This window comes from Desmodus rotundus, chromosome 10 (genome assembly GCF_022682495.2).
Source record: "Desmodus rotundus isolate HL8 chromosome 10, HLdesRot8A.1, whole genome shotgun sequence".
NCBI classification, from domain to species: Eukaryota; Metazoa; Chordata; class Mammalia; order Chiroptera; family Phyllostomidae; genus Desmodus; species Desmodus rotundus.
In genome coordinates, this window is record NC_071396.1 from 55,872,828 (window position 1) to 56,093,933 (window position 221,106).

Below are 221,106 nucleotides of genomic sequence, written 5' to 3' on the forward strand. Positions count from 1 at the left end.
AGGCATGTTTCCTTTTTCAGAGCTGATGCAGAAGAACTTTGAAACATGTAAACCACCACAAACTTTTCTCAGGCCTCTTGTTCCCCTCTGAAGACTTGCCCAAGCAGGTGTATCTGAGTGCTTTCCGTGTAATAAAGATACGCCACCCATATGTTGAGAGGAAAAATACAGTTTAAAACAAACAACACCCAGTTTCTAGTCCCAGTTCTGCCCTTAACTCACTGGGCAACTAGAAGGAATCTCTTGATCTCTCTGGGCACAAGTGCCTCCTCTATAAAAGTTGATTGGTCAATTTGGGTCATATCTTTTGACTTCCTGCCATATCAGAGGAGGTTTAGCTCCCTTCAAATAGCTCCCCTCCCCTTAAAGCAATATCACCACATGACATGGCAGTTAAGAGCACGGACCACCTGCCTCCCACTTGCTGTGACTCCTGGGATGAGTTATGTAATCTCTGTGTGTCTCTGTTTCCTCCTTTGTAAAATGAGGGTAAAGAAGAGAGTAGTTTATCATCAGGTTGTTAAAAGGATGAAATGAGTTAATAGAGGTGAAGTAGTTAGAACAGTGCTTGGCACAGATAAGGGCCAGTAATAAATATTGTTATTATTTACTTTATTAAATAATCTTTGTGACTTTCCATAAAATAATTATGGACAAATCAAGAAATAGAAGTATAAGCATTATATGGGGCTATGAAAAGTCTCCAGACAGGACGTAAGAGGCAGGGGAAGAACTGCGACATTGCTTTTTCTTTTATTTTTAAAGCCCTTTTGTGATTTTTCAAGGATGTGCATGTATTACCATGACACTTATTTTTTAGCTTAAAAAGATTGAACAAAAAGGTCACTAAAGTCCCTCTCAAATCTCTAAATTCAAGGACTGACTATGATTTTTAAGGAGCAGTACTTCATAGGTGGCCAGCTTGTCTTTGGTATCACAGCTACATGAATACGGTTGACCTTTTCAAGAAATTCGTATAAAGGTTTAAAATAAACAGTCACCTTCACATGTTTATAGCTGAATGTGTTTCAACCTGTTGGATAGGAGAGAAATTGAGAAAGGTGAAAATATAAATTGTAAATACTGGCCTGCTGGGCTGACTTATATTTTGCCCTTTATAATCTTTTCCGAGAAATCAACTCAGTTACATAAAGGAAACATGAGTCGTGGAGGCTGAACCCAAAGAAAACCTCCTTCAAAATGCTGCTGGCCTCCCAGCGGTGAAAGGGTTAACAGGGCTGGGTAAGACGATCCCTTGAAATGAGTAAGACTCACTTGGAGTTGTTAAAGTTTTCAAAGCAGCCCCGCAGCGGCAGCGACAGTGAGGCTCTTCGAAGGAAGGAAGCAAGCTCGTGGGAGCCTGGCCGAGCAGAGCAGAGGGTTGTGCTGAGCCAGGATTACAAGCTCAAGGTTAGTGGCTCACCCCATGCCTCCCCACACCTCCCCAGTGCTGACACCTTGGCAGAGTTGTGTCAGAAAAGCGAGGTGACATCTCTCATCCTGGTGTGCCAGGAGTGTTTTGCTTCCTAGTGGGGCCACCCACCCTCCTGCTGAACCTCCCCAGCTGCTGCTTTCACCCAAGCCTGGGCACTTGTAGGGGACAGTTGACCTATTCTCAGGAGACTTTTCTAAACTGGAGATTTCTTGTCAGATATCCAAAAGAAAACTTTCTGGAACAGGACCCCCCTGCCCTCCCCCCCACATCTGTCTACTGCCTTCATCTTGGTATTTGCACAATCTAGAATTCCTATCTGCTTCAGCTGAAACTGAAAACAATTGTCAAAGTAACTAAACAGGCTGCTTGACTTTGTCTTGTGGGAGGAAGATTGTCTCTAAGGCTATTGTCTCTGTCTTTGCAAACGGGTTTCTACTGGAAGCTTTTCTTGTACCTTGCTAGAACAAAATGAAGGGCGGAGGTGCATGGTGAAGGAAATATTTCCACACCTGCAGGAGATTCAGACAAACTTATCCAGGTAAACGTATGCTGCTGTGCTGCAGATGATAAACCTGAGGAGGGAGGGATAGAGATCAGCATTCTGAGGGCAATTTGATTTAAGAATTGAGACTGGCCATCTGGAGGGGTAAAGGACCCCCTTGGTGCCCTGGCTGGGAGGTGGAGGGGATATGCCACTTCAACAGGTTCGTTTGGCCTCCCTGCTCTTGCCTTGCTCAGAGAGAGGCAATGAATAATAAGTCGTCGCTGTGCTGACTGCTCCGTCGGATCCTCCCGCAGGCAGGAGTCAGGACTTCTACCTGCTAGCACTGAATCAGAATGAGTCATCTGAAACTCGGGTGCTGGCACAAAGTCCTTGTGAACTGCTTTATGAGACACTGCCTCCCCGTAGGTGGATATCGCTCAGAGCAGTCACATTTTGTCCCCCTCTCTTCCTTTCTCCTTCAAACAGGCAGGACTTTTGACACTCTCAAGAGAACGGCTCTGCCCCCGCGGCTCAGCCGACCCTACTATGCAGACTCTGACCCTCTGGGTCAGGACTGGGGTTTTAAAATAAGATGGATGACCTGACGTTACTTGATCTTCTGGAGTGCCCTGTGTGCTTTGAAAAGCTCGACGTCACAGCCAAGGTCCTCCCTTGCCAGCACACCTTCTGCAAACCATGTCTCCAGAGGATTTTCAAGGCCCGCAAGGAGCTGAGGTGCCCCGAGTGCAGGACCCCGGTGTTTTGCAGCATTGAGGCGCTGCCGGCCAACCTGCTGCTCCTGCGCCTCCTGGATGGCGCTCGCTCAGGGCAGAGCTCCGGGAGAGGGGGCTCCTTCCGCAGGCCCGGCCTGCTGACCTTGCAGGACGGCAGGAAAAGCAGGACTAACCCCAGAGCTCTGCGGTCCAGCCCTTTCCGTCTTGTGCCTAATATCAGAATCCACATGGATGGGGTAAGAAAGATCTCATTTGTTCATCTCATGTCCACTTGGCGGTGGGATTTGTGTATGCCAGCAGTTCGGGTTTATCTCTTTCAGTTACAGTTGCAAAGAGGTGCTGCCAGGGTTCCCTGGAGACAGATTTCTGTGATGGAATCCTGAGCCTATCTAATCCTTCCTGGGATTATTAGAATTGTTAAAGCATCCCTGTTTCTTGTGCAAAAGGTAGTCGAATAAGGAAGCCTGGTTGGTTATATTTTTGGTCTTTCACTTCTGTTGTTCTGAGGCCATCCCAGTACATAGAAAATGCGTGAAGGAAGGGAACAAGAGAGAAAACAAATTCAACTGCTTGTTGCTTTGAGGGTCTCTGAGAAATTCCAAACGTCCAGTTTTGTTTGAATTTTACCCGAATCCATCTTCCCACCCCCTCCTCTACCCTGTTCATAAAGGGCTATTATGACAATGTTCATTCACAATCCATTCTGTGCTATCAAGATACTTGACCCCCAGAGGTCAAGCAGGAGGGTAGCGTATATGTGGGTGGACTGATAGGAAAGGCTGGGCTGCAAAGTACAGCACATGTGTCTTACATTGCAAAGTGAATAAAACACCCAAAATGCACCTCAGCGGCTATAATAACAAAATGAACGGACCCGGTAGAGCCATAGAGGACACTACCCAGCAGTGCTTTCAGTGTTCGGACTGTGCGGACTGCTCTGCCCAGATGTGCAAGCGCACCCTGAGGATTGTCTGACCTGGCCATGAGCCTTGTTGGAAGAAACTGTGTAAGGCCACATCTCTCAATAAGGTTGTGGTCCTTGCAAGTCCAGCGGGATTATTTGCACTGTCACCCCAGGAGTCAGTGTGCCAAAGTGGACATGGCAAGCTGTGGCCTGAGCCATTGGCATACTTAGAAAGTCAAACTTCATTCTGTGAAGTCTCACCTAACATGGGCTCTAATACTGGCAGCAGCGTCCTGGGACTCCCTGCCAGGAAGAGTAATAGTGGGTGGGAGGGTCTATCGGATTCCTTCCGAACGGAGGAGAATAGGCTTGTGATAGGTGTTCATTCAGAACAATTTTCTAAAATATTTCTTGCAACAGCTCACCCCTCCTTTGGTTCTCTGCACCTTCAAGCTGCCCATGCAGTAGGAGAGCGTGGAAACATTAAAAAACGAGGGCAGGAAGAAGTGGGCATTGGTGTGATTTCTTCACTGCAGACTTTACTGCCATTGTGCTGGTGTGTGTGAAACACATTCCAGGAAAGTGCTTGGAGCCCTTCTTTAAGTCTTCCTGTTAGGTCTAGCCAACAGTCAGAATCCACAGGCTTGGAAAAGGCAGGTGGGGGTAGAGAAACAAACTCCTCTCAGACGCGCCCTGTTTATAAAGAATCTTATAGAGAATGGGCTCTATGTCCCGCCAGAAAATCTCCCTTTGAATTCCTAAGACCCAGCAACCTCTCCCCACCCCCACTCTGCAGAGTCTGACTTGCCTCTTGGTAGAGTATCATTCCTCACTGAGTAAGGGTTGCCAGACTGGGAGGAGGCAAGTCCCTTACCACTTTTGAATGTTTTTGTTCACATTTTCATCTTTTTCTATATGGCTAAGAGAAGGTAGCTACAATGGATCCATAGCAACCAAGTCTTTGAACCCTGGAGGATTCCAGGCCCCTCTTGGCAGAGGAAGGTACAGGGATGTGTGAGCGACTGCTGTTAAGATACTGCATGTCCCTGGCACTCTTTCACAGGGACTTGTAACATCAGACCAAGGTGCCAGGGGTGGCCCATCCCCCGAGTCTCACTGGACCGTGTCCTGCCCATGAGGCTGGAACACCGAACCAAGCCCCTGAGGGCTCCTGCTTTTGTAAAGATGTAAGAAAGCAGAGCTGGTGGCCACTCCTGTCCATCCCCATTTCCTTCATTTGCTGAGCCTCCCTTTCTTGAAGTGCCTCATCTCATCCTTTAGCCTCTCTCAACAGGAACAAGAACGGACTCATTCCTGGATGTATGTAAACATGACTGACATTCTGCAACCTGTTCTACTCCCAAAATATAGCTATCTTTACTGTAAGTGCAAAAGCATTTGTACACCCTTTAGCACAGAAATTGAGGGTTATCCCAGTTGCCACACTCTGTTCTGAGAGTCAGCAGAGAGGACTTGCATCCTGAGTCAAATCCTCACCCAGGAAACCTGCCCTCTTGGCCTCAGTTTACCCAATCTAGTCAACAGTGAATAATAGTCACTACCCACCTGCCTGGAGACTGTGAAAAATATCTCTGCAATGGGCTTGTATCATCTTAGAAAACATTTGCCATGTAATGCATATGCATTACATGAAATGCAAAGCATCATCATTATCATTAATTTAAACTTGCTGTATGACTTTGGGCAAACTACTTAAGTTTGCTGGGTCTCAATTTAAATTTCTGTAAAATGGGAAAATGGAAAAACAGAGAGCCCCCACGAGGCTTAACTAATTAGTGTTTGCAAGGCACTCTGCCCAATCCTTAGATGAAAAGCATTTGGAAGATCTTTATCATTGTAAACATTATTACTGACTGTTTATTGTGCCCTGCTGTGCATGAGGCATTCTACAAAATGCAGAAGGAGTGATAGCCCTTGCTGGAGAATATAATATGTATTGTCATTGAACTTGAGTCTATGATGAGCCCAGGCAAGGATAATACTAAGTACAAAGTCCTCCTCTAAGGGGACATTAAATAACCTGTTGTCGCAGGGTACCATTTTGTAAAACACCTCCCTTAGAGGACTTGATGTGAACCTAGCAGCCTGAAAGAGTTCATTTAACTTCCTGTCCATGAGCTGTTTAAGTCAAAAGTCTGTCTTGCTCTCAGAGGCTCCTCTAATGAACAAGCTTATCGAGATCTTTTTTTGGCTCAAAGAGGCCTGGTGTTCCTTGTGCCAACCAGCATGCTAGGGTGGAACCAGTAGTCACACTTCACAATGCCAGCCCAACACAGAAAAAATAGCCCATTGTGCCTACCCGCCTAAAACTCTCCCAAGCCTATTGTGTAAAAAGAAAACTTGAGAAATGGCTGTAGGTTTCTACAGCATGCAATTATTTCAAACCAGCAACAAGATCAACAAACTCCTGGGGGACCCCTGACTGTAAATCCCACCAGTTCTTACTCCCTCCCAGACTGCCAGCAAGCCAAAGGACCTTTGCAAGCTTTTGAGAAAATAATGGTCTCCTGAGTAGCTGGGTCTCTTTCCTCCTCACTGTTACCCTTTAATAGTATTTCTGAATTAAGATGGGTGGCAAAGCAACACAGTTAAGTATTTGAGAACCTTGGTTCAAAAAACATCAGTATTCAAATGTTGCTGCTGCTCCTCAGTGGTTGTATAATTTGAGTGAGTTGCTTAAACCTTGGGGCCTCCAATTCTCCATCTGTAAATTGGAGGTCATAGTAATACCTGCTTCAGAAGGTTGTTGTGAGAAATAAGTGAGATGATTCACATCAATTAGCTCTTAGCATAATGACTGGCTCAGATTAAGTACTCAATAAATGTTACCTGTTATTGTTACTGAAGTGACTCAACACTTTCCACTCTGAATTACATGCCCTCTTTCGCCCCCTTAATTGTTAATTAGGTGTCTTCCAAAGATGGTCCTTGGTACCCTAATTTCTGGCTTATTTTGTCCCCAAATGATCCATGGCCATGATTCAGATGCATGATTCTTCCTGGCAGTTGATTCTGGGGGGAAACTTGCTAGCCAACTTCACTTCCCCAAATAGCAAGCTCAAAGGAACAGCATACGTAGGGCAAGAACCTGGTCCCCTTCCTAGCATCCCCCACTCTTCATTAACTTCTATCATTCCTTCCCTTTGTTTCACTCTGTCCCCAACACAATCGTTGCCACCCTGGGTCTTGCAGGGCTGGACTTTCTCCCTTCTTTGCCAACCACACACATTCCTGTCTCACTTGCCCTATCTCAGCAAGAACACACCTGCCACCTCCAGCACACAGACCAGGTGGCTGTGTCCCAGAAACTTTTTCAGCTGGTGTTGCAAGCAACCAAGTGGGGAAAATGAGGTCAGAGAGCACTTGGGGGAATTGAGGCTGGGCAGAAACCAGAAGGCATCCATCCCCACTTCTGAGTCTCAGCTGTTGCATCCTGTGACAGAGCTGTGACACCAGTGGTGGTTTTTGCTAAATTTGCAAGGGGACTGAAACCATCCAAAGCACCTGAAACAGCAGGCACGTACCACCTGGGTCAAGCGAGGACCACATGAGGCAGGTGGAGGAAAACCTAAAGGCAGGCACTGGGGTGGAGAAACCAGGAGGTACAGATGGTTCTCCAGCTTCACACACATTTGCAAATCTTTTTAAAAACCACATGGCCCCAAATTGGCCCTACCCAATGTCTCGTGACATACCTCCTTCCAAGTTACAATTGCCTCCCTTGTATTCCCTACTATGGTGTTTAAGGATTGTGGGCAAACAGAGCTGGGTTTGTGCTGGGATTCAATTATTTGTTAGCTGTGAAGCCATAGGCAAGTCACTTAAGCTCCCTGACCTTCAGTTTCCATGTTTGTATAATGGAGATAACAATGGCATACATATATTATAAGGCTATAATAAGGTTAAATGAGACAATGTCTGTAAAAAGCTTAGTACAAGTGCCTGCTACATAATGGATGCTAATAAGTGTCAGCAACAGCAAATAACAAAGCAATAACAATAGAGGAGAAAATCTGCTGGCACTGGGTCTGGAGTTCATTGCACCCACGTATAAACATGCAGAGACTTCCATTACAAAATTAGGGAAAGGGAATAGCAAAAGTAAAGGCAATTCTCAAAAAGACCAAAGTACAGTGATGGAAAATAGTGGTTTTCTGTGGTTGCCAGGAGTTATGGGTTGGGAAAGGATGTAATATAAAGGGATAGCATAAGGGAAATTTATAGGGTGATGGAACTATTCTGTACCTTAATTGTGGTGGCAGTTAAGCGAATCTATATATGTGTTAAAATTCATAGAAATATATACCAGAGGGGAAAAGTCAATTTTGATGTATGATAGATAATGACTAAACTATTTTGTAAAAGGAAGCTCTTGTACATTTTGCATCGTCTCTGCCCGAGTTTCACCTAGCCAACTGATGTCCTTTTGTCTCTGTGGGTGTTGGGTCAATGAACTTTCTGGAAGGACTTGGCCATCATTGAAATGATTGGGGTAATTCCTGCACATGGGCTCCTCTCTGTTTTAGCAAGCCATTCTGTTACCTGCTTCAGCATTCTCATCAGTCACAGGTGTCTGGCCAAAGAGTGGACAAACACAAAAGGTTATACCTTGTGGGATGGCCCAATCATATGGGTAGGGCAGGCGGTTCTCCTTACTCAGCCTCAATTATCCACCACGTGCACTGGGGGCATGTCACCTAAGGAATTAGGCAATGCATATTTTTGTGTTGTTTTCATTTCCTCTTATAAAAGGTTGCCTGCCGCATGTCCCTTCATACTCTAAAGAGATTATAGAATAAGAGAAAGTGCTTGTTTAGTTAGCCCTTGACTGGAGAAAAGCATTCTCATCTTCCCTTTCCAGATGCCATTACCTAGCTTTGGGCTCAGCTGGGATCAGCTCAAATACAGCTCTCTTCAATGTCTGTATCTTCTCCCTTTCTCACTTTTAACTCATGCTTATATATTAGACCAGTCTTTCACAAAGTGTACACGGTAGGCAATTAATGAATATCTCATAGCGCTTCAGGGTCGAGCAAACCTGAGATTAAAACAGAGCTAAACTTTTTTTTTTTTTCCTGCAGGACTTTTCAGAACTTTTAGCACAAATTGTGAATGTCTGGGTGACATAGTATAATAAGGGAAGTTTCCCAAATTTCCATGACAGTGATGCCCCATACCCCCTTTTATTAGCATGTTTAGTGATATTAATTTTCCATGGAACAAATTTTGAGAAATGCTGTCTCGTACTAATGCAGAGATCGCTGAGTCCCCAAAGAGAACCCCTGTCGTAGTTATAAACTATTGACTCATTCCAAGAAGAGTTTTAGGTGAGTTCTTGCCATTAGAAGATATTTTTGGAAAACTATTTGAAACTCCTATCACCACCTTCTGCAATATTTATTTAGCTCCTATCAGTAGTGTCCAGCTATGGCCCTGTGGGAATCTACACAGCAAGGTCAAGATTCTCACCTTGCCAGTGCTACTGTCTAGTGGTGAAAACAGTCAGTCCATGTACATCTTTGTATGTATACATACATGTATGTACACACACATGCACAAAATATATATGTCCCTGAGTTAAAAATATAATCCATTGTAAGATGTATTATTTAGTTATAGCTCTTAAGGGGAAAAAAACACTGCCATGTTAGAATTCACTGTAAGATATATCCAAGTTTAGAAGCATTGACATGAAAAAAGGAGTGTCTTACTAAGGAGTACATATTGTCTGATTCCATTTATATAAAATTCCAGAAATGACAAAACTCTATAGTTTTGGAGGGGATAATGCAAATGTTTTATGTGATGGTACATAGGTTTGTTTAAATTCATCAAACTATACTTAAAAAGAGTGCATTTTTGGATGTAAATTACAACTAAATAAAGTTCATTAATACGAAGAAGTCTTAGACTAAAGAAATGATGGTTTATAAACATGTCAGGCAGTAAGGTAGTTCAGTTTGAGGGAATGAAGCTTAGCCAATAAAAAGAAGCTTCCTAAAGAAATAGATGTTTTAATGGCCAGGAAGGACATGGCCAAAGGGTGAGAAAGCAGGGTCTATTCTGGATACACAGGTACTCGGAAAGGCAAGATAGGATACCTCTAATAGAATGAAAGGTGGAAGAAAGGGAGAAGAACAGATGGAGAAGAGACTGGGTGACTGGATACTTGCTTCAAAACCACCCACAGGAAGGCCCATTTCAGTTACTCTCCAGTAAAGTCTCTCCACATGTAAGCCAACATGTAAGTTGACATGTAAGCCAACCTGGTTACATGTCATCACATGACTGGTGAACTGTATCTCCCTGATGGATTCAATGCAGCCAAACAAGGTATCTCTGCTCCAAGCAGATGGCTGAGCTCACTGGGTAATTGAGGAGCGGTCTCTGCTTCACTGGCAGGCAGTCATTGTTTTCTGTTGAAATGGTCAGTTTCCTGATAACCCTAGCACACAGGAACACCAGCCAGCCATTCCAAAGTAAGTGGTAAAACACAGGCAAGGAAAGACAAGTCCATTCTGCATGAGCAGCTTCGTGCCACCAGGGTCTGGGTCAGCCCCCAAGGTCACACCACTCCAGATCCCCAGCCCAGAAGTCAGGGCACTCAGTGGGCTGCTCCTAAGTAGTTACTCTGTGCTAGGTTCTGTCTTGAAAGCTCACACCATTGAAAGCTTATACCAGGGATGCTTTCAGGCTCAGAGTCCAAGACTCAAATAGTAGCTGAGTTCATTCACCTCAGCGCTCTCTCATTCCTCCAATCTTTTTCTCAAGCACATGGGGAGCAAGACAACTTGTGTTATCTCTTAATACTAAGCTCAGAGCACCCAGCCTACATCTTGGCTCATATTTGGAACCTCAAATATGTTTGGAATGGGTCAATACATAAATGGTGCACTTCATGGAACCACAGAGTGACTCTGTGTGATATAGAAATGATTTCTTCCTGGGTCAGGCCATTACAGAGCTAGGGGAGGAAAGAGCTGCACATTATACAAGGCATAAAGTCATTTGGTGACTGAAATGTTCTAGATGTGGATTACTCTATTAAATACATTTTACTTTTGTGACAAATAGTACTCTCCTGGAGACACAGGGGGCTAGGTGCAAGACCACTTAAATCATGAGTTGCTAACCCTCTGAAGGTAAGAAATGCCACTCTGTATGTGGCTAAACTCCTTCATCACACACCACAGACTTCACATGCTCCTTTCATCTTGAGGAAATACTTTATACTGAGTTACCTGACATTTAATCACAGGGATACCAGTGACAAAAAGGGAGAGTCTCTAGAAGATTTTGCTGCTGAATTAGGAGGTAAATTGACCTGGCCTCCTATGTGAAGGGAAGATAGGAGCATTTCAGATAGGAGTGTGGTCCTGGACCTCTCATGCTGGCAAACCTACATCACATATATACAAAATATCCATAACAGTTGCCACTTTAGTCATTTCTATGTGTACAGTTCAGTGGCATTAAGTATATTTACACTGTTGTGCAATCATCACCACTATCCATCTCCAGAACTTTTTCATCATCCCTTACTGGCTCTCTGCACCCATTAAATAATAGCCCCCCCCCCATTGACCCCTGGTACAAAACTTCTTTCTGAATAACAAGAAGAGTGTGCTGGCATCACATTTAAAATATGTATTCCAATTTTCTGCTGCTTCTGACCTTAGACTTCCAATGACATAAGTAAACAAGGCAATGCTGTGATTCAGAATAAAAGCTGCCCATTCATGTGTCCTGGCTGTGTGCTTTTGGAAGTTATGTCAAAACTGTGGACATCATTGCTATAAAATGGAAATAGTAATGTCACCTGATAGGGCACTGGGAGGATTTAATGAGGTGATGCCTGCAAAGTGCTTAACACAGGGCCCAGACAAAGCAAGCTCCTTGTAAAGGTTCACTGGCTACTTGCACTCACCCAGGTGGGTTCACCTTTTATAGTCATCACACGCTGACTGCCGCTGGGTGGCTGTTTCACTGTGCTGTGAACACAGGGCCAACAGTGATCACGGCATCGCGGGGGGAAAAACCAAGGTAACTCTTGTGAAGTTCCCAGCACAGGGCATGACATTATAAACTCACTAACAATAAATGTGGGGCATTGCTATTTTAAATTTGGCATCTCATTCATTCATCAGACATGTGCCAGATACATTTTATGGGTAAGGCCCTTTGCTGGGTTCCAATGAAGAACAGAAGCAAGTAATATATGGTCCTTGCCCTCAAAACACTCATGGTCTTTGGGGAGACAGCCATGGAAACTAGCAATTATGATGCACTTAATAAATCTTCAACAAAGGACTTACTATGTGTCGAGCACTGGGTGAAGTACTTTTAGCTGCAGAATCTCACTTAACTCCTTCCATAGCCCACTGAGATGGATGCTACTTTCTCTACTTTACACAGAAGAGGTTTGTGCTCAATAATGTGCATATAAGAAAAGAAAATGGTTACAGATCAAAATTTAACATTCCTGTATTCATGTTTGGGGGAGTTATTGAGGTTATACTTATTTAAAATGCAGATAATCTGAGTCCTCATCACCTGGGCATTCACAGAAACCCACAACTCTGGAGGACTGCAGACTCAGAGTGCACTGAGAGGCACTTACACTGGGTGGTGGGTGTGTCCTGGCATGCTGGTCCCAAGGCTGCTAGTTTTGGAAAATGTGCCTGTCAGCTGCCATTCCCACGCACAACACAGAAAGCTGAGAGAAGAGGCAAGAGAACTTGGATCATTTACCATTACCCTTCCTTGAAAGGCTAGCAGGAAAACTTGAGCCTAGAGACAGGAGAAATAAGGCAAACACCCCCAGGGGTGCCCACAGCAAACAGCCCCAGCAGAGGGTGTCAGCCAAATTGCCTGTGTTAGAGAAGGCATGGAATGAAACCATCCACCTAATTGGGAAACCAGCCCACGTGACGGACATCAGCCCATCCTCAGGTCTCAATGTAGCCTTCAATCCTCTGGGAAGTCAACCCTCTGTCCCAAATCCCACGCTGGGGCCCATAGTTCCTTTTCTGGGTCCCAGAGTCACCATCCTACTAGGTGACCTCCACAGCACACGTAAGCTCCATGAGGTGAAGGAGGTGTCTTTTCCCCTCTGTACCTGTCACAGTACCTGAAATGCAACCAGCAGTCAATAAATATTTAATTACTGAATGCATAATGTTCACTCTATTGTAAGAAACTGTGGTTAGATTCAGCAGCGTCATGGCTGAGGACCTCCTGGTGTCTTTCCTGAGGCTAAAGGAAAGGAGACATACCAGCCATTTTGTCCCCAGGATCCCTTCCAGTCTCTGTCCTGTTGACAAAGGTGTTTCTTGACTTAATGCCAGGTGTGTCAGGAATGGCATGTAGGTGCTCGCAGGGGATTCAGAGGTAATTGGGAGGTGAGAAAAAGAAGCCAAACCAGAATGCAGAACACCAACTGACTGGCACACCGCAGCCCTCCGAGCAGGTTGCTCTGGTTTTGCAGAATTAAGGATGATTTCGCCACACACATAGAAGTATTTTATTTGGTTGCCAAGGCAATGCAGCAGAGTCAGTGGGCACGGAGCAGGAGTAGAACCCTGCAGAGCTGTCTTCAGGAAGGGTGTACAGCTATGATATTAACAGGCTGCCTGGATATAAGGAAGACGAGGCTGCAATAAATCTTGCTTGGGACTTCTGCTTAACGAGCAGGATTGGTGGAGCGATGGAGGGGCAGAAGAGAACACTTGCCTTCCTAGCTCTCTGGAGAAGCAGGAGAGATGATCTTCTGGATCTCAAATTTCTCCTTGGAGTGGTGAATTCCCATGGATGAGGGAAGTCTAAGTAGATCAGCTCCATGCTTAAAGGAAAGAGGAATAGGATGACTGAAAAATAGAAGGAGAAGGCAGCACTCTCTTCCTCTTGGGAAATTATAAAAAGGATCCAGAATGCAGGAGCCTGCATTTTAAGAAAAAGAACATTTCCCATCTCCTTCTTTTACTTCCCTTTGTATTGGAAAAGAATTTGCAATTAAACTTTTTTATTGTTTTTTGTTTCCTGAAGTTTTGAAACACTAGGATTTTCCCCCCATAATCCTTTGTGGTTAAGACGTGACCTGAATTTCCTAACTTCACTATTCTACTTGCTATCCCAAGAATCGCACAAACTTCATCATATGGTGTGCTTGTCCTGATTGCTTGGGCAAGGAGGGAGGGACCAGGAAAGAGAGGAGTCAGAGAGGAGGTGGACACAGTGATTAATCAACACCTTAATAACTACTAGTGTCACATAACACACACCAAGTGCCAGACACTGAATGAAATAAGCCAGGTCTCCTTGAATCCTCCCAACAAACCTTGGAGGTTTTATTTCACTTTGCAGATGAAGAAACTGCTAGGAAGTAGCAGAGCTAGGATTTGAGCCCGGTCTGCCTTCATCCAAAGTCTGGGCTCTTAACCAGATCGGTCAGGGTTAAGACAAACACATTATTTCCTTGGAGCCTCATGGAGCTCTGCACTATCTGCCACTACTGGTCAGTTCCTGTTGGCAGCAACACCACTATTCTAATGCTGTTGATAAACTTCCAGAGTATGATGTCATCTGTAGCCAGTCCAATTCTGTGTAATGATAATGCTGTCTTAGCTGGGTGCCATTTGGTCAGATAAGGGTTTAAGTAGTACAAGTGAGTCTAGGTGACTAGAGAGGGAAACGAGACAGGGGGGAATGGAGTCAGAGTAAAAAGGAGGGTAGGGCAGGAGAAAGGCAGAAAAGACCCATGTAAGATCTAGACAGGGCAACCAAAACCAAGAAGAAAGGAGGAGGGAAGGAAGGTAAGCTGATGGAGGAAGCAAACGTGCCAGAGAGGAATACTTGGGGAGACATGACCAGCTCTGAACCAGAACTTGTCTGCTTTTCCTGAAATGTAAACAGAGTCAGAATGAAATATCAATGCCCCATTTCTTTCAGAAACCTGTCATCTGGATAGGCAAAATGGCCCATTAAAGGTGAGGGAAAATAGAGCCTGAAATTCAGGAAAGTCAGCTTCCAATCCTGTCTTAGCTGACAAGCAACTGTGTGACATGAAAGACACCTGAGTGGTTAACAAATGTTAGCAGTGACTGTGGTTATAGAAAAAGTCACAGAGTTGGGCGAAAACCAAGATGGCAGCGTAGGTAGACACACTGCGCCTCCTCGCACAGCCAGAACTGACAGAAAATCAAACGGCAAGGAAGTCCGACACCAAGTAGATAAAAAAGAAATATACATCCAGACCGGTAGGAGGGGCGGAGACAGGCACCAGGGTGGAGAGGACTCGCATGGCGGTGGCGGGGCTGAGACTGGCGGAGTGTGGGACAAACGGGGCATGCAGTCTGACCACTAGCAGACCCTGCGGCCCCACATTCGCGCACAGATAAACCAAGAGGGCCGGACTCAGAGTGGCAGAGAACGGGGCAGGCAGAGCGGCGGGTAGCACCCCGGAGCCCCACACTCGCGCACAGAAAAACCGGGACGAACAGCGGGGAGTGAAGTGGGCCGTGTAACCCGGCGCTCCAGCGCGGGGAAATAAAGCCTCAAACCTCTGATTGAAAACACCCGTGGGGGTTGGGGCAGCAGCAGGAGAGACTCCCAGCCTCACAGGAGAGGTTGTTGGAGAGGCCCACAGGGGCCTAGAGCATGCAAAAGCCCACCCACTCAGGAACCAGCACCAGAGGGGCCCAATTTGATTGTGGGTAGCAGAGGCAGTGCCTGAGATCCGGTGGAGAGTGGAGCGGGCGCCATTGCTCCCTCTTGGCCCCTCCCCCATGTACAGCATCACAGCGCAGCATCCCAGCACATCGACCAGCGTTACCCTGCCCCAGTGAACACCTAAGGCTCCGCCACTTTAAGTAACAGATGCGCCAAGACAAAAAAAAAAAAAAAAGGCCCAAATGACAGAACACTTCAAAGCTCCAGAAAAAATACAACTAAGTGAGGAAGAGATAGCCAACCTATCGGATGCTCAGTTCAAAACACTGGTTATTAAGACGCTCACAGAATTGGTTGAATTTGTTCAAAAACTAGATGAAAAAATGAAGCCTATGCCAAGAGAAACAAAGGAAAATGTACAGGGAACCAATAGTGATGCGAAGGAAACTGGGACTCAAATCAATGCTGTGGACCAGAAGGAAGAAAGAAATATCCAACCAGAAAAGAATGAAGAAACAAGAATTCAGAAAAATGAGGAGAGGCTTAGGAATCTCCAGGACATCTTGAAACGTTCCAACATCCGAATTATAGGAGTGCCAGAGGAGGAGAGGAAGAGCAACAGATTGAAAACTTATTTGAACAAATAATGAGGGAGAACTTCCCCAGTCTGGCAAAGGAAATAGACTTCCAGGAAGTCCAGGAAGTCCAGGAAGCTCAGAGAGTCCCAAAGAAGCTGGACCCAAGGAGGAACACACCAAGGCATATCATCATTACATTAGCCAAGATTAAAGAGAAGGAGAGAATCTTAGAAGCAGCAAGAGAAAAGGACACAGTTACCTACAAAGGGGTTCCCATAAGAATGTCAGCTGATTTCCCAAAAGAGACCTTACAGACAAGAAGGGACTGGCAAGAAGTATTCCAAGTCATGAAAGGCAAGGTCCTACATCCAAGATTACTGTATCCAGCAAAGCTATCATTTAGAATGAAAGGGCAGATAAAGTGCTTCTCAGATAAGGTCAAGTTAAAGGAGTTCATCATCATCAAGCCATTATTATATGAAATGTTAAAGGAACTTATCTAAGAAAAAGAAGATAAAAAATATGAACAGTAAAAATGACAGCAAACTCACAGTTATTAACAACCACACCTAAAACAAAAACAAAAGCAAACTAAGCAAACAACTAGAACAGGAACAGAACCACAGAAATGGAGATCACATGGATGGTTATCAATAGGGGATTGGGAAGGGGAGAGAGGGGGGAAAGGTACAGAGAATAAATAGCATAAATGATAGGTGGAAAATAGACAGGGGGAGGGTAAGAATAGTGTAGGAAATGTAGAAGCCAAAGAACTTATAAGTATGACCCATGGACATGAACTATAGGGGGGGAATGTGGGAGGGAGGGGGTGGGCAGGATGGAGTGGAATGAGGGGGGCGGGAAATGGGACAACTGTAATAGCATAATCAATAAATATATCAAAAAAATAGAAAAAGTCACAGAGTCTCTGAGTCTCAGGATCCCATCATTTCAACTATGACATTTGTCCTTTTCCCATTTTACAGAAATGCAAATGATACAGAAGTGCTTGCATATGTTTTTTAAGAAAAATATATGTAAATTTAAAGGTTTTCTGAAAAATAGCTACCATAGTTATAGTCTTTGAGGGGCTATGCTAAATATTTTCCCTGCAAAGCTTATTTAATCCACAGAGCAGTTCAGACTCATCTTTTATCTTTTACAGATGAGGAAACTGAGGCTCAGGGGAACTGAGCAGCTTGCCCAAAGTCTCCTGTGCAGACTAACTCTAAGCCCATGTTCTTGACCATCATGCGGTACTAGTTCATCTTGAAGCACAGTGACTCTGCCTCCCTTATACAAAGAGGATAGAGAGCACATACCTTTTTTAATCTATTAACATGGCATTATTAAAATAAACTCTCCAGTCATATTACCCATGTAAATCTTGTCACTCCAGAATTACATAGTACCCACTACACATGTAGGACTGAGTAGACTCTTCCAATTCCTTTGCATTCTAGAACCTCACCCCTCAAAAAGCAGTTTCCAAAGACTCAGGGGAAAGGACAAGGGACAAGCTACACAGAGAGACATAGAAAAAAACTAAGGGGACGATGAAAGAAAAATCAAGTGTAAAGCAAAATGTATGAAAAATTTGAGCATGGAATTGGAAGAAGGTTACTCCAATTTCATGACTATTATTTTCTAGAAGTACTTTCTTATCCAATCCTTTGCTCAATCCCAACCACCGTTTTAATTTAGTTTTTTAACATTTTAAATTACTTCCAAAGAATAGAAAAGCAGTTACTAAATCAAGGGGATGAATCTTTTTGAGATTCCTGATATATAATAATAATTTGCTTTCACTGTGTTTGCCAGATGCTTAGTCACAAGTGACAGAACCCCACCTCGGACTAGCTCAGACCAAAGGGGAAATGTGTTGGTTCATAGAATGGGAAGTTCAGAGTTCAAGCTGTATTTGGGGCCTCTGAGAACTCAGACTGTCCTGTCAGATTGCTCTCCTCTGCCCTAATTCCACCCTTTCTATATATTGGTGTTGTATGCTCCAATTGCAAATGACATTCTCCGTGAATCTGATTGAAGAAGGTGCATCCCCCACATTTCTTAGTCACACACAATAGAATCTACTGCATAAAAAGATTTAAGAAGAAGCAGGATTAATGAAAAAGGATATTAGGTAGTTCACAGAATTTCTGGGAGGAATACAAAGCTAGACTTGAGACCACCTGGTCAGGAACAATGCCCCAAATGACCAAGTGCTGGCCTCTGGGGCTGACCCTGTCGGCCCGGCCCACTGAGGCCTCCCTAGGTAGGCCCCACTCCTGTGGTTGCAGTGGGAGATGACCCTTGGTGTCAGCCCCCACCGCCTTCCCACAGAGGTTGAAACAGTCTTTCCTGCCCCCTCTTTGTGTCACTACTGCCACTATGAAGTTCAAGTCGGGTCCCTATAATTGACAATGCCTCGATCCCTGGCTGAAAGCAATATTGATAAAGCTGGCATTTGCAACTTCTTGAGGCAGTTTCTGCCACCTACCAAAATTCATAAGGTATGTGAATTCCAAAACACAGAAAGGGGATTCAGATGCAGGGCATCCACATCACAAATGTGTACTACAAGAAGCAGCACAACAAACAGCTAGCTCAAATTCACATCCTTGCAGCTCTATCACCCCAGAAAATAAAAGGAAATTCTCTTTCAACACGACCTAGTTCAGTGCCTCGCCCTTGGGAAACCCCCGTTGGGCTGAATCCAGAAGCTTTAACAAGTAAGGCCTGATTTCATATCCTGACTTCTGTGCAGTACTGACAGAATATTTACAGTGTTTTTAATTTTCAATAAACACTTGAGCTTTGTTATGAAAAAAAGGTGACATTAAAGTGCTACGTCCCCCTAGTTTCCTTGTGTTTAAAATATTTGTTCCCCGAACTCATTTAAAGATAGTCAGGCTGGCTCATCTCACTTGTGTTTAACTTTTGTTTCTACCTAATTTCTTTTTGTGTGTGTGGGAGGGACATAATATTTCTGATAAATGGAAAGCTGGCATTTTTACCAATGGAAGTCTACTGAAATATGAAATGAGATTCTTATGTAGGAAGAATAGTAACAGGATATAAAATTGCTGTTGGCATTTAAAGATCCACATTAGCAGGGTCAAAAGTGGGATCGAGAAGAACCCAACAGACAAGGCAGGTGGCAAATACAATCCTTAGTTTCATCAAAAGACAGGGCAGGGAGTTAAAATGCAATCTGTCAAAGAGCATTCACAGGTAGTGCAATATCTGATAGCAGCAGGCAATGGATGGGAGTTTTTATACAGATGCTGAAATTTGCTCTGCTAACACATGCTCCTACAGTGAGCACCACCCAGCTTGACTCTCGCAAAGTTGCCCATAGAGATAAAATGAAGAGAGCAAACTGATTCATTTTTGAAGACAGTAGGATTCTTCAGGAGCCACTGCATTGCTGCACCATTGTTTTTGCCTCATGTTGGTTCAAAGGGGTTTGTAGTAGGGAAAAATCCTGAGGGATGTGTCATCTTTTGTTGTCACTTGTGATAGTCTCCCGAATTTGGTGGTAGGAATACAGACATGTTGACTCATTAGAAGTTTCTTATTTCTCAGGAGATCACATTTTTTTACTCCTCTAGACTACCACTGCCTCTTTCTGGCCTGGGGAGAGGGGGCTGCGGAGGGAGAAAGCCAAGGAAAGAGAACATTTCAGATGTTCATGAAGTAACACTCACAGAATTCTAGGTGCAGATAAGAAACTACTTCAGGATTCCAAAGAATGAAAGGACTCAAATTCCTAAAATATAAGAAAAAATCATGGTGAATAGTAGTTAAAGGAATTTGGGAGCTTTGCTCTAAAAATATAGGAGTCTGGACATGCACTCGGCCACGTATGATATCCACAGTGGTTTTATCATTTTAACTGAAGTCGCTGATTGAGGCCATCAGTTCAGCGAGAAAGAGAAGTTGGTTAAGCCAGATGTTACCCTGAAGCATCAATCTGTATTAATACTTAATTCCAACTGATCCAAGAAAATTCCCCTTATGTTAACACAGTTTATCAACTCCATATGTGAGGACTTTTTTAGTGGTACTTTGTAAAATTCCTCATCAAACTGACTTAAGCCCCCCAAAAAAGTGAGCAGGGAAGAGAAGGTGACTAGAGAATTGGTAATTTCATGGGGATTTGAAGAGTAGATCTCAGGTATGGCAAAATCTATGGGCTCACAGCCACCTGGATTCTGTATCTCTGTCTCTTAGCTCAGCCTACTATTGTGGGCTTTGTTCTCAGGAAGGTTCTTTCTTGGAGAAAGATACTGGCAGCGAAGCCTACATCATTCTTAAAGCTCTTGATCTTAGAGAAACTGAGGGTGTCCTCCAAGGACTACTCTGATTGGTCGGGACTGGGTCACATGACCACCTCTAAAAGCAGAGGGCAGAGCAGGGCAGAAGTAAAGGCAAAGTCCATCTGCGTCACCAACACTGAGCAGAATTAGTAGGGACTAAAGGACAGGTGGTTCACAAAAGAAGAGATTCTATGTAGACAAATGTCTTATTAAGAATGCATTTAAATCATGGGTTCATTTGTGGGATTTTTAAATTTTTTATAAGCAAATAGGAACCAAAATTCAAAGAACTTTCCAATACCTTATTATTTCTCTGAATCCTCTAACTTTCCATCCAACCTCTTTACCACCCCACAACATTTTCTATCAAAAATTTATCCACAATTTTTAAGGCCCTGTTCAAATGCTGCCTGTTTAAAAAATCTGTTAGTCTCCCTCAGAGATTCTGTCTCGCTCTTCAGCTCCTGCAGCAAAACTCACCTGGCCCTTACCTTGTTCTGCCTTCCTATGTCTTAGTCTTACACATGCATGGTTTTGCCTTATTCCCCCTACCACCACCACCACCAGATTAAAATTCAGAAAATACCGTAAAAGAAAAACAATGAGAAGTCAAGAAAAGAAGGAAAAGAGGCTGGCTAAGTCAGGAAGCCCCTTGGCCCATACTTCCCCATCATAACCCTTATCTCCCTCTATTGGCATGTTTGTCTTATGTGTTTCCACTTTAGGACTCAGTTCTATGAGAACTATGAGTTCTATGAGAACTATGGCTCTGTGTTGTTCAACCATTCCTTTTTTTATATCTTGCACAAAATAAATACTGGATGCATTGATGGATGGATAAATGAAGGACTTTATAGAGCTGGTTGTATGTGACATAGACCTTCCCCCTAATCCCAGTACAAAAGTGTGCCAAAGAATGAAGGGACAGAGACCAGCTAAGTGAGCAATCAAAAACTTTGTACTGGGAGGTATTATAACCTCACTGAAAACAAGTGGAACATAATACATTTAAATAGTGGCACAAGAGAATTTGTTTTAATATAATGAAAAACTACTCCATGACAGGCCATTGAAACACCAAACCCCCTCCTACCATCGCTTGTCCCCTGAAGACAAGGGGCTGGATGAAATGAATTCCAGTGACTTCCTGCAACCCAATTCCCTCACCCCCAGATCCAATTCCTTGGAGTTCCCCTTAAATGTTTTGGGTTTTTTAGTGTTGCATCTCCCTATCACCAGGAAATCCATAAACTACAGTTCCAGTTAAGTTCTATTTATAGCCAAAACGAGAGGTGAGCATGTTGTAGAGGCTTGCCCTGGTCAGTTTTGACTGTGGATCCTTCTTAGCCATCCCCCTCAGGGCTGCAGTTGATTCTCACAAAAAAATGCTCCAAGAGAAAGACATTTTCGTATATGTTCTGTGAATAATTAAATGAAGTGGCAAACTCATTTTTGAGGCTTTTGTTATTTCTGACAAGGCTGTTCAAAATGCAAAAACTAGAAAAACCCTATTTTATTCCATCTCAACTTTTCTGTTTTCCTCCCAGAAACGGCACTTCCCCATTTTGTCAGTGGTGCTTACCCTCAGGTTGTATCTGATTCTGAAAGTAACCATCAAGGAAAGAGTGGTGTGAGTTCACATGTTTATCTGGGGCTACATCAGCCCCAGAGTCAATTGACACATTGGGCTATAAATTACCCTAAAACTACTCTCAGTAATCATTATTTTGCTAACTAGAACTATCATCGTATTGGACTAGGGCTATGGCAGTCTTTGTTAAACTAAGAGAAGGAAAAAGAAAGTGGAAGTTCCATTGTATTCATTTCAGCAAACAATGCCTTTTGCACAGAGAGCATTGACTGGGTATTATGGGGTTTTCAAAGTTGAAAAGAACTAAGATCATCAGTGTTTACATGAACCACTCTAAGCATCATTCACCTGTTCAACAGAGAAATGTTAAGTAGTAAAACACACAAAGCAATATATTATCTTAAAGAATGACTGGAAATTAGAAGGAAAAATGCCTTAAAGCTCTAGCCTATTCTTGAGGAGGGAGACATAATTAAAATAAGAGATCAAAAAATGTACTTCCTGAGGAGAGGAAGTATGAGTTAGAATGAGCCAACTAAAGAGTCAGGCAAGAGTATTTGAGGCAAAGGGAGTAGCTTGTGCAAAAGTCCTGAGGTGAAGAGAAGGAACTATTAGAGGATGGGACCTCAGGCCTTGTAAAGAATGGGAGAGGAGTCACAGTGAGAAGTAAGGGAAGCAGGGACTAATCAGCTTTTAAGGACAATGGGAAGCCACCAAAACATTTTAAATGGGAATGGTATGATCCAGTTTACATTTTCTAAAGATCATTCTGGCTGCCTTGGTGAGAAGGGTTGGGTGGGGTGAAGTGGACTTAGGTAGACCTAATAGGAGAAGATGGCAGACAGAGATGATGGTGGCAGTGGCCATATTTGAAATCTGTTTTGGAGACTCAGTTTCCTCAACAGTACAGTGGAATCAGTAACACTTATATCATGTGGTTGTGAACATAAAGGAAGACAATGTGTGTAATGAGTTTATAACAGTGCTTGACACACTGCAAATGTCCAATACATGTTAGCTATTGTTTTCATTATTTTTGGACCAGTGGGAATGACTTAAATAAAAACTCTTCTCTATTGGGAACCCTCTAGACAGAGGTTCTAGTTCATGAGAATTAAAATATAGGTTCTATGTTCACACTGTGCCAAATGCTGGGGCTGGAGGGACCCAAAAGAAAGATGAGATATAGTTAAGGCACTCAGAACAATCCAAGTTTATGGGTGGAAGTGAAGAGATGACAAGTGGATGCTCATGAAACAAATAGAAATAATGACTATAAATAGGGACCCAAAGACCCTTCAAAGGAATAAGGATGCTTCACCTTCTATACTTTAGGTGAAAATCTGCCATTTGGGACAATGATATTGGAACAGAAGTCTTAGTTTATGCTGAACACTGTTTAAGATTCCTGTGCAGGCAACTGGCTCAAAACGAAATGAAAAAGTTGCAGAGCATATCTGCATGTACTATATATATATTTCTTTTGTTAAAAATTGTTTATAAATGTGTTTGTATGTATGTTGGTTTTCTTTATGCATAGAAAAAAGCAGGATATTTTTCAAGTAGAAGTAGAGTATGGGCCACATATCTAACTTAAAATTTTAGTAACCACATTAGATAAAGAGAACGCTGAAATTAATTTTTAAAATATTGATATTTAATCCAATATAGCAAAGTATTATTTCAACATGTAACCCATACAAAAATATTAATGATATATTTTACATTCTTTTTTCATACTAAGTCTTTGAAATCCAGTGTGTGTTTTTTATTTAAAGCACATTATAATTTGACTTGCCACACTTTAAATGCTCAATAGCCATGTGTAGCTAGTGGCTATACTATGGGATAGTACAAATCCAGAAGCACAGACATCAAACTGCAGACAGAGATTATCTTGACCAGGAAGTGGGATAGAAGAGAGAGCAAATAAGGGGGTTATTTTTCTTTTTATATTCTATAATGTCTAGATTTTTTAATAGAGAAGATATATTTCTCTCTCACTTTTGAATTACAAACATTTTTAAAAACTGTTATGGGCAACATACAGGTACCTGAATTTGCTTCTCAGGTCTAGCCAGATAACCCATCCAGGCTAGAACACCCTTTATATCAAGGGTTCATGACCAAAGGTATGTAAATATATAACATGTATGCTGGTGCCAAGCAGATAAATCAAGCTATCAAGTGTTTATTAAAAATTTACAGTGTAAAAATAGTCACAGTGAGAACAAGACCCCATGGAAGTTGTGAAGAAGCAGGAGGCACAATTCCTGCCCTTGGATTTAGAATTTTACTGGAAGAAAAGACTTACTTATGGGAAAAAATGGAGAAAAAAACTCAAGGTTTTAATGCCCAGTATCACAGGCAGCATAGGGCTGACAGTGCAATGGGAATTCAAGGAAAGGTGAGTTGGTGGGAAGTGGGGGGCAAGGAACAAAAGGAGAAAGGGGAGAAACAAAAGATGCCCACTGTGGGCATATTAGAGCAGGTGGACTCCAGGTCTCCCTTTGTCACTGACTGGTAATGGGATGGAGTTAGAGGATAGAGGCCAGCACCTCCTGGTTCTCTACCTGGTTTATGTAGCTACAGAAGTGAGAGGGCAAAGTAGGTTAGAGTAAAAGGGGATCCAAGTCATGAGTTGGCAAAAAATACCAGGTAAATTGGGATGGAGTGGTCACTCTACCTTGGACGTGTGTCCCCAGGATTCTGGATGACCAGGGTCATACAGGAGGACTGCAGATTGTGAGCACATTCTTCCACAATTCCCCATTATTCCCTCCCCATTTCCTTAATCTGAAAATTCTCTACTTGATCAAGGAAGAAGAAATTCAGGTGCAAAAGAAATGTACTCACATTGCCTAATAATAATAATGGCTAATCATGACCAAGCCCTTGCTCACATTGGCTTTATATGCACCAATTTACTTAATCCGCACAAAAACCTTCTGCAGATTTACCATCATCATCCCATTTTAAACACTGGAACACTTGGTTCCAGTGGACTCAAGTGGACTCAGGAACTCAAGTGGCTTGCTTGCCCAGATTTCCATGCCAGAAAGGTCTGTAGCTAGAATTTGATATAATCTGAATGCAAGCCAGAACTCTTGACCATTATGCTATATCTGATTTCCTTCCTATTGGGTTTTGACTGGGCCCCATATTATCCTAGTATACTGAAAAGACAGTCAATATAAGAAAAATATTCTTTCAGTTTTCCCCTAGAAATTACATGAGTTCAGAGCTTGGAGAATTCTTTTAAAGAGGGAAGTGAACTATAAAGACTTGGTGTATATCAGGGGACATTCTGATAATTAATGAACATGTGATTTGACCTCCCTATTATTCTCAGTTTGATCTCCACATAATTCTCAGAGCATTTGGAAAGAAGGGAGAGGGGAAAAAAAGCAATCTCTTTATAAAGTTCTTTGAGTCATTTTTGAGCCATAAGGAATATTAGTGGGAACTTTTGGCTCTAAGGATTTCCAAACTTATTCTCTAGCCTCGAAGTTTCCTTTGCATTGGGCTGGTTCTCCTTGATCAGGGCTCCACTTTCTTGTAAGAACTTGGAAGTCCAGCACAAAATAACCTATAAATATTACCGGCCCTTGGACTTGGAAATTTTCCTACTCATTTAAAGCTGATAAGCAGGCTTTATTGGTTTGTAAATAAGTGAAACAACAAGCCAGTAAATAGCCTGCCTCTCTCCTTTTCTCTAAGTCCAGGCATCGGAAAGTGACTGTTTTAGTTATAGGAGCTAATTGAGGAAAGAAAAGAAGGGACCACCATGTACAGAGCTCCTCACATGTGCTATTTCACCTTCACAATGATGGTACAAGAGCTTAGAACAGGTAGGCTATTTTTCCAAAGTCTCCTAGCTGGCAAATGTCTCTGAAGCATGTGTTTACTCCTCAGTACTATACTGTTTTCTGGTATTGGAGTGGCCAAGCAGAAATATAAAGCATCTAGGCCAAGGTAAGAATGAATGAAGCTAAATCATTCTGACACTCTACAGGGATTGACTCAGATGCCTGCCATGACCAGCCATGTGCTTGGTGTTAGGGTGAAGAAGAAAATTGTGTAGTCCTAGCTGACTCCTGCAGAGTGTTGATAAACAAGGCTATCATTTCTGGGATGGCCAGTCTTAGATCAATCCTCAAGGTTAAGACATAAGACAAAGCATGAAGTTTGGAATAAGCAAGAAGTGATAATAATGATAATGATAATGGCTCACAATTTTGAGCATTTACCAAGTTCTGAACATTGTATATGAGCTCTCATTGAGTCCCATAACAACTGTGTGAGGTTGGTGTTATTATTACCCCCACTTTAAAGAGGAGATGGAGCCAAGTTGACCCAGCTAGAAGTGGAAAAGCTGGCGTGTGAAAAGCTTTCTTTCTTCAACGAATATACTTCTTGGGATTTAGAACCGAATAGATTTAGAGTCCTTACTATATAACTCATTGTCTGAGGACCTTGAGCATGTTATTTAACTCATCTTATGTCAGTTCATCTGGAAAATAAACAAATAAACCTAGTAATACCAACAGAGAAAGAGAGGGGAAGAGTGGGAGAGGGAAGGAAAGAGAGAGAGAGAGAGAGAGAGAGAGAGAGAGAAAGGGACGGGAAAAGAAAAAGGGATGTCATGCTTTTAATTATAGTGGGTGGAGAGGACAGAGAATATTTCAGCATCCCATCAGAATGGTAAAGGTTCCATTTCTCCTCTTCAGGACAAATTGCTTTGCTGTCTCCTAGGAAGTGAATGCAGAAGCAAAGGCATTAGAAGGGTGTGGCTCATACCACCACTACCACCACTACTCAACTACAATATTGACCTGCTCCCTGTAGATCAGGCTCCAAGGTGCCATTCACATGGCAATCAGTGGTGATTGGCTGGGGCCATAGGAGGGGCAATGGATGGGATATGAAGTCCTTCCCCAACCTGAGCACTGCCACAAGGACTGAATGTCACAGGAAGCCAAGTATTTTCTGGGCCTCATCACCTCAGAGGCAGGCCTCTGCTCTGCAATTGCTCCTACATCCTTTGCACCGTTGTAGGAGATACAGAGGCTACATGGCATCTTGGCAAGTCACTTGGCCTAGTTGGCAGAGGGATTTTAAGGGTAACTGGGGCCAAAGTGGAGCTGGGACTGTCAATGTACATATTACCCTAACCTTAGTTTGAGCTCCATGGGGGTGAGACTTTGCCCTTAAGGAACCCTGACCTTAAGGAACTTATGGTCTGGTGGAGTGAGACAGGTAATTAAAATGCATTGTAATCAGGGCTATTATCTGAGATGTAAAGGGTCCCCTGGAGAGACAATACCTGACATGTTTAGGAGCTAAGAATGGCTTTCTGGAGTGAATGCCATTTCAACTGAGACTTGAGAGATGGGTTAGTTCACCAGTTAAAGAATATGACAGAGAAAGTTCAGAGCAGAGGGACAGCATGTGCAAAGGTTCTGAAACAAGAGAGAACTTGGAACATCAGAGGAAGAAAGAGGAACAATGAAGCTGAAGAAGTTGACAGTGGCCTTTAAGCCATGTTAGGAGTCAGGACTTTCTCTGTGGGCAATGGGGACACTGCTGAAGAGTTCCAAGCATAAAAGTGATATGATCATTTAAGAACCAGGCATTTTCAACAGTATGTTCCACACCATCCAAGAAAGACAATGGATCTGAGAACAATTGAGCTTCTCCTCAGAATAAGTCTTTTGAGTCTCTTTCACTCTTCCAAACTATTTGTTATATTCGTAGTAGTTTTTGAGATGTCCAAAAATAGACTCATCTCTTTAAGAATGATGAGAAGTTGCTGAAATCTCTATAGACCCCTGTAGGAGGAAAGGCATGCTACTTTTATTCTGCCATAAAAATAACTGCAATCTCCTAGGTCTTTGTGTAAAGTACTTGAGCCCAGTCAATTTTTCTGAGCCCAACTCATTTTGTTTTTTGTCTTTTTGTTGGTTTGTTTTAAGATTTTATGTATTTATTTTTAGAGAGGAGAAGGGAAGGAGAAAGAGAGGGAGAGAAACATTGATTGATTGCCTCTCACATACCCCCATCTGAGGATCTGGCCTGCAACCCAGGCACATGCCCTGACCAGGAACTGAACCAGCGACTTTTTGGTTTGTGGGATGATGCCCAACCCATTGAGCCACACCAGTCAGGGCTTGTTTGTTTTAAAACTTAACACAAAATTGTCTTTTTCTAAATATTTCAGCAAGGGAAATAGGGATGGGTTCTACCACATTTTTTACTTGAGACATATACAAAGCAGTTACGAAAATCATGAACAGTGAAAAGTGGAAACCATTGGAAAAGAAGGTGTATTCATCTTCTACACTGTGAAACAAATTCCCACAAATTTAGAATCATAAAGCAACACAGACTTATCCCACCATTTCAGGGAGCCAGCAGTCCATGCACAGACATGCACAACCAGCTGGATGCCCTGCACTCAAGGGCTGAGCCAGGGCTGGGTTCTCATCTGGAGGTTCAGCTGAGGAAGGGTCCACTTCCAGGTTCCCTGAGGTTGTTGTCAGAATTCATTTCCTTGTAGCTATAAGACTGAGGGCTCAGGTTTCTTGCTGGCTGTTAGCTAAAGTCACCTTCAGCTCCTAGAGATGGCCCTTGGCTCCTTGTCACATGGGCCTCCTCACATAGTCACTTACTACTACAAAGCCAGCAAGGGAGAGGATATCTAGCAAGACAAAGTCTCACATAACGAAAAGTAGTCACCATAATGACATCTCATCCCCTTTGCCATGTTCTGTTGGTCAGAAACAAGTCAAGGTCCTGCCTACACTTGATGGGAGGGGATTACACAAAGGTGTGAATACCCTTGTTTCAGTGGGGATTCATTGGACTCACCTTAGAGAGAGTCTCATCTCCTGAACCCTTTTCTGGCCCACCTGAGTTTTTCAGAACCTAGAGCTAAACACTGCAGCCAAGCTGCACCCAGGACCTTGGAGTGCCCAGCTCAGCCAGGCAGTGTCCTACACCCATGTTCTGCCAAATGTCTGCAGGGGTGCATCTGGGCCCAGGCAGCTGGGCCAGGGCCTGGGCTTTTTTGTCATGGCTCATTTGCAATGTCTTGTTCTATTCCTGGACACTCATTCCTTCCCAACTGATACTGAGGCTCAGTTTCCCAATAGCCACTTTCACAAGATGGGACCAAAAGTGCTGCTCGGCACCAGTCCTCAGAAATTAGCACTTTCCAACACTGGTTCTAAGAGGGATGGCTGAACATGGCACATCACTGACTCCCCTCCTACTGTCTTAAAAGGGCAGCTGCAGGCACTGTGGGAAGCCTCCTCATGCAGACACGAGATGACTCACAGCAGTGTGGAGGAAAGGAAGGGTTTAGAAATTGGTCCCTTTTGCACTATTCAGGACAGGCAGGTTGGCTAGTCCCAGGGCCCACCCCAGCTGCCCACACTGTTTGACTTGACGATGCCCCCAGCTGGTTCTTACCTGCCCAGAGGGAGAAATGAGTAAAACCATTGATCCTACAGTTCAGAGTCAGCCCTGCAGGAGGAGTCCAACCAAGCAATAAACTTGTAATGAGTTGAGACTTTACACAGAGGAATGGACCCTCAGTGGAGAGTCAAAGAAAACAGAAGGCATTGTGTTCTCACACCTGGCCGTGCCATTGGCAAGGAGTGGGGCTATAGCAAAATCTCTGCTCTGTACCTCACATTCCTATCTGAAGACCTACTTCCTGGGCTGTTGTGAGTCTTAGATGAGATAATGCATGAGGACATAATGTAACTGGCCCGTAAGTGTAACTTATAGTAGGCACTCAATAAAGAATGAGTGGTGTTGACTTCCTAAAAGTTCAAAGTCTGCAGGGAAGAGTATATGCAGATACATAACTGTGCAGCTCAAGATAATGACAGTTCACACACAATCAATAAAGAATCTTCCTTTGCACGTGGTAGGTTTTTAGCAAATATTTGTAAAATGGTAATTGACCTGGAATGTTAAGCAACTACAACAGAGAAGCTAATCACATAATGTATCATAGAGAGGCATCGCTAATAAATGCAGGGTGCTGCAGAGAAAAGAGCCAGAACTTATCCTCAGACTCTACCACTTATCTGCTGTGTGCTCTTAGGCAGGTTACTTCTCTTCTCTGCACTTCAAATTTCTTTGCCTATAAAATAACAGTAATCCCTGCTTCCTGGGCTGGTCATAAGGATTGAATGAGATATTGCATCTACATGTACTTTTAGTCCAGTCCCTAAACCATTGCACACCCTCAAAAGGTGGTGACTTGTGTTATTTTATGAACTAATGGACTTAAGAAGGGAAAACCAAAACAGATTTTCTGAAACGCACTTTCCTACAGGCTAAAATCACCAACTGCATAGAAACCATCTTGCAATAGTCTCACTCCCCAAACAGAGAGAAAGAATGCCTCAGTCATGGGCCTGATTGGGAATTTGAATAGTCCTGTTCTAACTGGAAAAGTCAATGAGAAATGGAAGATATTAGTCACTGACTGACAGAATATCTGAGCTGAATAGAAGCTTAGACCAAATTAACCAGAAGTAATTGAGCCTCTGTCACCCAGTCAGTCCATGCAAGCTTGAAACATGAAACAGACTCTCACATGCCTAAGCCATCTAGCTGACAGCTAGGCTCTCTAGGCAGTTTTCCCCATGGTACTCTAAGTTCAAGATCATTTGAAACCCTCTAGAGTGACCTACTCACCGTGTGAAGTTGGGGAAGTCCTGTCATCTCTAGCAATGCTTTATAATCAAGTGTGTTGGAACAGATAGTCTCCCTAAGACTCCTTCACCCACTCACCACTTTCCTGAGGTAGTCTAGTACCTGTATGTGTCTGCAGACACACTAGGCAAAGGAAGAACTTGCTACAGTGAAATACATTTATGTCATAATACCAGCACATGACCTGGGCCAACCCACACTCTCATGTCATCAACAGATGAGAAAACTGAGGCTTGGTGAAGGTCTCCTTGGCAATTAGAGGCAAGCAATGGGTGACCCAAATATTCTGACTGTTAGCCCAGGGCTCTTTTTCTTAGGCCGAACTATCTCCTGAATATTCTATAGCAAAAGAAAAGGCAATAGAGCTAATAGTTGCTCATCGCCTATACTTTATTGTGACATGTACGTTTACTATTTTTTCACATACTAACAGAATGGACACTAACACTTATTGAATATCAGCTGTATACCATTGGTGCCTTACTTGTGTTAAATTCTTCTCACACACCTCAAATAATAAAAGCAAGCACTTATTGAGTACTTACTATATGCCAAGTACTGCAGTAGGAGTTTTACATGTGTTTCCACAAGGTATCCAGCCAAGGAGGTATACTGGAGGCAGAATCCAACCTCTGCTTACCAAGCCCTGGAATGGGACCACATCAGCTCCACTGTAGGAGCGTCTCTGTGTGTAAGTCATCTTCCCCAAGAAATACCTATTCAATGTATACACAAAGGCAAGTATAGATGTGTGGTGGAGTCTTGACAGCATTTTGACATGGTTGGTCCTACCACCATTCACATGCTGAGATGTCACAGCCAGATAGTGTTAGAAGTGGGATAGATTAGGTACTCTGACCCTTGTCCTCTGTATGGCCTTCCTGAGGAGCAGCTTGAGATAGGCTGTAATGTGACATACACCTTGAGGACAGAAATTCTGACTGCCCTGTTTACTGGCCTATCCCCAGTGTCTGGAACAGTGTCAGCACAAACAGTCATTCAGACAATTTCATTGAGGGATTGACCCCCATTTTACAGATCACAGTGTCAAAGAAGGAGATACAGTTGGAATCTGAAAGCAGATTGTTCTGACTCTAAAGCCCTTGTTCTTTCCATAATAACATTCTATCATTCTCGAGCATTTGTTAAGTTTATTGAACTCTAATTATGTGCTCAGGAATGTGGGGCTACAAAGATTAATAAGATTTACTTCCTGCTCTCAAGAAACTAGGATTCCCATTGTCTGCAAGAATTCATATGCCTGGAATTATATTTCCTGATTTCCTCAATCAAAGCAAGTCCAAATGGTATAAACCCATGGCATCTTTGAAGCCAAGAATGCCTGTCTTGTCTACCAAACCCAGGGTTACAAAAGTGGGCCACCAAGATCCACTAGCCTGGTCTGTTTTCTTCTACGCACCTTTGGCTAGGTGTATTCATAGAACATTGTTGGAGAGAGAATAAACTAAATCAGAGCAAAAGTTATGTCCACAGGTGAGATTTTATATTTCCCTCCATGCACTCTTGCTTTCTCCCCTAAGAGTTCACAAAAAATGAGAAGTTGGAAAACTGGGCCAGGAAAGCTGTGCATCTAAAGTAGCAATCATATTCAGATCAGGAACATTAATTCAAGGTTTACCTCATTTTCCTCCGTGGTTTTGTTATCTACAATATTGAGGAGGCCAGAGGTGGTTAGAAGAGAGAGGTGCTTTAAAAAAGAAATCTCTATCTCCATTAATGAATTCCACAGAACTGTGTGAGCAATCTCTCAATAATCCTACATCAATACAAGAGAAGTTGTAACTAGTTCACTTAGTATAATTATAGGGTAGCTTCCTGCCAGGTTTTATAGATAGACTGAAATGTTTTGGTTTGTTGTTCATTTGCCTCCTGCTGTGTGTGAGGAGTGGCTCAGGCTCCTAGGATACTGGCTAGAGCTAGATGAGGGCCGACTGGAGAGAGGCACTAAGATTTGGTTCTTGCTTTCCTGTGCTCGAACTGCCGGAAGCACAAATGTCTTACCCAAAATGGCCTCCTGTAGAAAGGGCAGGGCCTAGAATCACTATCCGAATAAGCCATGGCCCTAGTAAGACTTCCAAGATATACAGCACAAAACTTCAGCTTTTGCCCTAAAAATAGTTCCCAAAGTACGGTCCCCAAACCAGCAGTACCAGCGTCACTGTGAACTGGTTAGAACTGCAAATTATTGAACCCTTCCCAAAAACTGAATAATAAATTCTGGAAGTCAAAAATCTGTGTTTCAACACCCCCCAAGTCTTATGCACCCTAAAATTTGAGAATCACTTCTCTGGTGACGATGTTGAAAAGCATTACCCTACTAGCTTTGTCCAGGAGGTGAGAGTTCTAACTTCTAAAGAAAGATTCATATATTTATATGTCCACAGTTCACACAGCAACTCAGACGCATTTTAGTGGAGGTGTAAGCTCCTCCCTTTCCCAGATCAATTTGATATATGTTTTTTCCCAGCTTTATCTGTATTTGTACACCAAGTTGTGTATGTATACATATATGTAGCTTTTAGTGGGTCATACAACACATACTTTTTGAAATTTACTTTTTTTTAAACCCAAGAATACATCATGGACATCTTTCTGATGGCAGTCCACATTGATCTATCTTGTTCTCTTTATGCCTGCTTATCATTCCACAGTAGTTGCATCCTACCATTTACCCAACCAATCCATGACTGAAGGACCTGTAGGCTATTTCCAGTTCTTCACTATTAGAAACAACCCTGCACTTCAGAACCTTTTACATAGATTCTTGCATATGTCTGAAGGATAAATTCCTAAAACCAGGTTTCCTGGATCAAAAGGAAAATAGTTCAAATCCTGATCAATGTACCCAAATTGCCTTCCCACTATGAAATCTTAAGATCCTAACATTTAAGAAGAAAAGTGCCTGTTTGCTCATCTCTCACCAACATTGGCATCTCTCTGGTGATTTTTAAAACTTTTTATTGTCTAAATCTCTAAATGTAAAAATAGATAATATACTGATAATGAGCTGCTATGTACTTACCACTGGGATTCCACAGTTATCCACACAAGGCCAACCTTCTTTCACCTACAGCCCACTCACTTTCTTCCCCTACTAGGATAGATTGAGAAAAGGCCCATATCAGCCTCTTTCTTCTGTAAACAACCCAACAGTTATCTTTAAAAGATAAGGACTACATATTTATTAACATAGCCTCAATACCATTATCACATCTAAAAACTCCTTGATATCATCAAATATCCAGTGTTCAAATTTCCCCAATTGTTTCATCATATTTTTAATAATTATTATTTTTTTGAATCAAGCTCCACCAAGTTCCACACATTGCATTTGGTTGATATGTCTCTTAATTCTCTTTTAATCTCTAGGCTTCAAACACATACACACACACACACACTTCCTTCTCTTTTCTTCCTTGCTATTGTACTTGTTTTATAGTTTCCCATTCTCTGAATATTTTTATTATATCCCTGTGGTGTCATTTATTGTATTCTTCAGTCCTTTGGTTTTTATTTATTTTTGGACAGAGGGGAAAGGAGGGAGAAAGAGAGGGAGAGAAGAATCAATGTGTGGTTGCCTCTCCACACGCCTTACTGGGGACCTGGCCCGCAACCCAGGAATGTGCCCTGACTGGGAATCGAACTGGTGACCTTTGGTTCGCAGGCCAGCGTTCAATCCACTGAGCCATGCCAGCCAGGGCAAGTCCTTTGTAATTCCTGTGCCTGATAATTAGATCTAGAGCTCTGCTCTCCAATATAGTAGCTACAAGCCACATGTGGCTATTTAACTTCAAATTTAAATGAATTAAAAGTAAATGAAAGTTAAAATCTTGTTCCTCAGTTGCCTTAGTCACATGGCAAGGGCTCAGTAACCACATGGCTAGTGGCCACTGTATTAGATAACACAAAATAGCACATTTCATCATCACACAAAGTTCTATTGAACCAAGTGTTTCTGGAGGCAAAGCCAGATCCTCTGATGATTGGTAGGTTAAATTTTTCTCGTATACACTCCAGAGCAAAGATGAACACCCTGAGCTTTGTATTACTAGGCAGGCTCAAGCAAAATAAAGGAAGTAACTAGCATGTGCCAGACTCTACTCCTGTCTGCTTTCAGTGGCAGTCAGGCGCCTGTGCTTACAGAAGATGATTAGATGTTTGTAATAAATGCCGCAGGTATATATGAGAGTCTGCGGTGCCAAAAGGTTAGCAGATCCCTGGCACATAAGCAGCCCTGATCCTTTTCTGCCTCCTCAGAGCGAAATTGAGGGAATCAAGGCTAATCCATAAGGCTTAGTTTTGCAATTATTATAGGACATGCTAGTTCCAGAATATTCTTAAACATTCTCCTTTCCCAAAGATTTAGGTGCTTCTGGATGGAGCCCTTTTCCCATGTCTTTGTCTTGGCATGTGTATAATGATCACATTTCATAGCACACCAAACAGGTTCCTCAGCTTGCTTCTGACACTGCAAAGCCCAGAGGGGCCATGGTAAGAGTGGAAGTGAGCAGCTGCGGCTGACCAGGGAGCAGTCTGCCTGGCTGAGACTTGTAGCAGGAGCCTCCCCAGGTTCCTGAGAGAACCTCAACCAGTTTATGAGGAAATAGACTCTTTTGGATCCTCATAAGAGATAGTATTTTTTAAAAAGCATTCAGTGAATGTGAAGTTAGAGGCCATCCATCAGGAATTCATTCATTCTAAAAATACTTAGACACTGTGTCTGGCACTAGGCTCCATGGTGAGTTGGATACAAGTTTCTGCCCTCGCCAAGTTTACAGTCTGGTAGAGAAGGCAGGTCAATGAACAAGCCACTTCAACACCACTTGACAAATAACCATGATGGGGCTGTTAGAGAGCATCCGAAGAGTGCTTGGGAGGGATCCCTGACCTTGGCGTGGACACTCAGGGACATAACATTAAGCCGAGACCTAAAAGACTCATAGCAGTTGGGTAGGAGATGGGGAGGGTGGGATTCAGAAAGAGGATCCTGGGAAAAACTTAAGGAGTGAATGTGCTTGAGGCTTTGGTAATACTGAATGATGTTCAGTTTGGCTGCAGTGGGCAGTGTGTGAGGAGAATGGCCAGAGTCAGGAGTGGAGAGGTAAGAACCCAGTAAACCCCAGTCACATGAGCTGAGGCAAGTTGTAGCTTCCTGTGCCTTAGTTTCTTCCCCTACCAAGTAGGCATCATAATTCTTACTATGCAGTGTTGCGGGCAGAGCCCAATGACATAACAGATACAAAAGGATTTTTCTGACCCTATGCTAAAATCCCAATTGTAGAGACAAAAGTGCTAGTGTAGAGCAGTCTTTCACCTCTGGAGCCAGTGTGAGTTAGACAGTAAGCTATCCAGTGGTGTTGGATCAGACTCCTGCTGGCTCATGAAAGGCAGTATCACACGTGTCTTATGCCTTCCCAACTCCATATTCAGTCAAAGTAGGAGTATTTATAACCATGAAAACTGGCACAAATCAGAGCGCCCACCCCCAGTGGGTTTACCAGCACACCCCTGAGTGATTGGAGGAGGAGCAGCCCCAGGGCAGCAGCTGCCAAGGACTGTCCATCCACAACAAAAAAAAGATTTTTTGAAAGAGTGGCTCTATCACTTTTTCTGGCCATCTGAAATGGGCTGCCCAAGGTCAGCCCTGAGGGAGGAGAACAGGAGGGCCATTCCTTCAGGCAGACATTCCCAGACGTGCGTGAGGAGTGTGACACCGAGGTCATGGACCTAAGACTGGAGCCTCTCTGATCAACAGCTGCTGAGGGCTGCTGCTTTGGCTTGTGTGGCCAGCGATAAATTGGATTTCAATGTTCTGAATAGGTGAAAAAAAAATATCTCCTTGCTCCCTTCTGCTCCCTTTCCTGGAGCTACCAGCTGGCATTTTCTGTCACTCAGCATGGCTGCCTGCAGTAGGGATTATACACTTGATAAAGAAGACATGTGGAAAAGAAAAAGTCTATAACAGTAGGAGTCTCCCTAGCAGGTACCTTTGGAAACACTGGGATATGGACCTAGCTCAAAGCACATTTTAAATATTGGGGTCTGTTTTTTTAAAGGATGGTCTAGAAAAATACTATTGGTACCTGTGGCTAGCATCCCTGCATACTCCCCAATTCTGAAAAAAAAATAACTAGTTGGGCATGTTGGAATCTTATGTCAGGAGCAGAGATGGCAAAATATCAAAGGTGAAACTGGGTTTAAGTGGCATGGCGAGGTTGAATATTTATTCATTTATTCATTCATTCAACAAATTCTTTTTGAGTGCTCACTAGGTGCAGCTATATTATAAGTCCCATAAAGGCAGACATTGTGTCTGTCTTACTGTAGGCATTTGGTACATTTTTGTTGACTGAATGCGTGGATGGCATCACTTTGCTAGGTGCTAGGAGTATAAAGATGAACAATCATATAGACCATGCAGGGTTCAGATCTGATGGGCAGGCAGACAACTAAACCAGCAATTACAATACAAGGAGATGAGTCCTGTGATAGAGGAAGTATGGTGTCCAATGGCTCATAAAGAGGAGATTCAACTCAGCCTTGGGGGATAGTAAAGGCTTTCTGAAGAAAAAGATGAAGACATAAAGGCAATGCCAAGGATATTGGCTTTTATTTGGATGTGACCTTATGGAGAAAAAGAACTGTCCACATATTCTGTGATATCTCATATTCCTAGGAGGACTGTTAGCTCTATCTCAGAGTGAAAAAAGATTGCAGATAACTGCTGCAACCCTTCTATAGCTTAATCATAGGAGACGTTTTCCATTTCTCAGGGACTTCCAGGGGTTTCCCTAGATTCAGGCTTTCTACTTGAAAGAAATGACCCTATGACTAGTGGAACAAATGACATGTGGGTCTTTAGCTCTCTTCTTCTAATTCATTTTCCCCAAGGTCCTCAGAGCATTCACAGTCACTTTCATTCCTCCCCTCTGCAGGCTGGCCTGCTGGTGGCCCCTGCACCTCACCAGCAATTCTGAGGACGACCACCACATGCACAAAAGTAGACAGAACTGCCCAATTAATTGCCTTCTACCCATGACTCAAATCTCCATAGTTATCTACATTTTGCCACTTTGGTCCCATTTCAAATTTATCACCTTTGTTTCTGTAGTATTGTGAAGATACTCCTGGAGCATTGATCATTCATTTGCCTTAATGTCCTATTATCTTTAGAGTTGGAAGGAATGCTAAAAAAAAAAAAAAATCACCTCTTCTCTTTGCAGTTGAGTAAACTGAGGCCCAGAGAGGTTCAGTGCCTCACCCAGAGACATAAGATTCTAGCTGAGTATACCATCTGGGGGCCAACTCCAGCCCCCAGACCAGATTGACCCATTACCAGAAACATTTTGCTGCTTGCCTGGGTCATGTTGTCACTAGTCATTCCTCCTCTAGCTCCAGAAATCATCACGTGGAGGTGAAAGAGAGAAACAACTGGGGGGAGAAAGCCAGTGACCATGGAACCAAAGCTTTATTTGCCTAAGCCATGGGGGGGGGGTCATGTGACTCATCTTTCCTCCCTCTGCACGGTGGATTTTGCTCAGTTTCCCAGACCATATGGAAGAGACTCGGTCACCAGAAGCTGCACCTTTAGGAAAGCTCCCTGTGGAAATGCTGATAATGGAAGGGAGCAAAATCACCTCCCAGGATGAGTGAGACAGCTCCCCGCCTTGTCCTTCAGGCCTCCACGCACCTCTAGCCCTTCCCCACCCGTGCTTTGTGCCCTCCTGGAATGAGATGGCAACAGAAATGCTTTGGTTTCCTGGATAAGTCAGTGCTTACCCCACTGAATGTATCTTGGGCCTGGCACCTGGCACATTTCAAAAGCAATCTCAAGCTATTTATGAAGAGCCATCTTAAGTTAGGAGCCAGGGATATGGCAACAAACATGTTTGGGATTACCTGCTATGATGGGGGAATAGGTCACCCCAAAGCAATCTTAGAGAAAGGTTTGGAGGGAAAAATGAAAGCATGCTAAAGGGGCTGACAATTGTGAGTTGTTTTTTCTCTGCCCACTGGTGTAAACTCCTGCTTCCTTCACCTTTTTCCTACTATAAGATCCTAAATGGGAGACAGGAAGAACCAAGGGAAAGAAGTCTGGCATATCCTGGGACTAAGGGAAAGAAGTGCTTAATTGGTATTTTATTAAGAGAGGAGGGAAAGAATGTCATGGCTACTGACTCAACGTGGCAGGAGAGAAGTAAAGAAGGAAAGTGGAGAGCCGTGAGCCCCCCCGCTCCCTACCTGGGACTGGAAGGAGGGAGGTGTGAGGCAATAAAGACAGAAATACGTGACAAAAATCACAGGTTAGAGTTTTAGACACAGATGTAGGGTTAATAATAAGAATCTTCCTTATATCTGTTCCTTTCCCATCTCTCAGTATCTCTTACCTCCCTATTCTTTTCCTCCATAAAACTCACTCCAACTGGTAATTATGTATTTATCTCTTGATTTATAAGTTTGAGCTTTCTTTCTCCAACTACACAATGGTTGGCATAGTTGGCACTCAAAAAATTATTGAAGAATGAGGAACAAGTAGGGTTGTAAAAGTCAGGCCAGAAGGTGTAACAGCAAGCTCATTCCTCTCCTGTCCTCCCTTGGGCAAAATCTCTAAGAATCCTTGTTTATTGAATATTCATTATTTGCTGAGCAGTCTACTAAGCACTTCATGTAATTCATCTCATTACCCATGAGGTAATCTCAACAAACTCCTGAGGAAGTGTGTCCAGAGGTCCCCCAGACCCCCCTGGGATTCAACGATACACTAGAAGGGCTCACAGAACCCAGTAAAGCTGTTGTACTCACGGTTACAATGTATTACAGTGAGTGGACACAGATTAAATTTAGAAATGGGGAACACTGCACAGGGCAGAGTCCAGGAGAGACCAGGCACAAGCTTGCAGTTGTCCTCTCCAGAGGAGTTGTACAAAGAGCACTTATTTCTCCCAGCAGGAGTGCATGACAATGCACACAAATATTGCCAGCCAAGGAAGCTCACTAGAGACTGGACATCCCAGGACTTTTATTGGGTTTTGGTCAGGTAGGCATGACTGACTGCCTTCCCATGTGGTGGACCTTAGCTTCCAGTGCCCACACCTCCTGCCCCGAGATGTCAAGTTTCTGCTGCATGACCCAAGTCCATGCCCATAAATCACATTATTAGTGTAGACTCTGTGGTGTGTTCCAAGGCCCCAGGTCATCAAAGTCTCACCGATCAGGTAAGATATTTTAAAAGCTTAGAGGTTATCTCCCAGGTCAAGGGCCAAAACTTTCACTGAACCATGCACAGTTTGTATAACTCAGACTTGCTGAGCTTACTGCACAAAGAAGTATTAGAATTAGCCCCCATTTGTGGGTAATCCAAACTAAGAATCAGGAAGTGATTTGGCCAAAGTTGCAAAAGGCAGAATGAAAACCCACCTCCTCTTTGACTCTAATATCTGTATTCTGTTGAGCCCTAGTACCCATCCTGAACAAGTATGAAAATTCTCTATGAAAAAAGAGAAACTCACAAAACTCACATAGAGTATCTCATAAGCCTGGCCTCAAATTTGAATGCTCACGTTCAGGGATTTACACTTAGGAAGACCACAGTCACATGTGCCTTCTGGTGATCTCAAGCCCCCAAGGAGCAGAAGGTCTGGGCTCTGCCAAGGGCAGCCAGATCTGGCCCCATTGAGGGACTGCTGGGAGTTCTTCCTCAGCAGAGAAGGGGGAATGTGCACAAGGGCCAGCCAGCACTTTCTAATACACACTCCACTGCCCCCAAGACGCCTCGGAAAGGACTGTCAGGGAGGGAGGGAAGCAGGGTTGCTCAGCTGGCTAGGCAGAGATTAGGAAGTTAGGATCCAGGACAGTTAATTGCCCCTTTGTCTCAAGGGCACAGTGAAATTCTGGGGAAGTCACATTTACCTTAGCCAGCATTCCCAAAGCCATTTCTGCTAATCCTGCAAAGTAGTCCAGATGCAAATACAAAATCCATCAGCAGAGCAAACCTTCTGAGAAGCCAGTCAGCAAAGAAACCTGCCTGACTTTAACTCAGTGTTTCCTCAGCTTATTTCAGTATTGAACACTTTAGAGTGTGGGTAGCACCAAATGATTAAAACGCAGGGCAATTTGGAAAATATGACAAACTCTCCTTTATTTTCCAGCTTATGCCAAAAGATCCGATTTCAAATAATTATTATCAGTCCATATATATTAACCTTGCATGCATTCCTGGATGTGTCTTGATTAATTCATAAACTCTTTCATCCATCAGGCATTTATTAAACACTTGTTTATGTTCAGGGTTCAGAAGTAGAGATGCAGTGGTGCTTCAGACACAAGTCCTGAATTCTCCAGCAGAAAATTTGTAGCCTGGTGAATGATAACTTGAACCAAAGGCCAAGACACTTTCTTCTTGGCTCCATTCTGCAGCGATGAGTGATCTCATGACCAGCTCAGAGAAGTAAGCAGGTAGCTCAGCATGTTGATTTTGGCCCCAGATGATGCCAGGAGTAGAGAGAACCAGGCCAACTCCTTTCTAAATGAGTGGGAAGTGTCACTGGTGCATGGTGAAGAACCAGTCATGTAGTCGCAGGTGGAGTTCTTACCTCCAGCTCACCTTTCCCCTTGTGCGCATCACTGTGGTGTTTCTGCTCCACTTGGTCTCCTTTTCTGTTACCCTGATATCACACCACATGCCTTCTTTATGATTTTCAAATACAAAATAAACTCAGGACTCATTGGCAGCTAGGCTGCCTGCTATTTCTGAAGTCTGCTATTTGAACATTCCATTGTTATACATTTTTGTCATTTCTGGATTTTTAATATGTATTAGTCAGGACTTGTTCAGTTTTAAGTGTCAAAAATACCTTCAAGTAGTTTAGTATAAATACTACCTTGAGGATATGACTTCATTTAACTGAGTATCCTTCTGGCACAGCTGGATCTAGGTGTCCAAATTGTATTGTCAGGGCTCCATTTATCCAGTTATCTATCTTTTTCACTATATCTCTGGTTCTGCTGCCTTCTACGGCTTTATTCAGGACAGTGTGTCTATCATTTGGGAAATACCACCGCTGATGGTCCACAGCTTACCACTCAAGGCTCATGATCCAAAAGTAAGACTCTGTTCTTGGCCTCTATATATCAAACTTCAAAGAAGATTCAAATCAGCCCTGTGTGGGCACATGCCTGACCTGTACCAAGCACTGTGCCAGGGGCATCTGGGCACTCTACCTGGCCAGCCTGGACCACATAACCCTGTGTGTGTGGTGTGACCAGAGTGAATGACGTGCCTGTCAGGAGAGTAGACAGGTTTCTCAGAGAACACATGCTTGCCATAATTTTACTACCTACATTCTTACTGACTCCGATGTATTTTTACTGCTAGTATCCTGCTCCCTTGCTTCTGGGTTCTATGCATGATCCCTCCATTAGAAGCACGGCCCTTCAGCGTGGTTTTTAGACCCTACTGAAAATTACAGGAGCATAGAAATCTTGAGCCTTTTGAATCTCAGAAAAGGAAAGTTTTTCAGGTACATACCAGCTTCCACTGGATTATCTAACTCTTTGGGAAACACCAGGGAAGAGAGTGTAGTAATGACCTGGCTGTGAGACCTCCACATCTACTTTTCCCCCTGCCCCTTCCTGCCTGCACCTGGGAAAACAATTATGGGTGATGAACGCTGTTCCCACCAAGACAACGGTGATTGCTGATATGGCACTTGGTGTCATTTTCCCTTGAGAGAACAGTCGAAGACCAGATAGAATCAACCAGCTGAGCCTCTTCAGGTGCTTAACTTTTATGTGAGGGCTTTGGAGTTCAATAATTCATGCTAATGCAGCCAGCGGGGAGCGCATTATATTCATACTCTATTCTGCCTTGATTACAAAACAGGGCCCGAGTGAGTTTTACTCAGGAGAAACGTGCATAGGTGACTTCAGCTGGATGAAAGGATGAGGCTGCTTTGAAGTCAAATGAGCCTAAGTCAGTCTCCGGGTGGCCATACACTAGCTGTGTGACTTTGTGTGGTAACATCAACATCTCAGAACTTCTGTTTCTTAATGGATAAAATGGGGGGATACCACTTCCTTCTCTGGGTTTTGAGATCATATGAATGAGAGGATACATGGACAGTGCAGTTGTGCAAAAATGTATGAAAATTTTCTATAGCTTCCGGAACCACAATAAATGTGAATTCTCTTCCCCTGACTTTCTCTCTCTCCCCCTTCCCTTCCTCCCTCTTGACTGTGTGGAAGCCAGTGTTTCCTGTAGGTATCAGTGTAGGACTGAGAACACCAGGGGAGGGATCACCCAGAATGAAAAGAAAGAAGGTGAAAAGAGTCTTTATGGTAAAAATAGAATTTACAATGAACTTTCACAGTACTTACCTCTACTGAGGGGAGAGAGAGAAAACAGGGTGACTCTGGGGGGCAGAGTAAATACACTTAATGGTACCCATTTTTTATAGTTCAGTGAAATCATCTATCAATATAAAAGCTTTTTTCTATTGTATGTCACTGTGGTCAATATAAATCTCCAGCAGTCAGAATCATCTGCAGGAAGTACCGCAAGTCACACTGTGAGCGGTACAGGCCTGAGTACACGTATTTCATTAAACGGCGGCTCTGACACACTCAAGTGGTCCAGTCACTTTGGAATATACGACTATCACTGGGCACATGAAGTAAAAATAATGCATAAGTTTAAATCCGTAGAGAAGGTATCAACCATCAACAAAAGGAAACTGTTCTGAATTAACATCCTAGGTGAAGAAAGTACCACAGTTGATACTTGGTGCCAGAATACTGGAGACGAAGTAGATTTAACTACACGTTGTGATGTTCTGTGTTCTCTCCAACTCCCACTGGGCAGTCCACCAGTGCCCTAGGGTCATTTATGGTCAACAAAACCATTAGTCCTATCTCAGGGTTTCAAAGTTAATGCATCTTCAAAGACATGTAAGCATTTACTTCAATTTTAGTTTTATATACATGCTCAGTAGTCATTAAAATACATAAGCCACTTGCACTGGCTCTCTTCCAGAAAAGAAGGAAAAAACCAGCATAGCCATTTATAAAACCACATCAAAACTTCATTGCTCCCATTTTAGCTAGAATAAGATATAACTCAGACGCAGATGCTGGGGGAGCTTGATAAAAATGCAGATACTTGAATTGTACTTGAAGAGGTTCCGGTCAGGCAGGTCAAGGATGGGACCCAGAAATCTGCACTTTTAACACCTGTCAGGATTCTCATACAGGTGAACCACAGGCATCATTTTGAAAAACACTGGCTGACTGGTTAAGAATTTGACTTGAGGATTGACAGGCCTGAGCTCAACTCTAGAACCTACCACTTTCTAGCTTCAGGAACTTGGGCAGCTTCTTAAGCTCTCTGATACCCAGTTTTCTAATCACAGTTTGTTATGAAAATGAAATAACTATATTGTGGAGTGCTTAGCATGGTGCCTGGCACATAGGAAGAAACAATAAATATTAGCTATTGATATTATTATTATGCAAAGCCAAAGGGCTTTCATTTTTTCCCTTAATTTAAAAATTCTTCCTTTCTTTCCTTTTCTTTTTATAAATCCAAAATAATGATGTATTAAACAAGATGGAAGTTTATTTAGCTTTCAGACAAAAGTCTGGAAGTAAAGTAGTTCAGGACTTCACTAGCAACTCGGCAACCCAGACAACTTCCTTTACTATTTATGTGTGCCCTTTAACCTCATTGTACAGGATGGCAGCTAGTGCTCCAGCAATTGTGTCTGTATTCCACATAGCTGAATGGAGGAAAGGAAAAAGAAAATTGGTCTCTCTCAGTAGGAACACTCCCTAAAAGTTACATAGACCCCACTGGCCAGAACTTAGTTGCCAAGGAAGGTGGAAAATGTGACTACTGTTCTAGGTGGTCATATAACTAGAAGAAAAAAATGTGATTTATTTCAATGGAAAACTGGGGAGAAGGAATATGGAGGGACAACCATTATTCCCTGATAGAGCCAACCCTAGGAGTTCGGCAGATTCAGATCATTCACCACAAATCTTCACTCTCATCCCATATCTATCTACCTGCTTATTTTTCAGGTAAGGACCATTGGTTGTGTGGTTTTCTGACCCTACTTAGCTTGGCTTATTTTCTTCCTAATTCCTCCCATGCCTTCTCCTTCTCATCCCTGAGTTTTATTTATTTATTTATTTATTTATATCCAATTTTAATAGGCAATACAATCATTTCATTGTAGAAAAGTTAGAAAACACAGCTAAACACTTAGGGAAACAATTTTTTTAACATTAAAAATCTTGCCACTTAAAAAGAACCACCCTTAAAATGCTGGTGAATAGCTATCTAGCATTTTCCCCAAGTAAAAAAAATATATATGTATGTATTTATAATGGAAGCCTAGTCTACACAACTGTCTTAACCTGTTCTGTACTACTTACCAGTATATTATGAGTAACTCAATGTTATTAATTATAGATCAACATCATCAATTTTAATAACCACAGGGTATGCCATTGTATGGGTACATCATAATTTATTTAGCCAATTCCATTTACCCACAACACTGTACCAAATAAACCTCCTAGCATGCTATCTTTGTTCGTGGTTTCCTGAAAATGAGCTGTGTTCCTGTGGTTTTCTGCCCCCTTGGGCTCTCTGTACGGTACCCAGAGACTCACAGAAAAGTACTGCTCTGCCATCCATCAGCAATATGGTGCTGTTCAGGTCTTGTCTCTACCCTTAAGCTGCTTGAAATTCCTTTTCAAATAAACATTGCAAACTCAAGAAGTTTCTTGAAGAACTGAATTAATGCCTTCTTACACCCCCTTATAAATAGCAAGGCTTCTCCCAGGAGAAGGGACTGTTTCACCCCAGTGCTGAGAAAAGCACAAAATCAAACACAATCTCAGATGACACTGATGGGCTTTCTATTAAACCTAAGTTATTAGAACTTTCAGTTTGCCCTGCTGACTTCAAGAAGACCAGAGTAAGGCCATTTCTGTGTGGAGACACCCATTTCAGTTAGAAAAAAAACTTTCATTTGACTGAAGTAATTATTTAGACATACAACAGATTTGACAAATTATGCTTTTTTAGCTATTTTTAAAAATTAACACGTGGTTTCTGGTTGATAATTTCTTTGTGTCAGTTGTGCTCCTAATGATGCAAACATTTGTGAGGTTTACAGTTTCTAAAGAAGGCTGAAGACAAATTACGTTGCATCACTCTTATACAACACTTTCTATTTGCATGGATTTTTCAGCTCAGTTTCTTCCAATTGATACTGAGGAATATGTAGAATTGTCATCATTAGCCCACCATTACAGGTGATGATGATAAGAGATGCCATTTATTAAGCACATCCTAGGTACCAAGCAATATGCTAAAAGCATTATGAATATTAGTTATTCCTCACAACTACCCTAATGAAGTGGGTATTCTATTACGACCCTATTTTATAAGTGAATATGGTTTAAGAAAGATTAGATAACTTGACCATGGTCACACAGGGGGAAAGAGGAGGAGCCAGGATTCAAAACCAGTGTTCAGGCCCCAGAGAGAGAGTCGTTGACTCACTTAAGTTCACACAGTGGTGGAGTTAAATCCAAAATCCTGTTCCCTGCGTAGTGGCCTGAGTTCAGATCCCATACCTACCATTTCCTAACTGTGTTACCTTGGGCAAGTTATTAAGCCACTCCATGCCTCAGTCACCCCACTTAGAAGTGGGGATAATTAGAGTGTCCATCTCAAAGATATGAGCCACAGACCATATAACTCTACTATATAATTCTACGTATAACTCATCACCTAATTCTACTCATTCATAACAATCTTATTCTGTTGTAAACATTGCATTCAATGTTTACAGATCCACAAGATGACCCACATCTAGCACTTAGCACACTGGAAGTGCTCAGCAGCTCGTTATTAATGTGATTCATTCTGTTGCCCCAGACTCTAAGCTAAGCACACATTTCATTGATCTGTGCCACTGCAGGTGCCTCGAGCAAAAGCCTTGTGCAACTACCGAGGGCAGAATCCCGGCGACCTGAGGTTTAATAAAGGAGATGTCATCCTCCTCCGGAGACAGCTGGATGAGAACTGGTACCAGGGGGAGATCAATGGAGTCCATGGGTTCTTCCCAGCCAGCTCTGTGGAGGTCATCAAGCAGCTGCCCCAGCCACCTCCACTTTGCCGGGCCCTCTACAATTTTGACCTACGAAATAAGGACAAGAATGACAACCAGGACTGCCTGACCTTCCTTAAGGTAAGATTCTGGGCTGCCACCAATGCCACTAGTGAACACATAGAGACTGTGGCAGAACCTGGAGCTGTTTGCTTATTTTTCTAAAATTATATATATTTTATAAGTGTCTATATATGTGTGTATAATTCTAACTACATAGGCATGAAATCACTAGAGAAATCTGCTAAGAACAGTTTGATAGAAATCCATAAACCGTTTCTATTGCCATTACAGAAATAAGTATTTACACATTTATTCATTTACTCTACAATCACTTGGAACACCTATTCCTTGCAGGCACTGGGGATACAGCACAAACAAGTCACAGTCCTAGTCCTCAGACAGAGTAAGGGGAAAAACAGACATGTGGACAGAAAATTGCAAACACAATTTGATAGCGTGCTTGCAAAACTCCTAAAGAGTTCTTACCTCTTTATCATGTATCTGTAAGGGTATTCTTGTTGACCAAGTTTTCATCACCTAATTCTTCTCACAACAGTCTGTTTTGTTGTAAACATTGCATTCAAAACACACACCATAACATAATTATGCTTCTATACATAAATAACCTCTTATAAGATAAATTTTCCAAGGACATTAATTACCTGAAAATTTTTTGCTTTCATCCTTCTACTAAAGTCTAGACTACTTTAATTCTCTGTGCTTCATATTTATTATTCCTTAACCATTCACACTTTCTCATAGAAACCATAGTTGGGGTGATTTTTATTCTCCGCTGCTTATGATAAATCAAATACAAAAAGTGGCCCTGTTACAATGGCTCAGGAAAAGTCTTCTGTTTTGTAAAATGTTCTTATTCCACCACTACCAGAAATGAGACTTACTTAGGATTCCCCCATTCTAGACAATCTCACTGTCCTTCATATTTTGAAATACTGACCATTATTGTCTTGTCCCCTAGGGAAGGTCATTATATGTCCCAAACTGTAAAATCTGTGCTTCAACAACAGTTAGAGGAAGGACAGTTTAATTCCACAAGCATTTACTCAGTATTTACTTTGTGTCAGGCATTAGACACTGGGCTCTAGAGACATAGCTGGAGGGAGACATAGGCAGGAAGCATCATCTGTTTGGGGGGTGTTTCTTTTGCCCCTTTCTGGGAATTTGTGAACCAGGACACTAACTCTACCAGCTCATTCATTCAGGAAGCCCATCCATGTGCCAAGCTGTCCAATGGGGATAAAGTGAGGAGTCACTCTTCCTACCTCCTCAGAGCCAGCAGCCCAGGGGAAGGAACAGACACACAAATGGGAAATTATGACAAGGAACCAGAAGAGGAACTTGATCCATTCTGGAGGGACATGGGAGGCTGAGACTGCACTAGGAAATCTCCTGGTCTTTCTGAACTCAGCATATCCAAATTAAACACATGACCTTTCCCTGGTGTTTTCTAGCTCATTAGGTTTTGCGATTTATCCACACATTCACTTACTCATGTATGTGTGCATTCAAAAGTATTGATGACTCCTAAAGGGGAGCCACCGTATTAGGTGCTGGAGACATGGACATGAACAAAACAGATGCAGGCCCTGCACACGTGGAGTTTACGTTTGGATGGGTAGATAGGCATTAGAGAAATAATAGCCTCTAAATGGGTAATTGCAAAGTGTCATAAGGACAGAAAAGTTCAGAAAAGACACAATGCAGTGAATGAGTTTAGACTGGGATTCATTTAAATTACTCAGGGGCATGAATCAGAAGGTCAAAAAGATCAGTGGGTGACTGTTCAGGTTTAGACTGACCAGCAGGGATCGATGCAGAAAGGTGTCCCTCATGGGGTACTCAGTGAGAAAGCCAATGCATCCTACATTTGTGTGAAGTACAAGAACAAGCAAAATGAACATCCATGCTAGGAGTCAGGAGAGTGGTTACCTCTCACTAGGTGATAGAAAAGGGTACAAAGGAGCCTTCTGGATGCTGGCAGTGTTCTGTACTCTTCATGGGGATGGGGGTTCCGTGGGTTCAGTCAATGCAAAAATTCACCAAGCTTTACATCTAAAATTTATGTACTTTATCATATTCATGTGTGTAAATTTTAGAATAGATTTTTAAAAGTAGTGTGGTTATATGTACATGTACATATGTTTTATCTTCATAGAAAAGATATGAAGGGGGCAAAAAGTGTTAACCATGGTGTTAACCGTGGTTGTACCTATATTGTGGTAGAATTTTTTCTTTGTTTTGCTCATCCTTATTTTTGAGTGTTTCTACAAATCTACATATGACTTTTGTAATGAGAAAAATTTAAATTAAAAGTCACTTTACATTTGATCCATTAAACATTGATAGGTTATGAAAAGTCCCCAAAATGAGAATGAAATGCATTCTTCCTTTTGCTAAGACATAAGTCTGTCTCCCTATGACTTCCACCTTGATTTCCACATCAGATTAATTTAAATGAAAAGCCCAGATTCTGCTGGTGACTGAAAATTAGAAACACTTCTAAGTTTTCCTGTTGGAGTCCATTGATGCTCCAAATTGTTTCTATTTCTCTCATGTCTTGGTGATCCTAATCCTGAACTTTATGGAGAAAGATCATTTACCAGGAAAACTTTGTAAATAAATCATGAAACAGCTACCTCTGGAACTCCACGCTGATGTCCACTGAGAGCTTTCAGTGGGCATCACCTGCCAACTAAGGATAAACACTGACCATGAGACTTTTTTTCTTTCAGGATGACATCATCACTGTCATCAGCCGAGTGGATGAAAACTGGGCAGAAGGAAAGTTAGGAGATAAAATAGGCATCTTCCCAATCTTGTTTGTTGAGGTACGTATCAAGTCTGCATCTGGTGCAAATTACTCAGAAAGGCACATGTACTATTGTGATTCCTGAGAGCAGTTTCTGTTTGACCTGGGGCTTATTAAGAACTAACTAGAGACTCTAAAGAAAAGATACCAGATGATAATATCCAGGTCTGGCAAGAGTGTGGGGCAATGGGCCTTTTCATTTTTCTGATAGGAATATAAAGTGGTGCCATCTGTCATATCCAAACTCAAATTCATATCAAGAATGTTATAAATGTGCATCTCCTTTGAATCAGCAATTCCACATCTGAAAGTGTATAGCAAGGTAATACTAAAACAAATACACAGAGATATATGCAAAATGTGCAAAAATGTTTTCCATAGCATTGTGTATAATGGTAAAAAAAAGAGAAATAATCTAAAACATAATAATCTAAAAAAAACATTTAGGATTTAGTTTTTAAAAATAATGGTGATAGCCCTGGCCAGAATAATTCAGTTGGTTGGAGCATCATTCCATACACCAAAAGGGTGGGGGTTTGATTCCTGGTCAGGACACATAACTAGGTTGTGGGTTCAATCTCCAGTCGGGGTGCATATGGGAGGCAAACAATCGATGCCTCTCTCTCTTTCTCCCCCTCTCCCTCTCCCCATTCCTCTTTCTCTAAAATCAATAAACATATTTTTTAAAAATTTTTAAATATAATGTTGATGGAAAAATATACACATACTAAAAATAATGATAGAAAATAATGGTCAGTATCATGGAGTGTTTGGTATTATGGAAAAATGTTTATCATTAAGTAAAATAAAGTTTAATGGATATAGAGTTTCAGATTTGGGAGAATGAAAAAGTTCTGGAGAGCTGTCTCACAACAATGTGAATACACTTAACACTGCTGAACTGTATACTTAAAAATGGTTCATACAGTAAATTTTGTTATATGTTTCTTACCATAATAAAAAGAAACAAATTAAACTATATAAAACTAGCTTTATAAATGTATATGTGTATATATTCATGAGTCAAGGACTAATGGGAAATGTACCAAAAACATTAACAATGGTGATCACCAGATGGTGAGAGTCTAGATGATTTTCATTGTTTCTGCTGGCTCGTATTTTGCAAATCTTCTGATAGGAGCACACACCACATGTAGGCTATTTACCTGGAGTCCCTGACCTCTGTAGCCTTCAGCCTCATCCACACTTTTTTTGTAATTTTTTTTTAATTTTTATTGTTATTCACTTACAGTTGTGTGCCTTTTCTCCCCATCCCTCCACCCAACCCCAGCTGAACCCACCTCCCTCCCCCACCTCCACCCTCCCCCTTGATTTGGTCCAAGTGTCCTTTATAGTAGTTCCTGTAATCCCCTCTTCCCACTGTCTCCACCCCACCCCCCCCTGGCCATTGTTAGATTGTTCATAATTTCAATGTCTCTGGTTATATTTTGTTTGCTTTTTTCTTCTATTGGTTATGTTCCAGTTCAAGGTGAGGTTATATGGTATTTCTCCCTAACCACCTGGCTTATTTCACTTAGCACAATGCTCTCCAGTTCCATCCATGCTGTTGCAAAGGGTATAAGCTCCTTCTTTCTCTCTGCTGTGTAGAATTCCATTGTGTAAATATACCATAGTTTTTGGATCCACTCGTTTGCTGATGGGCACTTAGGTTGCTTCCAGTACTTGGCTATTGTAAATTGTGCTGCTATGAACATTGGGGTGCACAGGTTCTATCGAGTTTCATTTTTTTGCAAATAGCTGTCCAGATCTCCCAACACCATCTGTTGAAGAGGCTGTTTTTGCTCCATTTTACGCTCCTGCCTCCTTTGTCAAACATTAATTGACCCTAGAGACTTGAGTGTATTTCTGGGCTCTCTTCTGTTCCATTGGTCTATGTGCCTGTTTTTATGCCAGTACCAGGCTGTTTTGATTACAGTGGCCTTGTAATACAGTTTGATATCAGGTATTGTGATCCCTCCTGCTTTGTTCTTCTTTCTCAAAATTGTTGCAGCTATTCGGGGTCGTTTATGGTTCCATGTAAATTTCTGAAATGTTTGTTCTATATCTGTGAAATATGTCATGGGTACTCTAATGGGGATTGCATTGAATCTATAAATTGCTTTGGGTAGTATGGCCATTTTGATGATGTTAATTGTTCCAATCCATGAGCATGGTACATGCTTCCATTTGTTTGTGTCTTCCTTAATTTCTTTCTTCAGTGTTGTGTAGTTTTCTGAGTACAGGTCTTTTACCTCCTTGGTTAGGTTTATTCCTAGGTACTTGATTTTTCTTGTTTCTCTATCAAATGGGATTTTTTTCCTGATTTCTGTTTCTGCAGTTTCGTTGTTGGTGTACAGGAATGCCTTTGATTTCTGAGTATTGACTTTGTATCCAGCTGTTTTGCCAAATTCATTTATTAGGTCGAGTAGTTTTTTTGTGGAGTCTATTGGATATTCCATGTACACTATCATGTCATCTGCAAACAGTGACAGTTTCATTTCCTCCTTTCCAATTTGGATGCCTTTTATTGCTTTTTCTTGTCTGACTGCTGTGGCTAGGACTTCCAATACTATGTTGAATAGGAGTGGTGAGAGAGGGCATCCTTGTCTTGTTCCTGACCTTAGTGGGAAAGGTTTAAGGTTCTGTCCATTGAGTATGATGTTGGCTGTAGGTCTCTCATATATGGCCTTTATTATGTTGAGGAATGCTCCCTCTATTCCCACTTTGCTGAGTTTTTTTTTTATCAGAAATGGGTGCTGTATCTTATCAAATGCTTTTTCTGCATCTATTGATATGATCATGTGATTTTTGTCTTTGCTGTTGTTGATGTGATGTATTATGGTTATTGATTTGCGAATATTGTACCATCCTTGCATCCCTGGGATGAATTCCACTTGGTCATGGTATATGATCTTTTTAATGTATTGCTGGATGCGGTTTGCCAATATTTTGTTGAGAATTTTAGCGTCTATGTTCATCAGCGATATTGGCCTGAAGTTTTCTTTCTTCGTTGTGTCTTTATCTCGTTTGGGGATTAGGATGATGCTGGCTTCATGAAAAGAATTTGGGAGTCTTCCATCAGTTTGGATTTTTTCGAATAGTCTGTGAAGGATAGGGGTTAGCTCTTCCTTAAATGCTTTGTAGAATTCTCCTGTGAAACCATCTGGTCCAGGGCTTTTGTGTGCTCGGAGTTTTTTGATGAGTGCTTCAATTTCGTCTGCTGTTATTGGTCTGTTCAGGTTTTCTGCTTCTTCTTCATTCAGTTTTGGAAGATTATATTTTTCTAGAAATGTGTCCATTTCACCTAGGTTTTCAAATTTCTTGGCATACAATTCTTCGTAGTAATTTCTTACACTCCTTTGTATTTCTGTGGTATCAGTTGTAATCTCTCCTCTTTCATTTCTAATTGTGTTTATTGGGATCCTCTCTCTTTTTTTCTTGATGAGCCTACTTAAAGGCTTGTCGATTTTGTTTATCTTTTCAAAGAACCAGCTCCTGGATTCGTTGATCCTTAGAATTGTGCTTTTAGTCTCTATGTCATTTAACTCTGCTCTGATCTTGGTTATTTCCTTCCTTCTGCTTGCTCTGGGCTGTCTTTGTTGTTGTTCCTCGAGTTCTTGTAGGCGTAGGGTTAGGTTGTTTGTTTGAAATGTTTCTATCTTTTTAAGGTAGGCCTGTATTGCCATCAATTTCCCTCTCAGGACTGCCTTTGCTGTGTCTCATAGGTTGTGGGTTGTTGTGAGTTCATTTTCATTTGCTTCCAGAAAGTTTTTGATTTTTTCCCTAATCTTGTTCTTGACCCACTCATTGTTTAATAGCATGCTATTCAGTCTCCATGATTTTGAGTGTTTTGGGTTTTTTTCCTTTGGGGTTGATTTGTAGTTTCAGTCCCTTGTGGTCAGACAAAATGCTTGATATGATTTCAATTTTCTGCAATTTGTTGAGGCTTGCTTTGTGTCCTATCATGTGGTCTATCTTTGAAAAAGTTCCATGGACACTTGAAAAGAATGTGTATTTTGCTTCTTTGGGATGAAAAGCTCTATATATATCAGTTAAGTCCATTTCATCTAGGGTATTGTTGAGTGACACAATATCCTTGTTGATATTTTGTTTGGAAGACCTGTCCATTTTTGATAGTGGGGTGTTAAATTTCCCTACTATAATTGTGTTGCTGTCAATATCTTTCTTGAAGTCCTCCAAGATTTTCTTTATGTATTTGGGTGCTCCTATGTTGGGTGCATATATATTTACAATGTTTATGTCTTCTTGGTGGATTCTTCCTTTGAGTATTATGAAGTGACCTTCTGGGTCTCTCGTTATGGCCCTTCTTTGGAAGTCTATTTTGTCTGATATGAGTATTGCTACCCCTGCTTTTCTTTCCTGTCCGTTTGCTTGGAAAATTTGTTTCCAGCCCTTCACTTTCAGTCTGTGTAAGTCTTTTTTCCTGAGATGGGTCTCTTGTAGGCAGCATATGTGTGGGTCATGTTTTCTTATCCATTCAGCTATTCTATGTCTTTTGATTGGAGCATTTAATCCATTTATGTTTAAGGTTATTATTGATAGGTAGTTATTCATTGCCATTTTTTCTTACCTGTGTTCCTCCCTCTTTCTCTTTTCCTTCCTTTCCTTAAAGCAGTCCTTTTAGCATCTCTTGCAGAGCTGGTTTGGTGGAAGTGTATTCTTTTAGATTTGTTTTGTCTGGGAAAGTCTTTCTTTGGCCTTCTATCTTGATTAAGAGCCTTGCTGGGTAAAGTAGTCTTGGTTGCAGGCCTCTGGTTCTCATGACTTGGAATATTTTTTGCCATTCTCTTCTGGCTTAGAGCGTTTCCATTGAGAAGTCAGTTGCTAACCTTATTGGGGCTCCCTTGTATGTTACTTCCTGTTTCTCCCTTGCTGCCTTTAAGATCCTCTCTTTGTCTTGGAATTTTGCCATTTTAATTATGATGTTTCTTGCCATGGGCCTCTTTGGGTTCCTCTTGCTTGGGACTCTCTGTGTTTCCTGGATTTGGGTGACTTTTTCTCTCCTCAGATTAGGGAAATTTCCCATCATTACTTTTTCAAACAGGTTTTCTATCCCTTGCTCTTCTTCTCCTTCTGCTATTCCTATTATACGGATATTGTTACGTTTCATGTTGTCCTGCATTTCCCTTATTACCTCTTCATTCTTTCTGAGCCTCTTTTCCTTTTCTTGCTCTTTCTGGGTGTTTTTTTTCTACTTTGTCCTCCAGCTCGCTGATCCGATCCTCTGCTTCATCAAGTCTGCTTTTCATTCCTTCTACTGTGTTCTTCAATTCAGAAATTGTATTCTTCCTTTCCTCTTGGCCCTTGTTGATAGTTTCTATGTCCTTTTTCATGTTGATATAGTTTGTAGTGAGTTCATTGTAGTTTCCCTGTAGTTTTTGGTAGTTCTCTTTGAGCTCAGAACGCTCAGTGAACTTCCTGATAACCATTGCTTTGAACTCAGTATCTGATAGTTGAGTTGCCTCTTTTTCAGTTAGCATTGTTTCTGAGGCTTCCTCCTTTCCTTTCATTTGGGGATTGTTTCTTTGTCTTCCCATTGTTTGTGAGACTCTTCTTGTTAGCCTCTGCTTCTTAAATTGATCTGTTCTGACTCCCTGGCTTTATGGTATGAACTTCTATGGTAGAATGCCAATCGCCTCACCCACACTTGAAGCAGGTCCTTACACATTTATAAGAGAGGGTTCATTTGGCTCAATGCATGTAGTGGGTGCTTATGAGACATAACGCATGAAAGGTAAGCAGTGGGAAGCTATGAAAGAAGTAAAAGGACTGCTCCCTGCCCTCCAGGAGCGCAGGATAGAACAAAGGCGTTACTGGAGAGAAGGAGCCAGTTCTTTCATTCATAAGAGCTGAAGTAGGCTCTGAAGTGAATGGTGTGTCCAGCTTCCACAGCTCTCTGTACCCCCTCTACTCTATCAGTGCTGAAGAGGTGAGAAGCAGAAGGGAGGGATGGAGAAAGGGTCCAGACAGCCAGGTCTTCTGTGGCTAATAAATTCTCCTTCTCAGTGCTTTTTCTCCTACTGAGGACTCTGCTGAGCCACCCAATCCCCTCTACCTGTTCAAATTTCACTATTTCACAAGGCTCAGCTAGAAACCCACTTTCTCCATATAATTTCAGCAACTAGTTGAACACTCATTTATCTCTTCTCTGAACACCTGGTGGGTATATTACTTGGACTTCATGGGCTAGCCTAGCACAGAACAAGTACTCCATAAAAAATCAAATTGCTGAACAAGTGAATGAATGGAAAAATATTTTGGAGGTTGTCAGAATAACCAGGAAAAGAACTTAGAGAAAAGACCATTGTGTGACTCCATCCTAAACATATATTTAATTATTCAATTAATTTTTCATCAAGTGCCTGCTATGTCAGGTCCTGTGCCAAGTTCTAAAGATATAAGACCGATGTGGATCCCTACTTTTAGATTGTGAAGTCAGACATTAATCAAGCGGTTATAAGTGTGATGAATGACACAAAGGATAAAGTAGAGGAAAATTTGCAAGGAGGGAGGGTATGATGTACAACTTTTCAGGACTGGGGGTCAGCAAATGCCTCATAAGCCAAGATCTGACAGATGATTTGGAGCCGTGTAGGTAAGGATGGAGGGAAGAGTGTTCTAGGGAATGCAGTAACATGTGCAAAAGTCCTGCAGGATGAGGAAGTATGATATATGCAAGGGACCAAAAGAATACTAGAGCTGAAACTTAGAGAGTAAGAGAGTGATGAAAAAAGGAAAGCAGGGAAATAAATGGGAGGCAGATTCAAGAGCTTTGTAAACCATCCTGTCTTAATGAGGATGAGCTAGGTTATGCTATGGTAATCAACAGCCCCCAAAATCTCAGGGGCTTAACAAAGAAAAAGTTATTTCTCACCCACATTATGTGCTCAATACAGAATAATGGTAGGCTCTGATAACACAAGTCATGCAAGAACCCAGAATGATGAGGCTGGGCCCTCCTGTGGTCATACCACCTGGAGCACATTCACCCCCTAGTGTGTGTGGCAGCAGAAGAGTGGGGAAGAGTGACTTGTGTATCAGCAAATGCCTCAGCTCAGAAGTGACACTTGTCATTCCCACTCATAGCCCAAGGGCCTGAACCAGTCACATAGCCCTACCTGTCTTTAAGTCTCCTGAGAAGTACAGGGGAGTACATAGAATACTTGGTGAGTATGGTTGTCTTTGACATAAGGTCAAAGTTCAGGCTTAAGCCAGAAGTCAATAGAAGCTATTGAAAGATTTTAAGAGAGGCAATGATTCCATGAGATTTGGGTTTCTTAAAGACTGTTCTGGCTACAGTGGGAAGAATGATTTGAAGAGAGGAAAGGGGGGAAAAAGAAAGAGCAGTTCAGAGCTACTTCATGGCTGAGTTAGAAGGTGACTGTGGCTTGGACCAATAGATTGGAAACAAGTAGACAGATTCAAGGACCTTTTGGAGGTGGATCCACCGGACTTGGAGGTGACAGAGTAGGGGAGAGGAAGTGGTCAAGGGTCAGGTGGCCTTTCTGATTTGTGTGCCTCAGTTAGTGGTGGAGCCATTTGCTGGGCTAGGCAACCTTGGCTGAAGAAGAACCATTACATTGACTGGGAGACAGTAGTTAAGATTTTTTTCATGATAACATTTATTAATAATTTGAAAAAATACTTTTTTTGAAATGCTGTGTATTTGAATCAGCTGCTATCTCATTATAGGAAGTAAAAATGGAAAGGCATCCAAAATTATAATCTCCAATAAATATACTCATCTCCATGTTGAAATATTTAATTTTAAAAAATTTTATACATAGAGCATAATTACCGTATTTTTTGGACTGTAAGATGCACTTCCCCACCCCCCAAATTTGGGAGGAAAATAGGGGTGCATTTTATAGTCCGAATGTTGCTTACCTGGCTCACTGGAGGGTGGGGGGAGATGGAACGGGTTTTTTTTTTCCTATTTTCCTCCTCTAAAACCTAGGTACATCTTATGGTCTAGTGCGTCTCATAGTCTGAAAAATATGGTAGCAGCCCAAGCCGTGTGTTACTTAATAGTTTTTCCAACAAAAACATTTGAACCTTCAAAGAGAAAACCATTTTTCCATTAATACATGTTCTCCAACACCCATGAGTGTTTCAAAGATCATATGGGCATTTTCAGCAAAGGTGCTCAGAGACTTTTAGTTCACCTTTATAATTAATAAGAGAGGGGGACAAGTTATTGGTAAGTAAGTTAGCGTTCAAATGGTTAAGATTCTAAAGACAGAGATCAGCTACAACTAATCTCTATTTGGACACATGGGTAGTGCTGAAATTTTTGCACATGAGAGCTCACATGGTCCTTCAAGGAGCTTCTTCATAGCTGGGGGGAGGGGTAATTGTGGGTAATAACATATTTCAGGTTTCTGAAAGAAATGAACACACAGGGGGCCTTGATAGGCAGGGTATCCAAAATATAATGCAGTCACTGGTTGTGCTAGAACTGCTTGGTGCTAGATTGCAAGACAAGGTTGTTATATTTTCAGGAATTTTGCCAGTCAGTTATTAAACCATTGGTAGATATTTACACCACAGAAATTGATAGACTCTACAAGTCAGGGTATTGTTTGTTTGGTTGGTTGTTTTTCTGGTTTATCAGCACACCACTAAGAGGCATAGAGCAACAGAGAATGGTGATAAGATGGGAGTATTTAAAGGAACTAGAAAAAGATAGTCTGAGCGTAAATACTCAAGATCCTGTAAATCCATTCATTTACATTCTGGCTCAAACATTTATCAAATGTATGAACTTGAGCAACTGTATCCACGCATTATTCTACAAACACTCATAAGCATCCACTCTGGGGTACAGCAAAGGAGATAACAGTCCAGTGACGGGGAGGAAAGTCAGTGATTACAGGATGGGATGCTGCCATGATGGGAAAGTACAGGGCTACAGGGACACCAAGAAGCACAAGTTACCAATGCAGGGCTGATTGACAGGTGGCTGAAGGGGGAGGGGAGGAGTCCACTAGGTGGAAAGGGTTGGGATGTGAGAGGGAGCAATTAGTAAAGGAGGACTTGCTCCCCAACAGGGAAGAGTATCATGGCTTGTTTTTTAACACTTTGGACCTCAGGAAAAGAGGAAAAGAGTAGACCCACTTTGCAAGGGAGTGGTGGGAATTTATTGATGTAGCAAAGAAACTGGAACTTATTGGTCAAAGCTAGAAGCTGACCAAGGAATGGTGAGTGAGGTGGTGGCATCTGAACCAGCTTCAGACTAGCCCAGGTAAGACTTCGCTGCTTATGTTAGATCAGGAAGACTAACTTCTCATCCAACCTTTTGTCTTTTCAGCCAAACCTCACAGCGAGATACCTGCTAGAGAAGAACAAAGGCCATCAGCCATCCCGCACAAAGAGCCTGTCTCTGATGTCATCCTCCAGAGGCAAAGCCAACAACGCACCTACTCTCCGAAGGGGCCCTGGGTCTAGGAGGAAGGGGCCTGGGCAGTTCTCCATCACAACAGCCTTGAACACCCTCAACAGGATGGTCCATTCCCCCTTGGGGCACCACATGGTGGAGATAAGCACCCCAGTCCTAATCAGCTCCAGCAACCCCTCTGTGACCATGCCACACATGGAGAAAGCAGATGTTCTCCCCAGCTCTGCAGGACAGGTAGGCAACAAACCTCTGGCGTCCAAGTGATCCACACCATGTTACAAGCACAACTGGATGTTTAGTACCTGCTAAGCACCCACGATGCATAATAGTAATTAATGCCATGTGTATTATGTATATTCACAGCCTGTGAATTAGGTATTATTGTTGTTATCCCCACTTTACAGATGAGGCTTAGAGGAGTTTAAGCCATTTTCTAGAGGGGGTTCTGGCATCAAAATTTGAAAATTTACTGTTCCATTCTCTGGCAAGGTACTAGGCATCATGTGGAAAAGAAGAAAAAGAAATGATAGGTTATTGGGTGTTTTTAGAACCAGCTATATCACTTGCAGGACTGAGTGAAAATCAAAATGCAGCTCCCTTGCTCAGAAATGATTAAGAATTTCAAGAAGGCAACAGGAGAGCATTAAACCAAGTGGAGGGCACTGCTAAGCATGGACCCTGTGTGACCACACATGTCTCACACCCATGCAGCCAGGCCTGCGTGTTTTCATACGGAGCATCTAATGAGAGACTGTCTGTGAAGTGCTCAGCACAATGCCAGGCACATACCAAGCACCCAAGAAGCATTAGCTCTTAATACTATTATTACCAAGCCTGGTCACTGAGTTGCAAACTGAAGGGAGATAAAGCAGGGGTGATTGTGGCACTCCAGAAGGAGAAGTGCTTCTGACAGCATGTGGCTATTTAGGGTGAAGGGCCCTTGAGAAGATGAAGGACTGGAGGTGTGAGGCAAAGTAATTAAGAACTGCGTGTTGGGTATTCTGCTGAAAACACGCTCTGGAACCATGCAGGTGGCAACTCAAGAGGGCAAACCTCAACTTGCACTGATGTATTTTTCTTTTAAAGCTATAAATCTTGTTTTTAAACATGAATCTCTACCTTGGGATTAAATGGCTTAATTGGATTCTAATCCCTTTTTAACAGGAAGGGAGGAGGAAAAAGTCAAGGGCTCCTGAAAGACCTGTGTGCTGGTCTAAAAGGAAAACAATCACCTTTTTAACCCTTCCTATCTTACACCACTGTCTGGGTCAATGAGAGTCTGGCTGTTCACATAACCCTGCCCACTGCCTGCACTATGCACACGTGCAAATACACTTTCCCCTCCATATACACTCTTCTCACGTTAATAATAATAATAATAATAATAATAAACATAAATCTCACATTCTACACACATTCAAAACACATTTTTACTAGTACATACACACTTTGCACCCAGTTCTCCCTCCACCACACAAAAACACACACACCAGGCCTATTGACTCACAATTAAGCCAAAGAGTGACAGAATTTTTCTGAAACTGTTCTTTATATAGAGACAGAGGTATATAAAGTATAGCCCACACTCAGTAGATATAAGCTGGCTCATCCAGGTGTAAGTCAGCTTCTCAAAAGATTTAGCCACGTCACTTTCTACATGTCTTTGTCATTCTTCTTCCTACTCATTTACCTCATCTACAGAGAGGTTGTCCAGGAAGGAAGAATCCCAGTAGGATTCAAAACCAGTAGTACTGTATTTCTCCCTGGTTTTCACAACCAGTGAGAATTCCAAAATGTGTTCTGTGCACATCCTACTCCCAGGGAAATACTGCATGGTGTTGGTAACCTTTTCTCCATCAAATGGCTGTGGATTTGGTGTTATCAAAAATTCTTAAAATGTTCCACTTGTGAGCTACATCTAATGACGAAAGCAAAGCTGAACAAATGATAAGTTCTCCTGCTTCCTTTTTCTCTAACATCCTAGAGAGCTGTGCTTGGGTCTAACTTAGCAAGCTCCCCCCTACCTACCTCATCCCAGTACCTGCACAGTGCCTAGTCCCTAACAAGTGCTCAGTAAACCAAGGAATCAAGACTTTTGACTTAAACATCTGGGCAGATGGTGGTAGCATATACTTAGGGAATATTGAGGAGGAATATTTTCCTATGGAAAGATTACAGGTTGGTATAACTTTTTCAACCAATAAGCATCTGTTGAGTGTTGCAATGTACTAGTAGCCATGGTAAGCACTGGGGATTCTACTACCAAAACAACAAGAACAGCAATAATAATCTCAAACATTTATTGAAACTAATAGGATGGATGGATGGATAGGTAGATGATAGATAGAGATAGATGATAGATAGATAGATAGATAGATAGATAGATAGATAGATAGATAGATAATAGAAAGAATAATACCCTCTAATAACAAAGTCATTTTTGACTGAGTCCTGACCTCCACTCCAATCTATGGTAAGATTCTCCTTTGTAGAAGTATTATCATTACTTTATAGCAAAGTGATTAAGTCCCCAAAGCAAAAATTATTTGGCCCAAGTTCATGTAGTTAGTAACAGTGAGAGTCTGGAATGACCCTCGCACTGTCTGATTTTGGAGCACAGGCTCTGTCACAACACTGTGCCCTCAACAGAGACCTCATCCAGCAACATCATTGTGTCAATGCTGTTTACCTTGGATCTCTGTAGCTTCCCTTTTCTTGGAATCTTCTCTTGACTCCAAGACCTTCCAACATTCCCTTTCCTGCCCACCTCTCAATAAAGGCTTGGCCCTAAGTCATTTGCACCTGGAGAAGGTTTTCATTTGCTATCACTTTGTTCCTTTGTAAACTTCCCAGCTGTGTCTAAGCATTGTGTATGGTACTGAAGGCACCAGGAGTAAACTGTTGCCCTTAAGGAATTCATCACCCAGCAGGGATACAGAAAATAAATGACTGTAGTGCAGTTAAGCTTCCGAAAGGGAGATGAAGACCCTGACAGCACCCATGCTGACTTAGGTGGTGAAGAGACTTGGAAGTTAACAACATAGAACTGTAGACTGGGAAAGTCAATCCCTTTTCAGCTTCCCTTGAGCCCCTTGACACATTCAGAAGGTCTCAGCTTGATGCTAGCTAGTCTGGCTTTAACACCTCTCCACTGTTTGCTAATCTCCTCTAGCAGGATGAGAGAGCAAAGCCTCAGGCTTGGAGCTCCGGGCAAGCTATTGCCCATCTCTGAATTGAATCACACTGTGTTTTTTATTATTTATTTGCATATTAGGAATGTTTTTCCTCCAGAGTCACCCTTCTGTGACTGTGGAGGAAAAAGTCCAGGAAAATTTTTTAAGGAAGAGAGTCTCTTGAAAACATGCCCAGGCCCCACCAACTAGGTAGGGGTGGGGAGGGAAGCTTGAAGGAGTAAGGGATCAGTTTTCTGAAAACATCTCTGAAATAATCCCAGTCTAATAGCCCCGTTCCCCTCCAGGGTAAAGACAAGCCTTGGATTGTCCTTGAAGTCTTAAACACCAAAGGGTAGTGATTGCTACCTTCTCATAAAGAGAAGCCTGAGCAAGGAACTTTGTTCTCCTGTTGTCATTGTGTCTTCTCACCTGTGGGAAACCACTGGACATACCTGGGTAGAATGTCAGGCAATAATCTCAAAAATGAACTTTGAACTAAAGACAACTGTACCTTTTCTCCACAATGACTGAATTTCAACCCAAACTTCACTGTTGCTAGGTATTTCTCCTCCCCTTCTTCTGTCCCACCATTATTGGGAAGGGGAAGGAACAGTGTCCTGTTCCTTCAAAACACAAAAATAAAAATAAGTTAAAAAAAAAAAACCCACAACTGTACTTGAAAACAATTCAGAATTAGACTTGAACATGCTGAGCAGATTCCATAAGAAACTGTGGTGGAAGAGGTAAAATAGGAGAATCAGAACAAGGAAGTTGGCTTTGGGGAAGTCCTGGAGATTATCTGCAGGTCTGCCTTAGGAGGAATGAGAAAGAATGCCTTAGAAGGAGGAAGAGTGCCTGTCACAAGGGACACAAGTTAGGCAGGAGTCCTCCATCAATGCCTTTTCAGGGGACGTCCTAATATCCAGGCCCACTCTGGCAATTCCAAAGTTGACTTGTTCAGGATGTGGAGCCTGCTTACCCCCTGTGCCTGACACTCACAGGACAATGAGAATTCATGTTTTCTCTAACACCGGCCTTCAGAGGAGGTTCTGCTCCTTCAGTGTACACCCCTCACCCAACCTAGGGGCTCAGCCTCTTTCTCCCCTCCTCATCCCACTGTCAATCCTTCCATCCCCCCTTCTTCAGGCTGCCCCTCCCCTTGTATCCCAGATCCAGGTTAGTGGAACTGCTGTCCAACTAAAAGGCCTGTCATCATTCCAAAGTGCTCTCTTTTCCTCACCTCCTACGTCCAGTTAGTCAGCAAGCTCATTTTGACACCTAAATAGTTATTACTTCTGTCTATTCCATCCCACTGTCTCTTGACTAGACTATTTCTTCAGCCTCCTCCCTGATCCCCCAGAACCTTGCTCAATCACCACACCTCACCCACCCACCCCCTCACCCCCATTCATTCTTCCAATCCTGGCCTCCATAAGGATCTCTTGAAAACCCAAATCCATTCAGCTGCTTCCCTTCCCCAAACCTTCAATGGTTCCATATAGCCCTCAAAATCTAGAAACTAGAATAGATGACTTACAAGCATTACAACTAGTATACACATTGGTTTGCCCATTTTACCAAAGAGGAAACCTTTGGAACAAAAAGATTAGGTAACTTGCCTGTCTCAAAGCCAGAAACATACCCAGAATTTGAGAACAGACCTTCGCTTCCCCTCTAAATAAATTAAGGCATTCCAGACCCTCCATGATCTGTCTACAGTCCCCCTTCCAGCACCCTCAGCCCCCCATACACACCACACACACACACCATGTGAATATGCATATACACACACACACCAAAGTGCACTCACACAAAAGTTTCAGTGAGCTACTCAACATTCCTAAGCACAGAATATAGGAGGCCACATCTTTGCTTTTGGTCCTTGTACGCAGCATGGTGCCTGCATTGTTCTGGGCAAGGAACAAATATTTGTGAAATAAATAAATGCCTTTCCTCCAGAAATTTATTTTTGATGCATTTGCCGATCCTGTGTGTACCCCAAAGCCCTGAACGCACACCATTCGTTCAAGGAAGCTCTTGTCTCCCCTCCTCTGCAGAATTAATATCTCTCCCCTGTGTTCACAGAGCATGGGTTACACTCTTGTTCCTTGTACTATAAATATTGTGTAGAATCTTACTACCTTGCTCGCTAGATTAAAAAGTTAAGGGCAGGGATGGTGTTTTATTCATTTACATTGCTGTTGCCTTTCCAAAACTCCAATAAAGGTTTTTAATAACATATTTTGCCTCAAGAATCAAATAATGAAACAACAGCTTCTGACTTATTAAATAATTACCAACCCTCTCCCCTCTTCTGATTATCCAGAAAACAAGAGATATCACAGAGAGGAAAAGGCAGGTCACAGAAGTCAGCGTAAGGATTGCAATTCCCTGCCCCTCCCTGCCACCCACCCCTCCTCCATCCCATCGCAGGATGATGATGACAAGTCCCAGCATCTTTCCTGGGCTCCTGGGAAGAGGACCTGTCACGCACCTTGGGGATTTCTGAGGTCTATAAAGCTGACTCTCCTTTTGAACCTATATTTGAAATATTCTGAATAAAGGGATTTCTTTATGCACTTTATTCAAGTTCAAGGAACTTGAACTCTAAGTCCAGACCCTCTCCCAGGGTTTCCATTTGTCTTCATCTTTCTTAGGAATTTCCCAACCCACCTTTATAGTACTCAGGAGTGTGACAGGAGATGGTTCTTATTTAGTATTAAGTTTTTTGTTTGAACACACTCTCGTTCTAATTTATGGTTTTTAGCTAGTCCTCCTTCTAAGGTAATTTACAGAAATAAATTTGTGTGTAGAAGTGGAATTTGTAGATCATTGGTAACTCTACGGCGAACTGTTTGAGGAACTACCAATTACTTCCAAGTGATTGTATCATCCTACATTCCCATCAACAGTGAATGGATGGTTCCTGTTTCTCCAAGTCTTCACCAACGCTTGATTAACTGTCTGTCTTTTTTACTGTGGGCACCCTGGTGGGTATGGAGCGGTATCCATTGTTGTTTTGATTTTCATGTCCTTGATGGCTAATGACATGAAGGATCTATCCCTGTGTTTATTGGACATGTGTTCTTTGGAGAACTGTCTATTTCTATCCTTTATCCGTTTCTTAATTAGGTTATTTGCTACCTTCTTATTGAGTTGTGTTTTTTTACATATTCTAGATGCAAGTCTCTTATCAGATATGAGACGTGAAAACTTTCTCAGTCTGTGGATTGCATTTTCACATTCTTGGTGGTATCCTTTGAAGTATAAAACTTTTTCATTATGATAGGGTCCAATTTATCCAGTCTTCCCTTTGTTGCTTGTGCTTTGGGTGTCATATCTAAGAAAATGCTGCCTAATCCAAGTTCACAATGATTTACCCCTGTTTTCTTCTAAGTGTCTTATACTTCTAACACTTATATTGAGTTGGATGTATGTCATGAGGTAGTGGTCCAAATGCCTTTTTTACATGTAAAAGAATGTCTTTCCTTTGTGTTACACTTGTTTTGGATTCAGGTGTTGTTCGCCTTCTCTGTCCATTATAAAGTTCCCCATTAGCATTCCACCTAATGATTTAAGGTATTATCCATGAACATATTTCATCTGGGATTGAAAATGATAGCATTCCAAATCTATCATTCCTCCTTAATTCTTCTGTAAGATTGACTACTACTTTCTGAGAGGTGATTATGTGTAAGATGCTATACTGTGAGTTTTACCTAAATTATCTTATAATGATCTTGAAACCTGCACATCATGGGCCCTCAGCATATACCTGGGAAACCAAAGTTCATGCCTCAACCCGTATCCTTTCTTTCTCTCTCCCCACTCCCTCTTGTTTGCTTCTGGGTGTTCCCCAAGTTCAAAGACAGGGCTCATTTCCCACCACCTTCTCGCCTGTCATGTTCACCATCACTAACTGCCACCCCTTTTTCCACTGGCTAATGCCAGCTGGGCTAATCTTACCCTGCCTGCCTGTGCCAGTCTCCTTGTTTACATCCTTATCACTGCCCTCAGGCTGGCCCTTGGGTCCTGACCTCTTCGTCCATGTCTTCACTCTCCCGCCCCTCCTGAGATCTGATTCCCACAGCTCGGCCAAGACCAGGGGGAAGAGGTCTAGGTTTGTTCAGCCTGGAGAAGGGCTTCATCATTGATGTAAGAATGGCCAATGACATTACTTTTCCAAACTTGGGTTTATATCCTGGTTTTGTGTTCCTGTGTCTAAGAAAAAAGGGGCATAAATCATAACATGGAGGATGTCAGGAGGTACAAGGAGAAATCTCTCCTATCACAAAGAAATCTCTCCATTCACAAAGTACTGAAAATGCTAAAGGAGCTTGTGGGAACTTTTCTTGTTGGGCTTTGGTTTGCTTCTTACTTTTGCCTGTAGAGAAAGGCAGCTTAATATTAATAAAAAGACTTTGAGTCAGGCAATGCTTCTTGCCATGGTTTTACCACCTAATAACTTACATTGAACTAAGTACCTTACCCCACTGAGCCTCAGTGTCCTCATCTGCACAATGGGTGGGTCCTTCCAGGCAGGGTTTTACCAGGATTAGCCATGACTCAGTAGGATATAGCCACGGCTATTACCTCCTTCCCTCCAAGCAGAGCCTTTGGAGCATATCATCAGTGATGTGAGTGAAGAGAATCCTGACTTAAGGCAGGGGATGAGCCAAGCATCTTCCAAAATCTAGATGACCCTTCCTATCTGAATCCCCTAAAGTATATTTTTCACAACTACTAGCAGATATGGAGGTGATCTTGAATCATTTCATAGGTAAGAAAACCAGCAAGAAAAGGTATAACAGATTCAAGGTCTTCCTCCCAAAAATAAATAAATAAGCTAATTGCAATTTAAGATAGAACTAAGAGTCCCTATGTCACTTAATGCCTCATCCTCAAGCCACACAGTCCCAGTTGCGGTAGCCATTATTACAAGACAGGAGTTTCCATCAAGTCCCCAAGTTAGACCTAAGAGAATCTGATCCGCCTCCCACCCATTACCTGCGTGGCCCTGGGCAAGGTACTTTACCTCTCCAGTTCCCAGCTTTCTTGTTTTCCAGGTGGAATGATAAAATTGACCTGGAAGTGTATCCTGTTGCTTAATCAGTTAGCAGCGTACTCTGAAGGTAGACAACACCAGGAAGAGCTGTTCCTGTTATTTAGTTAATGCTGCCCATTGGTGCGATGCCTCCTCTGCTCAAGCATACGCTCACAGAGAGGCCTGTTCTTTGCTGTCCACTGCAGAGCTTTCTCAGCCCCAGCAGGTGTCAGGTCAAGTTCCCTGAGGTAAAGGGCTTTTTAGCAAAGAGTTTCTCCTCACAGGCAATATAGTGAGAAAATAAGAGCTTTGAGGGCCACCAACTCCGGGCTGAAGCGCTCTCTCTGCCTCTTACTGAGCAGTCAACGTCGGGCAAGTTGCATAACCTGTCTGGGCCTCAGTTTTTCCACCCATAAAATGGAACTGATGATAATAATCTTTTTAATTTCACAAGATTGCTGTGAAGATAAAACAAGGTGATGCATGTACATGGGATAATGGCCAGGGTTTGGCAGTGGTAAATAGCTCAATAACTGTTCACACTGTTATTAATGTTGGGTCAAGTCAGGAAGCTATAACTATTCCCTCACCCCACCACCCCAGGGCTGGCATGTTCAAACAGTCCTTTCTGAGAATGATATTTAGCAGCCACACACTTCATAAGGGTGATCTGTCGGAGCCTGCCGTAGAGTGCAAAAGCTTCCAAAAGTCCCTGTGCTTCCTTCATAAGCAGTGACAATCCTGGAAGAAGGGAAGGAGTGTGACTTTTGGCTTATATCTAGGGGGCCCCAGGGACAATGGCTCTTGCTCAGCTCAGATCCTTAGCTGTAATCCCCAAGGAAACCCATAGGAGGCAAGCCAAGAATGACTGCAGGGAAAAGGACATTGAACAAAGGAGGAAACAAGGATGGAGACTGAGGCAGGGCCATCTGTCCCCTGTTGTCTGTAGGCACCTTTCAGCTTCTTCTGTGAGCCCATCCACACCTGGGATAGTGGGTTCCAGCTGCCCTGGCCCCTCACAGCCCATCAGTGAAGCAGTCAACAAAGAATTGCAGGCTGTCCCACATGCACCAGGTACTAGTAAGACAGTGGACAAGACAGACGTGGTCACTATGCTCATGGACCCTCCAGGCTAGCAGGGATGATAAATACTAAACAAAGTACTGTAAATACGTGATGATGAGATCATGAGTGTGCAAAGAGCTGTGAGGTTTAAGGATGGGGAATGGAGCCTGGGAGGGAGGGCCCACCTCATCTGGGAGGTCAGGGGAGCCCACCTGGAGGAAGTGATCTTCAGATAGAGGCCTGAAGGATAACAGAAATCAGCCAGGTGAAAAAAGGAGGTGAGTGGAGGCCCTGTGTGCACCTCTATTCAGCCCTAGCAGGCCAGTTCCCTTCATTGCAAAGTCACACCAGAAAGCACCAGCTCTGCTGGTGCACTGGGATGCCTGCTGTACCTGGATCCCCAGCCCCACCCAAGCTCCCTGCAGTTTTCTGGGCAAAAGACTTTCTGGTTTCTGGTGACCAAAGCAGATTCTGTAATTAATCCTGCTGTTCTGCATGCTTCCTTGATTCAGCATTTCTCCAATGAGAGGTTAAGCTTTACATCATCGTTTTGCCCAATTAATCCTGGCAGGTTAGCTGTTCTGGAGACCCAGCCCTGCCCAGGTGAAGAGGGAGCAGCCCAGCCTGAACCTCAGACATTTCAGTACAGGCTCTATAGCTCTGGGTGCAAGAAGCAGGGATAATTGGTATCCAAGGCCATTGGAGCCTGATACACACACACACACACTCTCTCTCTCTCTCTCTCTCTCTCTCTCTCTCTCTCTCTCTCTCTCTCAGAATTCAGCAAGAAGGAAACACAAGAGAAGCAAAATAAAATAAAAGGACAAGAAAAAGGGAAAAGAGATATATACAAGGCAGCAGATGGGGACAAGGAGGGTGGTGAAACATGGGGGAAACATGGGGGGCTCAGGGAACATGGCTGTGTGGCTCAACCTTGCAAGGCCTCAGTTTCCTTGTCTTAAAATGGGAAAACGAGCACCTTGCACAGAGACCCAGTAGGAAACTGAATAAGATATTCATATACAGAAGGATTTCTCAACCTCAGCACTATTGACATTTTGGGCCAGATAAATGTCACAGGAGGCTGCCCTGTGCGCTGTAAGGTATTTGACAGCAGCCCTGGCCTCTGCCCACTAGATGCCAGTAGCACCCACCGCTGAGTTGTGGTAACAAAAAAATGTCTCCAGACATTGTCAAATGTCCCCCTAGGGTCATAATTGGCCCCAGTTGGGAACCACTAATGTGTAGGACATAGCTCAGGGCCTGACACACAGTAAGTTGCAGAGTTAATGGCAGCTAACATAAGGCCTGTGTCAGACAAGTGCCCCTTCTGAATCTCCATGGCAGACCCCTTCTTTCCAAATACATGCTAAGAATATAAGGGCTTTGGAGAAACCTGGAACTTTTCAAAGGTGGAAATATTTAAACAGAGACGCATGTGCTCCTGGCTGGAGAAGTTGAAGGTGTCTGTATATTGAGTAGATTTTTGGAACAGGTCTACTTTCCACTATGCTCAACTTGAAGCAAAAGGAGCTAATTTCATGGCGTGGGTATCTGGTGCCAGACCCAGTGCCAGGGTCTTACCTATACCTGGCAGCTGTGAGTATGTGAATAGATGTTATCCCCATTTTAAATGGAAAACTTGAGACTTACAGAGGCTGGCTAACTGGCTCAAAGTTACTCAGTAAGTACATTTCAGGGTTTGGGTCAAAATCTGGGTCTGACTGTCTTGCAAACCCATGTTCTTTCCTGACCCAAGTGGCAGGAATGGGGCTTTTCACATGCTGACTTCATTGTTCACAGCCAGAATTTAGTAGTGATTCTGGGGTGGCAACCAGGCTCAGTGGAAAGAACAATGGGATTAATGAGCAACGTCTGTCCTGGACTCAGCAGTAGGAAATGGAGGCACTTTAGCCATGTACAGGTTCATAATCCAAGATGCAGTGATTCTCTGTCATCCTAGCTGGGACAATACTGAGCTACAGATATACCTGGGTTTATTCAGCAAATAAGCTACAGTGCTGTATGCTTTCTCGGGACATGAGCTGAAAGCCAGGTCTTCTCCATAGGGCTTCTACAGAGGGCACAAAAGGGGCATGTTCTTAACAGATTGCTCCCATGGAAAAGCACAATGTGGGCCCCTACCACAACCCTTTGCTAATGCTTCAGGAATTTTATTTTGGTTGAGTAACGGTGTTCTCCAAAAGGAAAGGGCAAGAGAAATTTTTAAGGAAATGGACCATTTTTTTTTCCATAGGAAAAGAATGTTTATTTTATATCAAAGCACAGACTTTGAGAGATACAATATTCATCCTTCTTCTCTTCCCACTGCAAAACAATCAAGCTCTGGTGGAAAATTGCACAATGAGATACATAATAAAACCTGCTTACATATGCAAAGAACACTGCAGACACCAGTATGTCTTTTTCCAGACACTTCAGCTAGGGAAGGCATGCTTTCTCACAGCTGAAACTGGGGCAACTCTGAGGACACAGAGGGCAGAGTCAGAAATGCAAACAAATCATTCCCACTCATCAGGCTCAGCTCAAGCTTCCCAACTGAGCTCCTGCACCTTTCCCTGCCACCTCACCATTGACCTGAGCCAACAGTGATTAGAGAAGCCTCTCTGCCTTTCTGGGGTTGTTCACAAACATTGTATGCCTTCCATGTGCCCATCATCCACTCATTCAGTAAAGATTTACTGAGTCCTGAGAGATCCAAGATGGTGGAGGAGTGGGTTGAAGCTACACTAGCTTCTCCCCAGGACCAATCTAGAATTATAACTAAATGGTGGAGAAATCATCCAGTACAAACAACTGAACAATAGTGGGAGAGAAGCCTTATAACCATGGACAGACAGAAGAAACAGCTTCATCACAATGTGACTGGTAGGGAATGTAGAGGAAATGCCAGAGGGCTGGCTGGACTCCCACGGATGGCAGCTGAAGTGACAGAGAAATATTTCAGTGGCCAGGGGGATCCCCCTAAGAAGTGTGGGGTCTAAACCCCAAGCTGGGCTCCCTAGCCTACAACACCAGAGCCTGAAAAGTACCCAGATAACATCCAGCTGCAAAAAGTGACAGGGGTTCTCTGCCACGGACAGGTAGCTGGAGATGCAGAGAGCCATTTAAAGGGCCAATGCATAAATTCTCATTTGCAGCCACTTACCTGGGGCTCCAACAAAGGAAGGGCAGAGAGGACTAGAGATGCTTGAGGAGAGACTGGGACCGGTGGCTTTAGGGAGAGAACTGAGAGAGCAGCTGCCAGGATCCTGGTGCTGAGTCATCCCCCATACTGCAGGAGCCATCTCTCTCAGGCAGACCATTCCCCTCCGAGTGGCATCAGCCTGAGGGGAAGTAATAGCCCCACCCCCAGGAGTTACTCTGACCCACCCTGTGGTACTCAAACCTGACTGCTGAGTGCAGAGTGACTAGATTAACAACAGAAGGAGTCAACCCCAGACAATGGATCCCTGGTAGTCTTGAACAGGTTGCATCAGGCCAGCCTGGGACACCACCTGACATCACCAGAGGCAAATCCACAAAGAAAAAAATTGGTAAATACTAGATGCTACCTAGATGAAATTCACCTCAGTCTTCTTCATAATTTGTGAGTTTCTCTCCTTCATAGTTTTTTAACATTCACTTTTTGTCCTTCAAGTTTGTACGCATTAAGTCACTAGATTTTATAGTTTATTTCAAACCTCATATTTTGCTCCTGCCTTCTTTTACCCCATTTCATCTTCTTCTTTCCTCTTATTTTCATTTTAAATTTTGTTTTCTCTCTTTCTACAACTTGTTTCCATTCCACACTCTTACTATTTTTCCCCTCTTCAGCCTATCAAAACCATTTTTCTGGTCACTGGTTATCTCACATTCTTTTTCCCACTCTTAAAATGCCTGTGTTCTCTCTCCACCTTTAACAATCTTTGTTTATTGGATAAGGTGGTTGTTGTTGCACTTCTTCAGCTTTATCTCTAGATCTTCACTACTTTAATATTTCAAATCTCAAATTTTACAGTTTCCCTCTCCTACTCCATTCTGCCTTCCTCATTCCCTTTCTTTTTTTCATCTCAAATTTAAATTTTCCCTGTCTTAGCCTAGTTTTCAGTCCTCATTCTTAGCATTCCTTCTCGCTTTATCATCTCAAAATCACTTCCTTTTCCTCTAAACATCTCTTAAGCTTTTCCTTTTTTCTTTTTCCCCTCTTATTGCCATCACTCCTATATTAATCATAGCTCATTTGTTGCTGATAGTGCTGTAGTGAATCTTTTTCTCCAATTTGGTTCCTATCTTTTTATTTACTTACCACTTCTTTTTTTCCTTTTTCTTTCTTGCTCTCACTTTATTTTTTTTTTCATTTCTGCTTAAGCCTAATTCGATACACTTCCCTTCTCTTGCTCCATTCTACCTTCTTTATTCCCTTTCTTATTTACTATGTAAATTTTACTTTGTTCTCTCTTTGTCTTGCTCAAATTCACTACTTTTATTATTGCTCCTCCCTCTACCCTCTCAAAATCATTTTTCTTTCAGTTAGTCCTCTCATATTCATTTCTACTTTCTAATAGTCTTAATCTATTTACACCCTTACTAATACTGGCTCATTTGCTGTTGATAGTGTGATTGTGGGAGGAGGTTACTTTTGCAGATGTGGGTTTGTTTCCTGGGCTGTGTGGTTTTGTTCTGGAAGCACCTGCACAACAGCATACAAGACATGGTAGGCATAGTGACTCTCAGTCAACCAGCCAGAGGGAAGAACCCACCAAAGAATGACACAACGACAATGGGGAAGGTGGTATAAGGGGACTAAAATGTTAATGGAAAAAATATATAATAAAGATTATATATATTTTAAAAACCAATTACAATCAAAGAGCCACCATAAATGGCATAAAGGGAATCCCAAGAGCATCAGGTTCAGGAGATCGAGGAGACTGCACCACTAGATCCCACAGGTCTCCTACCATAGAAGTTCATGCCACAAAGACGGGGAGTCAAAGCAGATCTTTCTAAGAAGGAAAAATAAACAAGGAGAGTCTCCCCTAAAATAGGGAGACAAAGAAATAACCCCCAATCAAAAGGAAAGGAGGGATCCCCAGAAAGGGTGCTAAATGAAATAGAGGCATGTAAACTATCGGACACTGAGTTCAAAATAATGGTTATAAGGAAGCTCAATGAGCTCAGTGAGAAGTACAAAGAACTACGGGGAAGCTACACGGAACTTCCTGTGAAATACATAAGCATGAAAAAGGACACAGAAACTATCAACAAGAGCCACGAAAAAATGAAAAATACAATTTCTGAATTAAAGAACACAGTAGAAGGAATCAAAAGCAGTCTAGATGAAGCAGAGGATCAAATCAGCCAGCTGGAGGACAAGGTAGAGAAAAATTCCCAGACAGACAGCAAAGTGAAAAAAACACTCAAAAAGAATAAAGAGCATGCAGGACAACATGAAACATAATCATGTCCATATCATAGGAATACCAGAAGGAGAAGAAGAGGAGCAAGGCATAGAAAACCTGTTTGAGGAACTACTATAAAGAACACATGGACACAATCAAAGGGGAGGGTGGAGGCGGGGGAGGGAGGTGGTTTCAGTTGGGGTGGGGTGGAGGGATGGGGAGAAAATACAGACAACTGTAATTGAATAACAATAAAATTTTTTTAAAAAAAGAAAAAGAAAACCTGTTTGAAAAAGTAATGACAGAAAAGTTCCCTAACATGATGAGAGAAAAAAACATACAAGTCCAGGAAGCACAGAGGGTCCCAATCAAGATGAGTCCAAAGAGGGCCACTCCAAGATACATCATAATAAAAATGGTAAAATTTAAAGACAAATAGAAAATATTAAAGGCAGCAAGGGAGAAACAGCTAGTAACATACTGGGGTGCCCCGATAGAAACCAACCTCAAGAAAAAAAACTCAAAAACATTCAACTTCATGGAAATTGAATAACATGCTATTAAACAATGAATGGGTTAACAATGAGATCTAGGAAGAAATCAAAAAGTTTCTGGAAACAAATGAAAATGAACACAAAACATCCCAAAACCTATGGAACACAGCAAAGGCAGTCCTGAGAGGGAAGTTCATAGTAATACAGGCCTACCTAAAAAAGACAGAAATTTTTCAAATAAACAACCTAACCCTACATCCACAAGAACTAGAAGAACAACAACAAACAAAGCCCAGAGCAAGTAAAAGGAGGAAATAATCAAGGTCAGAACCGGATTAAAATGACACAGAGACTAAGAGAACAATTCAAAGGATCAATAAATCCAGGTGCTGGTTCTTTGAAAAGATAAAATTGACAAGCCTTTAGCCACACCAATCAAGAAAAAAAGAGAGAGGTCCCAAATAAATAAAATCAGAAACAAAAGAGGAGAGATTACAACTGATACTACAGAAATACAAAGGATCATAAGAAATTACTATGAACAACTATATGCCAAGAAATTTGACAACCTGGGTGAAATGAACAAATTTCTAGAAACATATAAGAAGAAGCAGAAAGCCTGAATAGACCAATAATAATTAATGAAATTGAAGCAGTACTCAAAAAATGTCCAGAACACAAAGCCCTGAACTGGATGGCTTCACAGGTGAATTTTACCAAACCTTTAGGGAGGAACTAACTCTTATCCTTCTCAAACTATTCCAAAAAGTTCAAGAAGAGGTAAGACTCCCAAACTCTTTTTATGAGGCCAGTATTATCCAAATCCCAAGACCAGGCAAAGACACAACAAAGAGAGAAAACTACAGGCCAATATCACAGAAGAACATAGATGCTAAAATCCTCAACAAAATATTTGCTAACTGTATCCAGCAAAATACTAAAAAGATCATATACCACAATCAAGTTGGATTCATCCCAGGAATGCAAAGATGGTATAATATTCGCAAATCAATAAATGTAATATACCACATAAACAAAAGGAAAGACAAAAATCACATGATCATATCAACAGATGCAGAAAAAGCATTTGATAAAGTACAGCACCCATTTATGATAAAAACGCTCAGCAAAGTGGGAATAGAGGGAACATACCTCAACATAATAAAGGCCATATATGAGAGACCTATAGCCAACATCGTACTCAATGGACAAAAACTAAAAGCTTTCCCCCTAAGATCAGGAACAAGACAAGGATGTCTGCTTTCACCACTTTTATTCAACATAGTATTGGAAGTCCTAGCCACAGCAATCAGACAAGAAAAATACATAAAAGCCATCCAAATTGGAAAGGAGGGAGTAAAACTGTCTTTATTTGAAGACTACATGATAGTGTACGTAGAAAACCCTGTAGCTCCACCAAAAAACTATTTGACCTAATAAGTGAATTTGGCAAAACAGTGGGAAACAAAGTCAATATTCAGAAATCAAAGGCATTTTTGTACACCAGCAATGAAATATCAGAAATAGAAACTAGGAAAAAATCCCATTTACTATACCAACAAGGAAAATAAGGCACCTAGGAATAAACTTAACCCAGGAGGCAAAAGACCCATATGCAGAAAACTACGCAACATTGAAGAAAGAAATTAAGGAAGAGACAAACAAATGGAAGCATATACCGTGTTCATGGATTGGAAGAATCAACATCATCAAAATGTCCATACTACCCAAAGCAATCTATAATTCAATGTAATCCTTATTAAAATACAAACGACATATTTCACAGACTTAGAACAAACACTTCGAAAATTTATATGGAACCAAAATGACCCTGAGTAGCCACAGCAATCTTGAGAAAGAAGAACAAAGTAGGAGGGATCACAATACCTGATATCAAACTGTATTACAAGGCCACTGTAACCAAAACAGTCTGGTAATGGCATAAGAACAGACACATACAAATGGAACAGAACGGAGAGCCCAGAAATAAACCCATGTCTCTGTGGTCAATTAATATTCAACAAAGGGTGAAAAAGCATAAAATGGAGTAAAAATAGCCTCTTCAACAAATGGTGTTGGGAGATCTGGAGTAGTACATGCAAAAAAATGAAACTAGACCACCAATTTACACCATACACCAGAATAAACTCAAAATGGATGAAAGACTTAAACATAAGCCACAACACCATAAAAGTCCTAGAGGAAAACATAGGCAGTAAAATCTCAGATATCCCATGCAGCAATATTTTTTTGCCAATACATCCTTTAGGGCAAGGGAAATAAAGGAAAGAATAAACAAATGGGACCTCATCAAAATAAAAAGCTTCTGCATGGCTAAAGAAAATATCATCAAAATGAAAAGGGAACCAACCATATGGAAAAAAGTTATTTGCTAACAATACCTCAGACAAGGGTTTGGTCCCCAAAATATATAAAGAACTCATACAACTCAATGCCAGGAAGGCAAACAATCCAGTTAAAAAATGGGCAAAGGACCTGAACAGACACTTCTCCAAGGTGGACATACAAAGGGCCCAGAGACATATGAAAGGACACTCAGCATCACTAGACAAATTTAAACCACAATGAGATACCACTTCACACCAGTCAGAATGACCATCATTAACAAATCAACAAACAAGTGTTGGAGAGGATGAGGAGAAAAGGGAACCCTAGTGCACTGTTAGTGGGAATGCAGACTGGTGCAGCCACTGTGCAAAACAGTATGGAATTTCCTCAGAAAAATGAAAATGGAACTGCCTTTTGATCCAGCGATTCCACTGCTGGGATTTTGTACCCTATGAATCCTGAAACACCAATTCAAAGGAACCTATGCACCCCAATGTTCATAGCAGCACTATTTACAATAGTCAGGTGCTGGATGCAGTCTAGGTGCCCATCAATAAATGAGTGGATCAAAAAACTGTGGTACATTTACACAATGGAATAGTCCACAGCAGAAAGAAGGAACTCCTACCCTCCGAGACAGCATGAATGGAACTGGAGAGTATTGTGCTAAGTGAAATAAGCCAGGTGGTGAAAGACAAATACATATGATCTCATCTATAAGTGGGACCTAATATACAAAACAAACAAATGAGCAAAATAGAAGCAGAGGCATGGAAACAAGAAACAGACTGACAGGGACCAGAAAGGAAGGGGAGGAGTATAAGGGAGGGAAGAAGAGGAAGGGCCTAGTTAAAGAACAAGTATAAATGACCCATGGACATGGACAACAGGGCGGGAACTGACTGTGGTAGCAGGGGCCGGGGAGGTGGGGCAGGGGAGAGCAACAGGGGAAAATTGGGACAACTGTAATAGAACAACAATTTTTAAAAAGATTTAAAAACAACAACAACAAAAAAGATTTACTGAGTCCCTACAAATATTTACTATCTGGCCCTTTAAGGATAGAGTAACTGGTGCCCCCAGGCCCCTGCAGGGTTAATCCCAGTTGAGCCTGACAGGAGATGGTTAATAAACAATAGTTGAATGTGTGGGTAAAGAAGAGAGTCAACCTAGTAAATGTATATGTACAAATATATATGCATTGATAAACATAAACAAGAGACTGAATAATGTATGAAGTGATTGAAAGATTTGATGAAAGAAGATATGAGTATGAATGAGGGAATTCTTATCAGAGTGAGAAATAAAGAATTAAGTATGTATGTGATTGATAGGCAGGGTGAGTAAGCAAGGAAATGCAAGCTATGGGCTCTCTACAAATGTCACATAACAGGGATAAAGGGTGTCACTGCCACACTCAGCTAATCTCATCATTTTGCCTTGCTTGCTCCTGCCCTGCAGCCATGGTGATTTTGAGCTTAATCAATGCCTGCCTTTGCTGAGGGTGCACCCATGCTTCAGTGCTTTAGTGTCTGAGGCTTCTGTCAGAAGGACAAAAACACCTGCACCCCTGGGCTTGAAGCCAGGCAGCCAGCCTCCGAGACTGTGGCCTCCCTTATGTGGAAAAAACATGCCTCCATCTCATGTGTCCTCAGCCCCATACCTTCCATGCTCTACAGGTGAATAGGTCCCATTTTCTAAAGCCAAGAGCCCCACAAAGGCATACTTTCCAGGTGTAAGCAATGGGTCACGTGTCAGTTTGGGCTGAAGTTCATGTTCAAGTTCATCCTAGCCAGACTCCAAAAGACCTGATCTATTCTAGTTATTGTTTCCTTTGTAGCACATATCTGATTAGTCTGTTTCTTTGCTTTTTGTTTTGTGTGATTGTTGTTTTGCTTGCTCCCTCATTAGAATAAAAGCCCCATGAGGACAGAGCCAGGCACATGGAAATCTCAATAAATATTTGTTGAAAATGAGTTAAATATAGTCTGGAAAACAAGTCAGTAAACCAACCATTTGAACTAGCTGCCAAGATGTGATTTCCGCTCCCAATAGTGGACCTGACCTGACTCAGGCACCAGGTCCCACGTGTGACATTCAGCATGCCATTTCCCCTTCTTGAAGCACAGAGGATTAAATAAGACTTTCTCCAAGGGCCCTGCAGGTCTTTCAAGATTCATATAGTGAACACAAACCTGAGTCCCCTGGCTGTTACATAAGAGACAGCCTTTTTATCTGGCCTGTGATGGGGTAAAGTAACACTGGTGCAGTGACATTTCTGTTTTGACTAATGACCATTGAGCATCATGTGTGACTATCCAAATGCCCTCAGACCTCGCCCTTGGGCTTTGCCAAACCTCTGTGCCGAGCCAACACCCACCCTGCTCCCTGTGCCTTATGACAGCTATCAAAGTGTGTCATAAAACCCCATGATGGAAATGACCAGAAAACAAATCTCTCCTCGGGCATTTTTACAGGGTTCCCAGAAACTGCAAACTCCTCCTGATTCAGCTCAGCTCAAGAGGTACAGTGAGGGTTCCAGCCCTTGCTGACTCCTGTGTTTTGAGGATTCTGCAGCCCTTAGACCCAGCACCACTTGATCCTGCCTCCAAAATGCACCTGGGCCCTGCACCCTGTAGGGGGTGGGACTCTAAGAGGCCTGGCTCTGAAGTCAGGAGGTATAGGTTTGTTTCCCGTTTTCTGCTTACTTGCTGGTTCTATGACCTTGGGCAAATCACTATGATTTTGCCTTGACTTTCTGGTCTGTAAAATGGGAATGGGAATGATAACAGCAGCATTTAGCCCCTTGGTTTGTTGTGAAGGTAAAAAAAAAGGAATGGATGGCTCCTAGTAAGTGTTCTCTAAATACTAGCTCTTGTGGTTGTTGTGATTTCCAGAATCTATTGCTTTTCCCCATGTTATCTCGGTGAGTTATATGCTCCTCAAGGGCAGGGACTGTGCATTCTTGTCCATCCCATAATCACATTGCCTAACCTAGGGCTTGGAACACTCAGAACATCCCCAAGCCATCACTCTCCAAATGTTATAGGTCTGCTCACCAAAATGCATGGGCACGGGCCCATAGCCTTCTTTTGAGAAAAATGCTACCCACATTTTGTGGGATACCATTTGTTCAGAGAAAGGGCTGAGTTAGGGAACATCAAGGAAAGGTAAAGAACAAAAAGTAAAACTTCTACCCAAAATATACCTTGATTGTTTGGTATTAAAATCTTCACACCATCAGGAGAAAGAAGTAAAAGGACAGTTTATTTGTATCTGTCACAGGTGGTTTAGACAATGACCTCCTGGAAGCCAACTCAACAAACATTTATTGAGTGCTTAAGAATTGTTCTAAAGGCTAGGGATACCAATAATAAATTCATGGTTGTCCTCAAAAGGGACCAACATTAGGGACCCCCCTCCTTCTTAAAGCAAGTCCAAGATTTCATTCCTTTTTAGCACAATGAGACAAGACTATCCTGATACCTGGGAACAGACTGTCTAAAGATTTTACTCTCCCGTTATTTCCTACCAAATGCAGCACCCTGAAATGTAAGACATGAACAGCCCAGGGTGCCAAGTTTGTATGTTTCTCTCCATGAAGGGAGAAGGGAGAAGGCAGAAGAGGGCTTGTTCCCAAGGGGGTCAGACCTCTTCGGCCAGCACAGGCTGGGCCTTTGGGACAGGGATGGTGGCCAATCAAAACTATTTAAATTTAATTTGACATAGTAAGGGATAAGATTCTCCTGATTTCTGCAGTATCTTTTAAATCCAGCAAGCCTGCTATCCAGAAAGGGGCTTTAAGTATTGGCTTTGGAAATGTCACATGTTCTTTTCATTCATTCATTCATTCATTCATTCATTTGTAGGTCCCTGAGCCTGTCTCTAGAAAGGACACCTGGATCTTGGTGGACTTTGCAGCCATGTGCTATCAATCCATTAGAAGGAAAATTTGTTACATGACCAACCCCATTAGAGGTCTTAGCCTCTGTATGGGGTGTTTTCCCTGGTTGACCTTGCTGGCAACTCTGCCCAGAAGAGTAAGGCAGAGGCACCAACAGAAAGGGTACCAGGCAGTGTCCCAAGGCAGGTGCACTGAGGGCTCCAGATCCTTCGGTTTCTGAGATTTTAAGTCCTCCATTTATTGAGGGGGCTAAATGGCTCAAAGGGAACAAAGGCAACGACTTTGACAATGTGTTGGGATGGTGAGCACTGATCTTTTTTCTCTTTCTAAAAATGTCAGTTGTGGTTGCTGTGATATCCTTTGAGACAATTCAAAAATAATAAGAGGCAACAAACATATGTCAAGGTTAACTGTGCAAAGATGCCAAGTGAACTTGACATTGTCAAATAATTTCTGGGTTCACTAAAATCTTCAGGAGGGGTTTTTTAAGTTTACTTCCCTTGTAATCCTACTTCAGTTTGCTTTTCCAACTATCTCCCCCTAAGTGAGACCTGTAGACGTATAAAAATGGACAAGTCCTTAGAGAAAAACCTACTAAGTCTCACTCAAACCAGAGGAAGGAAGTTAGGACCAGGAAGGTTAAATAATTTGCCTGGGGTTACATGGCAGAAGAGCAGCAGAGCAGAGAGCCATGCCCAGGAAGGTCTGAATTCAGAGCCCAGGTTCCTAATGATTATGTGATATTGTCTCTTGACTGGTTTTGGTACTACTTTCCCCATCCTTGTGCTTCCACTTTCCTTAGTTCAGAAAATAACAGTCAACCCCATTCTCTGCACCATAAGAAGCTACTTTCTAAGTACATAAGGTCATGTAGTCTGTACCAAAGATGGGTAGCACATGGAAATTTCTAGATATTCAGAGACTGCTCATCTTTGGGAAGCTCCTGTCTGGAAAATGGGAGGGAAGGACCCCAGTGTAGCATGGATGGAAGGTTTCTTACACATCTGAACTGTCCTAGTGAGCAGTGGCCTTTGTCTCTGATCCCTAGGACCCAGCAAGGTGTCTAACAGAGGTGCCTTATGCCTAACAGATGAATAAATGCATCTTCTATGAATAAATATCATGAAGGGACCAACAGCAGACTTAATAGAAACTTTGTTTAAATTTTGTGGTTTTTAATGAGGCCTAGTGAGAGGATTTAATTATAATTACGGTCAAGAAATCACTTCTTCAAGTGGACTGGTATGATTAGGAGGACATGGCTTATAATTAAGGTTTTGATATGTCAGAAACCACTAATAACCCTCATCCAATCAGACTCTGCTTTGGTGCTAAAATGCTCATTTGGGCTCAGGAAAGCATGAGGCAGAAGACAGAATGGGGAGCGACAGGGCTGAGGACACTCTGTGCCCAACCAACTGAAGGACCCTGCTCAGGGAACAGCATTTGGTCATTGTGGTTTGAGGTGAGGGTTACATTTTCTGCCTTTTTCCCAAGAAGCCAGTGCGGAGCACAACTATACAGCGTGCCAGGCCTTGCCCTTCACTGGAAGCTTCATGAGAATATCCCAATCCAGTGTCAGGAAATTGAGTCCTGAAGATGTGTCCCCCACACATGGTCAATCTCCCATCACTGGGTCTTACCCAAAGGAAATCTTGACTGGTGTAGCTGGCCCTTGTGTCCCCGAGGATGAATCTTTCCCTCTTAGATCCAGTCCCCCAAGAAAGTTCTATCACCTTCCTCTTCTCACAGATCTGCCTCACATGCCTCCCACCTCATGGTACTAACAGTGGTAACTGTTTATTGGATACTTCATAGGAGCCAGACAGTGTGCAAAGTACTTTGCATGCATGTTCTGATTGTATTCTCACAAGAATCCTATGAGGTAGCTACTATTATTGCTCCCTCTTATAGGTGAGGAGACTAAGGCTCAGAGGAAATATGTCTGAGTCTCACACAGCCAGTAGATTAGTGTCAAAACTCAAATCCAGTTCAGATGGCCCTAAATCCATTCTCTTAGCAATGGCTGCATAGTGTCTCAAGGAGTTACAGAAATCCACCTAGTCAGTGAGTGTCCCCATGAGGTTCTCAAAGGACATGAACTGACAGTATTGGGGTGCACACCGGCTGGAGTTTTCCAAGCCTCTGTGCAAATAATCCATGCACCACCTTTTCTCCCCAGCAGAGGCCATCAGGCAAATAAATAAATCATGAATTTATCTTCAGAAAACAGGATTCATGAAAAAAACATTTTATATCTGGTAAATAGCTCTTGGCAACCCTTCAGAACAGTATTATACCATTAAAGAAATTGAATCAATAATTTAAGATCTTCCCATAAAGAAAACCCCAAACCCAGAGAGTTATACCAGTCAGTTTTTTCACACTTTCAAGGAGTGGGTACTTTGACTTTTTACAAACTCTTCCAAAGAATGGAAGAAAAGAAAACATTCCCCTATTTATTCATGAGGCTAAGATATTATTAATGTCAAAACCAGAAAAACAACAACATAAGAAAGGGACATTTGAGTTCTACCTCACTCATAAACATAGATGCAAAAGCATTCAAGTGGCTATTAGCAAACCAAACTCAGGAATATATAAAAATAAAATACATCATGATTAAGTCAGGTTTTTCCCATGATTGAAAGATTGGTTTAATACTACAAAATTAATTGGTGTAATTTATTATATTAACAGATAAAAGGAGAAAAACCAAATGATCCTTTCAATAGATATAGAAAAATGATTAAATTCTATAGACATTCATAATATTCTTAAAATCTTAGCAAACTAGGTATTAAAGGGAACTTCCTCAACATGATAAATGAAATCTGTATAAAATCGACAGCAAACATCATCCTTAATGATGAAGTGTTGAAAGCCTTCCCTTTAAGAAAAAGAATACAATGCCTGTTGTATTCTGCTCAACACTGTCCCTCCCAGGGTGTACAATAAGTTAGCATTAGAACCGTAGCATGTGAGAGTGAAATACCTCTTGAAAATCAAGGCAAGCCTCTCCTGGCACAAGGGCGCCCAGAGCACCTTGAACTTCCCCCACCCCAACATGTACCGTGCTTATATAATTATGGGTTTAATTGCCTGTCTGGTGTACATGGTGAGTTCCACATGGAGAAGGAGTCCTGTGTGTTTTATTCACTGCATTAACCCCAGGGCTTAGAATCAAATAAAGTTCACACACTGTAATCCCTGAGTGTGACTCTTAAGTTGCTTGATCTAGAGAGAGGAAGTTTTTACAGATGATCAACCCCAGATTATCCATAGTGGTGGGTACAGAAACTACCAAATGATACCTCATTTTCTGTCTCTAAAATGCAACTCCTCTCCTGACCCTGAAGGAACACTATGTAGGTCGCAGGCCCTTGTTAGCTCCTGGGAATACTGAGATGCAGGACCACAACGACTCCTCTGGAGTAGATCACTCTACTGAGGAAGACAGTCACCCCCATGCCCACCAAGGCATGAGCCCTGAAAGAAATAGCTGTGTGCCACATCAGGGGCGAGGAGGGGGATGGCAAACTCACATTTTGAAAAGCTGGGGACCTTTTCCTCCAGAATAAGGATGTAGGGTTGCTTATTCCCACCCCCAACCACACTCTTGGGCCCTGCTCTCAGTCCAAGACCTTGCAGGATGGTCACATAAAAGGAGGTGCTCCATCCACCCCATTCCCACCCCATGCAGCAGCTAATCGCTTTGCAAATCTGAATGGATAATATTTATTGAGCACTTACAATGTGCTGGACAATTGATATGGGTTGTGCTACTTCATCCTGATAACAACTCTATGAGAGAGACACCCTTCTTGTCCCATTGTGCAGGTGAGGAAATGGAAGATCCCAGAATCCCATCACTTGCCCAAGATCACACATCCTGGTACACTCTAGGGCCACATGCCTGAGCACCAAACTAGACGTCCTCTCCAGATCATGAGAGGGAGCGGGGATCTCCGTGCCTGCCCGTGAGGCTGCTGGGGAAGGCTCAGGGGCCCGAGGAATGTGCTAATAACTCCACGCCAGGCTCCAGGCCACCTTCCCCCTTCCTGTAACACCTAGAGACCTGAAAACACCCAGAGGCCACACAGCTGTGGATTCTTCTGTTTCTGATAAAGACTTCTTTGAAATGAGTCATTTCCTCCAAAAGGAAGAAAAATGTTTTTAGATTGTAGCAGATTGTACCCACCCTCAAATACACACCCACTCTCTAATGCTGCTCAAGTTGACAAACCCTGTGCCAAGAAGTACCAGTGGCTAAAGGACCTCATATCCCACCTCCAAGTGAGGACCTGAGGTCACAGTTGACCCCAGGGAACCACTCACTAGGCTCTTTCACTCCAGGGGGGCTGGGCCTCTGGCTGCCATCCCCATGACAAGAAAAGACTTGCCTCCTTAGAAGCTGGAGTTGCCTCTGTGGTTCTGTCTTGCTCTGTCTTCCTCCTTCCCTACCGGTTTCTTTTTTGTCTGCCTTTGTCTATCTCCCTCTCTTTTCCTGTCCCTCCAATCATGCATTCATCCATTCATTCATTCATTCAGTTTTGGTTTTGCCTTGTTGAGCCTTTCTCTGATCCATAGGTTTCCTCCTATTCAGGTGGCACCCTGACATGAGGGTCACTTGCCAGCTGCCCATTCTTAAACTGAGCCTTCCCTATACTCTTTCCTGACCATTCCAGAGCTTGGGCTGTGCCAAGTTAAGGCCGCTTGGACGCTTCCTACCAACTAGGTAATTTATTCACATTTGAATAACTTTATTGAGCTATAGTTACAGTAAAGTTCAACCATTTTAAGTACACAGTTCAGTGACTTTTGGCAAATGTATCAAGGTGTGTAATGACTACCAAAATCAAGATATAGAACATTAAAAAAAAAGATATAGAACATTTTCATCAGCCAAAGAGTTTTCTTGTACCCCTTTGCAATCCTTTCTTCCCCACCCTGGCAGGAGCCACCCTTCATCTGTTTTCTGTCACTTCAGTTTGGGATTTTTTAGGCATGTCATATAAATGGCATCATTGAACATATAGTCTTGTGTGTCCTGCTTATTTTACTTAGGATGATGTTAAGAGGCATATATGTCATTGCATGTATTGCTGAGGCATATGCCACTGTCTTATACTTTAATTGGTTCATTCATTCCCCAGTTTTGGCTGAAATGAATAGAGTTGTTATGAGCATTCATGTACAAGTCCTTGTATAGACACATGTTTTCATTTCATTTCTCTTGGATAAATACTGTAAGTAGAATTGCTGAGTAGCATGGGAAATGCATATTTAACTTTATTTTTTTTAATGGCCAACTTGTTTTCCAATGTGGTAGCACCAATTTACATTCCCACCAGCAGTCAGTTCTAGTTGCTCCACATTCTCACCAGCGCTTGGTACAGTCCGTCTTTATAACTTTAGCTATTCTTTTAGGTTTATAGTGGTATCTCATGTAGTTTTAATTTGCATATTTTATAATTGTTGATGTTGAAAATCTTTTTCTGTGCTGGCCACTCAATATATCTTGTTTTTGCCCATTTCTTATTAGGTTGTTTGTCTACTTCTGAATGGGTTGTAAGAATTTTTCCAATCTTTAATCTCCCTCTTCTTCCTTCCTCCCTTGATCCCTCTGAATCTGTCTCTTCCTCTCACAGTGCCTCTGTCTCATTTGCTGACTCTCCCCAACCCTCAGTGTCAGCCACAACTTCCCCCTCTCCAGCCCTCTCCCAGACACCTCAAAACCTGAGAACCTGACCTTCCTTCCCATCCCATATTAGAAAGAATTCCATCACAAGCTCACCAATTTCAGTACTGGTTCCACGTACCAAATACGGGGAAATACGCACTCCCCAGAGAAGGCCTAGAGAAAGAAAAGGAGAGAGCCTTGTGTCACAGAGAGATGGTTTTGCATTCTAGCATCTTCCTCCTCCCTAGAGATTAATAGTGTTTATGGATAGAAGGGTTTTTCACTCAAACATAATGTTGGAAAGTCATGGGTGTTAAGTGAAGTTCACGCTGTTTAATCAGTGGTTCGCAAGTCTGTATAAATGTAAGATTAGTTGTTCTAGTAACAAGGCTCTCCCTTGGCACAGCTTCTAAACCTGGCAGAGATTTACCTTGCCCAGTCACAGAAAAGGAGCTGCCTAGCCTAGAGCCAGATCCTTTTCTTCTCTGTCTGAGGGAACCGGTGTGACAATATTTCACTGCAAAGCTCAGAACTCTTTATGCAGTGTTAAGAGAGCCTCAGATGTGTGACTGTGGAATACTTTTTTCAAAGAGCTTTACTGATATATATTCACATGCCATACAATTCACCCACTCAAGGTATACAATTCAACGGTTTTTGATACATCCACAGATATGCACAACCATTACGACCACAATTTTACATTTCATCACTGCAAAGAGAAACCCTGTGTCCTATAACTATCCTACCCTTTAACTATCACCCCCATGTCTATGTCCCCAGTCCCTGGAAACCTTTAATCTACTTTCTAGTTCTTTCTAGACTTGCCTACTGTTGGCATTTCATATAAATGGAATCATGTAATGTCATCTTTTTGCACCTGGCTTCTTTTAGCATAATGTTTTCAAGGTTTATCCATGTCCTAGCTGTGTCAATACTTCGTTTTTAGGGCTGAATAATATTCCATTGTATGGATATACCATATTTGTGTATCCATTCATCAGTCAATGAACATTTGGGTTATTGACACCTTTTGGCTATTATGAATAATGCTGCTGTAACATTTGTGCACAAATTTTTATGTGGGCCTATGTTTTCATTTTTGGGGGGCATGAACTAGGAGTAGACTTACTGGGTAATATGGTAATTCTAAATTTAACTATTTGAGGAACAGGGTTTTCAAAAGGGGCTACACCATTTTATACTTCACCAGCACTGTATAAGGATTTTAATTTCTCTACATTCTTGTCAACCCTTGTTATTATCTAACTGGAATAGCTTTTGATCCTATAACTGGATTCTCATAATGTCACTCATACATTTACACAACCATCAACCCAGATACACAAAACTATAGTCATACATACCTGCACACATCTCTAGAGTTCACATACATACACACAGAGTCCCAGACAGACATTTACAACCACATATACAGCCATACATACATACATACATACATACATATAATTACACATAGCATGTGTGCATATCAATTCACAGGCCCACATGCATGAACATAATCAGATATCCAATAGACCAATGACAGCACACATCTACATATAGTTGTCATGGATTCCAAACAAACATACGTCCTTGCACAGACAGCCAGAGACACATGCACTCAGTAAGGCTCTCACGCTCGCCCAACCACTCATACACAACAGTTGTAGCCACAGAAACAGAGTCCTGAAGAGGCATACATATATAGTTGCTATTTCGTATGGATGGGTAACTGAAGGCAGATGGAATGTATTTACTCTGGATGGCATGGAAATTAGTTGAGGTTTCATCAGTCCTGGTATACTGGAGTACTGGGTAGGACAACTTTTCATTCATTTGTTCTTTAAGCTACAACAGTATATTGAGCACATAATACAGTGATGGACAAGACATAGTCCCTGCCCTCATGGAACTTAGAGTCTAGTGGGGAATGGTTAGTCAATAAGGAAACAATCGTAGTCTGTGATACCTGCCAAGAAGGAAATGAGCAAGGGAGTAGATTAGATAACAAGCAAGGTCCACGGGTACCCCAGTTTAGGAGCTTACAGCATTGTTGCTCCCTCTTCCGTCCTGGAACAGTGAAGAAGATTCAGATTAATCTTCCATAAGTCACTGGATAAGCCAGTGAGGGGGGAGGGTAAAGGGAAGGGGGGACTGTTGAAACCTTGACTACCTGATTTTAATTTTTTGTTTCATACTAGTTGAGTGACCTTTCTCTCAGTTTCACACCCCAAAATGAGGATAACAGTACATTTAATAAAGATTAAATTTGCTTATAAAATGCTTCAAACTGCCTTGCAAGTGTTAAGTCTTCAATCAATATTAGCCAATGTAGCACATTCCTGAGAGTAGGTTTTCATGTACTGGGATATGGGTGGGGAGGGCTGGGGGAATGGATCCAGGATTCTGTCAGTACACTGGTGACTATAAATCCCACTGGTCTTCATCCTCTGCCTTATCTGAGCAGTCTTTTGGAATGCAGCCTTGGCATGCCACCCCCAAACCCCCAGGACACAAACCAATCTATCCCCGCCCTGCGCTTTCCATAGCCACAAACCACAGCGACAACACAGAATGGGTGGCGCTGGGCACGGTTCTTGGTTTCCAGATGCATCAGGCCTTTCTGCAGCAGCTCTGCCAAGGGCCTGCCTAGTGATGCTCACTGGTTCAGCTCAGTTGTCTTTTCTGTCTGTGTAGGTCTGCACATATCACCCCACGCCCACCTCCCCAGGACATTCCACAGCCATCGTCAGTCTGCCTGGCTCCCAGCAGCACCTCTCAGCTAACATGTGAGTAGAAAACTCAGCCTCCACCCCTGGTCCTGGTGCAGATGGGTTGCCATTGCCATCCATCTGCCATCCGTCTGCCATTGAGCATCACCACTGCTGAACCATCCCACCCAGAGAGACAACATCTCCCCTCCCTTCACAACCACCAATGGAAATAATGGTGAAAAGTACAAATTAGCAAAACACATCAGCCTAGCTCATTATTTTACAAAAGTAGAAAGAGACTGGAAGGTTATATACCAAGACATTGCTGGGAGATTGTGCATGGAGCAATTCTATTGTCTTCCTTTAGATTCAAAATGTTGGGTTATAAATAGATGTTGCTTTAGTGATCAGTGAAAAATAAATGTAGCATTTTATAGAAGGGAAAAAAAAAACCTTGCAGATGAGAATACTCCACCCCCCAGCCCATTTGATAGAACCTTTCACAGTCCTTAGAATCTAGAAGGGCTTCCTAAGGTCTGGCCTGAGGGCCATGTACTGGTAACCCCTAAATCTGGTACGCCAAGTGGGTTATTTTTTAAAAGATTTTATTTATTTATTTTTAGAGAGGGGAAGGGAAGGAGAAAGAGAGAAACATCAATGTGTGGTTGTCTCTCATGCATCCCCTACTGGGGACCTGGCCCACAACCCGGGCACGTTCCCTGACCAGGAATCGAACTCGCAACCCTTTGATTTGCAGGCCTGCACTTGATTCACTGAGCCACACCAGCCAGGATGAAGTGGATTATTTTTTAATGCCTTTAGTCAGCCAAGTATTCTCATTTTCACACCCTCACTATTCCCTAGTGTCTTCTTCACCCCTGACTCATACCTGGAAGAAACCTGCCTGACTCCTGCATGGACAGCACAGTGGAAAGTCGCTGCTCTAAGCCAGGACATTTTCTCCATATTAAGCCCATTCCCCTCCATCCCACCATGCAGCCAGCATTCCACCATGTGCCAAAGAACTTAAGTTAACCCGCCCCCCTTCCCAGTGCCCACTGCCCTGACTACATGAAGCCACCTCCTCAGGCCATCGTGAGGGTGAGGCGGGGAGGAAACAGGTCTCCACTCTCCAGAGAGGGAGTGGATCTGAGAAGCTTCCAGCTGGCCTCTCATTTCCCAGAAACTTGCTGGCTGAAACTGTTTCCTAAGCAGTGTAAGAAAGCATTCCCTGTAGAGCTAGCATGTCTGGTGTTGAGACCCAGTTCTACCACTAATTCCTGGTCACCAATTCCTTTCTCTATGGTAGGCCAGTTTCCCCATTGTCAAAATGCTGATGTGGCCTAACTTAGTGACTTGCAGCTGTGTGACACTCCACAGAGGTGAGAGATGGAGAGGGCAGGGACCGGGCCCTTCCCTGGGTGTATTGACCAGGCTCTGCCACTTTCCTCTGCCTTACACATTGAGGTTTGCATTTTAAAGGGTTGTTATTGCTAACCCCTGGGCTGTAGGCGCCCTCTTTGTTCACCCTGCTTTGCTTCCCTGCCCTCCCCTAGGTGTGTACACGTCCATCCCTCACCAGTCCCATGTCTCCCCAGGTTTGTAGCCCTGCATTCCTACTCAGCCCATGGGCCCGATGAGCTGGATCTGCAGAAAGGAGAGGGCGTCAGGGTCCTGGGGAAGTGCCAGGATGGCTGGCTCAGGGGCATCTCCTTGGTCACCGGGCGAGTCGGCATCTTCCCCAACAACTCTGTCAGCCCCATTTTCAGGTGCGTCCCCTCCAATCTTAGGCATCAGGGTGTCGGGTCGTCCAGGCCGGGGCCATCTGTGGGTTGAATTGTTGAAGGACTCAGTGCTCTTTCAGAGTGTGGGCCCAGAAATAGCTTTTGCTCTAGTAGCTGCCTAACACTTTAATTTTTTTTTAATAGTCAAAATACTTATATTTTTTATAGCTCTTCACAGTTTATAAGCCCTTTCAAGTGTTTTTTAACTCTTTGGCTATGCCTTGAAGGGTTAAAGTATCCTGTAAGGTAGATATTATCTTACAGATGAGAAAATTGATGGAGAGTTAAGCAACCTGCCCAAGAACTAGATTTCTGGTTTTCTGTACAACACCCCAAAATCCCACTTCACATCCTCCACCTAGGCACTCCATCTAGTGGCAGAATGGAGAACTGTGAAGGTCAGATGACCACCCAGAGTACCTCAGACAACTTCCCAGAATGCTGGGTGGGAGCACAGTGTCCATGAACTCAGACCACTACCTGTCTATCCGCACCCCAGGTCAAACATTAGTTACCCTGCAGGTCTTCTTCCCAAACAGTTCCTTCCCAACCTTCTTCATTCTCTGGCATACCTGTTGGCTTCACTGACCCACAGTTTGTCCAGTCACCTCATACTGCAACCACAATGCACACACACCCCCAAACTATCCCCAACTCCTCCTACCCTCACCCTCAGCAGCCCAGGCAAAGCCAATCACAGGCAGTGAGGCCATCAGCATGCATCAAATGCTGTCTCTGTGACATACCAGAGAGTCATAATTGCAAGGAAAGTGCTACTCTTGCTGTCCTCCCCGGGCTCACTTCTGCAGCCATACCTTCTGTTTGGGGGACCTTAGTGGAGGTGAGGCGCTGAGTCCAGAGGAGGACAGCAGGGATGGTGAGGAGACCGAAACCCACGTCACAGAAGAAACTGATAAGCTGGGGTTATTTTTTTAAGCTGTAGAAAGAAGGGTCAGAAGGACCATCATTGCCTGGATAGACCAGGAAATAGATTCATTCCATGAAGGGGAAGTGAGCCAATGGCTACAACTTAGAAGTTTTTGGTTCCATAAAAGGCTGCATTTTCTAACTCATAGATTTTTCCATCAGGCTAGCTGGTGAGGCAGGGGACCCCCTTTCTAGGAAAAGGACAGGCAAAGTCTGGGCTCCCATAGGTCCAGGTTTGTATGAAAAAGATGGGCAGAAAGTTGGAGCAGAAGATCATAGGTGTTCCCTTCCTGGGAGGTTCTCGGATTTGTTAAAGTTGTGAAATCTCCAAAAGCAAACTAAGGTGCCTGTGACTAATGTTTTAATTCATTTATTCAACAAATATTTACTGAGCACTAACATGTGTCAGTCACCTGTCTAGACCCTGGAGAAACACCAGGGAACAAAATATACAAAACCTCTGCCCCCCAGGAGATGACATTCTAGTGGGACAGACAGACAAACAAGATATATAAGTAATGTAGATGGTGTTAGATAAGAGCTAAGAAAAGTCAAGAAAGGAGGATAGAACTCGTGTGGGGGTGATTAAAGTCCTAACAGGTTGGTCAGGGAGGTGAACCATGTGGATCTCCAAAGGGCATGTATGCCAGGCCAAAGGAACAGCAAGTTGCTGAGCAAAGGCCCTGGGGTAGGAGTGTACCTGACATGAAGGCCAGTAGGGCTGGACTAAGGCCAGTGAGTGGTAGCTTAGTAGGAGATGAGGTCAGAATGGTAACAGGGGTCAGATCATAGAGAATTTCTTAGATCATAATGAGGAATTTGACTTTAACCCTGTTGCAGGGTGTGAGTGGAGGCATGACATGATCTAACTTCAGTCTGAACCAGAATCCCTCTAGTTGCTAGGCTGAGAATAAACTGTTGGGAGGAAAAGCTAGAGGCAGAGAGATGAGCTAAGGGAACACTGTCATCATCCAGGAGAGAGGTGATGGTGAATTGAGCCAGGGTGTGAGCCATGGAGGGAGGGAGACGTGATTAGATCCTGCTTATACTTCAAAGGTAGAGACAACAGGGTTTTCTGACAGATCCAATATTGGGCGTGAAAGAATAGAGGATTCAAGGGGAGTCCAAGTTCTTTGCCCTGAGTCCCTGGAAGATGCAGTTGCCTTCTACCGAGATGGAAGTGAAAACCAAAACAGGAACACGTTTTGGGGGACAGTGAGGAAAGCAAAACTTTGTTGGCAGCAGATTTAAGTCTCAGATGCCTGTTAGTAATCCCAGTGAAGGTGCTGGTTAAGTCCAGCATTTAAGAAAGAGGGCCAGGTTCAAGGCAGCATTTAAAGCCCTAATGCTAGATGAAATCACTGTGGTAGGGTCAGGTGTAGTGAAGAGAAGGGCAGTGAGCCGGGAGCTAAAATCCTCCAGGAACGAGGGGAGAGACCTAGGGAGAAATGATGCTAGAGTCTGATGATAGGAGTCAAAGCTGGCAGGTATGGAGGAGGTGGGACAATGGTCTAAAAGTGACAATGAGAAACTAGGAGGACACCCACTATAACTCATGAACAGTTTCTTTCTTGGGATCCAACATGAGTTCCTAGGGCCATTCCTACTACTAGGGCATTTGCTTATGCACCACGCCTTAGCCCAAAGTCCTGGTTAGCCCAAAGAACCATTAGAATAAAAGTGGCCATATAATTTATTTTCCAAACTGTCACGCTAGACAAGTGTCCCTAGATAAGAGAGAGATGCTCAGTACAGCAGGTGTAAACAGACTCTCCTGGGGGCATCAGGACATGTGGTCCCCATGACTAGAATGCACGTGGGGTTCCCTTCCAGCATACTCCACCTTCAGCTTCCCTTTCTCTCCCCCTGTTGTGGTCTCCAGCAAGGCAAGTGTGTAGACTTGCGCCCTCCCATATGGCTGCATGTCCTACAGTGAATTGAGTTTCAGCCCCATAAACCACCACTGAGTTCATCTCTCCCACCCCCAACTCATATCAGTCTGAACACATGCATATAGTGAGGTGCTGCTTATGCTGCTGGGTGTTTTTGCTTCTGGAGAACCAGCATTTCCAAGAACAAGTCCCTCTCACAGTATATTCTCCTGAGGGCTCTTAGGTGACAGAGGATCAATGCTTTCTGTGTGTGGATGTTTTCCCTGATGGCCTCCCTGATTCAGAGAAAGTTCCTGTCCCCACTAATCTTGGGTGTGGATGACATATGTCCAATCTGTCTGTGGGGCAGCATCTCACCCTTGTTCTTAACCAGCCTTTCCACTGTGGGAGAGTTAGCTCCTCCCCCTTCTTAGGGCTGCATGATTCTGTCTTTTGTCAGCAAGGTTGTGTTAGAACTCAGTGGACTGGACACATGTTTCTGCTTATTAATTATGTGTGTTAAGTCCCCTCCGTGCCCCAAAGTTTCCTGTTTGTAGCTCTGCACTGGCACCAGCCCCCTTGCTGTACAGCACAGCCTTTTATAAACAGCCAGGGCTCAAAGGGGTGAGGTGACCCTGGACATTTGTACCACACTCTCCTTAGCATCGTCTCCTAATGAACTGAGCCAGCCAGAATTTCGGGACTAGCTGTCGGTATCTAGAGTTGATCAAAATGCCAGGGTTTGGGGTTAAGATTCAGCAAGCGAGCCTTTTAATTACCAAGAGAGGACAAAGCCGCAGTGCTGTCCAGAGCTCCAGCCCTCTGTGCTAGATGGTGCTGCCACCTGTGCACCTGTGGTGACACAACTGAATCTCTGCCACCAAGACGAGTTTCCCCAGTCTCTGGAGGCAGCCATGGGCTCAGGCTGGGCAGAGCGCTTGTCACATTTTCACACAAACCCCTTCATAACAGCCCCAACATCCCTTTGGGTGTCCTCCTTCTGCACAGTCTTGGTGGGAGGCAGAGGATTCCTCCCTTTTCAGAGATTGAAGAAACCAACTCCTCTTCCTCCTCTGCCTTCTCAACCCATCACCACAACTAAGGGATAGGCTCCCCCAAGCTAACACTCCCTCTTTGGACTTGGAAACCTGAACAAGAAGGAAAGAAAGTGGACCAAATTGAAGACCACTCCTGGCGAGAACACAAACAGTAGCATTTGATGAGACCCTTCCTGCCTCAGAGTCCTCAGCAGCCTCCTTTGGACCTGTTTCCAAGCCTTTCCCACCCCTCCAGACCTCCCCATAATCCCCCTTCCACCCAGTTAGCCAGGATATTTCTCTCTCTTGCAACCTTCACCTGACTCATGTGTCCTTCTGGTGACTATAGGCCACCATTCATTTTTCTTGAACTTTCTACATAGAATGACATAAAAATTGTCAAGGGCCAAGCTCCTGCCTTACTGGGTAGCTGCTGCCACCTGAGCAAGTTCTTAAGGACTCATGGCACAGATAGAAAAGGGGACACAGGGGCCTGCACACCTAAAGCAATAAAGCAAATCGTAGTCAACACATGCTCTCCTTCCACTCAAGCCCAAATGTCTTTCAGTCTCTACATCTAGAAAACAGGCATCATGATGTCTGCGGGTCTGGGGTGTTAATTACTAAATGTGAGCAAAGTGCTTTGATGTTAGAAGAAAGTGCTAGAGAGGTGCCGAGCTTCTTGCCAGAAGACATAGAGGGACTCTGTGTTAGATGGAAGACTGGGGATTCTGGAGTTTCTGGAATCCAGCCAAGTACTGGGCTAGAAACATGAGGTCACATCTCAGCTGTTCAAAGACAGGACTGGTGGAATAAAGCTGGCTTGGGCCTGATTAACTGTACTTTTGTCCTTGCTGCTGCTGGAAACAGTTCTAGAACCCTTCTTTCCTTTTTACAACCTATTTTGCCATATCCAGCACCTTAAGGCCTCAATTCAAAAGACAAGCAGGTGCAGACTCTCTTGTGGAAGCCAGTGCTAGGGTCTCTCTCCACCTTCCAGCCCTCCCCTCCATTGTAGTCAGTACTCTTCCTGGTGGGCAGCCTGCTCCCCTTCACTGACCATGTTACCAGGGACCAGAGGCAGGTTGGTGGCTGCAGGCAAGGTCCCCTTGCTGCCAAGTCCCCTGAGCTCCTAGGACACCAGGCTGCACACCTATCTTGGGCAGGGTTGGCCACATTAAATGATGCCTTATTCATCTTTGTACAACACTGGCTGACTGATTATCAAACTGAAGGTCAGTCTTTTAAGCAAAAGGAGAGAAAAGGAGAAAAATAAGGGGAAATTACCTAAAGAGAAACCTGGAGGCACTGACTGGCAGGAAACCAGGAAGGAGGGCATCTCTGTGCCAGGGGCCAAGGGCAAGTTGGTTATTCCCAGGTAATTAACTGAGGTTAGTTAATCAACGGAGTGACAAGGTGATTGATGGACTGCTTCATAGGGGCTATGATGTTGGGGTAGGATTGCTACAGGGCAAGAAAGGCATGCAGAATGACAGCCATTCCCCATAAGGTTTAGAGACTCACAGGCTGGGAACAATAAACAAGGGACTGCTTGCTGTTTTGTCAAACTTCAATACTAGTCTTCAAAATCAGATCCTAAGACAGAAGAATGAGTGTCTTATGGAGGCATGTGTAAGGCTTACCCACTACATTAGTTTCTTTCAAGCAGGGTGCAGGATTTTCCTTGCCACCAAATGATGAATGTTCTAACTAGCCAGAAGGTAGTGGATCTCAGTGGTAAGGGCGTAGATGATATAGTTCAGTGGTAGAGCAGAGAGCCAGCCTGGACCTTGGTTCAAAAGTCTAGGTATTGCCTGGGCAAGTAACTGTAAATCTCCATTTTTTACATCTATAAAACGGTGTCATCTATAATCATAACCTACCTCACAAGGCTGCTGTAAAGAACCCGTGGGATAATGTGGGCAAAGCACTTGCCTTTGCCTGGTGTGCAGTAAGTGCTCGTATGTGTTAGCCAGAATGATTCACATCAGTGCCGAAAGCATCATGGCAGCCACTTGGGAAACATTTATTAATAATTAGACATGCAGAACACCTAAGATAAGTTATATAAAATCTATCCCTTCACAGAGTTTGGAATCTAGTGGAAAAGTCACTGAATGAACAAGGACTCACCCCTGCAAAGCGTGGTGAATACGCAGAAAACTTTGTGCTCTAAACTCAAGGGCTGAAGGGACATGGGGTGAGGAGAGATTGAGCTGGAGTGAAAGATGAAAATTCATGTCTTCCAGTTGGTCCAGGGCCTCAGGATGCAAGCCCCTACCTTCCCTTCAGCATGTGCACAGGTGCCAAGGTGTGGGAATGAGGCCTGCTAGGCAAAAGCGTATTTATGGGGAGGAAGAGGGTCAGGAACAGCCACAGCTGCTATATGGTTGGGAGCTGATAGCTTTTTAAAAAATAGGGCCCTTCACTGACCACTTGCATTCTCCATTTCTATTTGAAAACACATGTCTACAACCAGAAGGCCATCTAGTTTCCCCGATTCCCGGAGCCCTGGTCTCTACACCACATGGATGGTATCGACCTCCTCTGTGTCCTCCCAAGGCAGCTTTGCAGAAGGTGATCCCCGACAGAGCCGTCCCTTCAAGTCCGTCTTTGTACCCACCGCCATCGTCAACCCTGTGAGGAGCACAGCCAGCCTGGGGACAGCAGGACAGGGCTCTCTTAGGAAAGGGCGGAACAGCATGAGAAAGAGTAAGTGGTGGCAGAGAGGTATGTGCCTAGAGCTAAGTGATGGGGGACCAGACCCTGGGTTGAAGGGTATGATTCCCAAGTACTGAGTTGTTTTATTGGATGACACCTGACCCACTCAAGGTCACTGCCCTCCGGTCACTTCCTACATGCATGTTGATTGACTGGGATGATGGCAGCCCTGGGTGCCAACATGTAATTAGCACATAGCCAAGGGTAGATGCTGCCTCTTATTAAGATGGAACAACCAAAGCACTTGCTGGATCAGTGCTTCTCAAACTATGTTCCAGGGAACCCCTCAGGGGGTATGAAAAGGGTAGTAAGGGGGGAAAGAAGGAAAGGAAAGTTAAAAAGTCAATGTTAAGAGCCCCTGAATCCTACTTTGCTATTCAACTAATACACATACAAGGGTTAATAAAAAAGGAATTATATTGTACAAAAGTAAGTTTTATCATATCCCTAACTTCCAGTCTCAAGTTCTCTTCCATGTACATATATACCTGCTAATGATACTCACTTCACTGTTCTGCACCTTGCTTTTATTTTTACCTATATAGCAGCCATCTGCATACATGGCAGTAATACAAATCTTTCCTCTTAAAAGCTATGTTCTTATTTACATAAGACTTCATTTTCAGGGATTTTTTAAGTGCTTGAAACCCACTGTTCCACAAACAGCAAGGTTTTGTATTGATTTATTTATCCCTCTAGAAGACAATGAGCCAAGCAAAGTAAACTTGGTTCATTCTGCATCCTCTGATTTCAACTGGGCTCTGCTATATTTTAAAAAAAGAAATGATTCAATGTGAAAATGCACTGTCTAGTCAGAGCAAAAGACTACCATGTGGGACAAGATGCCACAGAGGAGGATGTCCCTAGGAAATTCAGTATCTTAGGCCCACCCTCTGAGCCCAGTGCTGTCATCTGATCACTGGCTGGACATCAGGGCTACTACTCTTGCCTCTCAATTCTACCCAGCAGTCCTCCCTCCTTCTCCTTCCAGTAACTGTCTCCACCTTATCCTCACCACCACCAACCGCACCCCCCCACCACCACCACACACACGCAGAATAACTGATCCCAACATAACAGCCTTGGGCAAGTTACTGATCTCTAGTCTTCAGTTTTCTCATTTGTGAAATGGAAATAAACAGTATACCAACCTCATCAGGGTCATTGTATGGATTTCATAAAATAAGACTGATGGCACAGTGCCTGGCCTGTTAATAAGCTCTTGAGAAATATTAGCTATTTTTATAGTATTATTATCTTATCAGTATTATCACTGCTACTGCCACTAAGCAGATCATCTTTTTTTTTTTATCTTCACCCGAGGGCATGCTTACTGATTTTAGAGAGAGGGGAAGGGGGAAAGAGAGAAAGGGTTGGAGAGAAACATCAATTGGTTGCCTCCTGTATGCTCCCTGACCACAAAACAAACCTGCAACCTTGGCATATGCCTTGCCTGGGTATCGAACCTGTGACCTTTCGGTTTATTAAATGACGTTCCAACCAACTGAGCCACATCAGCCAAGGCTAAGCAGATCCTCTTTGCTCCATGCAGGGCATGAGCTCACTTAAGAGGCAGCCTAGACCACTTGTGAATGCAAGCACTGCACCCCATTGACAAGGGCTCACATTTCCTTTCATAGGCTCTCTCCCCACCTTTGCCTACATCTTGATTAGCTTGGAGCTTTGACTGTTTGCATTGAATGCACATGTAATAAGAAAATATTGGCTCTCTTGGAAATTAGGAACTAGCACAATAAATAGATAAGGCATAAAACCAATTTTTCACATGTTTCTGGGTGCCTGAGGCCATGTCTGCCTGCTGCTGCTCTGACTCTCCCAGATCTCAGAGGGGCTTTCGCTCTCTCCCTTTCCCCAAGGTGAGGCTGGTCAAGCTATCAATCTCCCCAAAGCAACAAGAAATGACAGCTGAATTGACTAGTTGCCCCTCACAGGGCTGACAGTGGAAAAATAAATGTCTATATGGAAAGGTCAGGGTTGTAAATGGCAGCTGGCTGGCTTGCAGCAGCTGAGACAGCCGGCCATCTGCAGTGAGCACCTGCTTTTCATGCTCACATCCAGCTGGACAAAGAGTCACAACGCAGAACACAGCCTTGGCACGGGCCTTCTATGCTGGACACAAGTGACTGACTCACACACGTGTCCAGAGAGTGTCACAAAGAACTAACCTCTCTGACTGGATGCCCCCTGTGGCTCTCTAATGCTGGGGACCCTTTGGGAACAGTGGCCACAGGCTTCTCAGGGATGCCTCTCCTACCTCCCCCAGAGTGCAGTGAACTCCTGATTCCTCCCCAGATACCCACAGGACATATTCCCAAAGGATGGGGGTCTCCTGTGTCCGGAGGGTCTGAGGGGAAGGAATGGCTTCCTTTTACTGAGGGGGGACTGTCTCAGTTAACAAAACAAAACAAAACAGAAATAAAGCTTAGGGAAGGAGCAAAACCAAACTCCTGGACCTTGCATTTTTAGAGTGTGCTATTCTTTACCCACAAATAATGATAGTTAACAAACATGGGCCATTTATTAGGTACCAGGCACTGTCCTAATGCTTTGCATACATGATAATATGTAATAAAATATAATCCTCACACCAGCCCTAGGAGGTGCTATTATTAGCTCCTGTTTATGAATGAAGGGATTGAGGTACAGGGAGGTGAGGTGACTGACTTGTCCCAGGCTCCCTTGGAGAAGATCTGATCCCAGAGCCTGTGTCATGGGACTTTGCTAGGCTCATCCACACACAGCCCCAACTCCAGAGTAACCTTTCCAACTTGGCTTCCACCTGGTGTCACTTCTGCCTAAACACAAAATCTCTCTCTCTCTCTTTTTTTAAATCTCCACTCAAGGATATGTTTCTTATTGATTTTAGAGAGAAAGATGGTGGGGGAAAGGGGGAGATGGGGAGAGAGAGAAAGAGAGAGTGAGAGAGAAACATCAATGTGAGAGAAACATCTATTGACTGCCTCCCACATGCACCCTGACATAGCACTGAATGCACAACCTAGGTATGTGCCCTGACCGGGAATCAAACCTGCAACCTTTTGGTTAATTGGATGACACTCCAACCAACTGAGCAACCTGGCCAGGACACACACACACATACACATACATACACACACACTCTCTCTTAATACCTCTTTCCCCCTTCCTCCCTGAAGCCCCCAACTAACCCACCACCATATATCTAAAGCTGTTGTTGGAATTTTCTACAAGTAGCTGGTCAGAGTCCTCTCCCCTCCTCCCTCTCTCCCTCCCTCTCATCCCTCTGTTAATTCTCTCTTGTGCTTCTCAGTTTCTCTTCTGTTTCTTTCATTCTCTGGCTTTTGTGTCCTCTTTGGTCTGCATGTCTATGTTTGCTGCTCACTATAAAGCTGTCTCTAGGTCTGTCTTCTTCACTTTCCTTCTTAAAGGTCTGGAGGGAAGAGAGTAGGAGTATGTGTGTGAGAGAGATAGACAGACAGAGAGAGAGAGAGAGCAAGTGGAAGTGACATACCTTCCGGCACCTGCCCCCCAACATTAGTCTAGCCAGTTACTTGCTGCCAGCATCAGCAAACAGCACTAAAAAAAGAATAAGGTCATGTTTGAAAGACCCTGAGAGAATGTGCATGCAGTCGGACTGAGAAAGCACTTACCAGTGACTATTCTGGGATATCAGGACACACTGCTCACCCAGCTGCACCACAGCCTGTGGCTGGCCCCCAACCTGGTGCTGATAGCTCTGTCATGTGATTCCCAGATGGCTCCCTGCAGAGACCTGTCCAGTCAGGGATCCCCACCCTTGTGGTGGGCTCCCTCAGACGCAGCCCCACCATGGTTGTACGGCCTCAGCAGTTCCAGTTCCACCAGCCACAGATGGTCACCTCTGCAGCTTTGGCGGAGATAGGACCCAAGCCGGCTCCCACGGGGGAGCCCGCCCTCACATGCGTCAGCAGGGGCAGCGACACCAGGATCCACTCAGCAGCCAGCTCCATCATCATGGAAGGCAAGGAAATCCCCATCAAGAGTGAGCCTCCACCCAAACCGCCTGCATCTGCCCCACCATCGATCCTGGTGAAACCAGAGAACTCCAGAAATGGCAGCGAAAAGGTAGGAGGGAGGTAACCTTCGGTGGGGCATGACTCTTCAGACCTCTGCCACCACGGCCCAATGTCCCAGCTCCTGACATTTTCATTTTAGTGGGTGAGGAATCAAAATAACAGCCTCACAAGACCCTCACACACAACCCCCTCAACATCCTCACATCCTCGCTAGATGCATTGCCCAGTCTCCTCTTACACTTCCCAAATAACTTCATACATACTTCTTTCAAGGCCCAGGGTGGCTTGGAAGAAAGATGGCTTTGCCATCAGACAAATCTGGATTTGAATTCCACCTCTGCTGCTTGCTAGCTGGTGACTTCGGCCAAAACACTTCACCTTTCTGAGACTTTTTTTTTTTCTAATCTGTAAAATGATGGTAAGAATACTAACAGTCTCAGATGGTTGCATTGGAGTTTAATTGAGAAAAGATGTGTACAGTGCTTCCAGAGGGCTTGGTACATAATTATTCATGGTGTAGAAAAGGTAACTGAGACAGAGAGAATTTACGTGACATGAAGGTAACACTGAATTATGACAATTCCAACAACTGTCATTGTGACCTCTGTGCAGAGGTCAGGTCTGTTAACTTCTACTCCAGGCCTTTTCCTGTGAATAGACATAAGAGATTTTGTAAAATGCTTACGTTCTCAGTAATATTCTTGAGGTGGGAAGGATGGTGGATGGAGGAGGTGACATTAAGAAATTAGGCAATGCTTATCTTCTAGGTTAGTGAACACCACACCACCACCACCACCACCCACTCTGCCTGAAATGGAAAGGTGATGTGGTTTCCTGCTCTCTTGCACAGTTACTGAGTGCTAATGACCAGGCAGGCACTGTGCTGAGTATTTCCCATGTTCTGTCTCATTTAAGCCTCAAAACAACCCTCTGAAGTAGGTGTTATTATTGTCATCCTCTTTTTAATGAAGAAGCAGAGGCTTAAGGAGTTAAAGTGCATTACCCAAGGCACACAGCTGACACCCAGAGCGTCTAGAGTCGAGTACAAATCTAATTCAAAACTGATGCTCTTGAGGCTCAGCTGTAAGCTTGTAGGGAAAGACATTTGGGAAAAGTTAGCATTGACTGATAGAAACATCAGGATTTTTCTTTTCCTGAATTATAGTTTTCAAATAATTCGAAACTTTTTAGGCCCCAGTTGCTCATTCTCGCAGGCTATTAGAGACAGCCTCCAAGCTGTACACATTCAGTAAAATGCGCAGACCTCTGCTACACATGGTGAAGGTCAAAAGTATGAAGAAACTTGGATTCTCCGTGGGGGACACCAGGATCAAATTTCAGGGGAAAGAATCATTCCTAAGCAGTACCACTACACACCTTCTGACACCTTAAGATAGAGACTGATGAAAGCCAGTAGCCATGGGCAACAGGCTAGGAAAGGTGGAAGGAAGGATCGGAGAGGCTTGTGCAAACAAACCCGTATCTCCCATGCAGAGAGAGAGAACGGGCTAATCACCTCCAGCCAGTTGTTGCCAAAATAGGGAGCAGACCCAGTGTGCCAGATCTGATTTTTTTTTAATCTTCACCTGAAGATATGTTTTTTGTTGATTTTTTTAAAGAGAGAGAGGAATGGAGAGAGAAACATTGATGTGAGAGAAAAACATCAATCAGTTGCCTATCATACACACCACGACTGGGATTGAACCTACAACCTAGGCATGTGTGCTGACCGGGAATTGAACCTGTGACCTTTCAGTTTACAGGACGATGCTCCAACCAAATGAGCCACCTAACCAGGACCAGATCTCTGATTTTTTAAGAGACATATGAAAGACTGATTTTAATATGCAACCTCCAGATTTTTATGTGTTGGCAACTAAAACTCTCCAACATTCCACAGACTAAACTCAGCCAGCAGGTGTCGGTTTGCAAACTCTGCTCTGAGGACTTGCCAGGCAGGTCTGCAGGCTCTCTGCATGGACTCCACAGGGGAGGCCTCAGGGAGCCGAAGCCTTGAGACAGGTCTTCGTGGTAGATGGAGAAGAGAGAGGAAAGGTGAACTTATATTTTCTAGACTAGATCCTACCCTCTTGCCTCAGGCCCTTTCTCAGGTAGGCCTACCAGATTTCTTCTAGATAATCAATCTTCATTTCTCAATTTAAGTAGCTCTGCCTCTAGGAAGCCTTTCTTGACTGCCCCCCCCTTCAGCTTTAGCTCCATACTGTTCTGCATTTGACATCTATGCTTCCCTCTTCATGGCACTTGTTATTCTAATTGTCTTTTTGTCAAGGACAGTTTTATTCACTCTTGGACTCACAACTCCCTACAGAGTGTGTGATGCATCATGACACACATACTTCCTGAATGAACATGTGCATGAGGCTTTAAAGTAGAGACCAGTGTGGATAAACAGCCTGAACCAAGTCACAGGGGACAGTAGCACATCTGCCACCTCACCTGTGACATTTTGCTCTTCTTTCTCTTGCAGCAAGTCAAAACTGTGAGATTTCAGAATTACAGCCCTCCTCCCAGCAAACACAGCACCTCTGGGAAGCCTGACCAGCCAGCCACCCCCAAGGGATCCCTGCCAGAAGCCACCCCCTTGGGCCCAGACATGACCATCCTATTCGCCCACCGAAGCGGCTGCCATTCGGGACAACAGACGGACTCCCGGCGTAAGTCAGCCTTCAGCAAGACCATGGCCCCAGCATCCACTGCCACAGCCACACAGACCGTGTTTCCCAGCAAATGAGTCTACAGGTGACTCTTCCTAGACCCCACAGAGGTGAATTGCATTTAAATACAGTCTGCCTCCACTGAGGGTGTGCTGCCATTCTTTGGGTACTGGAGCCTGGGTCCTTGTTCTGCCGACTTTACCTCCCAGAAAGGAAAGGTGGGAGCAGGGGTTCCTTCCCTGGGTGGGAGGAGAGATGGGGTGGCCTTCCAAAATAATGACCTGATGAGACAAGGCCCACCGCTTGGAACAAGGAGTGGGAGACCATCCTGCCCACCCTGCTCCCAGCCTGGAGTGTGTGACCTCTTGTCCTGTGCTCTGCATACAATTTATATGGTTTCCTGAACAGGGGCTTCATCCAGGGGTGCCCCCAGGGTGGAAATGTTGGCATTGCTCCTTTGACCTCATCACCATGTTCTCAACAAGCGTTCAGATGGCTCTGCCCCCTTCTGGGACCTGTACAGTGTCCACCAGTAGCCACCATAGCTGGTCCCTCCAAAGAGTCCCAATCCTGATGGCAGAGGGAGACTTTCAGGGAATGGTGTGAGATGGATGCTTTGAACACTCTGAAACCAAAGGCCTTGCTCCAAACAAGAAGGTCAGAGAGGAAGCTAACTACTGAGTATCCAGAGATGATCACACTTTAAGATTTTCAGCCCGTTCTCCCACATTTAATCTTACATGTGAGGGAAGCAGGAGCCACGCAGCTATGGTGCGGCCCTGTGTGGGGACTTGTAAGGGGGTTGGGTTCAGATAGATGCCCTGTTTGCATTGCAATGTTCTTTACTTCCTCTGTTTCCTCTCACTTGGGGCAGACTAGCTGTTTCACCAATTGAAGGACAAGGCAGCAGTGTCAACGAGAAGATGCCAGCCCACGGCTGGGGTGGGGCACTTCCTAGAGGAAAGCTGCCCTCACAGGGACTGGACAGAGGAGGCTGGAGAGGAAGAGGAGGACAAGGTCGGGGGGGGCAGGAATACTGGAGAGACAGACAGCAGGGATGTGATTGGGAAAAAAGCATCAGGAAAGAAGATCAAAGAGGAGAGATTGGCCTTGATATTTCTAATGGATTGGGGAGAGGGTGACAAAGAAAAAGGACAGAGTCTGCAAGACTAGGTGACCCCACCAAGAAAGGGCTGCAGTAAGCAGGACCACCCGGACAGAGCTTTGTAAACAGGGGTGAGAGGGTGCCCCAGCGACCCCCCACGGCAGCGCTGCAAGACAACCCATCTGTTCTCACTAAACTTAATTGCTGTGATCTCACGTTTACTGCATGCCCATCAATGTGGACAATTCAATGCATAAATGCCATTTTCTGCTAAGACTGGATGTCATTTGAAAAAGGCAGGTCTGATTAGAACTTCCCCCTTCTTGAAGAATTTCTAGTTCTTCAAGACCCCAGGATAAAGACCTATATATTTTACATACCCACCCACACACTTGACAAAGTGAATCATCTACAGACTTTTCCAGGCCTTAATAAGACAGAAACAAAACCACAAGGCCGCCAAAGAACAGTGCACATATGTCAGACCTTTGTCTGACCCATGTCTGCCCCACAAAATCTGCATGGCTGACTCCAGGCCTCATTGAGCTGAATAATCCACATGGCGAAATGGTGAAAAGTCACAAGGACATGGAAACATGGTATGATTTGTCAAAATATGAGTTCCTGTGCCTCATCTTTACCCAGAAAAAGCACCCTTGATAAGTTTAGCAACCTATTCTACACCCGGAGTGATAGGACAGTAGCAATGGATACAGTTAATTTTTAACCATTGGGGCTGATGAGCAGGTTGTTTGGGTGTGATGAGATGCAGCCCATGCCTTCCAGATGAAATAGAATATTCTTCCTGTTGTCCACTATCTCTATAGAGTTACCTCTTTGAGAGCTGTGAACAACCCCAAAGGCTGGCCACCCCCACCCATCCGACCTCTTCACCCACATCCAGCATCAGACCAAATCCCATCTCTGTGGAGTCTTATTTATGAGAATTTGAAAGGGGCAGGAAGGTGTTATTTCCAAAAAGAAATTGAACTCACTGGTGCCTCCAATCATGTATCCTACCAACATGTTTCAGACATTGCCTACACGCCAGGCACCACAATGATTTCCACCATAACCTTGTAAAGCAAGAATAACTGTCCCCATTACAGAGCCAAGTATGTTGAGGCCTGAAGAGTAACCACAGATAGTGTCAGAGCAAGTTCAATCGCTGTCCACACCCGTGAGTTCAAGCTACCTTACATCAAAGCCCACCTCGGGGACTATGCTATAGGAACCAGGATGCTGACATCCCAGTGCACGGAGGGAGCCTAGTGCTGGAGTTACAAATGGAAACTCTGCTGCTGCGCTGCACACAGGCTGGGTGCAAGTCCTCATTTACCCCCTCGTAGCCATGTGACGTTGGGCAACTTGCTTAACCTCTCTGAACCTTCCTTTCTTAAATAGAAAAGGTAATAGTGCCAACCTCACTGGGCTATTGTGAGGATTACCTAAGATGATATTATAAGGTGACTTAAACCATCCTGGCACAGAGCGAACGCCTAACAAAGGTTAAACTTGAATGTTTTAAGGAAGCAAGCTATTGAAATTCCAAGTGAGAAAGTCTAAAATAAGGGCACACTCAGGGCCATGGGTGTTAAAAGGAGACCAGTGTAGCCTAGTTGTGGAGGTCATAGCACAATCTAAGCCACAGGTGGCAATCAGAAGGCCCATGGGCCGAATCTGATCCTCCACCCCATTTTATCTGGCGTGGCACCTTGTTTCTACCCAGCGGCAGTGCCGAGCTCCTTGCCCCTAGTTAAGAAGTAGTTACATTTATACAGTCCTAAAATCACATTCAGCCCTTTGAAGGCAACTGCGAGGCTGATGTGGCCCCTGATGAAAATGAGTTTGACACCCCTGATTCTAAGCTGAATCCTGGAGGACAATTAAGAGTCAAATAGAGAAAAGGGTAGGAGAAAGGGTGTCCCAAGCAGGGGAGGAACCATTGAGTGGTTGGGTTTAAATGGAGAGATCCAGACAAGCTCTCTTAGGAATGTTCCACTACTTTGTTCCACAGAGTAGAACAAAGTAGTGGAACATTCCAGGGATGCCAGGAAAAACCCTAGCACCTCACATCTGAAGCCAAATATTCCATTCCATACTGTAAAGCCCTATCCCCCCAGCTGAGACTCAGAGTCCCAGGAAGGGTGCCCCTTTGCCCTGTGATCAGACCTGGCACTTAGTGCTCAGAAAGCTGCTGAGGGTGAGGCTCTGATGGGGGCAGACAGGGGGACATCAGCAACGTGAAGGAGGGCACAACCAGCTGAGGGCAGACTCTGAGGTCCACACTGGAGGAAAAGCATCATGACCCTCACTTAAGGGTTTGTCTCCTTCCCTCCTTGTGTGACAAGCTACACCCCCTCTACCCTTCACCATCCCATAGACAGGGCTTTTGGAACCAGAAAAGTTTCAAGCAATGCCCTACCTGTGACTCAGTGAGGTGCAGGACACAATACGTGGCTCACTGACTACCAACTTCTGTTGAAAATTCAGAAGGTCTGTGCACACTAGGCCTGAGTGACATTGCTCAGCAATCCAGGGGAGGCTAGGTCAGGGTCAAGGCTGCTTCAGTTAAATAGATGTGCCCGGGCTTCACTCAGTCACATGGCCTGCACCTGAATTGGGCACATTCCCCTAGAGACTTGTGTGCCTGACTTCATCTCTCAGAGTCATCCTAAACGCCTTGAAAGGTAGAGCTGGATCCACAGAGATCAGCTGATCCAAGTCTCAGACGTGTAGTGGGCCTCACCTGGGCCCTAGAGCGTGTGGTTTGTAGTTTCAGTGTGGGAACCTGGCATCTGTGTTTTCAACAAGTTCTCCAGTAATTCTCATATTTCATAGCAGAGCTAACATTCAGCAGGAGTATGGCCACACTGGCTGTTAATATATTAAAACAGGCCCGAACTGATAGGTAAATCATGGTTGCTCTGAGCTCCCCAAGGCCTCTCCCCATTCCTACACCCTGGCCCCTCCTCCAGGCCCTCCCCATCACTCTGCCATCCTAGAGCTAAGGGGCTAAGGCCAGGTGCAGCTGAGACCTCTGGCAATAAAGCCCTTCTTCATTCTGATTGGCTAGTGCCTATGCCATACAGGTTAAATATCTTGACTGTTACCCTATTGTAAAGAATAAGGCCCAGAGAGTCCCTCAGAGGCTGAGAACACTACTGTCAACGCCAGTACTCTTTCCAACCCCCACCCTGCCACTGTCCAGCCCTTGACAATCACCCTTCATCAGGCCCTTGGCATCCTCTCACCCATCTCCATCCACACCAGCGAGCCCCATGGACTCCAGCCTCTGGCCCAGGAAGAAAGCAGCTGTGGGCAGGCAGCACAGCTGAGGCCTACCAAGTGTCTCCAGGTGGGAGCTAGTGCTTAGCAAGCAGGGCTCTCCGGAGGCCAGCAGCTGCTGCCACTGATAATTCTCCTGTTTACATATGCGAATAGAGACCCCCATTCTTCCTTTGGCTGAGAGAAGGGAGTGTTTGTGCTTCCAGCAGCCCCTCAGGTGACCATGAAAGACAGTCACTTAGGGAATATGTTTGGCAGGCAGAACCAAACCAGAGGAGTTAATTCCAAAGATCCTTGCAGCATGTTGGAGTCATTGAGAATCAATCTTGCCTGGATGTTTGCTTGAAATAGAGCAATGGTAAATGCTCAAGTCATCTGTTTGCCAGGTCACAGTGTTGTGACCTAGACCAGATCAGAACAAAGTGTTCCCAGGAAACCCTTCTGCCCACTGGCCTACACTTTAACAAATGGAATGCAGCAGAGATGTGATCAAAGATGACAGGGATGAGGGGCATGAAGGAACGTTACAGATCCACCCATCATCCACCCACCCACCCATCCATCCATCCCACAACAGTTATCCATCACCGATGCTGAACCAGGCTCTGTGAGAAGCAATGGGAGACAGTGGCTAACAGGATAGGTGAAATATGTATGGACCTCAACAAGTGTGGTTTCTCATTAATTTTTCTGCATTTGAGGATCCCTTCCTGCTTTTCACCCTTTTTAAATTAAACATCATATATATTTATATAATTATATAGGATAATAAAACAAACAATACACACCTGACACCTCAGCTTTTTAAAAAATAATAATCATCAATACCATTGAAGCCTGCTGTGTGCTTCTCGCCCTTTCTACCTGTCCTCCCCACTTGCCTCCCAACCGCTGTCCTAAACTCCATGCTTACTACTCTCTTATATGTTTCGCTCATGGATACCGTACGGGATCTTCAGTGCGGTCCTGGTACTAGGCCCACACTAGTCAAGCAAGTATTACCACCTGAGGCCTTAGATACCCCTCCTAAATACCTGAATTCCCATCTGGCTTCCATCACTGATTTCTGAGCCTTTGATTCATTGCTGGGACTTGAGATTTTGCTGCACCAGCATGTCTGGTTTTGAGAAGTTCTAGTTTAGAGGGATTTTTACAAGAATTCTTCCAAGTACAGCTGTTTGGGGAGATCTTGTTGCTCCTGAATAGAGAAAATGTGGGTTGGGGCTGTGCCCAGATAGTTTGAGTACAGGGTGTTCCTGGCAGCTCTCCTCTGAGCCTTGCCTGGCACCTTTGGGTAGCTGATTGCAGAAACAAGAAGCAACTCCTCAGAATCTGCAACTCAAACAGATCTTGCTATTGCTGCTTCTGCTGCTGCTTCAGCTGCTGCTACTGACAAATTCTCATAAGAACGCTGTGAACTATGCAGGGAAAATCTTTTTTGTCTCCAGACCACAGATCAAAAAACAGACTGAGAAGGTATCAATGCCTTGCTTAGGGTCACACGAGTAGTATGAGATGAAAGGGAGACTTAAAAAAAAAAAAAGTACCTCTAACTCTTCATTCAGCAGTAATTGCCACCATTAACTGAGCACCTACTATGTGCCAAGCACTTTACACACATTACTCCATCACATCCTACGAACCCACTGAGGAGAGGTACTGCTGTTATCCCATTGTAGAATGAGAATTAAGGCTCAGAGGTCAAGTGACCAGTCCAAGGCAACAAGGACTAGAACCCAGGACTCTAAACCCAAACTTTAATCTTATTTCAGCATGTCCATCTTCTTCAATGGCAACTATAAACACATAACATGGTTGAGTTTGGAGAGGATGGACAAGGGGGCATGTAATGCTGAGATCACAGGCATGAAGATGGAGACGGGGTTGGGAGAATGGTTTAACTCAGAGAGTCAAGCCCTCCAGGAAAACTACAAGGGTCTTGAAGCAGGGATGGGAAGGCAGGTAACAGAGTGTTCTATACAGAGTAATCCAAAAAGCAAATCTACCCCTTCTGCAAGGGCAGCCAGACACAGTGAAGCAAATTGAAAAAAGAACCAAAGCTTACAGTGTGGTTCTGGATCATTGATGTCAAAACAATGAACATTGTGCATATTTTGCATTCCCTAGATCTCTTCCTCTTCATGAGTTCATTTCTGGTTTTGCCTGTCCTCACTCTACATGATACAGAGCAGAAGGGGATACAATTTCCAAAATGACCCTGACTTTCATCCTCTCTGTGGAAAAAAAAGGCTCAAGAGCTGACATTTCCCAGTGTTCCATGCTGGTATTTATCCAAAGTTCAAAGGCAATTGCTTGGGTGGGGGGGGGGGCAGTAAATAAAAACCCACAAATGCAAGCTAATTATGCAAATAGGGTCACTGCTGGATGGGCAAGAGCTGCAGCCTGATAAAGACTAAAGGGATGCCAGCCAAGACCCAGAGAAAATGGCAAAAGGCATCTGCAAAGGCCATTTTGTGTGTCCTTAGCTAACGGCGTCAGAATCAGTGCTAGCGTGACCGACTGGCTTGATGAAGGCCATTTGCAGTGTCAGAGTTTGACTGCTGTAGAGTTTGTGTCCCGGAGGCTAGAGCATCCTAATGTCCTTCCCAGGGGAACAACAACCCCCCAGACCATCCAAGAAGATGGTGAGAGCTATTTTCATTCTGGAGACCCTCACAAATAAGCAAAAGCAAGCTGGAATCAAAATACAAGGAGGCAGTGAAAATGCCTGGAGGACCAAAGAGGAATCAAAAAGATCACCTTCAGAGCACTACACTCAGATGCCTTCCCACACCCCCAGTTCCTTGGGGAGCGATGTTTCACCTCTCTGTCAAGGAGAGCTAGAGAAGCACATTGCATGAACAGGACATGGCAGTCACAGCTTCACAGATAGCGCCAGCTTTCATGACAAGGAATAGAGCAGTCAGCCGAGGGGAGATACTGTTTGGAAGGGAAGGCTAATTTTAGATATCAGAACCACATTTCTGAAAACTCCATTTGCACATTCTATTTAGGAGCTGAATTCTTTTTTGAGCTTAAGTTGTTTTTAGAGGTTGGCAAGTTTGAGAGCTTAGTCCTTCATCATGGAGACCTCCAACCAAGGACTAGATTTGAAAGCATCAGTCAACAAGGATTCAGGTGGTAGCTAAGTTCCCAACCCACCAGAGCTTTACAAGATGAGGAGGAGCAATGTAATAGCTAGGATAATGGGGTTTGGGACCCAGTCATTTGGGGTTTTGTCCCAGCTTTGTCCCTAGCTCTATTTTCTTTGGCAAATGACTAAAGAAACTTGGAAAAGTCACAACACCTCCCTAAACCTGTTTTCTGTAAAATGAGGATCAGAATCTCCACTGCATAGAGTTCTTAGCAGGATTAAATAGGATCATGCATGTACAGCTCTGAATGTGGTACTGGGTGCATTGCATGTTCAATGAGTGGTAGCTATTACCAATAAATAGATGGGGAGGCACAATTCAAAAACAGAGAGTGCAATAAAGAGCTCTGTTGTGCAGCAGAAGTGAGAGAGCGGAGCCATGAGGTGGTTTTGGTTGTCAGGAGAGCTTCACTGAGGAGAAAAAGGTTCTGAAAGATGATAGGTAGCATGGAGAAATGTTATGTGGAGAGAAAAGCACCTGGGTTCTGGAACTCCATGTCCCTGAATTCAAATCCTGGCCCCAACACTTCTTGGCTATGTGACCTTCGACCAAATTAACTAACCTCTCCGAGACTTTCTGTCCTCATCTGAAGAATGAAAACAACAGTAGGCACTTCACAGGGGTGTTGGGAAGATCAAGGGAGTTAGGTAGACCGGATGCCTGTGAACAGAAGAGACCCTAGCATTTGCTGGTGTTGGAAGAGTCTGAAGGTATGACAAAGACTTGAATGCAGGTAAGCAAGAGAAATGCTAACTACAAGAACAGAATCTTAGTAGCTGCCATTCATTAGATGTATACTAAGTGCAAAGTACTGAGGTAATCCATAGAGGGACAGTTACAGGGTGGTCAAGCGCCCAGTGAGTCAAGTGACCAAATTCTTCACCATATCACCATAGGCAAGTCATTTAACCTCCCCAACCTTTAGTTCCCTTGCTTGTAAAATGCAGGTGCTAATTATGTTTTCCTTGAGTGCTTTGGTGGGGACCAAATGAGATCACGTTCATAGAGTCACTAGCACAGTCCTCAGCATATAGAAAATGCTCTGTGCCCTGGCTGGTGTGCCTCAGTGAGCACTGAGCACTGGTGCTCAGGTCAGTGGTGAGCACTGGCCTGCGAACCAAAGGGTCACCAGTTTGACTCCCAGTCAGGGCACATGCCTGGGCTGTGGGCCGGGTCCCCCGTTGGGGGTGTGCGAAAGGCAACCACACATTGAGGTTACTTTCCCTCTCCTTCTACCTTCCTTCCTCTCTCTCTAAAAATAAATAAAATATTTTTTTAAAAAGAAAATGCTCTGTAAGGTTAGTTATCCTTATTATTTTCATGCATTTTCTCCTTTGATCCTCACAACAACCCCATGAGTTAAGTGTTATTGTCCCCGATATAAACAGACCAAGCAGCTGCAGCTCAGAGAACTGATTGCTTGTCTAAGGTCACCGTGAGGAAGCAGTGGGGCCTGCTCTGGAATCACAGCTTCTTTGTGCTCCTCACCTTTCAGATAAGCTGGTGAACAGCACCAGGGTCGAAGCAATGTGACAATTATTGTTAAATGCATCTTATGCCATAACCCTCATCTGTCTTTCCTCTCTGGTTGTCCCTGCCGTGGCCTCACCTCCTGGCCTGTTGAAGGTTTCCAGTTTAGGGCTCTCTGTGACCCTGGATGTAGCCCGTGAGCACATTGGTGCTGCCCCTCTTGGGGACTTGCAGCTTCGCAAGGTTGGCAACAGGTTTATGGAATGCCCGTTCTGATTTGCAAATAGGTCTGACACAGACAGGCTTCCAGCTGGCTGGTGATTTCAGAAACAACTCCTCCTCCTTGGTGCCAGTTAACAGAAATTAAATTTCCCTGGCACTGTTTGTAATTCAGAAAATGCATGTGCTGATTAGTCAAACCACTGCTGGACATGTCATTATGACCAAGGGCCTCCTGGCCAACGTCCTACCTCTCACTCCATCTCCATTTAAAGTAGCAGAATGTTTTCTTCCTGGGTAGAAATCAATGTCACCTCATTCGTTTTAATTTCACAAATATTGATTGAGCATATACTGTGTGCCAGGTTTTGTTCCATGTGGTTGGAGTACCTCAGTGAACAATGCAAGGAAGGTCCCTGCCTTTGTGAAGGAGGGTAAACAGTAGACAATTAAACACACAGAATTATCTCTATATGACAGATGTTACCAAGAAAACAAGGTGATGGGACCCAGAATGGCTGAGAGGTATGAGCTACATTATGTAGGGTCACCGGAAAACGTTTCTCCAAGGAGGTGACATTTGAACCAAGATTTGAAAACTAAGAAGGAACCAGATAGTGTGGCAAGGCGAACAAGAAAAAGCTCAACATGTCAAGGAAATCCATTTATTAATCAAACATTTTTCAATCATCCAATAAATACATGTTGAATGAATAAGGGGCCGATGGATGAATCCTCTTTTTGCTGCCAGGAAGAGCCTTCTTAAGATGGATGAACATGTGGGTGATGTCACAAGCATTTTGCTCTAGTCCCATTCCCATCTCTAAAACAAGGGGCCTGGCTTGGGCACTAGCTTTCTAAGGCTGCAGGATCTTAAGAACTCACCTTCTTTCAAAGGAATTGGCCGTACCTCTTTAAAGCAACACCCTCACAGCCAGTGAAAAGCAATCTGTCATTTTTTCAGCAGTCAAACTGGTTGTTTGGAATTGCATAGACATGAAATGTCACCTCATTTGTTATTATCAGGATATATTTATTCAATTTGCACGCCACTTATTCATTCGAAAATATTTATTATTAGTTGCTAGTTATGAGTCTCTCTCCCCTTCCTCCTCCACCTCTACCCCCTCCTCCTCTTTCTTTCTACCTTATTCCTCTCCCTCTCTTCCCCTCACCTTTCTCTGGCACAGAAGATCCCAGGCTATAGAATTGGAACACCTCAGTTGTATTTCAAGTGTGAATCACTGTGTGACTTTGGGCAAGTCACTTCACCTCTCTTAGTCTCAATTTTCTCATCTATAAAATGGGATTTAAAAATAAAGGCCATCCCACAACAACCATATAAAGTAAGTATTGAGCCAGCATTATCCTCATTTTGTAGGTTAGGATGTAAAATTTTAAGAACTCAATTCAGGAAACTGAAACTTAGATTTTTAAGACAAAAGAAACTCTAGTAATGGGCATGACAGTGAGCCACTTGAATAATCCATATCCACCTAGAGGGTTTTCCATTAAGATAATTAAGAAGCAGGAGCAAAATAATTAGACTTAAAGATGTCTCTTAATTCATAATAATACTTGTGAGGCAACAATTATAGACCCTTGCTGTGCCACACACTGTTCTATGCTTTTAACTTACATTGACTGATTTAAAAATCTCACCACGACCATACAAAGTCAATATTGTTACTATCCCCATATAACAGATAGGGAAACTAAGACCTAAAGCAATTAAGTAATTTCCTTAGGGTCACACAGTTAAGAATTAGAGTTTGGGGATAAAATCAGGCAATCTGACTTAAGTCTGCACTGCTAACTGCTTGCCACCTCATTTAAGACGGGATGCAGAGCTTTCCTGCAGACATCCAAGTTTTCTATTTCACATAGACTTGTCTTCTGAGTGCTCAGTAAACAAGGAATTATTACCTGCCTAATCTGAAAGCCCCTGGCCAATAGACCCAGCACTAACAAGGGCTGCTACTCAGCACTGCACAATACCAGCCATAAGTAAATTCACACACTGATAGGATTTTCAGGGGCCCATTAAAATGTCAGTCGATCTTAGAGTTGAAGTTCTTTCTACATCATTTAGCACAACCCACAAGGTCAGATTCATGTGTGGCCAGCCTTCCCATGGCAGTTACTTCCTTATTACTTCCCTGTCTCTGCACTCGCTCCGAAATGCTATGTCACAATAAATGTAGTTAAAAGAGCAAACAAACCACATGGTACTCCCTTGGGATCCAGATGCAGTAATCTCAAATAATCTTGCCTTCCACCTCTGAGGGACATTATCCCAGCTGCTAAAGCCAGGCCTGATCCACAGTTCAAAGCTGCCACTTCTGGACCCATTGTGATATTAATGGGCTGACCCATCTCCAAAGGCATGTACCCAGCATCAGCATCAGCACCAGCACCAGCTTAGGCACCGGGAAGAGAAGCAGGCTACGTCTAACACAGGTGCCTTCCCTTTTAAGAACTCAATGTCGTGAATAACAGGATGAAACTCCTGCCCGCGTTTGGTGGTATTCAGTGAAGACGGCATAGCTCCAAATCCTGCATCACTTCTTGACGTGGGGGGACACAGAAGGCAGCCAAGTAATCACAGACTTTGTGTTCATGCCTGCTTCTCCAGCTGAATGTAAAGCAGCCACCTGGCACCTCTGCCAGCTCTCACTGTCGTGCTGAGTGGGACACGGCAGCCAATGAGTCAGTGCTGAGTGCATTTGCAGGCTCTGAGAGCATTTTGATTCCAAATGTGGCTGCCTGCTTGAAGGCTTGGGGCTCCTCCAGTACCCCCTGTTTCTGGAGCCATGGATCACAACGTTGCCTTTGGAGGCTAGGGATTCAGGTAAGACTCCCCAAATTGATGTCTCCTGTAAATATGGCTGGCAAGATCTGACTGTCCCATGGCACTCGGCCAAGAATGAAGCTGTGATCTTCATTCAAATTTCCCCAAAGAGAAAACTGGCCTGTTAAATCAGCAAGAGCCCTTGGTGAGGAAAGAAATCAGGCTTCACGTGAAAGAAGTTGGGCAGAAGATGGAAAACTCCCTCTCCTACTCATTTCCTGTTTTACTGGGTTTTCATGGGAATTCACTTGTGGACAAACTCTAAGCCTGGGTCTTTTAGACGGCAAGTCTTTCTAAATGTTATTGGACCAATATTCCACCATTTTAGGTTTCTCCTGTCCCCCTTCAGCATGGTCAGGCGGGGCTTTATTTACACTCAAAAGGTCCAAGAGCCAAGCACTGGCAGCAAAGTCATAGGGAGCAGCCAACTCCTGTGATGCCCACTCAAACCATCTGCCCTCACCTGGACATGTGCACCCGAGGTGTTGGCTACACCTGCCGTGACCAGGCTCAGCCTCTGGAAGAGGGGTCAGGGGCTGGACAGGAAGGGGAGGACATCAATGTGGGGGGTGATAGAGATGCAAGTTGAGTTTGGTAATCAAAATAGAATATTTGAGGCTTCAGAGCAATCCTGGGGGCTTGTGGATTTTAACTTTTTATTTTTGAAATAATTTCAGACTTATGAAAATGTTGCTAAAAATAATACAAAGAAGTCCTATATGCCCTTCAGCTAGGTTCCCTAGATATGAACATTTTACTGTTTTGATTCTCCCTTTCTTATATAGGTATATAAGAATTTTAAAGAAGTATAGACTTCCCCGGATGCATTCACACACAAGAGATTCTGAAATTTTTTTTTTACCCCTTCACAGACCCTGCCTTGGTAATCTTTCCAGGAGGAGCTAGCAACAACTGGGATATTGATGAGAACAAGTGATCTGATTGGATGGAAGTTGCTCAATGGAGAGTTTGTGGACCCTGTGACATTGCTTGGACATCAGTGTTGGTAGAGGAATACCAATAGACTGGCCTCCTAGACAGAAGGGTAATAGGAGAAAGAACAAACATGTCTGCACCCACAGTATCAATGGGTGGTGGGCCAGGATAGAGAAACACAAGTATGTCATGTGCTGTTTCAGGTTACTTCGTTCTGTTGTCAAAGCCAAACTTGATCTTGCCAATTTCTCACACCTTGGCACCTAACTGACACATGAATGACTGGACATCAAATGCCTTTCAGCTCTGTGCCTGGCCTATTTCTCCAGCTCAGAGTAGTGCAGGGGAGAGCAGAATGTTCTCTGGGGTGTTCAAGCCAGGCAGGACAATGAGTCTTCAGTGGTTCCCTATCCTTCACCCCCTCCCCTGCCCAACTCCCAATCGAGCATTTTATTCCCTCTGCCACATCCTCATCCTTTTCCATTCCAATTCCATTCTGTCACCTCCCACCCCACACCAATACCTTCAGATCCAGAGGGCTTCTGTTAGAACAATCCTGGTGGAGGAAACAAAGACTTGGTACCTAAAGAATCTCAGATAAGAAAAATCCACAATGTTACAAGAGAGATGCCACTGACTGCAGTGCTTACAGAGAGGCCATTTCAGGTCTAAAGATATAAAAATGTATTCTTTTTTGTTCAGAAATAAGTCATCTTAAAGGACAAGTCATTAGAAGATAGCCTACCCCAGTTTTAAAAAAAACTGTGTAGTTTTAAATTATCTGTGCTAACACAGATAAATGCAACCCACAAGTACCCTGACTCTTTGAACCATACATTTTAATCTTCTCCATTAACTTAAGACATCCATAAGGATTTCATTTTTAAAAGCACATGCTGCACTGATTACCAAAAACAGTGACAAGAATGCAGCATCATTTGTGTCTGCTGGTTGTTTTCAAGTTCAAGATCATAATTTGGCAGTGAAGCATCCTCAGGCTTTCATCAGGCCTGCTGTAAGCAGGAGCAGCATCAGCCAAACCTTGAGCAGAGTAAGGACTGTATTTTGCAATTACATAAATGTTTTTCTTCTACATGAAGCCAGTACCCATCCCTTCATGGGATGAGTAACTTGGACTTCTTAACTACACCCCTTTTTCAGTTAACCTTAGGGGAATGTGATAATAAACAACAAGAAGCCCCAAAGTATTGGCTTTACCTGCCAAGTGGTGCATCAGAAAGCAGGAGGTATGAGACCACAGAAAGGATAATTCAGCGATGACATCTCACACGTGGTCAATGACGGTGCTGCCCATTGTCAGTCATCCCTTTTCTCTGAACTGCTGGGACTAAAATGTTTCCATTTCCTCTGAGATGAATTCAGGTTTGGTTGTCTCCTCATTAGCCTCAGCAGCAATGAATATAGAGATGCTGCATTCAGATCCTGGAATCTACTTGTTGCTACCATGAGGCCTTCCAGTGCATTATACATAGGTTTCAATGGCTTCATTTTTTTCCAGGGTAAAGTCACTGAATGTCAGAGTTGGAAGGAATTTTATTTTAATTGATGATATGCGGACAGGTTAAGTAAAGGCAAGCCGTCCACATGAAAGCAAGTTCTAGAAACTGGGGGAGACAACAAACTTCTAATTCCCAGAAACCAGGACACCACCCTGGTTAATCACAGCCCTGTCTTCGAGCCCTCTCGCTCAGGCTTTCTTTTTACACTGACTCCCGCCTCTCATATTTGAAGCAACTAGAACCACCTCTCTTAGTTTTCCACTTGCTGGTTTTGAAATGTCTGGGAAATTCCCAGGGTTTATGGTGGAAGGTTTCGTGGAGAATTAGCTTTTCCTTTGAACCTGCTTAACCAACCAACCAAATATTTCCTTAGAAACACAAAATGAAGACTCTGATTTCTTCCCAGCCAAACCCAGAAGGTTAAGAAAAGCTCCCTCATTTCCTAAAGTTTTCATCTCTGGACTGTCAGTTCCAGCATACAGTTTCCAAATGGTCAAAGGTCAAAAGGTGGTGGAGGTGAAGGTGGTGGAGGTGGCAGAGCTGGTGGAGGTGGTGGAGCTGATGGAAGTGGTGGAGGTGGTGGGGAGGAGGGCAAAGGTGAGTTATAGTGATCAGAATGAGGTTAGCCCAGAAGTTTACCCCAGAATAGTGTGCTAACCATGTAGCCTGAGTTTCATCTTCTGGGATTGTTGCTTCTTATTACTTCATGTTGGGGCAGGGGAGAGAGTGTGTTGTTTAGGGAAAGAAAAAAAAAGAAGAAAGAAAAAATGAAAGGGGAGAAAAATTCCCTCCTCATTGGAAATATAAGCAGAAAAGCTATAGTCTCTTGCATCTCTGCTTGTTTTATTTTTTAAGTACAGTGTTTTTAATAGACCAAAAGAGAATCTTTGTGAGGAAATATGTGTGCCAATACTGCTTATAAAAAGAGTATAATATGTTAGTCATTATGGGCTATTGTATAAATAAATCTTAGATAATATAAAATATATACCATATTTTTCGGACTATATGATGCACCAGACCATAAGATGCACCTAGGTTTTAGAGGAGGAAAATAGGGAAAAAAATTTTGAAGCAAAAAATGTGGTCCTGCTCCTGCCTCCTGTGACCCCATTCCACCACCACTGTACCCCCCCACCCCTACATTTGGACTATAAGACCCCCATTTTCTCCCAAATTTGGGGGGTGCATCTTATAGTCCAAAAAATATGGTAAACATAAAAATTCATTTTATAGGGTAGTGGACACTCAAGGACTTCCAAGCTTTTCATATATATTTTTTCCAAAAAATAGAGTACCAGGCCTGGCAGCTTATTTCTTAGAATATGCCCCTGTAGAGCCAAGAAGTTTACTGGGATTTGTTTGTTGGGTTTCTGGTGTTGCAGTTTGTCATGTGTATGAGTTGTTGCATGTGTGTTGGTGTTGCTTGCCCACATGGAGTCATCAGAGATCTGTGTCATACATTATATCTTGGAAAACCAAACAAAACTTTCTAGTGAGAAGAAAAACACACAGAACATGCCTTCACTCTTGGGTAACTCTCAGACCTGGGCCGCTGACAGCTTGCTGTAAGTCTGAGGAAACGGGAAGTTTAACATCAGAGTTGTCTCTCACTTCAATATTTGGTGTTGAATATCTTTTCTCCTGGGAAGGAAGCACATGTGTTGGTTAAGTGTCTTTTCTTCTTGGGCTTGGCATGTTCTAGAGGAAACCAGGAGTCACTGCCCTGAACCACCTAGCTTTGAGACCGCTCTCCAGCTTCAGATTCCCAAGAAGTATCCATGTGCTAAATCTCTGTGTTACATTCTGTGATTCGTGATAGACTCAATGCTTTCAAAGCCCAGAGTTTTCTTTGTTTGGGTGTGTGGCTCTAATAAAGTGTTAAGTGTGCTCTTTACCACCCAGGCTGATCAGAAGGAGGAAAGGGGAAAACAGGCAGGTGGCTCCCTTGCTGATGATGTCCGCTTGCACCTCTTACATCAGCTGAGACACATGGGCCAGAAACCGGTGCATGAAATGCAGTCTGTTCTCCGGGCAGGGAAGCATCGCTCCTGCGGAAGTGGAGAGATTACTCAAGTCTCCTGTGCCAAAAATGCATGTTGTTCCCGGCTGTAAGCTTGTGAAGCCTGATATGTGCTTTAGTAAGAAACAATAAAACAGGTTTATTTTCATGTAATGGAGCTGTCTCTCGGGCCTGGTTTTTTCAGTCACTGGCTTGGAGAGGGGAGTACTTTGTCATAGATTAAACGTCAGCATTGTGCATTTAATCTTCCCAAAGAGCTTTGGTTCCTGGCAGCTGCTCTGGACGTGTAAAAGGGAGGCCTGGGAGAACAGTCACTTTGTCAGAGGGGAATTGCTTAGTTCAGGTGGGGATGCCTGGGAGTAGGGGTGAGTGACAGACACCCAGCCAGGCTGAGTCCCCTCCACAGAGCAAACCCTGGTTCGTACAACCACGAGGATCCAAGAAGGCCTCCTGGCAAGAAGTCTTCTCTGCCTGCTTAGTGCAGAGGTTAGGAACACAGCCTCAAGACACAGACTGCCCGTCACTTACCAGCTATGTGGCATTGGTACGGCCCGCCACTTAACCCCTGTGCCTCAGGTTCATTTTCTGGAAAATGAAGATGTAATAGCACCTACCTGAGGGATGGATGTTAAGGGTTAAATGTCTTAAAATATGGAGAGTGTTTTGAACAGTGCTTGGCACATGTAAGCATTCAAGAGAATTGGTGTTTATCACTGCAATATTTGCTGTTTCCACCAACAACCCATATTTTTTAATTTTTTAATTAAATTTATTGGGGTGACATTGGTTAATAAAACTATAGGTTTAAGTGTACAATTCTATAATATATCCTGTATTACATTTTTATTTACTTAATATTTTTTCTTTAATTGACTTCATTTTCATTTAAACTTTAATTAAAACTTTATATCTAAACTGTAAATGGAAAACCAGTATAATGTGCTACAAATACCAGGCAGCAGTAGAATAGGTCATAAACCCTGAGTCCTTGTGATAGGGGACTCAAGAGTTGGAAATTTTTAGTTTAAGGTAAATAGTTATAAACCTAGTAAGTAATACATATGTTAAAGCTTTTGTTTCAGAAACTACAGATAAGGCCCATCCTTGCTCCTAAGAAAAACAGCCAACCTCCTGGGGCACTGCTAAAGATTACCACCTGGGGACAAGTGGAGGTATCTGGGCCATTATATTCCAGGGAGAGACAGATGACCATCCGCCCCTGGGAACAGCTAACTGCCTAGGGCGAGAATACTGCAGTTTTTAAATCTAATTTTCCCTAAATTTCAAAACTCCTCACTGCACCTTGTTTATTCCTTGTTATAAAAACATTGGCTTGGAAAGAAAATGTAAGATGGTCTGTTAGGGTATGAACCTGCCATATTCTCAGATCACCGGCCATCTGAATAAAGTGCCCATAAAGATTCGACCTCTGTCTCTGTTTATTGGGTTTGGCAAGTGACAGGCAGCACCAGCTCCAGTGTCTTTCCCAGTTTCGCTTGCTATCTGACAGGTACTGTGTCTTGACTGTTAGAATCCTCACAGTCCTATGAGGTTAGAACTACCATTTTACAGATGAGGAAACAGACACAAAGAGATTAGCAAATGTGTCTATAGTTACACTGTTAGTATATGAAGCAGACAGTTCAGCTTCAGAACTCAGGCTCCACAGCACTGTTCTATGGGGTTGCCGTAACAAAAACCAGAGAATTCTATCCATCTGATAGATGGTGGGTGTATTAGTTTCCTAGGGCTGCTGTAACCAAGTACAACAACAGAACCATTCTCTGACGGTTCTGGGGGTTAGAAGTCCAAAATCAACACCTTGGCAGGGCACATTCTCTCCACAACCTTGCCTCTTCCAGGTTCTGGTAGCCCCAGGCCATCCTTGGCTTGTGATAGCCTCACTCCACTCCCTGACTTGAGGGTCACATGGCTGCATTGGTGTCTCTGAGTCTCTTTTCTCCTCTTCCTGTAAGGACAGCAGCCCACCCTAATGACCTCATCTTAACTTAATTGTGTCCACAACACCCTATTTCCAAATAAGGTCATATTCACAGATACCAGGAGTTAAGACTTCACCATATCTTTGGGAAGGAGCGGGGAAGAGAAACGTTTCAAGTCAACCAGAACAGTTGCCTACAGTTGCCTATTGAAGGTTTTGTGCCTGGGGCTGAAGATTTTCCAGGTGAAGAGAGGCATCAGATCAGCAGCCCCCTGAGGCTTTCTGCTCCATGCAGTTGGGACTCAAGGAGTCTATTGCTTCTGTGTTTTTCGGTGACACTTAGTGCCCAGTCCAGGTGCTAACTGAAATTAACCACATCCTGCCCATGACTGGTGCTTTGGGGAAAGGGGCTCAGCAGGAGCAAGCCACATGACAATTCATCCAGCTTCCCAAACATCCCTTGGCAAAGGATGGCAGTAGGAAGATGGTGAAAAATGCAGGATTCCAAAACTCCAGGCACAGCAAATCCAGACAAAGAACAGTCTTCACTGGGGGCACATATAAAGAAAGAACAACAGAAAACACAGTAGGAGCAGGGATCGTTTATTTTCATCTATTTCAGTGAAAACCTAATGAGAATGATCTCTCTACTAAGAGTGTTTTGAGAGGAGGGCAAGGGGGAGTGAGGAGTTTTCTTTCTCCATCAAATAGAGGCATCTTTCACTGAAGGGGCTGAGGAGAATTCGTAGAGTTGGGAGGTTCTCATTTTGAGTTCCCGGGCCAGCTGACAGATGGAAAAGGGCCAACAGCAGTGCACAGCCAGCCAGTCCTCACACAGTGTGCCCTGCAGGGAGAGCCTTTGTCTAGAGTCCTGGTGAGGTCACACAGGCTCATCCACTACCCAGGGACTGCCACACCACTACCTGGTGGCACATCCCATGTGCAGCTTCCAAAATCCACCAACGCCCCCAAGTCAGCACGCAGGGATGTGCACAGCTCCACTGGTTCACCCAAATCCCAAGTGGCTCAGCGGCTAATCAGTCCTTGCAATTCCAAGACCTGCTCTCCAGGCTTTTGGTCCAGGCTTCATACTTGAAACCACTGCTTTCTCTAGCAACATCTTTTTTTTCCTCTTAGGACTTCATATTTATAATTATTTTACTTCTTTCTTTAAAATGGGTAATGAGTCCACATGGTCCAAAATTCCAACAAGAAGAAGGGATAGGAAGTAAAAAGTAAATTCCCCTAGAACAGGTGCCCCCAGCGACTCAGTTACCTGCCCAGGGGCACGTAGTGGTGGCAGTTACCTACACGTCCAAATAAATTCTGTCTAGACAAGTATGTACCTATATAGACTTTTATGTAAACAATTTCATATTTTTATGCTGTGCTCTTTTTCACTTAAAAATGTATTTTAGGGACCATTTCACATGAATATAGAGACACTTTTTTTTAACTGCCCACATCTTAGTATGTGTGTTGTCTGTCCTAAGTGTCTCACTGTAACTCAGTCTCAGCTAAGCTGAAATGTTGAAGGGTCCCCAAGGAGCCCCCAAAATGAATTCTGCATATGTCACATAGGCTGCATTTTAGGTCAGACCATCCCAAATATGTCTTCCAAATGTGATACAATTCTACCTGTCATCTTCTCTTGATGCAATGATAGAAACAGAAATGGCCCATTGGCCAGTGATCTGCATTATAATAAGTTCCCCTTGGAAATACCCCTCATAATGTGACATTTTGATTAATATACATACATCCTAATAACAAATGAAATCAGAAATTTCTTCCCTTTCCTTTTCCAGAGTCTTCCACTAAGTGTTTTTTTTTTTTAATCCTCACTCAAGGATATGTTTTTATTGATTTGAGAGCGAGAAAGAGAGAGACAGAGGGAGACAGAGAGAAACATCAATTTGTTACCTCTCGTATGTGCCCTGGAACCGGGGGTCAAACCCACAACCTTTTGATGTACAGGACAGTGCTTTAACCAACTGAGACACCCAGCCAGGGCCCTCTAAGTGTGTTTTAAGCATTCTTACCCAGACTCTTTTTTTTCTTCTTCTTCCTTTGAAAAGCACAGATTTGAACGACATCCAGGCTCACATATATATTCAAACACACTTACCCATATTTTATATCTCTCTCTGGTGCCAACTCTCAGTGCAAAGGTGGACCCAGGCAGCAATGGCCAACAAAAGCACTCTCCATAATGCCTGGCGATGTCACATTCAAGACACATGGGACAAAACAGACCACAGAAACCTGTCGATAACCACATAAAAGAAAGCCAAAGTTCTCAGATGTGATCGGCAAAACTTCCCTGCTCAAAAAGCATTTACAACCCAATGTCATCAATTTAATTCTACACTGTCTCCTTACAATCAGGGACTGAGTATGAACAACCAATTCTCAAAACTCAGTGTATAAAAATTGCCATAACTGAGCCATGTCAAAATTATCTTTTTGTTAAACACTGGCAAAGCTGAACCTGATACAGTTCTGTTAGTGTTCACTATGGCAATTGTTTTTTCCTATCAAGAAAAAGCATTAAATAATTCTTTCCAGTTGAATCCCAACTGTTTCTTCTATTATGTTTACCTCTCTAAACTCAATATTTAATCATAGACACAGTATATGATACTTTTGAATAACAGGTATCTTGTTCTTTAAATGGGGTTAAAAGATACACTGATTCTGCCTGCTATTTTTATCAGGACTTTATTTCTCAGGCAGGAGATTACTCAAATTTTTGCTAGTTTAACAGAGCCACTGACATCTGCCAGTTTTAATCTGTAAACTACTAAAGGCTTGGTTCTTTGAACCACAGCTGGAAACAGTTTGTCATTTATTCATTTATTCATTCATCATTAACTACTGATACTGTTTCCTACACATTCTGCATGAACCATCTAACACAGAAGTTGTTTCACATATGTTTTGGGTCAGAGACCCATTTGAGAATATGTTGATAGCTATGAACTCACTTCTCAAGGGAAAATAAAAACACATGCACACAGACATGCAAAATTGTGCATCCAGTTGCACAGGGATCAGGATCCACTGAAAACTATCAACGGACCTCAGGTTAAGAACCCCTGATATACAGTTAGAGGCTACGTCAGCTCACATTGGGAAAGATGGCAACCTTGATGAATACAAATAATTAGGACTATAAAACAGGGGAGAAAAGCTCATCATAACCTTTAAAATGTTTCCAATAAATGTTATTTATATACAAGAAAATGCAGAGGTCATAAATGTTCAGTTAGTTGAGTCTAATGATCATATTCAACCACATAACCAAATGTGTGGAATGTTGTCCTACCACGGGGAGTGCCTCTGTGCTCCTTCCCAGGCAAGCCTCACCTTTCACCCGACTCCAGAGGCATCTGCTCTGCTGCTTTCTAGTCCCACAGAGAAGCTTTGCCTCTTCTTGGACTTTGCACAAATGGAATTGTGTTTACTTTTGTAATTTTCTTTTGTTCAACATCCTGTTTCTTGAGAATCATCTATGTTGTTATATGAAGCTGTAGTTTATTCTTTTTATTGTTGAATAGTACTCCAACGTGGGAATATTCTACAAATAGTTTATCCATTCTCTCATTAATTATTCCAGTTTTTGCTATTGTGGATAAGTACTATGAATATGCACATACAAGTCTTTATATGGGCATTTCACTTGGGTGGATTCCTGGAAGTGGAATTGCTAGGGTCAGGGGATAGTTTGTGTTTAACTTCACAGGAAACTTACAAACAGTTCTCCCAGGTATTTGTACCATTTAACACTCCCACCAGCAATGTCTGAGAGTTCGTGGTTCCACATCCTCGCCAACATTTGCTATTGTCAGTCTTTTTTATTTTAACCATCCTAATGAGTGTGAAATGGTAGGGATGGAAGCCTTTCAGTGCACCAGGCATGAAGGCTTACATGCCTGTCACTAGCACACTAGAACTTCCTGTCAAAGGCCTGTCTCGGCCTGTCTCTGCCTGCCTGCAAAGTCCCACTCCCAAGTTCAGTGACCACAAGCAAAAAGCTAGGAATGCTGCTTTATCTCAGAACCTCCAAGGGATGTTCCAGGACTCTGGACTTCTCCCCCTGTTGCATAGGGGGTGAGATGCAGGCACACAAAGAACATTAGGACTGGGGCAGTTAGGGGGTGGTGACAAGGAGCAGCCTATCTTCAAGGAACATCGATTGCATCCATTCAGAAGTTTTAAGATAATCACTAAATCACACACTGTAGGGATCACAAGGCTGAAAACAAACTCTGCAGTCAGACTTGCCTTAGTCTGGAATGTTTCTCTCCACATTTTTAAAAAATCATTATTCCCAGTGAAGTCAGCAAGCCCTACCCAGCACTGACAACTGGTGGGAACATTTCAGAGGACACAAAATGGCCCAGTAAACTTACAGCAAGTTCATAGTGGATATACAATATGCAACCTTGAATTAGGGACTTTGAAAGTATGGCACATATAAACCAATCAAATCTCATTTTATGCATGGGTTACAAAATAGAGTAACAATTCAGGCAAATAAAAAATTAATCAGAGCCCACCGGCTCTGGCACCACCAGCTCAGGGACCATTGCCTTGGCCTGCAGGAACTCTTGTCATGGGCGTGGGCCCTGGTGCCCTTGGTGCTGTGGCCCTTGTACGAGGTGTGTTTGCTCGCTTGCTAGTGCACCTGCTCATCCAGCCCACACCCAACAGCAAGCTCTGAGCCACGTACTCAGGAGGCCCCTGGGCCCGGCAGGATGCCCGTGCTCTCACTACCTGGAGCCCAGGCCTACTCAGCCGGCTGCTCACGCTCCCATGTCAGCCGCTTCCATTTCTGGAGCCCGTGACGACCGCTTCCCTGGCATTATTTTGAAGGAAGTCACCAACAACAAATGATTTCATCCACAGATACTTCAGCATGTATTCCTAAAAGGTTTACATCTGCACTGGAAAGGTTCCTTTATGAATTTCCTTTTTGACTACCATTTTCCTGCTATAAAGAGTTTAATCTGAGATTTGGAAGATGGCTGCGAGATAGGTGGGAGCAGAGTCCACTTCCCCTGGCACCAGTGAAACGCCTAGCTGATCTGAGGAACAGAGCGAACAGCCAACAGTATTCCAGCATATATGAAGATCGGAGACCAAAGATAGAGGACATTGAAAGATCTGACGGTAAGAAGAGTGCTTAAGGACAATAAGGTCCCTCGGACCAGTGCGGGGACCAGGGCGGCTGAAGCCCGGGCCAGGGCGCATGGTCTGCCGCAGGATTCTTGGAAGAGAGCCAGGCTGGGGTGTGTGAGAGGCCAGGTGCTTGTTTGGACCAGAGGGGCTTGAATAGGAGGAATTTCTCGAAAAGAAAAAGAGAAAATAGAGGCACTCAGTGGCTGTTTAGAGAACTCTCCGCAGCAGCCGTGGCCTCTTGCATCCCTACCCCCTCAGCCCCTGGACTGTGAACGCCAGATAAGCAGCCCAAGCACACACCTGAAGCCTGGTTGGCGTGCACCTAGATCAGCGGACTGGGCGCCCACACCTGAAACCTCAGGTGGGTGCGCACCTGGATCAAGAGCTGGCTGCCCTGGTGTACAGGCCCAAAGCAGGGGATCGGTGCACAACCCGATCAACGGCCTGGCTGCCGCCGGGTAACCACACCTGAAGCACCGGTTTTGAACAACTCCTACCTAGCCCCTGTGCACAGAGTCCTGCAGGGACTTCTCCCTCTCTAGGAGGAAGGCAGAATGCCCAGCAGAGGGGAGCTGCAGGGCTAGGGGAGACTGCAGTCCCCAGAAAGACTTGACCCAGTAGGGGGCTGAAATACCCTGAAGAGGCACCGAGAGCCCTAGCATCTAAGACAGCAAAGAGCAAGAAGGTGGAGTGTGAGTTGCCCCTAATTGGTGCACCTCAAGGACAGCACAACAGGTGAACTAAAGGCCTCGGGGAAGCAGACAGACCCTGAGGAACTGGGCTAGAGGCTGGACAACAGCGAAGGGTGTGGCTCAGGAAGGGAGAAAAGTGAAACCAATCCCTCCAACCACCTGTTCCTGTTTCACAGACAGGAAGACCAGCAGAACTAACCTGACTAGTTTAAAGCCAGCAGAAGACTTTTTTTTTATTCTCCTTTCCCCGTAAATTCCTTCTTCCTTTCTGTCCTTCTTTCTTTTTTTATTCCTTCTTCCTGCCTTCTTTTATTTATTTTTTTATTTTAATTTTTGTTAAAATTCCCTCTTCTTATCTTTCCTCTGATCGTTTTTTATTCCTTCCTTCCTTCCTTCCTTCCATTTCTTTTCGATTCCTTTTTCCTTCATTCCCTTCTCCTTTTTTTTTCCTTCTTTCTCCTTTTCCCACAGGTGAGACAATGAAACCTGGAGCTCTGAAGGGACCAGAGTTAGACCCTATTAGACCCATAAACGTCAGCTCAACACCAGTGAGCTCACGAGATTAAGGAGACGGTACCACTGAATCCCACTGGCATCCTACCATAGAAGTTCATACCATAAACCCAGGGCATCACATAGATCAATTTAAGAAGCAGAGGCTAACAAGAAGAGTCTCACAAACAATGGGAAGACAAAGAAACAATCCCCAAATGAAAGGAAAAGAGGAAGCCTCAGAAACAATGCTAAATGAAAAAGAGGCGAGTCAACTATCAGATAATGAGTTCAAAGAATTGGTTATAAGCAAGCTTCATGAGCTCACACAATTACAAAAAACTACAGGGAAACTACAATGAACTCACTGCAAACTATATCAACATGAAAAAGGAAATAGACACTATCAACAAGGGCCAAGAGGAAATGAAGAATACAGTTTCTGAACTGAAGAACACAGCAGAAGGAATCAAAAGCAGACTTGATGAAGCAGAGGATTGGATCAGCCAGCTGGAGGACAAAGTAGAAAAAAACACCCAGAAAGAGCAAGAAAAGGAAAAAGCGCTCAGAAAGAATGAAGAGGCAATAAGGGAAATGCAGGAAAACATGAAACATAACAATATCCGTATACTAGGAATAGCAGAAGGAGAAGAAGAAGAGCAAGGGATAGAAAACCTGTTTGAAAAAGTAATGATGGCAAATTTCCCTAATCTGAAGAGAGAAAAAGTCACCCAAATCCAGGAAACACAGAGTCCCAAGCAAGAGGAACCCAAAGAGGCCCACTGCAAGACACACAATAATTAAAATGGCAAAATTCCAAGACAAAGAGAGGATCTTAAAGGCAGCAAGGGAGAAACAGGAAGTAACATACAAGGGAGCCCCAATAAGGTTAGCAGCTGACTTGTCAATGGAAATGCTCCAAGCCAGAAGACAATGGCAAAAAAATATTCCAAGTAATGAGAACCAGAGGCCTGCAACCAAGGCTACTTTACCCAGCAAGGCTCTCAATCAAGATAGAAGGCCAAAGAAAGAGCTTCCCAGACAAAAGAAGTCTAAAGGAATACACCTCCACCAAACCAGCTCTATAAGAGATGCTAAAGGGACTGCTTTAAGGAAAGGAAGAAAAAGAGAAAGACAGAGGGACACAGGTATGGAAATATGGCAATGAATAACTACCTATTGATAATAACCTTAAATGTAAATGGATTAAATGCTCCAATCAAAAGACATAGAATAGCTGAATGGATAAGAAAACATGACCCACACATATGCTGCCTACAAGAGACCCACCTCAGGACAAAAGACTTACACAGACTGAAAGTGAAGGGCTGGAAGCAAATTTTCCAAGCAAACAGACAGGAAAAAAAAGCAGGGGTAGCAATACTCATATCAGACAAAATAGACTTCCAAAGAAGGGCCATAAAGAGAGACCCAGAAGGTCACTTCCTAATACTCAAAGGAAGAATCCACCAAGAAGACATAAACATTGTAAATATATATGCACCCAATATAGGAGCACTCAAAAACATAAAGAAAATCTTGGAGGACTTCAAGAAAGATATTGACAGCAACACAATTATAGTAGGGGACTTTAACACCCCACTGCCAAAAATGAACAGGTCTTCCAAACAAAATATCAAGAAGGATATTGTGTCACGTAACAATACCCTAGATGAAATGGACTCAACAGATATATAGAGAGCTTTTCATCCCAAAGAAGCAAAATACACATTCTTTTCAAGTGTACATGGAACATTTTGAAAGATCGACCACATGATAGGACACAAAGCAAGCCTCAACAAATTCAAGAAAATTGAAATCATATCAAGCATTTTCTCCGACCACAAGGGACTGAAACTACAAACCAACCCCAAAGGAAAAAACCCGAAACACTCAAAATCATGGAGATTGAATAGCATGCTATTAAACAATGAATGGGTCAAGAACGAGATTAGGGAAGAAATCAAAAACTGTCTGGAAACAAATGAAAACGAACTCACAACAACCCAAAACCAATGGGACACAGCAAAGGCAGTCCTGAGAGGGAAATTGATGGCAATACAGGCCTACCTTAAAAAGATAGAAACATTTCAAACAAACAACCTAACCCTATGCCTACAAGAACTCGAGGAACAACAACGAAGACACCCTAGAGCAAGTAGAAGGAAGAAAATAACCAAGATCAGTGCAGAGTTAAATGACATAGAGACTAAAAGCACAATTCTAAGGATCAATGAATCCAGGAGCTGGTTCTTTGAAAAGATAAACAAAATCGACAAGCCTTTAAGTAGGCTCATCAAGAAAAAGAGAGGATCCAAATAAACACAAATAGAAATGAAAGAGGAGAGATTACAACTGATACCACAGAAATACAAAGGATTGTAAGAAATTACTACAAAGAACTGTATGCCAAGAAATTTGAAAACCTAGGTGAAATGGACACATTTCTAGAAAAATATAATCTTCCAAAACTGAATGAAAAAGAAGCAGAAAACCTGAACAGAGTAATAACAGCAGAAGAAATTGAAGCAGTCATCAAAAAAACTCTCAACACACAAAAGCCCTGGACCAGATGGTTTCACAGCAGAATTCTACAAAGCATTTAAGGAAGAGCTAACTCCTATCCTTCACAGACTATTCGCAAAAACCCAAAATGAGGGAAGACTCCCAAACTCTTTTTTATGAAGCCAGCATCATCCTAATCCCAAAACCAGATAAAGACACAATGAAGAAAGAAAACTTCAGGGCAATATTGCTGATGAACATAGACGCTAAAATTCCCAACGAAATATTGGCAAACTGCATCCAGCAATACATTAAAAAGATCATACACCATGACCAAGTGGGATTCATCCCAGGGATGCAAGGATGGTACTCAAATCAATAACCATAATACATCACATCAACAACAGCAAAGACAAAAATCACATGATCATATCAAGAGATGCGGAAAAAGCACTTGATAGGATACAGCACCCATTTCTGATAAAAACACTCAGCAAAGTGGGAATAGAGGGAGCATTCCTCAAAATAATAAAGGCCATATATGAGAGACCTACAGCCAACATCATACTCAATGGACAAAAACTTAGAGCTTTCCCACTAAGATCAGGAAGAAGACAAGGATGCCCTCTCTCACCACTCCTATTCAACATAGTACTGGAAGTCCTAGCCACAGCAATCAGACAAGAAAAAGAAATAAAAGGCATCCAAATTGGAAAGGAGGAAATGAAACTGCCACTGTTTGCAGATGACATTTGAGTGTACATGGAAAATCCTATAGACTCCACCAAAAAACTACTTGACCTAAAAAATGAATTTGGCAAAACAGCCAGATACAAAGTCAATATTCGGAAATCAAAGGCATTCCTGTATACCAACAATGAAACAGCAGAAACAGAAATCAGGAAAAACATCCCAGTTTATATAGCAACAAGAAAAATGAAGTACCTAGGAATAAACCTAACCAAGGAGGTAAAAGACCTGTACTCAGAAAACTACACAACACTAAAGAAAGAAATTCAGGAAGACACAAACAAATGGAAGCATGTACCATGCTCATGGATTGGAAGAATTAACATCATCAAAATGGCCATACTACCCAAAGCAATTTATAGAATCAATGCAATCCCTATTAGAGTACCCATGACATATTTCACAGATATAGAACAAACATTTCAGAAATTTATATGGAACCATAAATGACCCCAAATAGCTGCAGCAATTTTGAGAAAGAAGAACAAAGCAGGAGGGATCACAATACCTGATAACAAACTGTATTACAAGGCCACTGTAATCAAAACAGCCTGGTACTGGCATTGAAAACAGGTACATAGACCTATGGAACAGAACACAGAGCCCTGAAATAAACCCAAGTCTCTTCGGTCAATTATTATTTGACAAAGGAGACAAGATCATAAAATGGAGCAAAAATAGCCTCTTCAACAAATGGTGTTGGGAGATCTGGACAGCTACGTGCAAAAAAATGAAACTCGAACACCAACTTACGCCATACACAAAAATAAATTCAAGATGGATAAAAGACTTAAATATAAGTCGTAACACCATAAAAGTCCTGGAGGAAAACATTGGCAGGAAAATATCAGACATTCCACAAGCAACATCCTCACAGACACACCCCCCAAAGCAAAGGACATAAAGGAAAGAATAAACAAATGGGACCTCATCAAAATAAAAAGCTTCTGCATGGCTAAAGAAAACAGCATTAAAATAAAAAGAGAACCAACAGTATGGGAAAACATATTTGCCAATGATACCTCCGACACAGGCCTGATCTCCAAAATATATAAAGAACTCACACGACTGCACTCTAGGAAGACAAACGACCCAATTAAAAAATGGGCAAAGGACTTGAACAGACACTTCTCCAAGGAAGACATACAGAGGGCCCAGAGACATATGAAAAGATGCTCAGCAGCACTAGCCATCAGAGAGATGCAAATTAAAACCACAATGAGGTACCATCTCACACCAGTCAGAGTGGCCAACATAAACAAATCCACAAACAAATGTTGGAGAGTATGCGGAGAAAAGGGAGACCTAGTGCACTGTTGGTGGGAATGCAGACTGGTGAGGCCACTGTGGAAAACAGTATGGAATTTCCTCAGAAAACTAAAAATGGAACTGCCCTTTGACCCAGTAATTCCGCTGCTGGGATTATACCCTAAGAACCCTGAAACACCAATCCAAAAGACCCTCTGCACCCCAATGTTCATAGCAGCACAACTTACAATAGCCAAGTACTGGAAGCAACCGAAGTGCCCATCAGCAAAGGAGTGGATCCAAAAACTATGGTACATTTACACAATGGAATTCTACGCAGCAGAGAGAAAGAAGGAGCTTATACCCTTTGCAACAGCATGGATGGAACTGGAGAGCATTATGCTAAGTGAAATAAGCCAGGTGGTGAGGGACAAATACCATATGACCTCACCTTGAACTGGAACAAAACCAATAGAAGAAAAAAGCAAACAAAATATAACCAGAGACATTGAAGTTAAGAACAATCTAACAATAGCCAGGGGGGAGTGGGGAGGGGACAGTGGGGAGAGGGTATTACAGAAACTACTATAAGGGACACATGGACCAAATCAAGGGGGAAGGTGGAGGTGGGGGAGGGAGGTGGGTTTTCCTGGGGTGGGGTGGAGGGATGGGGAGAAAAGGCATGCAACTGTAATTGAGTAACTAAACATTTTTTTAAAAATTAAACACTGCAGCCAAGTGAATAAAAACTTCAGTTTACATAATTGCTTGAGCCACACCACTTTAGCAAAGAGAAATGTTCATCATCCTCAATAAGTATATTAGAAAGAAATTGTTGTGGATATGAACCAAGATGGCGGCGTAGGTAGACACACTGCGCATCCTCGCACAACCAGAACTGACAGAAAATCAAACGGCAAGGAAGTCGGACACCAAGGAAATAAAAAATAAACATTCATCCAGACCGGTAGGAGGGGCGGAGACAGGCAGTGGGGGTGGAGACAACTCGTGTTGCCATTGTGGGACGGAGACTGGCGGAGTGTGGGACGAATGGGGCAGGCAGTCTGACCACTGGCAGACCCTGGGACCCCACATTCGCACACAGATAAACCGGACAAACGGCAGGGAGTGAAGCAGACCGCGCAACCCAGGGCCTCAACGTGGGGAAATAAAGCCTCAAACCTCTGATTGAAAATGCCCATGGGGGTTGGGACAGGAGCAGGCGAGACTCCCAGCCTCACAGAAGAGGTCATTGGAGAGACCCAGAGGGGCCTAGGGCGTGCACAAGCCCACCCACTCGGGAACCAGCACCAAAGGGGCCCAGTTTGATTGTGGGTGGTAGACGCAGTGACTGAAATACGGTGGAGAGTGGAGCGGGCACCATTGCTCCCTCTCGGCTCCTCCCCCACATACAGCATCACAGAGCAGCGACCAGCGTTCCCCTGCCCTGGTGAACACCTAAGGCTCCGCCCCTTTAAGTAACAGATGCGCCAAGACAAAAAAAAAAAAAAAAAGGCCCAAATGAAAGAACAGATCAAAGCTCCAGAAAAAATACAACTAAGTGAGGAAGAGATAGCCAACCTATCGGATGCACAGTTCAAAACACTGGTTATCAAGACACTCACAGAATTGGTTGAATTTGGTCGCAAGTTAGATCAAAAAATGAAGGCTATGCTAAGAGAAACAAAGGAAAATGTACAGGGAACCAATAGTGATGCGAAGGAAACTGGGACTCAAATCAATGGTGTGGACCAGAAGGAAGAAAGAAACATCCAACCAGGAAAGAATGAAGAAACAAGAATTCAGAAAAATGAGGAGAGGCTTAGGAACCTCCAAGACATCTTGAAACGTTCCAACATCCAAATTATAGGGGTGCCAGAAGGAGAAGAGGAAGAACAAAAAATTGAAAACTTATTTGAACAAATAATGAAGGAAAACTTCCCTCATCTGGCAAAGGAAATAGACTTCCAGGAAGTCCAGGAAGCTCAGAGAGTCCCAAAGAAGCTGGACCCAAGGAGAAACACACCAAGGCACTTCATAATTACATTACCCAAGATGAAACAGAAGGAGAGAATCTTAGAAGCAGCAAGAGAAAAGGAGACAGTTACCTATAAAGGAGTTCCCATAAGACTGTCAGCTGATTTCTCCAAAGAGACCTTACAGGGAAGAAGGGGCTGGCAATAAGTATTCAAAGTCATGAAAGGCAAGGACCTACATCCAAGATTACTCTATCCAGCAAAGCTATCATTTAGAATGGAAGGGAAGATAAAGTGCTTCTCAGATAAGGTCAAGTTAAAGAAGTTCATCATCACCAAGCCCTTATTATATGAAATGTTAAAGGGAGTTACCTAAGAAAAAGAAGATAAACAGTATGAACAGTAAAAATGACAGCAAACTCACAGTTGTTAACGACCACACCTAAAACAAAAACAAGAGCAAACTAGGTAAACAACTAGAGTAATAGAACCATAGAGATGGAGATCACATGGAGGGTTGTCAATAGGGGAGTGGGAGGGGGAGAGGGCGGGAAAGGTACAGAGAATAAGTAGCATAGATGATAGGTGAAAATAGACAGGGGGATGGTAAGAATAGTGTAGGAAATGTAGAAGCCAAAGAATTTATAAGTATGACCCATGGACATGAACTATAGGGGGGGAATGTGGGAGGGAGGGGGTGGGCAGGATGGAGTGGAGTGGGGGGGAATGGGACAACTGTAATAGCATAATCAATAAATATATTTAAAAAAAAGAAATTGTTGTTTTGTGCATTGGAACTCCTGTACATTATTTCTATGATTTGTGTGCCTTTTTAAAAAACACGTTATTATTTTTTTCATCCATTTCAATATATAACCATGTTATCAAAGAATTCATAAAGAGATGGTACTAGCTCTGGCCTGGTAGCTTGGTTGGTTAGAATGTCATCCCAATGCACCAAGGTTGTGGGTTTGATCACTCGTCAGGACACATACAAGAAACAACCAATGAATGCATGAATAAATGGAACAACAAACTGATATCTCTTTGTCTCTCTCTCTCTCTTCTCTCTCTTCTCTCTCTCTCTCTCTCTCTCTCATCTTCCTCTCTCTCCCTCTCTCAAAAATCAATCAATAAATTTTTTTTAAAAAGAGGTGATACTAGATGCTAAAAGAAACACACCCTAATCCAGTTAACCTGGGACAGAAATCAGATACAACAAACACTATGAAAGCTAAACTTTTATAATAGCTAATGTTCATACAAATTTCACCCTGTGCCAAGCCCTGCTAAAAATTCTTTGTATTAACTCATTTAATTCTCACAACAATCCTATAAAATAGATCCTCCTATTACACCCATTTTATAGATGAGCAACCTGATGCCCAGAAGATTTAAGTAATTTGCCCAAGTTCATACATTCATTAGGAAGGGGCAGAGGTCCGATGTGAACTCAGGTAGTCTGGCCCCAAAGTCTTAACAGCTACAGATAACCCATATGGCCAAGCGTCCTCATGCTTTGTGCATGTATCTAGTGTGTCACAATAGTTATGGGTTTGTGTGCTCCAAGACAAGATTCTCACTACCACTACTTTATACTTTTACTCCTGTGCAATGGCCTTAAATCATACAACTTCTTTAGGGAAGATCTTTGCTGCGCTGTATGGCATTGGTGTTCAGTGGTATAAACACAGTCCACTCACACTGCAAGACAAATACACGAGAGTAGGATGACGGTGTCCTTTGTCTTAAAAAGTCTCTAGAAGAAAATTTTGCAACATATATCATAGGCCAAGGCTAAGTATCAAGAATATACAAAGAACTCCTACAAATTGATACATAAAGAATTAAACAAAAGAAGAAAATGAGCATAGGACATGAACAGGTAATTCACCAAAGAAGATATACCAATGGGCAATATCAAACATGAAAAATTGCTCAATGTTTTTAGTAACCAGGATAATGCAGATTAAGAAAAACAGAAATCATTTTTTAGCCAAAAGAATGGCAAAAGTTTTGTAAGATCAAGTGTTGTGGGGAACCATGGTGAAATAGGTCCTCTGTGCACTGATGGAAGTAGGAGTTAGCACAGCCACCCTGGAAAGCAACTTGGCTGAACCCAGTAAACTTTTAAATCTTCTGGGGGCCAGCAATTCCACTTACCAGTATGTACCAGGGAGTGATGCCTACACATGCTCACAAAGAGGCAGGAACAAGAATATCTACTGCAGCATTAAAATTTAAAACAACTTAAATGTACATTAATAGATGAAAGTGTAACTAAACCATGATGGTGTAAATCATACCATAAGGAAGAATGCAATGAAAGATCAAGTATCAACAGAGTTAAATCTCTCAGACATATTTTGAGCTAAATAAAATTGTGTGATGATATTACAGTGTAATAGCATTTATGGTTTGTTTAAAGAGTTAAGGTGCTTAGGCTCAAAATGGATTTGAGCCAGGAATTCAGGCTCCTCCATTCGAAGGCCTGGTGATTACATAAGCTCCCACAGCCTAAATGTTCCTGGACTGTTCTCTGAGACGGACTCCACTCTCAGGCATGGGATGTGGTTCATTAGTCACAGTTCCAACTCATCAGGAAGCTGAAATAAAATGAAGCAGCCTACACAAAACCAGAGTGTGGAGCCCAGAGAGCAAACATAGGAAAGGTGGGTAGAAACTGCAGCAGGCACATTTCAGATCAATTGCTACAAAAAGGCAGAACCATCTGACAGTAAGAGTTGCTCCAAATAGGAATGGGGCACATTCATGCACTCTGGGTGGGAGTAGAAATTAGTATAACTTACAAATGCAAAGTCACTTGGCAACATCTAGCAAGATTTTAAGTGGTACATTCAAATGTACAATTTGTAACAGTTAGCCAACAGATAAAGTCACACACATGCAAAATGACATCTGTTTGAGGATATTCACAGTGCATTGGTTTGAATAGCAAAACGTCTGGAAACCACATATAAGTCCACAATGGGGATTTCTGAATAAATTATGGTACATTCATACTGAACAATGGAACCTCTACAGCAATTTAAAATATTAGTTTCAGAAGTGCTGATAGCGTCTGATCACCTAGATGTACATTTATAAAACAAATGTGCAGAACAGTGTTTACAATTCTACTGTTTGTGTAAATTACACACACATGCACAAGTGACATAAAAAAATCTGAAAGGATAAATACCAAAATGCTAACGATGCAGATTTCTGACAGCTGAGATTACAGGATCCTGCTGTTTTCTTACATAGTCTTTTGTATTTTTCTTTTTTTTACAATGATTATATGATACTTTTATAATAAGAGATTAATCTATTTTCTTTTTGAGTTTTTGTATACCTTTACAAGCATGTAGATTCCATCTGGACTCACGTACGAGGGGTGGCTCTGGGGAGTACAGAGCAGAGAGAGGGCAATGATGGAGAAGCTCTTATACCAAAGGGGTCCTTCTGACTTTTGCATCACATGCATGGTTACCTGTTCAAAATCTTCCCTCCCTGGACATATTCAGAAAGCCAAGGCTGTCAGGTGCTGTCACATCTGCTGCAGAGGGGACTTAGAAAAGCAGCTGAGAGGCCAACCCAACTGACCCCCATATTCGTTCTAATTCCAAGGTCTTTTGATTCTTTCAGTGAAGTATGAGAAAGAAAGAAGCTAGTGAGAATACAGGTTAAAATTTCTGCATGAAATGGAACACCCTCTACAACTCTCCTGCAGTGGGCCCAGCACTCTGCTGGGCATCAGAGCTGTGAGCCAGACTATGGTGGTCCCTGCTTTCAGAGACAGCACACTTATCCAGATTCAGGTGAATCCCAGTCTGAGGCCTTTTTGGACTTCCTTCCTCTTCCAGAAAACCAAAGAAAATCCCGACCCGCCTCCTCTGCCCACCTTGGCATCTGAGGGTGCCTGGTCCACACCAAGCCCTTTCCTGCCTGCTGCTCACAGTGCCCTCCCTTCCACGGGAAGGCTGAGTGGCTGACTCGTTCCCATGTTTTAAACAGCAGGTTAAGTTGGTTCCTCAGAGAGGTCATCCTTTACCCCAAACCCTGTAATCATCTCTCTTAACACCCTGTTTATGTCCTTCATTACACTTACCACAATTGCAATTATTTTGTTAATTGATTTATTTGCTTATTGTCTCCCTCTTCTAAGAAAGCTCCTCTGTCACATTCACTGTTGTTTCTGTAATACCTATCACAGGTCTATGCATAGGTAGGAGCTCAGTAAATTTTGGATGAATTGCAAATCAATGTTGACTACACCTTCCACATAAACTTTCTCTGGGGCAACATCACAAATGTTCCCGAAGCCTTTTACCCACAATGCTTTGCACCAGCCACGTATTTCAGCTCGGCTTCATCTTCACATCTGAGCTTTCAGCATCCACATCTTCAAGGGGAACAGAAGCCCCGGTCTGCTAATCACAGTGCAGTGCGAATTCAGATAAAAGCAAGTGCAGAGGTGGGGAGAGGGAGTAAGTTTAAAAATATAATTATGATAAAATGAAGAAGCAAAATGTCAAAAAGAAATGGGAATCATCACTGTTCATAATGTGCCCTCTGCTTAATGGATGACAAATTATAGCAATAATTCTCAAGATTTAATGGAAAAGTGTCCCAGGGTTGGAACCGGACACGGAACAAAGTCATGGCACAAAGCTCTCCTATTGTTCCCAAGTTTATCACAACTGTTTTCACAGTGATTGGCTGAATATAAAATTTTGTGGGTGAAGTAGCCCTTTTGAACAAGGACGGAAAGACAGCCAGGACTCATGGCACACATGCCGCAGTGGCATCCTAGTGAGTGTGGCACAGACAACAAATGGGTGAAGGGAGATTGCCTTTCAATTTTCTTCTGAGACGATTAGCTTGGAGAAACAAGCGGTCACAAAATAGAAGCCCATCCAGGGAATAACAATTAGGACACAAAACATTCGAGATCATTGTGCTGTATATTCACAGAATGCCCTTCGGGATCAGGCCCAGTTGTAAAGAATATTGTCTGTGTTTCTTCACATGTCCTTCCTCCTCTCCTTGCCCCTAGAATGGGCTACCAAATGGACCAGCAGGGAATCCTTAGGAGAGCAGTGTGGGAGGTCTCCTCAGCACTGATGGGGGTGGGGAGCAGAGCCAAGTAGTAACATGACATTGAAGGCAGAGGAGGTGGTGAGGAGCGGTCCTAGCCTTGCCCAACTTCCTAGGTACGCTTGGTATTGAGTAGAACTCACTCTGCAGCTGCCAGTCTAAGTCTCCTGACTCTACTCTTTGCTCTCAACATGCTGGAAGATAATAAAACTGTAAAATAATAATAATAGTAACACCAAAAATTCACCCAGTGCATTATTGTATATATACAGTGGAACCTCAGTTCTCAAACTTAATTCGTTCCAGAAGGCTGTTCGAGAACCAATTTGTTCAAAAACCAAATCTCCTTTGACTGATCACACAGGTATCAGCATGAAAGGGTTGCTGGGGAGAGAACAGAAGTTTTGTTTGACAAGTGAGACATTTTTTGCCATGAACAACTTGGTCAAGAACTGAATTATCCAAGATGGGAGATGTTTGTGAACCGAGGTTTGACTATATTGAGATTTTCCCAGTAACAGCACCCCGACAGAAAAACTTAGGAAATTATCCCTTACTATTGTGGGCAATTGATAGAACCCTTATTCAAAATGCCCTGGCCTGGCCAAGCAGTAGTATGTGACCTAAGCTAGGCAAATCAGGTTCCATCTGCTGAAACATCAGTCCTCAGACAGGAAAGCAAAAGGATAAAAATGTCTGGAGCTGACCAGACTCTTAGCTAGCACCCGATAATGCTCATATATCTTGTCCCTTCTTAGCTTAGTTTCCAATTGATTTTTAGATTCCGTGAGTTATCCCATAGCCTTCTAATAAAATCCAGCATTTGCCTGGGTGTTAGTTTCCTAGGGCCACCAGAGCAAAATACCAGAAAATGGGCATCACAAAACAAGAGAAATGATTCTGTCACAGGCGAATTCTGGAGAATCCTGGAGGCTAGAAGTCTGAAATCAACGTGTTAGCAGGGCTGGTTCCTCTAGAAGCTCTGAGGGAAGAGTCTGTTCCATGCCTCGCTCCAAGATTTTGTTGGTTTCTGGTAACCGTTAACATTCCTTGGCTGATAGATGCATTGCTCCAGTCTCTACTTCTACCTTCACATGACCTCCTTTCCTGTGTGTTTGTGTCCAGATGTCCCTCTTGTAAGAACACAAGCCATGGGATTAGGGCCCACCCTAATCCACTATTACCTCTTTTTAACTTGACTAGATTGCCAAACCTCTTTTTCAACCTAAGGTCACATTTAGAGGTTCCAGGTGGACATGGACTTTGAGGGGACACTGTTCAACCCAGTACAACATGCAACCAATAGAACTCTGATCCAGTTATGATCCAAACTGCTGAGAAGAGTGGGTTCTATACATTGTCTGCTTTAACCCCAACAACAACCCTTGAGGTAGGCTCCTTCATTGTCCTCATTTTGGAGAATTTGTTTGAGAGGTTTTGACTAGGAAAAAGCAGTTAAGATTCAAAGCAAAGTCTATATCTGATACAAATGTGTTCTCTCAATCACTGCATTGTATTCTAAGCTGTGCCCAACTGGGAAATGCATTGATGGCTCTCCATCCCCCAACCACAAGCCACGAAAGGAAAATGGTTCACATCCCATCTGGGGCTCAGTCTTCTCATCTCTACATGGCTGTCCTGCCTTCTCTTTACCTCAATACCACATGATAACCAGAGTCAGAAAGTCTGGATGAAAACCAGAAAGACTCCTGAAAGAATCAGAGAACTGCCTTAATTGTCTGGTCAGACATCCACACAGGTAGCAGTGGCAGGAAGAAACCTGCTGAGCTCTAGGTCAGATGGGCAAAGAGACAGGAAAAGAAGGTAGGTGGGGTCTGGGGCTGGGCAGTCTCTTCTCCAGAGGCCCAGGCAGTGAAGGCATAAGGCTGAATGATCAGAGCACCAAGAAGTGTCAGAGATTTTCCCTGTGCAAGAGTCTTGGTTGAATAAGGAACTGGATCATGTCAACAGTCCAGAGCTTTCTCACTGAGCCATCCTGTACACTTTGGGAGAAATTCAGGTCTTCCCAGGGCCTGAAAAGAGTAGGGAGAGCCATATTCTTCAAAAATATTAGATCCAGAGTCTGTTCATTTTGAACTCAAAAGACTGTCCCTCATCTTTCAAAGGGAATCTCCCAATCTCTCTCTCTCTGTCTCTCTGTCTCTCTCTCTCTGTCTCTGTCTCTGTCTCTCTCTCTCTCACACACACACACACACACACACACACACACACACACTCCAAGAAAATTCAGTGACTGAATTGCTCTTCAAGGGAAGAGCATCAGGTCCTGGAAGCAGATACTGACAGGTGGCACCAGAGGTGGGTCAGAATGTCCTAAGGTAAAAATAGAATCAATGAGCTTTGAACCTTAATCCTAAGGGAAAATCATGTAGCTAGAGGATGGTGTTGTTGGTATTTCTGAACCACTACCTGCAAAGGTTTCAATCAAGGGGGCTTCTTTTGTAATGTTTCTTACAGTTATAAGAGTACCACATATTCCTTATGGAAATAATAGAGAAGTAAAAAATTTTTTTAAATTTCTCATTAGCCTACCATCTGGAGACACCAGCTGAAAACATTTGTATTTGTATCCTTCCAGATACTTTTCTAAGTATTTCCCCCCAAAATGCTGTCTCAGGTGCACAGCTTTGCAATCTGCTTCTTTAACTTAAAAATGTATCCAAAACATCTTTCCATCCCATTAAATGTTATTTGACAACATGAGTTCTCATGGCTATATAATAATTCACTGTGTGAGGCCCTCGCTTAACATTTACGTTGTCCAGATTGTTGCTATAACTGATGCTGTGAAATTTCGCTGCTAATGTCACTGCTAAATCTTTGCATGTGATTTATTTCCTTAGACTAAACACCTGAAAATGTAATTACCAGGTCAACAGCTATGTTGACCACTTGAGGTCAAGCTATGACCACTTGAGGCTCTTTTTATATGTATTACTAAACCATCCACGAGGAAGGTTTTACTATTTCATGCATCTTTACCAAAAGTGTACTTTGCCATTTAAAAAATCTTTAAGTCACCACCTGTTCTATAAAAGCATCCACATCTCTGAAAGGCAAGATTTTTTCTTGCCAAGAAGTACATTTGAGTCCGTAGAGGATTAGTTCAGTTATTCTGAAACCATTTAATTTCTGTCCTTGCACCTGAGATTGCTTTTCTACCCACTGATGTCTTGGGAAAGAAAATAGTAAAGGAGAGCTTAAATGAATGAAGAGGAAAAACATACAAATTCTCCTGTCTCTACAGACACTGAAGAGGCCGGTGCTCCAGTCCCCGCCAGTCGGGACAATCGCTGTGATTGCCGTCCTGCCTCTGGCACCCCGGGTGGGCTGCTTCACCACAGCCTGGGCTGGTGCATGGTCCCTAGAGAGTCAAGGACGGTGATTAATTAGGAAACAAAGAAGATAGTTCAGAGGACAACCAATAAGCCAAGGCAGAGTCATGAAGAGGAGGCAGGGACCCAATGATGCCAAGCCCCAGTGAACCTCACTACTTCCCTCTCCCTTGTTCATCATACCTTCTCTGTGTGCCCCATCTCTATGAATGGCATTACTGTCCCAAATGCTGTCCTGCCAACTCAGTGTCCAGTCTATGTCTTCAGTGTTTCTTGGTGCTTTGTAAGAGTTCACAAATGTGGAAGCAAGAGACCTCAGTTCCAACCCAGCATGCCACTTCATGGAGAAGGAGGCAGGCTGGAAGGAAAGAGGCTGCTTGCAATACCAGCGTCTAAAGTGCCAGCGAGACAGAGGCCAGGGAGGCATCGGGGAAAACAGCTGGAGATGCTGCACCAGAGGGCCTAGGGTGGGGGACTACCTGTCTAGAAGTGGAAAATGTGGCTATGGAACACACCCAGTCCTTTAATTATCCACTGGGCACTACAGACCATGTGGAGGGGCCTGACGAGGTTTTTAAGAGACTACAAAAGTGAGACCTGGAAAAAAGCCTTGGCTCAAAAATAGAAAACTGCAGAAATATTTTTATTACATTTGGAAACAATTTATAATTTTCTCATTAAAAAAAAAATCCCAAGCATGAATGTCTGCTGGCAAGCAGATCCCAATCATAAATAACTTAGATAATTTCAAAAGCAAAATTATACAAATCTTTTCACTAATTGTACAGCAAAGAAAACATGTGGATATAATGTACAGTATATTTTAGTATATTTGTAATGTGGGTGAGGACCTACCTCTATGGACTGAATTGTGTCCCCCAAATCCACATGCTGAAACTGACCCCCAATGTGACTTGGGGCTTCGTGGGGTGGTATTGGGGCCTTGTGGGGTTCTGGTCTAATAGGATGGGCACATAATGAGAAGGCTGCAAGCCAGGACCAAGTCCCCACCAGAAGCCGGCCATGCTGGCACCCTGATCCTGCACTTCCAGACTCCAAAGCCATGAGAAAATAAATTCCCATTCTTCAAGCCATTTCCATTCTATGGTATTTTGCTATGGCAGCCCGAGCCAACTAAGAAACCTATGAGGATGTCAAACTGGCCCTGAAGAAAACCACCTTTCTACACCTCTCATTCCCTCTATTTCCATGTAAGCTCCATGAGGCCAGGGCACATGCCGCTTCTCCTGGTAGCCCCAGAGTCCAGCCACTACCTCGAACCTAGTGGGTGCATGTATTTGTTGAATTGGATCAAGCTGAACGCACATGTCTCTTCCGTTATATTTGAGTCTTCCTCTAAATCTAGCTCTAAGTTACGTGTCCGTCACTGTGTATCATTCCCTAGGAAAGGCACAACTCTCAGGTATGATTGAAGAAATAAAAGCAGAGAACCCTAAAATCTACCTGCACCCCTGCACACAGTCTGAGGATTTGCCTCTCAATGTGTCGATACCCACTGGTTGGTGCTTCCATCATTATATCAAAAGCTTCCAATTATCTCAGATTTCTAGTCAAGGAATTTCTTAGAGCTGAGCCCCTGGATTCAATTTCCCCTTGAAATAAACCATGTAGTTTGCAGCCCTAGAAGAGAATGTTCTGCTACTAGCTCACTCAGCATCATGTGTATAACACCTTCTATTATGGCGAGGCAGCCTGTCCCCTATCTATTCCAAATCAAGTAACTAAGAGGAGAGCTTTTCCTTAGTGAAAAGAAAAGATTTGGGGTGGGGGGGTGTTTTACCTAATTTTGAACTCAAGAAGTACATTATTGAGTTTCTTTCCTTTATACCTTGACTCTTTGGTGATTTTTATATTATAGAGTTTGAATTAACAAGCATTGGCTAAAACATTTCAGTTCAAGATTATAGCTCACGTGTCCTGAAGAAAATATCAAGCACAGCTACCCTCACTGAGCACTTTCTATGTACAAGGGACTCAGTAGTTCCTTTGAGAACTGAGTAATTATTCAGGGATCAAACTAAAGTAGCTATCGTAGCTTCCTGCACGATAGAGCTTTTAGCTCTATTATCCCAGAGAATGTTATATTGCCATTTGATTTCGAAAGGGTAGAAACTACTGACAGCCATCTGAAATAGTCTTACTTGATCAGGGTTCAACACTTTTGAGAATAAAGAGACATCCTTTCACCCAAGCCAGCCCTTCTCTTTTTGTGAGCCAAGCAAGGCCAGAAAGGAACTAATCAGTTGCCCTCTTTTGAAGTTCACATGGGAAATGATAGCGACTACTTTCTTCCCAAGCACAGCTATCTTTTCCTTGGATCCTTGTAAGAAACTGATTCAATATTCCAACCAAAAGGCAAAAGCTGGGGTTTGGGGGGGAATCACCCTTCTATTCCCTACCTCAGGTTGGAAATAAATTGTCGTTCCTCTTCAGATGCTATGAGTGAAAGAGACAGAGTTGAGTGTATATTGAGTAAGCAGACATCCTCAGGTAACTTTGAGAAGTCATTTCCAAACCAATTCATAGTGATAGGTTTTCTTGTCCCTCGGGCTATCCCTTTGCCTTTGACAGTAAGCTGATTGATCCCAAATGGAGCTTCAACGCAAAATGAAACAGTTCTTCTAAAGAATGTTGCCTTGATATTCTAGAACCTGAGATCATAGCAGTGCAAATGACAGGCATCTTATTTCTTTAACAGGTGCACACTTGTTCATCTCACTAATCTGAAGGGAGATACTGTTGTAGGTATAGTGTAAGTTTTTTTTTTTTTTAACTTACTTTTGGGGAAAAAGCCCTTTGCTTTGAGAGATAGCTTGAGTATAAGCATTTATCAAGCAAAGTGCTACTGGACCTTTCCTCAGGGGACTCAAAAGGCTACCGATTTCTGCCATGTGGCATAGCTGAGAAGCAACAGGGCCTTCTCACCCCAGGACTGCTGGTCCAGGTCAGCAGGATGAGTCCCACAACCTGGAAACAGGGATAGAAAGGTCTTTCAGCCCAGGTAGTGTACTGGAACCCCATCATGAAACATGGTCTTCTAGTTTGAACTATTGTGGGGGAGTTTTGCCCATAGAGCCCCCTGTCTGCTGCAGATAAGAATAAGTCTACCAAGACATGAACTGCTTGGGGAGGAAGGTGGCTGATTTCTCAGAGGAGAAGGGCCTTGAGCCTATTCTTCAATGGAGCTTTTATTGGGTTCAGTTTGCATAGGAATACAGGTAAAGCTCATCAATCATTGTCAGGCAGGAAGGATCAAACAATAGATAACATTCAAGGAACTCTGAGGGCTTATTCTGAGTCAGGATCAGATAGCTAAAGTGCCATAAAACTTTGGGGAACAAACTCATTTCAGGCTTGGACCCTTATCATTTAAATTGAGGGTATTAGCAAAGCAGGTTTCACAGGATTTCATGCATTCTTTCTTAGGCCTATTGCCCTGGGGAACCCACCCTTTCCAGAACAGGGCTGCACCCACCTCCAGCATTGTTTCAGGCTTCAGTCAGGCAGGGGAAGTAAGGCAGCCAAGAGATTAGGAGACTTCTTACAGACAAAATGAAGACTCGGCTATGTCAAAGCTGAGGGGCGAGGGTCTATCACCCCCGTTTTCTATAGCCCCCCAAGTCCTTCCCTGAGGTCCCCTTCATGACCATGCCTATCTTAGGTCATCCCTCCTTTGAGGAATCTTACCCATCATTGGCTAATCGGTCAGGCTCAGGGCCAAGCAGGGTGAAGTAAAGGGGGCAGACGTGGCACCCCTGTCAGGGAGATAAGCTTTGTCTTCTTAGTGGCTTATGGTCCCAGGGTCTCTCACTCAGCCTTAGTCATGGGGGGTTACAACTTCTGAAACCAGGCAGGGTGGTTCCCAACAAACTATGCTAGGTTGTCCTAAGCCTCTAGTACTTTTTAGAACTTCTAGAAACCTCTACTCCTGGACTTCACTGATCATACCAGGGAAGTGGTGTGCCCGTGGCTTTCCTACCCAGCCCCAAGGGAATCCAATGAACAGAAGCAGGGATGAAGGTGGTTGCCTGCCCACTGCTCTCAGTCTTCAGGGTCTCAAGAGGCTGGGGAATATGTCTCTAGGGCATGACTTATGGAGGTGTGAACCCCCAAAACACTTGGAAAATACCTAGAGACCCAAAAAAGTAGACAAATTGCACATTGAAGGGAGGGGTCTGCAGTCATAATTCAATGCTATATTAAAGGGACAACAGGAGAAAACTGCCAACTGTTACTATACAGTCTTGCATTCAGACTCATGGAGAATGATGGCTTAGGGTTCTGAACTACCTGAGCAGGGTTGTCAACAAAAACAATACGATTCCTCCCAAGTCAAGGTTCTTCAGACATTGCTTCATAATCACCTTCACTCACTGGGCTCTGGAGAACTCTTGCCGTCTTCTTAACCATAACAATGTGTCCTACGTGAAGGATGCCGTGTTTCCTCAGCTTTCACTCTGGCCCAAGTGCTTAACAGTGTTCAAGACATAATAAGCACTCAACAGTGTGTCACGAATAATGTGGTATACAGGAAAATTCAAGTTTATAAGAACAAAAATTAAGAGGTAATTACTTGCTTGGCAAAAAAGATTTACAATAAGATTCCTTTGAAAAGTGAACAATCATTGTACATGTCAGCTGATTCCCACATTTTACCATTTCATTTGTACCCAACTTTTCTAATCAAACATCTGTTGTATGAAGTGACTAATCCACATACCACACAGCTCCTTCACCTAAATATAAAATTTAAAAAAGAAAAAAAAATGCTTTATAGAAGGATGACAACTATTTATGAAAAAGAAATTATAGTGTTAGAAAGTGACCATTTTGCATAGCCCCCAACATAACTTCTTCAGAAAAGGATCTTCAAGGGGTACCAAAACCGTAAAGTTAAAAAATTGAGAACAGAACCTTCCCAAGGTGCCAGATTTCTAGTTGCAAAAGAAATAATGTATCTTACCTCTGGAAATACTTTAAAATGTATCTTTACCATGGAAAGATCTGAAAGTGTTGTTTTAAAGTATCTTTACAACAAAAAGTTTGAAGTGATTGAAAAATATATCTTTATAATGGAAAGTTCTGGAAGTGATCAAAATGTATCTCTAAAGTAGAAAACTTGGAAATTATCAAATTTAGTAACACTACGAGTGGGACAAACTGATATTATACAGCTCTTGATATGATACAATAGAAAACAGTGTTTAATCTAAATTTCAGTTTCTAGACTACACTGTCCCATAGAAATATAATGCCAGCCTTATATGCAACTCTAAATTTTCTAGTTTTAAAAAAGTAAACAGAAATGGTTGAAATTTATTTTAATATAGTTAATCCAAACTACTTAAAATATTATTTCAACCTGTAATCAATATAAGCAAAAATTATTATTCAGATATTTTGTATTCTTTGTCATATGAAGTCTTTGAAACTGGAAGTCTCTACACTTGTACAGAACACCTCAATTCAGACCAGCCACATTTCCAGTGTTCTACAGACATGTGCTTAGTGGCTTCATCATTGGATGGCGCAGCTCAAGACCCAAGTCCAATATAAGGAAAAGAAGGAGTAGAACAAACGTCCACCTACTCCTCCCGAGTGAAAGTACAGTACGTTCTCCTTTGTCACATTCCTGAAGCTCTTAGGAAGAAGGATCATGTCTTATGCTGTTGCTTTGTGTTTGTCTGTTTTTTGTGTATGTGGGTTTCCCCCACCTTACAACCAATTAAGCTCTAGGCATAGGGGCAGGCAACTAGAAACCTTGATTGATGCCACAAGTCTTTGTTGGCATCTGAATATTTTCTAATACAGATGTGAAGTTATGTTCAAAGACATTAAGGAGAGAAAACAGTTTAACAAAGTATCCACTAACATTGAAACCTAACAGAGCCAGGCACATAGATATCTACTAAGTACTACCACAAACTACAGAAGGCATGAAGGCACCTGTCATCTCAATCCCACTTCAAAAATTTTCAGTGATTCTCCAGACAATTAAATCAATGTTGAATTTCATCCTGGAATCCAAGAATTTTTATAAGGTCCCATGTACTTACCTGTTTCTACTTTTCCTCCCATTCCTCCAAGATAAACATCCCGTCCCTGGCATCAACTCCCCAACTATCCATGCATTTGTTTTTCCAAACCTAGTTCTGAAAGCTAGGGATGTGGCCCCACTCCCTCAGTGGCTACTCCAACCCTACTCATCCTTCACGTCCCACCTCATCTGTGAAGCCTCATCTGACTCAGGCCCATAGACACTGCTCCCTCCTCTGACCTAATGGCCCTAACAAGGCTGGCCTTGGCCAAACACATTCCTGTGTTCCGTGTCTACCTTCCCTGGTATGCGCTGCAGTGGACTAAAAAGGCAGACAGAGGCCAGGGCTCCAATTCAGCTCTGCCACTGGGGGATAGGGTTTGGGGCAGGCTACTTTCCATCCCTAGGCCTATTGTTTTTTTAAGTGGCCTCTTTGCTATTCTCCCAGCACACCAGCTACATGCCCTTTCTTCACAGCCTTTTATCTGCTGAACCTACAAGCCTACTTTTAGAACTTTACCCCGAAGATACACCTCCACAAATATAAAACCACATGTATTCACAAGGTTTCTCACTACGCAGTTCTACACAGATCCTATAAAATATCAAAACTTAGAAGCAACCTAAATGCCCATCCATAGAAGACTGGTTGAATAAATTATGAAACACCTTTATAATTATATTACATAAGGGGGGAGAAGAGGATGGACAGAAGGGAAGGAAGGGAAGAAAAGAGGGGAAGAGAGAAACATCTCTAGGATCTAAAGTGGGAAAATATCCAGGCCATGTTGTGAACTTAACAAAGCAAGGTGTAAATGTACATAACATGCTACATGCTACTTTTTGGATGAGAAAGGAGACATTAAAGTACATGTAAATATTGGCTTTATTTTCAGAAAAAGAAACATGGGAAAGAGAATTCAGAAACTAATGAAAGTGGCTAGCTATATGGGGTGGGAATGTCATGCAAGAGTAAAAATTCCCTGAATGAATACAGTTTGACTTTTAAAACCATGTATTTTACGTGTTCAAAAAATAAAAGGAAAAAAGCCAACTAAAAAGTTGAATGAGAAAGGACTAAAACCTCAAATAGAGAATTCATTCAAGTAATATTTGAAAAAAATGTACTGACTTTGTTTTAAAGACACAAAAAGCTGCAAAAATTTATATATATGTGTGTGTCTGTGTGTGTGTGTGTATATATATATATACACACATATATACACACTTAATAGGTTTGTTGTTAATAGTAGTATTGATTGGTAACTCTGAAATTATTAACAAAACAAATGAGTAAATATATTGAGGTTCTTGGGAACCAGAGTTCTCACTGTGTGAGAAGATACAAATATTTAAGGGGAGAAGGCAAGAAAGAATTGTGATACTAGATAAATATTATGATTTACACTATATTGAAGTCTGTGTGGAAGAAGACCAGCCATTGTTAATATAACAAGAGTGGTTTGTGTAACATCGATGTAACCTGGCAGCCAAGGAGAGTGGACTGGAATGAACAAAAACTATCTGAACTAGAATGAAAAATAAGTCAATCTATGCTTACAAGAGATTTTAATCTTAGGACACCTCTAAACAATGAGTAAACTGAGAAAACAGTACGATACAGATTTGACAAGTCAGTCTGTAACTATGACCTAATTCACATCTCTAGAACTCCACAATTGCAGAACAAACATTCTTTTCAAACTCACATGGAACATGTATAGAAACTGGGTCATATACTGGCCATAAGCTTGTCTTATGGGGGGAGGCAGAAGGCAGGCTTCTGAGGTGCTGACATTGTACTACTTGCTATTCTTTGACTGGCTGGTGGGTATATAGATTTCTGCTTTGTTGATAAATTCTGTCTTGCTGTTGTTCATGTTTTGTGTGTATTTTACATGTGTTATGTGTATACTATATATTTCTTGTTCACTTTTTGTGTGGTGCATTTTACTTCACATCTTAAAAATGCGCATTAAAGTCCTTTAGGAAGGAATGAATCTCCTATCAATACGATAAGCCCAGCGCAGCCTGTTTCTCCCTCAGCATTTCAACTAATTGCTGTTTTTTCAGTTGAACACCAGATGAAGAAACGGCTTATGCTTAGAGGCTTCCTTGTACAAAACCTACATGCCGTTAAACACAAAAAGCTTCTTCAGCCCAGCAAGACACTCACTCTAAGAGAGACACTGGAGAAGTGAGGCTCAGGGAACTGAGCAGCCATGAATCCCAACTCACATGTAATCCAACGCAGCATAGGTTCACGGGCTCATTTCATAAAACAGGCACAATCACCCACAATATTAAAGTTGTTTTCCTCTCTCTTTTTTTCTCCAGGCACACAGTTTAATTGGCCTCAGTTAAACATAAGTAGGCTTGTATTTAGGAACCAGGAAAGAGGAATTTGGGGAATTGGGGGAATAAGTAAGGTTATGCAGATTGAGGGAGCAGCAAAACAATGAATGTAAAAGAAGGCATACACAAAGCAGCTGCCCCAAAGGCACCTATATAAATGACACGATCATAGCCTATAGTAATACTAAGTCAATACACCCTGGTTGGTTGGTTGTTTTATTATTATTATTATTCACTAACATTTACTGAAGGCTCATCATCATCATCAGTAGAATTACAGAAAGCTTACCACTTGCCAGGCACTATACTATATACATGATTTTTCTAGATGGTTTCATCTCACCATCTCCCAATAAGCCTAGAAAAGTAGGCACATTATTAGTTCTTTTTTATAGGTGGAGAAAATGGGCTGAGTAAGGGGCCATGATCACCCAAGTAGTAAATGGAAGAAATGGAATCCAACCAGCTGGCCTGACCTCAGCACCTGTAATCTAACCTCCTACACTGTAGTGCCTGCCCCGAACAGTTCAGGGGTGATTTGCACTTGATGATCTCCAAGAGCTCTTTCGACTCTATGTGCTAATGATCTGCTTTGATGAATCTATGACAAAGCATTCAACTAGGCCCAGAAATCTCAAGTTGTACCAAGCAAAACAAACAAGCTCAACAAAATTTCTTTACATGATCTGAAAGTTAGAATTCAGGCTCCTTACGGTTATTAGAATTGGTCCTCCCCCATATTGAATCCTTCAAGCAATGGACAAGTTTTTCTCCTCTGCCAGTCAACACCTAACATTGTTTCCTCATTATAAAGACAGATGGCACAGATAACATACACAGACCTTCCAGCAAGAATAAAAAAAAAAATTGCAATATCTGCAATACAGTTGGCATGGTCTTTAAATACAATTGGACTCAAGACAAATTTGATAAGGGCAGTCTTCTGCGTGGAAAAAAGTCCCGTCTTTTTTAAATGCCTAAATTTAGTGTAGATGAAATAAACTGCTTACTACCTATTAATATTAGCCTTGGAAAACATACTGGTGGTTAACTGAATATATCAAAGCTAAAAAAATCTTATAATTACAAGACTGTTTTTGTTCTTCATACAAATTACTTAGTGATCAGTCAGGTCAAAATATTCTCATTTGTTCTTTTAAATAGTCATGAGAGTTCTTTTGTTTTAAACCAAAACTAGCTGTTCAATGTACTGTTTTTCTCTTTAAAGGAGAAATGACGCTAACTCCATAATGGATATAAAAAGCTGTTAGACACCACTTAGCCTTCAGGAGTAGTATAAAGTACACCTCACAGAAGCATAGGGACACTTTTGTGTTAATGTGAAAGGCTGGAAGCTGCTGGGAATTAGCAATAATGTTCTTAAATTTAAAAAAAAAAAAAAAGTATGACAAACTGTTTCTCTTGGAGGCTCTAAGGAAAAAAAATTTATTAGGTCCAGGAATCCAAGATAACTTGGTATAATTATGATTACATGCAGAATTGAATGGTTAGAAATGAAATCTATATAGGTCCAGCCTAAGGTTCTCGTCGTCAGTCTGTAGGCACCAAACAGTAGCATCTCCAGAAAGCAGGAAAAATCTCCAGTTTGCAAGAGTCTAACAAACCAGATAGACCACTGTATCACCAATATCTTCCCAGAGCCCATTTTCCATAAGATAAACTTTCTTGCTCATGAGGTCTATGTGGAAAACAGCATGCTCAGAAACGGGGGTCTTCCCAATTTGCTCCTTTCCCAGGACAGGAATTCGGCGAGGCCCCAACAGTGGGTCATCAAATCTCATCAGTTTCACCTTGGAAAGATCTATAGCAAAAAAAGATGACTGATATGAGCATTTAATTATTGACTCAAACCCATGCCCTGACTCTGATTAATTCATGTCTTAAACACAATGATCATTACATCTAAAATATATTTTCATCAGATTATGAAACAGGACCCAATCTCAGAAAGCAAAGCTAAACCTAACAAACCATCCTCTATCAGCTTTCACCCAGATCAACGATTGTCAGGGACCCTGTGTAACACATGCCCTGGAATTATAAACCAAGGGGAAGGGTTGAGTCTAATTTCGAGCAGTATCCTGTATGGTCTCTCAAACCACTTTTTATATGCTTCAATTAATCATTTTCCAGAATACCAGAAAATATAAAACACTTCTCTTCCTTGTCTTGCTTCCTGGAATATATTAAAACTGTAAGAGTTGCTGGGGTTTTTTGGAAGACACTTTTGGCAAAAATGAATTACTACTCTAATACATAGCATGACGAGTTTCTTGTTTTGCTCAAAGGATGAAAGTGTTTGCATTAACAGGCTGATGAGAGACCAGGAGAGAAGGGGAAGGGCAGGGGCAAAGGACACAGATTTCAGAAGTTTAAGCTTTTGGAAGAGTTCCAACCCTCCCCTGCTTGAGATTTTCCTGATCTGCTCTTGTGCAAGCTGATAAGATGGCTCCTGGCAAAGAAAGCACTTGTCCCTTGATCAAATTTATGATCCAACAAGCCTGCCAACAATTGAGCCTGAAAAAAAGTTTATTTATTTCAGCAATTCTGAAACCTTCCAACTCCAAATGGTTTTATTTTATATAGGGGAAAAACATGATAAATAACTACAAATGGTGATTCTAAGTGTAGCCTGGCTAGTTATGTTTAACCTGAGCCACAGAAACAGAAGATATTTTCCGAATTACTTCCCACCCCTTTCTAAAGTAGATCACTGGGTGGTCTGTGAGCTCCACTCCCAGTTATGTTGCTTTGAGAGTATGAAGCTTAGCAAGAGAGGGATGAGAGATAAAAGGAGACACAAAAGCAGCTGGCGGCTGTGCCAGGAGTACAAGTTATCCACACATTCTCTTCTCCTTAGGAAACAAAGACGGAAGGACTACAAGTTTAGAGGTGGGATCTTGGGGCTTATAGAGCAATTACCTGCAACTACCATGAAGACAAACCCTGCCTGAGAATCTCTACAGAGTCCGTCTCTGCAGAGGCCATAAAATCTATTCCCAGATACAGCACAAGCCCTCAGAGTTAAAACAGGAAAGGAGCAGATACAGCCTGCATGACAGTGCTGGTCTCATTTGGGGTAAAAATACGATTCATTTTAACAGTTTTGCAATTCAACGTGCTCACCAGTGATACCAAATTATTTTGCCATGGAAGCAGTGACAAGTTCTGCCAGCAGATTTTATGCACAAGACCGTTTACTGCAGATCTGCCTGTGTGTGTGTGTGTCTCCCTCTAAAACCGACCTCCCTCATCATTCCAAGCAATTCTGAATCAAACTATTTCAAAGAAGCCTTAACACTCAATCAGGCTTCTAAGTGACAAAACACATTTGCTTTGATGTTTCACCACGTAGTTTATTACTGCCAATAAATCTTGGAGCTTTCTTAGTGGTCTGTCTTTTCTTATCCCAGACCTCACTGAAAATGCTGAAATCTGAGTCTGCAACTACACAAGATTTAAGGTCCTTAGAAAAGAGATGAGAGTAACTGAAAGTCACCAGGGATTGATAATGTGAAATGGAGCCTTTCACGAACTCCAAGTTATTAGTTCATATGTGGCTGGGGTTGTGAGTGATTTCAAGTCATTATCATCAAATAGTTGCTCAGTGGTCTTTGTGGAGCAAAATTAGGGTTTTAGACCAATTACTCCTGCACTTGGACCACAATCACCCCCAATACAATGGGCACTAATTGGACGACTTGCTGGTCACTGTGACAGACAGACAGGGAGACCTGTTACTGCACTTCGCTCCTTTGCCATCTCACATCCTCCAGTCCCTTAGACATCAAAGCATGCTGCTGGCTTCTGGCAAAGTCTCATGATTAGAGCTCTTCTGTAGGTACTTGGAAGAATATTAATTTCAAACTCCCCTAACATTTCTATCTATTTTCTAAAATCCAAATTGTTCTTTGTGGTGACGAGTTCTTCCTATCATAAAATTTTCTCATGATTCATATATGTAATATAAAACAACCAAATAAAGCCACAAAATGGCTTCCTATATATTCATATTTCAAAACTGTCTGCCTTCTGTGGCCTATAGCTCTAAGGATGGCGCTCACACTCTACAGTCCCTGGTTTACAGAGGGAACAGGATCGATGCCTGTAACAACACGGCTGGACCCTGAAGACATTTTCCTAAGTGAAATAAGCCAGACACAAAAGGACAAACATTGCATGGTTCTACATAAAGGCAGAAAGTAGGAAAGTGGTCACCAGGGACTAGAGGGAGGCAGAATGATGGAGAGTTATTATTTAGTGGGTACAGGGTCTCAGCTTAAGGTGATGGGAAAGTCCTGGCAGTGGACAGTGTGATGGCTACACAACAATGGGACTGTATTTAATGGCACTGAAGCATATACTTAAAAATGACTACAATGGTCAATTTTGTTGTGCATATTTTACCACCATTTTAAAATAATGTCAAAAAACAACAAAATCTCTAGCCCTGATATGTTGCTGACACAGAGTGAAACAAGTATGATCACCCCCCTGCCCCACCACACATCCTGTCCTCTCACCCTCACGGGTATCATTTTCACGCCCCGTCTAAACAATACAGGGCACTAATAACACCCCTGTTTTTATTACAAAATCATAAGCATGTAATTCTGTAACATAACAATATCAGACTCACCATATGACATTTTAGGTGAAATGTTCAAATTAAAACTATAAGTTATTACACCCATATTATTACCCCACCAACCACACTCAACCAGGCCTTACTTCTGCCGGACCCTGGATTTCCTCCATAAATTCAGCCTTGATCACCACAGTTGGAAATAATCTCACCCTTTGCCTCACTGGCCATCAATTTTATCTATAGCTCTCTTAATGGCACTCAGCAGTTTCTCCTTAGAGTAGGATTATGTATGTCAATAGTTTAGTCCCCTATTCCTGCACTAGATGCAATGTCCTAATGAATAGCACTTTTTGGGCTCCCCAAACCCCCTAGTGCATACATAGGAGTCTCTACAAACACACTTAACTCTACACACACTACACATGATAGTCGATTAAGAAGTGCCCACAGAAAGTGAATGAATGACTTTAAAAGAACAAAAAATAACATGGTACAATGAATTCCAAAGGGCTATTTTAAATCTTCTATCTTAATGGCATGCTGTTACCCCGAACAGAGTTCCATAAATTAGGTCAGTCTGGGACTTACAAATCTTTTCAGAAGAAGTTTATAGTAACGGAATGTGGCCCAATCAACTCTTGATTGCCATCAAGAAGAGAGATAATGCAAAATAAGGAATCTCAACATAAATTTGTCTTCATAACTGGGAAGAAAAATAATACAGAGACACACTAACCCCCTTCACAACACGCTCAGCCTAGGACATGGGTGAGTGATTAAAAAAAAACCCTATAAACTACTATATTAAATATAATCATAGATTTTGACTTAATCCTGACAAGAAATTAGATTTACATATTTTACTTCCAGGCACATTGTTTAGAAGAATGACCTTTGGAGTCAGATGGATCTGAGTTTGAATTTCAGCTCAAGGATTTATAGCTGAATGAACTCTGCATGTTATATAGCCTTTCTGACCTCCACTGTATCATCTGTAAAAGGGGAGTAATAACACCCTCTATGTTACAGTGTCACAAAATGATCAGATGGCTAATGCATGGCACTCACTGATGTTTACTGTTTCTCTTCCTCCCCCAAGAACAAACCCAACTGGGCAAGTTAGTTTAGAATATTAAGAGTATGTGGTCCTTAATTCTGAAAATCTCTGAGAGAAAAAGAAATTGCTTGTTACAATTTAAAGGTAGATGGGGTCTTAGAAAAATATCTAATCCAGCGTCCTCACTTTACTAAAGGGGAGATCAATTTAGAGTTTAAGTGACATGGCCAAATCACCAAGAAACCTAGTCACAATGTCCCAAAGAGAATATAGGTTTTCTGATGCTGGGTCCAATACTCTTCCCACAACATTACACAGCTATCCCTAAGCAAGTCAGCTACTTTTCTTTCTCGGCTTAGAATTCATCAAATCCACAAGCTACTTCCAAATGTGCAGGGAAACCATTTACCTTTGATTCCTCGGTCCATTTTCATTAAACGCCTGATTATAGAATTGCAGGTATCTCCTTGCCTGATTTCAATTTTGGTTGAAAAGTGACCATTGGATGGCTGGGGATTCACTATGAAAACTGACACACCGGGCTGGGAAAACAATAGAGAAAATAATTGTTATAGGAAATCAAACCTGAATACTCTGAATGAAGAGGACTCTCTGCTACATTTTTAATGTCCAATGAAAGACTTAATTCTGGTATTCTAAAATCATGACAGCGGGACACTCAAACATGAGAGAAAAAATGTACAAAGCTCATGCTTACAACCAAATGACAACTGATAAACCAAATGATAAAATGACAACTACAAATATCAATATGATGATGGATAACAATAATGTTTTCACTTCTACAGCTACCCTCATTAACTGAATTTCTACTCTGTAGCAGGCACTGTCCTAAGCATTATTATTTCTATATCCTGAAAGGTAGTTCTTTAAGACCTCTTTTCACATTTTCAAAACTGAGAACTGGGAAGATTAACAAGGTAGGCCAAGGTCATAAAACCAGAAAGTGAGAGCCAGAATTAAACCAGTTCTATCTCATACCACCTCCCACATTCTGTAGGCTTTGTAGTAAAAAATCCTGCTCGTTATCTAAGATATCTAAGTCCGCTGCTTATCAAGAAAAGGACATTTTGTGGACTCTCACAAATGCAGTCTGCCAGAGGTGGACAAACGCTGCCATTTGGAATAAATAGAATCTTCCAAAACTCCAAAAGCTATTTATCTTCACTAATAGTAGCCAAATAATAAGGGGGAAAATCAATTCCAGCATAACTTAAGATAATCCATCTATCTCATTTATGCCAGCAACCAAAATATCTTTTTAATTTTTATTGTTTTTCAATTATAGTTGTCTGCATTTTCTCCCCATCCCTCCACCCCACCCCAGCCAAACCCCCCTCCCTCCGCCAGCTCCACCCTCCCCCTTGGTTTCGTCCATGGATTCTTTATAGTAGTTCCTGAAAACGCTTCTCCCCACTATCCCTCCCCCCCGCCCCCGGCTATTGTTAGATTGTTCTTAACTTCAATGTCTCTGGTTATATTTTGTTTCCTTTTTTCTTCTGTTGATTATATCCCAGTTAAAGGTGAGATCATAGGGTATTTGTCCCTCAGCACCTGGCTTATTTCACTTAGCATAATGCTCTCCAGTTCCATCCATGCTGTTGCAAAGGGTACAAGCTCCTTCTTTCTCTCTGCTGCGTAGAATTCCATTGTGTAAATGTACCATAGTTTTTTGATCCACTCATTTGCTGATGGGCACTTAGGTTGCTTCCAGTACTTAGCTATTGTAAATTGTGCTGCTATGAACATTGGGGTGCATAGGTTCTTTTGGATTGGTGTTTCAGGGTTCTTAGGGTATAATCCCAGCAGTGGAATTGCTGGGTCAAAGGATAGTTCCATTTTTAGTTTTCTAGAAACCAAAGTATCTTGAAAAACATTCTCAAACCAAGACTCATCTGAAGAATGAAAGTGCCTTTTCACTTTTTTAAAAAATCTCACATTTCAATTTCTACTGTATTTTTAAAAATTAAAACCAGGTTTTGAAAATCATATTTTTATTTTTTAATCAACAAATAACATCTGATGCCAGCTATTATAGAAGAGTAAGGAAAAGCAAACATTGCACCCACCAGGAAATTTGAAAACTGCAAATCCACCCCAATATCTAACCAACTGTGTGGCCTGGACCAAACCAACCACTTAACTTCTCTGGCCCTCACTCACTTCCTTCCATCAGAGGTAATGATCTCTAAGGTCTCTTCTAGCTCTAAAAAGCAATGATTCAGCGAGATTGTTTCAACTTACCTCTGTTCTAAAAACATTAAGTGGTTTCCCAGGACAGCATTCTTCCCTGATTTTATCTTCTGCTTCAGAGGCAAACTTGACTTCTATGTGTTCTAGCTAAATCGAGGGGAAAAAAAGGGAGTCATTAGTATTACTTAGTATGACTAGAATTAATCATCACCTCATTTCATCAAAGAGCAAAACTAGGTTCTCCATTTAACATGAAATGGTCTGTGTAATTTTATTATTTTCCACATAAACACTGAACGAAATCTATAATCAATGATTTAACACTGATCTTAGATGTCTAATAGTACTATTATTTATATAGTCATGTTTAACATTTTCTATAATGAAATCTGTGGATTATCTATCTGCTATGTAAAAGAAAATGAAAAATCAGCATAAAAGGCTGAACTTAAATATAGTTCAGACATTTAGCATTTGAGAATAAAAGGTTTCCAGTTAAATAAACGCAAAAATGTAACATATTCTATATGCCTGAATATAAGATGATCTTAAATGTGTCCCCATTTCCCAAAGAAGTTTTTGACCTCCATGAATATATATGAATGTTTAGAAATATCCTTAAAATAGATGTCTAGTAGTATTTATTACTTTAATTATTAACTTATTTATAACTGCATGACATAAAGGGGTTATTTAGAAATAACTATCTTCCATTCTAATATGAAACCATTTTATATTCAAATTCTAAACCTTCATTATTTTTTTTTCATTTCAGTGTCTTCATTACTAGAAACACTTTGTCTTCTAACAGTTTTTCTAGAGCAAATTGTCTTTCCTTCTGCCTTAGTTGCCTTAGAGACAGCATTTTTAGAATCAATGTATGAAGCTATGACAGGGGCCAGATGGTGGGACAGTGAGAATGTGTGAAGAAAGCTCTTGGTAATGTTCTAGTTCTTGAGTTGGTAGTAGATTCATGGATGTTCATTATATAATTATTTTTTTAAAAAACAGAATGTACTGTACACATAGGGAATATGGTTGATAATATCAGCATAACTTTGTATGGTGACATACAAAGATGGTTAGTAGACTTCTCATGGTGATCACTCATAAGGCATATAAATGTCAAATAATTATGTCATATACCTGGAACTAATATATTTATGTCAACTATACTTTTAATTAAAAAGAGCTTTACATTTCAGAATAAAAATTTTTTAATAAATTAAAATTTAAAAGCATGACCAGACATGGACCAATAATAATTTATCATGAACCAAGGATTCTAACTAATCCAATTCTGTGAATCTAAGGCCTAAAAGGAAGGGGCAGGGGAAAGGGGAAGAAGCAACTCAGAGTACCCCATAATATGAGAGATTTTGAAAGAATTTGTATATGAGGTCTCTCGTTTTTTAAAAAATAATTGTGTGGGTGAATATACAGGTATATACAGTTATTATTTTATGTATAGAATAATTGATAAGTGAAATAAGACAACAGATCATTTTTTTCTCCCTGCAACTTCCATATATATCCATTCTCTTTCCCTCAAAAAAAATTTTGACTGATATATTTGGCCAAGTTACTAAACATAGAAGATAAAGTTTATAAAATGTTCATTATAAAACAAAAGCACTGGATTATATTTACTATGGTTAACTAGTTACTATAATTCCTAGCCCTTCTTACCTCAAGGGAATTGGTCAGGTAGACTATATTCTCCATCAGCACTGTCTGTTCATCAAACTCTAATTGCAAATCCAGAACACGGGGTCCCACCTTCTCCATATTTTCCTACCAGCCAAAATGGTTTTGAAAAACAAAATCGCATTAAGAATATGTTGAAAAGAATATATTTCCTCCAAAGCAATCATTCTTCTCTCAATTGATAAAATCTTCAAATTTGAACAGTTAAAGGCAAGGCCTTGGACTCATGGTTTCTCTTATCTATGTCTGCTTGTTAATGAAATTACTAGCTCAGAGTAATTATCACTTAAAATATGATAAGATTATGGTAGCAATGAAAAGGCTGGAAAGACAAGGATTTCAGATTCATAAAATAAATATGATTTTATCATTGTTTATTTAGATTGATTTAATATGCAAACCCAAAGAACTTGCTTTGACAAGGAATCAAACAAATGTGTAAAGACACCCCTTCAGGTAACCAAAATAATAATAATAAATCTTCCAAGACACCAAATCTTTAAAGCTATTTCAGAGAATATAAATTACTAGTAAATTCCCTAATCTACTCCTGCAAATTTAAGAATAAAATTTAAGAAGCCATACTACATAAATACTGTTGCAAATACAAAACAATTTATTTTCTTAATTTTCTTGAACATGAAATAAAATACTTGCAAACTCAAAATGTAACTGTGGAGAGCCAAGTTCATGCACAACAGCAGCTAACTGCCTAGAACGGGCTGCACTTACGTGAAAGTGACCTGACATGATTCTAATATTTATTGTCTTCATTTACCATCCAAGTCTGTTTCTTTTCCAGTGGGGAACAAACACGCTAAAAAGCCATTTTTTTATTACCAAAGCTATTAAACACTTTCCAACACCACTAATATGCCTGGCAAATCACCAATATTACCGAAAAAATATATTACTACTTAAATAGCGTAACACTGGTTTTTCAAAAAGTCAACTCTTGAATCTAAAATCATGTAATTAATTTTCAAATCAGTTTCTCTCAATTCAGTTAATGCATGTCATCAACATTCGTTGTCTTTGCAACCAACAATGGGATATTTTGTTGAATCCATATATTGACAATGGACATGGCACTCTGACCAATGGGAACGATGACTTAGGAACATGCCAGCAGACATTTTATAACTTGATTGGGATTGGTCAACCCAGAATTCTAAATTATTTCTCAAACTTGAAATACCATAAGGCTCAGATAGTTAACTCTGTCTAGGAGAATTAAAAGGCTCTCCGAAGAATCTGCTCCAATATAGGAGAAGCCAAGAGTCTGGGTCTCCATCAGGCAGGCACCTGTAGTCTAGAAGATTCAAGAATTATCTAAAGTACAAGAATAACCACTATGTGCCCAGCAAGCTGGAGGGCACCAACTTACATTTGAAAAAAATTTACTGAGCTTACTTCTTGACAGGTAGTATTTAAGTGTGTTAAAACTGTATTATTTCATTGACTCCTCACAGCACTCTTAAAAGGTAGGTTCTATTAATTTCTTCATGTTACAGATAAAAAACCATGTGGCCCAAAGAATTTTAGTGATTTGTCTAAGGCCTCATAACTAAGAAGTAACAGGCAAACAGGATTTGGACCAAGATTTGCCTGACCTCAGAGCCTAAGATCTTAAGCAAACGACAACCTCCTTTTATTTCTTTTTTGTGAAGAAATCCAATAGATCAACTATGTACAAGAAGAAAACTAAGAATCTAACTCAGTGATTCTTCCCCGGGGAGCTCCAAGGGGGATGCTGAATTTGCCTGCAGGAGACATTTAGCAATGTCTGAAGACATTTTTGCTTGTCACAGTGAGGGGGGTGATGGGTAGATGCCAAGGATACTGCTAAACTCTACATGGGGGTGACCAACCAGTGGCCCACAGGATGCATGCGGCCCAGGATGGTTATGAATGTGGCCCAACACAAAATCATACATTGACTTCAAACATTACTTAGTTTTATTACTAAGTTTTATTACCTAGATATGCAAATTTTCTATATCAGTGATCACAAACTTGGGATCTGCTTGACGATTTTAAAACATTATTGAAAGGGCCGCTGCATAATTAGGGTTATTATGTGAGGAATTTTTTGCTTATCTATGGTGGCCAGTATCACGAAAATTATGCATGGATCTTTTATTTGCTCATCAGTTTTTGTTCGTGTTTGCATGTTTAATGTGTGGCCCAAGACAACTCTTCTTCTTCCAGCGTGGCCCAGCGATGCCAAAAGGCTGGACACCCCTGCCCTACCGTGTACAGGACATCCCCCCACAACAAAGAACTATCTGGCCCGAAATACCAATAGAACCATCGCTGAGAAACCTGGTCTCACCACGACAAACAACATTTATCCTGTTAATGCTAAACTTATACAAATGTCGGATCTTGATGCCAGTAACAGGATCTAGTAAAAATACCCTAATGTAAATCAAAAGAATATGCTTCCTCCCCAAACTAAAAGGAAGAGAAGGTAGAACATGAAGAGAATCATTTATTGTTCCAAACCAGTTTTTCTTCCACAAGACCTATTTTTTCATACTCAGCAACTCCACAGGTAAACCCCAAATCTGGTTGTGCATTTCCCATAACCACTGATTTAGAAGTGCTATTTCAGCAGATTTCTTGGGGGTGACTTCTGCCTTCCTTCTACTGTCGTATCAAACCATTATTCATGTGGCCACGGCTGTACAAGGTCCACAGCTCACCTTAATCATGGCAACAAATGGCATCACTTTCTTCATGTATTTCTTCAATTCTGGCAAACTGCCTAGTTCACTGGCAATGATTTTGTTATCAGGCAATTTTCCACCATTGTTCTAAAAGAAAAAAAAGAGGTGGGGAGGAAAGTGGAGAAATGTATTTTAAAGAAGATGCAGCATTGATGTGCCTATTGGAAGTCAGGCAGACACCGAGTGAAGCCTCTACCAGTCTGCCATGAGGAAGGGAAAGGTGAGTGAATACCGAAAGGAGTCTCCTATTCCCTCTAAATGCAGAGACTGCGTGATTTTGAGGGTAAGGAAGGAATTAGATGCACCATGCTGAATAGTAACTTTTTTCTTATAATAATGGCACCTCCAGGATTACACCATTAGATCTTATCTTGTGAGGGAAAAAAAAAATGGTCTTATAAACTTTTAAAAGTATTTCCTTAGTTATATCAAAATGAAAAAGTACACACAACTATCATAAAGATTTATAGGTCTGCTTTTGAACACTTTGTTATAAACTGTTACCACAAACATGAACAAGAGTCCCTAGCTATGGTTCTGTTAAAAATAGTATTATTTCCATCTACTGAAAACCAAGTGCCTGCATTGTCTACCACTAATATGCAGAAGTCCCAAATGTGCTGCCTGAATTTAAATTCATTTCTGCAAACATCAACTGTCCCCTTTGATAGAGGGAGAAAGCAAGCGGCCTTCACCGAGTTTCAGGTGACTCATTTTCTCCTGGTTGGAGAAGCATAGTATCAAAGCCAAGCACTGGGAATGAGTCAAAATGAAAAGTAGCATAGAGTAAGATTTCTGATAAGCCATTTACTTTCAATTCTAACCTTTACTAAGCAAGGTACAGGGGAAATTTTTTTTTTCTATTTGTCAGTGCATTATTTTGAAATACAGATGAAAGAGTAAAGGAGAGGATAGGAAACACTCCTTTTCCTTATGTCACTAAAAAGGTGCCATATTCAACATAAAAGAACATCCTACTTGATTACAAACTAACATTCTTTTGCTCCTTTTGGATAAAAACAAAAATTTTAAAGGAAGCTAATCACTCCATATAATGCCAAAAAGATGATGTCATTTTGAAACTATGGAATAACTAGTCAATGAATACTAAGCAAAAATAAAACCTCTAAAAGAGCAGCGGTGCCCTGACAGGTGTGGCTTGGTTGGTTGGGTGTCATCCCACAAAGCAAACAGCTGCTGGTTCAATTCCCGGTCAGGGCACACGCCTGGATTGTGGGCTTGGTCCCCAGCTGGGGCACTTATGAGATGAAACCAACAGATATTTCTCTCTTATGTCAATGTTTCTCTCCCTCTCCTTCTCTGTCCTTTCCCCTCTCTCTCAAAATAAATAAGTAACAAATATTATAAAACAACAATGGTGATGCATTTCTTTTTAATACATGGGACATTACATACCATATTTAATTCTACTGCTTCCTTGACAATGCTGGTATGAATATGCAACTCACTGAGGCACAGTCCCACTCTTCACTTTGCTACCTCTGAACGCAGCTTTTACTTTTACTGATAAGCCAAAATCTGTGAGCAGATCTTAAAGGCTCTCTTCTATTTCTACTACACACAATCAAACAACAAAGTAGTTCTCCATAAAAACAGGTTCACAAAGAATAAAAACATACTTGGTGTTCTCTTTCCATCAAATTTTGCAAATGTAATTTTTCTGAGTGTTTCTTAATTCACTATAATAAAAATTATTGAGGCAAAATTCTAATAAAGGTCTGTAAAATCAAAGCTAAGAATTTTTTCTTTAGGTCATCACTTTATGCTTTGGCCATAATCTCTTTTCTTTCTCTCTCTCTTGAGTGCACCTTCATGGCTTGTATCTAAGTTTAAAGAAAAGAACTAAGTGTAAATACTCAGATTCCTTTCAATATAACTATCATATTTAATAGCTATTTACCTGACAGAGCCAAAAACAACATCAAGCTCTCCAAATCTATGGGTAATTATTAAACTGAACATTTTCTTGTAAATTACTCAAGAGCCACACTTCAAGTTTTTCAAACATAATCAAGGCTACACGAATCTCAGTGTTTTTGCTTCATAATTTTAACCACACACATGCGTAAATGTCCCACAGCCTTTCATTACATACAACTAGATTCAGTGTATTCTTGTATGAAAGTTTTGAAAATGATGAAAATCAGCATCTTTTCCCTTGACATCCATTTAAGTGCCACCAAAGGACAACAAAGGACAGTCTATGCCTAGAGGTAATTAAACAAAGCTGCCAGCCTCCCTTCTCCCAGACATTGCCAACATCCCCCACAAAAAACCCAGCATAAGCAGAACACAGCAATGCTGGAGAAAGTCTGCTGAGTGCGTCACCTGAAAGTGACTGCGTAGAACTGACAGGGTGGTATGTTGCCAAGATGGATAGTTCTTTGCCACGTAGATGGTGCAATGTGAAGGCTTCTGGGGCTGTTGTGTGTCAGTCTTCTACAGGGTAGAGAAAGGCAAAAACATTCAGTCGCTTTCATATAAACCAAAAATGAAAAGAACCCTCCCCCGGTAGATACCACTACTGCCTTTAACACTGAAAAACACGCACAGTACAGAACTGCATTAGCAATGAAGACAGCCCCACACATTTTTAAAGAAAGTACCTTCATTTTCATTATTGTTAAATAGTATTTGACCAATAACTTTTCAGGAATGACCTTTTTTAAAAAAATGACTTCACCTTCCCTTTAGCTGGCATCATATAATTCTTCAGTCGCAGTCTAAGGTCATGTGCCACCTCCATGAGATACTGTGAGGACCGTATCAAGGTTTCATCCACAGGACCAACGACGGGCCATGAAGCGTACATAATTGAGCCAGGCTTTAAATAAAAGCAAAAAAAAAAAAAGGTTCAGGGAGATTAGACAATACAACTATTTTATAATTCTTGATTACAACTACACACCAAAGCTACCATCTGTAAATGGGTGTTCAAAGTTCAGACCTTGGCCCCACATGGCCCACTTCCACAGCCCCTGATCTAATGTTCCCTAGAATTCAAGCTGTGAAGTCTGACTCTACATTCTTAATTAGGATCCATTTGTACAAGCATATTAATACCCACACACATATGCTCACTTTCAAAGAAAATTATGTAATGCTAATGTGCCTAAATTTAATCATTATTATATAAATTATGCACACTCTCAGTTTTTATCCTATTAACACATCCTGTACAGAAAGTATGGCTCTTTGGTATATACACCATGAGTGCATTTTCGTATTCTTCATGCAGTGAAAAATATGCAAAATAGCCTGGTTAATAAGGCTGGAAGGGAGTTATTAAACCAGCCAATCTGTTTATCTGTGAGCCTGGGAGAAATAATTGAATTTATCTTCACAGTAAAAATGCTAATATAATATCCCTGAAAATGCAGCCCTATATGTGCCAGGAATTTTCCATAAAACAAGAATATTTCTGCAAATATACACTTCTATCCTTGTTTATAAGTAGTTTATAACATTTATATCTTTCTCAATATTTTCACCTCTTTAACAAACAGCTGGAAAAAGAATATTAGTTATACATGTATTCTAATATATATCTGAATATATTTAAATGTATAACACTTCCTAACAGGAATTAGGTGATAAACAACAAGTATATAATCAATGTTTTTAAAATATTTACACTGTGAATACATAAATAAAGGCGCACACATGATGTATCTGTCTAGAGGAGGCAGTTTAACCCGTTGCAATAATTATGACAATAAAGCCAACATTATTCTTAAAATACTCATTTGCAGCCTTTTCCTCTTAAGCAACAACATTACCACATTTATTTAATGAGACAAAAATCAAAACTCCCACAACATCTTAAATGCATAAAAATACCTTTCCCAGGAGTGCCCAGATGTGCTCACAAACATGTGGACAGACTGGAGCCAAGAGAAGGGTCTGAACTTCAATAAACCGGAACACGAGGTCTCTGTGCATCCCCTCAATGGCCAACTCACGGTACTTGTCTTTCGCGGCCTACAAAATTTGAAATAATTTACCATTTTTCTCCCTATATTTCTTTAAGATAAAACTAAAGAGAAAAAATTTAGTATCTCTCTTTTAATGCATGGTTAAGTTTTTGGTCTTTTAAAATTCCATATTGAATTTTTGTAAAGGTATTACTTCAACAATTAGCAAGTAAATGTGTATCAATCCTTGCCCAAAGGAAACTATAGTTTTATGAGTCCGGAGAAAAAGGTTTTTAAAAGACATTTTGTAACAGACATAATAGCTGAACAATTTAAACAATATTAAAAACAATGCTCTGAGCAGCATATACAAAAGAAACTTAAGTATCAAAATAAAGGCTAGACATAGGACACACTGCTATGCTCAGCACTTACCCTTACTTAACTACATCTATGAAAACCAAGTTTCAAAAACCCCAATGCGGTATTTTACGAAAGTGATTGAGTAGAGCTGTATTTTTACTTTAAGTACTTCTGCCAAACTTGAGTAAATACTGACACCTTGTGGAAAACCTCAGAAAATATTTGTTTTCAAACTAAAAACAATTAGTTACAATTATGCCTTTATTTCCGCCTTTACTTTTTTCTCAACTTAAAAATATTTTTCTGGAGTTTCCAGCCAAGACAGAGGCATAGGAAGACTCACTGTGCTTCCGGGAACAACCAAAAGAAGGACAACAACAATTTAAAAACAAAAAACAACCAGAAATGACAGAAAATCTAACTGTATGGAAGTCCCACAACCAAAGAGATAAAGAAGAAACATTCATCCAGACTGGTAGGAGGGGCGGAGATGGGCAGCCAGGGCAGAGAAGACTTGCAGCAAGGCGGGGGCTGGCGGACAAAGGGAGGTGGTGAACTATGGAACAGGGCAGGCCAGGCTGCAGCTAGCAGACCCCAGAAGGTGGTGGCTGGCAGACCCTGCAGCCCCACATTCTCGCATAGATAAACTGGGAGGAACAGTGGGAAGCAAAGCAGACCACACAACCCAGGGCTCCAGCATGGGGAAATAAAGCCTCAAACCTCTGATTGAAAATACCCGTGGGGGTTGAGGCAGCAGCAGGGGAAACTCCCAGCCTCACAGGAGACTTCATTGGAGAGACCCACAGGGGCCTAGAGCGAGCACAAGCTCACTCACTCGGGAATCACCACCAGAGGGGCCCAATTTGATTGTGGGTAGTGGAGGGAATGACTGAAATCTGGCAGAGAGTGGAGCAAGCGCCATTGCTCCCTCTTGGCCCCTCCCCCACGTACAGCATCATAGCACAGCAACGAGCCTTACCCCACCCTGGTGAACACCTAAGGCTCTCCCCCTTACTACACAACAGATGCACCAAGACAAGACAAAAAAAAAAAAAGGCCCAAATAAAAGAACAGATCAAAGCTCCAGAAAAAATACAACTAAGCAACGAACAGATAGCTAACCTATCAGATGCACAGTTCAGAAAACACTGGTAATCAGGAAGCTCACAGAATTGGTTGAATTTGGTCGCAAGTTAGATCAAAAAATGAAGGCTATGCTAAGAGAAACAAAGGAAAATGTACAGGGAACCAACAGTGATGCGAAGGAAACTGGGACTCAGATCAATGGTGTGGACCAGAAGGAAGAAAGAAACATCCAACCAGGAAAGAATGAAGAAACAAGAATTCAGAAAAATGAGGAGAGGCTTAGGAACCTCTAGGACATCTTGAAACGTTCCAACATCCAAATTATAGGGGTGCCAGAAGGAGAAGAGGAAGAGCAACAGATTGAAAACTTATCTGAACAAATAATGAAGGAGAACTTCCCTAATCTGGCAAAGGAAATAGACTTCTAGGAAGTCCAGGAAGCCCAGAGAGTCCCAAAGAAGCTGGATCCAAGGAGGAACACACCAAGGCACATCATAATTACATTACCCAAGGTTAAAGAGAAGGAGAGAATCTTAGAAGCAGCAAGAGAAAAGGACACAGTTACCTATAAAGGAGTTCCCATAAGACTGTCAGCTGATTTCTCAAAAGAGACCTTATAGGCAAGAAGGGGCTGGAAAGAAGTATTCCAAGTCATGAAAGCCAAGGACCTACATCCAAGATTTCTCTATCCAGCAAAGCTACCATTTAGAATGGAAGGGAAGATAAAGTGCTTCTCAGATAAAGTCAAGTTCAAGGAGTTCATCATCACCAAGCCATTATTATATGAAATGTTAAAGGGAGTTACCTAAGAAAAAGAAGATAAAAAAAATATGAACAGCAAAATGACAGCAAGCTCACAGTTATTAACAACCACATCTAAAACAAAAACAAAAGCAAACAACTAGAACAGGAACAGAACCACAGAAATGGAGATCACATGGAGGGTTATCAATAGGGGAGTGGGAGGGAGAGAGAGGAGGGGAAGGTACAGAGAATAAGTAGGATAAGTGGTAGGTGGAAAATAGACAGGGGGAGGGTAAGAATAGTGTAGGAAATGTAGAAGCCAAAGAACTTATATGTATGACCCATGGACATGAACTATAGGGGGGGAATGTGGGAGGGAAGGGGTGGGCAGGATGGAGTGGAGTGAAGGGGGGAAATGGGACAACTGTAATAGCATAATCAATAAATATATATATTTTTTAATATTTTTCTGGAAAGTATTACTGATTCTTAGATTTCATCTCTTTATTAATGCTCATAGCACAGCTAGAAACAGAACTACTTGTGTTAAATGAACTCAACAGAAAAAGTACCAAAGGAAACTATTTACAATCACAATTTATTGAAGATTTAAGTTTCTTAACAAAATTTCCAATCTCCACTTTAGATGAATTATTATGTTATAGCAGGATTGAAAGAGGGTAAAAATACATCATATTCACATTGACATATTTTAAGCTACTTAAAAAAACAGCCTACCTGCAACTCAAAAAACCCTGTTTTCAAAGCTTCTTTAAACATCATCTTTTCATAGTTTTGATCTGTTTTTATAATTCCTGCATTCATTTCACTATTGAATAGGAAAAAAAGGTTATTGAGTGGAAAGGCAAGTATAGATAAGTATGAAAACCTGCTGCGTACACTCAAGAAACAGTAAAATGAGAACAATACCCGAAACACTTAAAATCATCTACCACAAAACCAACCCTGTGTTCCTTAAAACTGCCTACTGTCACCACCCTAATATCTGTGTACCCACCTTTTTTTATCCTCACCCAAAAACATGCTTATTGATTTTAGAGAGAGGTAGGGAGAGAGAGAAACACAGATGTGAGAGAGAAACACCGACTGGTTGTCTCTCACATGTGCCCCGACTAAACCTGCAACCTAGGCATTTGCCCAGAGCAGGAATCAAACCCGTGACCTTTCAGTTTATGGGATGGGATGATGCTCTAACCAACTGAGCCACAACAATCAGGGCTTCTGTATCCACCTTTAAGTACATACTGTCATCTGATACTTGCTTAGAGTTCTTGCTTACCACCACCCCGTTAACCCTGTTCCTATTTAAAAAGTCTTTGATGGAACCTTCATTATGAAGCCCAAAATGCAAAATAAAAAGAGCTTCCCAACAATTGTAGTCAGGTTTAATTGCTGCATTTTGAACAACTGACATTGAATATTTAGGAAAAATTTTCCCAGGGTACCGCAGGCCTTTCATAACCTGGCCTAATCTGGCCCCCAACTTGTTTCACCTCCTACTTCTGTCCTCCACACATTATACTTCAAAAAAATACCACACTCTCTCCAGAGTTTATCCTGTCCTTGCAAAAATCCTGTTTACTTTTCAAGAAACCCAGAACTCACATACCATCTAAATCCCCTCAATCTTTATTACACTTATAAATGGTGGGATAAGTGTTTTTGTGTCTCTCTCTCCTACGAAACAAGGAAGGACCGAGTCTTACACATCTTTGTAGACAAGTGTATAGGATTGTTTCTGATTCACAGAGGTTGACAAATGTCTTTTGAAGAGAAAAGAAAATGATAATTCTCCATTTCTTTTCATCTACTTTTCCTTGAACCAGTCTGCCCTACTTTATGGCAAGAGACCATGGTAAAATGGTTATGAGAATGGGCATTGGAGAAAGATAGAAGCAAATTCATAAGCCAAGTTTGAAGTTACTAGTTTTAAGGCATTTAATGAAATAATTTTTCTAAACCTCAATTTCTTTAACTATAAAATGCAGCTAAAAATATCTTTATTATATAAGGTTGCTAAGAGGCTAAGATCAGACAATGGATTGAAAGTAATTAGCATTGTACCTGACACAAATAAGCTTTTAATAAATAGTAGCTATTATTATCTTCTAATTTATTTTAGGGAGAAGGGGAAGGAAACTCAAAAATGCACGAGGACTAAGCAACTCTAAGGCACAAAGTGGCTGAAGTCCACGGATTACCTGGCGAAAACTCGATCGTTGAAGGTGCTGGTAGGACCACTTCTTAGGCTATCCTGGTTGGTCACCATTTCTTTCACCCACTCCACCCAGGTATACAGACGGAGAATACCTGCATCTGCCATGGCTTCCACAAAGTTAGCGTCTTCAACAGTGTCACCAGCGTCAGCCAGAGCCAAGCGCATTCCTGGAGAAGAAATGAAAACAATCAATGACTTTAAAACTTGCTTACTGAAGATCAAGTATGTGTCCAGGTAGGTACACTGTGAAGCCTACATATAAATTAAGAAATGACCAGTGCTTTAAAGGACTGCCATGGATCAACAGCAAAAATAAAAATCACCAAAAGTAGAATCCCTAACGATGCTGGTAAAAGCAGAATCCCTAAATCATCTGCATTAATTTGCATACACTTAGCATCAATAGGTGTTTCTTCTCAGGCATGCTGAGTTAATGAGATAAAGTGATCTTCAATGAAGCAAAGGAAAAAAATAATAAACTGGGGACAGATATCCCTATCAACAGCCTCATTTAGAGAGAGCAAAACATTATGATATTTTAGTGCATGAGAACACACACACTGGTGCTTTATGCGTGCAAATATGAATTTAATTCTTAGTCCTTAGATTCTTCCAAGTTTTCTACTAACAAAATTTTACTTTTCAACCAAAATCTTTTATTCTAAAGCATTGGAAAAAAGCCATCAATAAGAGCCTAATGAAGTAAATCACAGGACATCCTTGCAGTGGAACACTATACTGCTGCTAAAAGCAGTGTTATGGAGACAACACCTTTCCTTCAGCCTCATGAAGCGACCTCTGCTAACCTCAAACTTTTCTTCTGCAGCTTCCTCAGCTCTCTCATGTTTCATAGAGCTAAAAAGAGTTAGGGCCTTACTCTGGATTAGGCTTTTGCTTAAGGGAATGTTGTGGCTGGTTTGAGCTTCTACCCAGACCATTAACACTTTCATATCAGCAATAAGGCTATTTTGCTTTCTTATTATTCCTGTGTTCACTGGAGTAGTACTTTTAATTTCCTTCAGTAACTCTCCCTTTGCATTCACAACTTGGCTAACTGCTGAAAGCAGCCTAGCTCTCTCAGCCTGACCTGGCTTTCAACATGCTTTCCTAACTAAACTTACTCATTTCTACCTTTGCTTTAAAGTGAGAGACATGTGGCTGTTCTTTCACTTGAACACTTAAGAGGCCATGGGAAGGTTACCAATGGGCCTAATTTCAATATTGTTGTGTCTCAGCAATTTTTATGTTTTAATTATTACAGCATTTCTACACAAAGAAAACATGAATGCTTTTGGTATAAGCAAAAGAGAAAAGCAGTAACGTTAAAACAATTTTAAATTCCCTTGTATAATCTAAAGAGAATTGAACTCTATGCAACGTCAATAATAAAAAAAAAAGTATATTCACCATCAGCTGAAAATTTGTCAATGGCTTGGGTCAAAGAGAGAAAGTTGCCTGTGGATTTTGACATCTGGAATAGAAAGCCAATGAGTAGGCATTAGTAAGACTACACATAAATGAAACAAACCCAATCTACCACATCAAGTTAAATGTGCTGGCCATAGTCAGATAAAGACAAAAAAGATTAGAAATGTGAAAAGAAAGAGATACCCTAAACTAATTTTATGGAGGTGAAGAATGAAGTCCAGTCAGTAGTGGCTTACATGGGCCATTCAGCTAGCAAGTGGGAGCTGGGACAGGCCTGCCAGTCTGACACTCAGCCCACTGCTCTTTCCATTAGACTATACTATTAGTTTATTCACGTGGAATTATTCCACTAGAACTCTGGAACACCTCGGCTGATCACAGAGAAGAGCTTTATATTAATTAGTCATTCAGAAATAAATGGGCTGGACCACAACGTCAGAGTTAGGGTTTTAGGGAACTTCCTGCCATTAGGGTCACAATTAATTGGTTGTCCAAATGGTGCCCTGCCTGAGGGCAGCACATCCGAGGAGGCGCTCACTGTGCACAATCTAGCAATCTTTATTATTTTAAACTTTTTATGTCTTTATCATAACTTTACTGATACCAAAGAGAGGTGATTATTACATCAATTTCCCACTACATGGCAATAAAGTATCTTGTACCAATAAAACCAGTACAGTGTATAATACAAAAATGTTGACACCAGAGAAAATGTCATGTTATAACAAACTCCAAAATCCTATGATTCTAATTTGGAGGCCAGTCACAGTATAAAACAAAAAACAAAAACCACCAAACTGTTTTCTCAACTTAATGAGAAAGATACTCTTTACGTTTACTGTCTCTGTCTCTATCTCTGTTTCTGTCTCTCTTTCTGCTCCACTCATAATTCATGTCACCTTTTGTGCATCTAAATACAATGTTATAATAGGTAATGGTATAACAGGTAGGTCCCTCTGCTCAATTAATACTGTCTGCTCTACACATATAATTTTAAAGATAAAACTTTAATTTATGATTTTCATACCCTTTCATTCTTTAATTTAAAAAAAAGTATAACTTCCTAAATCTGAAAAGCTTTCTGCAGAAATTTTAACTTTCAGGAGGCAACGACCCTTACCTTCTCAGAGTTGAGGAGAAGATGTCCATTTGCTCGCACAGCTACAGGCCATTTATCACTTTACAGGTAAATGTTTAAAGACAGAAAAATAAAACTTAAAGACTGTGGTTAAGGCTTAACATTTTGAGATAAATACTAAAAGATTCATAAAAGTTTACTCAGACAAATGTACAAGGATGTTTACTAGGCCCTGTTTATAACAGGAAACAAATGAAAACAATAAAAGTATCCATTAGCAAAGGACTGATTATAAAAACTAAGGTACAGGCATATAGTAAATTACTGTAAGTATTTAAAAAACATAGGCAGGGCTATATATGTATTTGAAAAGATCTTAGAAATAAACATGTACACGAAAAAATATGAGAGAAATAGTATCTACAATATTGCATCTTTGTATAAATTGCAGTATAAATAAGCAAATAAGCACAGATATCTGATGCTGATGTAATTGGCAAATCTATACCCTGCACAATAGCTTCTAATATATTTGAAGCTGTAAGACACCCATGTCAATAGGCAACAAATTTTGTGCACATCCTTTTCAGCGCTCACCTTTGTTCTGGCCACATAGCCACATGATTATATAGGTAATACGAAAGATGATTAGGAACAAGATCCTTGCCAGAGGCTCGAAGATCCACAGGATACCAGAACTCAAATTCTTGCTTTAACTGATCTAATTTTTCCTTTGGGATCTGAGTCTTAGGAAATGGAGCCTCCTTAAAGAAAATATAATCCCAAACTTCCTTGGTCATTTGCTGCCGTCTGTATTAAAATAAAACAAACAAAAACAACAACAACAAAATAAATAAAATATATATATAACTTTCTAGAATCATTATTTCAATCCAACCATGAAGTAGAAATCTCTTAATGTAGTTAGAGTAACAAATAAGGACAATGGACTCCCATAAAAATGAAGGATGGAAAGTAATAATAAAGGAGGAACTATTTATTACTTTTTCTCAGTTCAACAGCAACAAAAACAAAAACGAAAAACAAAAAAAAGCATGACAAAAATTCTGCTAAATGAATTCTTTTTTTAATATATTTTATTGATTATGCTATTACAGTTGTCCCATTTTTTTCCCATTATTCCCCTCCTCCCTGTACCCCCCCACCTACCATCATTTCCTCACCTTAGTACATGTCCATGGGTAAGTTAATTCTTATGAAAACTAAATATTAAAAGAAAACCTTTAATACATAAATCAAAAAATCACTTATCTTGCTGACAAGCTAGACTTCTTTCCCTTCTCCATTTACCGACCTGATGCCCAACGGAGACTCTGCCTGTCCACGCAAGTCCCCCCCCTGCAACAGGTGGGCCACAGTGTAAAATGCCATGTAAATAGTGGAATCAGAGAGTGATTCAATCAGCCACTGTTCATCCCAAGGCAGACGCGTGCCTGCAAGATAAAAAGAAAATTAATGCACGAGGGACCTAAGAGACACTTCATCTATAAATCTACATTTTAAGAATAGATCTACTGCATTTACTAAGCTGCTTATAGAGGAAGTTCTTAAATTTACTTGAATAATTAATAAAAATAAAATGGCAAACAAAGAGCAAACTGGGTGAGAGAAGGCATTCTTTTACCACCAGGTAGACAGATCGTAGAGGACCAGGATTTAATTTCCCTCACCCTCTAACCAGGAGCTCTCACTTCCAATTCAGAAAGAAAAAAAGGAATTAGATAAAAGCATTAATTGGCCAGTCATTCAAACAGAAAAATCTGAAGTTTGCTTACCTAAACCGTAAGTTCTTGAGCAAGCATGCTCTTGGAGCCAACCTAAGGTAGCTTCAAAATTCCTCCTGGTCTCCTCGCAGAATCTGGAGAGAATAAAAGATAAAGTCTCTCTCTTCACCTTGACTATCTTCCATGTTTCTCATCTCCTTTCCCTTGCCTCAACACTTTCCCCCATCTTACGTTTCCAGGTTCTTCAAGCACTGGGATGTCTGCTTTTTCCAGTTCTCTTCTCCATAATCCAAGTACCTGGGAGTACACAAATTGATTAGAAAAAAAATAAAAGCCAAAAGGTAAGAGAGTGACTATGGGAAATTTCTTCTTGCTACGGGAGAGACTAACCACTGGTCACACAGGGCCACAACGCATTCATCTGAAGACCTGGACATGACTTGTTTCTCTGGTTCCATGTAAATAAATGCATCTCTCTAAATGGAAGTAAATAAAAATATATCAAATATTACATCAAGTCAATCTTTATTCCACAAGGATAATAAATATAAACTTTTTTAAAATGCTGTACCAATAGTCAAAACTGCACATTTTCATTGTATCTTCCTTCTTCCCACGGTAAAGTTATCTGCCTTATTTTCTATACAATACTTGCTTTTGAAAAGGTGTGCATCATTGTCAAATGGATTGCCTTCCCTATGTAGAATATTCCTCCTCAGTGGCAAAATCAAAGAAGTTCAATTGTTTCTAAACCTATGGTTTGAAGGTTAGGTTATCTATGACATCCTTTTATCCTTGGATAAAATTTTCTATTTTATCCAATATAAATAAAATAGAAAATTAAATGCATAAAACTTTTTTAATGGATGCACAAAAATTAAAAGTAGAAAATATTGTTCCTAAAGACTTATGTCATGAAAAATTCCCACTAGAAAACTGACCGAGAATACTATTTTTTACCAAATATATGTATCTCTTAACGTATTATGGTCGCAAATTTATTAAGCAAGGATAATCTTTTAAAATAATAGTCAGCATTATTATTCATAAAATGACTCACTGCTCTGCGTTCTTAAATGCAATTCCTCACGCTAAACTTCAACAGCTAGGACTTTTGTTTAAAGACGGTGAATTAAAAACAGATATTTAACTCTGTTCCCTCTCAGAATTCCAATAAAAGGTCAACAAAAGAGGTTTCTTTTTTAATGGCATGAACCTACAAAGATAAGAATGGGAGAAAAAAACAATGTCCACAAATTTGGAAAACTAAAAACCAGGATGAGTACTGTTTAGCAGACTGAAGAAAGCTAGCTGAAGGCTAAGCCAGCAGCAGAGAAAGCCACTGAGTAATCCAGTTTGCGTAACCCCCAAAACTCAGGAAGTGGTTGCACAAGACAGTCCTGAAAGAGGGAACCTGAGGCCTCGAAGAGGAATGTCTTTTAAAGAAGGGGTTAGAATCCCACATTCCCAAATCTCACACTATACAGACAGGCAACTAACTAACCCTCCCTGTGCCAACAGAACAATGAAGGTTTATTCTCTGGAGAGGATAAAAGAGTTTCCCAACCACAGGACAAAGCTGAGGATACGGGACTGTCACAGTGAATATGGGGACAAAGTGAAAGTCAGCACACTGGGTGTTGGTACCCACGCTAGCGATCTTCTCCCAATTCAGCTCCCAGAATGCTCAGTTAGCTTAGACCCTTATACACTTTAAGCCAGAGATGGGAAGAATCTTCTGTGGGGAATCTAACAAACCCAAGAAGCCCTCACTAACATCAGGGCTTCCCCGAGGCACAAATGGCCCTTCCAGATCTGCCCAACAAAGCCCAGTGACAAGTCCTACCTACATCCCAAAAGGTTCCAATAACCCTTCTGTCCCACTCTAAAATAATCAAGTCTTCCTCAGAGAAATAAGAGATTAAGACTTCACATCTCTGTCAATTATATCTCAATTCTTAAAAAAAAAAATTTCATATCCATAAAGCAAGAACAGCCTATAAAAAGGGTCAGTCAGAAAACAAGAATAAGCTTTTCAGGCAGTTCTGAGTTGATGCCTGCTAAAGCTGGGTGAAAGGTATACAGGAACTCATCATACTACCCCCCACTTATTTATAAGTTTTCTATTCAAGAAGATTTTTAAATGAATTTTTAGAAATTTTTATTTATATATATACACATGCACACACAACTAGCAGATATTTTTAAAAAACCCACAGTAAACAAAAACTCACTGATACACACACACACACAAAGTTGAGGGACTCTCCCAGAAAGGCAAAAGAATTTCTAGAGTATAAGAGGTCCAATATCTGAATTGTGTGAATTCGGAAAGCAAAAATAAAGAATAGGGAGAGATGAAATAAAGAAAAAGACATAAAATTTTCCCAAAATTAAGAATACAATTTTCAGACTGAAGAAGCCCAAAAAGCAACCAGAAGAATGAATTAAAACTGACCTAAACCAAGGCAAGTCACATGAAATTCTAGAATACTGGGAGAAAGAATAATATTTCACTAGCTTCCAGAAGGGGGGGAAACACAGGTCACTTGTAAAAGATCAGTTATTACCAGAATGCTTTTGGACATCTCAAAAGTATCAGTGAACCAGAACACCATGGGTAACACCCTCAAAATTTTAAGGGAAAATTATTTCCAAGCCAGAATTCTGCACCCAGGTAATCAAGGGCAAATAAGAACATAATAAAGATATTTGAGACATGGAAGGTCACAAAAATTTACCTCCCAGATACTTTTCACAGGAAAGCTACTAGAGGCAGAGCTTCACTAAAATAAGAGAATAAATAAGAAAGAAGCAGCCAGGGAATCAAGGAAACAGAGTGACATCCAAGTCAAGGGTAGCAAAGGAAATCTTCAGTAATGGTGGAGGAAGAAGATTGCTGAGGACACCGGTGCCCCAGAACAGCTGGCAACCAGCACAGACTCAAACCAGCCCAAAGGCTCTGGGAAAGTGTTCTCTGAGACAGAACCTAAAGCATAATGTGTCTGAAGGTATTGAGAGGAGATATGAACAGATGGGACAGAGTTTGGGACGGTGTATTGAGAAGTATACTTAGAAGTAAGGAAATTTTTGCCCTGGTCGGGTGGTTCAGTTGATTGGCGCATCATCCCATGCAGGTTGTGGTTGCGGGTTCAATCTCCAGTCGGGGTGCGATAGGAGGCAACTGATCTGTTTCTCTCGCACATCGATGTTTCTCTCTCTCCCCCTAACTATCTCTCTAAGATCAATAAACATCATTGGGTAAGGATTAAAAAAAAACGGGTAAGAACTTTTTTTTTGAAAGAGACAATTATTAACTCAGGGTAAAACAAAAGCGAGGGAAGAAAACTCATTGTATCCACTGTAGATCAGTCATGTCCCAAAAATGTAAACACTGACTACTGCTCTCACATAAACGACGATACACCCACACCAGGAAGATGGGGCATGGAAAAGTGCACATGAATGTGTGTGATGTTACAGAGGAAGCCACAAGGTGGGAGGAAGAGTGATAAATACTGATCTTTCATAATAGAAAGTCAATGGCTGGTGCCAAAACCGGAAAAATAAAACCAACGTTATACTACAAACGTTTAGATTCGAGATCTGTAAGACAGAGGGAAGTCAATACTAAAAGGGTTGAAAGTGAGCTTCTCCAAAAAAGACATTTAAGAGAATGTGGAAGGATAAAAAGGAAACTGTGGATTTTTCATTTGAAGAAGCCTTACAGACCATTGTCTCTCTGTATTATGGATACACATAACTGGCAAAAATAAAAGTTTAATTTAACAAGTAGTTAAGTAGCTCAATAGAAGTTACAGCAAAAATGAAGATGGGGGAAAAGATGAAAGTAAAAAATAAAGCACTATAGAAAGAGAGAATTGTAACCACTAGCATCTCGAATGGCCTAGCCAGAGCGTGTTCAAGTTCTCTGTATGTACTTTGCACTTGTCTATTTTAGAACACTACTTTCATCAATGTTGCAGGTAGAAAGTTCAACCTACATGAGTTGCTAATAGGTCTATTTTCTGCCACAAAACTATATACTGTCTAATAAAGCTCATGGTTCTACTACAGACTCATTGTGCTAATAAACACTGTAAAGTATGTCTATTAACTAAAAGCTTTTGTCCTAAAACAGCCTTCAGAGGATAGCCTATCACGTACAACGTCAATCATCTTTTTCTGAATGGTCTTCTTTACATCTTGAACCTTCTGTCCTTTAAATCCGTCCACCAACATTACCTAAAAGGATGAGAGTGAGAAAAAAATGCATAGGAAATAATTAAAATTCACTTTGGGTTCCCTTCCCCAAACTTTTCCCTAACTAAATTTACTTCCACCCACCAACCCAATATATCTAAGGTGAAATCACATAACCATAATTTTTTATTTTGGCATAGCATGGACAACTAATATTTATAACACATTTGTTTTTCTTTTAGTATAATTAGGATAGCTGTCAAGAAGATGATCAGGAAGAAACACTCACTTCCTTTCCATTTCTCAGTTTTCTGTGTGAAGAGAACTTCACGACACTAACTCACCTCATTCCTGAAGGCTTTGGGAGAAGGTGCTGACCACATCCAGCTCAGCCCCACTTAGGCTTCTCTTTCCAAATCCACCTGCTACCAACAAGCATTCCCCTTTGGTTGGCCATGTGATAAACTTAGCTCTGAGAGGAAGGCCTACTGTTTTTCAACTCTGCCTTTTACTTAGTGGGGAAATCTAATTCTAGAGCAAAGTAGTGGCTTGCCACTGTCACAATTCTAAGCCATAATCTGCTTTCCAGCTGAAACGGACCTCCCTCTACCTGACTTCTGTGTCTCCCAAACAGATTCTAAGCAAAAGACACAAGTTCTTTTTTGACCTTCTAATCCTCTAACACTACCAAAATGCTTCATACCTGGTTAATTCATCATTATGAAATTATATTCTTGATCATTATGATGCAGTGGTGAAGAGTGCAAATCCTAGAGCTAAGATGCCTAGTCTGGATCTCAGTTCTGTCGCTTGCGGGGTACCTGGCTGATCTAGGATAAATTACTTAATCTCTTAGATTGTGCCTCAATCTCCTTATCTGTAAAATGGGGAAAATAGTGCCTACATCATGAGGTTATTTTGACATTTAAACAAGTTAATGTGAAAGTACTATGTAAGTACTGGGTTTTATTATCACCCAAAATGTATAAGTCACTTAAAAAAGACATAATCAATTCTTTATTATCTCGAAAAATGACAGTAAAGGTAAAAACTTTTAAATTTTCATGTATGTCCTTAAATACCTTCATTTTAACTATGTATGGTGTCAGACGGGTACTAGACTTATCAGGGTGATCACTTGCTAAGGTATATAAATGTCTAACCAGTATGTTGTACACCTGCAACTAATATAATATTACACGTCAACTGTAACTGAAAAAAGTGTTTTAAATCTTCGTTCTAACCTTAGCTGAGTTTTTACTTTCTCTGGCCCAGTCTTCTCTCCATGAAATGGGGGAAGGCACACTAACGTGTGCACAGTGATGGGACAGAAGGCTGGGATCACATTTGTCGTGTTCACCTGGCATTTCGTGGTCATTAACGGGTGAATTAATGACCTGAATAAAACTGCTCACTTAAAATATAAAACTCTTAATTTAAAGAGCAAAAGAAGGGAACGCTAGACCTTTGTCCCCAATAGTCTATTGTCCATGTAATAGACCTTTGGAGTTTATTGAACAATAGAACTAAATATCTTCTCAAGAAATTCTTTCTTTAAGAGATTCCTATAGGGCACAAACGTAATTTCTGTAAATATTATTATTCCCCACCCCCCAAAAAACTCTAAAAAGTTTGGAAATAGAAGGCTCTCTTATTAATCTCATATCAGTCTGTCATAGGTCAGTATGCTACTAAAACTATATTGAATTTTTCTATGTATTTTTTAATCATTAAGAAGAAAATCACAGAAGATGGAGTAAATCAAATAAAAAAAATTATTACTTACACCATCATAAAACCCTTTTAGATATAATTTCTCTTTTGCTTCTGCAAGCTTTTCCCGGTCATTCTGGCTCTGAACTTTCAACTCATCACAAATGGTTACAGCAGAGAGATTTCCAAAACCAGGGATTTCAATGACTGGCACCTGCAAAAAATGACGACGTCAGGAACTTATTCACCCTGAATGAACACACAGAAAAAGGGCGTGGTCCTTTTTTTTTGCCTCTTCTATCCCATCAAGTCATTTCAGATTCTATGTATCATTATAACGGTACCAGGCATTAGGAAGTCACACTCACACAGTGACTAACAAACATCCCAGTGTGAACTGTCTTCCTTCTCTGCACAGGACTGACCCAAATCTGTACAGCAACCCCCACATTGTCCCTCCCTTACTACACATTCACCTTCTCCAGCTCTCACTCCTACACTGGCATCAAATCAACTAAATAATTAACACAAACTAGCAAAATTGTGTTAACAACTAAATTTTTGAAGGGTCTTGTTTTTTGGTTTCTAGTAAGTCCTCTGGATTTTTTATGAGAGGTATTTGCTAGTAATTTTACTTTTTCTACTGCAGGCATTAATATGAAAACATTAACATTTTGTCCTTAGAAGCCTGGAAACTGGCCAAACTAGCAAAATAAGCTACATAAAATTGATGATGCGAAAAAGCCACTTGTTTATTCCAGAATTTCAGGTGCCAGGTACTAAGAAAATGCTTATTATTAGTTTTTCTCTCTCTCTTATCTTCCACAGCAGCTACTAAATTAAAATAAACTCTCAAATAAACTCCCTCTTATTTCCATACTCCATTAATTATTTAATTTTGTTACAAGGAAAATGTTAGCTCTCTTTTTTCCTGATAAAGATATGGATATGAATATACTGAGAAATCTATGTACTCACTGGCTCAAATGGCAAGACCATGTCATCTCTAATTCCATACTTTGCTCGTAATGCCTACAAAAGAATTGCAAGTTATCATTAATGATCAACACTTTATTGGTATAATCATTTAATCATTGAGAGAAGAAACTGCCAAGCTGTTTTTAAAGCTATTATTTCTTCTCCTTTCCATACAGAGCAATTTTTTATCTTTACCAAATATCTCAAGAAGAGATCTATGACTTCTAAAAACTCAAAGTATACGTTATAATGAATGGCTTAAATGATGAAACTGTATAGCCAAAGCAAAAATTCACACACACACACACACACACACACACACACACACACACTCTTCATTTAAAATAAGGTTCATATTCTAGGTTGCAATAAAAATGTGAATATCAGAAGCCTTTTCAAAGTTTAAGGACATCCATCACATCACCCAATTAAAAAAGAAAAATTCATACGATCATATCAACACATGCAAAAACAAAAATATGACCAAACCCAGCACCCATTCATGATAAAAACCCTCAGTAAACTAGAATAGAGAGGGCTTGGTCAACTTCATAAAACTATAAAAAACCTACAGCTAACATCATACTTAATGATGAGAAACTCAAAGCCCTCCTATTAAGAAGAGGTAAAGGTAAGGATGTCCCCTCTCACCACTACTTAACATCACACAGCATGTTCTTGGTAATGCAATAAGGCAGGAAAAGAAAAGGTATACAGGTTGGCATAATCGTCAACATAGAATATCCAAAAAAGAATTTAAAAAAAAGCCTTCCTGGAACTAGTAAGCAATTATATAGCAAGGTTGCAGTATAAAAGGTTAATATACAAGTATCAATTGTGTTCCTACATACCAATAGATAAGTAGAATTTAAAATTAAAAACATAATACCATTTACATTAGCACTAAAAAAATTAAATACTTAGGTAAAAAACTAACAAAATATATATAAGACCTATGTGAGGAAAACTATAAAACTCTGATGAACAAAATCAAACAGCTAAAAAAATGGAGGAATATCCCATGTTCATGGGTTGAAAGACTCAATATTTTCAAGATTTCAGTTGTTCCCAACTTGACCTATGGATTTAATACAATCCCAGCAATTTATTATATGGATGTGGACAAAGTAATTCTAAAGTTTACATGGAGAAGCAAAAGACCCAGAATAGACAACTAAACACTGAAGGACAAGAACAAAGCTGCAGGACTAATGCTATTCGGCTTGAAGAATTACTATAAAACTATAGTAATCAAGAAGTGGTGCTGCTGAAAGAACCAACAGCACAATGGAGCAGAACAGACGGCCCATAGGTCCCCACAAATACAGCCAATCAATGTCTGACAAAGGAGCAAAGGCAATACAATGAGACAAAGACAGTATCTTTGACTATTGTTGCTAGGACGAAGAGACATACACGTGCAAAAAAAAAAATGAATTGAAGGCCTTGCACCTACACAAAAATTAACTCAAAATAGATCATAAACCTAGATATAAAACTCCAAGTCATAAAATATAGGTGAAAACCTAAATGCCCTTAGGTATGGCGATGGCCTTTTCAGATACAAAAGCAGAGAAATAACCTATAAAAGAAATAATTGATAAGCCAGACTTCATAAAAATCAAAAACTTCTGCTCTGCAAGACAATACCAAAAGAATTATAAAACAAGCAACAGACTGGGAAAAACTATTTATTGAAAATGTATCTGATAAAGGACAGTTATCCAGTACATACAAAGAACTCTTAAAACTCGACAATAAGAAAACAACCTGATTAAAAAATGAGTCAAAGGCCCTAACCTTAACACCTTACCAAAGATATACAGAGAGCAAATACACCTATGAGAAGATGCTCCACATCATATGTCATCAGGGAAATGTAAATAAAAAGAACAATGAGATACCACCACACACCTCATTAAAACGGACAAAATTCTAAACAATGATAATACCAAATGCTAGTAAGGATGTGGAGCAACAGGTACTCTCACAAGGTGGGAATGTAAAATGGTATAGCCACCTTGGAAGACAGTTTAACAGTTTTGTGTTTTTTTTTTATATATTTATTGATTATGCTATTACAGTTGTCCCATTTCCGCCCCTTCACTCAACTCCATCCTGCCCACCCGCTCCCTCCCACATTCCCCCACTATAGTTCATGTCCATGGGTCATACTTATAAGTTCTTTGGCTTCTACATTTCCTACACTATTCTTACCCTCCCCCTGTCTATTTTCCACCTATCATTTATGCTACTTATTCTCTGTACCTTTCCCCCCTTTCTCCCCCTCCCAATCCCTTATTGATAACCCTCCATGTGATCTCCATTTCTGTGGTTCTGTTCTTGTTCTAGTTGTTTGCTTAGTTTGCTTTTGTTTTTGTTTTAGGTGTGGTTGTTAATAACTGAGTTTGCTGTCATTTTTACTGTTCATATTTTTTATCTTCTTTTTCTTAGGTAACTCCCTTTAACATTTCATATAATAATGGCTTGGTGACGATGAACTCCTTGAACTTGACCTTATCTGAAAAGCACTTTATCTTCCCTTCCATTCTAAATGAAAGCTTTGCTGGATAGAGCAATCTTGGATGTAGGCCCTTGACTTTCATGACTTGGAATACTTCTTTCCAGCCCCTTCTTGCCTGTAAGGTCTCTTTTGAGAAATCAGCTGACAGTCTTATGGGAAGTCCTTTGTAGGTAACTGTGTCCTTTTCTCTTGCTGCTTCTAAGATTCTCTCCTTCTGTTTCATCTTGGCTAATGAAATTATGATGTGCCTTGGTGTGTTCCTCCTTGGGTCCAGCTTCTTTGGGACTCTCTGAGCTTCCTGGACTTCCTGGAAGTCTATTTCCTTTGCCAGACTGGGGAAGTTCTCCTTCATTATTTGTTCAAATAAGTTTTCAATTTTTTGTTCTTCCTCTTCTCCTTCTGGCACCCCTAGAATTCGGATGTTGGAACGTTTCGACATGTCCTGGAGGTTCCTAAGCCTCTCCTCATTTTCTTGAATTCTTGTTTCTTCATTCATTTCTGGTTGGATGTTTCTTTCTTCCTTCTGGTCCACACCATTGATTTGAGTCCCAGTTTCCTTCCCATCACTATTGGTTCCCTGTACATTTTCCTTTGTTTCTCTTAGCATAGCCTTCATTTTTTCATCTGGTTTTCGAACAAATTCAACCAATTCTGTGAGCGTCCTAATAACCAGTGTTTTGAACTGTGCATCCGATAGGTTGGCTATCTCTTCCTCGCTTAGTTGTATTTTTTCTGGAGCTTTGAAGTGTTCTGTCATTTGGGCCATTTTTTTTTGTCTTGGCGCATCTGTTACTTAAAGGGGCGGAGCCTTAGGTGTTCACTGGGGCGGGGTAACGCTGGTCGCTGCGCTGTGACGCTAAAGTGTGATGCTGTATGTGGGGGAGGGGCCGAGAGGGAGCAATGGCGCCCGCTCCACTCTCCACCGGACCTCAATCTTTCACTCCACTACCCACAATCAAACTGGGCCCCTCTGGTGCTGGTTCCCAAGTGGGTGGGCTTGTGCACGCCCTAGGCCCCTGTGGGTCTCTCCAATGACCTCTCCTGTGAGGCTGGGAGTCTCTCCTGCTGCCGCCCCAACCCCCACGGGCGTTTTCAATCAGAGGTTTGAGGCTTTATTTCCCTGAGCTGGAGCCCTGGGTTGCACGGTCTGCTTTGCTCCCCACCGTTTGTCCGGTTTATCTGTGCGCGAGTGTGGGGCTCCGGGGTGCTACCCGCCGCTCTGCCTTCCCCATTCTCCACCACTCTGAGTCCGGCCCTCTCGGTTTATCTGCGGGAATGTGGGGCCGCAGGGTCTGCTAGTGGTCAGACTGCCTGCCCCGTTGGTCCCACACTCCGCCAGTCTCGGTCCTGCCATGGCAACGCGAGTCCTCTCCGCCCCGGCTGCCCTTCTCCACCCCTCCTACCGGTCTGGATGAATGTTTATTTTTTATTTCCTTGGTGTCGGACTTCCTGCCATTCAATTTTCTGTCAGTTCTGGTTGTGCGAGGATGCGCAGTGTGTCTACCTACGCCGCCATCTTGGTTCCAGTTTGGCAGTTTCATACAAAACTAAACAGATTCCTACCATATGATCCAGCAATCACATTCTTTGGTATTTACTCAAAAGAGCTAAAAAGTTATGTCCACACAAAAACCTGTACATGAATGTTTATAGCAGCTTTATTCATAACTGCCAACAAACTTGTTAGCAACCGAGATATTCTTCAGTAAATGAACTGATAAATAAACCGTGGTGATCCAGACAATATATTATTCAGCAATGAAAAGCGATAAGGCATGCATGGAGAAACATTAAATGCTATTACTAAGTGAAAGAAATCAGTCTGAGAAGGCTACATACTGTAAGGTTCCAACTATATGACATTCTAGAAAAGGTAACACCCTGAAGACAAGCAGACAGTGGTTGTCAGTGATGGGAGGGTAGGGAAAGATGAACAGGAAAAGCACAGAGCACTTCTAAAGCAATGAAATGCTCTGCATGATATAAAAATGATTTGTCCAAATCCACAGAATGCACCAAACCAAGATTAAACCCTAAGGTGAACTATGGACTTTGAGTGACTATGATTGCCAATGTAAGTTCATCGTGGTAAAAAGGTACCACTCCGGAGAGTGGTGTTGATAATGTGGAGGCTGTGCATGTGTTGGGGCAGGGGGCATATGGGAAATCTCTGTACCTTCCTCACAATTTTGTTGTGAGTCTACAACTGCTCTGAAAAAATAAAGTCTTTAAAAAAACATTCTATTCAACATTCTATCCAAAAAATATACATATTCAAAATTCAAACCACAGGAAAATACATATACATCAAGAAATAAGTTAGAAATTACAGTTCAAAGATACATGCATAGCTTTTTAGCCTAATCCCATAGTGTAGTTCAGCAGTACCTGACCAATTAGATGATGAGCAGAAAAAAGAATGTGAAACTCAGATACTCACTTGCTTTTTCTTCAAGTCCCTGAGGGCAGCAAAGTCATCAGGAGAGTCAGAAGGAACACTTGTGACTACACCAGTGCCTTGTAAAACAGAGTGTGGAATTGATTAATACAGCCAGAAGTGATTACCACAGTATTTCTATAGAGAAATAAGACTCTTTACCTTTATCCTCCTTAATGGTGAGCATTGGGAGAACATAGATCACCTTGTATGATGTTAGAGGTGCAGAAAGTGATGCACCAAGAATTTCCTGTGGAAGGAAAAGTTGAGCATAAATGGTGAAGAAACTTAGTTTAACTAATAAAATTAAAAACAATGTTACTATTTTAAGCCCACGAAGCTAGAAATCAAAAATATATGAAGTAAAGCAAAAGTCATTCTTTTATACCAACTAGACCAAAAATATTTGCAAATAATTATTAAGGTCTTAAAGAAATTAGTACACGAACACATTACTTATGACATGGTACCCCTTAAGGAAAACAACATAGAATCCATAGCAAGAGCCACAAAAATCGTCACAGAACTCAGACCCAGCAATTCAATCCTAGAAATGTACCTCAAAGGTTAAGAAAAAAACCCTGTTTTTCTTTGAGAAGTCTGCCCAATGACTGTGTTAACCTAGGAACAAATAAAACTTTAAATGATAGAAAAATTATTTAATAAAATATGAGACTTCAACAAGCTAGAATACTGTATATCCATTAAATGATAATTGGGAAGACAAAGTTAATTAAAAAGATCTATCTGGTTTCTCTTAAAAAAATATCAAAAGATGCAACAATATTGGACCCATATTCCCATACGCGACAAACAGCTTACAGCTGCTTGTTCAGCTAAGGAATGAACTTTTCAGTTCCACACAGTACCCACCCACCCCACTGTATTAGATAAGCTGCTTATACAGCATTTACAGTAATACTGCTAAAAGCTAACTACTGTACCCATCTTAAAGGTTGAAAGCTAGTTTTTGATTTATATAATGCATTTTCCGCACCCCAGAATGTGCTCAAATTAACATGGAAAGAAGTTGCATTAGAGAAAGTTAAAAATCTGTTATTAATACTGTTCCCCAAAACTGCTCAGACAGAACTCCAACATCAAGTACAATACTAATGAGACATAATAGAAAAAGGTAGGAAACAATCAAAGACCCACTACAGAGAAAGGGTCACTGCACTGTGGTGCAGTCAAACAGTGGACCACCTTTGCAGGAGCCTGGTGAGAACTCACTATGAAATGGACATGAGAGAGCCTTCTGGAAGACTGGAACTGTTCTACATTTCGATTTGACTGATGCTGACATGAATGTGTATGCACATATGAAAATACACCAAAATACACACTTATGTATACATTTGACTGTAAGTATGCCTCAATTTTAAAAAATGTTAATGTTTTTTCCTCAAGTTTCATTGTTGGAATGTTCCCTCTAAATTTACAAACTAAAATAAAAAGTCTGCTACCAAACTTACCTCTCCCATTAATTCCTTAACAACTGGCACCACGCCACTGTCTTTGGTAAAGCCCTGGTATGACATATTTCTGGCAGCTCTTTGAGTGCAAATGAATATGTCACCATTTGCTGTCTCGAACCCAATGTACTTCATATCAGGGCGAACCCAACAGTTTGTCTGTCCAAACATGGTCTCAGGTCTGAGAGTAGTAGCTACCAAGAAGATATTTTTCCCTTTCAGGCCACTAAGAGGAAAAAAGATGTATTAAAGCAAAAAAAAATGTTGTGGATTCTATCACAAGTATCTGATATTCAAACAGCTGAAACATAACTCTTTGGCAAACCTACCTTAATTTGGATGGATACGGCTCAAGCACTTTCAACTTGATTAAAGTATATTCCTGAGGGCCAACACCCTAAACAAAGAAACAAAACAAAAATTCGAGGGGAAAAAAGACTTGGATTACACCTCCTAACCTATTGAGAGATAGGATTCAAATTCCTAAGATCAGTTCTTGCGTTGTTAGACTAATTCTTTCTTCCAATGAAAAGACTACCAGTGGTGCACGGGCCACATCCACATGAACGTCTAATGTGTAAGAAGTGCCCTGGGGACCACCCTTCCACCCCACACCAGAACTCAGAAACACGACCCAGACTCTACTGAGTAGGGATGGTTTGCTGAGAACTCCCTTGAGAGGGGAGGACAGAAAAAAAGTGGCTTGGATTAATCAATTAAAACAGTTTTTTTTTGCCAAAATGAGAACAAGAAGACAGCAATGCCACAGAGCAGTTATCACAGACATACACTGGACCCAGGGTCAGGTGAGGTACATTCAAAAGCTAGCTTGGATCCTAATTAATGCTTCACCCAAGGGAGTCACAATCTCTTTGAGCCTCACACAAGACTGTCCTGAGGAGCACATAAGACAATGGATACAAAAATGGTTTGAAAAATTATAATATACTATTGAAATTTAGGATATCGCTACCATTGACTGTATTAAAATTTAATATAGGTTTCCGGCCAAAATGGAGGCATAGGTAGACACACTATGCCTCCTCGCACAACCAAAAAAAGGACAACAACAATTTAAAAACAAAAAACAACCAGAACTGACAGAAAATCAAACTGTACGGAAGCCCCACAACCAAGGAGATAAAGAAGAAACATTGATTCAGACCGGTAGGAGGGGTGGAGATGGGCAGCCAGGGCAGAGAGGACCCACAGCAAAGGAAGGGCTAGAAGATCCAGCAAGGTGGTAGACTGTGGAACGGGGCAGGCCAGGCTGCAGCTAGCAGACCCTGCGGCCCCACATTCGTGCATAGATAAACCGGGAGGAACAGCGGGGAAGCAAAGCAGACCACACAACCCAGGGCTCCAGCATGGGGAAATAAAGCCTCAAACCTCTGATTGAAAACACCCGTGGGGGTTGAGGCAGCAGCAGGGGAAACTCCCAGCCTCACAGGAGACTTCATTGGAGAGACCCACAAGGGCCTAGAGAGAGCACAAGCTCACTCACTCGGGAATCACCACCAGAGGAGCCCAATTTGATTGTGGGTAGCGGAGGGAATGACTGAAATCTGGCAGAGAGTGGAGCAAGCGCCATTGCTCCCTCTTGGCCCCTCCCCCACATACAGTGTCACAGTGCAGTGACCAGCCTTACCCCACCCTGGTGAACACCTATGGCTCTCCCCCTTACTACACAACAGGTGCACCAAGACAAAAAAAAGGCCCAAATGAAAGCACAGACAAAAGCTCCAGAAAAAATACAACTAAGCGAGGAAGAGATAGCCAACCTATCAGATGCACAGTTCAAAACACGGGTAATCAGGAAGCTCACAGAATTGGTTGAATTTGGTCACAAGTTAGATCAAAAATGAAGGCTATGCTAAGAGAAACAAAGGAAAATGTACAGGGAACCAACAGTGATGCGAAGGAAACTGGGACTCAAATCAATGGTGTGGACCAGAAGGAAGAAAGAAACATCCAACCAGGAAAGGATGAAGAAACAAGAATTCGGAAAAATGAGGAAAGGCTTAGGAACCTCCAAGACATCTTGAAATGTTCCAACATCCGAATTCTAGGGGTGCCAGAAGGAGAAGAGGAAGAGCAACAGATTGAAAACTTATCTGAACAAATAATGAAGGAGAACTTCCCTAATCTGGCAAAGGAAATAGACTTCTAGGAAGTCCAGGAAGCCCAGAGAGTCCCAAAGAAGCTGGACCCAAGGAGGAACACACCAAGGCACATCATCATTACATTACCTAAAATTAAACAGGAGAGAATCTTAGAAGCAGCAAGAGAAAAGAACACAGTTACCCATAAAGGAGGTCCCATAACACTGTCAGCTGATTTCTCAAAAGAGACCTTATAGGCAAGAAGGGGCTGGAAAGAAGTATTCCAAGTCATGAAAGCCAAGGATCTACATCCAAGATTACTGTACCCAGCAAAGCTATCGTTTAGAATGGAAGGGCAGATAAAGTGCTTCTCAGATAAAGTCAAGTTCAAGGAGTTCATCATCACCAAGCCCTTATTATATGAAATGTTAAAGGGATTTATCTAAGAAAAAGAAGATAAAAAAAATATGAACAGCAAATGACAGCAAGCTCACAGTTATTAACCAACCACACCTAAAACCACAACAAAAGAAAACTAAGCAAACAACTAGAACAGGAACAGAACCACAGAAATGGAGATCACATGGAGGGTTATCAATAGGGGATTGGGAGGGGGAGAGAGGGGGGGAAGGTACAGAGAATAAGTAGGATAAGTGGTAGGTGGAAAATAGACAGGGGGAGGATAAGAATAGTGTAGGAAATGTAGAAGCCAAAGAACTTATATGTATGGCCCATGGACATGAACCATAGTGGGGGAATGTGGGAGGGAGGGGGGGCAGGATGGAGTAGAATAAGGGGGGAAATGGGACAACTGTAATAGCATAATCAATAAATATATTTTAAAAAAGAAATCTAAAAAAAGAAAGAAAATAAATGTCTGTTGTTTTTTTTTTTTTAAAAAAAAAACATAGTCTGTAAACTGGGCATTCTGAAGTCTCTCAAAGTTTTCAAAATTTTGATCAAGTCTTACTCGTATCAGATAAGTAACATCATTATTGAGGGCTGATTATTGCAAGCAGTTGCTAGACTGCATGTGCGTTCAAAGGTAGGAACAAACGATGACACACTCATTTGGACTCCTAAGTGCAGGTACTGGCATGTTGGTTTCCTGTGCGAAGGCTTTAGGCAAATCACCCTTGCTGCACTCAAGTAGTACCAGGAATAATGTTAGTAATGTGTCCTACAGAAACGTAGGGTGAACTGGCATCGTGATGACTAAAAGCACTTTGGAAATAAGCAAGTAGGCATATAATCAAAGCAGGAACAAATGGAATCTGCATGCATCAGTCAGCCCCGAATCTCAATGCCTTTCCCTATGCTCTTTTCAGAGTAGAGCAATCTCCAGGCAGTGCTTCACAAATGTTAGCATACAGGTGAACCACATTGAGAGCTTATTAAAAGACAGATTCCTGGGCCCCAGAGCTTCTAATTCAGCAGTTTTGGGGTGAGGCTCAGAACTGCTTGTCTATCACAAGCTGATGCAGCTGTTCTTGGGCCACTCTTGGAGGAGCAAGGCCTTAGACAAGATACAGGAACCCATAATGGCATTCTGCCTCCCTCTTCACAGCCACCAGAGTATCACTACAATACACCTCAGCTCTGGAATAAAGTTGTTTTTTAGGCCTCTATTTCTTTTTTTTTTTAAGATTTTATTTATTTATTTTTAGAGAGAGGGGAAAGGAAACATCAGTGCGTGAGAGATGTATGGATCTGTTGCCTTTCGCACACCCGCTACTGGGGACCTGGTCAGCAACCCAGGCATGTGCCCTGACTAGGAATTGAACCAGCAACCTTTTGGTTCACAGACTGGCACTCAATCCACTGAGCCACACCAGCAAGCACTGATCTATTTCTTAAAACTCTATGGCCATATGAGGAATTATTAACAACAGCTACTCTGTGTCACAAATAAATACCTCTCCAGTTTGTCTGTCATGATCCATACAAGGCTGTCCATCTTTTGGAGAATAAATGGTATACCTAAAAAAATAAGTGACAAATATTGCTATAATATACAAGTTGTAGCCTAACATATTTGCCAGCATTGTTGTAAACATCTTACAATATTTCTTCTAACTGAGCAAATGTCTACATCTATTATTTATACTTTTATGGGTAGTTCTATTGCCAATCTAGTTATTTAATAAAAGATTTCTGCCTTCATCAACAACAGATTAAAAATTTAAATTCACTTATGAAATGCAAATAGCTTTTAATTAATCTACATAATTAAGGGAGAATCTTAAACAATTTATAGAACAAAAGAATAAACTAAAACACAAATAAAATTACTTTTCTGTTTGGCTGGGAATACCGAACAGAATCTTTAGTGAGATCATAAAAGCCAACGCTCCTATTCTCCCTGGTTCTAGTTGTCATAAACACAAAACAGCTCAGAGGAATTAAGACACTGGCAATACAAAAAGGAAAAGAATTCAGGAGAACAAAAAAGAAAAGCAAAACCATAAAAAATAAAAGAAAGGACAATAGAAAAAAGAAGCCTATGGGGCACTGAATTACAAGAATTATAAAAATTTTTGCTTTTTCATACTGAAGGACAACAAACTCACCGTTTCCCAAATTTAATTCTGTTTCTTTCTCTTAATGTTAAAAACTGCCACCTGACAAATGAATCATAGTAAGGATTAACATCAGTGGTGATGAAGGAACGACGCCAGTCTACCTATTACAAGGAGAAAGGAAAAGGTAATTTTTTGAGAGTTCTGTATAGTCTCTATGAATAAGAATTGCTAGGAATCAATTATTTACTCTTCTACTCTTTATTTTTCCATCTAAAAATTATATCAAATATTAAAAGAAAAACAAAAATTTAAGTTCTACCTATCATATATCACAATTACTACATTAATTTTTAATATGCATATTTATAAACCCACACACATATATTAAACATATAGAAATTGTAATAAATTCAAAAGGAACACTTAAATAATACTTTTAAGTATTCCTAATGTTCTTCATACTCTTTGAATAGAACTCCTTTCTACTAAATGCTACTGTATCGATACTCATTCTAACGTGACAAACATTAAAGTATTTTACTGCTCACATAGAGGCCCATTATCTTCTAACCTGACAGTAAAAGTACCAATTTATTAGAGCACCTCAGGTAATACCTGGTCCAAATCTCATGTAATCACATAAATGTAAATGTGTTCTTTATATTTTCTGAAACTATGGTGGTGATAGGCATACCTTCAAACCCATTCTCTTCAGATCCTGAATAGCCAGTGGTGGGAAATAATCAAGCCAATGTTCTGCTTCAGAAAATTTGACTATCTCTTCATCAGCCAGACCAAGAGATTTCATAATGCTCCACTGGTATTTAGAAGACCCAGCTTTAGCAGCAGCTTTACTCTGAAAATAACCAGCAAAAAAACAATCCATCAAAGAACAACCAACATCTGAACAAATTCTAGGACCACAATAACTCTAAGTGAATAATCCCATTTGGTAAGTTTTTAAATTTCCAAACAATGCTATTGACATGTCAGAATACTGCAGGATTTAGATAGACCATTTGCTCGCCAAACTGTACAGTCTGATGATCACTAGGACTTTGATACCAAAGAAAACTACCAAGTGGGTGGAGCCATGAAGAACTATCATCACAAAGACAAGATCTCAACACCACACCTCTATTTCCCTCTCCCAATAGCACATGCATCTTTTTTCATCTTGATGGCTTAGATTATACTCACAAGAGTTTGTTCATTTCCCAACCTTTACCAATATCAAAAAGGCAACCAAATGCCAGGGGTTGGAAGTAGGCAAAGGGTTTAAACTACAAAAAGGCAGGACAGGGAGTTTTGGAGGTGATGGAACTATTATTCCACATGATATGGCAGTGGCAGAAACATGACCCCATGCATTTGTTAAATCAATACAACTATACACCACAAAGAGTGAATTTTTTTTTTTAAATGTCCATCTTTTAAATCATTTTACTTTATGATCTGGTTCATTTCAATTTCTGACTAATATTCAGTCTCCACATTATTTCTCTTTTATAGTTACAGGAGTTCTGTTCAGCTAGGCTTCAGGTTGTTCTCAAGGGTGGTTGATCTATAATTTATTTGTAATTCTGATGTGGTCATGGGAGGAGGTGAGCACAGCATTTACCTACTCCGCCATCCAGAAGTCCAAGAGTTAATATTTTTTAAAACTCAACCAGGATGCTGGAGGCTGGAATGCAGAGTGTAACAAATGTATGTAAGTATATTATATTATAAATATAGAACATAACCACTCTGAAGGGGATGAAGAAGGAGCTATGGAAGTAACTTTGAAAAACAGTGTGTTAACTAAAAGACAAAAAGAACTATATACCAACACTGTCCTTTATTTAGTAAAATGATCTCTCCCAGGGTTATAGGTTAGCAATTCTAAAACTACTAGTACACTAAGACTGAACCAAAAATACAAATATATTGTGAATAAAGAGAGTCAGGTTTCTCACTGTTGGAGCAAAAAGTCACCAATAAGAAAAGAAGAATAGAACGTTAGAATGAGTCCCAATGCTATAATGGACCAAGGTATCATGAAATTTTTAAAAATATATATACTGTGCTAGTACTTGGAATGAACATATAAATCAGACAAACATAAATATAAAACTTTAACCAAAATAAGCATCATCAATCACCAAACCTTTTTTCCTTTAGCTTTATCCTTAATTATTATATCTTCTGTTTTAGCACTGACTTCTTCCTCTTCCTCTTCTTCATCTGGAAAATCAGGGGGGCAACCATATAGCTCTATTTCTCTTTTCAACTTATCGGCACATGCCTAAACAAACACAACATTAGAAACAGTGAAGTTCAAAATTCAAGAAATAATCTGGGTTTTTTGTTGCTCTTATGACCAACTAAAATTGACTCTGAAATTTTTGTAATATATCTAATATAAATGGATCATTACAGAAAACCCAAATGATATAAATCATGTACCCCTAAATTCACTAATTTATAAATTAGCATTTTACATTTACTCCGCAAGCACTTATTTAACACCCAGAGTACTCAATGTAGTATACCACATGTTAGGCATTAGAAGTACAAGGATCTGGAGGAACCAAGATGGCGATGTAGGTAGACACACTGCGCCTCCTCGCACAACCAGAACTGACAGAGAATCGAACAGCAAGGGGGACCAACACCAAGAAAATAGAAATAAACATTCATCCAGACTGGTAGGAGGGGCGGAGACGGGCACCGGGGTGGAGAGGACTCGCGTGGCTGTGGCGGGACTGAGACTGGCGGAGTGTGGGACAAATGGCGCAGGCAGTCCGAGCACTAGCAGACCCTGCGGCCCCACATTTGCACAGATAAACCCAGAGGGCCGGACTCAGAGTGGCAGAGAACGGGGCAGGCAGAGCGGCGGGTAGCACCCTGCGGCACCACATTCGCCCACAGATAAACCGGACTAACGGCAGGCAGCCCAGGGCTCCAGCTCGGGGGAAATAAAGCCTCAAACCTCTGATTGAAAGCGCCCCTGGGGGTTGGGGCGGCAGCAGGAGAGACTCCCAGCCTCACAGGAGAGGTCACTGGAGAGACCCACAGGGGCCTAGAGTGTGCACAGGCCCACTTACTCGGGAACCAGCACCAGAGTGGCCCAGTTTGATTGTGGGTATCAGAGTGAAAGATTGAAATCCGGAGGAGAGTGAGGCGGGCGCCATTGCTCCCTCTAGGCCCCTCCCCCACGTACAGCGTCACAGTGCAGCAACCAGCATTATCCTGCCCCGGGGAACACCTAAGGCTCCGCCCCTTAAAGTAACAGACGCGCCAAGACAAACAAACAAACAAAAAAAATGGCCCAAATGACAGAACACTTCAAAGCTCCAGAAAAAATACAACTAAGCGACAAACAGATAGCCAACCTATCGGATGCACAGTTCAAAGCACTGGTTATCAATATGCTCACAGACTTGGTTGAATCTGTTCGAAAAACAGATGAAAAAATGAAGCCTATGCTAAGAGAAACAAAGGAAAATGTACAGGGAACCAATAGTGATGAGAAGGAAACTGGGACTCAAATCAACAGTGTGGACCAGAAAGAAGAAACAAACATCCAACCAGAAAAGAATGAAGAAACAAGAACTCGGAAAAATGAGGAGAGGCCTAGGAACCTCCAGGACATCTTGAAACGTTCCAACACCCGAATTCTAGGGGTGCCAGAAGGAGAAGAGGAAGAACAAAAAATTGAAAACTTATTTGAATAATGGAGAACTTCCCCGATCTGGCAAAGGAAATAGACTTCCGGGAAGTCCAGGAAGCTCAGAGAGTCCCAAAGAAGCTGGACCCAAGGAGGAACACACCAAGGCACATCATAATTACATTACCCAAGATTAAACGCAAGGACCTACATCCAAGATTACTGTATCCAGCAAAGCTATCATTTAGAATGGAAGGGAAGATAAAGTGCTTCTCAGATAAGGTCAAGTTAAAGAAGCTCATCATCACCAAGCCCTTATTATATGAAATGTTAAAGGGAGTTACCTAAGAAAAAGAAGATCAAAAATAGGAACAGTAAAAATGACAGCAAACTCAGTTATTAACGACCACACATAAAACAAAAACGAGAGCAAACTAGGCAAACAACTAGAACATGAGGGTTGTCAATAGGGGAGTGGGAGGGGGAGAAGGGGGTAAAGGTACAGAGAATAAGTAGCATAGATGATAGGTGGAAAATAGACAGGGGGAGGGTAAGAATAGTGTAGGAAATGTAGAAGCCAAAGAACTTATAAGTATGACCCATGGACATGAACTATAGGGGGGGAGTGAAGGGGGGGAAATGGGACAACTATAATAGCATAATCAATAAATATATTTTTAAAAAAAAAGAAGTACAAGGATCTATAAGATATTGTATAATGTGTTAAAATTTTGAATAACAGCATTAATAATAGCATTTCTCAATTTAATGGTTGTTACATATACTCTATTAGTTATCATCATGAACAGGTATGAAGTCAGAAAACAGACACAGAGACACAGAATGAGATGATCTACCCCAGCTTATAAAGCTAGCAAGCTGCAAAACACATGCATGAGCCTGGGCTTCCCACCCCTACTCTCAGTTATACCACGACAAGTCCACTGTCAAAAAACAAAGATGACGCCAAGGATATAGTGTTCAAGGTATGAAAAAAACACAAATATAAAATCGTCAACTTTAAAAAGTGGACTCTTTTATACAGAAGAATTTCAGTTAATAAATGAGAAAAGAATGACACCATTGTACAACCATCAATTCAATAATTCAAACAAACAAGCATCATCAAAGGATACCAAAACCACTGGATTATTGGGTAACCGGATATTCAGAGGCTCTCAAAGTATTACTTTCGGCCTCTCCTACAGATTACCTTTTAATTAAAAAAGGGAAATGCCACCTTTAAAATGAAAAAATCTGACAGGCATTAACTTAATACCACTAAAATGGGATAGACTGCCATTGTATGCCTTTTGATGTGATACAGTGGGAAGTTTACACCTCATGTATAAAACATTCTTGTCAAAATAAGCCAAACCTAATCATGAAGAAACAATCAAAAAACTCAAAATATGGGATGTTCTATAAAATTCTCCAAAGATATCAATGTCGTGACAAACTAAAGAGAAATGATTACAAAATGCAACATGTGATCCATAAAAAGTAAAAAACAACCAGAAAGGACATTTTAAAACAACTACACACACTTGACTACAGATTAGATCAAGATGATGATATTGCATCAATGTTAAACTTCTCCGAGGGGATAATGGCGCTGTGATAACGTAGAATGCCCTTATTCTCAAAAGACCATGCTGAAGTATTCAGGGGAGACATGTCATGGTGCTGCAACTTACTGACAAAGAATTCTTAGAAAAGGCAAGAAAAAAGCATATATGTGTCTATGTGTTTGAGAGACAGAACTAAATTTTGGCAAATGTCAATACTTAGTAACTCTAAGTGAACAGTGTATGGGTGTTCATTATACTATCCTTTCTCTCTTTCTGTAAGTCTGACATTTTTCACAATAAAAGGTTGAAGAATAAAAAGAAATCTGAGTTAAATTTCCTAAACCTATAACATCTAGGGAATCCCTTTGACTCTAGTTTTCTGGTCTATTCTTTATTGAGAATTAGTTCTAATATAAATTAATGATAAATGAAGACATTTGCAAAAATGATCAAAATATGATACAAGTGTTTATTACTTTATACCAACATCCTATATGTCTGAATGCTCAAAACACTGCACATTTTCCTTGGTAGTAGTTATTGTCTAATTCTGAAACAAGAGTATGAATATATGACAACCAAAAGATATCAAATCACTTAAACCATTATTAACGTGTGCCTTTTATTTAAACACTTCTTGAAATGTTTTTTAAATGTAATTTTCCCTACAATAAATTCATTTCAAAGATTCTTTAATATGGCAGCATTTGAAAGTCCTATTTTAAGCTCTTGAACGGGATATTTCTATTTGATCTAAGCCAAAAAGAGTAGAAACCAACCCCTAAAGCAATCTTACCTTAATAGGCATTCCAGTACAGTGTAAACCAAAGGGAAACAGGCAAATCTTTCCTTTCAATCTCTGGTACCCTACTGCAAACTAGAGAAAGAAAATTAAATTTAAATTACAAATATCTATGCTAGGCAAATAGAAAATGCTAACTTTTTACAAAGAGCATCAGCTCAGTTTTCCTTTTCACATCCTCCTTTAAAACACCAGCTTAATTTTATGGTCATTCCAAAATTCTAACCCACTACCCCTTTTTTGTGTCTTTTCACCAACTTCGAAATTACTTGTGAACATACATACCTAGACCCCTGCACCCATACATACATAGTACATGAAAATTAAATATAAAAATTAAATTACTTAAGCATAAAAATTATGCTTAAAATTAAGGAAATCTAAGTTCTCTTAACAGGAAATGAATTCTATAGATCCTGTTTTCTTCAAATTAGTATTTATTAAAGCCCCACCATCCCATTATATTGAATGGAGGACGTTTTACCTCACATTTGGACAAAGAAAACGTGTGTCCCAAATGAAGGCGCCCATTCATGTACGGGTACGGGAAGGTTACGAAGCACTTGCCCTTGCTGCAGAACAATCACATAGAAAAGGAAGTACAGACAGGAAAGTGTTAAATGCCTTTTACAATGAAGGACTATGGTAAAGGGAATGTCTGCTATAATAATTTGTTTAAACTGTAGTTATTTAAGTAACAATTGAAATTAAATTTATAAACCCCAAAATTAAAAGCTCCCTAAAGTTAAAACTTACTTTTGAAAGAATAGGACATTTATAGGTGGCTATTAAGAAATAAACATACTTGGAGGTTTAACTTAAGCGAAAATGTTTGAGTAAAGGTAATATACTAAAAATTAAATTTTTAAGACTGTTAAGAATATGAACATATTTAATGTTTTACTGATTAAATGAGATTTGTTTTTATTAGATATATAAAGCAATTCAAACTTCCTCAGATAAAATAAAACACCCTCAATATTGCATGGTATGTTGTAAATTCATCTAAAAAGCACCTTTTAAAGCTGTTTTATTATATTACATTCTTTTTTCTAATCAAGTGTACCTAACATACATATGGCACAATAAAATGAACACCTTTAAACTCACCATCCAACTTTTGAACCCCGTGAAGCTAGCCACGTGTTCTTCCCCACTTTCCCACTAGAAATAGCCATAATCTTTTTTTTTAAGATTTTATTTATTTTTTTTATTTTTAGAGAGGGGGGAAAGGAAGGAGAAAAAGAGGGAGAGAAACATCAATGTGTGGTTGCTTCTTGCATGACCCCCACTGGGGACCTAGCCCACAACCCAGGCATGTGCCCTGACCAGGAATCAAACTGGCAACCTTTCGGTTTGCAAGCCAGCACTCAAGCCACTGAGCCACACCAGCCAGGGCAGAGAACCATTATCTTGAAATTCACTTTTTCATTCCTTTGTTTTTGAATAGTTTGTACCTATGTCCGTGCCCTTAAAAAGTGTATCATTTAGTTTTGCTCACTTGTGAGCTTTATTAAAAATGGTGTATTTCATACAGACTTCTGCAATTTGCTTTTTCCCCACTCAGCGTAGTGTTTCTAAGTTCCTTTAGCATTACTGCACATAGCTGCAGTTCATTTTCTTTCACTGCAGTTCATTTTCTTTTCATAGCTTTTCAGTTCACTTTAGATGACTTTAAATTACCTTAAAGTTGACCAAAATTATAGAACCAAATAGAAGCTTCAAAATATAAAGTATAACATCAAAGACTTCATATTACAGCAAACTCTTTCTCTCTTTAAAAAGAAAAATTCCAGTAGAGTGTAGCTAGAGGAAGGAGGATAGACTTTAGAATCAGAAAGACCTGAAAAGAAGTCCAGGCCTGTTGTTTCCCACCCATGCAACTTTGAGATGGTTACTCAGCCTCTCTCTGTCACAATATCCTCATCTATTAAATAGGGGTAAAAATATTGCTAACTTTAAAGGGTTATTAATAAGAGTGAATTGAGAATTGCATGTAGAAAGTGGTATATTTCCTACTGCTTTTGCATATTGAACAGTAAATTATCTATGTTAGCTACTTTAATGTTATCAATGTATTTCCCCAAATCTAAGCAGCATTATTTTTCTACATTTCAACATGTCAGAAATTGAGATGCATCTTATAATGAACACACATGTTTATTGTGCCACTGCTGTGGGACAGCTTTTTTGTTTTCGTTTCTCCTCAATATCACATCATTGTCTACGGTTTGTCTTATTATCAGTGATTCTTAACATCAAGGCTATACAGCATTTATGATACAAGATCTTTAAATACAGATACCTTCAAAAATGTATATTTTGTATCTGTGAAGATGATTATCACTATAATATCAATCTCTCTAACAGAAGGATTTCATTTTACCAGTCAGCAAAGATAAAATTTCAAAACATCCTCTTTTGTCTGAATATGAAAAATTAGTTTTTAAAAAACCCTTAATGTAGAAAAAAATCCTTTAGGAATTCCATAAGAAAGAAGATCCTAATTTTAAATGCAAAAAATGGAAGTCACCTCCTTCAGCCCATTTCAGACAGTCTAAAAGCAACCTGCCTTATGGTTTCCACAGAGCGGGCTCTGTTCCATAAAGCCAACAGTTTTAAAAACACAATGTGCAGAACTTCACAAACTATTACTCACCTAGCCTGCTTCTCTGAGTTGGATGCGTTGACCTCAAATACTTTCTCAGTATCCCATTTCTGTTGAATTTCTTTCTCAATCTTCTTCAAAAAGTCCACTTTGGCTGTTCCTTTTCTTTCCTAGTGGAAACAAGAGATAGAGTAACCCACTCTATACTTCGACAGACTTGCTTTAAAAAAAAACGGGTTCACACAGAACTGAGCTGTTTAGTGATAGATCCACTTTTTCCATGGTTATATTGAAATTTGAATGAACAAGACTAAAAGTTAGGGTTATCGTGACCTATACACTTTAAACCTCAAAGGGATGGTTAAAGAATTACTTAAATGTATAAAAAGCTTTGAAATACTCTTTTGTGAAACACTCCTATTTAGTTAAAATACATAAATACAGGGGTTCACAAAGGTAGATTTACAGGTGTTTGGAAAATAATACAATAATTAATAAATAATAATACAAGTTGGGTACTCACAACTATAAACCTACTTTTGCCTCACCCTCTACTTGTACAGCACAGGATGGACCAGTGCCTGGTTGTCGAGCTGCAGTCATACCTAGCAAAGGAGGATGTTCAGACCCAAGGGATAGAGGTGGCAGTTTTTGTTCCAAGGAGGCTGTTAGAGAACTCTCCAAAATGGTTATCAAACTATTAATATGAAATTAAAATGAAATACAGAAGGGCACGCATGACTCTAGTAGAATGGATCTACCGGGCAACATTCCCATCATCCCTTAAGCCAACCTGGGATGAAAGTGACAAAACATGCATGACCACCTACCTCTAAAAAAGGAAGAAAGGATAGAGCTTCATTCTCAGTGTGTGACTCTGGTACAAAGAATTAGCTGCTAATAGTAAGTGTGCTGAGAGTGGAGTGGAATGCAGCACTTAGGGAAAGGTCAGTGTAAAATCTGGGTATCAATGGACCATACACAAATCCAATTCTGTTTTGAAAACTTAGTATTAGTTTCTAGAATTTTATTTTCTGGTATAAAATTATCTGAATGGAAATCAGATTTGCTTCACCTTATTACCTGCTAACGCTTCCAGATTCTGCAGCATTTTCAAATGGGAAAATACCTGGGTTCTACTCATACCTCTAGAACCCACTAGACAGGTGACCTTACCAGGTCACCTAACCTCTGGATCTCAGTCTCCTTTGATTGTGCCCTCCCTCTGCCCCTTCCACCCAAAAATTTTAAAACTGCTTCCTATTGACATCACAGATACGCCAGGTTCTTAGACAGCTGGTTTTTTTTTTAATGGTTACACAAATTTGAAGTATTATACAAAGAGAAATTCCATGCAATAAAAAAACATATCATTATCTCTCCAATAACTATCTTAAATAGACCTTGTATATTATGTAATAATATAAACTAATAGTATTAGAATTAGGTAAGATTCAGTAAAAATCTAATATTGATTTGTCACCTCTGTTTTACTATTTTCAATTTTAAGTGAAAGAATGGTTTACTATTCTTTCTTATTTTTTTAAGTAAGTATAGGAAGAGAAGTACAAGCAACAGAAAGATGAAATGTCAGTCTGTGTAAGAGGTGAAATGTGGATTAAAAGAACCTTGTTACACAGGCAAAGAGGAAATGAGAAAGAATTCCACAATGTGAAAAGTTACGGACATATAACAAGTTTATCTAGGAACCAAAGGAAAATAACATTTTTTTTGTTTCTATAAATCCTGACCAGATCATAACTGCTGTGAGTGGAAATCATATCAAAACAAATGTGATCAGCTCAATCCCCCTTCAGAGGTTCTCTATGCTCTCAGGATAAAGTCCACAGTCTTAAATCTGGCATTCAAGGTCCTTCTTGTCTCATATCGCCCAGCCCCAGCGCCGCCCCCCCACCATGCCTCCATCACCACATTCCAATCCTATTAAGCCATCTGCATTTTCCCGGAATATGCCAAGGTCTCACCTCTGGGCCTGTGTTCAAACTATTCCTTCTGCTCTTATACTCCACCAGCCTCTTTGCCTGCCTCTCTCCTTCTTCGGGTCTCAGCTGATTCCCCAAGAGTTTATGAGATGCCATTCTTAATATGTTCCTACCTACAAATATTTCCTCCCCCCCGCGACAACCCTAATCACACAGAGATGTCAGTATCTGTCCGTCTTTCCCACAGGACTGTGAGTTTGTTCATGGTGGGGACTGTGGCTTTTTTTCTCATTTTATCTTCAGTGTCTAGCTTACAGCAATCTCTCAAATATTTGTTGAATATTTAAAGATTTAAAAGAGAAGAAATGAATAACACATTGCCTGTTTTACATACCAAGAACATAAAAAAAAAAAGCATGGACTAGGAACTGGGTTACATATTTGAATCAAGATGCCAAGCAATTTGGACTCTTTCACGAGAATTTCCATAAAACCAAGTGTGGTTCCAGAAAGTATTTCCTTTTCCAAGAAAGAATAAGGCCCTGCATCGGTTCACTCCTTTCCATTCCTGCTACTAACCCCCTTCATTTAGACCTCAGATTCTTTGCTTCCTCTTACTATAAAACCCTCTTAACAAGCAAGCTACCTCCAGTCTCTCCACTCCAATACATGCTAACCCATCGTCAAGTCTAATACACAAGGACCACCATTTTAAAATGAACTATGGCAGAGATGGCAGGTAGACTATGCAGTATCTGTTCCTTCCCTTTCTTGCTCAGCAACAAAAGTCCAGTCTTATTCAGGGAAGTACAGTAGAAGTGGTTAAGTGTACTCTGCTATGTTGCCAGGTGAATTAACAGTTAGATTGACTAAGTTCTGGCAAAGGTGTTTTGGGCAGAAGAAAGTAAGTCACTTCCACCAACCCTTAAAACAGCCTGTACAACTTACTCCTAATAGCCGACTTAACCTGCAGGTACAGTAGGCACAGTGCCGAGGGCCCACATACTTTTAAGCACTCACAAAAACATTTTAATTTCTTTTAAAATATCGAGAAAAAAATAAACTTTTAGGTTTCAGAAAAATACTTTAATATATAACATTAGATTTGTCTTTATGCCAAAATAGTTGTAAAATATAATTTTTAATATCTTTTAAAGAGAAAAGGGCCCACAAAGCAAAAACAGCATCTAGGGCCTCAGGAAGTCTAGTTGTACCTTCTAACCTTGGGTCATGGGTCATAGGAAATCCCACTGTGTTATTACCAATTTCCTCTTTACTTGAACCAACTTGAGTTTACTTCCATTGCATGCAGCTAAATGGTTCTTAGGACATTTACCCAGGGGCTTTGTGAACTCCTGGCAGGCAGCAACTTTCAGATCCTTTGCAGTCACCTCAGCACCAAGTACAATGCCACAGACACAGAAGTTACATGACAAATGTCTTCTGCTTAAAAATGACCATGCCACCCACTTGACAAAACATGAAAGCAGGTCTTCTACAAATTACTTAGAATTATGTGTTTCTTTTCACTGTACTGAACGTGCTCAGTACACAAAAGCTCTTTGAGGTTTCTGCTTCTCAGAAAAACTTGTTTCTCAAACCTCAAAGGTTGATTGTAATGAAATCTGGTATCGGCCCCAGCACCAACTTGTACAACCCAGAGCAAAGTCACTTGATCAATCTGAGCCTCAATTTCTTCATTGGTTATTCAACTAGACAACTGGTTATTTTAATTAGTTAAATGGTTATTTAACTAGATCAGAGTTCCTAAACAGTGGCACTATTGATATTTTGGGCCAAATTCTTTGTTTTCAGAGGCTCTCTTGTGTACTGTTCAGGACCGACTCTGGCTTCAACCCACTAGATGCCAGTAGCACACCCACCAACTCTAAGAATCCAGTCTCCAGACCAAATGTTTTCTGGGAGACAAAAATCACCCCCGGTAAAGAAACACTAACTAGATGGTAAACTTTTTCACATATTCACAGAATTCTGCAGTTCTTAAAACACTTTTACAAACATTAACAAGTGAGCAGACCAGCAATTATCATTTCAAAAGATAATGAATCTCAAGCTCCAAGATCACCAAGTGGTTGAATTGGAGCCACCTGCTGACTTCTATTTTTGCTTTCTCTTGATTCTCTGACCACATCTTAGCTCCACCACTTAGTAGCTGTAGAACCCTAGGCAAGTTCCTTAATCTTTTTAAGCCTGAATTTCTCTACCTACCTCTAAAGTGAGGATACTAATTATACCCACCTTGTATTATTATTAGAAGAGATAATACACATGAAGGACTTACCATAGTGCCAGACCCATGGTAAATGCTCAAAAATGTTACCATTATCACAAAGAGACAACTAGACATCATGCTTACTAGGTGTAAAAACAGCACTGTGGTTATGTTTAAGAGAACTTATCATTACATATTTAAAAACTTACTAAAATATGTATAGATAAAATGATACAATGCCTTAAATTTGCTTAAGATCCTGAGGGGGTAAGGGGTTGGGGTGAAATATACAAGAAACAAGATTGGCTGTGAGCTGCCAATTATTGAAGTTGGATCATGGGCATACAGAAGTACATAATACTATTATCTCTACTCTGTTCACTACTTAAATTTCCCAAATGAAAAGTTTTAAAACAATAAGTTTTTCTAAGTTGGCTACCACCATTATTACATTCTCAGATCCCCTCTAAAAGACTGATATACTGTATAACTAAAAGAGATTAAAACTGTTAAAAGCTCTATAAAATAAATATCCCTATGATAAAAAGAAAATTGTATTGTTTGCTCTTTACAAATTAATTTATAAAATAAACACTAACATTCTATCCATGCTATTCCATGTTTATTGTCTCACAAAATTTACTCTTGGTAAGGTTTCCTTTGGAAAAATAAAACTTTCCTTATGCAAGGGTGTTTGCAAAAGAAACTCCACAATGAGTTTACAATCGGGAATAGTACAATAATTAAAAATAGGCTCCAGAATAGGAACAAATGAATTCAAATTCCACATCTACCTCTTAGTAGATCTGATGTGTTATTTTCTCAATCAGTAAAATGAGGATAATAACAGCACCTACTTCTATATGGTTGTTTTGATGAAAAATTAAGCAAAACACTAATGCCTTGCACAAAATAAGCAATCAATACATTTAGCTATTGGGCTGACCAAAATGTTTGTTTGGTTTTTTTCTGTAAGATGGCTCTAGTAGCACTTAGATGTTTTTAACTTCATTCGATACAATTTTGTTAGATTGTATTGTGACAGCTGTTATATCTGCGCACATTAAAAAAATTATGAAAATTGGTGAATTTTTGTGTAGCCATTTTAATATTGAAGATGAAAGAAAACATGCAACATTTTCAACATGTGATGTTTTATTATTTCAAGAAAGGTCCCTAGCTGGTGTGGCTCAATGGATTGAGTGTCAGCCTGTGAACCAAAGAGTCACTGGCTCGATTCCCACTCAGGGCACAAGCCTGGGTTGTGGGCCAGGTCCTCAGTTAGGGACACATGAGAGGCAACCACACATTGGAATTTCTCTCCCTCTCTTTCTCCTTCCTTTCCCCTCTCTTTAAAAATAAATATATAAAATCTGTTTTAAAAAAAGGTAAAAATGGAGCTGAAATGCAAAAAAAAATTGTGCAGTGTATGAAAAAGGTGCTGTGACTGACAGAACATGTCAAAAGTGGTTTGCAAAGCTGCATGCTGGAGATTTCTCACTGGACGATGCTCCACAGATGCATAGAGCAGTTGAAATTGACAACCATCAAATGGAGACATTAACTGAGAAAAATCAATGTTCTACCATTGATTTTTACCAACATACTCCAAATATCCCAACCAATAAAGTTACCGGTGAAAATGAAAAATGTGTCTTTTATTTTACAGAAAAAAAAAAAACATATGGACTTTTTGGCCAACTCAATATTATTATTATTGTTACTTGTTCTTTCTTAAAGGGATCTCTTATTGGATTCTTCCAAAAAAACTAACCAGTATCATGACAGTATAAAAGATGAATATTTTCAAAGGCCAGGAAGTGAATAAAGTGAAACAATAATATCTACCATAAATATAACCAGTTTCCTTATATAAAACTTCAAAAGAAATTTAAAAATGTATTAAGGTCATAAATTTAAAAGCCCATTCCCATTAACACCAAGTGAAAAAAGGACCTGCAAATTTCACTGGCTGAGAATACCACCACTGTGGCGTGGGGTGGGGTTGGTGGTGAGGCACTGAGCAGCCTGGAACAAAAGCTTTGGACCAGGAATCAGAAGTCCTGGTTTTCCCTGGAAAGCAATACAGCACAGTGATTGAGAAAGGAGTCAATCTATTCAAGTTCTTATCCACCTTCATCACGTACTAGCTTTGTTAGTTAAATTCTCTAAGTCTTCATTTGTAAACTGAGGGTGGTAAGAATGCCTACCTCAAATACACATTAGTGTGAAGATTCAATGAGATAATGCAAATAAAACACTCAACACAAAGCATAACATCTAAGCAATGTTAGTTATTGACATGATTGGTCTTAACTCTGCCAGAATTCCAACTTCAATAATTCTTCAACCCCACTGAGACCTACCGATCCTGACCCCTTCACACTAATCCTTAGGCCCCTCCCACCCCATGCCTTCACTTCTATCCCCGAAGTCCACCTGTATAATCACTCCTTTGCCCTTGTCTTAATCATTCTTTCCTGGCAAACTCCAATCCTTCTATCCATGTGCTCTGCTCCTTCACTCAGGCAGCTGACTAGTCTCAACTTAAATTCATGACCACTAACATCAAGAGATGCCCAGCAATGCTACTACTTTCTGAAACCCACTCAGTTACTCCTTCCCTACACCAGGGCTTCTCAAACTTAAATGTGCATACTGTCCAGTACGAAAGTCACTAGCCGCACATGACTGCAATTGTAAAATTACATTAAACTTCAGTCCTTCCACTGCAGTAGGCACATTTCAAACGATCAACAGCCCCATGGGCTGGCGGCTACCAAATGAGACAGTGCAAAAACAGAACATTTTTAACACCACAGAAAGTTCTACTGATGACAATGTCCTAGACAATTGTTTCATACTTTCTCCTCCCTCCTCAAACCTCCAACCCTTCCTCTCCCACCCTTGTTTTTAGCTGATAATCTTGGTTCCTAATTCAATGAGAAAAGGGAAGTGAACAGAAAATTTCCAGTCTCCCCTCATCACATCTACCGACCCACATGCATCTGTACCCATATATTCTGCCTTCTTTCCTGTTACTATAGATGAATATGGTCCTACTTAACCCCTCCACTGATGCACTAGATCCTATGTCCCCTATTCTATTCAGGAACATCACTCCAGCAATCTCTTCTCTTCCGCATCAATTTTCCCTCTCTATAGGATAATTCCTGTGAGCATACAAGCATTATATAATTTCTCCTGTCTTAAAAAAAAAAGTCCTGTTTTGACCTTCATTTATTACCCCATTCCTCCACTTTCCTTTATAGAATTCCTCAAGTTATCCACACTCAAAATCTCCAGTCCCTCCCTTCCCATTCTTTCTTGAACCCATTCTTCAATCAGCAACCTACAAGACCTTATGATGACCTACATCAACCCACTGATCACCCCTGTCCCCCCCCACACACGCACTCCAACATCACCATCTCCCCGGGTTCAGTGTTTAAACACACAATCCTCCTTGCTCTTCACTCACACTGTTGCCTCTGCCTGGAAATCTTTTCCTCCGTATAGGTAGGTGTAGGGCTTGCTCCCTCCCTCCTTTTTGCCACAATGCCACCTTCTCAACAAAGCCTTTCTTGATCAACTTTCTAAAATTGCAACCCTACCCCACCCCACACTCCTTAGTCCCACTTACCAGCACCTGACATGTTTTGCCATATGCTTTAGTATGTATACCGCACACACACATAAAAACACCACGAATGCATAGATTTGTGTCTGTTTCACTGGGATGCGCTCAACTTTTTGTTGAAAGCGGGGATCAATGTTACATAGTCTCTCTCCAAATTAGATTTAGAAACTTCGGTGAAGTAACACACATGACATTAAGTAGTCTGTAAAAAATTAAAGACATCCGTTCCTGGCTCATCGTGGCCTGCAAGAAAAGGCATGCCTCAAGCACCAGGGACAAGAGCTCCCCTTTCTTTAGAAACCTATTTTTCCCTGCAGGACAGAGGCTACCACCCGAAGCTTGTAGTTCTGACAAACACCCAGATCGGCCGGTTCTAGGGCCCGGCAAAGCGGGCTCTCTTCCCGCAAAAACTCACCGCCATGGCGCCGCCCAGCCGACAGTGCAAACCCACGACCGTGACCTCGGCGATTCCCCCCCCTCCAAAGGAGTAGTAATAACCTGTCCCGCTCCCTATCGGGGATCCCAGGCCTCCCAAGCCACTAGAGCACACACGCCTGCTGAGGCAACCTCAGGCTCACTGTTAACTACCGTCGGGTGCATCTCTTAGCCTGCCGGGAATTGTAGTTCCAAGGCCGCTAAAGCCCAAGTGCAGTAGGCACTTGTTGACTACAATTCCCAGAGAACAATGGGATACGGAAAGGTGACCCGATAGGCCACTCAGAAGTGACACTGGTAGTGACGACACCGGCGCGTTGCACTACAAGGTCCACCGCCGCCAGCGCGCCCCGACTGGAGTCCCAAGCCTTCGTTCAACCTTATTACCCAGTGGAGTTGGTGGGGTGTCTGTCAGGATGCCAGGATGCAAAATTTATTAGTCTTCAGTGGCAGGTGCTAATTATGGCTTGCCACTGTGCGTGGATATTTATCACTGTCGGTGGCACAGCCCAGAATTAAGACAGTTTATAACCATCTATTAACAATCCCCGTTTTTGAGAGGCTGGTGACCTACCTGGTCCCAGTGCCAATCTCAGGCTACTTCAGCTATGCTACCATTCCATGTCTGCCGCAGTAGTCAGTAGCCACATGTGGCTATTTAAATTTAATAATTAAATAAATATTGAAATTAATTCAAAAAAGAAAATAAAAATTTTGGATAAATTCTAGTCATGTTGCATTAAATTGCCACTTCTTTAAAAAAATTAAGTTCTTCAGTCTCACTAGCCACTCTTCAAGCCCTCCATAGTTTATGTGCCTGGTGTTTACCATGTAATCAGACAGCGAGGAAATAGAACCTTTCCATCATCAAAGAAAGATCTACTGAAAAGTGATGAGCCGAGGGTTTTACTTTCTGGTGGTCAGATTAGTTACTTTCAGTTCATGTATTAATTCAGTGCATATTCATTAAGTATCTACCAAGCACTTGGGGGAGGGGACAGCCCAGAAGTGTGTCTTCCCAAAGGACTAAGGGGGGATTTTTTAATGAAAATTTTTATAAAAATAAAATTTAAATTATATGCTAGCTATATGTGTGTGTGTGTATAGTCAAATAAACTCAAAAAGAGTCTGAACTCTCCACCACCTCGCACGCAGCCTGCTGGGAACAGGGTTTCTGTAAGGACAAATACATCTGGAAGGCCGTGGTCCAAGGCCATTTTTGCTGGCTATAGCAGGGTCTCTGGAACCAGAGGGAGCACACAGCTTTTCTTAAAACTGGAGATGTTTACACTCAAAATGAAACTGAATTCTACCTAGATAACTGATGTGCCTCTGTGTACAAGGCAAACAACAACACAGTGACACCTGGTGGCAAACTGAACAAAACCAGACTCATCTGGGGAAAGGTAACTCGTGTTGGTGGAAACAGTGGCACGGTTCGTGGTAAATTCCGAATCAACCTTTTTCTAAGGCTATTGGACACAGAATCCAAGTAATGCTGTACCCACTCAAGGATTTAGACTTATTGAAAAGTAAATAAACAGAATTAAATTTTTTCTCTTAAAAAAGAGGCTTTGGCTGGAAATAAATGATGAAGATATGCTTAAGGTTTGCAACCTTAACTAGGAACAGCTAGGCAATACCCAGAGTGGTCAGAAGAAGAAAGAAAAGCTAAGTGTCCCTACAGTAAAAAGTACATTCTTGAGATAAATCAATCCTGCATTCTTAGCCTCTGGTTTAGTAAATTCTCTAGATGACCAGTGGTCTGGATAATGGATATCACATGGTCTGATATGTGACATTGTCTCCTTAGTCCTTCAGGCGTAATCAGAGGGTTATCTGGATTGAGGTGTTGTGTGTATCCAGGTGTTATTGCAAGACTGGAAACTTCAAAATTTAAGTTCCAGGGCTAGTTAAAACAAGAATAGAACCATTTCCCATGCCTCCACCTATTTGATTTTAGTAATTTAGCAGCTTAACTATAGTGACTTCATTGTATTTCTTCACTCTATTCATACATACATTTTCAGCTAGTATTGAAATACAAATCTAATTATGGCCTAACAGAATGCCTGGCACATAGTAGGGGCTCAATAAAAATGTGCTGAATGAAAGGAAGAAGGAACCTTAGGCTACACAGAGAGCCTACTATTGGCACTCCTGCCTCTGGGCTCTTACACATGTAAACACTCTCCATTACTTTCCACAGCCTCTTTCTTTAGCCACTAATCATTAAGACATCACTTCCTGACAGCCAAATTCTGGGTTAAATGACCCCTCCTAGATGTTCCCTGAAGCACCCACTTTCTGCCTGCCCTAGGGAAATGTATCTTACTGAATATTCACTGCCTGTTTATCTATCACTAGGCCATAAATTCCAGAACAGCAGAGGCTGCCTAGCACAGTGTCTGGCACATAGCAGGTGCCTTATAAATATTTACTGAATGAATGAGAGAATCCTCATCCTCCACAGCTCTTATAACTATGATTATAGTTTCCTGTTCCAATTCTGCCCTAACCAGTACTATTTGTCATCTTTTATTCGTCAGCTTCTAATGCACATTGGTAATTAAAATTATTCATACCACAAATATTTATTAAACACCTCCAAGTAACCTGAGATAGAGCTAGGATATAGTAGGGAACAAGACAGACATGGTCCCTGTGCTCATGGAGCTTACAGTCTAAAGGGACATTAAAGAATATAAGCAAGTAATTGGACAATTACAAATTATGAAAATTATGAAAAAGCTACTTCCATACCTCCAATTTCATCATTTTTAATTTTTCTATATAAGACACTAATATTCTTCTCTTAAGCATCATTTGGATTCCATTCATTCAAGAAAAATTATTTACCTTCTACTATGTTCAAGGTACTATCCTAGATGCTAGGATACAACACTTGAACAAGGACAGGTGCAGTCACCTCCCTACAGTCTAGTGGAAGAGGCACACATGGAAGCAATGGGAGTGACGGGAAACTGTGGAAGCATTTTAGGCAAGGAAGGAACATGGTTCTATTTGTGTTTTATAAAGATCATTCTGAAGAAGGATCACAAGGGAGCAAAAGTGGGAGCAGGAGGTTATTGCAATTGTCCAGATGAGAGGTGATGGTAGTTTAGACTATGGTGGTGGCAGTCAAGGTGGAGAAAGGTGAACTGATTCAAGAGATATTTGGAAAATGAAATTTATTATAGTAATATGGCTTTTTAATTGAGAATTGTTGATTCTTTGCTAGGCCATGTGGAATATCCTCTCTAGAGAAATGAAATTAGAAAGGTTACATAGTGAATAAGGACTCAGGCTCTGAATCAGACAGACCAAGTTCATCATTTACTAGCTAGATGACCTTGGGCAAAACAATTAAACCACTCTGTAAAAATAAGGGTACTCATAGTAAATACCTCATAGGATTGCTATAAGGGTTGAAGAATTCATATGTGCATAAACCACATATATCTATCTGGTATATAGTAAGCACTTTAAAATGTCAGCTATTTTTATTATTATCCTAGGAAAATTGGTCTATAAACATTAGTCTGATTAAAATAGAACAAGCTTACCTGTGCTCCATAATAATCTCTTCCCTAGCCTAACTGAGCTAGTTATCACCATATAATTATATGTTATACCTCCTCCAGCTGTCAGATCACATCAAGATCATTTTTCAAAACTCCACAACAGAACTCACTTCTTGGTTTTTTTTTCCAAACCCACCCCACCAGTATCTCCACACAATTCAATTGAGTCAGCATTTCTACGTTTAGATCTGTAAAGCTATAATTGGCTTTGGCTTGTCTTCGAGTACTTTTGTATTTGTTTTTCATGCGTATTTACCTAACTTCTCCACTCTTAGATGACACAGTCAAGGAAGAAGTTGTAGGCACATCTTTTGATAATTTTGTTCCATAAGCACGTGGCACTCAATGAATATGGGTGTCACTTCCCTACCCTATTAGATACCTTTTGTTTTTAAATGATTTTTTTTCTCTATTAGTGTTCTGCCTTTACTTTTTATGCATCCTGAATGGTGAACAGATTTTTTTTTTATGATACAAGAAATGAGTATATGGAAGAAAGAAGAATCCTTCCAGGATTTAGGGGCTTAGCTAATCCTGGGGTTGCTCTGTGTGTAACATCTGACAGTTAATGGGCCTTAGAGGGAGAGCGTGAGCAGTGGTTGTGCTAGCAGGCTCTGGAGCAAGATGCTTGGGTCTGAATGAACTGTCCCATGCGGGCTCTGTTCCTTCAACTTGGGACTCTGAGTCTTCATGTGTAAAAGGTGGATGATGATCATAATCCTACCTTTAGGCTTGCTGTGAGAAAATGAGCTCATCAAGCCAGGCAATTAGCCCAATACCTAGTCCATGGTAAGTGCTCAGGAAATATTAAGCTAAAGAAAAAAGAAAGAAAAAAGTGGAGGACACTGGAAGCCAGTTTGATCAGTGCTCTGTGTCCCCCCGAAGTTCGTATGTTGAAATCTTAATGGCCAATGCAATGGTATTATGAGGAGGGGCCTTTGCTTAGGTCAAAAGGATGGAGCCCACATGAATGAGATTAGTGCCTTATAAAAAAGACCAGACATTTGCAAACCTATGTCACCCCAACAAATTCAATACAAGTAAATAAATAAAAATTTAAAAATCTAAAAAAAGGGAACCTGGAAACCTCCCACCCCCTTTTACCTTGTGACAATACAAAGTGTATGACCCAGAACAGGGCTCTCGCTCAGCCACGCTGGCACCCTGATCTCAGACTTCCAGCCTCCAGAACTGTGAGAAATAAATTGCTGTTGTCTATAAGTCACCCGGTCTGTGATATACTTTGTTATAGCAGCCTGGACAGACTAAGTAAGCCAATTAACAGAAATTCTAAATCTGACTGACATGAGCTAGGAACAAGTAGCCATATTCATTAGACAAATATAACCAAACTAGAAAAATTGCACTTCTCAGGTACCAATATTTTGAGAAACCCTTGTTGCCTAGATTTCTTCTAAAAAGGTAGTATTCGTCATGCTCAGGAATTAGAAGTCATTCACTCATACCATTCCAGATTTGGGATCCACAAGCTTCGGCCAGCCACCTTGTCAACATTCCACAGAGCATTGCCAGCCCTGTCATAGGCTCATATGGAAAATGTGACACCCGAGTCACCAAAACACTGCTTGTCACCACCATGACCATCACCACCAGTGTGGAGTAATCTAAGGGCTCCTTAAGAAATGGAAGGAAGGAAGGAAGGAAGGGAGATAGGTAGGTAGGTAGGAAGGAAGGAAGGAAAGAGAAACAAAGAAAACCAATGATATGATTGAGATTCTAATTCCAGTGACTATATTTTTAAATTTTACCTCATGCATTTATTGTTTGTGATTCCTATTTCACAGTATCAATGAAATTAGAGAGGTCTAAACTATATAAATTGGGGGCACAACCATGGTTCTACTTTTTTCTCTTCATTGGTCAGATTCCCAATATCTTAGCAGCCAGAAGTCACTACCTTCCTGTGCCTGTTACTCCAGGTAGTGTCTGAGAATAGTGTCTAGTCAGATCGCCGCACACCTTGGTGTCACCCTTAATTCTTCTTTGTGTTTCACATGGACAATTAATCTGTCAGTAAAACTATTTGACTCTGCCTTCAAAAATATATCCAGAACCCAACTTTTTCTCCTCATTTCATTTACTGTGAGTCTAGTCCAAACCACCATCAACTTTTGCTTGGCTTATTGCCTCCTAACTGGTTTTCCTGTCTCTACTTTTGTCCCCTCCAGTCTGATGACCGTATGGCAGTCATAATGATCCTGACTGAAAAATTAAAAATGAGACATAATTTTATTCCTCTGCTTGAAACCTGCAGTGTCTTCCAGTCTCAGAATACAAATCCAAAGTCCCTACCATGCCCACCAAAGTCCTTTGTGATCTGGCCTCTAACTACTTCTGTAAGCTCTTCTACTGTCACTTTCCTCCTGGGCTCACTCTGCTGCAGCTCCATTTCTTCCCCCTCTTTCTTGAAACAGGCCAACCTAGTACCTGCCTCAGGGTCTCCGCGCATTCCTACCAAGCTCTTCTCCCAGATATGCGCATGAAGAATACCCTGCCTGTCTCCAGACCACTGCTAGGAGTCCTCTTAACTTCCCCATCACTCTCATCTTCTCACTTTGCCTTATTTTTCTTTATAGAAATATTCTTCCTGACATATTATAGTTATTTATTTGTTATCATTCTCCTCCTGTTAAAATTGATCTCCAAGAGAATGCCTGTTTTCTTTATTGCTGTATCCCTAGGGCCTATAGCAGTGCTTTGCCTATGATAGGTTTTCAATCAATATTTCCTGAAAGAAAGAAAGGCTGAATGTATGCACTGAATGAGGCTAGTCCATGCAGCGTTGCTGGGCAGAGCACCTGGCACACAAGAAATATGAGTTATTATTTCATGTGTCCAGATCCCAAGGGGCTATTCAATCCAAAGAAGAGAGGGCAGTTTTTTTCCCCCCTAATATCAGAGGGATAACCAGAGAGAACTGAGAGCTGGAGTCTGGTCAGTCCACTACTGTTGCTGCTTCCTGCTGTACATGAAAAATGTCACCACTGCAGTGGAGCTTTGCACATTTCTCCCGGATGCTTCTCTGATCTCAAGGATGTCAGATTTGAGTCCCCACACAGGTCCAGCAGGAACCCATGAAGCCCTCGGTGAATAGGGTAAGGACAGTTTCTGGTATGTGCACACCCAGGGATGCCACTTTGAACCTTTTCTTTCTGTTTACACTACACTCAACTGCGTAAAGCAAATTTTTTTAAATTGACATACTTCTAGGCATATGCAGTTGTCAGAAATAATGCAGAGAAAACTCTTCACACTTTTCCCAATTTCCCTAATAAGCATTTGCAAAACTATAGTACAATAATACCATAGAGCACTGACAATGGTACAGGCTTTACTTGTATTTATTTGTGCATGTTTGTGTGCGTGTGTGTAAACTTTTCTATAACTTAAATTATATATATAAATTAAATTTTATACCATGTTATCACCACTGTAGTTCCTGTATCCACCACCACAGTCAAGGTACAGAACAGGTCCAACCGCACATGTGGTTGCCCTTTAATACCACATCCATTCCTGTCCCCATCTCCCTCCTCTGCTCCTAGAATTGTGCAATTCTCAAAATATTATATAAATGGATATACATACATATAATATGTAACATTTGGGGTTTGGCTTTTCTCTTCACTTATAGTAATTAGTCCGTATTGTTGCATGTATCAATAGTTCCTTCCTTTTTGTTGCTGAGTAGCGTGCTCTGCTACATATGTATCACAGTTTGTTTTATCACTCACCTGTTTAAGGTCATCTGGGTTGATTCCAGTTTTTGCTATTATAAATAAAGCTTCTGTAAACATTCATGCATACATTTTTATATGTGAATATAAGTTTTCATTTCTCTGGGATAAAAGCCCAGGAATGTAATTGTTGGGTCAGTTGCAGGTTTAGTGTTTAGAGAAAATACAGAGTAAGTGTACTTTTTACATTATACCAGTAAAGTATGCATAATCCAGTTTCTTTGCATCTTTATCACTATTTAGTATTGTCAGTTTTTTCAATATCAGCCACTTTTATAGTTATGTGGTATAAAGTATTTTTTAAAAAACCTTATAACATAATTCTTCTAGGAAAACAAACCTATATTTTCATAACAAAGAGAGAGTATCAGATTGTTTCTTTTGTGGGCCAACTCACCTTGTCTTTGAATAACTAGAATTCAAGTGACTTTTATTGAGGTGACTTTTCCCTGAGCCAGCTTACCTTCTCCAGGAGACACAGACTCAGGAGAGACTGATATTTGATGGTTGTATTGTTTAATTAAATAATCATCTATAAATGTACAGGAAAGAGAGGGCCTGTTTATAACTATGAGCTTTCTAGTTTGTAATTCTTACATGCTTAGTTTAATTGCATGTAAGGGAAGCACATTATGATTGAAAATTTCACAGAGAAAACTGGAAAATGATTCTCAACCACTTTTACTGTACATCTGGAATAGCTCTTGGCCACAGGGTGGAAAATAAGGACAAACCAAACAAAACAGTTTGTGGGCACTCTCAAATCTGATACTGGAAAGGCCTATCTACCCCTGTCAACACTTGCATGAAATTTCATTGTTGACAGGTTTTTCTGGTTGAGGCCCAGTTATCCTCAAACCAAGAAAGGGAACTTACCTTAAACAAGGATGGTTTAGATACTTGTTCTTCTTGTCACTCTCTTTTTAATGCCCCATATTAATAATTTCTCTGTTCTTAGATAAATTGGCATCTCCTTCTCCCTCCTCTGTGAAGATAAACTGAGAAAAAGTCAAGTTTGGTTGAGTATCCACTTTAATTAAGGAAAGCACATTTGTTAAAAATCAGTCCTACTCTCTATTAATCAAGAACAGTGCCTAAGAGATGGTGAAGGGCTCAATAAATATTTCTTGAATGACTTTTGAATGAACCACATATTTCACATTTCATTGTTTGATAATAAGATGGTTAAATAAAGGTTGTAGGTGTGGGCTTTGGAGTCAAATAACAAACAGTCAAAGCTGGGTCTTTGCATAGATTTGCTTCATGATCTTCCTGGGATGCAGTGCTCTTTCTGTAAATATTGTTTACTATGCAGGGGTGCTGTGAGGATGAAAGGCAATAGAAGATGAAAGGGACACTAAAATATTTAGCATAGGGCATGTGCTCAACAACTTTGGCTATGATTATTATTTCTGATGCCTGACTATTAGACCACCAGAAATCAGAGTTCCCAGAAGGCAGTGGATGAATATAACTTTTCAAACTTTTGTCTCTGCCCAGAGCACAGAAACTGGAACATGGTAACCAGCATTCAATATCAGTGTGTTGAATTAATATGTATATGTATGCATTGCATGCAAGGTAGCTCAATAACTGCATGGCTGAAATCAATGCCTCATTCAGTCATGAACTGTGTTCGAGTCAATTCTGTGCACAGGACGGATGTTATTGAATAAAGTATATGGGTAATTCTGGGCCATGGTCATTGATCAAATCTAACCCAACTATTTAGCAAATGGAGTGAGTCAGGCATGGGAGTGGGATGGATTATATTGTACCCCGCCTCCCACTTCTGGAGAAGCAACTCTTCCACAGATGCTACTTTTTCAAGGTACAGTTTAGGATTCAATATCTACATTCAAAGCAGTAGTCCCAATATGTATATAATGTATTCAATCTAGAAAAGTAATATAATAACATCACAATTTGGAAGACAAAGGA

At 41.5% G+C, this 221,106-nt stretch overlaps 3 protein-coding genes across 6 annotated transcripts; 1 reads left to right on the forward strand and 2 right to left on the reverse strand.

Annotated features, from left to right (window-relative positions):
* The first annotated feature begins 1,202 nt into the window (after positions 1 to 1,202).
* Positions 1,203 to 120,543, forward strand: SH3RF2 (SH3 domain containing ring finger 2). 3 transcript variants are annotated; one of them, XM_024575130.4, is made up of 11 exons: positions 1,205 to 1,410; positions 2,406 to 2,889; positions 46,480 to 46,749; positions 49,425 to 49,520; positions 58,833 to 59,153; positions 88,737 to 88,828; positions 90,352 to 90,522; positions 96,852 to 97,084; positions 100,848 to 101,197; positions 103,637 to 103,933; positions 116,784 to 120,543. In XM_024575130.4, the coding sequence occupies exons 2-10, from the start codon at positions 2,512 to 2,514 to the stop codon at positions 103,898 to 103,900; spliced, it is 2,175 nt and encodes a 724-aa protein (XP_024430898.2). In that variant the 5' UTR covers positions 1,205 to 1,410; positions 2,406 to 2,511; the 3' UTR covers positions 103,901 to 103,933; positions 116,784 to 120,543. The 3 variants fall into 3 exon arrangements, with proteins under 3 accessions (XP_071075608.1, XP_024430898.2, XP_053768528.1); XM_071219507.1 differs by lacking the exon at positions 116,784 to 120,543 and having other exon boundaries at positions 1,203 to 1,410; positions 103,637 to 103,969; XM_053912553.2 differs by lacking the exon at positions 90,352 to 90,522 and having other exon boundaries at positions 1,219 to 1,410.
* A 2,492-nt stretch (positions 120,544 to 123,035) lies between these two features.
* PLAC8L1 (PLAC8 like 1) lies at positions 123,036 to 146,180 on the reverse strand. Its single transcript, XM_024575109.2, has 4 exons — positions 146,056 to 146,180; positions 143,528 to 143,664; positions 124,461 to 124,597; positions 123,036 to 123,176 (listed from the first exon to the last, which is right to left on the reverse strand). The coding sequence occupies exons 1-4, from the start codon at positions 146,178 to 146,180 to the stop codon at positions 123,036 to 123,038; spliced, it is 540 nt and encodes a 179-aa protein (XP_024430877.1).
* Positions 146,181 to 153,483: 7,303 nt separating this feature from the next.
* LARS1 (leucyl-tRNA synthetase 1) lies at positions 153,484 to 211,982 on the reverse strand. 2 transcript variants are annotated; one of them, XM_024575106.3, is made up of 32 exons: positions 211,804 to 211,982; positions 203,624 to 203,742; positions 201,449 to 201,536; positions 200,959 to 201,039; positions 197,089 to 197,226; positions 195,634 to 195,795; positions 194,988 to 195,100; positions 194,334 to 194,397; positions 190,645 to 190,712; positions 190,316 to 190,541; positions 189,003 to 189,090; positions 188,844 to 188,920; positions 183,880 to 183,933; positions 182,975 to 183,115; positions 181,153 to 181,230; positions 177,376 to 177,461; positions 177,217 to 177,282; positions 177,037 to 177,119; positions 176,556 to 176,694; positions 175,838 to 176,050; positions 175,283 to 175,340; positions 174,142 to 174,205; positions 172,718 to 172,901; positions 171,234 to 171,324; positions 168,229 to 168,369; positions 167,072 to 167,212; positions 166,717 to 166,827; positions 164,344 to 164,454; positions 161,618 to 161,722; positions 159,980 to 160,075; positions 158,124 to 158,256; positions 153,484 to 153,870 (listed from the first exon to the last, which is right to left on the reverse strand). In XM_024575106.3, the coding sequence occupies exons 1-32, from the start codon at positions 211,807 to 211,809 to the stop codon at positions 153,665 to 153,667; spliced, it is 3,531 nt and encodes a 1,176-aa protein (XP_024430874.1). In that variant the 5' UTR covers positions 211,810 to 211,982; the 3' UTR covers positions 153,484 to 153,664. The 2 variants fall into 2 exon arrangements, with proteins under 2 accessions (XP_024430874.1, XP_045039838.1); XM_045183903.2 differs by lacking the exons at positions 201,449 to 201,536; positions 211,804 to 211,982.
* Positions 211,983 to 221,106: the final 9,124 nt, after the last annotated feature.

What these genes read in the sequence shown, in the direction of transcription:
- PLAC8L1 (XM_024575109.2), bottom strand. Translation starts at nt 146,180, where the DNA reads ATGAATTGGTTTGGAAATGACTTCTCAAAGTTACCTGAGGATGTCTGC. An exon ending in CAATTTATTTCCAACCTGAG is followed by an intron (nt 143,665 to 146,055) that starts GTAGGGAATAGA and finishes TTGACTCTCTAG; the next exon opens with GGACCATGCACCAGCCCAGG. An exon ending in CTGTAGAGACAGGAGAATTT is followed by an intron (nt 124,598 to 143,527) that starts GTATGTTTTTCC and finishes GGTTATCGACAG; the next exon opens with GTTTCTGTGGTCTGTTTTGT.
- SH3RF2 (XM_071219507.1), top strand. Translation starts at nt 2,512, where the DNA reads ATGGATGACCTGACGTTACTTGATCTTCTGGAGTGCCCTGTGTGCTTT. An exon ending in ACTGCCTGACCTTCCTTAAG is followed by an intron (nt 46,750 to 49,424) that starts GTAAGATTCTGG and finishes TTTTTCTTTCAG; the next exon opens with GATGACATCATCACTGTCAT. An exon ending in TCTGTCAGCCCCATTTTCAG is followed by an intron (nt 90,523 to 96,851) that starts GTGCGTCCCCTC and finishes GTCTACAACCAG; the next exon opens with AAGGCCATCTAGTTTCCCCG.
- LARS1 (XM_024575106.3), bottom strand. An exon ending in AACTCAGAGAAGCAGGCTAG is followed by an intron (nt 201,537 to 203,623) that starts GTGAGTAATAGT and finishes ATTGTTCTGCAG; the next exon opens with CAAGGGCAAGTGCTTCGTAA. An exon ending in CAGGGTTTTTTGAGTTGCAG is followed by an intron (nt 168,370 to 171,233) that starts GTAGGCTGTTTT and finishes CAAATTTTGTAG; the next exon opens with GCCGCGAAAGACAAGTACCG.